Below are 266,185 nucleotides of genomic sequence, written 5' to 3' on the forward strand. Positions count from 1 at the left end.
GCTACCGTTGAGAAAACGGAATCATTCTTCGAGGAAGCCGATTGTGACTGCTTCCTAGCGAAGGACGTGGTGCCAACAACTGTAGTGCCATGATTGTCAATTCACATAGGCACAAAAACACCTCCATAGGAGCACTTTATTGCGATGCTAAAGTACCATCTCTTTCTTCACAAGCTCGTCGACGATGTCCTCAAGAACACGAATAAATATTATAGCGCACTGGCAGATCCATACATCTGAAAAAGAACAATAAATATTTTTCTTCAGGAGAGGAAACATTTTGTGCTGTTGTCGGTGTCGGTTGCTTGTCTGGCCCATAAAGTGGCCTGACATGTTGGTGTATATCCACCCGTAATCATGTCATCCAAAATAGAGAGTATTACTAAGACTTCTCAGTTGTGTGTGTCTACTAGTGGGCTATTACCTTTCATCAACTTTCTTGATTCGCAAGGCATACAAGGTCGCACTTCATCTTCCCCTCAACACACCCACAGACAGATTGCTGGGCCTGGCTCTACACAACACGATTGGGGAGCTCATGGAGGCCCACTGATAGGCTCAATACATCAGACTCACGCAAACATCCACTGGACGGTATATCCTAGACTCTCTTGGAATCAGGATACCGGCTAACGACCCCACCTTCTCTCCATACCTCGACATATCCACCAAGGACTACTTATCAAGCCACTCCCAAAAAATATGCATCCATCCTACCATGATCAACACCGCAGGGCCCGTACAAAGGCGCTCCATTGATATTATGGCGGTGAGTCGGACGCCGTATGTGTGGACGCTGCATGCACGGGTGATGAAGCGACCGCCGCCGTGGTGGATTCCTCCTCATCCTCTCTCATCATATTACCTCTCCCCCCAGGCACCTCCCCAAAAGCTGCAGAGGAAGCTGCCATTTCATTAGCCATAACCTGCACGGAAGCCCAGTACATTTTAACTGATTCAAAAACAGCAATTCTAAACTTTGCACGTGGCCGAGTCCATGTGCCTGCTTTGTGCATACCGGACTCGCCCGATGCACACCCACCCCGCCATGAGGAGCTGATATGGGTGCCTGCGCACTCCGGGAATCCAGGAAACGATGCAGCCAACCTTTTAGCTCGGGGTTCTTTAAACCGAGCTCAGGTGGCCTCCAATCCTGGATTTACAAAGGAGCGCATGCACTCGTTCAGCAAGCTGACGCAGGCCTACAGAGCCTCGCGCCAGCTCTACCTCCACCCCCCCCCCCCCCTTCCCTAGACATTAAACACGCAACACTATGGCGCAGACTGCAAACACACACTCTTCCTTCACCCCTTACACTTTCTCACTACCATACCTCCTTCCGCACTCCTGCTTGTACCCTTTGCTAGACCCATTTGTCTCTTCAAACCAAATCCTCTCCCTCTGCCTGGCGGACCCTCTTCCGCAGGGCCTAGAGCAATTGAAGACCTGGGAGGACTGGGAGACCCTGCTGCGTTCGGAGGACCCGGCCGTGCAGACCATCGCCACCGACCAGGCTGCCAGTGTTATGATCCTCAGGGACATAAACACTTGAATTTCAGTGGGATCGTGCGGGGACCCAGGGGCCTGCACGCCCCAAATTCCTACGTGTAATAAAGGTTTTCTCTCTCTCAACGCACCATATAGCCCAACTTCAAGTTTTCTTTAACAGTCCTCAAATGGATGCACGAATCAAGACCCGTTCGTCTGCGGAAAAGGGCCATCGGATATCCTCCTCCTCACCAAACACGACAGCATAACGTTTCAGCTATTTGTTTGATGTTTAGACAAAGATTTTACCATTGAGCTATTGGCTGGGCTGCCACCGACTTGATCTGGGTCGCGTTAGAAAAGTTTTTAAAAACGATCAAGATTAAATTTCCGCACTGTTTGTCAATTTTAGTTCTCACATATGCTCTTTCGCTCACCAGTTATTCCGATTGCATAGTTTGTAGCCCTTTGACAATAACGCTGATTATATACGGCCTAACAATAGCATGAGTTTAATCACGAGTGCAATATATGCCAGTTCTATAGTATAACATGTCAACCATTTCAAAGCAAAAGCCATTGTTCCGCATGCGAATAAAATTGTTTCAGGTGATTTCACAATGTGCAAAAAATTTTAAATCAACTTTGTTTTTAGCCTTTAATAACGAAAATAGAAGCTATAACAATCTGCATGTCCAGCTATGCCCGATATCAAGAAAGAACTACGATCGGTCAGCCTGGTTCGAACTACTGCTAAGACAACTTGCGCTCCGGGGACTATATCCCTTGAGTATTTTTCACATTGACGGCTGATAAAATACAGAAGAACGACGACCAATACAAATATCCCCATTTTATCTGCCTGCTGCAAATAAAATTGCTGAAATTCTCAAGGTTTCCCGAGGCGCTGAAGGTCACTAGAACGACTGGTACAATTGTGAACTACCGTAACATATGCAGCCTATTTTCTGGTTATTTACTCATTTGGCTAACCTTTATATACAAACTAGTTCTTCGCATTGCCTCCCAATACCTACTTCCAAATATTTCAACATTTTCTTGTTGTCATACTTTGCAGTTTCTGACTCCAAAAGCGATCGAAGTCATTTGGCGCCATCTTCCGGAGAGGCGATAACTACGAGTGTTTCTATGCAACGTGCGGAGCTCTCGTTGAGACACCTTTCTATTCTTACACTCTGCAGTGGACAAAAGATTCCTGAGCTTCACTATTCAATCGCGTCGAAAGGAAACTTGACAGCATACTCTGCAAAAATGATTTCTGAGCCTCTTTTCGCAGGAACTGAATTTCATTGTGCCAAAGAGAGACAAGAGACAGTAGAGCGCCATCAAAATACGTACATTTTTACCTAAGCGTGCGTGCGGACGCTTCTACAAGATACGCCGCATAACGGAGCCATTGCGCGGTTTCATGAAATCCATAAAAGTAGCGCTTCAGTGCACTCCAAAATATCAAGTACGTTTCACGATTTCTAGATTGTGGAACAAAATTACTCTGGCGCGCAGTTGCCATGGTTAGGGCGTTAGACATCTGAACTCGAGGACGAGTCAACAAATCTCGAGCATGCTGGCCGCCTTTAGATGGAATAGAAATGCAAGGCGGCTTTTTACAGCGTTATGGCAGTAGAAACTAAAAAACAGCAAGTAGTCGAAGTTTTCGAAAGCCTTCACTACGCCGTCCTTGATATCTGGCGTTAAGACTTGTCAGACCTTAAACTGTAACACTGTGAAACGTCTTTTCAAGGGCTCCGCATTTTTAACACATTGCGTAAGGTCTGTAAGGAATATACACAAGCTCCCCCTCCTCTTTTTGTAGTATTGGCGGAAGCACGACACATGAAAACATATGCAGGCACAGCTTTCCGAAATAAGCGTGCCCCACCGACAACTCTATCGCCTTTCAGTGGGACAAGAATGGATAGTCAGATTCCCAGGAAGACAGTGAAGTGTTGGTTTATTCCATTATGTTATGCATACGCGAAGGTTGTCAGGAATTAGTGCACCCAGAGGGCATTGAAGAAAAAACAGGTAACTTGAGGCCAAGCTCTGGTATGACAAAACAGCCAGTTGACAAGGACGTTCATTAAGAGCAGTAGAGTCTTTCCCTCAACAGTATTGGTGTCTTGTGCACAATTTTCAAGCTAGCTTTTCAAAACTCCCAAGAGCGCTTAGAGAAAATGGATGTAGCCCCAATTGACGAATATTTATTTAGTGTTTCTTCGAACACTGCTTGCTCCTTGTGGTGGTAGCGATACTTCCGCGCGATCTACACTTCGTTGTTGCAAAGTTCGCGCTAAACCTGGAGTCATTTCATGAGCTCATGGAGAGCATCATTGAAAAAGCAGGATAAACTGAGCTTTGTACAGAATCAGATGAAGTACACAGTCTTAACACACATAAATAGCGCTAGTGGGTATTGGCTTCATCTTCTGCCTCGTCGTCTGCTACAGGGTGTACTAGTATTTCGCTCGCTTACTGTGCCATGTCAATTACCTTTTCATATAGCACTTCACTATGATGAACTGTATGCGCGATTACAAAATATAGCGCATGAAGCAGCATTGCGGACTGCATAAGTACCTTGCGTGGATTGAATTGTGGTATGTCTAGATTTGGCATATTTATTCGGTACTTTCCAAATAAGCTGTTTCATAGTATCGAAGCCAGTGTTTGCACAGTGAAAGCGTAGAAGCAGACCGTTTAGCGACATAGGAAAGGACAGCGGCTCGAATCCCGGTGCTGCATAAACCTCCAAAGCAGCAGTCAAAATATCTCTGTGCCGCGTGATTCTGCTCTCTCAATGGTAGGGTCCCATATGCAGCGTCACCTAGCGACAAATAAAAAAAATTGTCACAACGATAAAGGGCGCATTTATTGCCCGCCGTTCCCGTCGCTTGGACGCTATGGATTTCACTACTTATCTAACCTCTAAAACATTTGTTTGAATTAAATGAGTGCATATTTTTTATTTTTTTATTTATATTCACAAGAATAAAACAATTACGAACATCGTTTTGGGGTGCGTTCCCCTTATAGGGTGAATTATGTAATGATTTTGTTTTAATTCCAAATAGCCGCAAAGCCAGCCATGAACAGAGCTTGAAGCTGATAGCGTGATAGCGGTTACACTATGCAATTACCTTCACCCTAATTTTCTGTCAATTAGTGTATGGTACACAGACACTTCTCAGCATCAATCGCCGTCTAACTGGCTGAGAGACAACCAGTGAGGAGAAAGACGTTGAGAGACCCCTCCTCCGCAGTGGGCCCAAACCCACTGCGGAGGAGTGGCGCGAAGCGGGGTTTACGGAGCTTCTCCCAAACGCACACCCCTGGAAAAGCCGAGCGCCAGGCCGGGGGACGCTTGTACCCATTTTTACCGGTGGGTGTCCGGCGGTGGGTTGCGAACTAACCACCTGCGCCCTCAGTATTGCACATCAGGCAGGATCTCAGTGAGCACTAGAAAGTCACGCTTTCAAAAAGGGAGGATTTGGCGACTGTATTGTTTTAGTTGACCACCACCCTTAAATATACCAATGTATGTATATATATATATATATATATATACCCATATATGCCCATCTAGTCTGTAACAATATATTATCAGTTCAGTTGAGTCGTTCAGTCATGTCTGACTCTTCGTGACGTTTTGGACCATATCACGCCACGCTTTCCGGTCTCTCACTATCTTCCTAACCTCACATAACTTCATTTGCAGTGCCCTCAACCTTTCCCAACATCACATCTTTCAAGAAGTAAATTAACGGGAAGTCAACAATGTGGCGTCAAGTAACTGGAAGTTGAGTCGGAAAAGGGCATAGGTAGCGATTTGCGCGGAAGTTAAGAGTGCCAAAGACTAACATGGGCGAACAAGAAGTGAAAAAAATGTCAAGTAAAAGATGTGACGTCACGCACCCGGGAATAGGGGCAAAAAAGAGCACAGGAAGGTATTGGTAGGCTATTGAAAGTACCAAAGACTAAAATGGGTGTACAAGAAGGGAATAAAGCAAGTAAAAGCAACCAGAAGCAACCAACAGCAGCATCCGTACTTTCGCATTACTGCAATGCAGATTCTGCAGGGCAATAATTTATTTGTAATATTTTACGCGTTCTAGCGTTAAACGTTGGCAGGTTATAGTTTCAACGGCGGCCTGTCTGAGCAAGATACTTAAGACCTTCCGCCGGATCACAGTGCTCATTGTCGTCGCGGTCAGTTGCTTTGCGGCCGCTGTGTACTGAGTACCGGTGGTTGGTTGCTGTGTATAATATATATATATTTATGGTCTTACTGATTGCTTTCCGATTTAGAAAGGAGTGAGACAAGGCAGCATACTGTCGCACTGCCTATTTAACCTATATGCTGAGTGCATCGTGAGGAAGGCCGGTCTGGACGAGTCTTCAGGAGTGAAGATTGCTCGGAAACGTATCAACAACCTTAGATATGCGGATGATACCACTTTAATGGCAGAAAGTAAAGTGGAACTAAAGAGGCTTCTGATGCGCGTACAAGAAGAGAGTGAGAAGTGTGGGCTTAAACTCAACATTAAAAAGACAAAGATCATGGCGTCTTGCCCTATCAAGTCCTGCAGCATCAAAGGACAAGAAGTTGAAGCTGTGACAGATTTTCTTTTCTTGGGCTCCAAGATTACCCCGGAAGGAGACTTCAGCCATGAAATTAGGAGACGCCTGCTTCTGGGAAAGAGAGCCATGGCTAGCATTGGCCGCCTAGTAAAGAGCAGAGACATTACACTGCCAACCAAGATCCGTATAACTCATGCTATGGTCTTTGCAGTCGTGATGTATGGATGCGAGAGTTGGACTGTGAAAAGGGCGGACCACCGAAGAATGTACCCGTTTGAATTGTGGTGCTGGCGGAGACTCTTGAGAGTTCCTTGGACGGCGAGAAGATCAAATCAGTCGATATTGCTGACCATAAACCCTGACTGATCATTGGAGGGTCAAATTCTAAAGTTAAAGCACAGCTACTTTGGTCATCTGATGAGAAGAGAGGAGTCGCTGGTGAAAGATGTGATGTTGGGAAAGGTTGAGGGCACTGCAAATGAAGTTATGTGAGGTTAGGAAGATAGTGAGAGACCGGAAAGCGTGGCGTGATATGGTCCAAAACGTCACGAAGAGTCAGACATGACTGAACGACTCAACTGAACTGATAATATATTGTTACAGACTAGATGGGCATATATGGGTATATATATATATATATATATATACATACATTGGTATATTTAAGGGTGGTGGTCAACTAAAACAATACAGTCGCCAAATCCTCCCTTTTTGAAAGCGTGACTTTCTAGTGCTCACTGAGATCCTGCCTGATGTGCAATACTGAGGGCGCAGGTGGTTAGTTCGCAACCCACCGCCGGACACCCACCGGTAAAAATGGGTACAAGCGTCCCCCGGCCTGGCGCTCGGCTTTTCCAGGGGTGTGCGTTTGGGAGAAGCTCCGTAAACCCCGCTTCGCGCCACTCCTCCGCAGTGGGTTTGGGCCCACTGCGGAGGAGGGGTCTCTCAACGTCTTTCTCCTCACTGGTTGTCTCTCAGCCAGTTAGACGGCGATTGATGCTGAGAAGTGTCTGTGTACCATACACTAATTGACAGAAAATTAGGGTGAAGGTAATTGCATAGTGTAACCGCTATCACGCTATCAGCTTCAAGCTCTGTTCATGGCTGGCTTTGCGGCTATTTGGAATTAAAACAAAATCATTACATAATTCACCCTATAAGGGGAACGCACCCCAAAACGATGTTCGTAATTGTTTTATTCTTGTGAATATAAATAAAAAAATAAAAAATATGCACTCATTTAATTCAAACAAATGTTTTAGAGGTTAGATAAGTAGTGAAATCCATAGCGTCCAAGCGACGGGAACGGCGGGCAATAAATGCGCCCTTTATCGTTGTGACAATTTTTTTTATTTGTCGCTAGGTGACGCTGCATATGGGACCCTACCATTGAGAGAGCAGAATCACGCGGCACAGAGATATTTTGACTGCTGCTTTGGAGGTTTATGCAGCACCGGGATTCGAGCCGCTGTCCTTTCCTATGTCGCTAAACGGTCTGCTTCTACGCTTTCACTGTGCAAACACTGGCTTCGATACTATGAAACAGCTTATTTGGAAAGTACCGAATAAATATGCCAAATCTAGACATACCACAATTCAATCCACGCAAGGTACTTATGCAGTCCGCAATGCTGCTTCATGCGCTATATTTTGTAATCGCGCATACAGTTCATCATAGTGAAGTGCTATATGAAAAGGTAATTGACATGGCACAGTAAGCGAGCGAAATACTAGTACACCCTGTAGCAGACGACGAGGCAGAAGATGAAGCCAATACCCACTAGCGCTATTTATGTGTGTTAAGACTGTGTACTTCATCTGATTCTGTACAAAGCTCAGTTTATCCTGCTTTTTCAATGATGCTCTCCATGAGCTCATGAAATGACTCCAGGTTTAGCGCGAACTTTGCAACAACGAAGTGTAGATCGCGCGGAAGTATCGCTACCACCACAAGGAGCAAGCAGTGTTCGAAGAAACACTAAATAAATATTCGTCAATTGGGGCTACATCCATTTTCTCTAAGCGCTCTTGGGAGTTTTGAAAAGCTAGCTTGAAAATTGTGCACAAGACACCAATACTGTTGAGGGAAAGACTCTACTGCTCTTAATGAACGTCCTTGTCAACTGGCTGTTTTGTCATACCAGAGCTTGGCCTCAAGTTACCTGTTTTTTCTTCAATGCCCTCTGGGTGCACTAATTCCTGACAACCTTCGCGTATGCATAACATAATGGAATAAACCAACACTTCACTGTCTTCCTGGGAATCTGACTATCCATTCTTGTCCCACTGAAAGGCGATAGAGTTGTCGGTGGGGCACGCTTATTTCGGAAAGCTGTGCCTGCATATGTTTTCATGTGTCGTGCTCCCGCCAATACTACAAAAAGAGGAGGGGGAGCTTGTGTATATTCCTTACAGACCTTACGCAATGTGTTAAAAATGCGGAGCCCTTGAAAAGACGTTTCACAGTGTTACAGTTTAAGGTCTGACAAGTCTTAACGCCAGATATCAAGGACGGCGTAGTGAAGGCTTTCGAAAACTTCGACTACTTGCTGTTTTTTAGTTTCTACTGCCATAACGCTGTAAAAAGCCGCCTTGCATTTCTATTCCATCTAAAGGCGGCCAGCATGCTCGAGATTTGTTGACTCGTCCTCGAGTTCAGATGTCTAACGCCCTAACCATGGCAACTGCGCGCCAGAGTAATTTTGTTCCACAATCTAGAAATCGTGAAACGTACTTGATATTTTGGAGTGCACTGAAGCGCTACTTTTATGGATTTCATGAAACCGCGCAATGGCTCCGTTATGCGGCGTATCTTGTAGAAGCGTCCGCACGCACGCTTAGGTAAAAATGTACGTATTTTGATGGCGCTCTACTGTCTCTTGTCTCTCTTTGGCACAATGAAATTCAGTTCCTGCGAAAAGAGGCTCAGAAATCATTTTTGCAGAGTATGCTGTCAAGTTTCCTTTCGACGCGATTGAATAGTGAAGCTCAGGAATCTTTTGTCCACTGCAGAGTGTAAGAATAGAAAGGTGTCTCAACGAGAGCTCCGCACGTTGCATAGAAACACTCGTAGTTATCGCCTCTCCGGAAGATGGCGCCAAATGACTTCGATCGCTTTTGGAGTCAGAAACTGCAAAGTATGACAACAAGAAAATGTTGAAATATTTGGAAGTAGGTATTGGGAGGCAATGCGAAGAACTAGTTTGTATATAAAGGTTAGCCAAATGAGTAAATAACCAGAAAATAGGCTGCATATGTTACGGTAGTTCACAATTGTACCAGTCGTTCTAGTGACCTTCAGCGCCTCGGGAAACCTTGAGAATTTCAGCAATTTTATTTGCAGCAGGCAGATAAAATGGGGATATTTGTATTGGTCGTCGTTCTTCTGTATTTTATCAGCCGTCAATGTGAAAAATACTCAAGGGATATAGTCCCCGGAGCGCAAGTTGTCTTAGCAGTAGTTCGAACCAGGCTGACCGATCGTAGTTCTTTCTTGATATCGGGCATAGCTGGACATGCAGATTGTTATAGCTTCTATTTTCGTTATTAAAGGCTAAAAACAAAGTTGATTTAAAATTTTTTGCACATTGTGAAATCACCTGAAACAATTTTATTCGCATGCGGAACAATGGCTTTTGCTTTGAAATGGTTGACATGTTATACTATAGAACTGGCATATATTGCACTCGTGATTAAACTCATGCTATTGTTAGGCCGTATATAATCAGCGTTATTGTCAAAGGGCTACAAACTATGCAATCGGAATAACTGGTGAGCGAAAGAGCATATGTGAGAACTAAAATTGACAAACAGTGCGGAAATTTAATCTTGATCGTTTTTAAAAACTTTTCTAACGCGACCCAGATCAAGTCGGTGGCAGCCCAGCCAATAGCTCAATGGTAAAATCTTTGTCTAAACATCAAACAAATAGCTGAAACGTTATGCTGTCGTGTTTGGTGAGGAGGAGGATATCCGATGGCCCTTTTCCGCAGACGAACGGGTCTTGATTCGTGCATCCATTTGAGGACTGTTAAAGAAAACTTGAAGTTGGGCTATATGGTGCGTTGAGAGAGAGAAAACCTTTATTACACGTAGGAATTTGGGGCGTGCAGGCCCCTGGGTCCCCGCACGATCCCACTGAAATTCAAGTGTTTATGTCCCTGAGGATCATAACACTGGCAGCCTGGTCGGTGGCGATGGTCTGCACGGCCGGGTCCTCCGAACGCAGCAGGGTCTCCCAGTCCTCCCAGGTCTTCAATTGCTCTAGGCCCTGCGGAAGAGGGTCCGCCAGGCAGAGGGAGAGGATTTGGTTTGAAGAGACAAATGGGTCTAGCAAAGGGTACAAGCAGGAGTGCGGAAGGAGGTATGGTAGTGAGAAAGTGTAAGGGGTGAAGGAAGAGTGTGTGTTTGCAGTCTGCGCCATAGTGTTGCGTGTTTAATGTCTAGGGAAGGGGGGGGGGGGGTGGAGGTAGAGCTGGCGCGAGGCTCTGTAGGCCTGCGTCAGCTTGCTGAACGAGTGCATGCGCTCCTTTGTAAATCCAGGATTGGAGGCCACCTGAGCTCGGTTTAAAGAACCCCGAGCTAAAAGGTTGGCTGCATCGTTTCCTGGATTCCCGGAGTGCGCAGGCACCCATATCAGCTCCTCATGGCGGGGTGGGTGTGCATCGGGCGAGTCCGGTATGCACAAAGCAGGCACATGGACTCGGCCACGTGCAAAGTTTAGAATTGCTGTTTTTGAATCAGTTAAAATGTACTGGGCTTCCGTGCAGGTTATGGCTAATGAAATGGCAGCTTCCTCTGCAGCTTTTGGGGAGGTGCCTGGGGGGAGAGGTAATATGATGAGAGAGGATGAGGAGGAATCCACCACGGCGGCGGTCGCTTCATCACCCGTGCATGCAGCGTCCACACATACGGCGTCCGACTCACCGCCATAATATCAATGGAGCGCCTTTGTACGGGCCCTGCGGTGTTGATCATGGTAGGATGGATGCATATTTTTTGGGAGTGGCTTGATAAGTAGTCCTTGGTGGATATGTCGAGGTATGGAGAGAAGGTGGGGTCGTTAGCCGGTATCCTGATTCCAAGAGAGTCTAGGATATACCGTCCAGTGGATGTTTGCGTGAGTCTGATGTATTGAGCCTATCAGTGGGCCTCCATGAGCTCCCCAATCGTGTTGTGTAGAGCCAGGCCCAGCAATCTGTCTGTGGGTGTGTTGAGGGGAAGATGAAGTGCGACCTTGTATGCCTTGCGAATCAAGAAAGTTGATGAAAGGTAATAGCCCACTAGTAGACACACACAACTGAGAAGTCTTAGTAATACTCTCTATTTTGGATGACATGATTACGGGTGGATATACACCAACATGTCAGGCCACTTTATGGGCCAGACAAGCAACCGACACCGACAACAGCACAAAATGTTTCCTCTCCTGAAGAAAAATATTTATTGTTCTTTTTCAGATGTATGGATCTGCCAGTGCGCTATAATATTTATTCGTGTTCTTGAGGACATCGTCGACGAGCTTGTGAAGAAAGAGATGGTACTTTAGCATCGCAATAAAGTGCTCCTATGGAGGTGTTTTTGTGCCTATGTGAATTGACAATCATGGCACTACAGTTGTTGGCACCACGTCCTTCGCTAGGAAGCAGTCACAATCGGCTTCCTCGAAGAATGATTCCGTTTTCTCAACGGTAGCGTCTCCTGATTAGCGTCACCTGACAACAAATGGCAGAAATACTGTTAATCCGAAGTAGTGCACAGTTCATGCCTTGTCCTCCCATTATTTCTGTGGCGCAGTGCATTATTGTTCCGTTTTCGATCGTCGATGAAGAGGTTCGAATCCAATTCTTACAATATATTTACTGTACTCTTGTTTATTACAATTGGCAACCATAAAGTAAATCACAGACATATTTATTGGCAGTACTTTCCCTTTTCGGTTGCAATATAGGATGCGGATTATTATAAGTATTCGTAAAATCCGTTACCTTTAGATTGCGTTCAGAGACAGTTGTGCGTTGGAATCTCAGTTTAACTCGCTGACATACAGCCAGTGAGCAAGAAGTTTCTGGACCCTACCGTTGAGAGTTCTGAATGAAGCTTCCTCGAAATATATTCTCACACGAGCAGAGGAAGAACATTGCTAGAATGCCCGACACTGACGCTCAATACAAGTTCCTCGACTTGGCAGCAGCTTTTTGCCTAGTAACTCTCTGCCGCATACAGAATTTCCAGTTCTGTGAAAGGAGACCTACAGAAATGCTGTATGCAGACTGTACGGCACTGTTTTTGTGTCGGTAAGTCTGTACGGAGACACTCAGGAATGCTGTTTAAAGAGGCAGTTAAAAGGTTGGCTGCCTCGTTTCCTGGATTCCCGGAGTGATCTGAAATGTTTCAGGTACGATAGCTTATTGCTATTAATAGTATTAATACTTATTACATATGTACGTTACTTGTCAACATTTCTGGCTTGGTTTTTCTTCTCCCTTATAACTGGTAAACGTTTGCTGTAGAAGCCCCCTTCATATACTGAAATTCTACACTTCAAGCCGTTCTTGGAAGATCATTGTTGGAAGAGTGGAGCAGAATCGGGAGTAATACAATCTGCAACCCTACAGCAGCAGTTTTTCATCATCTACATTCAATAACTGCAGGACATGCGATTTTTCGCGGTATTTGGTCTGGCCAAAAATTATAACCCCTCTATCTCAGCGAGGAAAACCATGCACAGTTGCAGATGCTTTAGAGGTGTAGTTGCTGAATGTGACAGCGCTACTTACTCAACCGCTCTCTTTGTAAACAGACTTGACTGCTCCTGTGCACATCATTTTTTCACATCGACAGGTACGACTTCAGCTATCTCTTCTCTAACCTGCTCCACCAAGCTGAGCACACCTAGGTTCTCGCTAGCTTATGCTACTGCGCCGCAGAGCAAGATTCTTGGCTAAAGTATTTGATATCCGAGGTGTAATTGTTCCAGGTTTTCGTATTTTATGACACTAACTTCATCAGCTCGCAGGAATACAATAAGATGAAACGAAATATTTCAGTCTATATATAAGCCTTTTGCAACGAACATACATAAAATCAGTTCAAAGATGGAAGTTCATTAAGTCTGGAATTAACAGCAGCTGGACTGTGCTGACCTCAGCGTCCCTTTATGATTAAAGCGCAACACACCGACCAAAGAATGAAGATGGAAGACGTTTCCGCTTCCTCACCGAAGCGTTGTTCACAATGTGGCAGGACGTAGTTCCGTCGTTCTTTTAACGTGGTTCATGAGCGAACCAAGGCATCTTGCGTGAATTAGAGGCAAATTCCTGTCATTTGGTTGAGCATATGTGCAGTCTGGATGATCAATGGCTCAAAGCAGAGCCGCGACATCTCCGCCTCCGCCCAGATTATTTTCAGTGTGGAACAACTTGGAACCTGCCATACAGTTTTCTGTTGAAGAGGAGATCAAGGGCAGCCTTACCTCTTTGGATGTGCTCGCCTACCGATGTCCTCGCCTAGCATCTATCGAAAACCCAAGCACACTGGCCGTTACCTTCATTTCAACTCTGTACATCCTTATTCCCCAAAAAGTTCTGTTGTTTTGTTTCATTTCATTTGTATATCCTTAAAGACCCCTTTTGAGGGGCATTGCATAAGAGGTGGATACAAATTTTGGATGAGATGGTACAACGTCATGTGTTATGTTGATAAATAGCTGCAGGCTTTTCGTGCGAAGATTATTGGATTATTGTTGTTACAATCTCTTTGGGAAGGCCATTCCAGTCCGCAGCCGCGCGTAAAAAAATGAGTTTGCGAAGGTGACGGTTGCCCATATGGCAACATGTAACGTTAAATCACACATCCCTTTGTCAGCCATTCTAAGGATTCAACAGCACCATTCCGTTCAGCTATATATAACCGAAATTTAACAACTAGTACGCGCCTCACCAAGGCGAATAGGTTCGAATCTTTGCCAGCTGTGACGGCTGTGACGCCTCATTTGTTACAGTGATCCGCTTCTCAGGCTAATGCAGCAATTTCCCGCGGCACTCTAGTTCACACAGATGCGATGCTACCATGTATCATCGTGGTCTTTTTCTTTTTGTCGTACTTGTTTCCTTCATTTTAGGTTTTGATAAATTATTTTACTTTTATTTTTCTTTGAGATGTTTATTTTCAAGTACAGATTCATTGCTTCACTGTCTCTATCACGACAGCTCAGAGCATCACGAATTCACCAGTCCACAAAATCAACACAGAACGCGCTTTCTGGACTTTTCGAGCAACGCGCCCTTCTCGCAATCCTCAGATCTTTGGTTCAATTTCCAGCATCAGGTAAGTGAAGAAAATTTTCTTTAGAACTTAGTTAATATTTTATGGGAAGCTTCCTGATGCGTTTTGCATGAATCCTATAAATTGTTCGTGCCTTTGTTTTTGACTGCGAGACAATGTAGGCCGAGAAGCACTTGCGAATTTGGCACTGGTTGCTCACCGTCCTTTGTGATGTCGTTAGAGCCTTTCTTGACCAATCCGATGCATTAGAAAACACGCATAGTGCGGCGACGTCAGGTATTGTTGCTGATGTATATATATAAATTTGAACGAGCGTATAGTCTACGAGTGCAAGGCAAACGTTGTTTTTTTTTTGTCTATACTGTGGGCATTGACAGGATGTAGTCTCATGGTGATTACCAGGACTAAGAACATTAAATGCAAAGCGGAAGAAAAAACAACTGAACATATATAGCACTGGGACATCTCTTTAAATATAATACCTTACGTTTTCAAGGAAAAAAGCATTTCTACCCGAAATAAAGAAAGGAAAAGTGCCAGCTAGTTCTCTCTCTCCACTACAAAGCGGGCATGTTAGTATTGAGGTAGATGCCTCTGATAAATCAGACGTAACACAAAGCAAACAAAAACCACGACACTGGCGAAGTGGGTTACATGGTGCTCATTTGCAGATGTCGCAAAAGTGTCTGACTTGAATAAATTCTTAATAATGGAGAACTGGCAGTCTGCCAATCGTCCTCATAAATGCAGCTGCGCAAAAAAATAAACGTAGAAATTCAGGAGGATAAAAGTGCCTTTATGGAATGAATTTCACATTTCTGAGCAGCAGAAAAAATATACTACGCCTGTAAATATGAAACTAAAATATTTTGTGCACCGAATACAACAGCCTCCCTAGCCATTCACCTATCGACGGTCATCACCAGTACACCCAGAAATTGCACTTCCTTTTTGAGAACATATAGTCCTTCATGCCGCAATCAAAACTGCGCATGAAGCGCACTGAATTCCTCAGCGCTGCATTCACGACGTCACCTCCTCGGCGGTCGCCGCAGTGGCTCATGGTCCAGATAACGTAGAACAGCTGCCAGTTGTCATATCTTTCACTGAGGTAGACTGTCGAGTCGAAGCCTTCGATAAGTGCCTTGCGGTACAGATCGAAGAGCGGGCCGAGGAGCGCCGACTCGTAAATCAGCTCCGTCAGCACCGTGGCGTCGCCGTACACACCCAAGGTATCATTGTGCACTGATCGGAAGCACTCCGTGACATAGGCAAGGTGCTGGTCATGTGCATCCTGAAAGAGGGACAACACAAGCGTTCGCGGCAAAGCACGTGGAGCTCGGAGCACTTTGGATAGCACATGGAATAAGGTGGGTTTTTATATCTCGCTACGTTAAACAAGAGCACGATAGTCTAAAGCCAGTTTACAATTGGTGCCTCTATCCGGTAAAGTGAAATGCGCGCAGGATATTTATAACGCAGAAAGAAAGAAATCTGCTTTTCTGCTTCCACGGTGACATATGAGTAAGGGCAAATGTAATTCGCGCCAGTTCTGAGAAATAATGCAACCTCCTAATACCCTTCGAGTCACCGCATTAAGAACATTGATCGTAAGTTGTGTCCGATTTAGAATATCTACAGCATGAATGACGGTGATCACATGACCGCCATGGCACAGACATGCACGACGACTGCTTTCTAAGCAGTCTAAGCTAACCCATCGCACAATCCTGAGGTGAGCTATTGAAAGGATGACATGGGTTGGACCCAAATTCGTTGTATAACTCATCCCCACAAATTTTAAGGGTGTGAGTTTCTGAGTTCTCTTCACATAGGTGAACTACGCTTACGATATTTGCAAACCGAATTAGGTAATTACTCGTTACGTTGTTGATGTCTATCATGGAGAGAGAAATAGATGCCTGGCCGTGGAAGATGATTTTTGATGAAGGCAAAATGAAAGGCTGCCGTGTGCTGTGCTATGCCAGTCCACGTTAATGAACTCCAGGTGGCTGAAATTTCCTACCTCCTCCACTGTGACGTCAGCCATCGTCTGATACGCTTTCGGATTCTTAAACACCGAAAATAAATTCCGAGAGTACTCCAGAATCTGCAGCGGAGAAAGGCGAAAGCCTGCGCATTGCTGATGCACACGGTACATCGCGCTCGCCTTGTCGAACACGACCACCGTGCCGTTGCATGCATCGGAGTTCACTGGCCTTCTATAATTAATTTGCAGGAAAGAAAAGACAGTATCTCTCACTCGCTGAATCTCGTTGACACGTCGCGCGGAAAAATCTCGCCAACGCGAGAATTTCACCATGAGTCTATGACGGATCGCGCCTTAAAGAGAACATCATGTGGTGCTGAATGCGACACAATTGCAGCCAACCATTTTCGTGCTTTTTGGTATCCTTACTGTCATTTGGGCTATATTACCTTGGGATATGGAATGACAATTCGCGTGTAAGTCATCGGCGCTAAAAGAAACCGTGGTTAGTTTTTTTCTCAAACTTCTTGCATGCCTTATCCGCCTTCACCCATCACTCACCTCGCCTCCTTATTCCTAGGCTGTTCCTCCTCCCTCTCTCTAAACGTAGCACCGCTCACCTTTGGCTTTTCTCCACCAGTTACCATCCAGGCCTCGGCGGCAGCTTTTCGGTGTAGGCGAAAAGCAAGGCGTCCGTGTGCTGTGCGATGTCAGTGCACGTTAAAGAACCCCAGGTGGTCGAAATTTCCGGAGTCCTCCACTACGGCGTCTCTCATAGCCTGAGTTGCTTTGGGACGTTAAACCCCACAAACCAAACCAAACCAAACCATTTCGTCTCACCTCTAAACGTTCGTCCTTTGCGCGGAAAATAGCACAGGCTGTTTTTGGAGGGGGAGCTTCTTCACGTAGGAATTGTAAAATTTCACCCGCACGCCCATAGAAAATATTACCTGGACTTATCAATGGAGTGTAGTTTAAGAAGTCCTTCACCGACACGTGTTACCTACTCCGTCATTCATCTTAGTCTGTTTTCTTGCCTATATAAAGTGGCTTCGTTTTCGGTCGACGCTCCATGCAGTAAATGAGACTATCATCAAGCCCAAGAAAAAAATCAAAAGCGCTTGTTTTCATCTATGAGGAGCGATATGATACCGAAATTGTTGTGCCCCCTATAAGCGTTCATAAGTTGATATTTTGAGTGTGACGTCTTCCTTTTGGTGGGTGGTTGGCTAGTTTATAAAGTTTAATGCCCCAAAGAACCTCCGGAATGAGAGACGCCGTAGAGGAGGGCTCTGGAAATGTCGACCATCGGAAGTTTTTAACATGTTTTGAGATCGCAAATTACATGGGCGCCTTGTTTTTCTTCATCGAGAAGCAGCTGTCGTGGCCGGGAGCCGATCCCGCATCCTTGGACACAGTAGTCGACCGCCCTAACCATTGAACCACCATGGTGGTATCCTTGCTTTAAGTGTGTGTGCTCATATCTACCCAGGAACGCGTATGTTCGGGGTAGGTGACCTTGTTTCTGCACGTGACGAGCAAATCGCTGTGGCTTTCGACTGCGCCCTCAGTGGCAACGCCCAGTTATGGCCACTTTACAGTAGACTCCCCTGTTTCAACCGCGATTGCGCGTTTGTTGCGGAGCTGAACTTTATGTAATGTTTTTGTTTTTACCAAAAGGCATTTTGTTTGACCATCTTTTTGAGTAAGATCCAGTGCCCCTCAGCACGCTTTTCAGGGCGTCACCGGCGACCCGTGTTTTTGCCCTGCTTCCACAGTTGCCATCAGCACTTACCTTACGTCAGAGCAGTCAACTGCCCTTCTAGCCCGAACTCTTGATTAAGGGCTGGAGCTTTGGGGACCAACTTTATGAGAACTCATCGCTTATGTCTGTGTCGCTTTTCATCAGAATGCAAAATAATTGCCTAACCAGTTGGCGACATCCCAAGCATCACCTGGCCATAAAGGAACTCGTGGTCGTCTCAAGTCATTCGCGTTTGAAAGGTGTGGTGCTGTCTGTCTCTCTGAGGATTAGCCTGCCTTTAACAACATCACACGCAAGGGTGTTTCCCGCTGTCCCACACCGAAAATACACTGAACTGCCTCCAGGGCGCTAAATATGTCAAGTAACGACCAAACTTCGGCGCACAGGAAAATTTCATTACGCTAAGAAGACAAGAATACCGCGCAACTGCAACTGCGGCCTCCTCTAACTTCTGCACCTCGGCTTCCTCTAAGAAATATCACGTAACCGCATTTGTTGCCGGGGAGGAAGAGTTGAAAATTGATAATTTTATTTGCTTCTGCCAGCAATTTGCTGCTCGCACATTTTATTATGCTATCACTTTAACTCTAGCAGAATATGTTCCGATCATGGTGTCTGTGTGCCAGTGCCAGGAATACGCATGCAGCTTTGGATTTTGACCCGGATGATTGACACTGACAAGGATTATGGTGAGCAAAGCAAGTACTCCAGGGGGCGAGATCACGTTCAAGATCTCATCGCTATACTTCCCGATTGCGTACAAGGCCCCGCAGAGGCACAGATTCAATGTAGTCCTACCGGCTTAGCATTTTAAGCTTATGATTCGTCAAAATGCGCTACATCGCCCACAAGTACGTTATTAGCTTGTTCTGGAATAGTCGAACGTAGTGTATGAATTCACACGGACAAGCCCGGAGTTAATTTCTACTACATTAACGGGACTTAAGGTTGCTTCAAACTCGATAGCATTAAGGACTTGTTTCTCCAAGAAGTCTAATGCCAGATTTGTTACCGAAAAATCATGGGGGGCGGTGATTTCCATGTTGTAGGAGACCACGAGACCGCCTAACATCGAGTTGCTTGTTGTGTGTTAGGTTTAATGGTGCATAAGCAGCTCAGGGTATCATGTGCCAAACACATTTTTGTAAGTGGAGTACAATATTTATCCTACAAATTCTCTAAATTATTTGCTTCATATAGAAAGTTAATAACATATGACAGATTGGCAAATAAAATTCCTCTTATTAGGAATGGTGGATGGAAGGGAATATGTTAATCGTAAAATCGAATAATCTTTTTTTGCGTGTCAAGCCGTGTGCTCAAACATAAAATGCGACTTACGGCAAATTTCCCTTCACATTGTTTGCATATACGTTTGTTTTCTTTTCTCAACAGACTGTCGCATGTCATGTGTATGTAGCTAATTCGAAGATTGCATATTATCACTGTCGTGAAGCGTTCCTGATGTTACGATTACCATTTGAACAAATCAGTTTCACCAACTGGAGTTTATTGTTTACTTCACTAATCCATGAAGCCGGCCATTCTTCCTTTAGAACATCGAGTTGCTTTAGTTAGGTTTGCTTTAGTTTAACGTCCCAAAGTCACTTAGGCAATGGACACCTGACGTTCTCTAAAGTTCATTGACTTCGAACAGCACACGGCTGTATTGTATTTAGCCTCCATCGCAAAGCGGCTGCCTCCGTCGGCATTCGATCGCGCATCTTTGAAAACAAAGGACTAGTACCTGAACTACTACACTACGGTGGGGCTTGAAAATCGATTAGGCTGGAGTCGGTAAATGTAAAGAGTGAGATAGGAACCGAAGCCAGGATTCTTCTACCCTAGTTGAAGCCTGCTACGCCACGGCCACTATGTTCTACTGATAGGTTAGAGTGGGACTTTATATCCATGTTCTTTCTTTTCTAAGCACCTTCAATCCTTGACGTCTCTCAGGGCTGGGCCATTACGTTACCTACGAAGGACAGTCAGTATCGTAGCAGCTAATATATAGCGCTGGTGGAATTGCGCAAAGTGCATAGTGAATGACTGTGCCCTATCCAAAACGCGTGAGATAATACGGACAAAAATTAGGCGGAGATAGAATAACTGACTGGAATGCACATACACGTTAACTAGTATCCGCAAAGAGAGCCCGACATAAAAGCCATTAATGTGTTGCATCGTATGCTTGACAGCGGACACTAAATGTTTTCTTTCACCAGAACTTGTTGAGATAGCGGCAGTTCACCCCAGACCGCTGGCGTAGAAGCTCCAGTGTAGCGCATCATAGGGACAACGCATTCGACACAGAGACACAGGCCTCATGGTCATAAAAATAGAGCCGATGGAAAGAAGACGTATATAATAAGGAGCGTGATAACCTTCAGCATTGCTCTAATATGACACGAACGATTCCTTAAAACATTGCAACGTTATGTCGTAGTGTGAGGAACCATACAAAACCGAAGGAACGCAGCCCCATTTGCAGCAAAGAGACCTTGCGTACTCGCTTTTTTCCTTAATATTGCTTTGACGCTTCATAGGCAATTCGTTTTTTATTTTATTGCTTCTCGCATTTCATTATACTTCGGCGATGCTGCAAAACAACCCGCTTACTTTTGGAGCTTTGTGCATTACCTAGGATGGGACGAAGCGCAGTATGCATATTTTGCTTTTCCGCGTTTTGTTGCGATACCATAATTGTAGTTTTAAATCTCTCGATAATTACTACGTTAAATCTTTCACTTTCTTGTTCAATAAGTGGTCTCGAGCACGTATCGGAGATACGGTTTGACTACACCGTTCAAGTATAAATAAGAAACGTATTAAGGAATACAAACAGCGGTTCATGAGATATGCAGTTATCGCGAATAAAATAACATTTCTTTGACACAATTTTTACTGGTCCAGATGTGTTACGGTACCATTTTTGGATGGCAGGTGTTCAATAGCCCAGCATAGAACAATGTGCGCCTTTGGGAGGCACGGTACCTATTTCGATACTTTCCAGTCGTAAAACGTATTGCCAGATATTTGCAGAATGATACTACAACGCACAAGGATCATACTAGTGCAATGAATATTTCAGTGTGGGAAATTGCAGATGATCTTAGTGAACGCATTTTAAACAACATATCCCTAGGATTTGAGTGAGATGCTTAAAGGGAGAAACATGGGGATGCTGAATTTCCATTGGGACTATGTCAAATCACGGGAGTGGATTGTTCTGAAGCAGATTACCTTCCAGGAGTAAGGCCCGTTAGGTCGCGGTAAAAGAGCCCGGACAAGTGGCGCAGACAGGAGGGCTGTCATCACAGGTTCTGTCCCTTCAGCGCCTTTGGCCATAAGAGCCACCAGACCATAGGGGACAATGAGCAGGTTCCTGGCGCGGTCGTAGCTTACCTGTTGGGATGTAATGGAAGCAGCTGTTGACGAACAATGTGTTTTTGCACGAGTGTCGTTTCGCATACAAATCACTGTCCCAAATGCACGCTACTATCACTTCTACACATTTAGAATAGAACGGTTTGGCTATGCCGTACCAAATTGGTTCATCATCATCAGCATCATCATCGTCATCAGCCCGACTATGCCCAATGCAGGGCGAAGGCCTCTCCCAAATTTCTCCACTTAACCCGGTTGTGTGCTAGCTGCGTTCACTTGACCCCTGCGAACTTCTTAACCTCATTCGCCCACCTAACTTTCTGCCGCCCCCTGCTACGCTTTCCTTCCCTTGGAATCCAGTTTGTTACCCCAAGCGACCATCGTTTATCCTCTCTTCGCTATACATGTCCTGCCCATGTCCATTTCTATATACTTTCCACTAGAATGTCGGTAACTTGTGTTATTTCAAAATAACGGCTTGAGGGGCTAGTTGGTGCATCATCGTATTCAGATATGTGGCGCAAACAAACACAAACACAGGAGAAGATACACACCACACGCGCACACTACCAACTGTAAGAAGAACCGGAAAACACTTCCTCTTCTACACTCAGGCACGTCTCAACTTCCTCTTCTTCTCATTTTCCTCTTCTTTGCCCAGGGGGAAAATGGCACTCTCTTCCTCGCAGACCTTAACCTTGTCCAATAATGGCGGTGACCAATCTCTTCTTCCTCTTCTTCCTCTTCTTTCCCAAGGGAATATTGACACTTTCTTCCTCTCAGCCCGAAAACATCAACCAAACATGACAGTCACAAAATCTATACTGTCTTGTAAATCCACACCTCGCTTTGCCCAGCAACTCCTACCACGCTTGATGCGATGCGGCTGGTTTCCCGGGTATGATTGTGTGTGGGGTGGCAGAGTCTTTGCTTCAAAAAATGAAAGGGAAAAAAAGATCGCCAGATATGTTGAGGAATAAACGACCACAAGTGATCCCCTATATACATAGAGTTGCACACTGCCTGAAAAAGGTGGCTAGTAGGTCTGAGGTGCCAGTTGTGTTTTCTGCCCCCAATAAACTGGGTGGGTTATGTGCAATAATAGGGAGAAAAAACAAAGGGCAATGCGATAAGAAGCATGTTAAGAGTTTTATTGGATGTCGGGTGGGGGTGATTTATGAGGTTCACTGACGTGCGGTAATCTATATATTGGGCAGACAGGAAGATGTATTAATGATAGAATGAGGGAACATGAGATGTCCATAGAAAATGGCAAAGGGTCAAATTTAGCCTTGCACTGCCAAAATTGCAAGTGTGAGCCGTTGTTTAGTAGGCTAAACATATTAGGCAGGAGTCGGGATAAGATGGCACGCGAAATTTTAGAGGAATATTGGATACAGAAGAAAGATGAGAGATGCATTAGTGAAGCTTCGTTGAGTTTACGTAGAAAAGAATTTAATTTTATTGAGCAATCCTCCTGAGTTATGCAAAGAACGAGATTATTATCGGGCCTCTAGCTGTTATTCTTGGCCTAAAGTTGTTATTCTTGGACTCATCTTACGTTTTGGGGCCATGGGAGTTTACAGAATTTTTCCCCTCAAGTACATGGGCCTCGTGGCTTCTTAGATGTTGGCAAGATAAAGTTTCTCATTACATAGGGACTACTTAAGTTATGGGGTGTAGATGGACATGTCCTACTGTATGTGTGGTGGTGTTTTTAGTGAATGACTTGTGACTTTGTGGTGATATTTGCCTGTCCAGCGTGGTAGGAGTTGCTGGGCAAAGCAGAGGTGTGGATTTACAAGACAGTATATATTTTGTGACTGTCATGTTTGGTTGATGTTTTCGGGCTGAGAGGAAGAAAGTGTCAATATTCCCTTGGGAAAGAAGAGGAAGAATAGAAGAAGAGGAAGAAGAGATTGGTCACCGCCATGTTTGGACAAGGTTAAGGTCTGCGAGTAAGAGAGTGCCATTTTCCCCCTGGGCAAAGAAGTGGAAAATGAGAAGAAGAGGAAGTTGAGACGTGCCTGAGTGTAGAAGAGGAAGTGTTTTCCGGGTCTTCTTACAGTTGGTAGTGTGCGCTTGTGGTGTGTATCTTCTCCTGTGTTTGTGTTTGTTTGCGCCACATATCTGAATACGTTGAGTTATTTCTCTGACCCACTCTGCAGGCTTCCTATCTCTTAATGTTACCCCTACCATTTTGCATTCCGTAGCCCTCTACGTTGTCGCCAACTTAAGTAGAACCCTCTTGGTTAGCCTCCACGTTTCGGCCCCATAGGTGAGTACAGGTAAGATGCAACTGTTGTGTATACTTTCCTCTTGAGCGATACCGGTAAGCTGCTAGTCATAATCTGCGAGTGCTTGCCAAATGCGATCCATCCCAATCTTATTCTTCTTGTTATTTACTTTTCATGGTTCGGATCTGCGGGTACTACCTGTCCTAAGTAGACATATTCGCTTACTACTTCCAGTACTTCGCTACCTAATGCAAACTGCTGTTCCTTCCCGAGACTGTTGAACATTACCTTAGTCTTCTGCATATTGATTTTCATGCCTACCCCTCTATTTTTTTCTGTCTAGGTCATCAATCATTATTTGCAGTTCATCCCCCGAGGTGCTTAGCAAGCAACTCGGGTCGGCACCTGCTAACCAAATAGGTTAGCAGCTAGGTGCATTTTAGTGACCAGCAATTTAATGCCTGGTAAACAACTTCAAAGCCGATTAGCCAACAAAAGAATAAGAAATAACTGTATCTTAAAATCCATGACTTTCATCTGAAGATAGGTGAAGCATGGGATTCAAGCGCAACAAGACCTAAAGACCTGTTCGAATGTATGAAGATAATTCTTGGCTTCGCTCTTGCCAGCTCCTTAGTTCCGAGTTAGGAATTTGCCTCTAAGTAAAAGGAAATCGACTAAGACTCTAATGTTACTCTCAGAGCCCTTCTGCTGCATTCATGTTTTGAAAACATTAAATGCAATCACGTAATATGAGACAGGTATATATTTGAAAGAAATGTTAAAGCGAGGAGCTTGTTGCAGTTTTGTTTTGAAAGAAATTATAATATATTTAAACGAAACAAAACATAGTGTAACAGGTATTTCTATGAATAAGTGTCTTCCATAGCACGTATATTTTGTGCCGCAGTAAATTTTGGAATTAAACGGGGCTAATGCTCTCAAAAGAAACCTTAACTACATGCAACCGGCGCGTATGAGCAATGGGAAAGGAGCGAAAGCGATCACAGGCACTCTCCGTCAAAAGGCTAGAGGACAAGGAGCACGCTTCTATTGAAATGTGATAATTGGTCTTACGTGCTTCTTTCTTTTCTCAAGTGTATGGTTTGTGCTATATTACATATTGCAAATGGCCAAAATGTGACTATTCCACAAGTTAACTGCCTTGAACTACGCTTCGTCGCCACTAGCGGTGTTGTTTTAGTATCAGTGAAGCTCTTAAGTTGCCTTGAGGAAGGGTCAATAGTTTAATTGGCCGCCAACATATCGGTTGCATGACCAGTAATCAATGACGAGCAATGCAGAATGGCACTGACTGGAATGTTTGATATTTTAACTATCAACAACGTGTTAAGTTTAATAAGAACTCCTGCTGTCAAGATATAATTGTGCCACATTGGACGTTCTACTGAACAGTGCTTCTTTGGACCGTTAAAAATTTTTCTTGACGCATATCAAGAGTTTCTGGGGAGGGGGGAGGGGGGTTCTGCTATAGCTGTAAAAGCCGTGTCTTTTCTTCTATTCCGTAGTTTGTGTGGACATCTGTCATTTCACTGTTATAAAATACAATGTCAAACCTTTCTTCCCAAACCAGGTGATTTCCGACAGTTTGCTGTAAGAATGTGCTTCCTAATTTAAGGGTTTAAAATATAACTTTACTGAGCATTGTAATTCCTACTGTTTTTTGTATCAATTCAAAGGATGGCTATAATTTAGGCGTTCCAGTATTGGTGTCCGCTACACTTTACTTCACTAAGGGTTGACTAATAATGTTTACGATATGTGGTGTAATGGGAAATAATTTATCCTTTCTTTATCTAGCCAGTACACCAGTCGTCATGAGTCGCATTATATCTACTTGGAATCTATGCTTGTTTGATTTTGAATTGAAATAATCGATTTTTTCACTAGAAACAGTATTTCTTACGCACGAAGGGGCTTCCCACTACCTGTTCTGCATGACGGCATATCAGCTCATTAGCCTAGGGTCAGCTGACGCTTTACGGACGCTGCCAAATCTTCATTGCCGAGTAATGCACCAATTTCATACCATTGTCCCTTTCGCGCAGTAGGCAATGTCTTTCATAGTGTGTTCATGAGCGATAACTATTGTTTTTGTTTCGTGTTTTAGATTGCCAGCGAAGAGTGTTATGAATTTTTCTAGGTATGCGCAGGCCTATTGCTGTTTAATTATAGGACGTTTTTTTGTTGTACGATTCCGTTCAGTTGTAAGGTATCTCTCTATTCCTGTCCTAAAGCTGCGTTTTCCGCTGAACTAAACAATGTGAAACATGGTACAAACTAACAAGCCAAACACAAAGTACTTTTAAAGGCACGAGCACTGTGGTGTGCTGCAAAACTGGCCATCATTTACCACTGCATCTCAGAAAGCCAGCCTGCGCTTTTCTTCGATGGAAAAACGTTTGCGGCAATTTTGCGAAAAACACTGAATGCTGTTTATGCTGCTTGTTGAACCGTATGCTATTCAACGCTTCGTTTCCTTTGGAGCGGAACGGTTTAAAGACTATGTGGAATTGTTAATAAATATATTCATGGAAGTATTGATTGCCGCCACGTGTGAGGTCCCACCATTTATTATCAATACGCTATTGACAGTTGTGAAAAAACTACTGCTGAACATTTACGTTGCGTGAAACAGAAAATTAGGAGGGTTGATGATGATGATGGACTGATTTTTTATGGCGCAAGGGCATCTTTGGCCAAAGAGCGCCAAAACACAAGGTGAAGTCACCACTGAATTTGATAAAATGTCCGAGGTGAGGTGTATAGGGCCTAAAAGTTTTCCCGGAGTGTGTAGTCTAAAAGCAGTGGTGTATAGGGCCTAAAAACATTGAGTTAAGGTGTTTAGTGGTCTGAGTAAAACTGAAAGGGTGAGATGTAAGTGTTAAAAGAATAAGTTGCCTCAGCAACAATTTCTTTAAAAGAAAGCCATTTGATTAAAAGAAATGGGCTGACGCCCATGTTGATAAATGACTCCGTATAAAAAGCCTACTTTTAATAAATATTTAAAAAGTCTTTCTAAAGGAAACATTGGATGGTCGCCAAGAAAGATGGATGGATGTGGCGGTATTTGTTTCGTGTATAATTCAGGGAAGTGACGTCTCCTATGCTGTTCCAGTCTTGGACATTCAATTAAAATATGGAGTACTGTGAGCCGGCAACCGCATCTCGAACAACGTGGTGCAGGAGAGTTTGTTAAAAGGTATGAATGTGTTGTGTATGTGTGACCTATTCTCATCCTGCACAGAGCTACTTCTTTGAATCTGTTTTGTTTTTCTGTAGTGTATCTGCCTATCCTTGGTTTTATTGTGTGTAGTTTATTCTCCGTTGCCATGTCCCACTCCTCTTGCCATTGTTGTCTGATCGTGTTTTTGATGTGAGGCTTGAGATCCTGATATGATATGTAGTCAGTGTCTGTAGTGTTTCGAAGGGCAGCTGTTGCAGCAAGCCTATCTGCTGCCTCGTTTCCTGGTATACAGCGGTGGCCTGGCACCCAACACAGTGTAATATTAAGTTCTAGTTTATGGGCAGACATAAGGGAGTTATAAAGGGAATTCAGGACTGGGTTCTTATTGTGCCACTTTCGAAAGGATAGGGACATTAAAACACTGAGGGAGTCTGTGTAGATGATCGATGTCTGTATTTTCTTTTCTATAATGTGTCTCACAGCTAGCAGGATTCCATGGCATTCAGCGGTAAATATACTTGTATGTCTGTTCAGTGTTTTTGAAAGTGAAAAGTGTGGTCCATGTGCTGCACAGGACACTTGAGCAGACTTCGAAGCATCGGTGTAATATTCATCACAAGTGTACTTCGCCTGAAGTAGCATGAAGTGTCGCTGTATGGCAAAAGGGGATGCATGTTTGCCCACTTCAAGGAACGACAGGTCACAATTAACAGCATGCATTTCCCAAGGGGCAATTAGGTCTTTTGGTGAAGTTGTATGAAGGCTGTTAATCGGAATGTCCAGTTGTTCAATATGCGTGGCAACTCTGACTGGATATGGCGGTGTTAGAGATGGTTTTCTTGAGAAGAGTGCTGTGCTAGTTTTGTCAAGCAGGAGGCGGCGACATGGATGGTTCAGTTGGCATAGTACCTTCATAGCATAAGTTACACAAGTAAATTCTCTCCTTCGTTGCAGTGACCATCGGTTCGCCTCGACATAAAGGCTAGCAATTGGGCTAGTTCGAAAAGCGCCCGTAGCGAGGCGAAGGCCGAGGTGGTGCACGGGATCGAGTAATTTTAGTGCAGAGGATGATGCTGACCCATAGACCATCGAGCCATAGTCTATGCGTGATAGAACTACACTATTCAGAAGGCTCAGAAGGCAGTCGCGATCTGTACCCCATGACCGGTGAGAGAGAATTTTTAGCAGATTCATTGCTTTGAGACACTTCAGTCGCAACTGTTTTATGTGGGCAATGAAGGAGAGTTTTTCGTCAACAACTATGCCAAGAAATTTATGTTCCTTTTTAAAGGCAAGGCTCTGACCATTCAGTGTAATGTTGGGGTCAGGTCTGACGCCACGCTGCTTAGAGAAAAGTACACAAACACTTTTTTCAGAGTTAAATTTAAACCCATTGTCATCAGCCCACCTGGACAGTTTGTTAACACCTAGCTGAATCTGTCTTTCGCAGATGGCCAAGTTGCAAGATTTGAAGCTTATCTGGATGTCATCAACATATACAGAGCAAGAAATGGTTTTTGGCAACACACTTTTTAAAGAGTTCATTTTGACTATGAAAAGTGTGCAACTGAGAACACCACCTTGAGGGACACCATTTTCCTGTATGTACTGCTTTGAGTATGCATTGCCAACACGAACTTTGAAGGCCCGCTCAGACAAGTAACTTCGAATTGTATTCAACATGTTCCCTGTGATGCCAAGAGAGAAGAGGTCGCGGATGATACCATAGCGCCAAGTGGTATCATATGCTTTTTCGAGATCGAAAAAGACAGATAAACAATGCTGTTTATGTACAAAAGCATCCCTTGCATAAGACTCGAATGCAATGAGCTGATCAGCTGTTGACCGCCCAGCTCTAAAACCAGCTTGGTTTGGATTAAGAAGACCATTGTATTCAAGGAAATGTAGGAGGCGGCGATTTACCATTTTTTCAAAAAGCTTGCATAAGCAGCTGGTTAGAGCAATAGGCCGATAACTGGCAGCAAGAGTGGGTTCTTTTCCGGGTTTTAATATCGGGATAATGACCGCTTCCTTCCATGCTTTAGGAAAGCGTCCTGTGGACCATATTTTATTATACAGGCAAAGTAGGGTTTCAAGCGTGCCCGTATGCAGGTGTTTGAGCATTCCATATGTGACCCTGTCAGGACCTGGTGCCGAGTTCCCACATGTGCCAAGTGCAATCTCCAGCTCCTGCATGGTGAAAGGGCTATTGTACCCTCCTGTGCACGGTCTTTTATCACATATAGGCTTCCTCTCCTCAGTTACCTTGTGCTGCAAAAAAGAGTCTGTATAGTGCGCTGAGCTGAATACATATTCGAAGTGTTGCCCTAGTGTGTCTGCTTGGTGTTCAAGAGAGTCACCACTAGTGCTGACAAGGGGTGTTGGGAGAGTGTTATTTCCTTTGAGTGCTCTTATTCTGTTGTATACTTTGTGAGAATCAGAATAAGAGTTCACAGAAGAAAGGAATGATGACCAGCTTTCTCGCTTGGAGATGCGTCGAACACGTTTGCCATTTGCCTTTGCGCGCTTAAATTCTATTAGGTTTTCAGCCGTGGGGTATCGGCGTAACTTCGACCATGCCTTGTTTTGTGTTTCACGGGCAGTTTTACATTCTGCATTCCACCACGGCCTTCGTTTGTTTCGTGGCTTACTTGATGTTTGTGGAATGTGTTTTTCTGCAGCATCTATAATGTGCAGCGTGATCAAGAGTTGAGATTCGTCAACGCCTAAGCCAGTGACTGATGAACAGGGCAGAGCTGAGTGTTCCCTGAACATCTCCCAGTTGGCCACATATTCTTTAAATTTCCTGGGACTAGATGCATTTACGTTTTTATTGCCTGTGTACTTCACAGAGATTGGAAAATGGTCGCTTCCATATAGATTGTCAATAACAACCCACTCTGTAGCTGCCAAGAGCATCGGAGAGCCAATGGCTAAGTCAATGGCTGTGTACGTATTATGAGCTGAGCTGTAGTATGTTGGCTGTTTTGAGTTGAGTAAACATGATCCTGAGGACAACAAGAACTTTTCAATTAGTGCACCTCGGAAGTCCGTTTTTGTACATCCCCATAATGGGTGGTGGGCATTAAAGTCTCCGACCAGCAGCCATGGTTCTGGGAGTTGGTCAATTAGCTTTTCAAAATTTTTGTTGCATAGCCTGTGATCTGGCGGAATATACAGCGAACATACCGTTGTTATTTTACCGAATATTAAGGCTTGTATTGCCACTGCCTCTAAGTCTGTGTTAATCGAGATGTTTCGACAAGCGATTGACTTTTGTGTTATAATGGCAACGCCACCGGAGGGGTGAGTACTGCCTTGCCTATCTTTCCTGAATATATGATACTGTTTGAGAAAACTTGTGTCTGTTGGTTTCAGATGCGTTTCTTGCAGACAAACTATGTTTGGTTGGTGTTCGGCGAGGATTTCATATACGTCATCCAGATTTTTTAGGAGTCCTCGACAGTTCCAATAAATGATACTCTCGGTAGCCATTTTGGTAGGTCTGGAAGGAATATAGAGTAGGGTTAGGACTCGCCGCCCTTATCAGGGGGCTTAACTGGTGTATGTTTTTTTGATTTGAGACGGTCCAGCAGGCCCCGCCTCTCATTGGCGGACTCCCTAGGCGCCGCTGACGCTGCGGAGTCCGTGCTCACCTCCATCGCCTCTGGTGAAGGCATGGAGGCAGGAGGTTTTTCAAGAGGAACAAAGTCCCTCTCAGATGTCTTTGGTGTCCCGGACGTCTGGGGGAAAGTGACCTCCGGGATAGCAAAGATTGGTGCAGCCGGTGGCTGCTTAGTGAGGAGCCGTGGTGGGAGCACGTCAGCAGCATTGCACTGCGTGCCCACCGTTACTAGACGCGGCCTGGCCCCTCTGCGGGCTGCGTTAGCATAGGGAGCTGAGGAAAGCATTCTGTGCTTTTTTCGGGCCTCTCCGTATGTTATCTTCTCAGTTATCTGTATATTGATTACTTCTTTTTCGGCCTGAAAGGCTGCACAGGACCGTGAGTACGCAGGGTGGGAGCCCTCACAGTTCACACATTTGTAGTCAGTTGCACTGCATTTATCGGTTGCATGGTCATGCGCGCTGCATTTTGCACAGGTAAGGCGTCCTCGACATGTCTGGCTACCATGCCCGTACCGCTGACACTTGAAGCACCTGCGGGGGCTTGGTATGTACGGGCTAACTTTGCATCGGATAAATTCCACATTGACAAATTCAGGAAGTGTGCTCTGGTTGAAGGTGAGAACAATATGTTTCGTTTTTATTTCTTCGTTCTTTCGCCTGATTGTTATTCTTCGTACTGCTGTTACACCTTGGTTCTGTAGGCCCTCAAGGAGATCTGATTCTGTTTCGTTTAGGAGGTCTCGCTCAGAGACAACTCCCTGGCAGCTGTTAAGACTGCGGTGGGGTGATACCTGAACGTCAAGGTGAGCAAACGTTTTTGTTATGAGAAGGTTGTCAGATTGACTTTTGTCTAATACCTCTATTAGCAGGTCACCAGATCCTAGTTTTTTCGCTTTGTAGTTTGCCCCAATGATGGCCTTCAGAGTGTTGGCAATCAGAAAGACTGACAGTTCATTTACTGGTTGAGATTCGGTTACAGAGTGCAAGACAAGAAATTTTGGGAAGTTCTCAGTTGGTGTACTGATTTTTTGCGTCACTTCGGTGCGACTCCTTTTCGGGGGTCGATCAGGTTTTTTTAAAGGTAGTTTTTCCATGCAGTATGGATTGTTTTAAGGGGTCCTAATATATGTCGCCTCTGGTTCACCCTTATACGCAGAGGAAGGTCCCGGAGCCCCTCGCCTGGTGGACAGGCGAGGAGCCCATCGGCCGAGGCTTGACCATGGCCTCGACCGCCACCGTTCAAGGTTTCTTCCCTTCACCTCTCAACCTATCGCCACGGTACGGATTACAGCTTCGGTATGGGGGCTCAGGGTCCGTGGTGGCACCAAGCACCAACACCTTGTTTACACAAGGTGCCCTTGCGGGAAAATTAGGAGGGTGCCTAAGCTTCGTCTTAACAGGAATTGCGAACACGCGGTTTATGAATCCACGCTGGTTTAGAGAAAATGTATATACTTTAACAAGGAATCCGAAGAGGAACCTTCAGATATCACTGCCTCATGACACACATCAAGGTGGAGCTAATGTACCCACTCTATAATGCCTTAGTGTGTTCCCTCCCAAGTTGATCGTCGGTGGCAGCCTGTTCAATGTAGAGAAAATACAAAAGCGACGCTTTGGAAGAATAGTGACTCAACTGGTGTTTTTGTCGCTTTGTGTTGTCATACCATTTCGCTTGATATCTAGCATCTACCTACTAGTCAAGATGGAGGGCCGTTAGTGACTTGAATTCGAACCCATGACCTAAATACAGCCTTTGTTTGGAGTTTAGAGTGCAACGGGCCTGCTTCTAGATGTTTTCTTGAAGTTCTTTCCCATTCATGAATGCCCTGTACATTATAGAGTTTACGATGGAAACTCTGAACTTGAAAATATATAAGACACTCAGTATGAATTGTCATCCACACGGTATAACTCACAAGAAAAATTATTTAGATTCTAAATCTTTGTGAAATAGTGTTTTTCAATATTATGTCGTCATTTATAAGTGTAGTTCTCAGAGAAGTGAGAAGAATACTACCTCTTTCAACTTATCAAAACCCAGCCAAATAAATATATCATGGAATAAATTTCGAGCGTAAGCATTCTCTTACTTTCCAAATGTTGAGTCAGTTCAGTCGTTCAGTCGTGTCCGACTCTTCGTGACCCTATTGACCATGCCACGCCACGCTTTCCGGTCTCTAACTATCTTCCTAACATCACATAACTTCATCTGCAGTGCCTCGAGGATGCCATCTAACCATCGCGTTCGCTGCCTACCCCTTCTCCGGCGACCCTCAACCTTTCCCAACATCAAATCTTTCTCCAGCAACTCCTCTCTTCTCATCAGATGACCAAAGTAGCTGAGCTTTAACTTTAGAATTTGACCCTCCAATGAGCAGTCAGGGTTTATGGTCGACAATATTGACTGATTTGATCTTCTGGCAGTCCAAGGAACTCTCAAGAGTCTTCGCCAGCACCACAATTCAAACGCGTCAATTCTTCGGCGGTCAGCATTTTTCACAGTCCAACTCTCGCATCCATACATCACAACTGGAAAGACCATAGCACGAGTTATACGGATCTTGGTTGGCAGACTAATGTCTCTGCTCTTTACTAGGCGGTCAAGGCTAACCATTGCTCTCTTTCCCAGAAGCAGGCGTCTCCTAATTTCATGGCTGCAGTCTCCTTCCGAGGTAATCTTGGAGCCCAAGAAGAGAAAATCTGTCATAGCTTCCACTTCTTGACTATTGATGCTCCAGGACTTGATAGGGCAAGACGCCATGATCTTTGTCTTTTTAATGTTCAGTTTAAGCCCAAACCTCTCACTCTCTTCTTGTACGCGCATCAGAAGTCTCTTGAGTTCCGCTTAACTTTCTGCAGTTAAAGTGGTATCATCCGCATATCTAAGGTTGTTGATACGTTTTCCAGCAATCTTCACTCCAGCTGAAGACTCGTCCAGACCGGCTTTCCTCATGATGCACTCTGCATATAGGTTAAATAGGCAGGGCGACAGTATGCAGCCTTGCCTCACTCCTTTCTCAATTGGAAACCAATCAGTAAAACCATGCCCAGTTCTGACTGTGGCCTCTTGCCCTTCATACAGGTTCCTGAGGAGACAGATGAGGTGAATTGGAACTCCCATCTCTTGGAGAGCTTGCCACAATCTGCTGTGATCTACGCAGTCAAACTCTTTCGCATAATCAATAAAGCAGAAGTAGATGGGTTTCTGGAACTCTCTCGCTTTTTCCATGATCCAGCGAAGGTTGGCAACTTGGTCTCTAGTTCCTCTGCCCTTTCGAAACCCAGCTTGCACGTCCGGAAGCTCCCGATCCACATACTGCTCCAGCCTACCTTGGAGGATTTTCAACATCACCTTGCTAGCATGCGAAAAAAGCGCGATCGTGCGGTAGTTGGAACAATCTTTGGCACTGCCTTTCTTTGGAATGGGGATGTAAACTGACCTCCTCCATTTTTGTGGCCACTGCAGGGTTGTCCAAATCTTCTGACATAATGTATGAAGAATGGAAACAGCGTCATGGTTGAGGTTTTGAAGCAACTCAGCTGGAATGCCATCAATTCCGCTAGCTTTGTTCTTAGCAAGGCTGGCTAAGGCCCATTCAACTTCACTGTTCAGGATGCCCGGCTCGAGATCAGTGATCACAACCGTCTTATGTTGGGTTTGCACATTCGGGTCCTTCTTGTGCAGTTCTTCTGTGTATTCCTGCCACCTCTTTTTCTCTGCGGCTTCAGTGAGGTCCTTGCCTTGTTTGTCCTATATCAACCCAGCTTAGCACAGACGCTTCCTTTGATATCTTTGATTGTCTTATACAGAGCTCCTGTGTTCCTTAATTGGCTGTCGTCCTCAACTGCTTGGCACTGTATGTTCAAGAAGGCATTCTTATCTCTCCTTGTGATTTTCTGAAAATCCGCATTGAGAACCTTGTATCTTTCTCTTTCCCCCATAACTTTTGTCATCCTCCTTTCTTCAGCTATTTGCAAAGCCTCTTCAGATAACCAGATTGCTTTCTTGCACTTCTTTTGCTTTGGAACTACCTTAGTAGCAACTTCTTGTATTATATCGCGAACATCAGTCCACATCTCTTCGGGCTCTGTCTTCTAGATCTAATTCTTGATATCGATTCCTCACTTCCACAGCATATTCTAATGGAACTTGATCCAGATTATACCTGAAAGGCCTTCTAGTTTTCTGCGTTTTCCTCAAGCGAAGCTTAATCTTGGCAACAAGAAGCTGATGATCGGTGCCACAATCGGCCCCAGGCCTTGTTTTTACTGCTTGTATAGCGCTTCTCCATCTCTGCCGGCAAATAATATAATCGATCTGATTACTGTACAGACCGTCCGGTGAAGTCCATGTGTACAGGCGCCTCTTGTGCTGTTGAAAATGAGTATTCGCTATGGTCAGGTTGTTTTCTTGACAAAACTCTACTAGCCTCTGCTCAGCTTCATTTGGCTCACCAAGACCGAACTTTCCTGTAATTCCGGATATTTCTTAACTCCCTACCTTAGCATTCCAGTCTCCTATGAGAAAAACGACGTCTGATGATGGGGTGCGGTCTAAAAGGCATTGTAGGTCCGCATAAAATCTCTCAACGTCAGCTTCTTCAGCAGTAGTGGTCGGTGCATAGACTTGGATAACTGTTATGTTGAAAGGGTGACCTTGGATCCGAAGTGAAATCATTCGGTCGTTTTTGGGGTTGTACCCTAGCACTGCTTTGCCCATTCTTCTGTTTACTATGAGAGCGACCCCATTCCTTCTCTTGGATTCGTGCCCACAATAAAAGACATAATGGTCGCCGGAGTTAAATTCTCCCATTCCGGTCCACTTGAGCTCTCTGATACCCAAGATATCAATGTTCAATCTGTCCATTTCTCGCTTGACAATATCCAGTTTACCTTGTGCCATAGATCTTACATTCCATGTTGCTATGTGATACATCTCCTTGCAACATCGGACTTTCCGGTCGCTTCCCGACACATCCACAACTGAGCGTCCTTTTGGCTTTAGCCCAGCCGCTTCATTCGTCCTGGAGCTACTAGGAATCGCCCTTTGTTCATCCCCAGTAACATGTGGGACGCCTTCCAACCTGGGGGGCTCATCTTCCGGCGCCATATGATTAATGGTATTGTGACTGGCCATAGGGTTTTCTTGGCAGGAAATACTGGAGTGGGTTGCCATTACCTTCTCCAGTGAAGCACATTTTGTCAGAACTCCCTGCCGTGACCTGTCTATCTTGGGTGGCCCTACACAGCAGAGCTCACGACTTCATCGAGTTTCGCAAGCCCCTCCGCCCCGACAAGGCAGTGATCCATGAAGGGGACTTTCCAAATGTCCACCCCATTTATTCCCATCACTGTTAAAATGAACGGCAGCGCATCGCCGGAAAGAGCTATATACGCTTTCGCGTAATAGCTAACATTTCATATATAGGTTGAATATGGGCTGGCTAATGCAAAAACTTTGAGTAGCTTCTTCTACGCAACTTGCATTCAAATTTCCTTATTATTGAAGACGCCGCGCCCCAAAACCAAACTGCATTCTAAAAATATGATAGCACAAATATTTACATTTTCTGGAGGATTCAGTTTTCTGTTTCTAAACACCTCGCAGGAGATACAGCAGAGAGTGCTCAACGTTACAATTAAGTATAGTGAACTTCTTTGTTTCACATATCCTTCTGTTTTGCGCCTTATAACTTAATATTTCTGGCTTGAAGTAAATATTGCCGCAATTATTGCTCGGTACGGGATTCGTCCCTGAGCCATGTTACATATTACCAACATACCTTCCAGGAGTATATCGACGACATGTGGCCGCTCGCCAAGAGATCACCTATTCCCAAAAGCTTAACGCGAACGGCCTGCAGCTGCTGGAGGTACGCTGGCCTCCTCGTTTCTTGTAGACTGGGGCTCTCTCCTTCTTCATGCCTGGATAAGAAAAGTTTTTTGAGGCTAACACCTTTATTGGCTCAGCAGAGTTATCTAGATCTGAACGTTCGCGAGATATGTTCGCAATATTCTGCGGGATATTGGCCATGTTCTCTCTTGCATTAAAAAAAATTCTGGAGGGCCCTTACAACCACAAACGTGCGACGAGGCGAAAGGCATTACAGCGCGGTGGATCGTAGCCCACCAATGCGGTACCTCTATCTCCTCCTCTTCTTTCATTCCCACCTTCCTCCCTTCCTTTGCGGAGTGGTAAATGTTTCCGCGGAGAACGTGACAGATATTACGCCTTTTTATCCTGTAAATCAATTTCAAACGCTTCTGACGCCTACAGTACTAACGTTATTGTTGTTGCGACTATAGGAAGAAGCAAACGAAGATGCATGGCCTTGGTACCGAGTCTGGAGCTCAGCCACCTTCACTAGAGAAGAAAGAAAACTGTGGGGGTGAAGGAAGGACGGAAAAACTTTATTTAGCCCTGTGATATTTTGGCGGCTTTTCGGACATCTTCAGAGATGTCTGCTTGTTGCATCCACTGGAGTCTTCTCCGTCGACCTCGTCCATTTCTACAGAATGGTTTATTTATTTATCTATTACAGAGTCCTGCAGCGCCCGAAGGCATTATTGCAGGGGTGAATATGACAAATAGCAACACTAGAAAGGCCAGAATTACAATAAAAAAATACATAAAAATTAAGAAAATAACACGACAAAAGTGATAATGCGGAATCCACGTAAGCATCGAAAGAGAGCATTTGTGCGACTAATAAAGTGATGAAGAAAACACGCCGAAGAGAACTACGCGCCACGTCTCACATCTTATAAAAATGCCTTAAATTATCCGTGCGGCACTCAGTGATGCCAGCTGGCAGTCTGTTCCACTCACTGATTGTGAGTGGAAAGAATGAGGTCTTATACACATCTGTCCGGCATTTTATTTCTCGGATCTTCCACTGATGATCAAGTCTAGATAAAAAGTCAGGTTGAAGCAGGTACCGGTTTTTGCAAATGCTGAGCTTTCCAAAATAAATGCTATATATGATTTGCAATCTGAAATGTTTTCTGCGGTGAGCTAAAGACTCCCAATCAAGATGGTGTTTAATAGACGTGACACTAGATGAAAAGTTGTAATTGCTTGACACAAACCTGGCAGCATTATTTTGGACGCGTTCGAGCATGTCAGGTAAGTAAATAAACTGGGGATCCCATAGAGGGCATGCATACTCAAGATTTAGCCTTATGTAAGTGAAATACAGGCGCTGCTTGACATCTGACTGCGCTTTGTTGAAATTACGCTTAAAAAAATTAAACATTCCGCAGGCTTTCGATGTAATATGCGCAACTTGCCTCATCCGCATGAGGTTAGGTGTGAAATATACGCCGATACTTATATTCAAAAATGTTATGCAGAGGAACATTATTTAATGAATAACAGGTATGTAGAGGGGAACGCTTACGAGTGAACAAGACAAGTTTGCATTTTGAAATGTTCAGACATCTGCCATTTTGAGCACCAGTACTGGACCGAATTTCACTCTCGCTGAAGTTTTGATGCGTCAGAACTTTCCACAACATGGTAAAGCACGCAGTCGTCAGCATATAGCCGAACTTAGCAGGTGAGGTCAAGAACAATACAATATAATAAAAATGAGAAATAAAGAAGAGGTCCAAAGACAGACCTCTAGGGCACACCTGAGGAGTCGTTTACGGAATCGGAGTGACAGCCATTAATTACAACACGCTGCATGCGGTCCTGGAGATATGATTGAAGCCAGTCGATGATATTGGGATGCAGGCCAAGATAACGTACCTTATGTAATAATAGCACATGAGGTACAGAATCAAAGGCTTTTTTAAAGTATAGAAATACACAATAAATTTGATATCCGTGGTCAAAAGAGTAAAACAGATCATTACTTAACTCAAGTAACTGTGTGGTACAGGAAAAACCCATTTTAAAGCCATGCTGAACTGGCGTAAAGAAGTCATGAGAGTCAAGGTGTTTCATGACTTGTCTGTAAATTATATGTTCCAATGATTTACAACACATGCTAGTCAGGGGAATGGGTCAATAATTAACAACAGACGTTTTCGTACCACTTTTATGCACTGGGATAACATTAGCATTTCTCTAGTCATTTGGCAAACATGCCGAGTTAGGCGATGTTTGGAACAAGGGGACTAAATAATGAGAATTTCATTCGCGCATGATTTTAAAACAATGGTAGGTACACCATCAGGACCGCTGGCGGAGGCGGTCCGGATGTTACGAAGCAGTTTTAAAATACCCTCGTAAGTAAAAACCAATTCAGGCATGGTTTCCGTAACAGATTCACGAGTGTTCGGAAGTTCTCCGATGTACGCTGGCGCAAAGGTAGACTGAAAATATGCATTAAAGCGGCAAGCTTTATCACCATTAGTAATAATGAGTTCATCATCGACGTCTAGGATAGGGACTCCGACTGATTCGCGTTTGTTGTGTTTCTGAAACTTTCACAATTTCTCGGGGTTACTACACAGTTTAGAACCCAGAATATTGAAGAGGGTATCCTTATGAGCTTTAATTTCAGTTTTTAGGGTACTGCCAAGGGCCCGAATTGACTGCAATACAGCAGTACATCGATTCCTTTTATACGATTGTAGAAGGCGATGTTGTTTCCTGACAAGCTATCTGATTGGTCGCGTGATTCACTGTTTGTCGAGGCGCCGCTTACCAGAAAGACGTTTTGTTGGGATGTATTGATCAATTAGGCTGTCAAATTTTGTTTTTAAATAGATCCAAGAGTGAACTGCAGTCTAAACTCTGGCTTAGAATAATAAAATTGGGAAAGAAGGATGCAAGTTCGTTATCCATTGATGTATAATCTCCCCTGGTAAAAACGGAAACCTTTCTAGAAAGACCTTCTGGAATTAAAGAAGGTAAATGCCGAGCATTAGCAACAGCACAGCTGTGATCACTTACTCTTGGTATGATAACAGTGCCGCGCACTACCGATGGCCGGTTACAGAAGAGTAAATCTGACACTGAAGATGAGTGCTGAGTTTCGCGAGTAGGCTCAGTGACGTACTCATATAAATAATTAGCAGTAATTAATTCACAAAAAGCCAAATACAATGAAGATTGGTTTGTAGTCAACCCATTTGAAATCAGGCATATTGAAATCTCCGCCAAACATAAAGTCATTTTTTAAGCTAAGCAGGAATTCAGACAGTGACCTGAAGACGAGGGTTGGTAGCGGAAGGGGGACGGTAGACGGAACCAATAGTGAGGCCCTACCATTGCTTAGGCGAAGGTTGCAGCACACTGACTCGGAACCAACTAGGGGTGCTGTTATTACTGAAGAGCGAAAGCAATCCTCAACAAGTATAGAAATACCCCTCCACTATGCAAGTGTCGGTGGCAACAATACACGTTATAACCAGCTGGAAAAATTTCCGTGCTCAGAACGGAGTCATCCAGCCACGATTTCTTTTTTTTAATCGATATTTATTACCTCAGGGCATCAGTAGGATATGAGATGAAGGATGAATGAATGATTAAATGAATGGAAAAGGTTGGCTGATTTTAGGAAGTCAGAAGTGAGCGATAATGAGGTCCCTGCGTCCAAGTGACGTATGAGGCAGGATTGGTTGCTGAAAGGCCAGCTATGCTCAGCTGCCTGATTCGTGTTGGTTTGAGTGCTGGGCAGACCCACAGCAAGTGGTGGATGTCGGCTTCGACATCTTCGTGTTTACAGATCGGGCATCCCACGATTCCCGTCCAGCCACGATTCAGTGCCAATTATAACACAAGGCTTAACGGAGGAAGCATGGGCAGCAAATTCATCAATTTTATTTTTTATACTCCTGCAATTCACGATGAGAATTATCAATTCAAAATTTGATGATGGCGAAGAGGGATAATGAAAATCAGGCCCATGCTGCTGAGCGAGCAGTTGCCTCACTTTTTGCTTTTCCTAAGCTCAACAACTCGGTCATATTCGCAGTCATACACAAAGCACTTTTTATTTACGAAAAGCTTATGGAATCGTAACTTCGAAGAAAAGCCTGGTCACGACCTTATTGCGAAAGCATGAAACGTACCTTTCTGACCGCAGGCATGAAATCTTCGCGCATGGCAAACTTAATATCATTGAGCCTGAAACCCCATAATAAGATATCGCCCTTGACCTTATAACTGAAAAATTTAACGACAATAGGTCGGGTTTTGCCTTCAACAAAGCGACCTAGTCGGTGCGCCGTTTCGATACTTTCAAATAGAACATCTTGGAGAAGAAGAATAGAAAAGGAAACGCTCACATTTTTTTTAGATTCAAACCAACTCTCTGTTGCGGAATCTTTTGGACCTAGAATAAGCAGGTTATTTCTGCGGGACCTATTGGATACATCTTCAAACCAGGCGTTAAGATGAGCAATATCACTGGATGTCAACACAAGGTAATGCATTCGGAGTACGAGCATTTTCAGTTTGTTGTAAGGCAAACCAGGGTTCCGCTAGCTACTGCCGCCCATCGAGCTCGCTGTATCAGACCTTGCTGGTGTTCGCAGCGGTCGCTGGACAGCTGAGTCTCCAATTGCTCCGCATTCGTGTTTCGAATTTTGGGGACCATGTCTATGTTTTGACAGGCCTACGTGATCTGATATGGTGTGGGTGTTTCATCCCACCACGGACATCTGTCCGCGTATATAATAGGGTGCATTTTGTTGAGTATGTGTAGTTTTGGGTATGAACCAGTTTGTAATTGGCTCCAAATCACAGCTTCCGCTCTGTTGAGAGACCTGTGGGGTAGGGGATATCGTACTCTTCTGCCTCTATAGTTTTCTAGTATGGCTGAGTATGCCTTGGGTGCTGGCAAAAGTTCCGCGGACTCGTCGGATGCTCAGAATCTAGTATATGCTCGAGCTATCATGCCAGCCTCTTGGTTTCCTGCCACCCACATGTGCCCCGGTACCCACATAATTTTGTGTCTGGTCTTGTTTTCCTCGTGGTCTTTAACTATGTCGCTCACTTCGAGGAGTATACGAAGCGCATGACGACCTATCCTACCGTTCATGTAATTTCGACAGGCTGTTGGAGAGTCAGTGAGTATCGTTAGTGATCGCCCGGCTTTATAACCCTCCGCCACCGCTGGAGAAACGGCTACATCCTCAGCCTCTGCTACTGTGCACTGTCGCATAGAGGGCGAGGAAGATGCGCATCTCAAGATCTATCGTCCACCACTGAAGCGGTGGCGGGTGCAATGATGGCCTAAACCAGATACAAATGTGGTGGCAGGCTAGCCCCCGCCTCCATTAATAGGCGGTGATCTACCAGTCCCAGCCTAGAAGGGCCAGGAGCAGCCAGCCCTTCCACCTGAACTAAAGACTCCGAGACATCTGGGTCGGCTTATGTTTGTTGTGTGGGGTGGCGTTCGAGGAAGCGGCAAATGAAAAGCGCCCCACGGACGCCTGGATCGGACGGCCGGTGTAGTCCGCTTCATATTCATACTCATGAATCGCCTGGTGACGTCATGGTACATTGCGCACACCTTGCGAACACAACCAGCATTTTATTGAATGGTAAATGGCATTGTATAATTCCTTTAAAGGAAAGACAAAGCGCAGAATCTGTACTCGCGGAATCCCGCTATCATCCTCACGGTTGCTTAGGGGAATTAGGAAGAGCATTTAACGATTAGGGGCGTGGCGCAGTTGATAAAGCGCTGGGCTGCGGATCGAAGGGTTTAGAAGTTCGATTCCAGTTGAAAATGCGGTTTTTTTCATTTATTTGAACTCTCGCTCTAACACGCCTAACACACTCTGCCAACTGTTTCTGCTGACAATGATGTGAGCTTAAAGCCTTTCGTTTTAAAGTCACCCTTAGCCGTGAAGCGAACTCGTACCCCTCAGATTTCCAGCCGAGCGCGTTAACACACTGGGACACGAAGGGCACGAGAAAATATCTCTTAGTTCTCGTCTAGCATTCATGCCGTCTCCATGGCAACATAGGAGAACAAACGATGGTGCCTTAAAACAAGTTTCCAGTAGGGCACGTGGCGCACGTCTTCTGCCGCCAAATACACTCTTAATCTTGTTCCAGATAGGCCTTAAAACGTTCCATTTATAACTGGAACTTTTAACCCGTATGTGGAACAAGATTAGGAGCGTAGCTTGCGGCAAAGGCGCACAACCAGATGAAGGGTTTCTGAAGACTAAGCGCTGAAATGAGCGCTCACCATCGCCGCCGAGAGGAGCTGCTCGAATCCGCCACGAAAGAATCATAACGCGATATGAGGGGCTCTGGCAAATAAACACTACAACAGAATCAGCCCCAAATGTTTTCGCCTTATCGAAAATATTTTGGTTACCTTCACGGCAGCCTGAGCACGCTCTTAATCTTAAACATCTCCGCGATGGAAATCACCAGCGGTTTTCCGAGATTCACGCTAGCTCCGGCATAGGCTGCTCAGGATATTCCCACTTGTGTAATACGCTTTCGCAGCTGTGAAAGCATGACCAAATGTTCGATCTTTCGCAGGAGCCACAACAATGTTTATCGTGATCGTATGCCAGGCGCTCGTGAGATCACTACTGCTGTGGTGACACGATTAATCTCGGCATTGTAATAGATAGAGAAATAGAAACCATAAGCAAGTGCAGCTCAGTTTCTACTTTAAATGATTCGGTAAGAAAGGGGCAAGTAGCATTTGATATTGCAAGCAGGCGCTTGGGAACTTTAGATCGTCATTCCCATACAGATATATCGAGAATAGCGATACAGTTAAGGTACTCACTTCTCAGTTGTGGGAGCAAACATTCGTCATTAAACTCTAATAGTAAAGAAACCAACCGCGATGCGTTTACTCTAATTGCAAAAGAGCTTTCAGACTTTGAAACAGTTTCAAAGATGAGAAGTGATTTTTTTCATTTCCTACGTTAGCGGCAATAACACCAACCAACCAACCAAACCACAATTACTCATTACCAACAATTAAACTATTCTAGTACACAGTCATGTAGGCAGTGTAGAATTTGCAGCCTGAAATATGGCGCTTACCTGGAAAGCCAGTAAGGCACCCGCTGACTAAGCACGTACTGGGCATCGTCCATTAGCTGTGCAATACTCTCGTGGACACCACCAGTCAGCTTGTCCAGGACTGCTGTGGCCGCCTCGACATGCTCTTTGATGAAAAGGACTTCGTGAATTTGGGCACAGGCGCGTTTGCGAGCCGCATCACCACCTCCAAACAGTTCCCAAAATGTAACGGCTTCCTGCAGTAGGAAATTATTTACTATGTAATTTAAACGCGTGTGCGCATGGACACGGATTTAAAATATGAAACTATTTCTGCAAGGAAAACACCGATAGCTATTTCAACGAACATCAATACTTTTACGGGGCGCGGAAAAAATGGAAAGCACGAAGAGAAACACTGCCATTGCATAAAATATTAAAAAAATGCCTTATCTTAGAGACATAGAGTAAGACAGAGACACAATTTTAAATGTTATATAACCTAGCCCGACAATTAACGGTTATCACCCGTTTTTAGACCTTTCAACACGGTTCACGCATATCCATCTCACCGCCTATACACATAAATCTTGCACTCCCTTATCTGATCAAGTGGCTTGGTGAAGTAGGTTCCGCGTGGAGCTTCTCACATCTAGGTTGTCGCATCGAATCCACTCGCATAAATCACATAAACTGCAGCAAGGACTGTTTTCAGATAGTGCAATCTGGATGTCAACGTCTGCTATAAATTTCACTAAGCCTGTTTTTCACCCACGCCTAATATAATCAGAACCCCACATTTAATACAGACGTTTTATAAACAGCGTTATGATCGCGCCAGGATCATTTTGCACGAATTGATGTTCAATATGGTAATATATTGCTGCATTTCTAATCCCTCTTGTTGCGCTGTCATGCGGCCGCACTGGATTACCGGACGTTTTAGCTAGCCTTAAACATGCTTCTTTGTCTTTGTCTTCCTCTCGAGCTCCCAGCAGCCTTGCCGCGTCCCAGTGCCACGTCACTGTGATTAAATCTACTTTGTAACCTACATTGGCTGCTCTGGCTGTTTAACGATGACATTTGATGGAGGTGCTGGGTATCCTCCCATGTACGCTGTCTTCGTAGGCACCCTTTAAGTCAGTTCCGAGTGCGTGGATACAACACCTATCCACTAGGCACGTGGTCGCTGCGAAGCGTACAGTCTCAGTTCAGCGGCCTGAGAACATGTCCAAGAGCCGTGGCGTGTACCTTGGGCAGATATCCTCCTCAGAAGACTGGAGCGCTGCCGCTGTTTGTCCATCACACGCCTCGGCCACCACCTTCGTTCCATGGTGATATGTTCGAGGACGTTTAAGACTGATTGGCCATTATCGACCATATGGTGGGCTTCAAACAGCGGAACGGTGAGCGCAAGCTACAAAACGTCTACTTCGCGTTGCTGAATTCGGCCAAAACGTGGTACAAGAATCCCAAAGCTTTTTTTATCACCTGGGAATCTTTTCGCCGATAGATGTTGGCGACATTTTGCGCCAACGAGAGGAAAGTGAAAGCCAAATTTGCCCTGCACTCAAGATCGCAGCAGCGAAATGAAAATGTTGCCATGTTCATTGAAGACAAGAAGCGACTCTTCAATCGAGCTTATCTAGCTATGCCCGAAGCCAAGAAGTGGCGCCACCTAATGCGGGGTGACTTGTCCGCAACCCTTCGACAACTGTGGCGAAATTTACAAAAGAGGCAACTGGTATGGAGCGCTTTTTGCAAGAGTAGAGTGCGCTGTACAGCCGACTAGCTCCTGTAGCAACCGCCCGTCACTGATCTCCTACGTCGCTGCCCGCTGAGGAACATCTAGAGTTTGTGCGAAACATTGTGCAGAAAGAGCTTGAGAAACTACGCTTCGATGCTTCGCAGGCAAGCGTCGCTGCAGTAGCGGACGTGGTCCGGGATGAAATCCGGCGAGTGGTGCAGCCACCTCCAGTAACCCCGCCACCGGAGCCCTACATAATGACTTACAGCGATATACCTTACGTCACGTTGCTACCTCGATTGCAGCATAGAAATATAATCGACGAAAACCAGATACCATTATCTGGTCTCTCCAAAGGAGCAGGATGCAATTCGCCAGCAAGTTCAGAAAATGCTACAGGACGATGAGATTCAGCCATCGACGAGCCCTGGACGTCGCTTGTTGTCTTAGTGGTGAAGAAAGATGGCACCCTATGGTTCTGCCTTGATTACAGGTGTTTTAATAAAGTTACCAAAAAAGACGTTTATCCTCTACCGTGCTTTGATAGACAGTCTGCGTCAAGCCAAATACCTCTCACCGTTCGATTTAAGCAGTGGTTATTGGCAGATAGAGGTGGACGAACACGACTGAGAGAAGACCGCCTTTATTACACCGGGCGGATTGTTCGAAATTAGGGTGCTCCCTTTCGGCCTATGCTCGGCGCCTGGCACCTTCCAGCGGTTGATGGACACTGCTTTCTGACCTGAAACGGCAGTCTTGCCTGTGTACCTGAATAACGTTATTTTCTCTCACACTTTCCATGAACATCTGAGGCGTCTGCGCGCCGTTTTCGAAGCCATTCATTGAGCCGGTGTATCCCTTAAACCAGAAACGTGCGTTTCGCTTTGTGAGTGCTAAGTGCCTTACCCCAGACACTGACAAGACAGCCGCCGTAGCTGCTTTCCCCATTCCAACCGACAAGCGAAGCGTACATTGTTTTCTGGGTGTTTGTGTCTACTACATCGGCGTTTTGTGTAGAACATTTCGCGAAAAGCTGAGCCCCTAACTCGCCTTAGAAAAAGGAACGAAGTGTTCTGCTGGGACTGAGAGCACCAACAGTCCTTTGAAGAACTACGAACTCATCTACAAAGCGCGCCTATACTTGGTCACTTCGACGAGGAAGCTGACACAGACCTACACACAGACGCAAGTAATGCCGGGCTTGAAGCGGTCTTTGTACTAAGGCATAATGGTGTTGAACGCGCAATTGTATATGCAAACTGAACGTTACCCCGGTCCGAAGTGAACTACTCCACTACCGAAAAGGAGTGTCTAGATATTGTGTCGGCAGTGACAAAATTTCGCCCCTACTTATACGGCCGGCCTTTCCGAGTAGCCTCAAATATCCCTTAGGGCGGCTAGCCCCCTAGAGCCTTCGCCTTCGAGAATTTGATATGACCATCATCTATAAACCAGGCAAGAAGCACAGGGATGCTGACTGCTTGTACCGCTCGCCTCTTCAGCATAACAGCAGTGATCTCGAAGACGATTCTCTTTTTTGGGGCGCTATTTCCACGACAGTTTGGCTCTACAACAAAAAGACCTTGAACTACGGCCTCTCATTGGGTATCTAGAAGGAAATAATCCGACTCCACTCCGAATCATCTTGCGCGGATTGTCATCGTTCTGATTACGAGATGGCATCCTGCACAAGAACTACGGGTCAACGGAAGCTAATTACCTTCTCATCGTACCTTATGCTTTTCGCAACAAAGTCTTGCAGGCGTCCCACGACGACCCTTCTTCTGGTCACCTGGGTTATTTCCGAACGTTGGCACGCACACGCCAAAAGTGTTATTGGCTAAAGCTGACTGCAGAGGTCAAGCGCAACGTCGAAACTAGCCGCGAGTGCTAACGTCGAAGGACACCGCCGACTAAGCGAGCCAGACTACCACAACCTATTTATCCGCCACAAGTTCCGTTACAACAAGTCGGAATGGACTTACTTGGCCCGTTTACAGAGTCGTCGCTCGGTAATCAGTACATTGTGGTCGACATCGACTATATCAGCCAATACCCTGAAACGAAAGCTCTTCTCCGTGGAACCGCTGGTGACATTGCGACCTTTTTATGTTGAGCATTGTACTTCGTCACGGTGCACTTGCAGTCATTATAACTTACAGGGGAACTGCTTTCACGTCCGCACTTACAAGGGAGGTTATGCGACCCAGTGGCACAAGTCACCGAAGAAGAAGCACTTATCACCCGCAAACAAACGGACAAACCGAACGGCCTAATAAGACAATCAGCGATATCCTTTCAATGTATGTCGACGAGGACCATCGAAACTAGGAAGGAATATTTTCCTGTATCACCTTCGCGTATAATAGCGTGCCGCAAGAAAAGACGCACTTCACTCCGTTTCGTTCAGTTCGCGGCCGCGAAACCAGGACTATGCCGGACGCAACGCAAGAGTTATGCCCACAGTAATGGTGCTGATGAATTCATTCTGCATGCTGAGGCCGCCCGTCAACTTGCTTGAAGCGTATCCGGCGCCCGCGAGCAAATGACTCTCACCGCTATAATCTACACCACAGAAATGCGAGTTACGGGCCCGGAGAACGAGGTTTGGTGCAGAGCACAGTAAGTATGAGAGGGTGGTATGAAAAGCTGCTTCGTCGGTACTTTGGTCAGTATGAAGTAGTCCGCTAACCCAGCGAAGTGAACTACTATAAATTTCTTCCCCAAGGAACTGCTCGTTTCTCTCGACGGCCAACATCCGAAGTGGAACACGCTGCGCGAATGAGGCCCTACCACGCCCGTAGCAGCTAGTTCGCTCCAACCACCTGACATTAACAATGTTTCTTGTTGCTCGGATCGCCAACGGTTAGCGGCGAGGACGGCGCCTTTCAAAGAGGGGGAGTAATGGCGTATTCCTAATCACACTTGGTGCGCCGTCGTCTGGCCGATCTGCATTACCGGACGTTTTAGCTGGCCTTAGCCATATTAGTGTCCCCGGCGTTCTTCATCTTCCTCTCTCGACCTCCCAGCTGCCTTGTCGCATCCCTGTGCTGCGTCACTGTGATTAAACCCACCTCTAACCTATGTTGGCTAATCTGGCCGCTTAACGGCGACAATATTTATCGTCAGTGCGGCGAAAGAACATACAGACAACGAGAAGAAAAGAACTTTCATACCTGCCCAAACGTGAGAGGTGCGAAAAATAGTTTGTTCCAGACGCTCTGGTAGCGCTTGGTGACATCGTAACCGGACCGGTTCCTGAACAGTTCTTGAAAATGGCAGCGCGCTGAATCAGCCAGCCAACGGCAGATGGTGTGCGCCCTTTCCGTCGAAACGATGTGGCCCTCCTTCCGATTTTCCCGCTCCAAACTCACTGAAGTGTTGAGCTCCTCCAGGAAACTGGAAATCAAGAAAAACCTTTTAGCTTGCGCACTTCGTCTCGGCCTTCCGCGCAAGGATAGGATGAACTTTTTGATGGTGGTGTTAGGAGCATTTATTGGCTATACAAGGGCCAGGAGGTATATTTAGATCAGCCCGCAAGGGACCGGTCCTCACAAGCACTAGATGGAGGTCCCTAGTTTGGGACTCCAGTGTCGGTTGCCACCGCCCGTGGGCGCATGACTAATGCTTGTTGGGCCTGTAAGTCGTAGCAGCTGAGCAGGATCGCCTCCCAGTCCTCCCGGGTTGGATTGGGGATGGGGGGAATAGCCGGGTTGGAAGGACAGGCCCACACCAAGGATCTGTTGGTACAAAGCTTTAATGGGGTGGCAGGATATTGCATAAGAAGATTTCGCAGCTTCAGTTACTCCCCACAGCTCGGAACGAGACACACCAGATTTGCATACCTAATCAAATGCGAAGCTATGTGCGGAACGCTGCTTGTGATTTGCATACTTTCCTATGCAATTTACAGTTTGTTATGCTTTCGTTTTGCTTCGATGAAAATTTATTTTCCACCGATTTAGGTAGCCGCCTACTCCACGCTGCTGGTACGCAGGCCTGAGGAACGGGGGTCGGAACCTTTGCAACTAAGGACTTGGGAATATACATTGGATATTCGCGGCCTTAGCCACCAGGCGGATGGTTCTTTGGTGGTCAGCGCGGACGTCGCTTCGCAGCAAGCCATCCAGGCTTCTTTACTTTTAATATTGTTCCTTGCGCCCGGAGTCTTAGGGCATTACAACAGTATATGGTCGAGGGTCCGCCTCGCTTTGAAGGCTTTACATTTATCATTTTTATCTCATCTATTTGGGTGTGAGACAAGCAGACAGGGTTTGGGAAGGTTCCGGCTTGTAATCGCCCTGGCTTAAAACATAAAGAGGTCATAGCCTGGCGGCGAGTACACGTGTCCCTTTTGGGGCTCAAAGCCAGGCGGAATTTGCGACCCGCCTTTCACCCTCAGCCTCGACATCTTCAAACCTCATAAAATTGGACAATGCTACACTACTTTTAACAAGAAAGGAGCTCCTCCGACGCCATACACGTGCTCTTATACCTCCGTAATTTGTAAGCCTCCTCGCGATGTAACCCGTGCAGAGGAGGTGGCGCTTCGGAGGATTAGAACTGGGGTGGCTCTAACACTGGCAGTGATTCGAAAGGGGCCTCACTTTTGGTATTTGTATCCACACCCTGGGTTGCCCCGTCTGCAAGTTCAAAAATACAGAAGTGGACATCAATCACCTGCTCTGGGATTGCCCAGCGCTGGAGCCGACGCGAAACCGACAGCTGGTGGCAGCTGGCCTCTCCCCCCATATTCCGCAGTCGTATGTCGCTTGGCCGCAAGGACCGCATCATCGTTCACTCCTCGACTTCATTGCATCAGCCAACATTTTTTCATTTGTTTGAACACACCCTTCAACTGTCATAAGATTCCTTTTATGCCTTAAGGCAATAAACATCGCAAAAAAGCCGAAAACTGAGTTCTCATTGCATGTAATTGAACTACTATCAGAAGAGCGTGTTGTCGGGCTAGTTGGTTCTGCATAGTATATAAGAGAAATGGGCAACAACGTAGACAGTACACAGGAAGAAACACATATACAACAGTTCACGAGTGCATTTCTCTTATATACTATATATTTGAACTCTATGCTTGGTTAAATTTATCTAAATTGCTTTACAGAAAATGAAAGGCGCATTTTCCAGGCGTCTTAACCACTGCGCCACCGCAGCAGGCCCATTATTAATTTTCTTCCTTATACTCATGGAAGGGAACCCCGTGCACAAGAGTTGGGCTTAAGATCTGTGTACGATATTTGTTATACTCCGCGAGATTCTACCAGATTAGTTCTTGTCTAACATTCCTTCCATGTGCAATATGCCATCCTTTAACGCGCACCAAGCAGCGCCATGTGACAGGAGCGATGATCCAAATACACTTCCCGGAGAAAGTGCGACAGATACTGCGCCTTTCCTTTAATATAAACTAATTACAATTATTTGTAACACTACAGAGAACGCTGATAAGAGGCAAATGACGAGTGGCAAATGATACGAAACGAAGGGTAGGCTTTCGCAAATTCCCTCCTAAGAGACATCTCAGAACCTCTCATTTTTAGAGCGCTGCTCTTTGGTGCCCCTACCTGAGTGTCGCGTCAACGTCGCTGTCTGCCTCGTAACCTGCTGACGCCATTGACTGTGACGTCATGACTGGATGTGATGCCATCATGATGTCACATGCGGCCATACCTAATACCGGTCATGACATTATACCTGGTGATGACGTCACCAAGAGATTCATTTCGCGGCAAAATTCGCCTAATTTGAACCCATGCACACACGTCCGTTCCTGGCAACGAAGCGGCCCACGAGTTAGCCCGAGCTCTCTACTTCCGGGAAACTGCGGAGCCGCCCGACCACCGGAACATGGACAAGAGTCTGCAAAATTATATGGAGATTCTTCAAAATGACAGGTTAAGCAGGAGACTGGTGCCACCACCGGATAAAAGTAAACAATAGGGAGGCAGTTGCATGGCGGCGCCTGCAAGCTGGAAACTTGGTAAACTCGGTCTGGGATTGTTATATTCAGATGGATGATAGAACAAATTGATAAATGCAAAAACTGTGGGGAGAGAGAAACCTTGCCCATATAATCTGGGAATATGCTAACACCCCAGGGGCTAAAACAAATATAAAGTTTAGAGAAGCCTGGGAAGCCCTGCGGCGGAGCGAGGTCCTTGCTCCAAAGCAACAAGCCATCCGCCTGACGTAAGAAGCCGCAAAGAGCAAAGACCCCTTTGCCTTCTTCGAATCGCGGAGGTCTCGGCTCCCGTCCTTTAGGCCTGCGTGCCGGGGGTGGGGATGGGAGCCTCCTTATCTGGTGGAAGATTAAAGTTATCACATCACTTCGATCCAGGCGTCCGTGCGGCGCCGTTCATTCGGCGCTTACTCGAACGTCGCACCACAGAACATATAGAATGGATGCGAGAGAGCAGGCATCAGCGGCGTTTAAGATTGCTTGACATCAAATAAACGGGCAGCATCTGTCACAATTAGGCGCGGACACCTTAACAGAGCTTTCCTGTCAAGAAAAGGGGTTAGGTGGCAGTGAAAAAAGAGCGAAAGAGGTGCCGTAGTGAAAAGCTTCGGAAGACCACAAAGCTTTCTTCATGACAATCAAGAACTGTTAGTGGAGTGTTTCTTGAAGGAATATGTGTGAAAAAATAAAAAAAATTGTTTGCAATCGTACATACATACATCTCTTGCTCGAAATCTCTGCCTCAATCTATCGAAAAGGTGAAACAAGTGACGAGCTGTGCTCAGATTTTGCATTAGGAAGTAACGTAAACGTTGGCAAGTGTTTTTATTTACTTTTTAGTGCAGATGACTAATAATTGGCTTACAGGAAAGAAAAGGCCCTGTATATAGCAGAACCACGCCATATAGGTAGGTAGGTGGAAATGAGAAGTGCCGTATTGGAAGGCTTCGAAGTAATTTAGACCACCTGCGGATATATAAAGTGCAGGTGAATGACGGCAGTTCGTGGCCCTATGGGGTTGGGACGGTAGGTCAACGCCGCTTGCGGCGGAGGCTAGACAGCCACCGTTTTATCTGTTGTAGTGTGTCATTGCACTCGCCATCGCTTAGGTGGTGGACGACGGCTGTTGTTGCGGCGTGCGTCTTGCTCTCACTCTTCTTTTTCCTGTCCGCACGAGGTAGCGGAGGACATATGACAGGCGAAATATCTACACGCTTGTTTCTGTGGACGCCTGAATTGTGCCGTAAGAGACGGATGGAAGGTGGGAGTAAAAGTGGAGCTGGTTACAAGAGAAAACGCCGACGCCGGGAAACCCAGGAATAGGCACCGAAGAACTACGCTGCCCACCACGCCGGGGTGGTACAGTGATATAACGCCAGACTACTGTCCGGAATACCCGGGTTCGAACCCGACCTCGGCGGCTCCGCTTCGATGGAGGCGAGGGGTTGCTCTTCGTGAGTACTGCCCTGATGGGGCTGGGACAGGTAGGCAACCGCCACTTGCGGCGGAGGCTAGCCTGCCACAGAATTTTTATCTGTTGTAGGCCGTAATTGCATCCGCCACCGTTTCGGTGGTGGACGACGGCCGTTGTTGCGGCGCGCGTCTTCTCTCCCTCTTGCTTTTCTTCCTTCTCTATTTCACATCGATTCTGTGCCGGAGTTCCCGGGTTCGAACCCGACCTCGGCGGCTGCATTTCGATGGAGGCGAAACGAAGAGGCGTCGTGTGCTGTGCGATGTCAGCGCATGTTAAAGATCCCCAGGTGGTCGAAATTACTCCGTAGCCCTCCACTACGGCTCCTCTTCCTCTCTTTCCACTTTCACTCCCACCTTCCTCCCTTCCTTTACGGGCGTGGTTGCGGTGTCCACAGAAAACAAGTGAGACAGTTACTGCGCCTTTCCCTTCCTACAAATAAATCAGTTATCACATCAAGATTCTATTCCCATTACTGTTAAGGTTAATGGACAACCCATACCAGAAGTCAAGATACTGAGGGTGTTGGGCCTCTTCATCCAGAGTAATGGCAAGAATGCGGAGACGATTAACAGGCTTTCTGCCACTACCCATTCTGATTAAACGAATCGCCAACAGGAGAAGGTTGGTTGGTTGGTTTGTGGGGTTTAACGTCCCAAAGCAACTCAGGCTATGGGAGACGCCGTAGTGGAGGACTCCGGAAATTTCGACCACCTGGGGTTCTTTAGCGTGCACTGACATCGCACAGCACACGGACGCCTTGCTTTTCGCCTCCACCGAAAAGCTGCCGCCGAGGCCAGGATTCGATCACGCATCCTTGGGAACAGTGGTCGAGCGTCGTAACCACTGCGCCACCCCGGGGCATGAGAGAGAAAGACCTGTGCAGATTAGTTCAGGCATTTGTTCTCAGTCGCTTCACCTACTCAGTGCCCTACCTACAGCTTCTATGCCGCAGAGAAGACCAAGCTGGAGTGCCTCATCAGACAAGCATTCAAAGCGGCACTAGGGCTTCCTGATTACACATCTACAGAAAAATTTCTTCAACTCGGCATTCACAACACACTCGAGGAACTTTGCGCGGCCCACATCACCACACAGATGGCACGGCTGACAAACAGTAAAACAGGCAGAAGCATCCTCGGCGTACTGGACGCACATTCAGAGCCAGAAATAGATGAACCGAGAGATCTACCCACACCAATCAGGAAGCGGCTCACCATTAAGCCTCTGCCCAAAAAACATGCATCCTATACACCACGAGGGTAGGAGGATTGCCAGGGCCCTGGCTCTTCATAAGACTCATAAGCACCAACCGGGTGTTATCTACGTTGATGCGGCTGAGTATGCAGCTCCAAAAAGAGCATTTGCAGTGGCAGGGGTTACGGGAACACACACCACAGCCTTCTCGGCCTCCCTCCGTGTACGCACATCCGCAATGGCTGAGGAGGCAGCCATCGCTTTAGCCATTACAAATTCAGAGGCAGATATCATCAGCGACTCCAAGACTGCCATACACAATTTCGCCCGAGGTAGCACAATCTACTCTAAATATTCTTAATACGATTCCCTTCCCAGATAGGGACATAGAATTGATTTTGGTACCGGCACATTCTGGCAACCCTCTCACCAGACAGCCCGAAGTTTAGTCGGCCGGGCGGTGACCACCTTCGCTCTTGGGACAGCCAAGGATAATCTTATATCATTTCATGATTTAACTCACCACTTCCGCCTTGAACGAAGGAAGTTTCCGCCCCCGCACAAGCGTCTAAGCAAAGAACACGAAATTACCTGGAGGAGACTCCAAACAAACTCCTTTCCAAACCCGGTAGTTCTCTCACATATTTTACCCCGCCAATTTTCTCCTGACTGCACACTGTGCGATGAAAGAGCTACCCTCAACCATATACTCTGGGGATGCAAGGAGGACCCCCCACCTCCAGAATTAGGAGGAATCCTGCATCCAGATGACTGCGCAGCTCGGACCCGTGCATACAAGACCGGATCCTCGAGCGCGCCTACGAGGTCGCTAACAGGCTTGACCTGCTGGCCATCTAGAAGGGCAATATAACTCGGCCCGGCCCTATACAACTATCCGGCTAAATAAAGGTTTCTTTTCTATCTCTCCTCTTCTGTCTGCAGGAGGCAGCGGAGGTGGCTCAGCTACACAGCCAGTAGCAGGCCCGTGCGTTTCCTTTTAGTTCTTCCTACAGCCACAACAACAAACAACATGGAGGTGAAACGAAGAGGCGTCCGTGTGCTGTGCGGTCAGCGCACGTTAAAAATCCCCAGGTGGTCGAAATTACTCCGGAGCCCTTCACTACGGCTCTTCTTTATCTTTCTCTACTTCAACTCCCACCTTCCTCCCTTCCCTTACAGTGCGGTTCAGGTGTCCACAGACACAAGTGTGACAGATAATGCGCCTTTCCCTTCCTGTGAATCAATTATTTTATTAGGAACTGCGCTCTAATATAATGCCAGGCTAGCCCTCATCGTAAGCGGCAGTATCCTACCTGTCCCTACCGCGCAGGGTCAGGAGCAGCCCCCTCATGTCAGTTCTGGTTTTTCGGCTGTAGGAAGAAGGAAAAGAAAATGCACGAGCCTGCTATTGGCTCTGTAGCTGAGCCACCTCCGCTCCCTCGTGCGGCCATAAGAGTTGGTTGGTTCACAGGAAAGGAAAGGCGCAGTATCTGTCACAATAGTTTCTGTGGTCACCTGAACCATGCTGAAAGGGAAGGGAGGAAGGTGGGAGTGAAGGTGGATAGAGAGAAAGAGGAGCCGTAGCGGAGGGCTGCGGAGTAATTTCGACTACCTGGGGATCTCATTTGGCAGCAGTGACAGCGTCTTGCCGCACGCTAAAGGTTACTGCATTTCGCAGGTTACTGCATTTCGCAGGCACATCTGCACGCTTGCTTCGTCGAAGTGGCCCTATTGCGGGTGCTGCTGGCCGAGCCGACAACGAACCGCTTTCGTCGTGGGACAGTTATGCTGCTTCTGCAGCGCAAGGTGGTGGTACAAACTTTATTCATTGAAGGCCAAAAAATTAAAAAAAGTAAAATTATGTTGCCGCCGTTCCGTGGGTGGCCTTCCGGCTGCTGGTCGTGGCCTCCAGGTCACGCCTGGCGGCGACTTCCGCTGCCCAGGTCGTAAGCCGCTGTTGAATATGCGGCTCCGAGCTGGCCAAAGCAGCCTCCCACAGCTGCGGGCTGTTTATTTGCCAGGAGACGGGGGGAAAGTGCGCCGGACAAGAGTAAAGAATGTGAGCATAGTCTGCTCGGGGAGAGCTGCAAAGCGTGCATTGGGGCGAGAAGGCACCAGGGTGAATAAGGGCAAGGCGTGCAGGGGAGAGGAAAGTGTGGGCCTGTAAATGGCGCCACGTATTCTGTTCGATTTTAGATAGGGACTTGTGAGGGGGAGGGAGGGATAATCGGGAGTTGCGGTAGTGGAGGGTGATGTCATGGAAGGTGAGGAGGGAGTCACGCGTGTCCATCCCGGGGTGGAGGGGGCCAGCTCGGTTTCTGCAGCGCAAGGCCTTTGCGTCTACGTGTCCAGCTTCGGAGTGACGTCAGCAGAGCCCACGTCACAGGCCTCCTACCTGCCTTGATAGAAAGAGGACTGAACCACCCCCGGCTCATTTGGCAGCAGTGACAGCGTCTTGCCGCACGCTAAAGGTTACTGCATTTCGCAGATTAGTGTTGCGCACTTGCTTGTTTTCAAACATTTCTGTTTCCCGCTGCCACTGCTGCCACCATTTTTCTAACCCAGACTGACTGAAATGCCTCCTCCCGAGGATTCCGTATGTTTTTCCTGTAACGAGGAATGCTCAAATGAAGGAGTGCCGTGTGTTTAGTGTGGTTATTGTTATCATTTTGGTTCTTGTTCTGGAGTAGCCGAGTCTACGTTCAAAAGCAAAGGGGAAGCATGGAGGAAAGCCTGGCGCAGTCCAAATGCCGTACGGCAAAATCTAGAGGTAGCCAGAGTAGCAAGTTGAGGCCTCAGGATGTGGACGTTGCTGACATGCTGGTAGGCATCAATGAAAAACTGGACACTCTAATCACTCTTAAGGACACAGTTGAAAGCATGCAGCTGTCCGTTCAATTAATGTCTGACATGTACGATGAAATCCTGAAAAACGTGCGCACGCACGATCAAAAGATAATTGACCTATCAAAACGGGTTGCCGGAATCGAAGCGCGAGCACGAGACACCGATACGGATACGATAAGACAAGAGATTGGTGCACTCGAGTGGCAAAGCAAGAAACTCAATCTTGAGTTTAACGGCATCCCTGTGTCTGACAATGAAGATATTCTATCCAAAGTCAACGATGTAGCTGCTGGACTAAGCCTTCCTATCCTCAACGCCGCTGACATTGTTACGGTACATAGGCTGCCTGCCGCGAAAGATAAGATACCGGGTGTGATAGTTCAATTTGCAAGGCGCGCTGTGAAAGAATCGTTTCTGCAAAAGAGAGCAGAATTAAGAGATTCCAAAAGCAACTGTTACATTCTTGAAAACTTGACCAAGAGGAACAGGACACTGCTGGCGAGGACAAAAGAATGGGCTCGGGAACACCAGTACAAGTACGCTTGGCACATTAACGGAAGGATATACGTCAGAAAGAGGGATGGGGCGAGTGCGTTGCAAGTGCGCGACGAAAAGGACTTGGACGATGTCATGTAGTTTTTGTGCGTGTCAGAGCAACGGTCGTGTAGCCCCTCTTCTTCTTGGTCATGGATGGCACGGACCATATCTTTCCATCTGATTTTAAATATATTTGTCAAGCAGAATATAAGAAATTCTTCAAATTATTTCACCTGAACACCCAGTCAGCAAAAAATAAGTGTGCCCAGCTTGAGGTACTTTTCTGGCAATTTCACTTCATGTTTGATATTATTATGCTAACGGAGACTTGGTATACCGAAAGTGCTGATATAATAAGCTTGCCAATGTACAACAATTACTTCCTAAATCGTACTTCAGGTCGTGGAGGAGGCGTTTCGGTAATGGTTAAGAAGTATCTTTCTGGTGAAATACTGCCCGATTTTACATGCTCACACAAAGACTTCTAAGTTCTGTCTTTGCTAATCAATAGGCAACTCATAGCAGTTTATCGTCCTCCAGATGGTAACTGTAAAAGTGTTTTCAGTTTTCTCGAGTCTCTTCTCGGTTTTGCAGATAAAAATTAGCTCAGTTTTGTCCTTGGTGGTGACTATAACATAAACATGCTTTCCGACACTACAGCAAAAAAGGAACTAGTGCAGCTAATTGAGCCTTTTGCATGTGAGAACGTTATAAAAACTCCTACGCGGATAACTCACACGTCATCGCCTTTACTTGATATGTTTATAACAAACATTCACCGGACTGGCCATAAAGCAGGAGTAGTATGTACTGATATTAGCGATCACTATGGCATATATCTGTGTCTTCCAAATATTGCACACATTAAATATAAACCGGAACCGCGACTGTTTCAAGAGATTTCGGAGCGCTCTTTGAGCATCTTCAGAGAAAAAATATGCGACATAAACTGGAAAGACGTTCGTCAAGAAAGCAATGTAGATTCCGCTTACAATGTGTTCATGGATCGTTTCTTGAAAGTCTACAGGGAGTCTTTTTCGTATAAAGTTCTTTGAAACAGAAAAAAAATTAGGAAACCTTGAATTTCACTTGAATTATTTAGCAGAATAAATGTTAAAGATAATCTGTACACAAACGAAATTAGACGCGCAAGAGAACAATACTTCTATAGTCAATTCTCTTCTTTCGGAACCAGAACTGACCTGACATGGAAAAAGCTCACTTATTTAATAAATCCTAGTCCTGGCCAAAGTGAACCAATGAAAATTAAATGGAACGATGTGCAGCTAAGTGGGTCGTGTTTAGCTAACACTTTTAATAATATTTTGTTGAAGTAGGTTCAAATGATAGTGATAACCACTCGCTGAGCTATATTGGGTCAGCGAATGATGAATCCATTTTCTTGAATACTGTGATTGACGTTGAAGTGATTTCAACCTTCGCAGGGTTAAACAACAGTGCTAGCACCGATGCCGATGGTCTAAAAATCAAGCGTGTGAAATTTGTACTGGATTTAATATCACCATGCCTAAGCTACATTTTCAACCTCTGTTTGTCTCAAGGCCGATTCCCCAAGCGAATGCAGATAGCTAAAGTAACAGTTTTGCACAAAAAAGGGAATAAAAACGATATCGCGAACTGCAGACCTATATCTATGTTGTCCGTTTTTTCTAAAGGGCTGGAAAAGATAATATTAAACATAATGTTGAATTTCAGCAATAAGTACGGGATACATTACTCTGCTGAGTTTGGTTTTCGCAAACATCGATCAACGGAACTTGTTCTATTGACACAAAAAGAGTTTATAATGAAAGCGTTCGAAGAAAAACAGTTAGCTTTAGGAATTGACGTAGATTTTTCCAAACCTTTTGATTGCATAGATCACAATATACTTTTAAAAAAGTTAGAAATATATGGTTTCCGTGGAACTGCCCTCTCACTCTTAAAATCTTATTTGGCTAGCCGTAGACAGTTTGTTCAACTTGGGCCCTATCTTTCTGACACCAAGTCAATCTTATCAGGCGTGCCTCAGGGTAGCATCCTGGGGCCATTTTTATTTAATATATACGTAAATGATATTGTTGACATAGACGACCAAGCCAAATTCGTCATTTATGCCGACGACACGACATTACCTTTTTCGGCGCCTTCGCCTAATCATTTAATTGACCAGCCAAACAGAGCGCTTATAAGGCTTGAAGAATGGTCTGAACGAAACAAGTTAACAGTAAATGCCAATAAAACTAAAGCTATTCTCTTTCGTCCGAAAAATAGAAACGTGTTTATCAATGAAGATATCCGATATAATAATTCAATAGTAGATATCGTTAGCTCATTTAAAATACTTGGTGTCGTTTTCACAGAACAGATGTCGTGGGACGCCCAGGTAGACTACATTGTACACAAGTTGTCACGTGCTGTTGGCTTGAGTAATATCAACAAACACACCTTCCCTACTCAAGTTAAAGTTCTTATATACAATGCACTGTTTAACTCGCACATAAAATATTGCCAAAATGTGTTGGGGGGACGAAAACCCTAAGAAACATGCATAAAATACATCGACTGCAGAAACAAATGTTAAGAATTATATCTAACGTTCCTTATGACCATCCATTACTTCCACTTTTCCAGGAACATAACATAATGGCGATACATGATATGTACGCTTATCACTGAGCTTTAGCCTATAAAAAGGAAATACGTAACAATGTCAGCTTTTTGAGAGAACTGGCTTGCCTGTAAAGAAAGGAATTGCATTACCCTACTCATAACTCAGACATATGGAGCGAATTTCAAAGCCGCACAAATTATGGTGAGCAGATGATTCAATGTCGCCTTCCAAAATTGTTAAACTTTTTGCATAAGCATGATTTTCAACTCGAACAGTCATCGAAAGATGACGTCAGAGTAGTTTTATCAGCGACTGAAACTGTTTGTCTTTGATATGCTATTTGAAGCCTTCAAAGTTGTTATCTTGATGTATTTACTACCTTTGTGACGGGAATTGATTGCGATTGTTTTTCTTTTGTGTAAAAACTCAATTTTTGAATGTTTTGCAGTCTTTTCTTCTTCTTTTCTGTGTGCGACAGTTTGACACTGCTATTATTATTACTCTCACTGCTGCATTGCTGACACTGCTATTATTACTAATGCTATATGGAAAGAAACTGGTCCTTTTTTGTTGTTTTACTTTGCCTGATCATACTGCGATCTCGCTTTTCTTTACTTTGTTACCGACTCTCTGTTCATGTGCAATAAGGTGCTGGTTGTTGTCAATTTTTTTAAGCACTATCATTGAACGCGATGTGTCGTCGAATGTACTTCTATTTATTTTATTTTACTGTTTTTTGTGGACGCTACACTGCTCTACCGATGTATATTTACTTTGTATTTTCTTCGGGGGGGGGGGGGGGGGAGCTCGTCAAGCCGATTGCTCGGCTTTTTCTCCCTGCCTCCCCCAACACTTTTATGGAAAATAAAAGTATTATTATCTTTAACGTGCGCTGACATCGCACAGCACACGGACGCCTCTTCGTTGCTGTGGATGTGGGAAGAAGGAAAGAAAATGCATGGGCCTGTTACTGGCTCTGTATCTGAGCCGCCTCGGCTGCCTCGTGCGGCCAGAAGAGTTGGTTGGTTCACGGAAAGGAAAGGCGCAGTATCTATCACACTAGGTTCTGTGGACGCCTGAACCGTGCCGTAAGGGAAGGTAGGAAGTTGGGAGTGAAAGTGGATAGAGAGAAAGAGGAGCCATAGTGGCGGGCTGCGGCGTTATTTCGACCACCTGGGGATCTTTAACGTGCGCTGACATCGCACAGCACACGGACGCCTCTTCGTTGTTCTTGTAGCTGTAGGAAGAAGGAAAAGAAAATGCATGGGCCTGCTACTGGCTCTGTAGCTGAGCCGCCTCTTCTGCCTCATGCAGACAGAAGAGAAAATAGGAAACAAAAGGAAGAGGGAAAGAGACGCGCGCCGCAACAACGGCCGTCATCACCGAAGCAGTGACGGGTGCAATGACGGCCTACAACAGGTAAAAATCGGTGGCTGGCAGCAAGCGGCGTTGACCTACCGTCCCAGCCCCGTGGGGCCAAGAACAGCCACCCTCCACCACCTCCCCTTAAATAGGCTTAAATGAAGTTAAAGGCGTAATATCTGTCACAAGTATCCGCGGATACCTTAACAGATTTGTAATGAAAAGGAGGAAGGTGGGATTGAAAATAGAAAGCGGTGTCACTAGTGGAGGAATTCAAATCACCACGGAACTGACGCTTTTGCCTCATTAGCATTCTACAGGGCGTCGGTAATTGTGCAACGCGCTATAGAGATGCACAGTGCAGTAAGCATCAGTGGCGTTTAAATTGGTTTACAGGAAACAAAAGGGAAAGTATCTGTCACAATTATCTGTGGACACCGTAACCGAGTCGTAAGGTAAATGAGGAAGGTGGGATTGAAAATTATAGTGCCTAGACTATATTGAAAATAGAACGCGGTGCCGTAGTGGAGGGCCTAAGAACATCGCGCCACAGACAGAGGTGTCGTACTGGAGGGCTTCAGAATTCTGCGCAACAGGCGCTTTCGTCTCATTGTAATTTAGTGGTCATACATAAGGCCTCATTGCTGAACATGAAGGACTACAGGCTTATCCAGAGAAATGTACTTTAAGCTACGTATATCCTGGCACAGCTGAGCTAAGCCACGACAAGGATTGAAGCGAACAGCTTCATTACCTACGAGCGTCGAAGCCAAACTTCGCGTATGTCGTATGTTGTATGCCTTATGCCGTAACGTCATAGATAAAGCCAGCTGCCAGCCCCCTCATCAAGCTCTGCCTGCGTTGTATAGCAACGCTTAAGAGGTTTGCGACTCCTCCTCATTAAAAAAATTAGTCACCATCCGGGAATGTAACCTCCAACCCTTGTATCCCCAGCCGTGCGTTACACTGCTTTGCGACGCCCAGGGTCGTGAAACGCTCTTCATAATTCCACTCCTCAACCTTGAGGATTATAGCGGGATTCCGCGAGTGACAGATGCTGTCATTGGCGCGCAATTTGAAATTACAGACTTAAATAGCTACGTCACTCAATTAGGGTGACGCCAAGGATGTGGCGTCACCCATCTGCCGTCAGCTATGAGGACCATGCAGGAACGAGTGTTCTCCAACGCCGCCAGACGGCGCTTCTTGCCTTCCGCGAGTGAGAGATGCTGCGCCTTCTCTTTCCTGTAAACGACTTATAGAATGTTGATGAACCTTGACGCGCTCGACATGGAAGCCAAGGAGAGTTTAGCTCTGACGAACGGCGCAGTATACTGGAGAAATTCTTCTCATCCCGAGGTAGTCACTGCGTTTTGCTACGTATATCCAGGCATAGCAGAGCTAAGCGATATTTTAAATTTTATTTCCCATCCTCCTCTTCCTTGCGGTAAGGTCAAGGTGTCCGCTGACAATTGCGACAGGTACTGTGTCTTCTTTTCATTCCTGTGAACCAATTCTAAACGCAGCCGACGACTCCTGTACTGCATCTGCTTCTGTATGCTGTGCGGTGTGGCGTTAGAGGAAGCGTCAAATAAAATGCGCCGCACGGGCGCCTGGATCGGACGCCCGGCGGATTAGCTTCGTATATGCATGAATCACCTGATTTTACGACCAGTTTTGACGTCATAATCGTATATGACGTCATCGTGACGTCAGTTCTGGCTATCAAACATGGCCGGAGACGTCTTCAAACGATGTGACATCATACCGTTCACGTGTCTATATCGAATTCCATGATATTTCGACGCAACTTTAACATTTGTATCTGCCATAATTTACTAATTACGCTGCAGTCATCAAACGTTTTTTTTTTGTTCATTGGTTGCTCCTATATCTGATGCTACCATTTATGTTCTCCTATCTATATTAGTTCCCACATAACGAAAGCGTTAGGGGCTGAGGAAGGTACGGACACGATTGTGGCCGCGAGCACGAGCCATTAAAGGCTTTCGCCTTAAAATGTGCGACGTTTTAAAGCGGACCGAACAGATTAACCCAGTCAAGGCTGTACTGAGTCCCTTCTAGCTGGCTCCTGTAGTCGGCGTATCTGATAAGGCAATGCAGAGAAAAGACTTTTGTTTCTGCTATGTGCCCCTTGAAAGCAAAAACATCGGTAGTGTACTTGACCCATTTGAGTCGAACGAAAAACATACTAATAAAACTAGTTGCGTCCTATTAGTACCAAGTGTCATGTCAAATGCCAAAATCTCTAAACATCTCATTAGCTGCGAATGCGCTGGCAAGTTTCATGTATCGCGTCTTGTATTTTGTGTTGCTCAAGGCATGCAAGAAGTTTGTGTGCAAATTTTTATTTACTGTTTTGGAGGGGCAGCTTGCATGCGCTTTCTAAGGCGATTTCAGCCCTCCAAAATACTTCATACAATGCACATTTCAGAGCTGTGTTCACCAATGACCTAGCCTTGGTTTCGTATGACGTTGTATGAGAGCATTCTGGACATCCGTTATTTTTGGCAAAAAAAGCAGCATTACTCACGGAAGACTGCTGCTGCATCATGTTTCATCGAACGCATACAAATTGGAGTATGCGTAGCATTCACGATTATGTCGCATGAGGGTAGCGGATATATGTCACATTTTTTGAACAAAACAGCGGGAAGACACGATACGAAACAGAAGGAAAATCACATCATGGGAACAGCTCTCTCTATGACCAAACTTATTCGCTTGAAAGGTAGGTACTGCTGCATTAGGCCGTGTCTCATACATCTGGAGAATATTTAAACGCGCGAATCTTGCAACCGTAAAATAAATTGTCGTTGCGTAAATGGAGGAAGAAGGAGAGAGAAAAGACTATAAAGGGCGATAGCTTTAGTGTTCTCGCTCTGCGGAAAGCCTAACATCGGCCGCTCAAGCCGTTATTTTGAGATACCTAACATCGGCATTCAGAATACAATCCTGAGCATCCCCAATCCAGGCAGTGATATTGTAGGCCACTGAGCGCTCGGCCGGGTGCTCGACTTTATGAGCCCAGTTGACATAACTTAGTGTGCAGGAGCTCTTTACAGAAGGAGAGGTGGAAATGAAACCGACGACCTTTCGCCACCTAGTGCGACTCGCGACCTTATAGGGCATGGGAAAATGTTCGTACTTTTGGGCATTGCAGGACAGAACTCAAAGTTACATTACAAGTTATATCAAGGATTGGTCAGTACCAACGTGACGTTCAAATTAAGAGAAACGGTTCCCTGAGTACACAATACGAATACTTTTAGATCTATATAATTTGGTCTGGTTTGATCTCTTCATGGCCTCCTACAAAAACCTCTGGCAGATGAATTTGATTTCTAAGTAATATTCTCTACCCGTACTGGTGTTTACTTTTCGAATTGTAGCAATAAGTTCCACGGCTGCTTTCCTTTGCGTTTTTACTAATGAGTACTATGTTTTCGTATTATTAAACTTGCACGTGTATGTGCGTTTTATTGAAGAATATGCATGCATATATGATGCTGCCAAAACTTTTTCAACAATAGCCCCATCTGTACTTGATGACAAATAAAATATTTTTTTCATTTCATTTCATCTTAATTAAGGTTGTGCTTCATAAAATGGGTTATCTTACGAGTGTATGCTTGTGTGTGTATGAGTGCTAGAGGCACCAAATAAAGAATTACTGTCAAAGCGAAAAAAATACTTCATGCTAGTGCTCTGTCATGCACCTGGCCTAGAGTCCACAGAGGAACCGAAGGTGGGAGCTTTAACCATATCACATCGTACGCATAACATTGCAGTAGATGAGACCTATGAATATGTTTCAGTTATGCTGAGTGAGAAAATTTTGAACAGTATTCATAAAGGCTCTACGGAAGCCCGTGTAGCAATTTAAAGCAGGCAATTTGGCTCAAATTCACACTTTTACAGCATAGTACAATTTCGCTGTTCTTTACTGTTAAAGTAACTGTTATGAGTATCGTTTGGCAGTTTCACTTGCCCACTCATTTCTCAAGTATACTTCGTGGCTGCCACCCCACCTTCGATCAATGCAGCAAATTATAATCAGGAGTAGCCTGGAGATTCTTGAAAAGTAGAAGGCGCTATAACTTGCCTTTCAATCTGCGAAATAAGCTCCAGGGGTTTTTTAGCACTGTATCCTTTCAAGGCACTTTCCGCCACTGTGCGAGGAAGGAGTGGATAGTGATCTGGGCACAGATCTGAGTCGCCAATGTGCGGGCTGAAATCACTGAAAAGAAAAAACGGCAGTAGGTTGAAGACAATTTCTTTCCATACCTCATGCAACAATTGGAATCTGCTTGTAATGGCTAACCATCCTACAACAGCTCCAACGCCATTTATGATCAAGGCCATTCGTGCAAATTAATCAATGCTTTAATCAATCATGTTCACATAACTGAATCTTCGCTAAACTTGCAAAAATGAGTCAATGCTGTAAATTTCAGTAGCTACATTATACAAGCAAAGAGGCGAGAAAGACCCTACTTATTAAGGGCACTTATAACAAACATATTCAACTCAGTGAGAAATTGCAATACATGCCATGGCTAGTCACACAACGTCTGGATATATATTATAGGAATCTGTCAGTAGCTTATCTGTTTGTGTTTATAGACAGAAGTGGAGTTTGGAAATACTGTTTGACACAGCAAAAGCAGCGTTACTCACCAGGCAAGTGCAAACTTTCTGGCTTCTTCATCACCGTCTACGCACTTTCTGAGCATGCGCAGGTGCTCCGGCGCACGAGAAGTTTCTTCTCGCAGTAGGTGGTCCACAATTGCATCCATCAGGTCCTCCGCGGCGCGCTGAGCGAGTGACGCAGGGTTTCCCATGTGCCCATCACAGACGTGACTGTAGAAGTTGTCGCAGGCAGCGCCGTTCTGCCCAACTGCCATGCCTTGAATCTCCATTCTTAGCCACTGGCAGCCCGCTTCGGTGCATGGGACATGTGGTAAGACAGCGGGACCGAACACTTCCGCCTGCAAGGAAGGTTCCAGAGGACACGTTTAAGAAAATATGCGCGCCAAGTTGAATATTACAATTATATCAGTTAAATTCTCGAGAATCGCTGACGTCACTTTGGCCTCCCAGCGTGTCACAGAAACGTGTACCATACTCCTGGTGGATTAAGGGGTTATGCCCACGTCTACTGCTGTTTCGATGTCTTGGCCACTCCGCAATTCGTAAACAGGCCTATAACCCATTCTTATTTCAATTCTTAATATACAGGCCTGCTTATTGGGAAGGGCAAAACAGCTGTTACGAGAATCCTAGCCTAGGGAGCTCGTTAAGCCGATTAGCCGGCGTTCTTGCAATCGCTTTAACCTAAACTAAGAAAGGATTAGATATTGCGGACAGAAAATAGCTGCTCTCCCATAAGCTTTGTGGCTATCATATCCACAAAGCAGTGGGTGCCCCTTCAGATGCTGGCTGGAGGCCTTTCATTCCAATGGCCTCTTCTGCTAGTTGGATAGTTACTAGCTGGAGCCCAGGGTCCGAGCTACGCAGCAAGGTCACCCAGGTTTCTCTACTATCCTTTTTCTGTTCGAAAGTCTCGGAGCAGAGGCTTGCGTGTGCTTTAAGAGGTCATTGCATATGAGAGAATCCTGCATGGTTAAAATTATTATACAAGCCTCCAGTGCAGCACATTTTTTATGTGTATTTTCCATCGTCTTATCTTTCTTACGGCGCTGTTCAGGGTCTATTTTCCGAGCTTGCGTAGTTATTAAAAGCTTTACCTCTACTTCACGTTTTGGGAAAACGCTGCAGCAGGTTGTTGCCACCCCATCCGTCTCCATAGTGGCGACATTATTTTCCGGCATTTCCATCAATCAAAAGACTCGCGATCAGGAATACAGCGACAGATTCGATAACGCCGCATACAGGGAATGCGGACCCAAGCTTCTAATCAGAATATAAAGTTCTTCTCCATTCGCATTAAACGATATGAATTTTAAAGTTCTGCTAAAATTTTGCTTCCAATTAGGGCTTGTCTTCCTAGTCATGCTGTAGAATGGATTTTCGCAGGCATGAAAAATATGAAAAGCAGCTTATAAGAAATAAAGCGCCGTATATGTCACGCTTTGTCGGACTTTGTCTTGGCAGTTGACCAGCAGACCTGTCCATAAGGCAAGAGAAGAACGCGGGACTGAAAGCGGATTCGACGGGATGGAGCAGTAATTAAAATGCCAAAAACTGTCTTGAGTACCGAATCGATTGTGTCTGACGGTGGCTGCGTTTCGATCGAGAGGAAAGGAAGAGGCAATCAAGTCTTGTGCTATTTAAGCTATGCTAAGGATCTCTTATATGGTCGAAATTGCTTCCCGAGTATTGTCCACTTTTATTCCAACGTTCCCGCTTCCCTTATGCGCTGTACATGTGTCGATGGTAAAAGTGTGAAAAATATAGCGCAATGTCTTTCCTGTAAACCAATTTATATTTATTTATTTACACCGCCATGTTGGTGCAGTGTTCAGATTCCTGACTACTGTGCCGGAGTACCTGGGGTTCGATACCGACCGCCGGCGGCTTCGCATCAACAGGGGCGAAAAGGAGAGGCGTTTGTGTGCTCTCCTTGAGGTGATAAACGCGAAAAATAGCGAAGAAAGCCCTCGACCTCTCTATAACCCTTTCGAACCTGAGACTCTAAGGTCTAGGTATGACGAACTCGTTTGAGGAGCAGAGAGGCCCACCACACAAGCCACTAAACACGACTGTCACAGACAACGTCGGGGCGTCGCCTATCAACCCGTCTACACCTACAACACACGACTGTGACCGAGGAAAGAGTGAGACTTCCCCAAGAGTGGGGATATGCCCTGCACGTAAAACTACTCCCCGCTAACATGTCCCAGAACAAACTCCGAGGGTAGGCGCAAGGCCAGAGCAGAGGCCTTAGCTCACTACTACGGAGGGAAAGCCGGAGTGTACTATGTGAACGCGTCCGGTCCGCACCAAGGCGGGTGGTACATGGCGGAAGTAATCTACCAGTCCAAAACAGTGAACGGACTCACATTTAAAGCCCGATACGTAACACCGGCCGAGGAGGTAGATATTGCGTTAGCAGCAACACACACTGATTCAAAAACAATCATAACGGACTCGTCAAGGAGGGGCAGAAACGTTCAACAGGGCAGGGTCTCGTACCTGGCCTACTGGTTACTACGATACAGCTCAGACCTGGCCTACCAACAGTTCCTACGTAGGAAGTCCAGTCCGCAGCTTCATAGCTGAGCTCCGGCTCACTCAGCGCTAGGAGGAAATGAGGCAGCAGATGCCGCCACCCGCGCGCTTTCTAACCGGGCAATCTCATCCCCCTCCTCTTCAGAAGAATTCAAACCAGCCTACACTATCCGGTAAATTACTCAGCTGTACTGAAACAGAGACAAGTTTCGCCCCCAACCATGTAGTGAATTAACGAGAGCGAATTAACGTGTGTTTCTTGCCACCTTACCAACAGCATGATGTGCCGGAAGTCACCTAAACACACTGACAATTCCTTCTCCGGGGAGTTGTCGCACTTTGGAAAAATATCCTCGGAACTCTTCCACGTGGTGTAAGTGGCCAACCCTTCGCTTGCCCCACCCGGGAGGCCTGGGAGGCGACCCTACACGCCTGCTCCGGCCTGATGACCCAAAAGGCGTTGGTCAAACGAGGAATGGCGGCAGCGAAAACCACTTATATTTCGTACTAGGGACTCCACCTAGTCTTTGTGAGGGAAAGGGCACTAAGCCTGACCTTAGACTAACCTCAATGTAACTCTATCTTTTTAATAAATGTTTTCACCACCACTACCAAGGAAAGAAAATTTTTACGTCCGCAAAAGCATTTGCGTTGCTAACAAACGGTATAGTACATGAAGCGCGCGATGCACCATGTGCCGCAGCAACGCTCAGGCTTTCGGATTTCGCAAATGAAGTCTCTTCAGTGCTCTCCAAGTTTGGAAGTGACAGCTTCACAACGTGAGGTAAAGGCAAGGGTGTCATATGCTTCCGATGACCTTCAAGCTGCTTCGAAGTCAAATATTTCTTTCACAGGACAGAAAGGCCCCGTATCTGTCATACGTTCTGTGGACGGCTGAACAAAGCTGTAAAGAGGGGAAGATGGAAGTGCAAGCGGAAAGAGAGAAATGGGGCCGTAAGGGCTTTGAAGTAGTTATGACGTCCTGGGTATATTTAATGTCCACTGAGATGGAAATAGCAGGCGGCTACTCCTTGTCCTAAGGGGCTAAAAATGGGGGGCCCCCGCGGGGGCTTGCCTGCCACCGATGGTTGTACATGTTGTAAGCCGTCATTGCACCCGAAACTTTTATATGGCGGACGACGGCTATTGCGGCATGCGTCTTTTATTGCGAAAGCAATACAACTTTCACTTTTCAGCCCTTCGCGTACTAGGCGGTAGCTACCATTCAACTTAAGCGTGACCTTTGGTGCGCCGCCAAGCACAGCTGCGCAAAAACAGGGGCCCAACTCGCGCCGTCAACCCGCGAGCGTGGTTCCGTTCTCTCAACAGTATGGATGTATGGATGGAATATAGAAGCATCCCATTTGAAACGGCGGTAGCAGTAGCTATCATGCTCATTTTTAGTTGGGCCCTCTGAGCAGCGTCACCTGGTGACAGATAGCAGAAATATTGTAAAAATGATTATGAGTGCATTTAAAGCACCTCGTGCTCTTTCCTTCAGTGGCGCTACGGATAACATTACTAACCTGAGCACTTAGCGAATAAAATATATATGCCACGTACCTAGCGCCGCGCGACTGCCGTGCTTGGTGCCGACGACGACGAAGTGTTTGTTGGCTCGAGAGGCGCGCTGAGGCTGTACTCTGTGATCGGAACTAGAAGCCGACCTTATTCTCGGGTTCTCGGCTACGTGTACCTTCACGGCTCCCTGTGACTTGAGTCGTTACAATACGTTCGAATCCTGTGTTTGTAACTTTTTTCTGAATTTGTTTTTTTTAAAATTCGACAATAAAATAAGCTATCAATATCTTTTTGGGGGGCTGTTCCTCTTCGGGTTGCATCATGTGGTGATTTTTAATTCTTAATAGCCACAAAACCATTCGCGAAAACAGCCACGAGACAACAGCATGACAAAGCTAACACTAATTATTTTCAACGTAATCATTTCCTGCCTTTAGTGAGTGCATGTTACGTTTAGGTTGCGTTCAGACACACCTCTCGGTAACAATCGCCGTTTAACCCGCTGAGAGGCAACCAGTAACAAGAAAGAAGTCGGGACCCTACCGTTGAGGAGACGGAATTACGCAACTCGCGAAGCGGTAGCTACCAACCGAGGCCTAACTCCCGCTCCCTTCGTGAGGGAGCGCTACAGCCGAAGTGACGTCATCCCATCTGCAGCAAAAACAGGGTCCCCAACTCGCGCCGTCGGCTCGCAAGCAGTAGCTACCAACCGCAGAGCTGGAGTTGTGCCACATGCTCCTAAAGCTAAGAATTATGGGGCTGCCTGCCGCATCTACTGCCGGGGGTACAACGTTGGATACTATAGGAGATGGCCTAGCGGCAGGTGGAGCCAACGCATGCTCCATAGATGCTTTCATTTCTGCTGGCGTAAAGAATGCCATTGCAGCCGGTGCCGGAGCGGCAGTTTGACATTCTGCCTTAACCTCACCCACAACCAAGTACATCGCTGCAGCCACGGCACTCCTTGCCTCGCTAGTAATTATACATAGAATAACCAGGTAGCACCCGGCAATAACTAATAGTTGAAGTATATGGCGTGGTCAGAGTGAATCACTGCATAACCACAGGCATCACAACAAGCTAAACCACCAGCTGAACCTAGGCGTTGCCATAGCTATTGCTTTCGCAACTACCAGGCTTAACCAAGCTAAGCCACTGCCAATTTGTTCCTACCCACTTCTCGTTTTTTTTGTGTTTAATTTCTCTTCTGTAAGCACGAAGCAGCAGATGTGGCTCAGCTACGTATACAGTAGAAGGCCCGTGCCTTTTCTTTTCATTTTTCCTACGTCGCAACGACAAAACTAAAATCGCACAGCACATCGACGTGTCCTGTTTTTGCCTGAATATAAACGCAGCCACGCCTTTCGAGATAAAACCAGGCTATTCTGCCATCGTAGTTTGGCAAATTGGAACTTAAGTCAAAGCAAATGTAGGTAGCTATGTTGCTACCAAAGGTCAATGTCTAAGTCACAGGCCGACTAAGACAGGCCTCGGCCGGAGCTGTCGCTTCACTCTCGTTCAGCCGAAGCTAAACCACTGCAGTTTTTTAAAAGACATCATCGCTAACCCCATAAGAAGAAAGTACCGTTAGTCGGCGTGTGGACTCGGTGCTTATACAAAACGACTTCAGGATGTCGACAGAAAGAATTATGACAAATATCGCGCCTTTTCCTTCCTATGTTGCTGTTTCCACTGAAAGAAGAAGGAAAAGGAAATACAGGGGCCTGCTACTGGCTCTGTAACTGAGGCACCTTCGTTGCCTCGCGCAGAGAGAAGAGAACATACAGAAGAAAAGAAAAGAAGAGGGAGACAAAGACGCACGTCGGAACAGCCGTCGTCCACAACCGAAACGGTAGCGGGTGCAATCTTCCTGTGTGCCTATAATTAAGGCAAAAGTCTTTCTAGGCTCATGCTGACGACTTCTTGGAAGAAGGCAGCAGAGCAGGAGATGTGCGACCAACTAGCTCAACGATCAAATCTAATATAGTTCATGGTGACAACCTAGCGTCGGCGAGATTTGTCCGCGACATGTATCAACAATATTGCGCGAGTGACAGACATGAGTCAGGTGGTGAAGGGTGGCAGTTCCTGGCCCTATGAGGCTGAGACGGTAGGTCAACGCCGTTCGCAGCGAGGGCTAGTCAGCCACCGAATTTTATCTCTTGTAAGCCGTCATTGCACCCGCCACTGATCCGGTGGTGGACAAGGGCTGTTGCTGCGGCGAGCGTCTTTATCTATCTCTTCTTTTTCCTTTCTTCTCTATTTTTCTTCTGTCCGTACGAGGCAGAGGAGTGTCACCCGTTAATAATTAGGGGGATATTATTAACGATGCGCCCTTAACGGTGCGCACACTCCCAGACACCCTTAGAGTGAGTGGGGGTAGCTGTTCCGGTCGCAAAGGAGATGCCCTCGACCTGCGTGGCAAGCTCAGCCGGAATTCAGCTACCGTGTAGTGACAGAAGGGGGTGGTCGTTTGGTGCCCAGCGGTCGCCGGTTCAAACCAGAGTAAGGATCGGAGTCAGAAGTAACAAACAAAACACAATTTATGCACAGCAAGAGGCGATACAAAGGAATACACAAGATCACTTGAAATACAACAGACGAGAGGTTCACAGAATACAAACGCAAAGCATGCAATTACACAGGTATCCAATAACATAGAGGCTTTACAACAGATGAAACACGAGAGAGTACATAAACAAACACCAAATTGTTCACCGGGCACTGTTGCAGTCCGACGCCTCAAGAGTCACGATGTGGCCGCCATACGAGACGAGCGCCGCTCCCTTGAAAGTTTGTGGGCTTGCCAGCAGCGGGTGATCCCCGGGAGTCCAGCCGAACACGTCGCAAAGCACTGACGAACTGACTGACTGACTGACTCATCAAGCGGCGCAGTCGCTTTAAATAGGGCGCGCCGCGTCTGTTTGTTAACACGCGCCAAAGCTAGTGCGCACACACACTTAGCTTCGCTGGTTATAGCGCTCTCTTCTCCTCCCGTTGAGCCGCGCGTCGTCATTGGCCAGGTCCCATAGTAAGTTCTCGAAAGGCCTGGCACATTCCTGGCCGATGAACCACCGTCCTCCCCGGGCAATGGGAAAGAGGGTGACGGCAACGCGTTACAAAGCTACGCGCTCTCCCGCGCGGGGAAGGGGGCTTTTCTCTCCATGCCTTCCACGCGACGCCGTGCGGGCCTCGCGCCGTACGGGCTTTATGAAAATGGGCGCCGATTTCGTGACACTGCCCCTCCCTTAAAGAATATTGTCCCACAATATTCACAACAACCACGAACATCGCGCGCACATGCATGCGCTCACAAATATATGGGGCAAATGACCATATCACACACATTGCACAAATTTCACAAACTGTAATAACCCCATTACAAAATTTACACATCAATGCCATGAAATTCACAAACATAGCAACACACTGTCGTCAGATACACACAAGAATCAACAACACAGAAACACAGCTATTCAAATGTGGAGCGCACAAACCTAAGGCATGCTTTCGCCTATACTTCCAAAAACGGCTTGTGGCTCTTCCTTCGAACAGGTGAGCTCCTGTCAAACTACCTAGCGCGCCAGTTCCCTTTCTTACGAAGCACTGGTACTTTTTTCTGACGCGTGTCCTGCTGTTCTTCCTCATTCGCGCTTTGAGCTTCCTTATATTGTCTGTTTGCCGATCAGAAGTAGTTTGGCCCATGTATCTGAGGCTTCCAACAGGACGCTCGCGGAGAGAAATGTTGCCTGCAGGCCTAATATTATTCCGTGCCGGCCGCCCAGTTTCTTCTCTGTTTGAGCTGTTCTCCTTGCGCTTCAAGTCCTTCAGTAACTTCTTCCTTTTCTTTCTTCTTGACTTTTCCGGCTCCATTTCACCTGACTTGGCAGGTCTGAAGTTGTTTCTTTTCGTTTCCACTTTTATTCGCACATTTGGCCGATGAACGTTTGATCCAGTTTTACCCATATAATCAGAACATTGTTGTCTGAAAGGAGCGTCCTTTTGAGAACTCGGTTCTCTCTCAATCCTTTTCATTTTCTTTCTTCTCTTTACGACCTTCAGTCGCATTTTCTTGAAGCAGGACTCATTTTCAATTAGAGACTCATTCTCCTCATTTTTAATTAATTCTTCTTTCTTAAATGTTTCCATGAATTCCTTCATTGCCGTGCAGTCTTCACTTTCTTCCATTTCTGAATCCTCAAGGTTAGGATCTGCACTGCCACCTTCATTCAAGCTTTCGTGCTCACTGCTATTTGAAAGCTCCTCATCCCGGTCACTCATGTACTCAGCCATGGTGTCATTTAATAAGGAGCTACAATCCTGCCCTTCATCTTTAGGCGTAGAGTACATGAACGAGCATTCTGGCTCGACATCTGCTGTGGCAGCTTCTCTGCAACCTGTCATCTCGGAGGGCACAATCTCATTTTTTTGAGAATTCTGAACTCCAGTTAGGTCATCTGAAGTTTCTGTTGCAGGAACACGCTGATCCACAACCTCATTCTGGCTGCTGGAGCCAGTTTCTACAGTACCTGTGGCTGTCAATGTATCGCTTGCTTCGCTGTACTTTCTAATATAAGGAAAGGTAACCTCCGGAGGCTCGGTAATACCTTTCAAACGCCGAACCTCAGCCAGCTTTTTGAGAAGGATATCTCTCTCTTTCAAGAATTCCTTTTCTTTTTCTGCCTGCCTCCTGAGCCATTCTTTCTCTCTTTCTTTCTCAGCCTCTTCTCTTTCCTTCTTAGCCTGTTCTAGAACCTCTCTTTCTTTTCGGTCCACCCATTCTCGCAGTTCAGCTCCTTTAAGACCCTTCTCTAGGCCTAAGGCAACAATCTCCTTGATATTCATCTTCAATCTGAACTGCCTAATGCTAACAAATAGCACTCTCAATGGACCTTACACAACCGCTTCAGCGCGGTACCTCTCGTTATCGCTCTGCTGTTACACTGTTTACGACCTCTTCGTAAACTCTTCCAACTCTTTCTCCGTCCTCTGAGCTTGAGTGCACCAAACGTCCTGTCGCGGACGCCAGAATAATTGTCACCCGTTAATAATTAGGGGGATATTATTAACGATGCGCCCTTAACGGTGCGCACACTCCCAGACACCCTTAGAGTGAGTGGGGGTAGCTGTTCCGGTCGCAAAGGAGATGCCCTCGACCTGCGTGTCAAGCTCAGCCGGAATTCAGCTACCGTGTAGTGACAGAAGGGGGTGGTCGTTTGGTGCCCAGAGGTCGCCGGTTCAAACCAGAGTAAGGATCGGAGTCGGAAGTAACAAACAAAACACAATTTATGCACAGCAAGAGGCGATACAAAGGAATACACAAGATCACTTGAAATACAACAGACGAGAGGTTCACAGAATACAAACGCAAAGCATGCAATTACACAGGTATCCAATAACATAGAGGCTTTACAACAGATGAAACACGAGAGAGTACATAAACAAACACCAAATTGTTCACCGGGCACTGTTGCAGTCCGACGCCTCAAGAGTCACGATGTGGCCGCCATACGAGACGAGCGCCGCTCCCTTGAAAGTTTGTGGGCTTGCCAGCAGCGGGTGATCCCCGGGAGTCCAGCCGAACACGTCGCAAAGCACTGACGAACTGACTGACTGACTGACTCATCAAGCGGCGCGGTCGCATTAAATAGGGCGCGCCGCGTCTGTTTGTTAACACGCGCCAAAGCTAGTGCGCACACACACTTAGCTTCGCTGGTTATAGCGCTCTCTTCTCCTCCAGTTGAGCCGCGCGTCGTCATTGGCCAGGTCCCATAGTAAGTTCTCGAAAGGCCTGGCACATTCCTGGCCGATGAACCACCGTCCTCCCCGGGCAATGGGAAAGAGGGTGACGGCAACGCGTTACAAAGCTACGCGCTCTCCCGCGCGGGGAAGGGGGCTTTTCTCTCCATGCCTTCCACGCGACGCCGTGCGGGCCTCGCGCCGTACGGGCTTCATGAAAATGGGCGCCGATTTCGTGACAAGGAGATAGCTCAGTTACGGAGCCAGTAGCAGGCCCGTGCATTTTAACGCGATAGCGTTAAGGAGCTCGTGTCGCAGAAAAGCCGGTGTCGTCGGCGGCGTTGGCCGTGAGCGATAAATCCCGGCATGCACTTCATAAATAAAAAGCAACTTCCAAGATGGGCTGGGTGGGAATCGAACCAGGGTCTCCGCAGTGTGAGACGAAGACGCTACCGCTCTGCCACGAGTTTTTTTTCTTTATTGCATGAATTGATACAAATACATCAGTAAAAGATTGCGATTGCGATTCCCCTTGGCTGACAACCGTGTCTAATGGACTTTCATTACCACAGGTTCGCCCATCAGACTCAAGACCTCCTCCGCAGCGTCTTGCTGCTCCAAAATTTCTTTTAGTTTATACACTTGTTCAACAAAATAATCACATACAGATCGTGCATCGACATCACAGTGCCTATAAGCCATCCTGCTCCTCCAAATACTGTGAAGGCACAGTAGCATGATGAGGTCATACTGAAAATCATCATTATTAGTTGTCAAGTACCGAATTCCACGTGGCGTCAATGGCAGGTCTTTTTTAAGTGTACTTTGTAACACATCCCAGTAAAACACCGCATCCCAACAATCCAGGAACACGTGCTCAACTGTTTCAGGTTTCCTACATAGTAGACAGTTTGAGCCCCAAGGTACAAAAAGGCCCTTTTCTTCCATCCATGTTTTGACCGGGAGGGTTCCTGTATGCAATTTAAAAAAGAATGTTTTTACGCCCGGTGCAACAGTCATGTTTTGAACTTGTTTGAGCACGTCTTTCCCTGGGCCTTTACAGTATAAAGTTCTGTACAATGTAGCTGGGAAAAATTGTGAAATAAGATCCTGCTACAGTCGCTTAGGTGGTACCGTCGCTAAATAGTCTACAGAGTACCTCACGCGCAAAAACTTGAACGACCACACCACTTCTCGCAGGAAGCGTGACACAGTGTATCCCCGAGCAGAGCATGATGAGACAATAAACACAGGAATTGCACTGGATAGCATGATTTGCATAAAGGTTCTCAGTAATGTACCTTTTTGGTGACGTAGGAAACAAAACCTTAAAACCATCTGCCGCACATATAGATGCATTAGAGACAACCCTCTGTCTTTAACTCGCCGAAAGAGATTATCTCTGCTAATTCGTTCCCAGTTGGACGACCAAATGAAGACCGCAAATACACGATGGAACCTTTGTATATTGCTTCGAGCACAGTACAATACTTGAAGTAAATACATTATTCTTGCCACCAAAAAGGTATTGCATACAGTCGCACGGGCGAAAATAGAGAGGTTACGCCCCATCCATCCTTTCGTCCTTTCCCGTATTTCTTCCGCTTTTTCATTCCAGTAATTCGTATTTTCCCCGTATTTGTCCAATGGGACTCCCAAATAAACTCCGGGCTTTGTAGCCCATCTTACTCCACAGAAAATTTCCGGTTCCTCTTCCCATTCCCCGTGCTAGACTCCGAGACTTTTCTTTAAATTAACAGCACTACCAGTCTGCCTGCAATACATTTGTGTTACTTTCAAAGCTTCCGAAACGCTTTCACGATCTTCACAAAAAAGCGCCACATCATCAGCGTATGCCAATATTTTCCTTTCACATACTCCCAGCTTACAACCATGGATGTATTTGTTAGCAATTACCATTCTACACAATGGTTCCAAATATATAGCAAAGAGGAGAGGAGACAGTGGACATCCCTCCCGCACAGATGCTCTTACATCAATTCTTTCAGATAACAATAACACTTTGTTAATCATAAGGCGTGTAGAACAACATGCATAAGCCATTTTAACTCCTTTCAATACAACGGCGCCAACACCAATATGTTCCAACAAACAGTGCAATATTTCATGAGACACACGATCAAATGCTTTTTCAAAATCCACTTGAATCATGGCCACTCTTTTGTTTAGGGCATCGCAGCACTCGAACACACTACGCGCTACATGAATATTATTAAATATGCTTCTGGTCTTTATTCCACACGTTTGATGACGTCCAACAATATCTTTTATAATGTATTGTAATCTCTTAGCTAACACCTTCATCAGAATTTTATAATCAACATTTGTTAATGTGATCGGTCTATAGCTTGAAACTTTTAAAAGCATGGCTGGCTCATCAGTCTTTGGAACCAAGACCGTATGCGCGTTGCTAAACGACGGTGGCAGATAACCCACATCAAAGCACTGCTTGAAAAGCCTATAGAGCATGATAGCTAACTCACTTTTAAGGCTCTTGTAAAAGGCCGCACTCAAACCATCTGGACCCGGGGACTTTCCGACATTCAATTCATCAATGGCCTTTTCTATTTCCTCCACACTTATTTCGTTCTCTAACTCTTCAGTAACTTCTTTACCTAATATTGGCATCAGAGGCAAAAAGTTATCTCTAAACCCTTCTTCACTTGGTGCTTTGCTCGAAAACAGCTCACGGTAATGTTCCACGAAGGCGCTCGTAATTCCGTCCTGCTCATCATGCCTCTGCCCCTTGTATTCAATAACCGTTATCTCGTTCGCGCGCGCATATCGCTTTTCATCAGCGAGGGCGCGTTTTGCTGGCGTCTCGCCACCCAGCCATTTTTTCGTGCGCGCTCTTATCGCAGCGCCTCTGTACTTCTGGGCATCCAAAGCATGGTAGAACAAATGGTAGCGTAACTCCCATAGAAGCCTGCGTGTCGACTCTGAGCGAGGCTTTAGTTTCCCAGCGCCCCCTGCGAACTGTGAGGCACATCAAACACGTGACGTTGCTTGTGACGTCAGTGACGTACTTTTTGGCGGGGAATTTGATCGTCTTTTTACTTATGAACGAAAAACAAGGCCAACAACGACGGAGGCAGAACGATGCTCGGATAAGGCAGAAAAATGGACACCGTAACTGTTCAGCCAACTTTACTTGACATGGATTTCTACTGTCAAGTTTTACGTTAACTGAAATGTTACGGCATCTTTAACCACCTTATCATAGCATCGTTCTGCCTCCGTCGTCGTTAGCCTAGTCTTTCGTCGCGCGTCATGTAAACGCATTCAGGGGCTTATTTCTTCGGGCACGTTTGTGAACAAGGGCCTTCAAGTGAATTCGGCAAGCACATGGATAGAACCACATGGCTTGAGGCATTTACTAAGGGCATAAATGATTGAAGCTGCGCTGCACAGAAAGCCAGGCTTTAATAATTCACGATTACTTACATAGACGCTTCACGACAATGAAATCTAAGTGTAGGAGAGCGACCACCGCTCATTCGTCACGGTCTTCATGAAATCCTCGTGATAACAAAATGACCTGAGCGTAGGTCTCCAAACGAGACGAGGTGAGATTATAAAAGGGTAAAAGATCTTGCTAACAAAGTATACATATCAGCTTCAAAGAACAACAAACGAACGGAATAACTAAGCTAGCGCTAGAACGCCAACCTGTAAGAGCTTAGGTAAGCAATTCAAATTGGGATTGCTAGTATTTAGAAGTTAATGCGTCTGAGAAGTGAAAATATCTATGATATAGCTTCGCTCCAATAAATCTTGTCTTGTTCACGATTCCCACATTTTACTCGCGCTTCATTTGCCACTGAGAGGAGTCAATGTGAGGTTACAAATTTACAACTTAAGCATTTAACATGTTCATGAGAAAGATCCCATTGACAATACGAAGATCCCTGTGATAACAGCTAAAGCACGTTCAGCGAACGTTGGTGCGGTAATACGACGCAGTAAGCAAAACACGCAGCAAGGGGAGCGGAACGGAAGGCTTTGAGCAATGCGACACGCGTCTTGGGGGCAATAAAATCTCACCTTCACCGCTCAATTAAAACATGCAGCGATACGCCGCTCATGCAGACGTGTATACGTAAAACAAGCCGCCACTTTTGCGACGTGCCTGGGAGGCCGAGCCGAGCCGCCGAGCTGTGACGCAGCATTGTCCCATCGTCCGGAAATGCGCACATGCAGCGGCAATCAGTTTCTCATCGAGCACAGACAGTCTTCGCCTTGCAGTAAAGCTCTACCAAAACCAGCAGAGTGAAATACTGACTGTTTGTTACAGATAACCCACTCTGTACGCAGCACGCAACGATGAACGTTGAACTGGGGCCGACGACGCACCTAATCCATGCCTATTCCGCGGATGAAAAAAGCTTGAGCTTTGGGCAACTACGCAGCGGATAACAAGTGGCCGAGAGAGGCCGTTAGAAACAAGTTAAAATATTATTGAAAACGTGACACGTTTTTTCTTGAATGAACAAAAACTGCAAAAAGGAATGAACAAAAACTGCATTCATTCCTGAGCGCGAATATTATGTTTACTTTCTAGTTCTTTGGAGTTCTGGCAGATCTTATTTTCTGTGCGTTAGTAATTTGCCTCACAGTTCGCAGGAGCCCTCATCATCGAGTTGATGCCGCTGGCAGTAGGCAGCTGCACGCGTTTTCTTCCGAGTTGCGCGACCAGTTGCACATTGACCTTGTCCAAAGCTTCTAGCCTAACTTTGATGCCTTTTATATTATGCATGAACATACCCGGCGTTCGTACTTCTTCACGCCCTAAATATTTTAAGAGCTCTTGCAGTTGCTTTTCTTCTTTCTTTTCCTCATACTTAATAATGAAAGAGCGCTCAATTGCATTCATTTTAACCTCCTGTTTAAATCGCTCCCAGGATTCAATACAGCCTGTTTCGCTCTCAGAAAAAATATCCGTGCTTTCCCTAACTTTACTTAAAAATAGGTCGTCTTCTGTAAGCCTCGAGTTTATTTTCCATAATTTTCAGTTCATTTTTGATTTACACTGCTTCGTTTCGCCCAGCGTGACCGTAACTAAGCAATAATCGCTAAATGACACTTGCTTCACTTCATACTGTTCACAGGTAGGCGAAAACTCTGGCGACACATATATTCTGTCACGTCGCGCGTGACCACTACCTTGAAAATGTGTTAAATGCACACGTTTTTCACCATTCACCAGGACTGATACGTCCTCTAAGCTGCACTCATTGAGGACACACTTCAGGAATTCGGCACTTTAGTCTTTTCCAACATTTCTATTCGAACGATCCTTAGAGTCTACAACACAGTTGAAATCTCCTAAAAATATAAGCGCACGACTGCATTCAAGGAAAGGAACCAACTGCTCAAAATAGTCGCGCCCTTTTTTTTATGTCGTTGGTGCATACAGGATCGCCACCCTCACCGCACAGGTTTCGTACTTTATGTCACACACGACGAAACGCCCCCTTGCAAAAGTTATTACTTGCTCCATTGCTATGCCTACACTTTTCCTCAGGAAAAGACAGCAACCTGCTGACAAACCGACTGCATGGCTTACGCAAACATTGAAGCGTGACCGAAAACCAAACACCATATTATCTGTTTGCTGCTCGTCCTCAACCTTTGTTTCTTGTATGGCTACGATGTCTAAATCTAGTTCGCTCAACAAATGGTTCAACTGCACTTGCTTCCGTCTCGAGACGAGCCCTAGGACGTTTAGAGTGCACACTTTTAGCGTTTTTTTTTTCCAACAAGCCATACTCTAAACCCAGCTAACAAACAATGACTAAAGGCTCACTTAGCGTCGCGAGTAAGCGACGAGGAACGCAACGCGGTTTGCGATAAGGCTAACAAAGGCTCACTTAGCGTCGCGAGTAAGCGACGAGGAACGCAACGCGGTTTGCGATAAGGCTAACTTGCCTTTCGTAGCGCCTTCCATCATCCACTGCTTTTCTAGTCGACGCAGTTTCCGTTCTGTAGCTGGTACCTTTTCGTAGTCTCGTGGTCTCTTCATGGAGGCGGTTGTCATATCAATCGGGGACTCGGCAACGCTTCCTTCCGAAGAGGTAGAGACGCAGGTTCGCGCGTTTCTGCCGAGCCTTAAAGCCTCTACAGTTCCATAACCGTAACGCAGTAGAACTGTAGAGGCTTTAAGGCTCGGCAGAAACGCGCGAACCTGCGCCTCTACCTCGAGACATTCGAGGCTTTGCCCGCCGTGGTCGCCCTCCAAGAGCCTGGAGCGGCAGCCAAGTTGACTAATTACGCGACGTTCCAGCATGACCCTTTGTCGTGTCTCCTCGTGCACAAATCAAACACAGCCACCGAAATTGACCTCGATCTCAACATACCCTATTCATACATGATGGTGAGGATCCTCCCTCTTAGGCGATCGGATCCTGCCCTGCACGTGCTTAACGTATACTGCTCCCCGAAAATAAAGCGAGTGACCTTCGCGGGCCTCTTTAGCCGTGCGCTTAAAGAGGCGGGTCGTGATCCCCTGCTGATTGTGGGTGACTTCAACGCCCCTAGCCAGCTATGGGGCTATCGTATGGAGGAAGTGCGTGGACGCATGCTGGCAGAACTGGCGTCCACATTGGGCCTCACCCTCCACACCGACCCAGCATTTCCCACCCGCGTAGGCAACTCGGTGACCCGAGACACATGCCCGGACCTCACCTTCACTCGCAACATAAGACACGCAGACTGGATCAACACCGAGGAGACCCTCGGTAGCGACCACTGTATCCTCAACACAACAGTTTACACACGCCCCCTGAAGCGCCCCACAACGAAAGCCCGCATCCCCGATTGGACTACCTTTCGCCAAAATTTCCCAACAGAAACTAACACGAACATCACAGAGCAGGGCTACACGACCTGGTCCCAGTCAGTCATGGCGCACCTTCACTCCCATGAGAAACAAATACAGCTCACAGAGGTAGTTACGGACGTGGACAACCACCTCCTGCATCTCTGGGAAGCACGCTGTGGCCTCACGCGCCGCTGGAAGCGTCAGAAACACAACAAGAAGCTGAAAGCTCGCATTGCGGATCTCACCAGGCAGGCAGCAGAGTACGCGGCCCAACTCGCTGATTCTAACTGGGTGGACCGTTGCAACACGGCGGCGAGGCAAATGTCGAGCCGCAACACGTGGCGGCTCTTCCGAGCCCTCATCAATCCAACACAGACACGCACGGAAACGCAAAAACACCTACACAAAGCCATGCACTCATTCCAAGGAAACACAATGCAGCTGGCAGTGGCGCTACGCGATCGCTACCTGTGCACAATTCAGGACCCCCGCGGATCGGCCTATTCCTATGCAGGCAGGGAAACCTCGGAGTTGGATAACCCATTCCGGCTCCACGATCTGCGGGCCAGTCTGGCCAAAATGAAGAAGGGCACTGCGCCAGGCAGGGACAAGGTCACCGTTAAACTTCTGGCGAACCTCCCTGACACGGCGCACCAGTGCCTTCTTGACTATATCAATGCAATCTGGACAGGGGAAACCCCCCTTCCCATTGAATGGAAGACGGCTGTCGTCACCTTTATTCCCAAAGCTGGGAAACCAGTCGACACGGACAACCTCCGACCCATCTCTCTCACCTCGTGTGTGGGCAAATTGATGGAGACGATGGTGCGGGATCGGCTGTCTGAGTACCTTGAACAACACAACACTTTCGCGGACACCATGTTCGGATTTCGCCCACACAGATCCGCACAGGATGTCCTGCTTCAACTCGACCGCGAAATACTGAACCCCATCACATGCACAAGAAACGACAAAATCGTCCTCGCTCTGGATCTCAAAGGGGCATTCGACAATGTAACACACGAGGTCATACTTACGCACTTGAGTCAAACGCACTGCGGCACGAACACTTTCAACTACATCAAACAATTTCTCACAGACAGACTGTCTTATATCCGAATACAGGATCAAGAACACGGACCTTTTTTGCTCGGCACGAGGGGCACTCCGCAAGGCGCAGTGCTGTCCCCTCTGCTATTCAACGTTGCAATGATGCGCTTGCCTGCTCTGTTGGGTGCGGTCGAAGGTGTGCAGCACGCGCTGTACGCCGACGACATCACCCTCTGGACCACGCAAGGGCGTCTGGGGGACATGGAGACAAGCCTGCAAACGGCTGCTAGCATAGTGGACCGCTATGCCCGCGGCTGTGGTCTCCAATGCTCACCGCAGAAATCTGAATTCGTGCATCTGCGCCCCTCGCGCTCATGCTCGACTCAAATCAATCTCACCTTGCAAAGCGGTCCCATTCAAGAATCTAAAGAAATCAGAGTTCTTGGGCTCTTTATACACAACCAGAGACGATGCGACACAATACTCGCCAAGCTCCGGCAGGTGGCGGACCAGGTGGGCCGCATGGTCCGCCGGGTTTCCAACAAGCGCGGTGGGTTACGATGCAAGGACGCCTTGCGGCTGGCGAATGCATTCGTGACCAGTCGAATCTTGTATTCGACTCCCTACCTCCACCTGCGGAAACAGGAGGAAGATACTCTCGAAGTTATCCTCCGTAAAATCATGAAACGAGCACTGGACCTCCCGGTCTCCACCTCTACCAGCCGTCCCATGGCGCTGGGTGTGGTGAATACTTTCAAGGAGCTTCGGGAGGCCCACCTCACCAATCAGTACACGCGTCTAACAAAGACAGAGTCGGGTCGCCGTCTTCTTGCCCGACTTCACATCCAACACACCCAACTCACAGAGGAGAGATGTCGCATTCCCGAAAAATGGAGACGCGCCCTCCATGTGCGGCCTCTCCCCGCCAACATGTCCAAAGAGGACCATAATGGTCGGCGCCTGGCGCGGGCGGAAGCCTTGGACCGCCATTATGGAAGCAAGCCAGGAGTTTTCTATGTGGATGTCTCCGGCCCCAACCCTAGGGGTTGGTACACAGCCGCGGTCATCCACAAGGGCAAAACAGTAGATGGCCTTACGTTCAAGGCCGAGTCACCAACACACGCAGAAGAGGTTGCCATCGCCCTCGCAGCCTCTGACTCCTCCTCCAAATACATCATAACCGACTCGCGAGGGGCTTGTCGGAACGTCCAGCAAGGGTGGACTGCTCCTCTAGCTTACCGCATATACAAAAATTGCAGTCGAGATTCGGATCCCGCGTACCGATCTCTCGTTTGGGCTCCAGGTCACCAAGGTCTCCAAGGGAATGAGGCAGCCGACGCCGCCGCCCGCGCGCTTTCTCTCCGGGCATTTCCCACGGGACCCGACGCGGACCGGGATTTTGATTTCAGCCCAGTGTACAAATTTAAAGAAATATGTGAATATTACAGATCTACGCACCAAACTCTTCCCACCCCGTGCAGAGGGCTGGGGAAGGCTAACGAGCGGGTGCTCCTGCGCCTGCTCACCAATACAATGTTGTGCCCGGCTATTCTAAAACATTTTGATCCGCAATTCGACGGGCTGTGCTCGCACTGTGGGGAGGTGTCTGACATCTACCACATGGTGTGGGCCTGCCAGAAAACCCCATCTTTGCCCCCTATCCCCAACCCCACCCGAGAGAACTGGGAGGCGACCCTGTCCGGCTGCTGCACCCTAGAGGCCCAAAAGGTCTTAACGCAGCGCACCCGGGCTGCGGCAAACGCCAATGGAGTGCCTGTCTAGGCATCCCACCTAGTGTACATACCTATATGTATTATAATAATAAATGTTTTCACCACCACCACCTTCCGAAGTGCCTTTCGCTGTTGGCTAATCTCACGACATAGCAGCTTCCTCCCCCTTTCCAGTCGTTTCTGCAGCGGGTTCGCTAACTTGCGTCTTCCCTCCGCCGGTGGTGTGTTCCGGCTGTTGGACATCAGGTTCCTCTCCGGATTCTGTAGGCGGCAGGGCTCCAGCGTTCTCCAGTTCCTCCTGGCCCATGATCAACTCGCTCCCGTCGTCTTGAGGGGGCACAATACCCGTGACCACACGGGCTTACGTGCGGACGCATCCCTCCTGGTCGTGCCCGAAGATATGACATGAACTACATCTCGGAGTGCGGCAATCACGCCGAATGTGGCCTGTCTTCTTACACCTTAAGCATATTGGTGGCCGTCCAGGCACCACCACTAACACATGCCCTCCGTAAAACTTGTACATGTGGGGCAAATCATCGATCGAAAGCCCCTCTTTGAGCACTATTTTTACTAGCAGAGTTGTCGATTCGGCCTCTTCAAACCCGGGCTGTTCCACTCCTCATAAGTGACTTCTTTCACATCTCCAAAGTCTTCGAACGCCCTCTGCACCGTTTCACTCGAAACCTAGAAAGGCACCCAGTGCACCTTGAAAACTAACTCACGCTTGTTCGGGTCAATGACCGCACAGTAGCGTCTCTTCACTTCCAGCGCTCCTTCTTTCAGCAGGCGTTCCTTCGCTTCCTCAGTCTTCATCTTCAGCATCCAGATATGAGACATTTGGAAGGGTCCAATGCCAGCCACATATGGTAGCACACCGGCCTTTTTCAACGGCTCACGAAAATCCTGTATGCGATAAGGCCGGCCGGAAATATCACAGTGAAGGAAAACCGTTGTCTTCATTGCTTCTCCCGAAGGAAACGTAGGTAGAACCATGCGATAGCCGAGTGGTGGGCGTCGTTCGCCGCATCCTCGGCCAGACATGATCGATACCGAGGCACGCTTAGAGCTTGCCACCACGTGTCCGTCCCCCACGGAAGCCGGAAGTGGAATCCCACTGCCACGAGTTCGATGCTTGAAAGCGGTACAAAAGCGCTTCAAGTGAATGCGGTGTTGCCTTAGAAACGTGCCGTAGAACGTTATACTGCGGTGTATATCGGTAATTATGAGCATGTTACTTACAGAAGTCGCAGTTACACGAGTAGCGAAGTACTTTTCCGCTACATTTCTTCTGCGCTCTGCGCACAGTGCACATGCAGAGCCATCTTGTGGCAAACACAGAAGAACCCCTCCTCGTAATGTGCGGCGCTGCCCCGACACGTGGCGCGTCACTCGCCCCTGACGTTTCGCCGTGCACCCTCACGGGTTGTAGAATCAAGCGTCTTTCCTTTCTTTAGATCACTCAAGAGCATACCGAGCGAATGAGTGGGCGGTGAGAACGAGGTGCAATAACGCTATCGCAATCCACTCTTGAAGGCGAAGCTTAAGCGTCCTCCAAATTTTCTTTTCCTTCTGCCTACAGCCACAACAACATGGTGCCTTTCTTTTCCTGCAAACCAAATATAAAAGCCGGTGAATTTTGATGGGGTCAATGGAACGCTGGTTGTGTTCAGCAAGGGGCAAGTTATGTGCAGGCATAACAACAACGCTCATGCTTTCGCATTTCTGCAATGAAATCTATGCAATACTCTCAAAGGATTATAAGGCGAAAGCTTTGAATGGCTAATGCTATTGTCGGTTCGGTGAAACTATAGCTGTGAATCATTATGACTGATCAGCGTCGGCCAATTAAGAAACGTATCTTAGTTTTCGGAAAAAGCAGATAACTAATCGTAAGCTAAAGTTGCGCATTGTACGGCTTGAGAAGGACTTTGACGGTCACGGCATTAGTCTTACACGCCAAAAATGCTATCAGGTGTGCGACGAACTTAACACATAGCTTGGAAACAAAAAAAACGTGGAACTTTCTCCGACACCTCCTTGACCCAGCTCAGTCCAAAGTAGTCAACAGAAGCGCTATAGACCAGATCATTCACTTATATCCCGGAAGCGGGGAACAATTGATATGGTCGCTAGAAGATAGATATGTAAACTCCCTTAAAATGCAAACTTGTACCAGAACTACAAGGAACGTGACAACCCAACTCTTGGCGAGCCTTTCACGGACGCAAAAACCTGGGCCGCACTGTCTCAAGACAAAAGCTGTGCCTGGACTAGTTAAAATGAAAAAATTCTGCGAATATAGATCTGAAGTCGGTCACAGCGCTCACGTATACTAAAATAATCACTGAGAGAGTGGTAGAATACACCACTCCTGGAAGCACGCGAGTATTATTTTCATTCCTATACCCAACAAGAATATATACGGCAATAACTTAAGGCCAATCTCGCTTGGCTCCTGCTTAGGTAAGCTAATGGAGCATGTTGTGCTAATAGACTGCAAGAATATGCCGAAGAATACTCTCTTCTACCACACACCATGGTGGCGGGTTTCAGAAGAGGACTTCCTACACAGGATCTCATGCTTCAACTGTCACATGACATTAACAGATCTAACAAGATAAATACGCCGGCCACCCTGGCTATCGACCTAACCAGAGCATTTGACAATGTCTCCCATTTACTACACTAGAACACCTCAACAGAATTAACCCTGGACGAAAGGCTTAAGGCTACATCAGGGCCTTTCTCAGTGAGCTCATGGTGGAACTTCTTATGGGCACCCTGAAATCCGACTCCAAAATGCTGAGAAACAGGGGAACCCCTCAGAAGGCTGTACTCTCTCCGTTCCTCTTTAATCTGACATTAATCAAGATCCCGAACAGAGTCGTCAAAATACAATAATTACAGCACAGCTTATAGGCGGACGATGTTGGTAAAATTGGAGCCCCTCTACAACGAACTACCGACGTCGTCGGTGAACAGGCTACGAGAGCAGGCCTAGAATTTTCCGTTCAAAAATCGGAGTTTATGGGCTTTCATAAAGCCATATTAAATGCGCCTTTGACATGAAAGTAACAGAAGTCGAAGGGATGAAGATTCTGGCGCGTCGGCTGCAAACAATGGGCTAGAAATCAGCAAAAAAATGGTCGGGGCAGTAAAAAGCTACAATATTGTAAAAAATACTAATATAAAATCAATCACGAAAGAAAACGACCACTTTAAATTCAAAGACGCCTTGATCCTAAGGAGGATTACGTACTTCCTCCCATACTTAAAACTTCTAGGAAACAAAGAGCAGAGTCGGCGCAATCAATGCAATGGCTTACAAAGCAGCCGTGGGCCTTGTTCGCTCGCCTACCAACAAAGAGCTACTAAGCTCTGGGTCCAAAATACCTGCGAGGAGCTCGAAGAAGCGCAACGGACTGCCCAAATAGGGCGCCTGTCTAGCACACCCATCATAGCACACCCACCGGTATTACAATACTTCAGAGACTAGGTATAAGGGGCGGACCCCTACAAGACTTCCCTCAAACTATCCCACGCGATATCCGAAAGAGGATCAACATCATATCTCTTCCAAGGAGCATGAATCACCACGCACATCGAGGCCGAAGGGAAGCACGAGCTAAGGGCTTGCACAAGACACAGAGGCGGCTGCAGGATGTCATCTACATCGATGTCGCAGAACTCGTGTAGCACGCTAATATTTATTCGATATGTAAAGTTACATGCCCCACCACCACCTCAGCGAGATGGCTTATGGCGGAGACGATTGCTCATCCAAACCGCTAGTGTGGTCGAAGGCCGCTATCGCCACAGTCAACTCATTTACTATTGTGTTTCGGGAACCTTTGGAGAGTGCGGACGTGTTTGCTCGTGCTCCGGTACCACGCCTGCCTCTCTGTAGCGTCAGGAGGGTCTCCGCTGGTGGCTATGTTGTTGTTGCGGCTGTAGGAAGAACGAAAGGAAAATGCACAGGCCTGCTACTGGCTCTGTAGCTGAGCTACCTCTGCTGCCTCGGGCAGACAAAGCGAAAATAAAGAAGAAAGAAAAGGAAGAGGGAGAGAAAGACGCGCGCCTCAACAACAGCCGGCGTCCACCACCAAAGCGGTGGCGGGTGCAATGACGGCCTGCAACCGATAAAAATTCGGTGACAGACAAGCCCCCGCCGCAAGCGGCGGTGACCCACCTGTCCTAGCCCCATAACCGTTGGTGGCTACTTGCGCCTAATTGGCTACTTTACGACCCAATCTGACAGCGTAAATTTCACTTTGGCTCCTTCGCTACTTTCTAGCTAATTTGAAGTTCTATCTTGGCACAATAAATATCCGCTTTTTGTAATTGCAGATAAAATAGTAACGTAAAAGATTACTTATTTGGAATGTTTGCTGTCGTGCTGGTCGTATGCAGGTGTCATCTTCGGGATGCTGCGCGGAGGCGTGGTCTCCAGATTCTCTATGCATGCCGAGGCAATGTCCGTGTAGAAGCTGCAGAAGATTTACTTGTCCCAGTTTATGAGCAAGTTGATGTGGGAGCAGGCTGCTTCTAGTTCATGAGGCAAATGGCGATGCAGCTCCAGCAGCGGATTCCTAATGCCTCCTCTGCAGTTGGAAGGCTGTATGCCATCACTCCTGATTGCATATAAAGCGCGAAGAGCCATCAATGCATAATCGAGCTGGATTCGGAAATATGACAGCTGGAAACAGTTATTACTGAAGTCTACTGCTCATCACGTTTGACTTTCTGGTTTACAGCGGCACCTGACAAGGACACTTGTGTCGAACGCCGTTTAGCACTCCTGGTACAAGGAACAGTGGAAATGCTGTCGCTTCCAATTTTTAATGCTGATGAAGAGCACGTATTTTCTTGTGTCAACTTGACAAAAACAGGCAGCTTTAACAAAATTAAGCTTCAATTACTGCGGTTCTGCGAATCAAGTTTGATTTACAATTTAAAGGGAAAACAGCATCGACGTTTAACGTTTGTACTGAGTTCTTACAGTGTGCCAAAACTACGCTGGCAAGAAAACAATCTATTCTAGTTAAGCTACGTGCTTAATAGTTATATGCTTTGTTATCTATTTTCAATAGCTGGGGTGTGAGGACAAATCAAAAGAGCGAAACATTTTGTAACTTTAATATTTGACGTCATTAAAAAACTGAATTCATAAAAAATGGTTCTGTTTGGCTACTAAATTGGCGCCAAGTTTAAATGATTTGGCTGCTTTCGGCTACATAGCTTTATTACTGTCTCTTTTTGAAATCCGCACAGCGTCAACCCTGAGCGTCAGTTCTCCCTCAGCCTTCGATGCGCTTGGACGTGCATCGCGCTCGCTCTGAGAACGCGCGCGGCCGCTCGCGCAGGCCCCTTCCCTCTGCCGCCGCCAATCTCTTCGTGAGTGGTGGTGTTCTCTCGCGTGCTGCGTTGTACGCGTCACGCTTCTTTATTCGTCGATGGAGTACCGGCGCCGTGGACCCCCTGAGCGCCCTTCGCGGTGATAGGATGAAGCGCTTACGGCGCTGCTGCATCAAGCAGCCCTTCTGCAGCGACCAGCAACGGACCCAGACAGCCTTGCGTGGCAACCCGTCGATGTGGAGCTGCACGTGGAACAACTTATCTTTTGAAGTCAGCTACGCTGCGTCCTCTGAACCTGGCCTCAGCCGCGGAAAGGTGGGTTTCGTCCGGTTCGCAGGAAGTACACCATATTTCCCACGAGCTGATGTCACGAACCGCGACCACCTACACCCGGCCTCCTGACCGCCATTGGCCTTGACAACTTTTGCGAGGCACCACTCGCCATTTGAGATACTCTGCGTCGCGCGTTTTTCATCCCCGGCCTTGGACTGGGGGGGGGGGCGGGGAGAATTTTTTTTGCGCATTTCGTAGGTTATACCTTATACTGTCCCACGTGCTCTTGGTCTGCCCTACATCCTGACCGCCATTAGCCCTGACATCATTTGCGAGGCACCTCCCGCTGCCTCGGAGCCTTTCGTGTAACCATTGGTAAAAAGCGCGACGCTCAATGCCTTTGTTTCTCGTGCGCTTTGTTGCTGGTGCCACACAACAGCTTGCCAGCTCCTGGACCACCTTACAACCTAGCCCTGATCCATTGAAGAGAGCGATGAATCTCATGACACCATCGCTGCGGAGGCACGCAAATCTGCCAGCCCCCCACCGGAACCATCCCGACTTCGCTCTTCTAGCGTCGGCCTGAACCTAGCCCTCTGAGACGCCGCATGAGGCACCGAGTGGCCGACCAGCTAGATGAATACCTCTGGACACTGCGACTGCTGGCTTGCCCCGACACGCGCTCTCCAGAAAACGCGGAGCAACCCAGCGTCGTCCTTGAGAAGGTGAGTCTGCCTCTGCTGCTTGTGCCCTCACCTTCTCTCTCTCCCGCCAGGTCGTCAAGCCAGGTGCAGCCTCCTACTCCTGTATTCTCGCCAAGCATGAGGCGGAACATGAGACAGCAGTTTCTTAAAAACCAGCCTCTTGATCAGCGGGTCTCTAAAAAGCGACAACAGCTCAACCAAACGCATCGTTGCGGAAGAAGTGCTTCGGGACCACCGAGACATCACAGGGTGTGGTGAGTTATTCCAAATGCACTAATCCCCTTCCTCCAACTATTTGCCCTTCAGATTCGCACAGCATTGCAGCTTCTACGGCGTCTGAACTGAGGACTGAGCTGCTTAATCTACGGAATCCTCACTCGGTGCCTCCTTTCCTTCGGCAGAAGGTGACTCAGCGAACCTCATCGCTGCTGAGGAGACCGATGACACTTTGTGGACCATCAGGCCGAAACAGTGGACAGTCTGGCGTCCACCACAGATCATTAACAACTCCCCAAGTTGAAGGCCCCTCGTCAACGGTAAGTATGCCACTTCCATCTTCGAATCAGGTTTCTTTCTATCAAGGAAGGCAGGATGGTGGTGGTTAGATCCACGTGCAGCGCAGGGCCAGGCGCCAGTGTAGCCACATTCTGCTCAGACTGACCACCGTCCTCTTCCGTCCGTTGCAACGAGACATCAGTGAGATCGTCAAGGAGAACTACAATGCCTACCTCTACGGCTAACCTGGAGGTTCGGGTAAACACCAAGCGGAGCATCATCGCTGCAGGCGCGTCGACAGAGGAAACACCAAGCGGAGCATGTTCGCCACAGACGTGTCCACGGAGGCTTCCCGTGAACAGCTCCTGGCCCTCTCCGCAATACTCGACACCTCGGTCCTTGCGTTAGCGGCCTCCCCACAGAACAACGACGTTGGCATGGTGTAGGGCATCAACCGGGAGGTGAGTGACAGCGTCATGGCTAACACCATCGAGGCTGACGTGGAGATTGTCAGCCTGAGATGCGGTGATCACGTCATCATCTGTGGATGCGGTCTCGAGTCCGCATCCTCATGGCCCGCCCCTTGCAGTGCCCCCGTTACGGCGGCTACAACCATTCCAGGTCTGCCTGCACCCGTCCGCCATGCTGCACCGCCTGCAGTGGAGCACATCTCCGGAAGGGCAGTACAGCACCTGCCCCCAGGTACATTCACTGCAGTGGACGCCACAAGGCCTCGGATCCGTCTTGCCTCAGGTGGAAGCAGCAGAGCAAACTGACCACCGCTCTCAGGAGGAACACCAATCCATAGCCAAGGCGGATGATCCTTATCAAGCTGAGCTCACAGCAACAGAGCCAACGCCCCCGTGGACCCACAGCTCACCTGGCGGGAGGAGGTAACTATGCAAGGCTCCTCAAGGCTCGAAGCACCAAACCACATCGTTCTGCAGAATAAGCTCCTGCCAAATCTCCTGCCATGGTGGAAGCAGTTCAACCCGGCGTGACCGCTGCCATCCGACTGGCGCTCCAGACTCTCCTCTCCAGCTGCCCCCCAGCTAGGGGCACGTAAGCTGTATGAGCAGCTCTCGCCGCAGAGAACCTTCCTCCCCTTCATAATGGTGAGTCGTAGAGGAACCGCATAGAGGCCACGCTTCCTCCAGTGGAATGTGAATTCCCTACGCGCTCGCCTGGCTGACTTACGAGATATGATTTTGCAGGGAACCCTGGACTTCGACATTCTCGCGCTTCAGGAGACCAGGATACCTGTTGAATCTACTCACCTTCGGGACTACATTGGTGAATCGGGCCTGCCTGCTGTGCCCTCGAGACATGCGCAGATGCCTGTTTTCTCCGCCCTCTGGAAACAGAGGCTTCCTTCGAGTGCTGCACCGCTTCCTGTTGGTGTTGAATGCCGTTAGCCTCACCTTCAGGATGCTTGCCCACGGGTGCGCTAAGGGCGGTACGATATGTGCGGAGTTGCGCATCACCGTTTTGGGTGGATAGAACCATACATGGACGGGCAGCAAGCTGAGGTGCGGCTGATGTTCCGGCGGCAGCATGAACCCCACAACGACTGGCGGTGTCGTGCAAGGCGGCCGCCTGTGGAAAAACATGGTGGGGGCTGTCAGTGTCAAGTGTGTTCATAATTGATGCGTGGGTGTCATCGCGAAGCCCGTCGACGATGTACTGTTTGGCTGCGGACGCGGACCACTCGGTATTGGAGGCCTGAAGAAGACGGACCTTATCATAAATGTAAAGGGCGACGTTTTCATCTGGAGTCTGGCGCCGCGATCTCATCGTCGTGAGTTTGACATCGTGAGCTCGGGCCAGGGGTGTAAACGCGGAAAAAGGGCAGAGGTCCAGGCCGACCAGGTGGTGTAGCGACGGCCTTCGTACTTGTGCCAGACGAGGCGGCACCACGACTTCCACCGGTCTTCTGTGACTGCGAGCGTAATGGCGGGAGACCAGGTGAAACGCCGGGAAACATCGTCGACAAGTTCAACCCACACTTCGGCGTCGTCAGAAAAGCTACGGAACTCCGGAAGCGGTACCACTGGCACTGGGTACACAGAGGACATCGAGACGCGGCGAAGCGCGACGGCGGAAGTGGCGGATACACCCGGAAGTTGGTCCAAGGCCGAATCCACCGAGGGGGAAGGACGCCGTTCTCGGTCGAGATAGAAGTCGTGGCGCCGAGCGAGACGGTCGTGTGACTGCCGGCGGCTTCGAAGCAGGAGCGGCGGGTCGGGGAGATCTGGGTCAGGCCCGACGTTGGTCTACTGCGCCATTGCTATTCCTCTCCCTCGTTATAATGGCACATACCCACAGTGGGGGATTGGCGAGAATTCACTGTAGGTGATAATATAAATGATAATGTCGATTTTACTGTATTAGATAACCTAATAATTAGGAGTCAGTGTTGCTAAAATAATTAGAAACTTTGAAGCGATAGTAATTGAAAACAATGAAAAAAGGTATAAAATTGTAAAATAAACAAAAACAATAAAAAATAAACAATTCGCAATTGTAACGGAGAACGAGCAGAAACACGGCTTTTCTTTCGAACGCCCTGCTTTGTTCTATCTTCCTCGTATTCTTCCGCTTCGCTCATGCGCTATTCGCTACGTCATCGCTTAGAACATCACAATAGTCAGGCTGATTATGATGGTCATGAGAATCACTTGGGGACGTTTGGGAATTAGATGCGACCGAGAATTTAGAGCAACTTGTTACTTATTGCCACCGCACGCGGGTGAGATTTTGTGTGGCGTGGTCATGCTTGAGGCAACAGGCCTAAGATTAAGGCTATGTACCCGCAGTGGTGTCTTAGTTCAGACGCTTGGCTGCTGAACCGGACTACAGGCCACTCGAAACCTACAGCTGCTGCAGCGTTTTGATGAGGGCAATACGAAAGCAGGTCCTACGCAGTATGACATAGTTCAGTTCAGTTCAGTTCTATCGTTAAGTCGTGTCCGACTGTTCGCGACCCTATGGACCATGTCACGCCACGCTTTCCGGTCTCTCACTATCTTCCAACATCACATAACTTCATCTGCAGTAACCATCGCGTTCGCTGTCTACCCCTTCTCCGGTGACCCTCAACCTTTCACAGCATCAAATCTTTCTCCAGCGACTCCTCTCTTCTCATCAGATGACCAAAGTAGCTGAGCTTTAACTTTAGAATTTGACCCTCCAATGAGCAGTCAGGGTTTATGGTTCACAATATCGACTGATTTGATCTTCTGGCAGTCCAAGGAACTCTCAAGAGTCTTCGCCAGCACCGCAATTCAAACGCGTCAACTCTTCGGCGGTCAGCCTTTTTCACAGTCCAACTCTCGCATCCATACATCACAACTGGAAAGCCTCTTCAGATAACCCGTTTGCTTTCTTGCATTTCTTTTGCTTTGGAACTACATACATACATGCATACATACATACATACATACATACATACATACATACATACATACATACGTACGTACGTACGTACGTACGTACGTACGTACGTACGTACGTACATACATACATACATACATACATACATACATACATACATACATACATACATACATACATACATACATACATACATACATACATACATACATACATACATACATACATACATACATACATACATACATACATACATACATACATACATACATACATACATACATACATATCTTGGTTGGCAGACTAATGTTTCTGCTCTTTACTAGGGTTTATGGGCGACAATATTGACTGATTTGATCTTCTGGCAGTCTAAGGAACTCTCAAGAGTCTTCGCCAGCACCACAATTCAAACGCGTCAATTCTTCGGTGGTCAGCCTTTTTCACAGTCCAACTCTCGCATTCATACATCACAACTGGAAAGACCATAGCACGAGTTATACGGATCTTGGTTGGCAGACTAATGTCTCTGCTCTTTACTAGGCGGTCAAGGCTAACCATTGCTTACTTTCCCAGAAGCAGGCGTCTCCTAATTTCATGGCTGCAGTCTCCTTCCGAGGTAATCTTGGAGCCCAAGAAGAGAAAATCTGTCACAGCTTCCACTTCTTGTCCCTTGATGCTCTAGGACTTGATAGGGCCAGACGCCATGATCTTTGTCTTTTTAATGTTCACTTAAAGCCCAAACTTTTCACTCTCTTCTTGTACGCGCATCAGATGTCTTTTGAGTTCCGCTTCACTTTCTGCCATTAAAGTGGTATCATCCGCATATCTAAGGTTGTTGATACGTTTTCCAGCAATCTTCACTCCAGCTGAAGACTCGTCCAGACTAGCCTTCCTCATGATGCACTCTGCATATAGGTTGAATAGGCAGGGCGACAGTATGCAGCCTTGCCTCACTCCTTTCTCAATCGAAAAGCAATCAGTAAGACCATGCACAGTTCTGACTGTGGCCTCTTGCCCTTCATACAGGTTCCTGAGGAGACAGATGAGGTGAATTGGAACTCCCATCTTTTGGAGAGCTTGCCACAATCTGCTGTGATCTACGCAGTCAAACGCTTTCGCATAATCAATAAAGCAGAAGTAGATGGGTTTCTGGAACTCTCTTGCTTTTTCCATGATCCAGCGAAGGTTGGCAACTTGGTCTCTAGTTCCTCTGCCCTTGCGAAACCCAGCTTGCACGTCCGGAAGCTCCCGATCCACATACTGCTGCAGCCTACCTTGGAGGATTTTCAACATCACCTTGCTAGCATGCGAAATAAGCGCGATCGTGCGGTAGCTGGAACAATCTTTGGCACTGCATTTCTTTGGAATGGGGATGTAAACTGACCTCCTCCAATCCTGTGGCAACTGCAGGGTTGTCCAAATCTTCTGACATAATGTATGCAGAATGTTAACAGCGTCATGGTTGAGGTTTTGAAGCAACTCAATTGGAATGCTATCAATTCCGCTAGCTTTGTTCTTAGCAAGGCTGGCTAAGGCCCATTCAACTTCACTCTTCAGGATGCCCGGCTCGAGATCAGTGATCACAACCGTCTTATGTTGGGTTTGCACATTCGGGTGCTTCTTGTACAGTTCTTCTGTGTATTCCTGCCACCTCTTCTTTATCTCTCCGGCTTCAGTGAGGTCCTCGCCTCGTTTGTCCTTCATCACGCCCATCTTAGCACAGAAGCTTCCTTTGATATCTTTGTCTTATACAGAGCTCTTGTGTTCCTTAATTGGCTGTTGTCCTCAACTGCTTGGCGCTGTATGTTCAGGAAGGCATTCTTATCTCTCCTTGCTATTTTCTGAAAATCCGCATTGAGAACCTGGTATCTTTCTCTTTCCCCCATAACTTTTGCCATCCTCCTTTCCTCAGCTATTTGCAAAGCCTCTTCAGATAACCAGTTTGCTTTCTTGAATTTCTTTTGCTTTGGAACTACCTTAGTAGCAACTTCTTGTATTATATCACGAACATCAGTCCACATCTCTTCGGGCTCTTTGTCTTCTACATCTAATTCTTGAAATCGCTTCCTCACTTCCACAGCATATTCTAATGGAACTTGATCCAGATTATACATGAAAGGCCTTCTAGTTTTCTGCGTTTTCCTCAATCGAAGCTTAATCTTGGCAACAAGAAGCTGATGATCGGTGCCACAATCGGCCCCAGGCCTTGTTTTTACTGCTTGTATAGCGCTTCTCCATCTCTGTCGGCAAATAATATAATCGATCCGATTCCTGTACAGACCGTCCGGTGAAGCGCCTCTTGTGCTGTTGAAAATTTGTATTCGCTATGGTCAGGTTGTTTTCTTGACAAAACTCTACTAGCCTCTGCCCAGCTTCATTTGGCTCACCAAGACCGAACTTGCCTGTAATTGCGGATATTTATTCACTCCCTACCTTAGCATTCCAGTCTCCGACGAGAAAAACGACGTCTGATGATGGGGTGCGGTCTAAAAGGCATTGTAGGTCCGCACAAAATCTCTCAACCTCAGCTTCTTCAGCAGTAGTGGTCGGTGCATAGACTTGGACAACCGTTATGTTGAAAGGGTGACCTTGGATCCGAAGTGAAATCATTCGGTCGTTTTTGGGGTTGTACCCTAGCACTGCTTTGCCCATTCTTCGGTTTACTATGAGAGCGACCCCATTCCTTCTCTTAGATTCGTGCCCACAATAAAAGACATAATGGTCGCCGGAGTTAAATTCTCCCATTCCGGTCCACTTGAGCTCGCTGATACCCAAGATATCAATGTTTAATCTGTCCATTTCTCGCTTGATGATATCCAGTTTACCTTGCGTCATAGATCTTACATTCCATTTTGCTATGTGATACATCTCCTTGCAACACCGGACTTTCCGGTCGCTTCCGGACACATCCACAACTGAGCGTCCTTTTGGCTTTAGCCCAGCGCTTCATTCGTCCTGGAGCTACTAGGAATCGCCCTTTGTTCAACCCCAGTAACATATGGGACGCCTTCCAACCTGGGGTGCTCATCTTCCGGCGCCATATCATTAATGGTATTGTGACTGGCCACAGGGTTTTCTTGGCAGGAAATATTGGAGTGGGTTGACATAAGTGCACACAAAAGATCACGGGGTAGTAAAAATTATTGATGAGCAAACATTGTGCAGCTATGTAGTCGGGTTTCGGGTGGGCATGACATTGGCGCTGTAAAAGAGGAATTATTTGTTATATGGGAAAAAATGGTACGATCGGATAATGCGTAAAGGAAAGGAGGGCAAGTGAGAAAAAGTTTGATGAGGGCTACCTTAGGTAATTGTAGCCAATTTATTTAATCTTACGGTAAAATAGCCAGGAGGGGTAATGTCGACGTCCAAACGGGTTATGTAGTACGCGAATTCCAGTGACACAAGCTAAATTTGGGTGCGGGAAATTTGAAATGCTTTATCTTGAACGAGCGAGAAAGGGCGTGATTTGCGTGCACATGTGGGTAGAAATGGCTACAGCGTGTGTAAAGAGAGGTATTTAACCAACAGGTTAAAAAATTGGTTATGGCTCAGCTCAGCTAGGCCAGGATATACATAGCAAAAATATGTATGCCAAGTACTGGGTGCCCTCCAATCCAATCTAATACAATCCAATCCAGTCTATTCTAATCCAACAAACTACTCCTGTCTAATCAAACCCAGTTGAGTCAGGTATAGTTCATTCCAGTGAAATACCATCTAGCCATTCCTGTCCAATTCAATCAAAACCTGCTCAATCCAAACCAGTCGAATCTAATCTAGTGCAATCTACTCCGGTACAGTACTGAGTAGACGCTTGCCCGAAATTTGCCGCTCACTGGTCTATCATTATTAGTACTGTCATCCTCACTGTGGAGAAGGAGAAATAAGGTGCATTACACACTATGTATAGCTATGTTGTTGTTGCATTAAAGACGAGACATCTGGTTTCTTCTTGAATGCCAAATGGCTCGGTCAGCGCGCGGCGTCCGCCAGCTGCGGCGGTTGCTAGGCAACGCCTCTGTGCCTCCCGCCACGCTAAACTATTTGTGGCCAATGTAGCTTTCGCTACAAATTTCCGAGTGCAATGAAGAACCTACAGTGCAGAAATTCGAAAGCCTTAGCGCTGCTTTTGCACACGGTAGATCGTGCGCCCCTCGTCGAACACAACAAGCGTTCCGTTGAAGGCATCAAATTTCACCGGCTTTCTATAATTAATTTTACAGGAAAAAGAAAGGCGTAGTATCTACCACGCGGTATCCTGCCGACACATCTTTCGCATAACATTGCAACGCTCAGGTTTGCGCAATTTTCCAGTGCAGATTCTGCAGTGATAGATGAAGTTTTGCCCAGCAGCCTTGCCTGTGGCACCTATCTCTATCTTGCTTCTAACGCTATTAGATTCCTGCATTTACAATGCGGCTCAGGTATCCAGCAAAACTTTCTACCGAAGCTGCCCCTTTAGGTTCATATAAGCAATTTAAAATTGACGGAATGTGTCCTTCATATTAGAGGCAGATGCTGCGCTGTATATGGCCTGGTGCTTCAAATGATCAAGGATGTGGCAGCGGCGTTAAATTCCACTAGCTTCTTAACAATATGCTTATTTTTTTTCGCCAATATATATGTTTTTGCATTAAATGTGCGTTGTGCATGATGGTAGCAATCGCTTTTACCTTGTCAAAGTCGGCTGAAAAAAAAATTAGAAATTGCAGAAACTGCTGCTTAGCAGAATCTGGAGCGCCGGATGCCGGGGTTGTATCTAGAACCTCTAAACCAAGAAATCGTCCAGAATCGACTTTCATGTATTACACCATGTATGACACCCATTCACGGTTACACTGAAGGAAATATATTCACTGAAGTCATGCTTATCTCGAAATAGGCACCGTGACAGTTAAGTCGTTTGGCGGGATTTATTAAGCTTATGCTTGAGAACACGTTGCTGTACTTCCAATGCCGTATATTTATAACGAAATATCAGTTGTATTTGTTCTTGGTGAGCACTGAGGCTCGAATACATCGATTATTGTGCATTCGAGAGGGGTGAATTAGGGAGAAAATTATTATACGGTAGAAATTAGCAAAACAACTCACCCGTTTTCGGAATTACAGTTTTTGAAAATATCTGCTGCGCCTCATACTTTATTTTAAGGTTATGGGTTACTCAGATGTGAGGCAAAAGTCAGGTCATTTAAATTCACAGCTCAGACATATAGTAAGCTAAAGCAGCCGACGTTACATTGAATTGTGCATGTGACGCCACTTGCGTGTGATATCACAAAGCAGGTTATCTCATCAGAACAACAGTGGAAAATAATATTCGCTGTTAGATTGTTAAATCATCTGATATAAAAGGAGCCGCCGAGATGAACATGCCAGCTGATCTCGTAATATTTCAATCTATGCAATCAATCAGTGCACAGCCAAAGTCTTGATAACTGAAAACTACCACCTTTCAGATGACTGCCTGCTCATAAATATTTAAGCTTCGAGCTTCAAATTGCAGTCCTTGGAATCAATAGCAACCGACATCTATTCCCAAGATAGGGACTCCTATTGCAGCGGCTACTAATAAATTTACATCATTGAGGTCGTAAAACAGCTTAGCCTGTCAAAGCGACAGCAAACGCAGTTGTCATGCTGATTTGCGTAATCATGACAGTTTACGTCTCAGCATAATAAGCCGATACTTGTGAGTAACTAGCGAAGTATGCATGAAACAAAAAACAGAGGTCACTGCAAAAAGTGCATTGCCCGACTGTAAAAGCAATAACATGTCTTGATGGTTTTGCGATTTATCACTCGTTATTTCGCCTTTTTATCTTATCATTGATTATCTCATTAATATATATGTTATGACTACCGATCGCAAATAATCTCAGCACTAAATATTTTATCACAAACTCCTATCATAGACTTGCAAGCCTTTCGTCTTAATAAATCACTGCAGAGTCTCACCAAAACTTTCTCACTGTGGTTTTCGTCGGGTGAGTAGCGGTCGAATCCTTTCAATAGCTCTCCCGTGAGAATGCCCAGAGGTGGCCTAGGGTAGTTCCTTTCCCACCATTGGAAGAACAGGTAGGCGTTGCATATCGCTAAGAAGAAGATGAAGAGTAAGAGCGTAGGCACAACCATGGGAAGGCGCCCAATCCTGTCCAGACCGCGCCACATTCGTCTTGGGAACGAGACATGGGGTTGGTTGTATACTGGTGCTTTTGGCGACAACACAGTTTCCTGCGCAGATTTCCGTACAGAGCAAAAAAAAAGCGTCAGTCCCTCATGCACTTCAGCAGCGTTTTGAAGGGCAAACGCTTCCCCGTCAATTGGAGACGTTCTACGTAGAATGTTTCCTATAAAACAAATAGAGGCGCATGTATCCCCATAACCTATGGCTGGAAAGTCACATGGTAGGGCATTCTAAAGAAACCTTTAACGTCTTGTTGTGTATAAAGTATAAAATGCAAGTCAAGACATGGACACCAAGCCAAGCGCTCATACAATGATGTTGAGATTGTAATTGAAATAGTGCATTCGAAATTCATGAGTTTTGAACAAGCTCATCTGCATACAATTCATAGAATGCTTACAATTTTTGAGCTGAAAGCGAGGCCATATCCTGGTGTCACCCGTTAATAATTAGAAGGGTATTATTAACGATGCGCCCTTAACGGTGCGCACACTCCCAGACACCCTTTGAGTGAGTGGGGTAGCTGTTCCGGTCGCAAAGGAGATGCCCTCGACCTGCGTGGCAAGCTCAGCCGGAATTCAACTACCTTGTAGTGACAAAAGGGGGTGGTCGTTTGGTGCCCAGCGGTCGCCGGTTCAAACCAGAGAAAGGATCGGAGTCAGAAGTAACAAACAAAACACAATTTATGCACAGCAAGAGACGATACAAAGGAACACACAAGATCACTTGAAATGCACAGACGAGAGGTTCACAGAATAACAAACGCTAAGCATGCGATTACACAGATATTCAATAACATAGAGGCTTTACAACAGATCAAACACGAGAGAGTTACATAAACAAACACCAAATTGTTCACCGGGCACTGTTGCAGTCCGACGCTTCAAGAGTCACGATGTGGCCGCCATACGAGACGAGCGCCGCTCCCTTGAAAGTCCGTGGGCTTGCCAGCAGCGGGTGATCGCCGGAAGTCCAGCCGAAGTACAGGCGAGCACGTCGCAAAACATTGACAAACTGACTGACTGACTCATCAAGCGGCGCGGTCTCTTTAAATAGGGCGCGCCGCGTCTGTTTGTTAGCACGCGTCAAAGCTAGCGCGCACACACACTTAGCTTCGCTGGTTATAGCGCTCTCTCTTCCTCCCGTCGAGCCGCGCGTCGCCATTGGCCAGGTCCCATAGAACATGCTGGAAATTTCTGGCTGATTCCAGTCCAATGAACCACCGTCTTCCCCGGGCAAGGGGAAAGAGGGTGACAACAACGCGTACAAAGCTACGCGCTCTCCCGCGCGGGGAAGGGGTGCTTTTCTCTCCATGCCTTCCACGCGACGCCGTGCGGGCCTCGCGCCGTACCGCCTTGATGAAAATGGGCGCCTATTTCGTGACACCTGGCTGAAAATCCATGAGAATACGGCGCCTAGATATCGCGCTCAACATTCCTGCTCTTGATGGCTAAACCAAAACGAAGCGGTTTTTTCCGCACAATAACAATATTATTTGAATGTTGGTCACGTGCTGATCAAGTGTGATGGGCAATCAAGGACGACGAGAGTGTAAGGTAACATCACACCCTTACTGAATATCCGACCTCACGTAGCTTAGCCTGAAAGCATTGTCTTTAATTTATTGCCGGCTGTATCCTTACTGTTGACGTTTTTGCCTAATAGATTGAAATTGCTTCCGTGGGTATTGACACGCAGCCACAATGATGATGAGTACAAAGCGAAGATCAGGTCTGCCCTGAAATGCGATTAATAGTTTGTGTACAAAATACAGTACAACTTTCTTTTGAGAACACTATGTCAGAAATTCAGCTCTATTTTGGGCGAACAAAAACAAATTTTACTTATTCGGAGTTTTATTTTGCTTCTTTTACTTCTTCAAACAGCTCTAGAAAAGACGGGGACTATATAAAGAAAGGACGCCGCAGAACGAGCGCTAATTCTGTGTAGTTCTTTCTTTACAAACCCCGTTTTTTCTCTCGCTGTTTGATATGATGGATTGACACCAACTCGCCCAAATCACTCTACTTCTTCAGAGCTGCTTGCAGTGAACTGTTTTAGCCGTCACATTAGGGAAATAGTAACAGCAGTGATCGCTCCCTATGCACCTTGCTCGCTGTGTCTTGTTGTTGCCTACCTAAGAGGAAGCTGGTGAGTTGTAGAACGATTAGCAGTAATAAGGGTTTGCGGGGATTACGCAACGCTGGAAGACATATTGAGCGACACAGAAGACCTAGTAAGTTCGTTTTATTAGACGTTTTCGTTCGAAACAAGTCTAAAAATGAAATATTGGTTGATTGGTTGGTTGGTTTAGAAGGTTTAACGTCCCAAAGTGAATCAGGATATGAGAGACGCCATAGTGGAGGAATACAAAACTTTCGACCACCGGGTATTCTTTAACGTGTGCTGACATCACACGGAACACGGGCACCTTACTTTAGGCCTCCATCGAAAAGCGGTCGCAGTCACTACGGCAGGTATTGGACACCAAAAAGAAACGTGGCGGCTATGGTACCTGTAGCGTAGTAGTAGTAGTACATCAGCATTAATATTAGTAATAGCTGTACGAAATGTACAAAAAATTGTCTACGAAGTCACAGAGAAACCGACAGATATGATGTTTTCATCGAACGCAGTATCAACAGCCTGAACTACAAAGATGCTCTATTAAAAAAGGCCATTTGGAAAAATGCTGGGACCAAGTGCATTGCGCAGAATCTAGTGATATATTTTAACAAACTTTGTACCATTCCGACAAACCGTTGAAAAATCTCGGAGGCGCATAAGACTGCTTAGGTAGTGTGAGGCAGAAGCTTTTGCGTGTGTTTATTTTTCTTGGTTTTTATTATGTCTGTTCTTTTTAATTACTTTCATTATTATTTATTTCATACCTTCTATTCATTTTACTTTTGCCTTTGATGACTCTTGTCATTGGTCGCCGAATGTTCAGATAATTTAGCCGATGTAGGGCTTTAATGTAGCTACAATTACATTGGTTATGGATCTCTCGTGTGATGGAGTGATTCGGATGCCACTCATGAGTCAGGAAAGGCTTGCGCGTTAAAAATCTGGAGAGAGAGGCTTATGCTGCGCTTGAAGACTGCGATGTCATAATGGTTATGAACCTTTTTGCCACATTTCCTGCTTCTTGTTCGCTGCCACCAGTGTATCATGCGATTAAAATATTCAATTACGTACATTGATATGCACCAGTATTCATTCGTCTTTTGAGTGTCGAAGTACCATAATGTGCAAGAAGGACAGATTTGTCTATATTATGACTCAATAGTGCTCCCAGCAGAGACAAAAAGTTGGAGTGCTTAACGCTGCTCACCAGATTGGGGAGCGAAAGCTTTGGCTGCGGGCAACAAAGCAATGCACTGAACACAACCACCGTTCCGTTGAAAGCATCGAAGTTCATCGGCATGCTAATAATTATAATTGTGTTCACAGGAAAGCAATAAAAATAATAATTGTGTCATGGAAAGGAAAGGCGCAGTATCTGTCACACTTGTTCTTTGGACACCTAAACCGCGCCATACAGGAAGGAAGAAAGGGGGAGTGAAAGCATGAAAAGAGAAAAGTAACCGTAGAAGAGGCCTACAAAACAATACTGGCCACCTGGGGATCTGTAACGTGCACTACATCGAAAAGCGCACGCCCCACTACCGACCACAAACGGGCTGAAATGGGGTAATGCAGAGTAGGGTATAACCCCGGGTCAAAGCTTGGTCAGCGTCACGACGCATTAACCGTAGTTTGCCGGCATGTCATTTAAAGTTATACCTACCTACCTACATCGCAAAGCACATGGATTCCTCTCAGTTTTGCCAATATCAAAACGCAGCCGCAGGCAACCGCGATCGAACAAGGCGCACTATCTTTCACGGTTGCTCCGTGGACACCTTAATCGAGCTGTAACGGAAGGGAGGAAGATGAGAACGAAATTGGAAAGAGAGAAAGTGGTACCGGAGTGGAGGACAACAAAGTAATTTCGACCACCTAGAGATCTCAAGCATGCTCTGACATTGCGCAGAACACGAGTGCCTCTCCGTACAACATGCTGCGGGTCCTGTAAGAGGGGTATCGACCATATCGATGGTGCATGATGGCAGACGGTCAATGAACTTTCTGTTCGGCATAGAAAAATTGCAGAGTTGGATGAGGTGGCGATCGCCATAGATACTTCGTATCCTAATTCTGAATGCATAATTACGGACTCGAAGACCGCGTTTGCGGGACAGAATTGAGCCGCTAGCCGGCAAGAACCTGAAACAATCTTTGGTATGCGCTTCACGCAAAGATCTTATTAATGCCAAAGCATTACTTCGCTGTGTTCACACATTTCTGTCCGCAAGCCGCGTCCTCAGACCGCGTCAGCAAAATCGTGTCCGCAGCAGTTGTAATTCAGAAGTGATAGAGGTTGATGAGGGGTGTCAATCGATAGAGGGTGACATAATGTTGGGTCCGAAAATAATTAGACCAGGAAGGTAATTATGTATTTAATTAGAGGAAACATGTAAAAGTTAGGGCGAAAATGGTGCCAGTTAATGGCTTAGCGCCACACTTGAATGTATCAAATACTAAAAAAAGTAATAAATCAGTCAATTAGGGTGATGTCAAGGATGTGACGTCACGAAACCTGAAGTCGAGTCAAAAAAGGGCAGGCGAAGGGATTGGCGCGCAATTTGGAAGTATCAAATATTTAATTATGGCAGTCAATTAGAATTATGTCAAGGATGTGACGTCACGCAACCGGAAGTAGAGCCTAAAATGGACATAGGAATGATTGATTGATTGTGGGGTTTAACGTCCCGAAGCGACTTAGGCTATGAGAGACGCCGTAGTGGAGGACTCCGGAAATTACGACCACCTGGGGTTCTTTAACGTGCACTGACATCGCACAGCACACGGGCGCCTTGCTTTTCGCCTGCATCGAAAAGCGGCCGCCGAGGCCGGGATTCGATCCCGCATACTTGGGAACAGTAGTCGAGCGCTGTAACCACTGCGCCACCCCGGCGGGGCGGACATAAGAATGGATTGCCGAGCAACTTTAAAACACCAAAGTCTATAATGCGTAAAGAACAAGTGAATTAAACAACTAGATCCACCAGAAGCAGCCAACAGTAGCATTCGTGCTTTCGCAGTACTGCAACGCAGATTATGCCCTGCTCTTTAATTTTTCGGTTGCCAGGTCATCAGTGTATAGATGGAAATGAGTGTGTACGTGACGCCTGAACTTTTCTCCCCCGGGTTCCAGCGCCTCCTCCCTCCCTGAAGTATCGGACTCATCACAACAATTATTAGCATTACATTGCGACGTATTACAGTACTTGCACTTTCAAGACAAAAGTTTTCGAGCTCAGCGAAGGGATTAGATATAGTAGAACAGTGGAATTTGCACCGATTACAAACCTGGTCTTCTAAAAATTCAATAAAGCTTACCCCCCCCCCCCCCCCCCCCCCCCCCCCAGGCGACAAATCCAGAATATTTTTCAGCCAATTGTAAATTCTGTGGGCAGAAAGCAGATTTGTACTATATTCTATGGGCCTGCCAGGCCAATAGTGTGGTAGATACTGTGCAGCAACCAACGTGAGAAAGATCAGCTCGGACCTTGTGGACCAGCCAGCCCTAATGGAAATACTTAGGATGGTGGCTTTAGCCAACGTAATCCCGCACTAAGGATCCGAGAAACCTTCCCATGAATCCCCCTTTTTTTTTTTCCTTTCATTAAAAGTTATCGTGACCAGTACACGCGAAAGATAATCAAGCGGTCGAAATTATTATGTAAACCTCCACTACAGCACCTTTCTGTGTTTCCACCTACACTTCTACCTTTCTTCAATACATTACGGCGCGGTTCAGATATACCGATAGCAATTGTTACGAATACTGCGTCTTCCCTTTCCAGTGAATTAATTATCATTATGCCCTGCGATGCCATGCTGGCAGACGCTTTCCTCCTCCGCTGGGATCGCTTGCAACGGGTGCGCGCGCATGCCCATGGCTCAAACTACCTTCCTCAGGTCCGCGAAGGCATGCGTATCTGCCGGGGTGCCTCTACCCTGCTCTTTCTCTCTGCAGAGAGCGCAGGGGTGGTATAGCGGCAGAACACCCGTGGAACGGCGCTGCTGGTTGCCATGTCAACGGTGCATGTGGAGTATTGGCCTCTGCCTAGCTCCGGGAAATGAGCTTCCAGTGTCCCAGTCTAGTTTTCGCCAAAACACTTGAGAGCGAAACACACTCAAAGTAAAGAATTTCTCGCAGGGAAACATGCAAGAAACCTCATATGTGTTGCCGCAGCTGACCACCATGCATAATTTACTTACAAACATATACACACTCTCTCTCTCTTTCTCGCTCTCACACAGCGCTTTATATGCCACCATCTACATCAACTTTTTTACGTGCGTAGCGCATCCAAGCAGATTTCTCTACCCTTTTAAATTATGCTAAACGCTTTGTAAATCTCAATGTATACCGTCACTACGTCTCGAAGTCATTGCTTTCCCCTTGTTTTTCTCCATATCTACCTGAAAAATACTCCGAGATCACAAGCAAAATAACACCTAACGTGCTTTCGCACAAGCTTCAAATCTGCTTAGGCTACAATTTTGTTATTCACAAAAGCATTTGCTTCGGACGGCAACGCTTTCAGTAATTTTGCTTGTTGAAGGGAGAGATATATTGCAGGGCTTTCGATAGGCCCAAGCAAGAATGGCCACAGCAATATTATCAGACAATGAAAAAGAAAAATATAAACACAGCAGAATAATCACAGCAGTCAGAAATTTTAATTTATCTAATCTTCCTAATTAATTCGGGTGTCCGGCTTTTATCTTGGTTCATTAGTTCGGATGTTGAATTCGCTGTGTGATATTTGAGAAAATAAAGTAAACGGCCTTTTTAATGATTTCAAGAATGTGAAAGTAGAGTTTTCATCACGGCACCAAATTAATGGATGCATATTCAAGCTTGGGTCGTTTGCGATAATTATGCTAACCACTTTACATTACAAGGAGCTTTCTTTTTTTTTTAATCATAGGCTAACTTTTGAAATGAAAATTCCTAAATGTTAGAAACTCATAGATTCAGGTTTAGTTCAGTTATAATAGTCACTCAAAGATATTCGTATTCGCTAACTTCAGTTATAGACTGCGATTGAAGACTGTACTGCAGTGATTGTGAGAATCGCTTATTCATTGTTTTCATAAAGGCTGTTTTATCTATGTTATGTTTCAAAGCCCTTTCACTGGAAATTAAGATTGGCGTTCTGGAGTAATTGGTCACTATTTTTCATCTCATGACAAAAAACAAAATCCTCTCTAAAAAACAAAACTTGAATTTCTTGAGTTGTTACATTGATAATAGCATCAATATATATATAAGAAAAACCAAGGCCTGTATACTCTACCCTGTGGCACTCCTGTTGTCACTGGTGTTCGGTTATAGAAATGATCATAATAGAAACAACTTGAGTTCGTCTAGTTAAGTATGAAAATACACAGCCAATTATAAATTTAAAAAGATCCATGAGACGAAGTTTGTGAATTAGCTAACATGCTAAACTTGGTGAAATCCTTTACTAGAATTCAAAAATATAACTTCAGCCTGACCTGATTTATTAAGAAAATACGGCAAGCTCTGGCTAACAGAAGAAAGTTAAGTTATTGAAGAATACCCCTGCTAAATCTTTGCTTAAAAGGTGAAATACAGTATGTTCAGGTAGAAATTTAGTAGTTTATTGATGATGATTTGTTCTGTACTTGGAGTAATAGAAATCGGACGATTGATAGATATCACCTGTGCGTCTCCCTAAATTCCTGCAGAAGGCCTGCTCTTCGCCGGTCAAAAGAGAGGCAACAGGATGACATTGAGGCCTCAAAATTCTACTAAGAAATTTTGGTATAGCTACAGCATAAGAACGATGAAAATTGTTAAGTATTCCTTCAGCACCTGATTGTGTCTTTGTCTTGAAGTTTAAGAACATAGCAACCACACGAGAAGGCGCACAATATTTCGAATAACATGAACCCGCAAGATGTTCTACAAAGACAGGCACATGGCAAACAATGTATAAGCAGTGCTTGTTTTTTGACGCGTTATCTGCGGCTTTGCGCTGAGCTCTTCAAAGTGAAATATCTATATTACACGACTTTAAAGAATGCTAGCAGTATAGTTAATCCTGGAAAGGTAATTTGTTTGTTGTTGTTGTTGTGACTGCCCCGACTGTAGGAAGAAAGAAATGAAAATGCACGGGCCTACTAGTGGCTCTTTAGCTGAGCCACCTCCGCTGCCTCGTGCGGACCGGAGAGAAAATATAAAAGAAAGAAAAAGAAGTGGGAGAAGAAGATGGAGAGAAAGACGCGCGTCGCAACAGCCATCTTCTACCACAGAAGCGATGGCGGGTGCAATTAGGGTCTACAACAGATAAAAATTTGGTAACAGGCTAACCCCAACCGCAAGCGTAAAGATTATTTAGGGCCTACCAGTCCCTCTCCCGTAGGGCCGGGTGAGGCTACCCTCCTCGAAATCACTAATGCTTCTTCAGTTAACGCGCGGTTTTCGAAGTATTTCTCGACTGATAGCAAGGTTAACTCACTTTGAAAGCAAAGAATGCTCGCAAATTTGATTATACACCCTGCCGCTGTTGCTGAATGATTAAAAAGCTGGGCTACTGAACCCAAGCACCCGCTTCGAACCCGAACAACTTCAGCTGCGTTTCTAAGCAGGCCAAACGCAGAAGCCTGCATGCACAGTTTGATGACAGTGCGCGTTCACGATTGTAAGGTGGCCGAAATTGCTCTGCATCCGTCCATTACGACACCTGTTTCTCTTCTTCCGTCTTCAGTACCATCTTCTCTCGCATACGGCACACTGCTCGTTTCCATGGAGAAAATGTCACAGCTACCTGCGCCTTTTCTTTCTTATAAATTAATGTACTATTTACAATACTTACACAACAAAGCCTAAATGCATGACAAGAGAAGAATGTGACTCACCCGACGGAACAGGAACCACATCCTTGAGCGTTGGTGGCTCGTGTATAGATGCTGCTAAATGGGCAGCAGCGACGCGCACAAATGGGGCCTGAGAAGATCTGGCTGTCCAATTGCCAGGATCTTCGCTAAAGCCGAGCACGTCAAAGGCAGGGCTGAAAACTCACGAGTGCTTCGTCTGGAATATTACCCACGATTGAGTAGCTTTGCAGCGATGGCATTTGAAAGAAGACGATGAGTGCGCGAGGTCGACCTGTTTTCTTTCTTTTCTTTTTCTCGTCTGAAAAATGACAAAAACACTAAGCTAAGCCGCCTTTTCAGTGCTTTACACAGAATTTTTTTTTGTGAGCTGCACCTCGCAGGGCATTAAAGGAGGCTCTTCTCGTAGAAAGCAGTGATAAATTGAGGCAGTCAAGCCCCCCACCCATATCGGTCGCGTGCGCATTGTCTTCTGTTTTGCGCATGCAAGACGGCAGAGTACGCCAAGTTATGCGGAGGAACCTGAATTATAGGTATAAATTGACATTGCTGAAAAATACGTGGGAAGCGGAGGGCTATAATGCCGAACTTCATACATAATGCCGAATGCCGAATCAAGCAAATCCGAACTTCCGGTAAACCGGGGAACAAAACAAGCATTAGCAATGCAGAAGACATTCTGATAGTATAAAATAGCACAGCAGTAACCATAGTGGACTAAATCAGAGTCCTGGAATTTGCAATAAAACAATAGAAAGTATACAGAAAGAATAAAGATTTCAGTCAACAATTAACTTGACAACCAGGTTGGTAAGGCGAATAGCCAAAACAAAACGAAAGGTCAAAGAAAAATATTTGTGCCCAATTGTCCAGCCTTTTGTGATAAGAACAGCGTATACCATCTACCGCAAGCTAGGTGTTGCAGAAAAGAAAAAAAAATAGAAGGAATCATAAGGCTCGCGTAAATGGAGCACTGCTGCTACTGCATTCCACCACTAAGGAAAGACTTCTTAATCTTGGGATCGACAATAACAGCACGGAACTATGCTAGGCAAATAAACACAGTTAAGAAGACTCGCCACCACAGGGCTACGAGATACACCCCTGGAAAGAAATGTACAAGAAAACCTGCCGAACGAAGGGAAGAACGCACTCACTAGTAAGCCGCTCCCAAAAAACATACCCTACATTACTTGAAGGCCGGAGGAGAGCAAGAGCAAAGGCCCTTGAGGCCAAATTAGAAGGCCCTGTATAGACTCTTTATGTAGTCTTGGCGGAATAAGAAAGAGGCAAATTCTTTGCATTCGTGGGCGTGAATGATTTGCGTAAAACAGCAATGGCAGGCTAGATAAAAATAAAAACAGATTGAGACAATAATGTGAAAAAGGAAAGAGGATGAACGGTCGGCTCGTGCTCTAGCATGCGGACGCAAGCTTCCGATGCTTCTCATACGGGCAATAAAACCTCTCTCGTAACATCTTGGTGGAAGTAGGGGGGTACACGTTCCCCTGCTTGAACCGCGCAGAAGTCACCGTCTTGCTGGCCTTCCACCATCTGTGCTTACAATGTCCATCGACGGCGATGATCTGAGGACCAGGCCTAGCAACTCCTGGCAAGATCAGCGGGAGTCTCGTTCTTTCACAGGCGCATCTGAAGGAGATGCTGATGAATGGCTGACCCACTAACACCCAGTTGGCGAACGTGGTCTTTGCGCTTACCGTCACGTTCTTAACATGGTACGACACCCACCATGATAATTTCAGGACATGGGACTGCTTCGTCAGGAGATTGAGACGTGCTTCGGCGACTCTGATTCCAAGAAGAAGCCGACTGAACAAGCACTTCATAAGATAGCTCAGCTTTCTGGTGAGACATGTACGAAGTATATCGCGGAAGTGTTAAAGCTGTGCAAGCTTGTATCACCTCGCGTGACAGAAGACGACAGGGTTTGCCATCTACGAAAAGAGTTCGCGGAAGATATCTACAATTTCCTATCGGCAAGTCAAGCCTTGACGCCGTTGCTGACGTAATTCAGCACTGCCGAACGTTTGAGACGCTTAAAATGCGTCGTATCACATCCGAGTTCAGGCGTAACGCTGGCGCGCCTTTGCTGGCTGCTGTTTACCATACTAACCTAACAGCGTCTGGATATTTGCAATCCATGATCCGCCAGATAGTTCGAAAAGAAGTAGCCCGATCTCTCGAGTTTACTTGGGACGCTTCAGCGCTCCCTCCCTCCTATCCGCCGAGTCCGTCTCTGGCAGCCGCAGTTAATGCAGCATTCTTTGACGAATGCCGTGAACCGCAGCGGCTAAGGCAGAGCAAATCGCTAAGAGCACCCTCCAAGGCAAAGGACCCGCTACTGCCAGCCATCACCAATGATGTATGACAACCTTCGCATGGGGACTATGGGGCAACACTGCCTGTTTTTATTCGCTTGTTCCTATTCCTATTCCATTTCGATATTCGCTTGTGTGCTACCGCTGCGGTCACTCTGGCCACATCTCGCAATTCTGTCCTCAAAGCCAAACACCTTATTATGACTCCTCTGCCTACCTCTCGCATCAAGATCACCACCCTTGCCCTTCGCGGCATCTGCCCTACACTCCTGTTGGCGGTAGTCTGTGGTTTGCGCCGTTGCGATATAATTCACCGGCATTGGAAGGAGCGTGACCACACCTCCAGCAGGTAGCGTGACCAATGAGGGTGAGGTCGCTGGAAGTCTGCAGCTGGAAGATAACCCCGTCTATAGTCATGCTACGGAAAAAAGTTCATGTGCTAACTGATGGTGTGCCAATTATGGCTTTGGTTGATACTGGCACCACCATTTATGTTGAGTGCTGATTTAAACCATCGGTTTACGCGGAAAGTTGTTTCAGTGGGACAAAAATGTGCGGTTTAGGTGTTAGTGGCGAGCGTTTGCCTTTTATTGGTGTGTGCAGTGTTGAAGTCTCTTTGGCTGGTGAAGTTTTCAGTGCGGAAATGGCAATGCTTGCCTGCGCATGACGCCATCCTTCGGCTCGATGTTTAAGCCGTGTGGTACCAACTTCGACTTTCAAACTGGCGATATTAGCTTTCCGAAAATACCATTTTCCCTTCTTCATCGGCTGCGTGCGTACCGGTTTCCTGCCGCGACACCACCATCGACATGATTGATGCAAGTGTGGAACAAATGCACGACACCTGCGTAAAGAAAAATGTATTGATTCCACATGCTTTGATATCTGTCGTCAAAGGTCCCACTGCGCTCTTGACTGTGCATTGTGCCACCGAGCTTGTTGTTCTGCCGAAAGGACAGAAATTTGAATCGTCAAGCGCCAACCCGCCTGTACCTGCAGCCTTGGTTACCGACACCAATGACACGAAAGTGACTGACTTCCTCGTTGAATCGCGATTAGTTCGCATGATTGACCCCTCGCTATGAACGAAGGAGCGCCGTGCCCTTTTGGCTACACTAGGGCGACAATTATCTATGTTTGACTTTTCTCACTGAGATGGGCCACCTTTAATTCGTTCTTCTCGAACCCTGCGTAGGGTCGACAGTGGTGCCTCACGTGCACATCAAATTCGACAAAAGCCCTACAGAGTGTGACCAGCTGAACGAAAAGTGAATAACGAACAAGTTCAGTATATGCTAACAAAAGGCGTTATTTAAGAGTCTTCTAGTCTTTGGCGGGACCAGTGATTCTTGTCAGGAAGAAGGACGACACATGGAGCTTTTGCGTTAATTATCATCGTCTAAATGAAGTCACTCGGAAAGACACATATCCTCTTCCTTGTATAGACGATGCTACCGACTACCTTCCTTCAGCGTCCTAATTTGCTTCCGTAGATCTGAGATCTGGTTATTGGCCAATTTCAAGGCATCCAGCTGACAAAGAGAAAGCTGAATTTATTACACCAGATGGCCTTTATGGAATTAGGCTGATGCCATTCGGCCTGTGTAATGCACCAGCCACCGTCGAGATATTCTTAGATACTGTACTTCACTGAATAAAGCGGGAAGTCTGCATGTGCTACTGGACGATGTGGTAATTTTGCTGCTGGACTGTATGCGCTGAATCCTGTGTGGAATCTTGTATGCGTAAAGCGGCCCTACTGCTGAACTCGAAGAAAGGCCGCTTTGGAGCTCGTCAAGCGCTTGTTCTCAGGCATGTCGTGGATAGACACGGTTTAACAGCTGATCCCACCATGATTGAAGCGGTCGCGTTCTTCCAGCCGCCCCAACCCGTCAAATCACTGAGGACCTTCCTGGGTTTATGCTCATACTTTCGCCGCCTTATTCACCGCTGTGCGGACATCGCGCATCCCCTGACAAGCCACCTTCACAAAGATGTGCCTTTCGATTTGACATCTTAGTGCGAGACCGCCTTCCGCCAACTAAAGTTTCTTCTAAGCTCTCATCCCGTGCTCCGACACTTCGATTCATAAGCGCCCACAGAGGTTCATACCGACCTGAGTGGTGTTGGAATCGGCGCCGCTCTTGTTCAGCGCTCGGAAGGCAAAAAGTACGTTGTTGCCTAAGCCACTGGATCACTTAATAGGCCGGAACGGAAGTGCACCATCGCAGAGCAGGAATGCCTAGCCGTCGTCTTTGCTACGCAGAGTTCTCAATTCTATCTTTACGGACTCCGTTTCAGTGTCGTCACCGACCCTCATGCGCTCTGTTGGGTATTTAACATCAGGGACCCGTGCGGCCACCTGCACGATGGGCCCTGTGGCTACAAGAGTATGAGTATGATAGTATACAGAAGTGGTCGTCGGCACGCTGAAGCAGACTGTCTTTCACGCCCACCCATTTATACGAAGGAGCCTGATTCGAATAATTTCGACCATTGCGTTGCTTCAGGGTCACCAACTCTTGTCGACATGACAACGTTCAAGAAAGAGCAACGCAAAGATCTAACCCCGCAATCTTTCTTCGCAGAAGCTATAGGACCATCAGGTGGACACACCTTTTGTGTCCGTTATGACCTAATGTGGAAGGAAAACTATTCTTCTATGGCCCCGCTTCCTCGAAGTTGTTTCGAAGAGCCTGTATACTTCTGTCTTGCAGGCCATGCACGATGATCGTACCCCCGGCCATCGCGGAACTGCGTGAAATCTCCACCGCGGCCAGGAATGGTTCTATTGGCCGAAAATGCGAGCGACGATTGAGAGGTACATCGCCAGCTGCACTCAGTGTCTGGACTATAAACGTCCCACAAGTATCGCAGCGGACCACATTCCCCCCGCGACTCCACCCCGTTTACCACTGGAGCAAGTGGGGGAGCAAGTGACTTTCCTCGGCCCCCTACCACTACACATAATGGAAATCGTTGGATTGCGGTTTATGTTGACTACCTGACTCGGTATTACGGGACGGCAACCCTACCCGCGGCCACCGCATCTCATGTGTACTGTTTTCTGCTCCTGGCAATATTCCTCCACCACGGACCGCCACGAGTTGTTATTAGCGACCGTGGTCGCCAGTTCATCGGCGAACCTTGGGGAGAAGTTGCTCCTTTCGTGTTCCGGTCATTTTCGCCATTCGTCGCCTTACCATACTCAGACGAACGGATAAGCTGAACGGACGAACCGTAATATCACGAACATGCTATCATGTATGTTGATTTCAAGCATAAGAACTGGGACAGCGTCCTACCATTTATCTTGCTCTATGCTCGAAGTGCCTACTTGCCATTTGCCATAAGACATTGAATTGCACAGTGTTTGGGATATTCTTTGCTGAGATACGGCAAGTGTTGTTTCTTTAATTGTTCTGTAACATGAAAAACTATGATAAACCGTATTCTAAAGAGTATAACCAAGAGTGTCATCTATTCATCACCCCATAAGCTGCAAAGTATATTCCCTTCTTCTGGTCTGCCATCCTTTGACACTGTGTTTAAAGAAATCCCTGTACTTAGATATTTCTGAAACTCCGAATTTAGCTTGCCTTATATTAAACCTATTCCACTGCGGAAGATTCCTCGATATTTTGTCCCTACAGTGCGAACTCCTTTTGTTATGTCTGTGAGGTCATATTATATCTCATGTATATTCAATGATCTGTCTGATGACGTTTTCTACTTGAACACTCGCAGGCAGTTACGGGGTGCTATTGTCGAGCATGAGAAGCTCTAGTTCATGCTGTTTTCGCCCATAAAAAAACTAATTCTGGGGTCTGGTAACAGAGGTTGTTGTTGCTGCCGGACGGCGCTCTACAAGCCCAATTGCGGCTTTGGCGCGTCCGCGTCCTCTATTGGTTCATTGATGTGAATAAAGTAATAATATTATAATTATTACTAGTATCACGTATGCTTTTAATACCTCCCGCCATCAGACTACTCGCTCCCACTCATTCTTTTTACTTTACGCTTGTTCCCCACAATACAACATGGACACCATCCTCTCCCTTCCTGTCGCTCCTTATGAAGATTCCTCTTTCGTGGAGACACTGCCTTGCCGAGGAAGCCCGCCGCCTTGCCGCCTTCGTATTCTTGCATCACAGGATTGCCCAAAACTACGCTACGACGCTCACCACCGTCACATCACTTATCAACTTGGGGATTTGGGTCTGGCCGGGGCTACCTGTCAGCAAGCGGGGCTTATCTAAAAAACTGCTGTGCCACTATAATGGGCCCTTAGTCGTCGTTGCCTAACTAGCGAGCTAAATTACCACATCGCACGCCTCACAACCAGCGGCCGTCGTTGCGCGAAGAGTCAAGTCGTACACGTTGCTCATCTGCAGCCCTTCTCATCACGTGACGTCGTTTAACTCGCCCTGCGGGCTTCGGCTGCGTAGGTGGAAGCGTACCGCCCATATTGAGACGACGATGATAAGCGGAAGATCATGAAAAAATGCAGAGGAAGAACTGTCGGCTCGTGCTGGGGGCTCTAGCAAGCGGACAAATTCTTCTGACGCCTCTCATACGGCTAACGAAGCCTCGCTCTTTACAATATCACTTCACCAGTATAGTAATAACTTTAAGCTACTAGACAAGAAACGTTACCAAATTTAAGAAGTTCTCTGGCGTAGGCTCCAGAAGCAAGCTTTCTTTAGCCCGTCCAAATTAGCGCACATATATCCAACTGTGTACAATCCAACTTGTAAAGAATGCGGCGAGATAGCCTAGCCGAGTACGCTCACGTATGTGTAGCTGCAAAAACGTGCCGCCACCCCTTTCTCTAGAGCGGTGGGAGCCTTTACTGGCCGTCTAAAACCCTTTACACAAGGGCGGGCTAACGAGTGGACTCATAAGTTCGCTGAGAGCAACGGATGCGAGGCCCTCCGAGTGTACGGCCCACACATCGTCCAATATTGAAAGTAAATATTTTCCAATTCAATTCAATTCATCTTAGCGTCGCGTAAACCACTGTATTTCAGGCTCGTGGCTCGAGGTTTCTACGACCGAGAAAACGACAGAGAGAGGGAGAGAGGTACTTGTAGCGGTGAGCGTAGTGTGCTAAAACTTGCACCGAACTTCTATAGCCCTCACCACTTATAGGCAGGAGGTTGCTGCGTCAGAACCTACCCTGAAATGGAGGCAAGCCATCACCTGGCGTCGCCTTCAGGCTGGAAGATTCTGACACTCGCTTCTCGTGAGCCATATGCTCCCAGGAGAAAGATCCGAATTCTGTATAAACTGCGACTCGAGAGGAACCCATAAAGACATAATCTAGGACTGCCCATTTTCTCCCGGGAGGGGCCTAAATCTGACGCCGCAACTCTGGAAGACCGTGCTGCAGTGCTGATACCCTGAAGGCAAGATAGCCGTAGTCCAGCTTGCCTTGGACGCCGCCGGCCAACAAAGTCCACTGGCCTGCGTCTGATGCGGCGCCCCACACCACCCGTCCCTTGCGACGCTGGGATAGAGCTCCTTCATCCACAGATGTAAATAAAAAAATCTACTCTCTTTCTCTCTCATGTGCTGTCGGAACTCGAACCCATCGCTGGAGGAAATTGAAAACAGAGCTACGAAAACAGTTAGTCTTATTGTACACTAATCTGTTCGCATTATTACTTCCATGTTCGCGCACGCGCTCAATGAATACCTTTTCGCCACCAATGTCAAATTCGTGCCTTAAGCCCCTGAGGCATCAAAGCCACTCTGCCGTCAACACTTCTGACGCCGTTCCCAACTTGATTGAAGAATAATAAACAAAACCATAAAAGAAAATAATCGATGCCTCTTTCTCAGCCGAAGCTAGATGCAAGCCCAAAATTGGTTTATTACCATCGCATACCTGTCATTTGGATTCATTTCTCAACTTGAGCCACCGGGATAGCATTGTTTGATGCGTTCTATACTTCACGGCTTACCGAAAGCAGCTTTGTTGCAATAATGATACGTCTGTAGGTGCTCATAGGAGAGACACCGAAAAGGACAACGGCGAATGCCGGTGCGTTCTATCTACGCACCGCGGCAGATCAAAACTTGAAAATGCCGCTCGAGACGAGTCATAGTTCTTTATAACATTGCAGGGATGTCTGCGTGTTCGTTATTGCGGTTGCGTTAAAACACCGGCGGGCTCGTAGAACCGAATAGGTCATCGGCAGTAGAGATAGCAGCCCATTTTTCCAGGACGCTGCATTAAGGAACAGATCATTCACTGCAGCCTGACAAAGCGCTGCAGCCTGTCAAACATGCACTATATCTGTTGCTACGCGTCGTCGTCTTCACTTTACTTTAGAGCGCAACTCAGTCTCAAAGAAAGAGAAAGCACGTAATGTGATGCAAAAGTTAAACCTTCGCTGCATTCGTTGGAGCAACCGTGCTGTGCAGAAGCTAAACGACGTTTTGTACAAACGGTAATCCTATGTTTGGCAGCGCTCGGTCTTTGCAAATATGGCCAACTAAAGGTAATTTTTTGTAGAAACTACAAATTAGTTTTTACCTCATTACCTTCCTCCTATTTTATGTACCTGTAATATCACATCTGTCTGCACAGAATTGCTAAGCTATTTTGTGAATGTTTCAGCGGATATGTCTTGAATTGTTCGTGTACTTGGGTATTAATTGTAACTTTACTGGGTCTTTTTTGTGAAAAGGGGTGTACAGTTTTATATTTCTAATTTCTTTTATTTGTGTTATTTTCGGCGTTGTTACAGTTGTATGAAAAAATGTTTTTATGCCTCGGTTTTATATATTATGTTTCTTTGATGCATATTAAAGGGAAACTGCAGTGGTTTTCAAACTTGCTCGCCTTCCACTGTGCTGAAGTAGACTCATTGGTGGTCAGGTCTGTGAACTTATTTTTGCGATTATTGCGAAAACACCAGAACAATCGCTGATTTGAAAGTGCATCGTCCACACTTCCCACGGCCCGTGACGGCGCAAGAGAGGAGGAGAGTGAAGAGAGAAACCTCACGCACGCCGGCGTGCGTGACGTCACCGTGAGGATAGGAGAGGCGCTCCCAGCCGCCCGAGTGCGTTTTTAACCTGTGTTGTTGCTCGTGTTTCGAGGTTACGGAAGTTCAACGTGTCGCTTGATTTGAACACCCGTCAAACATGCGGTACTGCTGTGACTTATGGTGTACGAGCACCTTCGGCCGCCACGATGTCAATTTCCACAATTTCCCGCAAGACAAAATGCTCCGAGCGCAGTGAGTCACTGCTGTGAAAAGCGACAAGTTTACGCCGACCATACTACTGGGCAATGGAAACTGCCATAATTGTTAAATTCAGTATGTTGTATTCTGAGAGCGGCGGCAATGCACCTGGCAGAACTATTTCCTGGCAATATATTGTTACATGGCGGCAAGCGATGACATCAGGAGACAGAGAGAAGATGCTCGGTGGTCGTGAGATGACGTTTAATGAATCAGTGCGGGTCTAACGCGCGCGCTGTGCCCGCACCACTGCCCTCTTCTTCCTCCTTTGTCCGTAACATGAGCAGGGGCCATCGAGCGATCGTCCCGATCGTAGACGAAGTTTACCGATGATGATTTCATGGCATGATGACTGGCGTGTCTGGATGCTTGAAGAAGAGGAAGAAATAAGAATAGGACGGCTTGCCGGTACGATGTCTGAGGCGTGAGTGATCCGCCTCCCCTGGAGCTGTCAACCATCCGTTACCATAGTCCATGGGACCGATTGCTCGAGGTCACGTCGGGCAGCTTGGGCGGGGGTTGCGTTTTCGTGTCCATCGGTTCCTTCGGATCATTCGGGTCTTTCGGGTCCTTCGTCTCGGTTCTAATTGGTCTGTCTGTTCTTCTTGTCTTCAGGTCCGGGCTGGGGGCTGGGCGGTGGTACTTGGTCAGGTCTGGGCTTGAAGGGCTGGGGCGAAGCTGCTCGGTGATGTCCCTGGCCCTGGGCCCTCGGTCGATGGTCCCGGCTTACAGATGGTGTCGATGCTCCAAGGTAAGTATGGCGATGACGTACGCCACATCTCCAACCAAATGTTACAAGGCGGCAAGCGATGACAACAGGAGAACAGGGGACAGAGAGAAGATGCTCGATGGTCATGCGATGACGTTTAATGAATCTGTGTGCGGGCATAGCGCGCGCGCTCCTGCCCGTGCCACTGCTCTCTTCTTCCTCCTTTGTCCGTAACAATATAAACACCTTTTGTGAGAGAGAATAATGTCCTATGCGAAAATACGATTATTCGCGCGATAAAAATCGCAGACGAGCAACAGGCATATACCCGTATTGGTTTTTATTGACCAAGAGCGAATATGGGCACTTCCCTTTCGGAAGCAAAGGCTGCGAGCCTCGACTATCTGTTGCGCTAAGCTTCCCGTATAGTTAACATTCGAGCATAACCATACAACGCAATATTGCGAATATACTGCGGTGGATCAACACACATATGAAAGCTAAAATAGCATACTCCACTGCCGCGTCAGAATTGCAAAAACCAGTGCCGCTGGGCCCCAGCGCCCCAATGCCGTACCTGATTATGGGTCCTGTATGACGCTGGATACTGTGTGTACTGGGGCGCGGCATAATGGCGTGCGCCGCACTATTGGCACTCGTCGCCCGGAGAAAAAAAATCGCCTCAGATAAAAAGTAACACTAAAACGTAATGAAGCACATCAACTACATAAAGAAGTAAAAAAAAAAAGAAATAAAAACTAACGAAAAAAAAATCTAACTGGGTACCTCTAGCTCCAAAGCTTTCTACGCTAACCACTCGGCCACGCCGAAAACAGGGAAGCTTTGAAACATTTTTGTGTGTTATGTCATGATCGCATTCATAAAGTTTGGACAATGTTTTGAAGTGTACAGGCCATTGCTGCCGTTTTAAGAATTACAAATTCTTGACCATTGGAGCTTGCTGCCTCATCTCACGACTTGCAATTAATGTTGTGGATGTCTATGCGCACTATTTCGTGCTCTGGAATCATTTTAACATGTCGAGTTTGGAATCGCTGGCAAATTTGCCAGCGCGGGCTCTTCGGTGGTACTCTGCTACCTTGGGCGTAATTTTCGCTGAACACGACGCTATAGCAGAAACCTTCAATAAAAAAAGTGCGACCAAGCGTCAATACTGGCAAGCGCAGCAGCGACGACACCATTTCGCTGGTAACTGAATTTTTATTGTATGTAAACATTTAGGGAAGCGATGCGACGTTCAAAATATGTGGCTGGAACATGCAGCTCCGAATCATCGGTCTCACCATGTCTCGAGAGCATCGAAAACACTCTACACCACAATCAACAATACACCAAGTACTCGATTCGCATGCAGCTAGCCAGACAACAAGCAATCACCTCAACGTGTTTCGTCACTTCTCTACTAGGCAGAGCGTTAGGGACACCTGAATCTGCCTCCGAGTAGGAAAGTAATGTTAGAAGCGCTTTGTCGTTGAACGCTCCCACACATACACCTAATTTCGGCCAATGAAAACATATGCAGCTTTACAAAATGCCGTTCTACATGCTAGGGCCACATTTTGATGCCAGTAGACGCTGATGGCTGGCCCTCGCTTCGTCAATGCTGCGTCGTTTGCGGCCGTATCTGGTGCGTATATATACATACGACTAGACCCAGATAGTGACTTTAGCGTACCGCAACAGCTTTTATAACGTCGCAGAGAGCTGTGACAGCTGCGATCTACATGCCGCGCAGCGCAGGATGCATATAGGCAGCGTCTTGGGTCCTCACGACGGCGTCACGATAGCTCGACCATTCGCAGGCGGCGGCGCGGTCTGCGGCGTGTCTCGAGGTGCCGGCAGTGTCGGTCGCATATCTTAACTTAAAAAAAGACAATTGGCGCTTGTTTATGCCTAAATTTAATTAGATATTCGAGTTCGTGTCGTGAGAAACTGTTATAAGCAATTAAAATCCCGATTTCTACAACAAATGCTGCAGTGTCCCTTTAAGTGACTTGTACATATTCATATGTCGATTCTGTTGTCACGCTTTCTTTATACGTCATGCCTTTAAAAGATTTCTTAGAACTCATCAAGCTGCTCTAGCAGCTTTATTCTGAAAAACTGCAAGCAAAACCTGGAAAACGAAAGTGATTAAAAATTATTTGAATTTTTATTTTCTTGCTTCCGCCTGGTTTTCACTACACCTACAGACCTGCGTGTCGACAACTGCCGACGAGTTTCTTGCCTTCCGTAACAACTGCCGACAACACACGTGCGGGAAGTAAAGTACGGGGACGGCCATGCGACCGAACAAGCTCTATGCTCTAACGCTAATTTTCTGAAAGAGAATTAACTAGCAGAAAATGCACGTGAAAAAGATCTAGGTAAGAAATCCTATTTGAAATTACGAATAAAAGAGAAATGCAAAAACAGTACAACAACAGGGAAGTGTGCGCATTATTCAGAAGCACTATATGACTGCAGAGAATTCGTGAGCCATCAGCTGACTGTTAAAGGTTCTTTCGTTGACCTTTTGTATCATTAATATTCGGCAGTTTGAATTTTCATGCGCACTTCTTTATTTCAGCCATCAACACGTCGTCATGTGCTGCAGAATTCAAAATGCAATAGGCACATTACAATTTCTGTTTTAAATTTTGAAGACATAAGCGCATGAGATATAAGTTCAACGAAGCGTGTTCAATATTCACATCTCCGCATCTTATCAAGTAGTCTGTATCCTCTTAATCTAGATTCTATCACACCTGGATTATTCTGGTTCACGGCTATGGGACCACCAGCAGGTTTCTTGCTGCTTGCGCTTTCGTTCCTTGGCACAGTTGAGTAAGTAAAAATACTTGTTTTTACAAAAATGTGATGAGTTAACTTAAGAACGTAGCCTGAGCTGTTACATTACTTTGATTGTTCATGCCTCGAGACCGAACATAACGGAGCAAGAGCTCTGGAAAACAATACTGATAAAAGTGTGGATGCAATGTTTAAGTTTAAATTCATGCGTCTTAAAATTTTGTGATTACGCCACATGGCGACCAACTTCTAGCGAAACGTTTTGCGGATACGTGAAGCGGCCGCACAGTCTCTCAGGTGTTTCAACTTAAAACCTGCTCTTTGAGGCCCGCTGGATTCATTCTTGGTTAGGGCCTCCATTGGTAAAGGAAGGTGCAGAAACGAAACAAGCAAGAAGGAACGCTTTTAGAGGCGGCGCAAAGAAAGAAGTCTGTGTGCTGTGCGAAGTCAGTGCATGGTAATGAAGCAAATTTGGTTAAAATTCTGGATCCCTCCACTATGGTGCCTCTTCGAACCGGAGACGCCTTGGGACAGTAAATCCCACAAAAGGAACCAAAACCACATTTTGCATACAAAGCCGGCCTTTGCGGATAATACGAAATTGAACACCAACCTTCAAAAAAAAAAAGTCGAACATGTCTTTCCTAGGAATAAAGCTCGCAAGATTGTTAAATTTGAAATTTAAGACGAACCCGGACGGTACCGCGCTGAAGAGCAACTTGGTATATAACAACGAACGAAGCATTTCTATTATGATTAGAAATAAATAAACGCGGCACAAGCCTTGACTGTGGCACCGCGAAATGTGCCAGACGTTGTTAGGATAACTCAAGGTTACTCAAGTAACCTTGAGTAACCTTGAGTTATCGTTCTCGGCTATATTTTATTATAGTGTACAGTATAATAATGAAGTAGATACTATTACAACCTATATTCAAAGCGATGGTGTGACATGTTTCCAACCGAAAGCGGAGAGTTATGCGCAGAAGAGGCTGAGCCTGTTTTTTACAAGTGACCTTTAATCATAACATACATTTCCAGTCTTAATAATTAGGGACTCAATATTTTTCGTCTCGGTTACGAAAAGACGCATAGCCCTGATGCGATGTTGGTCAATAGAGAAAAGTTTTGGGCAAGTACCGGACCGAAAATAGACTAGCGCCAAATTTAGTTTCGAGAAACAACTGAAATTGTGAATATTTTGAGAAACGGAGATTTCCTGTCTTCGGATGAGAAAAACGGTTTATAGAATGAAGATAAATGGTACGCCTTGCTGCACCGACCTCTTTGAAGCATTCTCGGCCTCCTGTGCCCTCAGAAGCGCGACCTAGCGCTAGCATTGTTCGCGCTTGGCGTAGTCTGCGTACTCTTGCCTAGTGCCTCTCACACAATATACTGTTTGACGGTCCCTGGGGCAAAAAAATATATCTAATGAAAAAAGACTATATGACACATAGGCAATTAAACCTTGCGTCGTCCACAACAAGTAGCATCTATTGGCTCTGGAGATGTTCCCGCCAATAAAAACATCTCAAGACTTGGGTTTTAGAAAATAAAACTTATTCTTGTACTGTCCGGGGACTGAATCGTAAAAATATATAAACGCATATACAGGCGTCACGTTTCTAGCGTACAGGACGTTACAGGCGCGTCACCTGGCACAAAAAAACATTCGAACACACTAGAGCGCTCATTACACATGCACTTGATGCATCGAATGAAAGTGGTTAAACATAACGCGCAATGCACCTTACAGGCTATCGCCTCAAAAAGTTTATATAATAAAACACGTTTGGTTGAAGGCAACATTCGGCTAAATTACTGTTTAGGTTGTTCTCTGGCGGAAACGGAGCCTATTGGCACGCAACTCGTGCTCGTGCGGCACGGCAAGAAACGGAGATTGATATTCATGTCGGTTTCTCAATAAGGCTTGCAATATAAAACTACATGAATTTATATCTGTCACATTTACATTATGTCAGCAGTCTTAGACACCCTGCGGAAATTGCGCTTACAATGATTACAAGCGAGCAACTAAGACAAGAAGCACGAGGTAGCGCAAATATTGCACCCTCAGTAATGAAAATAATGAAATCAAAAATAAGCACAGTAAATATTACAATATGTAACTGATCAGTGACTGATCAAGACATTAAAAATGACAGGATTGCACAACTTTTGAAAACTGTTATCATTTTGAAGCAAATACAGCGAAAACATATCGGGCTAATAATGACCGTGTTGCGTTTCAGTTATAATTGATATCTGCTGTACGTTGCTGCAGGTCGCAAAATTCGTGATCTTTACACACGGCCATTCGTACCCGAATAGGACAACCGAGTATTGATTGTTGGTAAAGAGCGGCTTTTTGCTTTGTCCCTACCATGTGCAATGAAAATAAATATTGTGAAAGAAGGCTAGGTTGAGACGGCAAGGTCGTGACGGCAAGGCCAGCGATGCCTTGTCTAGCGTTTTAATCCGATGACAAAACCCAGGCGCGTGCCGGAGCCGGCGCCGCGGGACGATGATGATGGTATGTACAAATGAAAGAGGAAGATCATGGCATGTACAAATTAAAGAACATCCACGGAAGGCTCACACAATCTGCCCGGGGGGTCGGAAGCGGCCAGCCTGGCCGCTCCTAACTAAGTGATGCATCGCGGCGCACAAACGGTTTCAGGCGAGACACATGAACAATTTCAGTTCCACGGTAGCGTCGATCAGCTGGGGGATCAACAGGCTTCACTTTGTAGTTCACTGGGGAAGTTTGGCTTATGATCTCATAAGGACCTACGTAGCGGTGGTGGAATTTGTCACTAAGGCCAGAGGTGCGCAATGGTGTGTAAAGCAGTACTTCGTCACCAGGACGAAAAGAGACCACTCGATGTGTAGAATCATAGCGAGTCTTGCGGACTTCCTGGCACGCTGCCGTGTTGAGTCGGGCAAGATGACGGCTTCTGGCCACACGAGATAAAAAATGGGTAGGTACTGATGTGGAGTAGTCGGGCGTACAGAAGAAGGAAGCGTCGAAAATTGTAGTGGGAGGACGGCCATAAACAAGGAAAAATGGAGAGTAACCGGTAGTTCGCTGTACTGCTGTATTATAAGCGAATGTGACGAATGGTAGAATAGTGTCCCAATTTCGATGATCTGGTGTGATGTACATTGATATCATGTCCGACAAGGTGCGATGAAATCGCTCAGTCAGACCGTTAGTCTGGGGATGGTAGCTTGAGGTTGTCTTATGAAGGGTGGATGAGGCGTGAAGAACTTCGGCAAAGACTTTCGATAAGAAGGCTGTACCACGGTCACTTAGGAGCACCCGAGGAGCGCCATGTCGTAATACAATTGATCGCAAAAAGAAATTTGCTACTTCTTCAGCGGAACCAGTCGGTACAGGTGCTGTCTCAGCGTAACGTGTGAGGTGGTCGACAGCTGTTATAATCCAATGGTTACCCCCATAGGAGAGAGGTAGGGGACCATATAAGTCGATGCCGACTACGTCGAATGGCGTGGTGGGACAAGGAAGAGGTTGTAGAAGGCCAGCGGGCGAAGAAGTCAGCCGTTTGCGACGTTGGCACAGAGGGCAGGATGCGACGTATTTGGCAACGGTGGAAGATAAGCCAGGCCAAAAGAATCGTTTTCTCACGCGGTCGTAGGTTTTGTCAAAACCAAGGTGACCTGCAGTAGCGTCATCGTGGAGAGCCGCCAGTATACGTGGGCGAAGCACACGCGGCGCTACTGGGATCCAGCGAGTTCCATCAGGGCAATACACGTAGCGGAGTAGGATGCCATCTTCGAGCTTGAAATTGCGAAGCTGTCGGCGAAGCCTAGCATTGGGCGGGTCCGAAGCGCCGATAAGGCGGTCGATGATAGGACGGCAGTAGGCATCGGCTAATTGCTGTGAGCGGAGAGTGTGCTTGTTCTCAGAGTCGTCAAAACAAACGGTTGTGATATACGTCGGTTCTGGTCAGAGGTGGAAATGAATTGTGAAGAAAAGCAGCAAGCGGATTCCGAAAGGGGACAGCGAGAGAGAGCGTCGGCGTCTTGGTGTTGGCGACCAGATTTATAAGTGACGTCGAAATGGTATTCTTGCAGGCGTAGAATCCAGCGACCAAGTCGGCCTGTCAAGTTTTTGAGTGAAGACAACCAGCAAAGAGCATGGTGGTCGGTCACAACTGTGAAGTGCCGACCGTATAGGTAAGGGTGAAATTTTGGGACAGCCCAGACGACAGCAAGACACTCCTGCTCGGTACACCATGAGTGAGAGTCCGACTGGCAAAGGCAATCACTTTCTCACGCGATGTTGCATCACGCTGCAGAAGTACAGCGCCAAGACCGTGACCACTGGCATCGGTGTGCAGGATAGTTGGAGCGCTGTCACTAAAGTGGCCAAGAACAGGATCTGATGTGAGGGCGTGCTTGAGGTCATTAAAAGCAGTTTCGCACTGCTCAGTCCACACGAAAGGGCTGCGTGCTTTAAGTAGCTCATGAAGTGGTGCAGCAATAGTTGCAAAATGCCTCATAAAACGCCGGAAGTAGGACGCGAGGCCGAGGAAACTGCGCAAATCTGTAATCCGTTGTGGACGAGCAAAGTTCAAGACCGCGATTATTTTTTCAGGATCTGGGCGAATGCCGTCATGGCTGACCAGATGTCCCAATATTCTAATTTCCTTCTGTGCAAAGTGGCACTTCTTGGTGTTGAGCTGAAGGCCTGCCGAAGCGAGACAGGTGAGGACTTCATTCAGGCGCGTGAGATGGTCATTAAAGGTTGCCAAAAAGATAACAATGTCGTCCAAGTAACACAAACAGGTTCTCCATTTGAGGCCACGAAGTACAGTGTCGATCATTCTTTCAAATGTCGCTGGTGCGTTACAAAGTCCGAAAGGCATAACATTAAATTCGTAAAGGCCATCGGGTGTTGCGAAAGCGGTTTTTTCTTTGTCGTCCTCGTGCATAGGTATTTGCCAATACCCTGAGCGAAGGTCCAAGGTCGAGAAATATTCGGAGCCTTGGAGGGAGTCAATGGCGTCATCAATTCGCGGCATCGGATGTACATCTTTGCGGGTAATTTTGTTGAGTGCGCGGTAATCAACACAAAAGCGTACCGAGCCGTCCTTTTTTTAACTAGCACTACTGGGGAGGACCATGGGCTTGTTGAAGGACGAATTATATTGCGATGAAGCATGTCATTTACATTTTCTTCAATTACTTTTCGTTCAGAGAGGGAAACCCGATAAGGCCGTCGTCGAACGATAGAGTTACCTTCAGTAATGATGCGATGGTGCGCAACACTAGTCCGTCCCAGTGGTGTGGAAGTGGCATCAAAAATGGCTTGGTGGTGTCGAAGCAATGTCAGCAGTTCTTGGCGTTGGTTCGGTGTGAGTTTAGGATTAATAGTCTTTGCGAGAACAGAAAGAGAGACGTCTGACGAAATACGTTGCTGAGGCGGAGGGGCGGCGAGCACCATCAGGGAAAAAGGTTGAGCATCCACCATACAATTCAGAGAAGTTCCTTTTGGGAGCACGAAGGATTCACGGGAAGTGTTAGTGGCCACTACTGTCGCTGAGCCGTTGTGGAACCGGACAAGACTTGACGGGAAGGCGATGCCGCGTGCAAGATGACTATATGATGGTGCTATGAGTACGTCCCCGTCAGCGATGTGGTCAGAAACAACAGAGTGTAGTTTTTCGCACTGAGGAGGCAAAACAGTATCAGCGGCGGCAACGAGGGGATGATGTCGTTCAGAAAAGTCAGATGAAAAATCGCTGTCTGTCATATGGATAACACGGTCACCACAAGAAATTAACGCTGAAGCGGTTGACAAAAAATCCCATCCGAAAATCATGAGATGCGCACAAGGTGAGAGCACAGCAAACTGCACATGATGGCGGATGCCGTCGATAACAACTCGTACGGTGCACTTCGCTGAAGGGCGCAAAGGGACGTTATTGGCTCCACGGAGTTGAGGCCCATCATATGGGGTTGTCACTTTTCGCAAACGGTAGCACAAATCAGCGTGAATGACAGAAATTGCAGCCCCTGTATCAATCAAAGCTTCAACCGGTATACCTTCAGCGATAACACCAATAACGTTATACGGGCGATCAGGAGGACTTTTAGTAAGTTCGCAGCGTGCAGTTTGACCTCCGGAAACTGCAACACTTAGTTTTCCGGATGGCGGACAGGGAGACCGGTTGCGGGGCGGAGAGGGGAAACTGAGCGGCGGTATGGGGATGTAGACCGGCGTCGGGATACATGGTTCCCACGAGGCTCAGAGGAAGATACTGGAGGTGGGGAGGATCGTCGAGGTGGGCTTGGAATAGACCGGCGTTGATAATATGAGGTTGAAGGCATGTCGCATTCGAAGGTGTCGTAACCACGGCGCTCGTTCTGAAGGCGGCGACGACAGAAGCGGGATATATGTCCTCTAATACCACAGTAATAGCAGACTGGTCGGGGGGGACGCCAAGGTGCGTAATTGGGTTGTGTCGGTTGAGCCATCGCCATTGCATTGATGTGATTGTATGTTGGTGCCGGTCGGGGTGGGGGATCCAAAGAAGGGGGGGATGCAGCGACGTGCGCGTAGGTCGGCGCTGGGCGGATTGCAGAAGGTTCGGATGTCATAGGGCGGCTGATGGTAGCTAACTCTTCTTTAATCATGTTGCGGAGAACGGCGTCATTAGGAGGTGCGGAAGAATGATCGCACCCATGTCGACAGAAAGGATTGAGGGCTTGAAGCTCCTCGCGGATGATTGCTCGAATCATTGCCCGCAGATCAAGGTCAGCAGAGGTCGGACCAGTTGCGAAGCCGGGCTGTAGTCGAGAGGACTGCAGCTGGTCGAGGCGTTGACAGGTCGTAATAATTGAATCGACACTTGAAGGATTCTGGGCAACTAAGGTGTGATATGCCATAGCATTGATCCCTTTTAAGACGTGGTGCACACGTTCAGGTTCCGTCATGGTGGGACTAATGCGCCGACAAAGTGCAAGAACAGCCTCTATGTAAGACGCATATGATTCGTCGGGACCTTGAAGGCGGGAAGCGAGCTTGTTTCTCGCAATCTCAGTCCGAACTGCCGGGTCGGCGAAGTATTGTCGGAATTGCTGTTTGAAAGTGGTCCAGTTAGTAGTGTGGGGTTCGCGATTAATGAACCAGTTTCTGGCGACCTCAATTAGATAGAACGAAACGTTGAGAAATTTTAAAGCATCGTCCCACCGGTTATAGGCACTGCAGCGTTCATATGTGTCGAGCCAGTCGTCCACGTCTTCGTCACGACGACCAGCGAACAGCGGTGGGTCGCGTTGACGTGTGGGCAGAGTCGGAGGCGTCGGTGCAGCTGAGGTAGAGGGTCCGGCCGGGTCGGGATTGCTCTCGGTGGACATGATTATGGTGGTAGTTGCCAAACGACGACCGGAACGTAGCTCCAGAGAGAGGCAGCAAGGGAATCGAACTCGACCTCCACCACTTGTGAAAGAAGGCTAGGTTGAGACGGCAAGGTAGTGACGGCAAGGCCAGCGATGCCTTGTCTAGCGTTTTAATCCGATGACAAAACCCAGGCGCGTGCCGGAGCCGGCGCCGCGGGACGATGTTGATGGTATGTACAAATGAAAGAGGAAGATCATGGCATGTACAAATTAAAGAACATCCATGGAAGGCTCACAATATATATATCTGTCATGGCTCACAGCTTAGCGTCATGTGTGCCGAAGAATGTGTTCCGCAACTTTCGGGTGGTTATCCAGCACCCATTCATTAGGAGGTCCCCGAAGAGATCTTAAACAGCTTATTAGGCCATTAATTGTGCGTCGCCGCAAATACGAAACAACTCGCCGCTGATCCTTCCGCTGCTGCCACCACTACTGCCGCTGTTGCTATGCTCTTTCTGGTTCTTCGGGCGAAGTCATATTTTGAAGAAGTTGAAATTTTGAGGGTCCAGGGGACCGCCAATTTGTACGTATGTGGGACACCATGTTTAGACTGAGCACCCTCTATGCAAACTACTTTTGATCCTAATTTTGGAGCAATTAGGACGAAAGCAGTGTTCCGGTGTCCAGATAGCAAAATGTCAAGTGTGGCGCTTTAAAATCTTAAGGTCATCTTGACTTGGCTGTATTCAAATTCTAATTGGGTGCTATTTTTGTCTAGTTCATCATCATCATAATCATCAGCTTGACTATACACACTGCAGGGCGAAGGCCTCTCCCATATTTCTCCACTTAACCCGGTTCTGTGCTGGCTGCATCCACTTGACCCCTGCGAACTTCTTAATCTCATCCGCCCAACTAACTTTCTGTCGCCCCCGCTACGCTTTCTTTCCCTTGGAATCCAGTTGGTACCCTAAGCGACCATCGGTTATCCTCTCTTCGCACTACATGTCCTGCCCATGTCCATTTCTTCTTCTTAATTTCCGCTAGAATGTCGGTAACTTGAGTTATTTCTCTGACCCACTCTGCACGCTTCGTATCTCTTAATGTTACCCCTACCATTTTTCGTTCCATAGCCCTCTGGGCTGTCCTCAACTTAAGTAGAACTCTCTTTGTTAGCCTCCACGTTTCAGCGCCATAGGTGAGTACAGGTAAGACGCAATTGTTATATACTTTTCTCTTTAGCGATACCGGTAAACTGCTAGACATAATCTGCGAGTGATTGCCAAATGCGCTCTATCCCAATCTTATTCTTCTTGTTATTTCCTTTTCATGGTCCGGATCTGCGGTTACTACCTGTCCTAAGTAGACATATTCGCCTACTACTTCCAGTACTTCGCTACCTAATGTAAACTGCTGTTCCTTCTCGAGGCTGTTGAACATTACCTTAGTCTTCTGCATATTGATTTTCAAGCCTACTTTTCTACTTTTCCTGTCTAGGTCATCAATCATAATTTGTCGTTCATCTCCCGAGTTGCTTAGCAAGGCAATGTCATCAGCAAATCGCAGATTACTGAGGCATTCTCCATCTACCCTTATCCCTAACTGCTCCCATTCCAAGTGTCTGAATACTTCCTCTAAGCAAGCTGTGATTAGTACTGGGGAGATTGTGTCTCCTTGCCTAACACCTTTCTTTATGGGAATTTTGTTACTTTGTTTATGGAGAACTATGGTTGCTGAGCAGCTACTATATATATCTTCCAGCACTTTCACGTACGGCTCGTGTACTCCCTGATTTCGCAATGCCTGCATCACCGCCGAGGTTTCAACTGAGTCAGATGCTTTTTTGTAATGAATAAATGCTATGTATAAGGCCTGGTTATATTCCGAGCATTTTTCTATAACCTGACTGATGGTATGCATATGATGGATAGTAGAGTACTGTTTCCGAAACCCTGCTTGATCATTTGCTTGATTGAAGTCTAAGGTTGTCCTGATCCTATTGGCGATTACCTTAGTAAATACCTTATACGCAACAGACAGTAAGCTGATTATGATGAAGTAAAACTGCTCAGTTTGATTACATTTTTGCGGAGCAGACGGACAACTCCAATCAATCAATCAATCAACCAATCAAGTTTATTTTGCATGGTCAAAAAAGGCGGCGGGAGAAAACGTTGCAATGTTTTCAGCTTAACGAGGGTGCAGCCATCCATACAGCAGACACTTGAACAGCGTAGACGGTAGCAGGAGAAGAGATGAACAGGGTCAGGAAATCTCTTTGTCTATACACAATGATATTTTAGTGTGAAAAAAAAAATAACACATGTTTCGTATCACAATATTACATAGCATACACAGCGTCACTTACAAGAACATCTCTAAAACACTTTTGTATGGCATCGACAGGATGCCTATTTGATTTAGATTTAGAGAATTGAGTATGAATGGTAGCATATACTTTATTTCTTGCTATCTGTAAATTCTACGACCGAAGAGAATAAACAATGTTTTTGACGTCTAAATGGGTATGTATTCGTATTTTTCGTCAGATCTGTGAAGTTTATAAATGTGTCTATATTGAGCATCCTATTTTAATTGAAAAGTGGCCCGCCCGGCCTGTATGTTTAAAAAATGAAGTATTTTCCACAATGCGGATAGCACTCTTTTGGATCCTAATTTAGGTGTATGCACAGGCTAATTACGTGGCCTGGATGATATACCCAGTTTGGGGAAAAGGTGAGGGAACGCCAGCGTGCTATATGGGTACAAGCAGAGGGTAAGCTTCTATTGGACTCCACTATAGAAAAATAACAAAATAAATATCATTAGCCTCCATGGGGGCGCAGTGACTAGGGCGTTTGCAACTGCGTTGGGCGTATGCGCAGGCTAAAACATGGCCTTGAGGACGCACACAGGTTGGGGAAGGGGTACAAAAACGCCCGTGTACTATAAGAGTTCACGTAAAGAAATTTGCCGCTGTACGCCGCTGTATATTCCGAGGAAGGCACTGTATATCACTGTGTAGCGGTGGTGGAGAGTAAATACGGATAGCCCTCTTTTGGATCCTAATTAGTCTGGTTATGTTTGACTGAGTTGTACTCTCCCGCAACAATACGCAGTACATTAGCTGGGAGCTAAACAGGCCATTATATAAAAGCTTCCTCATAATTCCTGAGGGTTGAGACGGTTTTTATTCCGAAGGCCTACGATCTTGCTTTATTTTTGCGACAAAAAATTAACATGCTCCTTCCAGGACATATGCTCGGAAAAGGAAACACCAAGAATTTTCGCGCATGTTTCTTGCTTAAATGTGTACGGGCCGAAGTTATGTTAAATGGAATTAAAGGCAAGATTCTAGGAGCTCGAAACGAAATACATTATGTTTTGGATACAGTTAATGTCAGTATTTTTCCTACACCATTCATGCAGACTACGTCCAAAAATCCTGCATCTGCTTGTATTTAGTCAAAATTTTACAATGCCAAGAGACTAGTGTCAACGGCATGAATTGAACATTGGCCACCTTGGTGAGCTTCTACAAGGTCTTTTATGTGAAGAAGGAAAAGAGTTCGGCCTAAAATGCTCTTTTGAGGAACACTGGATTTACTTTTCATTGACAATAGTTTGTTCTAGTGTGTTCAAACATACTGACTGCGACCTCCTAGATAGGAGCGAATAGATTGGTGTGTAACACCTCGAAAACCGTATTTCTCCAGTGTTTCTTACAATATTATATGCTTGGCGCGGTCAAAAGCTTTGCTGAAATATTCGTATACTTCCAAAGTTTCGAGTTGTCTCAAAATTGGCTTATATTGTCTCTGTTTTTTATTAAAACCGTATTTAGTGTTAAACGGTACTTGGTGAATCCAATCTGATGATCTTTTATCAGATTGTGCTCTCTTGAGAAGCTTTCGATGCGAGTGTTGATAACCTTTTCACGTCCTTTCGAGAAAACGGGAAGGGTGGAGACCGGCCGATGCATGCTTAAATTCTTTTCTCCTCCTTTGCGTATAACTGTGACTCGGGTAACTTGCATATTAGTATAGAAAACGCCAGTTTATAGAACCAAGGTAAATGTAAGCGTTAATGCAGGCGCAATAATATCGAGAACATAATTTATTGGCCTTATCTCTATTCAACCTAAATCATGACACCGTCTGTTTTTAGCCCTTGAAAATGAGCGTTACCTCTGACACATTTGTGGGCTTAAGAAATAGGGTGTGCGATAATGTTTGCGCAGAAGATGCTGCTTGTGGATGAAAGGTAGTTACACCTATGTTTACAAAAAAGTGTTAAAATGGTCTGAAAGCTTTGTTCCACTGATTTCTACGTCGTCGATAACCAACCTCTAAATTACGCTTTACTGAGTATTCCTGTCTAATAACCTAATAAGCATGTTTCTTTCAAACCAAGTCAGCATGTTTGAAGCAGTGGGTATCAAATAAGCTCGAATAACAGTTGTTTCTATTTGTATACCCTTGTTCAATTTATTCCAAAATGACTTGAAATGGTTTAGTTTTTTGACGTCACGAGAATCAACGAAGGATATATATAGCTTGAGCTTTTGTTTGATAAGTCTTGCTAAGTTGAGAATAATCCATGGTTCACGCAACCGTTTTAGATCTATTATGTGTTTTAGTGGTAAACATTCAAAATTTTGTTCCTTAAATATTTTTAAAACTTGTACGATACATTGCTTCTGAAATTGTAACCATTTAACTCCAGTCGTTATGAATTGTCTGCCGAAAATATTCTAAGGTGTACGGTGTTAGTTAACGGTACCTAAAATGTTTCATAGTGTGTTGTCACTATGTCGTTCCATCAATAACAAATGGTCATATGGTGACTGATATCCGAACATATGAGACCTGATTTAAAATTTTCACAACATGAATTTGTAACAAAGTAAGTTTAATGTTGACGACGCTACAGGCGTTACACGTGTCGGGGTAGTAATGACATTCTGAAAGCTGTTGCAAAGTAATGCAAAAGTCTGTGGTGGGATTTATGTTTTTGAGACATCGATGTAGAAATCCCCTCCTTGTAAGTATTCAATCTAGTTTGCTTAGGAAAGCAAAAAGTCAATGAAATTTAGGAACGCGGCATATATCTACATCCGGCGATCTGTAAATAACAGAGAAAAGAATTATGCCCTTCTTGATACACACGGCTTCAAAGTCCGAGGTGCTGGTGATAAAATCATGTACAATTTTACAACCACTTAATCTAGTTGGAATAGACACGCGGCCGCCTCTTGTTTGCTTTTGATCTAATAAGTAATGGCAATACCCATTAAGCAAACACAAAGTAATCACATTCATCAGTGCACCATGTTGTGGCTAGGATCAATGCAACCAAATGGGAGTGCACATGCCGAAAGCAACTAGTGTAAGTCAGTATGCTCCCTGTTAACAGATCGCGTATTTAAATTACATTGTTTTAGTAATTTGTTCGCGTTTTTTGCAATCAGAACGCAACAAACTCCATCAGAGCGAATGCTTTTTGCATCCATCTTTCACAAAGAAACCATGTACGTTTGCGCACATACCTCTCAACTGCTTTCATTTATCTTAAGCAAGTCGTTTTTAATTGGAATCGGAGCCACTGAGGACGACTCCGTCTGGCACGCCAAAGTGGTGCCATTTTTTCTCCTCAGAAACCAACCGAAATGACGTTTCCATGCGGCAGCCTTTCCTAGCAGATTTTTCACTAAGAAAAATGATGATCGTTATTGTGTATAGGGTAATTATCCTAGTATCTCCCTCTGATTTCGAAACTAGTACCGATGCAGTGAGCCTTTTTTCGTGCCTTTTCCAGACCCATATGGCATTTCTCCCTCCGCTGAAACCGAACAACAATATTTTTTTCGTATTTTTCTTTTGTTGACACCCGTTCACACACGTCCACATCACTCTGTGATACGGGTTCATCGATAGCATTTTCAATCGTTTTTAGACGTCTGGAAATTCTTCATTTCCTTCTTCACTGACATCTTTGATTTCTAGATTTTTGATCCTGGTGCACTGCTGTGATTAAGAAGGGCCTGTTTTGGCTTTCGGCGAGATCTTTTTCAAGCATGTGAAGTTACTGTCACAGTCCATCGTTTTTCTTTTGCAGTGACTTCTTTTCATTCAGTCTGCTTTCAAGAAGCTTATTTGCCTCATCTAAGCCTTTGATTATGAAATCTACGCCCCGTTTCAGGTCATCCAGTTCACTAAGAAAACCGCGTTCTTCTCTTCGAAGGCTTCGCTCTATTTCTTTCTTAAATGCGTAGTTTTTGAGTTTAGTTTTTACCTAAGCTCTTTCACAGTCAGTGCAAGTTCCTTCGACATTTCACGCACAATTCGCTGTCCCTAAAATACACTCTAGGGCAATAGTGAAAGCAAAGACAAACTGAAGCTCTTACCTACTGACAAGAAATTCCCCTAACCTGCAAAGGGCAGAAAAATTGGTTAGCCACTGAGCGCAAAGCTGTCACTGCTGCCAAGTACCGAGTATGTGATCCTAGTTTGCTTTATATAGCCACGAAATGGTTACATATTTTCAAGACATTGTGTACCTCGTGCAGCTGTCTTCTAAAGACCGCACAATCACCGTACGAAGAATCCACGGGCCAGTATAATGATCGCGTTGTCGGTATGGTAAGCTATTGATACATCAGTGCTGTGATTGCAAAGGGCAGAACTGGTTAATTACTGCGCGCAAAGCTCTCACTGCTTCCAAGTGAAACAAGCCGCTCCTGTAGGAAGCGAGAGAAAATTGTTTTCCTAAGTCTCGTGATGTCTGGCTTGTTACCCTACGTTTCGGTTGCGGTACTCGGATGACGGTAAATACAGATTGGCATACAGCAATAGGTGTATATCGAGGCTTGTTCTTTGGTCATTTCGTTTCACAAATATCGCTTTGCGAGCTAAAGTATCTTTATTCTAACAAATAGTCGTTCCTCATTTGGTGTGTTACGTTCAGTAGTTCAGTTCAGTCGTTCAGTCGTGACCGACTCTTCGTGACCCTATGGACCATATCACGCCACGCCTTCCGGTCTCTCACTGCCCTCCTAACATCCTTCATCTGTAGCGCCTTCATCTGTAACTTCATCTGTAGCGCCTCGAGGATGCCATCTAACCATTGCGATCGCTGCCTACCCCTTCTCCGGTGCCCATCAACCTTCCCCAGCATGAAATCTTTATCCAGCGACTCCTCTCTTCTCATCAGATGACCAAAGTAGCTGAGCTTTAACTTTAGAATTTGACCCTCCAATGAGCAGTCAGGGTTTATGGTCGACAATATCGACTGATTTGATCTTCTGGCCGTTAAAAGGAACTCTCAAAAGTCTCCGCAAGCACCACAACTCAAAAGCGTCAATTCTTCGGCGGTCAGCGTTCTTCACAGTCCAACTCTCGCATCCGTACATCTAAACTGGAAAGACCATAGCACGACTTATACGAATCTTGGTTGGCAGTGTAATGTCTCTGCTCTTTACTAGGCGGTCAAGGCTAGCCATGGCTCGCTTTCCCAGAAGCAGACGTCTCCTAATTTCATGGCTCCAATCTCCTTCATAGGTAATCTTGGAGCCCAAGAAGAGAAAATCTGTCACAGCTTCAATTTCTTCCCTCGAAGCGCCAGTACTTGATAGGGCAAGACGCCACGATTTTTGTCTTTTTAATGTTCGGGTTAAGCCCAAACTTCTCACTCTCGTCTTTTACGCGCATCAGAAGTCTCTTCAGTTCCGCTTCACTTTTGCGATTAAAGTGGTATCATCCGCATATCAAATGTTGTTGAAACGTTTCCCAGCAATCTTCACTCCAGCTGAAGAACCGTCCAGGCCGGCCTTCCTCAAGATGCACTCAGCATATAGGTTAAATAGGCAGGGCGACAGTAAGCAGCCTCGTCTCACTCCTTTCTCAATCGGAAATCAATCCGTAAGACCATGTCCAGTTCTGACTGTGGCCTCTTGTCCTTCATACAGGTTGCTGAGGAGACAGATGAGGTGAATTGGGGCTCCCATCTCTTGGAGAGCTTGCCACAATCTGCTGTGATCTCCGCATTCAAACGCTTTCGTATAATAAACAAAGCAGAAGTATATGGGTTTCTGGAACTCTCGTGCTTTTTCCATGATCCAGCGAAGGCTGGCAATCTGGTCTCTAGTTCCTCTGCCCTTGTGAAACCCAGCTTGCACGTCCGGAAGCTCCCGATCCACTTACTGCCGCAGCCTACCTTGGAGGATTTTCAACATCACCTTGCTAGCATGTGAAATAAGCGTGATTGTGCGGTATGTGGAACAATCTGTGGCACTGCCTTTCTCTGGAATGGGGATGTAAACTGACCTCCTCCAATCCTTTGGCCACTGCAGGGTTGTCCAAATTTGCTGACATCATGTATACAGAATGTTAACAGCATCGTCATGGTTGAGGCTTTGAAGTAACTCAGCTGGAATGCCATCAATTCCGCTAGCTTTGTTCTTAGCAAGGCTGGCTAAGCCCCATTCAACTTCACTCTTCAGGATGCCCGGCTCAAGATCAGTAATCACAACCGGCTTATGTTGGGTTTGCACATCCGGGTCCTTCTTGTACAGTTCTTCTGTGTATTCCTGCCACCTCTTCTTTATCGCTGAGGCTTCAGTGAGGTCTCTGCCTCGTTTGTCTTATATCACGCCCAGCTTAGCACAGAAGCTTCTTTTGATATCTTTGATTGTCTTATGCAGAGCTCCTGTGTTCCTCAATTGGCTGTTGGCCTCAACTGCTTGGCACTCTATGTTCAGGAAGGCATTCTAATCTCTTCTTGATATTTTCTGAAAATCCGCATTGAGAACCCTTTATCTTTCTCTTTCCCCATAACTTTTGCCATCCTCCTTTCCACAGCTATTTGCAAAGCCTCTTCAGATAACGAGCTTGCTTTCTTGCATTTCTTTTGCTTTGGAACTACCTTAGTAGCAACTACTTTTATTATATCACGAACATCAGTCCACATCTATTCCGGCTCTCTGTCTCCTATATCTTATTCTTGAAATCGATTCCTCCCTTCCACAGCCTATTCTGATGGAATTTGATCCAGATCATACCTGAAAGGCTTTCTAGTTTTCTGCGTTTTCCTTAATCGAAGCATAAATTTGGCAACAAGAAGCTGATGATCGGTGGCACAATCGGCCACGCCTTGTTTTTACTGCTTGTATAGCGCTTCTCCATCTCTGGCGGCAATGATAAGGATCAATCTGATTCCTGTACAGACCGTCCGGTGAAGTCAATGTGTACAGGCGCCTCTTGTGCTGTTGGTATTCGCTATGGTCAGGTTGTTTTCTGGACAAAACTCTACAAGCCTCTGCCCAGCTTCATTTGGCTCTCACCAAGACCGAACTTGCCTGTATTTCCGGATATTTCGTCTTCCTTAGCATTCCAGTCTCCTATGAGAAAAACGACGTCTGATGATGGAGTGCGGTCTATAAGGCATTGCAGGTCAGCATAAAATCTCTCAACATCAGCTTCTGCAGCAGCAGTGGTTGGTGCATAGACTTCGATAACTTTTATGTTGAAAGGGTGACCTTGGATCCGAAGTGAAATCATTCGGTCGTTTTTGGGGTTGTACCCTTGACTGCTTTGCCCGTTCTTCTATTTACTATGAGAGCAACCACATTCCTTCTCCTAGATTCGTGTCCGCAATAAAAGACATAATGATCGCCGAAATTAAATTCTCCCGTTCCGGTCCACTTGAGCTCGCTCATACCGAAGATATCAATGTTCAATCGGTCCATTTATCGCTTGACGACATCCAGTTTGCCTTGCAACAGCGGGCTTTCCGTTCGCTTCCCGACACATGCACAACTGAGCGTCCTTTTGGCTTTAGCCCAGCCGCTTCATTCGTCCTGGAGCTACTAGGAATAGCCCTTTGTACATCGCAGTAACATGCTCGATGCCTTCCAACTTGGGGGCTCATCTTCCTGCGCCATATCATTAATGTTACTGTGACTGGTCATAGGGCTTTCTTGGCAGGAAATACTGGAGTGGGTTGCCATTACCTTTTCCACTGAACCACATTTTTTTCAGAACTCTCTGCCGTGGCATGTCTATCTTGGGTGGCCCTACACAGCAGAGCTCACGACTTCATCGAGTTTCGTAAGCCCCTCCGCCACGACAATGCAGTGATCCATGAAGGGAATTTGGTGTGTTAACTGCGCAATTGTGCTGTCATTCACTTGCAGGGCAGTATCGAGAAGACCAAGAAGACAAAGAGGATATGCGACAGCACTGAATGAGTGTGTACAGACGGTAAGAGTGTAATGCTTTCGTAGTTAATGCTCCGACTGCTATGAGTCGCGTTAAGTCTAGATATGGAACGCCGAAAAGTACACAACAAAATTCATTGTTTATTTATTATATAGCTGCTACATTTATAAAGCGGGAATTCAACATTCCCCTAGCCCACACGACGCGTCGAGCGCCCTCTCTCTCTTTCACGGGGACCCCACATCTTTCTCCTCCTGGCCTCCTTCCCTCGGAGATGTGGCGGAGAGGCTGTAGTGAGAGAAGTGGTATAGCGCGTCGGGCAGCCCCTATTTTCTCCTCCCCTCTCATATCTGCGAAGCCATATCGATCCTCAGAGATGATTCCGCGTCACTGGAGCGCGCGGATGCTGGTACGACACCGACGAAGAATGTTGGGCACTCCCAATAAACAGCTTGTTCCGCCAGCTGGGCTTCGGTGTTCCGTTCTCCCCTGCCATGGATGTGGTCTGAGCGAGCGGCGAGGCATTTGGCTTTTATAGCGGAAAAGCATGAGCAAGCACTTAGTGCAAAACGGCGAAAAAATGCCGGGATAATAAAGCATAGGACATTGTGGGTATACAACAGGAATCACGTGCTGAGGGGTATTTGGATACGTAATTATAGAACCCAGGTTTAGTTTTGGAAATGCGGTTTTTGTTCTTAAAAGCAGAGGTACAATCCATATTACAAATATATCGTAGAGCTATCCAACGATTAGCACTGGGTGCTCACGGCAAAACCACAAATGAGGCGGTACAGGGAGCTTTGGCTGTATATCTTTAGAAATACGGAACGCTGAGAGTAAAATAATATTGTTCCGAAACCGAAAGCGGCACAAGACAGGCGCCAGTCGATAGACAAGCCAAAAGTAGGAGGCCTAAAAACAGTTTATTTATTTAAACATGCGTTTATTTTTGGTGTAACCAAAAATAAATGCCTGTCGTTTATGCTCTATTATGAAGCTGTCTGATTTAACAAACGCGATATAAAGATAAGTTCGTGCCGAAACCCGGGATGTACGCCGAGACCAAACTAAGGCAACTGCCAGTACTGGAGGCGACTACTAACGAAGTAAAAGCCATTTGCTACCCCGAAGCCGTCACTCAGTGCTACCACAGTGCAGCGACATGGAACGACACAAAGCGAAAAGAACAGCTCTTCGGTCTCAGAAGAGCCAACTCTTTTTCGATATTGACTCCTGCATGATTAGCCGCATGAACAATGTAAAAGTATTCAGTGAGACTTATCACTCTGCAGACCCATCTGAACGAAGTTAACGTCTCTGTCGAGACGCTAGTGCCAAAGAAAGAAGCTGAAAAGGACAACATCGAATTTGTCGAGTATGACGACCAGAGCGTTGCATACATCGCGAAGCTCCAAGAGGATATTAAAGAAGTTCAAGGAAAGAGGGAGCCGAAAAAGCATTACTATATCCAATGCCGCAACCACGACGAACGAGGCCTGCCAAGTGAAGCTTCCAAGGTTAGAGTGCCTAATCTTTGACGGCAAAGAAGTGTCATAGCTAGAATTTTAAGAGCAGTTCGAACAAATGATTCATAAGAACAACCGCCTGACGACCTTGTATAAATTGGGATAACTAAAGTCGGTGGTGTCAGGCGAAGCGGCGAGAATGATAGAGGTCCTCCCTCCCACATCGCAGTGCCATGAAGACGCCATATTGCTGCTCCCCATACGTTTCGGCAAAGCGGACGTCATCGTGCAAGCGCACATTAGTGCGCTCTTGGACCTCGAGCCTGTGAGGAGCGCCGAAGACATGCACTCCTCCGGTGATTATACGATACACTTGTCTCCCGGATGCGCGACCTGCAGATGCTTAGCCAGAAGCAGGAAACTTAAGGAACAGTGCTTTTCCCCTTCGTACATCGCGCGCTACGAAAGAATTATTGCTAGATTTCCATCGAACCATGCCGAAGGAGGGTTTTTGGAAACCGTACCACAGAGTCCGGCAGGAGGAGGAATTTCGCTTCGTAACTACGACGCACCAGGAGAGTCAACAGAAAGAGTAAGTCACAAAAGGTATGCTGTCATCACTTTCTAAGCGTGCTGACTTTCTGAGGATTGACCCCAGCCTTCTTCCTGTTACCCTGGAAGACCAGCCAACAGGCTACCGAACCAGTCACCAGCATCAAGGGCTCCTACCTGAACAAGGTCTACTGGCGGACCCCATTTGATCTCGGGAGGCATCGATGCTGACAATAGCCCAGCCTACAGCACTGGTTGTTTTCGTCCAACCCCGTGGGCCCCCTGCTTCCATGGACGACCGGATGAAGATGCGCGAGACTGGATTGACCTTTTCGACCGTGTGGTTAAACGGCTGGAACAACGCTGTGAAACTTGGCAAGTCTACTTTGTTCTTCAAGGACATGCCCGAGTGTGGTTCGAAAGTCACGAGACTTCTTTGAAGGATTGGGAGATTTTCAAAGCACAATTTTTTATTGCTTTTGCAAGCCCTGTCCGAAAAGAAAGAGCTCAGGCACTGCTCCAATCAAGGATTCAACTACCAAATGAGCCCGTCCTGGTCAATGTAGAGGAGACGAAGCTCCTGTTTCACCGCGCCGACCTTAACATGACCGTAGGTGAGAGAGTAATATCACCGAGACGTTAAAGAGTCGCTTTTTGCAGGACTTGACCGGAACCCGCCGAAAACTGCGGAAGAATTTGAAAGTGAAGCATCGACCATCGAGAAGACGTTGGACACCCGGATGCGTCCCTACGAGCGACCACTATTCAAGCCACTACCCCAGCGCATCTGCTAGTAGAGAGAACCTTCGGGACCTCATCCGGGAGATCGTGCGACAGGAGCTCCGCCAATTGCTGCCATCATCGCAGCAATCCCAGATGACGAAGCTCGCGGACGTCGTCCGTGAAGAAGTCCAGCAGGCGCTGGGCGTTCCTAAAGGGACAGCTGCGGCATTCCAGCACAACAGTCAACAAAGATCAGCTATGCGGCTGCATTAGTCGCCCTGCGACCCGACGTGATGACTTGTCAAGCCCTCGCTGCTACCGTCCTGCTCCTGAGAGCCGCCCTTGGTCCTCTCCCGCCAAGCCTACCAACGCACCCCAAGCCCTCGGAAGTGCGACGCCTGGAGGACACTGAACAACCGGCCATTATGCTTCCACTGTGGTGAGGCCGCCACATTCTGCGTCACAGCCCGTACCGACGAATCGGTCTCTGCGGATTTGCTGTCGATGCTCCATGACCACGCCCAGGTGAACGACCGCAAGAAATCGGCAACTATCTGCGTAGCGATGAGATTGCGCCTCCAAGCCGTCGGCTCAGGTCTCGATCGCCGTACAGGGCCCGCTTTGCGTCGCCAGGCCGTAACTACAATGAGAGTGTGCGCGGAAGGTCCTCAAGCCCGCGAAGAGGAAACTAAACAAAGCATCCTTTGGAGGTGAGGTTGCTTCATGGCGAAAATACGAAGATCCTCCATCGTCGACGATGAGTGACAATGACGCAGCCATTAAAAAGCCGATCCACAAGACGACAACGTCGACGGGATCACGACCAGACTTATAGTTGACATCGCCGCCCAGCGACGTTAGGACGATGTGCCCCGGCCACGACCTCAGCGCAAGACAAAGCAGAGATCGAACACCGAAGCCAACGTACAATACTAGGACGTGAACAAGCTACCTTGAGGTCGCTGTTGACGAACGCACGGTTACCGCCTTAGTGGAGACCGGTGCCGAGTACTCGGTCATCAGTGGAGCTTTTGCCGCCCAGCTCAAGAAAGTGATGACCACTCGGGACGGCCCGCTAATCCGCACCGCTGGTGGTAACCTTATTACGCCGTAGGGCGATGCACCGCAAGGGTTGTAGTAAATGGACTTACCTACCCTACCAGCTTCGTCATCCTACAGCACTGTTTCCGCGATGTGATTCTGGGCATAAATTTTCTGAACAAACATCGAGCGATCATCGACCTCCGATCCAAACTCATCAAGCTTTCGACCGACAAAGCCATGCCTGCTACGAGAACTTCGACGCATCATGGCGCTCTCAATTACCTCGATGGAGAATTGACCATACCGCCCCGATCAAGCGTCATCGTCCCTGTGGTTACAACAGAAGTCGAAATCACGGAAGTGGTTGTCGAAGCAGACACTCAGTTGTTAAAGGATAGATGACTTGGCATTGCAAGAGGCATCGTCTGTTTCGTCATGGACAAGCTGATGTGCTCATCACGAACTTCACCGACGAATACCGACACCTTAACAAGGGCATGACGATTGCTTTCCTTGACGAGCTAACGTACACCCGGGAAGCCTTCGCCCGCAACATCCAACTTGAAGACGATGCACCCAACCGAGCCAAGCAGCCCAGTTTAGACATTAACCCGGCGCTCCCCCGAGACAGACAAGACCGGATTCGCACTCTTCTTGGAAACTACAGCGAGTGCTTTTCTTCAGCGTCGAAGGTGCGGCAAACTCCGTTGGCAAAGCATCGCATCATCACGGACGAAAATGCTCGACCGCTACTTCAAAGCCCCTACCGTGAATCGCCACGAGAAAGCCAAGCCATACGCGATTGAGTTGAGGAAATGCTTCGTGATGACGTGATTCAGCTCTCCAACAGCCCCTGGGCGGCACCAGTCGTTTTGATGAAGAAGACAGCACACTTCACTTCTGAGTTGATTACCGCCGCTTGAATAGCATAACTAAGAAGGAGTTCTACCCAATTCTCCGCATCGACGACACTCTGGAACGGCTATGCAATGCAAGGTACTTCTCATACATGGACCTGAAGAGCGGATATTGGCAAATTGAGGTCGACGAAGCAGATCGCGATAAGACCGCATTCATCATACCGGACGGCCTTTTTGAGTTCAAGGTGATGCCATTTGGCCTCTGCTCTGCACCAGCCACGTTTCGACGAGTAATGGACACAGCCCCACAGCCCTGACAGGCTTGAAGTGGCAAATTTGTTTGTTATATTTGGACGACGTTGTTGTCTTTTCGTCAAACTTTCAAGACCCCCTATAACGACTGCAGGCAGTGCTGGAAGCCATCAAGTCATCGGGACTAATGCTAAAAGCAGAGAAATGCCATTTCGCCTACGAAGAACTGCGGTTCCTATGTCACATCTTTAGCAAGGATGGTATTCGTCCAGACCCGGAAAAACAGCTGAAATCGCACAATCCCCACCGCCTGCCGACAAGAACGCTGTGCGCCGATTTCTTGGGCTGTGCGCTTATTATCGACGGTTTGTCAGAAACTATTCGCGCTTCGTCGAACCGTTGACGCAGCTTACAAAGGCTGACAAACCCTTTAAATGGGAAGCGCCGCAAGGAGAAGCCTTCAACGAAATTAAGCGCTGCCTGCAATGCCCTCCTGTACGTGGCCACTTTGATGAAAACGCCGAGACTGAAATTCAAACCGACGCGAGCAGTGTGGGTCTAGGAGCCGTTCTCGTCCAGAAGAGCGCCGGACAGGAGAAAGTAATCGCCTACGCTAGCAGGTCCCTCACAAAAGCCGAAGTCAATTACTCGGCGACCGAGAAGGAACGCCTTGCGATCATCTGGGCTACTTCTAAGTTTCGTCCATACCTATACGGCTGACCATTCAAGGTGGTAAGCGACGATCACGCTCTCTGCTGGCTGGCTAATTTGAAAGATCCCTCCGGAAGCCTTGCCAGATGGAGCCTACGATTTCAAGAATTTGACTGTAGTCTATAAGTCGGGCCGAACACTATCCGACGCAGACTGCTTATCCCGCGCTCCCGTCGGCTCTCCCCCGAAGTACGATGACGATGACGCCTTTTTGGTACCGCTAAGCACTAGCAGTTTCGCAGAACAACAGCGATCAGACCCTGAGCTGAAAGCGCTAGCCGATTACTTGAAAGGAAAGACCGCTTCCCCTCCTGGTGTGTTCAGGCGACATTTATCGTCATTCGCGTTAAGCAATGGCCTCCTCGTGAAGTAGAACTTTGCACCCAACAGGACCGCGCAGCTTCTTGTAGTGCCTAGAAACGTCCGGCAGGAAATTCTGCAGGCGTTGCACAATGAGCCCACAGCAGGCCATCTCGGATTTGCGCGCACGTTGCGTCGATTCAAGGAGAAGTATACTGGCCGCGACTGCCTGCCGAAGTTGCCCACTACGTGAAGACGTGTCGTGAGTACCAACGACGCAAGACGTCGCCGATCAGACCAGCAGGACTACTAAATCCGATTCTGCCCCCAACCTCGCCCTTTCAACAAATTGGGATGGACCTTCTCGGCCCCTTTTCATCTTCATCTGCGGGTAACAAGTGGATCATCGGGGCCACTGACTACCTTACCCGATATGCCGAAGCAAAAGCACTGCCCTATGATACTACGGCAGACGTCGCCAAGTTTTTGTCGAAGACATTCTCTTGCGAAACGGCACCCCAGAAGTTGTCATCACGGACAGGGGAACGGCATTTACGGAAGAGCTGACGCAACCCATCCTAGAATGCAGTCATACAAGTCATCCTTAAGACAAATAGACTTAAGGAGCATCTCAACAAAACTATGGCGGATATGATTGAAATGTGCGTCGACGCCGTGCACAGGACATGGGACGCCATTCTACCCTACATCATCTTCGCGCATAATACCGCAGTCCAGGAGACAACCAGGTCGACCCCGTTCAGCCTTGTGTACGGCAAGGAGCCCACGACGATGCTTGACGCAATGCTGCCACACGTAACCGATGGGGATAACCTGGACGTCGCCGCCTACCTGCAACGTGCATAGAAAGCCCGAGGACTCGCCCAAATGCACAATAAAGATCAGCAACGAACCGACCCCCGACTTTAAAACTTACGACGACGCGATGCTTAGTACAAGCCGGGAGATAAAGTCTGGGTTTGGACGCCTATTCGCCGCCGTGGACTGAGCGAAAAGCGTTTACGCCGATACTGCGGCCTTTACAAGGTGCTTCGCCGACTAGGACAATTGAACTACGAGGTCGTTCCCGACGGCGCAGCAGCATCGCAGCGGCGCCGAGCTCATCCAGAAATTGCGCATGTTGTACGCCTTAACCCATATTATGCGCGCTAAAGGCTATTTATGTTTGCTTTGCAATGTTTATGTTAATTCATGTATGTTTATTTTGAAACATCGAGGCGATGTTTTTAAGGAGGGGAGTAGTGCCGCGAACTGTTTAAATCTTTATTTGTTCCTGTTCGACAGCCCCTGGCGTGCGGCCTCATCATTGTTATTCTGGCGCACTTATCAGTTCTGTATCCCGTGTTGGTTCATGCTCGTTGTCACGATACGACCCGTTATCATTATCTTTGTCACGAACGATGCTCCGAGATGTCTCCCGAAGATTTCGATCACTCCCGTATGTTTCTACAATGTTCCAGGTTGTGCTACTAGCAGTTTTCGACGTTATTAAGATTGTTCTGAGGAGCCTTTAAATTGAGCGTTGACGAGTGTGACGGGCATTTTTTGTTCGACGACCGACTAGCACGTTTGTTGCTATCGCCGCTGCCGAGTTTCCTAGTGCGTTTGCGGGCGCAAGTCAGCCATATAAAGAGATTCTTCAGTTCAATCACCGACTCTTCTTTTGTGTCAACGACCTTGTCACCACCACGTGACAATATTGACTTGCTTAACAGCTCAGAGCACTACTGGGAACTTTTAACGGGAAGAACCAAGGAGCTCAATGGGTACTGCGAGCTGTGAGGACACGATTTGAGTGTTGTATTCGATGCCCAGTAGGGTACAAGACTTGTGACTAGCAATGCAGGCAAATCACTGCTCTTCGCATATCGCTTGCCAAGATAGAAACTGCAAACTGCTTGGAACGATTCTGGACTCTCGAGTAGATCGGAGTCACGGACGATGACAGCTGTGTGGAGCACAAGCTGCTTGATTTTTTCGAAGAAATTATCAGGCGCAGTGGCTGCAGATACGAGGTAGCCCTTCCATGGAAGGAGAGTATAGATTCACATGACAACAAAGAAGTTGCCGAAAAACGGTTGTCACAACTGACAAACCGCCTCCGAAAAACTGATCTCTTGGATGCGTATGACGCTGTCATCAGACAGTATTGCATTGCAGGCATAGTTGAACCTGTTGTAGAAAAAAAGGAAGAGGGAAAGTTGATTTACTGCATGCCCAATCTGCCCGTGTTTTGCGAAACGATATTGCGAGTAGCGTTTGACGTTTCATCGCAGGGACAGAAGGCAAAATCTCTGAATCAAAACCTCGAAAGTGGCCCGAATCTGTCAGCAGACCTTGTAGAATAAGGTATGTTGCTGGGCGAGTTGGTTATTCATTGTCATAGAAAGAACGCTATAGCTGACGACGGACCAGGAAGAGGAGGACACACACACATGCGCTCACTAACAACATTATTTTGGAAGACCGCCGATCCGCGCCTTATATACATACACAAAGACTAAAAGTGAGCATGAGCACGGTTATCAGAGCTCAAACATCCAAGAAAGGGCATCTGATATTGAGCACTGCTACTAAATTAAATTTCAGAATCCGCAAAATAGCTTTGGTAGCTGACATCAAATAGGCATTGTTGCAAATCGAGATCAGAGAGAACGACAGAGAGGCATTGCGCTTTCTGTGGCACCATGCAAAACCGGATGCAAATGAACCAACAGGCGAGGTACAGACTTAGCAACTGAATCGAGTTCCCTTCGGAACCACCGCCAGTCCTTTCTTTTTGACAGCGACTTTCCATCATCATTTGGCAATTAGGGAACGAGACTATCCAGATACTGCCTCGCTACTGGTGCACTGTTTGTATGTGGATGACCTTTTAACGGGAGTAGAAAACGAAGACGAAGCGCTGAAGATCTATGAAGAAGCGAATACAATATTCACGCGGCATCTATGAAACTGCACAAGTGGGCATTCAACAATTTGGCATTGAACAAGCGTTTTGTGGTGGATAACTGCGAAGCAAGACACCTAGAGCGCCTCCCAGGAGTTCTCAAATTGTTGGGATTGTAATGGAGCCCAAGCACAGATAGCCTCACATTCACCCCACTTCACAGCACAGCACAGAACTTTTAGGTACAAGCGCTAAACGGTCTGTGCTCAAGATTCCGGCGAGACTCAATGGCCCACTTGGATGGCCAGCTCCATTTTCTGTCCGGGAAAAGACTGTATTCCAGGAACTGTGGCAGAGAAATGTTGAATGGGTTGATATCCTACCGACGGTTCTAGACACGAAGTGGGTGCAGTGGTGTGAGGAACTAAATGAATTGGAAAGATTTCAAGTGGAGCGGTGCTATAAATCCGACACTGTCGAGCCTACCGCCAAAATCGTCTACACGTGTTTGCTGACGCTAGCCCTGTGGCATACAGAGCAGTGGCCCATATTTGCGTAACAGGTACGGATGGGATATCAACTTCGAGCATCCTAATCAGCAACTCAAGGGTAGCCCCTATTATACAACTGACTCTTCCAGACTAGAACTGATGGCGTGCGATCCAGACTGATCAATACATTATGAAGAGCCTGAAAAAACCACCGCAGGCGACGTATTTCTGGACTGAGTTGATGATAGCACTGCACTGGAGTGTAGGAGAGCCGTCATAATGAAAAAAATTTGTGAAAAATTGCGTAATGGAAATCCAGCGTCTTACGGACACCTCAACGTGGAGACATTGCCCAGAGTAAAAAAATCCGGCAGATATCTTGAGTCGAGGAGTTACAGCTGATCAGCTTGTTGACAGCTCTACCTGCTGGGAAGGAATGCACTGGATAAAGGCAATGGAAAACGAATGGCTCCAAGTCTCTTCTAAGGAACATTCCGACAATGGAGGACGAAAGACGAAGCATAGAAGTCCTTCAAGCGACGGGTTCCGCAGAAGGTCCTATGCTATTGGACACAGATCGATACAACTGCGCCACACGACTGTTCCGAGTGACTGCATGGGTATTTAGATACATCAAGGAGTTGCGATGTCTGAGCGAAAGCTTCCACTGACGGCGGTTTAACTGAATGAAGCCGAAATATACTGGATACGGCAAACTCAGCAAGAGGACCAGAAAAGAAAAATTGAGTGCATGACAAAAAGTCAACGCTTTCCCGCAGACGCGCCTCTGAGAGACATTCCAGTGTTTATTGACAACGACGATATCATGCGCATAAGCGGCAGACATTAACAAAGCGGAAAGCCGTACAATGAACGTCAGCCATTTGTACTGTCAAGCAGACATTGATTGGGAGATCTGCTTCACGGTGGAGCAAGAGATACTCTGGTACAGTTGAGAGAGAGGTATTACGCTGTGCGAGCCCGTCAGCTAGTTATAAGAACCATCAAAGGGTGCATAAACTGTCAGCGCTCGAGTGATCGAGTGACCGAGGCTCAACCCTTTGACGTAACAGGAGTTGACTTCGCGGGACCACTTCTGGTGAAAGGAGAAAACTCGCCGCACAAGTCCTAGATCGCAATGTTTACCCGTGCTGTAACAAGAGCGGTGCACTTAGAGCCCGCAAAAGACATGCCCGCAGAGTCTTCTGATGACCCTCAGAAGTTTCATCTCCAGACGAGGTGTACGTCGGGTCGTTTACAATGACAAAGCGCTTTCCTTCAAGAAGGCCAACAAGCATCTGCTTTACTTTTGGAGCTCTATCCGACAACCAGAGGTTCTTGACTATGTCTCAAAAGCACGAATTGAATGGAAGTTCATAGTGGCGCGCTCCCCATGGTAGGGTGGCTTTTATGACCGCCTCGTCGGAGCTGCCAAACTTGCACTCAAGAAGGTGATCGGACCTAAGTTTCTGACCTTCGACAAGCTAACCACTGTACTGGAAGAAATTAAAGCCGTCTAAATTGCCTACCTTTAACTCACCTCTATGACGAACCCGGAGAACCGGAACCCCTTTGCCCTTCCTTCTTCTTGACGCGAAGACGCCTCACTCTCGCTGCCTAGCGTGGGAAAAATCTATGAAGATGAGGTCAACCTGTCAGTTACCAGACTATGGGTGTAACACCAGCAGACTGCATAAGCCTTCTGGCGGAGATGGATAAGAGAGTGCCTCGAAGAACTGCGAAATATTGAAAAGAAGAATGAGCACCAAGGAAAAACACTCAAGGAGGGGGACTTGATACTCATTCGTGGTGACCTGCAGCCACGGCAACAATGAAAGGCCGGAAGAACTGAGAAACTTTCAGGGAAGAGACCGAAAGCTAAGGTGGTGCCTGCTGAAGTTACCTGGAGGATCAACTCTCAAGCGACGTACCAATCCAACCCTTGTACTCCCTGGAGATCACTTGAACGAAGAAAAATGACAGGAGTCATTTTTGGGGTGGAATGTGTTGCGAAACCGCAACCGAAACCAGACAGGCGAAGTTGATAGACAAGCCAAGACTAGGAGGCTTCAAAAACAGAACCACGAAGCGACACTTCGGGCTTCGGTCGTCTGGTGTAACGAAAAAATAAATGAATGCCGTTCGCGCTCTGTTACAAAGTTGTCTGATTTAACGAACGCGACAATTATATGATGTACGCTTGATGAAATTGAAGACTAAGAGGTGTGCAGCTAAATTATTTAAATACCCTACCTAAAAATTGTTGACTGACAGTGGAGAAAAAGAAAAAGGAAGTTAACCTGTAAGTATAATGGTCACGACGAAAAAAAATGAGCGTTAAGCAACAAGGGAAAAACACAGATGGTAAAACTTGGGTAAATTCTATGGGAAGGAAACAGAGTGTAAAACTATACCGAAATCGGTAAAAACAGATTAGGACAGAACCTTTATTTCGTAACTCAAGAGGCAGCGCCCTACTTTTCGAAGCTAGATCAGGGTGCCAGAACACACAGCTACAAAAAAGAAATTTAATCATGAAATGGCACATGCGCAAAATGTGGTAAATCCATGGAAACAATTGAACAGCTTATACTCATCATTCTTATACTCGATTCTTATACTGGAAACAATTGAACAGCTGATACTCGATTGTGATGGTATCTATCCAGAAGTTGATGCAGGCGCAGTCACTGTTCCTAAGGCACTGGGGTTTAGAGATTGCAGTGGTCGGGTGAATGAACCTGCGGTGGAAGCTAGCAAAAAAACAATTGGAAGTTTGGTGGCTTAAAAGCAGGAAAGTGACGTATACAGATACAGAAATAACAGTTCTTTAAATTAATGACGCTATAGTTAACCAATCAAACAATATTCAAGATATAGGAAAAAAACGAGCCTGATAGCAACTGCTACCACCCCGTTTCAAAGGGGACGCTCTTACATTCCACCCATCTATCTATCCACGCCACTTTACCCTCCCGTTTCGGGTCCAAGCAGCACTAGCTCACCGCCCGCGAAAGGTAGAGGTTCATGGTGGTAGATAGCGGATCAAGATATACTAAAGCTCACATGATGACATGATATCGAAAAATATATTTCAAGATTCAATCGTTGACAAACAATGCGTATTAAGTTTAACCGCCTTAAGAGTATTCACTTACGGCTAACACTTTCTTTGACTTCGTCTTACCTTTGTTAACATTTTTACATGCAGTGCAATCCGTTCGGGAGAGGAGATGACTGCAAGTTCAGCTGCAGCTGTTTCCGCCAGAAAAACAACCTCGCTCGAGGAGTGTGCTTTTCAGATCTAGCTCCGGTATCTAAGTTGTGGGAGCCAGTACGGCCTCCATCCCCGGTAGTGAGAAAACGAATTAGGATGACGTAAATGTAGTCTGATTTCTGATAAAGAAAATAAAAAAGACTGTTCTCATTATTTTCGAATTCTGATTACATAATGCCCTATTTTGCTATGAGCAGCAGAATGGTTTTTGTGTATCCAAAATGCCCCGTCTGCTCACACAAGTAACGTCCGCAGGCGTTGGCATCGTCCGCGCTCTAACGCAGCGTCGTCTGCGCTGTAATCTTTTACAGTGCGCTGCTCTTTTACGTTCCATTGCTATGAAGTTTAAAATGTGCTTTTTGAACGCTGTTTCCCAAGGCTGCACTCCTTGAACGATTATTAATAATGAACAAATTCAGTGCATAGGTAGGACATTAGGTTACAAGAGAAACTTGCGCTATTCGGAGAAACATCCAGCAGATTACGAGCCTGTCGGCGGTAGTTGCGACTATACAAAACAAATTTCCTATCGGCTAAATCTGTAATATTGTTTACAGCATTTTTCCTAATGAGAGATGGACATCACAATCGCACTAAGAACTACGTGCATGCGATAGAAGTTCTTTACCAAGTAAGGCTCTGAAAAATTGTCTATTATAAATAAATGAGCCTGGAGATGCAGTATCTCTTTTTAGTGCGACGAGGATGGTACACATACGCAAGGAGGGCTATAAATGCGCTTTCCAGAGAACAGGATTGCGCACTCGCCGTGAAAGGAGAAGAGAGTGTGGCTGCTGCTAGACGGGGCAGAAAGTCTACCGATCCAGAAGTGGTAGCCTGGGAGTTGACTGAAAAGCAGCTAAGAAATGAAAAAGTGCTGAAGTTGTTTTTGGTCCTTTAGATTTTTTATATATTGGTCGTAATTTTTTTTGCACAACAGAAATATCTTCATTGAGATTATAACTGCGGGATTTAGGATTTAGCGCGCATAAAATTTCTCAGGAATATTTCAACCTGGTGTTCTCTGCCGGTACAAATTAAAGAGATGTTGTCCAAGGAGCTTTGCGCAAGGCGGGTTGGTTTGGGAAGAAAAGTGAATGCTTTTATTTAGGAGTTGACACACGTAGTGAAGGGAAGGAAGTCTTCCTGGAAGCGTTTAACGCCGGCTATTTGGCAGAGCAAATTGTGTTTGTTGTGCTGGGGGAATCTGCAGTTGCTGTCTGTCCAATAAATTGTCAACACCAATGAAATTAGATTGTAACCTTTCCTATGCCGCTTACTAGCGGGTTGCCAGGATCACTCGTGCTGTGGAGTTTTGATAGCATGCAAAACTGACCCGGCGATGAGTGATGTGCATAAGAGCTTTGTATAGCTGTTGTAGGTTTATGAGAGGCATTTGTAACATGATAGTGGTGGTCTTTATTGGTCGTCATTAAGCTGCTCGTCGAAAATAGTTTTATACAGTTGTCGCGTGGTTGGTCTATGTATTGTCTTTGCCACATGTAACCAGTCTGCTCCGAAGGCTTAGGGAGTAGGTGCGCGGCCGCATGGTGGCGTTTTGTTCGCTGGCGCTTGCGGGAGCTCGTTAGGGCCGAGGGTGCAGTAGCTGATGCAACTTCGCGCCCTCACTCTCCCTCCTTAGACGATAAAGACTCTGCGCGAATCATCTGCGCGCTGCACCTTCACATGTGCTGAGCACGGTTAAACCGAGCGAGGGCTACGGGGCGATTCGCTCTTTTCAGCAACTGCCCTGAGGCGAGTATAATTCGAATATTCGCTCTATGATCAATGTTGCTTATGTTCTGTACACCAATGCTGTTACGCAAAATTAAAATAGCCCTTTCCTTCGTGTTTGGTATGTTTGTAAATAAAGGATAACAACGGGCCATAAAATTAAAAGGTGCTACGCCGGATCACCTCGCGAACTACGCCTTATCCAGCTCGCTTAGAGAGGTTTGGAAAAGCTTCTTGCCCTTTGAACGTCACTTATCTCTTTCTATATTTAAAAAGCGTGTTTGTTAACCCTTTGTTACGCTGTGTACATATCCTGCAATGCTTGATCATAAGTATCTCTTGCATTTGATTGTATATAGTAGATTTTAATTTAGGGAACAAACAGTACTGATGCCTTCGTGACTATATCTCTAGGTATAGGTGATATTTCTCAACGCACAAAGCCCTCCATTTCTGGGCATTAATGTGTCGCAAAGCTAGCAATAGCGCTCTCGAGACAAATAACCAAAACTCACAGGGTCAGAAGTAGCGCCAACTCTTCTGTTTTTGCTATTTTTGTTGAGCTATTCGGCTGGTGCGTTTCAGCAGCCCTGCAGAGAACGTAAACCTACATTTTTATACGCCGCAAAACTCTAATTACAAGAGCATCAGACCCGTTGCCTAACAGAGCAAGCAGAACCGTTACAATAGAGTGTCATAGTTTGGCGCAATCATGTTCCGCAAAAGTTATAGCTCAACACGCGTGTCATACAAGCCTGTTTTATTATCCAAAGATCGAGTGAGAGTTCGAAGTTACGTGAGAAACTGTACCCTCGGCGCTCACGGGACGAGGTACACGACCGTGCGGCGACAGGCGCTGATCACCTTCGAAAGCCAGCAGATACATTGCGGCCGCAAGGCCACGTACCTCGTCCCATACCCTTCGAAGCAGCCTGATTACTTTTGGCAAAGGCGAAATGCGAACAGCGGAGCATGTGAATAAAGAAAGGTTCAGCTCAGCCAGTCTGCCTATGGCGATGAAAAGAATCTCTTCCGGTTTCTGATAGTTTTGCTTCTGTATTTTAGTTTTTTCTTGTTGCGCCACTGTAGAAACACATTTATGATTTCCAAGGATGGTACCCGTGCAGCATAGTTTCTATGGGTGCATTCGATTATCAGTCCCGGACAGCCGGGACTACTTGCTGACAGTTGTACAGCATTCGATCTTACTTGTGCAGCGCAGAAGTCCCAGCCACCAGTAAAGTTCATGGGCAAGCGGCCATTTTGAGTTAGGCTCTAAGCGCATTCTGAGTAATTTCTGTGTTCCTACAGGCGATATTGTGCGCTAAACATTGACACATTCTCTCTAAGCTGGTGTAAGATGTTTTATTCTTGCGCCTTCGCTTCCTTGTATTGAATTTCACTACACACAGACGCTTCCAGAGCCCCAAACACGGATGGTTTGTCCGTTCTGCAGAGACGTTCTAAAACTGTTTTGTTATCTTTCCAGGGCGCAGGTCTGAAAGCTTCGCAAGCGAACTGCGTTTTGCTAGAGAAGCTAGCGCTTATTTTAAGTTCTTTGGTAAACACTTTCGTCTGCTTTCGAGCGCAGTGAGTTGTGCCATTGGATGGCCTTCACTAGCCGCAACTGCAAGAAAACCCTACTATGACAGACGAATGGACGGCGGTAGCTTTCTTACAGTTCAAAATTTGCATTGACGTGACGCGTCTATGTAAGTTTTCGCGAATTAATAAAGCCTGGCTTTCGATGCAGCATAGCTACACTTATATATGCCCTTAGTGAAATCCCTCAAGCCATGGGTGATTCTTATCCATGTCCTTGCCGAATTCACTTGAAAACCCTTTATGTTCAGAAACATGCCCGAAGAAATAAGCCCCAGAATGCGTTTACAAGGCGCGCGAGAAAAGACTATGCGCTAATGACGACAAAGCCAGAACGACGCTATGATAAGGTGGTTAAAGATGCCGTAGCATTTCAGTTAACGTAAAACTTGACAGTAGAAATCCATGTCAAGTAAGTTTCGCTGAACAGTTACGGTGTACATTTTGCTGGCGTATCCGAGCATCGTTCTGCCTCCGTCGTCGTTGGCCTTGTTTTCGTCAAACATACAAAAACAAAACATTCTCCACCACTGGTACGTCACTGTAATGTCACGCACTTTTGTGACGTCACAATGTCACGTGTTTTTGTTGCCGCACATCTTGCAGCGGGCGCCAAGAAACTAAAGCCTTGCTCAGAATCGACACACAGGCTTCTATGGGACTTATGCTACCATTTAATCTTTCTACCATGGTGTCACTGCGAAAGAACGGAGTCATGCTGACTAATGGTTGGCATGGTCTGCTAAGAGCAAAATATGGAGGGCGCTTGCAATTTCATTTGACTATCATGCTGCTTCCTGTCAGAGACGAAGCGGAGACCTGCCAGCAAGTAGTCCGGGGCTGAAAAATCGAACGTATCCATTGACAGCAGCGGCTGTAGCCCGCGAAAGCGCTGTACGATATTGAGATAAGAACACTTGCTTTATCAACGTGGGTTCCATATATGCAGGTAGTTGCAAGCCCGGAGAGCGCATATATCTCTGGTAACGCCAACCAGAATGCTTAAGCTAGACATTTTTCCACGTTCTACGTCGATCGCAATTCATTTCACGTCAATAGTAATTTGCCTTATCGACAAGTAATCAACCTCCGTTTTATAGAGGCTTTGCGGTTATGTATTCCAGCGTGTGGATTTGTTATAAGGCATACCGGCTTTTTAAGCGGTATAATAAGGGTGCCCCGTCGCAGGAAATGCGGTATAGCGTTGTTTTTCTCCGGTTTTATAACGCGAAAATCAGCGCTAGCATCCCATACCAAAAACAGCTACAGATCAAAGTAGTGGTATATACAACAAGGTTTGGTTTGTTTATGGGGTTTAAATTCCAAACCGAGTCAGGTTATGGAAGACGTCACAGTAAAGGGCTCCGGAACATTCAACAACTTGACGCTCTTTAACGTGCATTGGCATCGCAAAGGACGCGGGTGCTTTGCTTTTTCGCCGTTATCGGAAAGCGGCCGCCGCGACCCTTGGGCTCCGGAGGGGGACGCTCTAACAACAGCGCCACTATGACGGGGAGAAGCAATGTTCCACAACATTGATCAGCGCAATCATTTCGTTCAGGACGCGAAATACAAGAAAAATGTTGAGGGACATCTGTAAGCTCAGCAGGGAGCACAAAGAAAAAGGCCATACTAATGCACAAAACGATCAAATTTAGCGATATAATGTTTGCCTGGAATGACAAAAAAAGGATATGACAGAAAAAATAAATATTCGCCAAGAAAGAACTCCCCAACCTGCGGGATCGAGAACATGAATCAATGTGAATTTAATTAAAATAAAGGTTTTTAACTGCCACGAATTGTTCATTGGAGATTGCAGAAAAATTGTTATTACACAGCTTGAGGGGTATAAAACAACTTAGTTTCGCAAAGTCGCAGCGTCACATGATATATGTAGATATATATTTAAAAACCTTCTGAGAGCAATGCAGATTCTCCACTGGAGAAATGCGAAAGCCTGAGCGTTGCTTGTGCACATGGTATATAGCGTGCTCTTGCTATTAAGCCCAGAGCTCCTGTGGTACAGTAAAAATGTCCTTTCCTCGTCGGGCGTTTGTTGCAGAGCTCTTGCAAATGTGGGATTTCGGTACGGCTTCGCTCATATTCGCATACCCTACGCTGCCAAGAAGACGGGAGGAACAATAGGCGCGAAAACCTTTCGCGTAATCTAGCGAAATGATTCCGTAGAACAAAAATAGCACACGGGAGATTTTCAGCATGAGCGAAGATGGGGTTCCGCTTTATGAAATGCAAAAAAAACACACATTAGTTACATGTGCACTCGTATTTCTCTGAGCATAAATGTAAAGCAATAACAGCAGGCCTCGCATAATTTTCAGAAAATCCTTTGTTTACGATTCATCAACTATTGAATCGTTGTGATGATGTCAGCATCACAGAAACTTGGCTGTCTTCAAACGCTGGCAATCATCTCAAGTTCCTGCCGGCCTATGTAGTCACATTCTAATTCATATATACCCATCGTGGAGGTGTAAAATAATAAGGCAAGTGCCTCTAATGGCTCATACCGTCCGCTTTTCATTTGGTCAAAATATAGCTGTCAATCAAATGACGTCATGATAATGTCACATATAAAAACTCTGTCTACATGTAATCGAAGCTCTATTATTCGGATCCCCAGCCGAGCACTTTAACAAACTACGTCACGCAAAGGATTGTGAAATGCACATCATAATCCGCCTTGTATTCGGGACGTATTAGATTTAATCCCCAGCTACGCTGGGTGCCTATCGGTTTTCAATGGGCATAAGACTTTCCCCGGGCTGGTGCAAGAATCTTTTGGTTTGAAATGCTTCGAAAAAGGGGCAAAGGACGAAAAAGCGTTTTACAAGAAAAAAAGGATACATATGGGTGTTATTCATCATATGGTTACTCCGCTAGGCTCGAGGGCACATTTATAGAGCACACTAGATGACCTGAATGCCGATTACATTCACTGATTGATCGAACAAAAAAAGAAACTGGCATATAGGTTCTGGCACGGTACTCAACCTTTTTAAGCAATGATCTCGGCGAGCAGAGACATAATGTGGTTTATATACGTATATTTCCTTCTGAATGCCTGTTTTGTTGTGATATATTTGATACAAGAGTTTAAGTCGTCATTTACTTTGTCGACAGGAAAGGGCTGTTTATCCTAATTTTCATGACGATATAGCTATCAGTTCCCGAGTACCGACACAGGACAAACTCTGCTGCTCTGTTTTGGGGTTTTCCAATTCTATTGCTCAGTTTCGTTTGCCAAGGTTTCCATACGGCACAAGCATATTCGACCAGTGGTCGAACGTATGTTAAGTAGGCTGTTGATTTCAAGCAAAGAAGCACGTGTTTCAGATTTCACTGTATAAAATTTGAGGTCCTGGTGGCTTTTGCCGTTTAAGGTCCTGGAGGCCTTTGTGCGAGGTGGACTTAGTGTTGTACGATGGTGGAACGGATCACTGTCCTATTGGCGAAACTATTTGAGACCTATGACCCCGTTAAGAAGCATTTTGCCTCTATGAGCCGAGCACCAGGCGATTGGTACTTGGCGGCACCAGAGATCGAAACTGATGCATACTGAATGCGAGGTGGATACTGTACCGCAAGGCCACAGCTTAGATGGTAGAAAGAGTTACAGCTCGCCAAACAATCTCCCCGAGCTACATGGAATCGTCCAGTCTGAGCCCCTTTCAAGGACCTAAGTCCCCTAAGTGGCGACAACCACGCCAGGGACTGCTCTTGCACCAATGTACGTTCAGTCATCATCGTGCTGTCAAAACGGATCCTGTCAGCTCTCCCACTGCGCATGGCGGACCTGTTCACAGCTGTCACCGCTTTGGTAGGGTTGTGGGTCGCGCCCACGTGTTCGCGTGCACTTTCATAGAATGCATCCATTCCAGATGCTGTAGCGCCCGACTTCGGCAACGTTTCGCGGCGTGCTTTAAGCGAGAACCTGATTCTACCAAGTCTTGGTAACCGTCTTGGTTTTGACGCCGGCTCTGTTTATAGAGCCACGACCTGCCACCTACGTACCGGAAGTGCGAGTGGTGGCTTCAACCGCCACCGTTCTCGTCTCACAGGGGTACTACTCACAGACTCTCAAACGTTGCTCACACCAGTTCCGCTTTTGCTTCGTCTTGACTATCTTAGCCTACTGAGATTCCCGAAGACCTCAGCTTTTCCCAGGACGTCCCTGGGTTCTCGGAGGGGGAGTGAAGACAGTAGCCCATATGCATCCTCGCGGGTTGGGGTACACAAGGCTGCCCCTACATCTGATGACGTTATTACGCAAGGGTTCCCCTGAGGCGTCCTTACAGAGACTTAGCCGCCACAGTCCATCCATGAACTGCACCGGCGGCTGAAACCACTCTTTATGTTCCGCACATTGGGGTGGTCATCTCCAGCTGTAACGGCTTCCTCCTTGAATGACAGGGAATCAGGATCTCCCCAGCCTTATTCCTAGTTCCGTTTCTATGGACATCATCGGTAAAGGCTGCACCTTTTAATGTGCGCCGCAGCGATGCATAAGTCCGACAATCTATCCCACTTTAGTGAGTTAGGCTTCCTGAGAGCGCGCCAACCTCAGAGCAAACAGGCTGGGATAAATCTTGTTCCCATTTGAAATCGATTGGTACCCGCGACATTTTATCCAACTTTAGTGAGCTAGGCTTCCTGAGAGCGCACCAATCTCAGAGCTAACAGGCTGCGAAAAATCTTGTTCCCATTAGAAATCGATGGGTACCCGGCGGCCCCGGGGATCGCACATGGTATCGCACGAATGCAATAGAAATTGCGTCCTAAAAGCTTGTTGCAAGGTCAGGGGAACAATGTGTTTAATCACGGGAGGCGTTTTTTGCCATTACAAATATTAGAAAAATGTTATGGAAAAATTGAGCGAAATAAAAATTAAACGAAGATCAGGCAAAGCTTTTCTAATAAGCTGTGTTGGTGGTAAAATATTTGCTTGAAACTAAGCCAAGAATGCTGGATACAAAATTTCTGAAAGGATAAATGGCCATAACAAAAATAGGGGGACATTCAAAATAAATGATATCAATTGCCGCACCATTGTGAACAAAGCTGTCCAATTTAGAAGGTATGCTGTCATTGCATAAAGCGGACATAGTTGTGCTTGCAGAGACACGGTTAGATGAAATATTTGATTCTAAGCCTGTTCCATGAAACTAATTTCTTTCGGAACACAGCGAAAGAATAGATTGTGGAGTGGTTTTACAGTTCAAAACCTTATTTCAAATTATGAAACTGCCTGATATCGACGGAGTTGAAGCTGTCTACAAACAGACTGCGCAATGGCTAGGCCGCTTACGAATTGTAGAGCCGCTATCAATGGCAGCGCCATTGCAACGTTATATCTTCCTTCTAAGGCTCCTGACAACAGGACCTTCCAGGTGGTCTCGAAGTACAGTCGCGCCTCGTTAATATGGACACTTTCGTTTCCGACCAAAACTGTCCATAAAGTGAGTCATCCATAATAACGAGTCATGAATAAAAACACAAAGGATTTTATTGAGAAAAGAGAATTGTAGTTAACGACTGCTTTTGTACATAACTTTGTGCACTGGACTCAAAATTTCACAGAACACCGGAAATTTTGAGTGCATTATCCTTGTCATTGTTGTCTTCGAAAAATTGTAGTGCAGTCTGAAGCGACTCGCTTACCATGACACCCGTTATGTTGGGCTTTGTGTTGGTCGAACTTTTCAGCACGAACTCCTCACTGGCCGATGAATTAGCGTCTGATTCTCTACTCACCGCCACTTCCTAAATGGCCTCTTCACTGAGCTAAGTAGCCGCTAAGTAGCTGCTTGAGATTCTCCTGGGGCGAGGAAACAGCTGAGCTTTCGATACTAGTCCCTCGCAGCTTGGATTGACTGAGATAGCTTTTGGCGCTTGTATTCACAGATTTCTTCGCGCCTACGCTCAGCTATGTTATTTTGCGTTTAACTCCCGCCATGCCAAAAGCCCGACTCAAGTTGAGAGCTACACATTCCTGATGCTGTGCACTTTTTTGCCTAGTTAACCTTTCTGCCTTTCCGTTCTTCTGATTCTTTTTTTTTTTGCCGTGTACTGTTTCTGTAAGAAAGCAAGGGAGTCAAGTTGGCAAGCTGCTATGCAGAGGGTTATCGAACAACCCATCTTCTTGGCGCCGTTTTTATGTGTTCCCATAAAACAAACATTGCAAGCTGAAGTACAGTTTAGAACGACGGCTAGCCGACTACGAAGAGCTCAGACCTTGTCAAGGCCGCATCGTTGACCCAAAGCGTAGCTGACATACGGACCGCCTAGTGTGCAAAGTTTGGCAGTTCAGCAGGACAACAGGGACGAAAACCAGGAGCATGAGAGGAAGGCGCGTCCAGGACGGGACGTTCAGTTCCGGTTGCGTGTTCATACGTCGCCTTTCTTTTGTCGCTCTACTTTGTGAGTGTCTCTTAACTCTCACCGAAAAGCGTTAACGGCTTCATGGAACACACACCGCGCTTTGGGATATAAAACTTCAGTTTCCACCGCCACTGTTGGCACTTGTCTTTCTTCCTGTCATTTCTTTCTTACGCTTTTACCGGCCTCTCTGTTCACGTTCAGCAGAATTTATTACAACCAATGTTGCTGTTTTCCCGACTGCTGCGGCACTTCCGCTGGACCCAGAAATCTCCTGGTTCCCCCTTTCGGGGTCTTTCTTACGCTGACCCTCGGTTTGCTATGTACGTTTCTCTCCGCTCTTGCGCTCCCCTCCCCTACCCCTCCCCCTTCCCTTAGAACAGAGACACGCCCGCTTTAGTTCTTTCCAACCCCACAGGACTCGTTCAGGCATCCGGCCGTATCGGCTGTCACGTAGGTTCGCTGGCTGTGCGCCCTTCTTTAACTTGCGCTCGGACTACTCTGCTTTTTTTCAAGCACTGTCCATATTAACGAGACAAAAATACATGGGCCCAAGTGGGGCGCGTGCATTCTTCCCCTGTCCATTGTCCGGACAGCAAGTTTCCATAATCAGTTCAGTCGTTTAGTCGTGTCCGACTCTTCGTGACCCTATTGACCATGTCATGCCACGCTTTCCGGTCTCTCACTATCTTCCTAACATCACATAACTTCATCTGAAGTGCATCGAGGATGCCATCTAACCATCGCGTTCGCTGCCTACCCCTTCTCCGGCGACCCTCAACCTTTCCCAACATGAAATCTTTCTCCAGCGACTCCTCTCTTCTCATCAAATGACCAAAGTAGCTGAGCTTTAACTTTAGAATTTGACCCTCCTATGAGCAGTCAGGGTGTATGGTCGACAATATTGACTGATATGATCTTCTGGCAGTCCAAGGAACTCTCAAGAGTCTTCGCCAGCACCACATTTTCAAACGCGTCAATTCTTCGGCAGTCAGCCTTTTTCACAGTCCAACTCTCGCATCCATACATCACAACTGGAAACACCACAGCACGAGTTATACGGATCTTGGTTGGCAGACAAATGTCTCTGCTCTTTACTAAGCGGTCAAGGCTAACCATTGCTCTCTTTCTCAGAAGCAGGCGTCTCCTAATTTTATGGCTGCAGTCTTCTTCCGAGGTAATTTTGGAGCCCAAGAAGAGAAAATCTGTCACAGCTTCCACTTCTTGTCCCTTGATGCTCCAGAACTTGATAGGGCAAGACGCCATTATCTTTGTCTTTTTAATGTTCAGTTTAAGCCCAAACTTCTCACTCTCTTCTTGTACGCGCATCAGAAGTCTCTTGAGTTCCGCTTCACTTTCTGCCATTAAAGTGGTATCATCCGCATATCTAAGGTTGTTGATACGTTTTCCAGCAATCTTCACTCCAGCTGAAGACTCGTCCAGACCGGCCTTCCTCATGATGAACTCTGCATAAAGGTTAAATAGGCAGGGCGACAGTCCTTTCTCAATCGGAAACCAATCAGTAATACCATGCCCAGTTCTGAATGTGGCCTCTTGCCCTTCATATATGTTCCTGAGGAGACAGATGAGGTGAATTGGAACTCCCATCTCTTGGAGAGCTTGCCACAATCTGCTGTGATCTACGCAGTCAAACGCTTTCGCATAATCAATAAAGCAGAATTAGATGGGTTTCTGGAACTCTCTTGCTTTTTCCATGATCCAGCGAAGGTTGGCAACTTGGTCTCTAGTTTCTCTGCCCTTGCGAAACCCAGCTTGCACGTCCGGAAGCTCCCGATCCACTTACTGCTGCAGCCTGCCTTGGAGGATTTTCAACATCACCTTGCTAGCATGCGAAATAAGCGCGATCGTGCGGTAGTTGGAACAATCTTTGGCACTGCCTTTCTTTGGAATATGGATGTAAACTGACCTCCTCCAATCCTGTGGCCACTGCAGGGTTGTCCAAATCTTCTGACATAATGTATGCAGAATGTTACCAGCGTCATGGTTGATGTTTTGAAGCAACTCAGCTGGAATGTTATCAATTCCGCTAGCTTTGTTCTTAGCAAGGCTGGCTAAGGCCCATTCAACTTCACTCTTCAGGATGCCCGGCTCGAGATCAGGGATCACAACCGTCTCATGTTGGGTTTGCACATTCGGGTCCTTCTTGTACAGTTCTGTGTATTCCTGCCACCTCTTATTTCTCTCTGCGGCTTCAGTGAGGTCCTTGCCTCGTTTGTCCTTTATCACGCCCATCTTAGCACAGAAGCTTCCTTTGATATCTTTGATTGTCTTATACAGAGCTCTTGTGTTCCTTAATTGGCTGTTGTCTTCAACTGCTTGGCACTGTATGTTCAGGAAGGCATTCTTATCTCTTCTTGCTATTTTCTGAAAATCCTCATTGAGAACCTTGTACCTTTTTCTTTCCCCCATAACTTTTGCCATCCTCCTTTCCTCAGCTATTTGCAAAGCCTCTTCAGATAACCAGTTTACTTTCTTGCATTTCTTCTGCTTTGGAACTACCTTAGTAGCAACTTCTTGTATTATATCACGAACGTCAGTCCACATCTCTTCGGGCTCTTTGTCTTCTAGATCTAATTCTTGAAATCGATTCCTCTCTTCCACAGCATATTCTAATGGAACTTGACCAGATTATATCTGAAAGGCCTTCTAGTTTTCAGCATTTTCCTCAATCGAAGCTTTATCTTGGCAACAAGAACCTTATGATCGGTGCCACAATCGGCCCCCGGCGTTGTTTTTACTGCTTGTATAGCGCTCCTCCATCTCTGTCGGCAAATAATATAATCGATCTGATTCCTGTACAGACCGTCCGGTGAAGTCCATGTGTACAGGCGCCTCTTGTGCTGTTGAAAATGAGTATTCGCTATGGTCAGGTTGTTTTCTTGACAAAACTCTACTAGCCTCTGCCCAGCTTCATTTGGCTCACCAAGACCGTACTTGCTGTAATTCCGGATATTTCTTCACTCCCTACCTTAGCATTCCAGTCTCCTATGAGAAAAACGACGTCCGATGATGGGGTGCGGTCTAAAAGGCATTGTAGGTCCGTATAAAATCTCTGATCGTCAGCTTCTTCAGCAGTAGTGGTCGGTACATAGACTTGGATAACTGTTATGTTGAAAAGGTGACCTTGGATCCGAAGTGAAATCATTCGGTCGTTTTTGGGGTTGTACCCTAGCACTGCTTTGCCCATTCTTCTGTTTACTCTGAGAGCGACCCCATTCCTTCTCCTGGATTCGTGCCCACAATAAAAGACATAATGGTCGCCGGAGTTAAATTCTCCCATTCCGGTCCACTTGAGCTCGCTGATACCCAAGATATCAATGTTCAATCTGTCCATTTCTTGCTTGACAATATCCAGTTTACCTTGCGTCATAGATCTTACATTCCATGTTGCTTTGTGATACATCTCCTTGCAATATCGGACTTTCCGGTCGCTTCCCGACACATGCACAACTGAGCGTCCTTTTGGCTTTAGCCCAGCCGCTTCATTCGTCCTGGAGCTACTAGGAATCGTTCTTTGTTCATCCCCAGTAACATGTGGGACGCCTTCCAACCTGGGGGGCTCATCTTCCGGCGCCATATCATTAATGGTATTGTGACTGGCCATAGGGTTTTCTTGGCAGGAAATACTGGAATGGCTTGCCATTACCTTCTCCAGTGAATCAAATTTTGTCAGAACTCTCTGTCGTGACCTGTCTATCTTGGGTGGCCCTACACAGCAGAGCTCACAACTTCATGGAGTTTCGCAAGCCCCTCCGCCACGACAAGGCAGTGATCCATGAAGGGTAGTTTCCATAATAACGAGGCATAAATACATTGAAAAGGTTTGGTCCCCAGAAACACTGTCCATAATCCGGGTCGTCCATATTAACGGGGGTCATATTAACGGGGCACAACTGTACTACAGTTTCTTCTCAATTGATTAGTCGTCGTCTGGAGATGTGCAAGCAGAACCGATAGTCCTGTTCTGGAAGCGACGCCGTGTTCTCCATCTCATGATCTGCAAAAGTATGGGCTTAACTGGACTCGTCGGCGTCCCTCACTTCTTGACTCCTGGGACCGTTGTACACCGCATGTGTTTTATGGCGTGCCTCTCGTGCTGCCCATCCTCGGTGGTAATTATGTAAGTCCTAGGGACATCAGCTGGGTCTGTAACTATTGCAGGGCTCCACGTTCGCAGACATGAGTTGTTAACAGGCGCCTGGGAGCCCGTTAGCAATTCGGATAGTTCGCTGATGATCGATCGTACGCTGCCATTTGCTTATCCCATATTTCTTTGGGGCGAATCGTTAGAAGCTCGTTTGACACTGTCTTGGGCTTCATGTGGCAAGATAACATCGGACGTATAGTCCTCATTTGTGGGGCCGTTAGTCACTGAACGACAATTTCATTGGTTTTCTCTAGGTGCGTTACGCCACTCTAATACTGCTTGGCGGATGCTGACCTTACTACGGCAACACTTCACCAGCAGCTTCTTCGCTTCCTGGAGAGCACGTTTCTCTATGTCATTTGATCGCAGGTGATACAGGCTTGAAAATACTTAATGGACGTGCAGGATCACAATGAAGGCTTTTAACTCCTTGCTGCTGAATGGGGACCCATTGTCGCTACACAGCCTCTGTGGTAGTCCATGCGTCGCAAATATATGTAGAGATGACTGCTGACGCAGGGGTCGTACGCAACTTTCATTTCGAACAAAAACAAATTTCGTGGCATCTACCACAATAAGAAAGTAATGTCCTTCATTTTGAAAAAGGTCTGCTCCCAACACTTCCCAAAGTAACTCACGGACAACAGGGCTTAGCAATGTAATTTGAACATATTTTTTTGCCTTGTGTGTCTGGCACATCAAACATGAAAGGGTCAGTGCCGCAGTTTCACTCGTTATATAGGACAAAAACATGACTTCTCGTGGTCTGTTCTTTATTTTTTCTTCGCCCTGTGTGCTGCATCGAGCTGGTTCTAAACTTCTCTTTTTTTTGCTTTCGGCACAATGAGCTTGTCGCTAGGAATTATCGGCGTTTACTCGACATGAATTTACTCCCGGTTATTCCAGAACGCCTTCAGTTCATCAGGTACTTCGTATCTTGAGGCTGGCTAGGATGTGCTGGAATAGTTGCGCAGTTTCACCATTACGGGGTCATTGTACGGTGCTTCGAGAATGGACTTCAGCTTTTCGTCCGACCTTGGGAGGTATGTAAGGACATTCACACAAAACTGCTCTTCTTTCATGATTGGCAGCCTGCTGGGAAAACGTGACAGAGCATCTGCTCTTACTAGTCTTTTCCGCTTTGAACTGCACTGTGAATAAGTATCTCTGCAGTGCTATGAACGTGCGTTAAAGGCGAAGTGGGGATTTTGAAAGAGGATTTTGAAATTGGGCCCAAGTGGTCTGTGGTCTATTTCACCGTGACGTCAGGCTGTCCAATCATGGAATTCTCGCAGCCGTGAATGATGTCAATGTCTTTTTCTCAATTTGCGCATACTTTCGATGGTCGTCCGTGAGAGATCGGGACGAGTGCGCAACTAGATGTCTATCTCGCAATAGCACTGCTGCTACACCATGCTGGCTGACCTTACCTTGCTTGAAGTAGGCCAGAACTGGGGCTTCCATCAGAATACTCTGTTGGGCGAGTTTATAAACATCCATTGTTAGTAATAACAACGCAAACAACAATAGATAGGACAAGATAAAAGGGATCTACAAGACAAGCGCTGACTCACAACTCAACCTCAGCTTTTAATCCCAGGCCCAGAAAAAAAACAAATGGGACACAGGCGAACCCCTTTCGCGTGAAGCATCCCTTGATGCATATGCTAGTCAGAATGTTACTCAAAAAAGCAAACTCTTTGCTTGAAAGAGCAAGAGAAGTCCAGTAACGTATTTGATGTCATTTAAAATAAAATATGCGTCTACCAATTCTCTCGCCAATCTTTTCTCTGTAGCGATATAAAATTTTCCATGGTTAAATAGGGCTGTACACTTCCCTTGCCTAGTTGTCTCATAAGATTTGCAATGGGAGACCAGAAAGGTTTTGTCCTGTAGCTTCATTTTATCTTGTACTATTCTTCCTGTGTGCGTCGTTTTTATAAACAATGGATGCTTACATCAATATTTGCCGCAGCATTCCAAAGCTCTTCAGGTGTTGGCCCGTTCATTCCGAAGCGAAGTCCTTGCGCAACAGATCTCTCAGCGAAGCTGTAATTGACAATATGCTTGGAATAAACCTTGACACAATGTTTATCACTCCAAGGAACGCTTGTAACGACTTGAAGTTTGACGGAACATGGACATCTATAATATCTTGCACATAATGGGGATCGCTCTTAAGGGCTTGGGCTGCTAGAATAGAACCTATTATGCCACACTTGCTTCAAAAAGTACCATTTCTTTATGTTCAGCTTCAGGTTATGTTCAGCTAGATAGCAGACGATCGTGCACGACTACAGACACCCTGTGCAGTACCTCCACAACTGTGTGCATAACATGCTGGAACACTTCCGGAGCCATAGAAATACCGAAGCGCATTCGAAAGAATCTATGCCAGCCATAGGGTGTGCTCATTTTACATAAGTACGAGCGAGCTTTTGCGATCCAAACTTAATTTTCCAAAATTCAGACGAAACTTCTACAGTCGAGAAGAACTGCATTTATCAAGCCTGGCCTGATTAGATAACCACAAAATTGGCATTAGGTACCGTTCGCGAAGCAGGGCTCTGTTCAAGTCTGTCGGGTCAAGGCCGATACTTAGTTTGAGCAGCTTCACAACTACAACCATGTTGTTGCACAACTCTGTAGGTTCTGCAGCCTTCCCGATAACCCCATCATGCTCCATGCGGTCCAGTTCATCTTTAATGCGATCGCTTAGAGCAAGTGGTATTCGCCTCGGAGGCCTAACTACTAGATGCACTTCCGCTTTTAGCTTCATTTCGTAGTGGAGTTCACTTACGTTTCTAGGCATTGAAAGACATCAGCCAACGGTACAGCCGCTTCGTAGAGTTCATCGTTACTAACACTACCACCGATTTTAGTAATAAAACCAAGATCGTCCGACACGGATCCACTCAAAGTGATCGGTACGTCAATATCACTCACGACGAAACGAGCTGTCCATGCACGGCCATGGCATTCATATTTCAGCGCTATCTGTTCGCGATCACGTCGTGCAAGGGCCGAAAAATGCGCTGAGATCAATTTTTTCGCAATATGCTGCATCTTAGCTGCTATTTCTCAGCAATCCATGGATACGGGTTGTGTCCCAAACGACTGGAAAATTGCGCGTGTCATATCCGTTTTCAAATCTGGCGATGCCTCTCTGGAATGAAATTAGAGACCAATTTCTTTAACCAATACAAGCTGCAAATTGCTAGAGTGCATAATCTCCTCTGCCATAATGGGTCATCTGGTGAAGCATAACTTATTTTCTTCCAATCAGCATGGCTTCCTAGATGGTCGGTCTTGCGAAGCACAACTGTTTGAATTGGTTACTGTCCTTCATCATGCGGGTCATGCTCTCTCTAAAATAGACGCCGTATTTATTTATTTATGACACTGAGTTTGCCGTATTAATAGATTTCGCCAAAGCATTCGACTAAGTCCCACACATACGTCTAATAAAGAAGCTTGAAAGTTTAGACATAAATCGTAAGGTTATTTGTTGGATAAGGAGCTTTTTGGCTAATCGCTATCAATCAGTGTCTGTTAACAGCCATTCTTTCTCATACTCCCCCGTTAAATCTGGAGTGCCGCAAGGGTCTGTACTCGGACCTATCTTGTTCTTAATTTATGTAAATGATATCAGTAATAATCTAAATTGCACGGTAAGATTATTTGCTGATAATTTCGTAATATACAGACAGATAACTGATCTTTCAGACTGTACTCATTTACAATGAGACATTGATAAGCTAAACAATTGGTACACACAATGGCAAGTGGAAATTAACACCTCAAAAACAAAACTTTTCAGATTTACCACAACGATCTTGCACCGAACCATATCATTGCGCTTTGAACAAAGTGCGTATTGAACCGGTACCCATCATAAAGTATTTAGGTGTACATTTAGCATCAGACCTTTCATGGAACTGTCACTTAGGTACGGTTATCAATAAGGCTTCCAAACACTGGGCTTCCTCAAACGCAACCTGCGTTTAGCTAATCCAGACATAAAGCTATTACATACACTATATTAGTGCACTCTAAATTGGAGTCGCCTCTTTAATTTGGAACCCTCATCAAGCTTGCCTAGTAACAAAATCGGAGTCTCTGCAAAATAAAGCCGCCCGTTTCATACCTAAAACCTATTGACGATCAGCAAGTATAACTGAAATAAAGACAGCCCTCAACTTACCTCTTCTTGAAAGACGGAAAATGTTTTCCGTACTGTCTTTTTTCTTCAAATTATATTATAGTCATTCTTCTTTTGTGTTATATCATATCACACCGGCCCATCACATGTTTAAACGTATTGATCACCAACTGAAAATGCAACCCATCATTGCTTGAATCAACCTTTTCTTTCACTCGCCTCTCCTCGTCGTCATCCGTCAATGGAAACTGCTCTCCGCTACCGTCGCATCTTCCAGTGATTACAAAACGTTTGTAACCGGAATAAAAAATCACTTTGAGTTGTAACCTTCATCTTTGCATTTCTTTTTATGTTCATGTTACAGGGCTGCTCCCCGAAAAACATGAATGTTTGGTGCCATCTGTATTTTTATTTGAAGTGTTGAAGCCCTAGCTTTTCAACGTTGAGCCTGGTTATCGACTTATCTAAACTATTGCTAGTGTCTTTGTTAACGGCTGTATATATATCGCAATTTTGGATGCATTGTTTGTACTCTTGTTCCAACCTTCGCCTCCCCCCCTCCTATGTGATGCCCGCTCGGGCCTTTAAGGTATGTGAATAAATAAAATAAATAAATGCTGCACTTCTCTCTCGGCTTGCTGGTTGCCCGCTTGAGCCCACTTCTTGCATTTAGGCAACTGTCAGCTCCAGTGTCACTTTTGCACGTGACAGATTTGCCGTCTATCGGGACTTTCGCTGACCATGTACCATGCATTCTTGCTGTACAGCGCCGCGAAATGAACCCTTTGTAGAGAGTGCTCGCATCACTCTCGGCTTGAACTTAACTTACGCGTTCTTGATCTGGCCGTCGCTTCCGCTGCTTAGGCTGTTTCTTGCACGTTTCGCGAAATAGTTGTAGCCACTGCAATTCTTAAGCGTTTGCCTACAGCTGTGTCTGGTTGTTGTGCGTAGCAAATTCACAGTTGTCGGAAATGTACGTCGTGCCAACGCTGTTAACAACCGGTGGGTGGCTTGAATCCTTCACTCCTTGTATTTTTTACACTGCACTTGGCCCTGTTCCCGAGCACGGTACGTCTCAACGGTTTTCGCCTTTGTCGGATTGTCGGTGATCAATTTCGGCTGCAGCATCTTATCCTTGATGCCCAAGATGGTTCGACTTCGAAGCATGCGGTCCTCCAGCGTGCCAAACTCCCAACGACCGGCCAACAGCCTCAGCTCCATGAGCCATTCATTGAAAGGTTCGACTTCTATCTGGTCACGTGTCCCGAAGCAAAATTAGCTTTATGTCGGGTATTTCAAAGGCGGGTAGAAGTTTTCAAAATTATCAATCAGGACGTCAACATCGTTGCGTTTGTCTGTCATCTGTACCGAACTGAAACATTGCGTACGCTTTCGGCGCCTGTTTTCCAATCGTGAACAGAAAACGTGGGTTATTCTACCGCTTTCGACTGATGCGTGAGCATTGTAGCAGTAGCGTAAAGTTTAAACTCACTTTTTCACGCTCGTCAGTGATGCCTCACATCCCACGTAGTGGCCAGTGGCTTCGGCGAAGGAAGGAGCTACGAAGCTATTACGACTTTCAGGCCTGACGGCGTTGCGAGAGCTACGCGCTAAAGCTTCCAATGCCGCGCTTGGCAGCACCTCTGACGCTATGTGAACAGACTGAGGGCCGGTGGAAAAAAGAGGGTTTTCTGAGCGAATCATGGAAGTTCGTTGACACTACGCGATTGCGATGCAGCTTCAGAGTGCTGAGTCGCTACCGATGGCAGCCGTATCTGATATATCCTTCGAGGTATAGGCCTCCTGGTTTTTCTGTCGCCCTCATGAAAGAAAATAAGAAATATCTTCATTATTACCCAAAACCAGAAAAGTTATATTTAAATGGAAATTTCAATATACCAAACACAAACTGGGCTACTTTTTCTGTGCCATCTCAGCATGCAGTGGGAGATTGACTGCTTGATATCATGTTTAATTTGCACCTTTTACAATTTGTAATGCACCCTAGTAGAGTCCAACAAGATTCTGCATATATTCTGGATTTATTCTTGGTGAGCGGCAATATCAAAGAAAAATTTTCATGCAATGTAGTTTCCGAATAACGTGATCATCAAAAAGCAATTTTGGTGATAGAAGACATAACATTGGACCGAAAGGATGATGTCGACAGCTCCCAATATTTCCTATGCTGACAATGAATCAATTATCGATGTGTTAGATCTTCACTATGACTGTTTTATGTACAGCACTTGCAGCGAGCTTGACTTGCGGCTTGTTTTCGAAAATATTGTTTGTGACTGCATTCAACGCTTTGTACCTGTGATATTTAAGAAGTCAGACAATCAGAATCCCTGCATTAAACGAGAAACTACAATTGCACCCGAAGTTAAAGCGACTAATGAAAAGAGTGAAAATGTCAAGCTCAGATAATTAAGAGGCCAAACGTTATGAAATTTCAGAGCAATTGAAACAGTGCATCCTGAAAAATAAAGAAAACGGCTACAATACGCAACTTCTGTATTTTAAAAAACTTTACCTGAAACGTTTTGCCGGTCAATTGCACCAGTTCGCAGTTACAACGATACGTTTTCACAAATGGGCAGCATAAAAGTAATAATGACGAGGTTTCCTCACCATTTATTAACTTTAAGAAAGTTTTCACAAAAGATAATGGCTTTCTCCCATCCTTTAGCTATTCTTCCTTCCATGCCTTATGTTGGATAATAAAGAGGTTTAGCGGGCTAAAATACACAATAAATATCAGTAGTTGTAGAAAGGCTAAAGAGGGTTTTGGATATTAAAGAGGTTTGGCGGGCTAAAATACACAATAAATATCAGTACTTGCAGAAAGCCACAAACGTTGCATTGTGGTAACGATGTGCATTCACCGAAACGGCAAAGGACAGGACGGCGCTCTTTGTGACTAATCGTGCAAAATGATTGTGGGCAAGATATTATCTGTGTCTGTTTCCTTCACAACAGTGTTTAAGGAGTCGCCAACGGGTGCAGTCTACCCTTTCAACCAGGGAGATCAAATATCCCAAATGTTTATTTCAGTCGCATGAACTGAGCACTGAAAACGTTTTTACACACACGTGTGCATGGAAAATTCCCTCGCAGAGCTAGCTTTAGAACTCTTGTGTTTGTTCTGTTACTTTGCATATGTAAGCGTTTTAGAGTGCTAATAGATTACCGAACCATAAAGGAAATATTTTATACATCAATGAAAAGCAAAGCTTTAAGCCCGAAACTAATTTTTATTCACAATGTAGAGGTGTTACAGCGGACTGGAATGTAAAATGATAATAGTGGAATGCTGAATAATTTACTCTGCGTTAAATACTTTCCATTAAACTTTAGTGAACATTCAAGCTCTAACTCGATGCTAGGAGGCGGTAGAATTATACGGGCATCCGGAGCTGCCGTCGAGGATCTTCAAACGCTTGCAAACACTTTGCAACTCACTTAGTAATCATTTAAATTGTGCCTCTTATATACAAACATACTCAGTGCCTAATATTCGTCGTTGTACCATCGTGCCATGCTCTTTAGGAGCCTGCTAAAATATCCTCAGAATTTTCTTACTCAGTGCTTCTAATAGGAGTGATTTCTTTCGAACAAATTTCGTTCGATGTTGCTTTTAAGCACAAAAATTCCAAAGCGACTCATGCTGTACGGGAAGGGACGGAGTAGTTTTATTGCAAAAGCAATACTATGCGAGGTCTAACCGCTCGACGCTGTGTGCCGTGCCCATGTCCGTGGTCCTCTGGCAGGAGCTGCCATCGCCAACTTGGGTTTCTCGTTTCACATGGGACGGTTATATAAGAATCAGCCTCCTAGAACCTTGACATTCACGTTACCGCTATAGGCCAGTAAGGCACGTTCATACGGGTTGTTTCCCCCGCCGGGGTGGCGCAGTGGTTACGGCGCATGACCACTGTTGCCAAGAATGCGGTATCGAATCCCGGCCTCGACGGCCGCTTTTCGGTGCGGCGAAAAGCAAGGCGCCGGTGTGCTGTGCGATGTCAGCACACGTTAAAAAACTTCAGGTAGTCGAAATTTCCGGAGTCCTCCACAACGGCGTCTCTCATAGCCTGAGTCGCCTTGGGACGTTAAACCCCGCAAACCAAACCAAATATACCAGATAACACATCAATTGATGCAGTTTATATTTCAAGTAAATTACCTTTTGCTTTAGGAAATTTTAGTGCCTAACAAGAATTCTTATTACTCAATAAAATAAATAAGGGGACACATTGTTGTTTAAGTCAAGGGCATACACGACATCGACCCGTGATTCTATAGGGTGCTTGTGCACTTTGCTTAAGACCGTAAGATAGACGTTATATATTCAAGCTGCGCTGAAGCCACCTGCGCGCACACTGGGGAGCTTGACTAAGAAACTACCCAAATGTCACCAGTTGAACTCGAAAGTATAATTTTTTATATGTTCTTTAATTCAGAAATGATTTTTTCTACAAAGTCACGTCATTTTAGGCATGCAGCAATCGCAAGATGAAATACATGTCAATTTTTATTCATATTTCCTGGAAAAGGTTATCATATGGCGAATGTATGTTTGCGACCCAAGAACAGCGCCTTTTCTGCTTGATTGCGTTCTTATCGCTATAGAAATAAATCATATGGGAACGCACCCTCCTAAACTTGAACTGCCATTGCAGCCACAGCCTGCCTTAAGATATATGATAGGGCGTTTTGTTTCAGGGGTTGGTCAAGATGATCATGATTAATTTCAATATGAGGCTGGGGAAAATACCTATAAAAGTATGTTCGGTACCGATACTTCATGCCATAAAAAAATTGCATTTCAAATATTGGTGCACGAAACAGAAAATGAAACAATTTTTGAATAAATTTATTTGATACTGTATCAAAGATTCTTCGATACATTAGCCAATACAGAATAAAATTGAGGTGGTATTCCAGTCCAGTTAAGTCGTTCAGTCGTGTCCGACTCTTCGCGACCCTATGGACCATGTCACGCCACGCTTTCCTGTCTCTCACTATCTTCCTAACATCACATAACTTCATCTGCAACGCTTCAAGGAGTCCATCTAACCTTCGCGTTCGCTGCCTACCCCTTCTCCGGCGACCCTCAGCCTTTTCCAACATCAAATCTTTCTCCAGCGACTCCTCTCTTCTCATCAAATGACCAAAATAGCTGAGCTTTAACTTTAGAATTTGACCCTCCAATGAGCAGTCAGGGTTTATGGTCGACAATATCGACTGATTTCATCTTTAGCGCCACAGTTCAAACACGTCAATTCTTCGGCGGTCAGCCTTATTTATTTATTTATTTATTTACCCTCAGGGCCCGGAGGCATTACAGAGGGGAGTGGGATACATAAAAGTATAAGGATGTACGTACAGCAAAGTTACAGAAGAAAATACATTACAAGTACATAAAAAACATGCGCAAAAAGAACAAGGAAAAAAAAACTTCACAATGCAGTGGGGATAAGTAAAAACTGTCAGGAAGTAAAGGGCAAACAACATAGTAACAAGCTATATACATTCAAAGAAAAACAATGGCTTTCCAAAATGCGTCGTTATCTGTTATACGTGCGATATCATGGGGAAGGTGATTCCAGCTGACACAAGTTCTAGGTATGAATGAGTCATGGAAACATTTTGTGTTACTTGATGGAACCCCAACTTTATGGCGGTGATCAATGCGCGCTGATATGTAAGATGGTCTTGTTAGTAATCTTTCTTTCAGGTAGCTGTTGTGGTAAATTTTATGAAAAAGGGATAATGATGCTACTCATCTGCGGTGAGATAGAAGTGGAAGGGACAAACTTGATTTCATGGCAGTTACACTACTTGTTCGGTGATAGTTTGACAGTATGAAGCGACAGGCGCGGTTCTGCACAGCTTCCAAATCGGAAACGAGTGAATCAATGCCAGGGCTCCAGACAGATGCAGAATATTCTAATTTGGAGCGTAAAGCGTTTTGTAAAGCAATAATTTTAAAGAACTGGATGAACGAGAGAAATTTCTCCGAAGGTACCCTAGCATGCGGTTTGCGTTATTTACAATATAGTCAACGTTGGGTTTCCAAGATAGGTTAGAAGAAACGTAAACACCTAGATACTTGTAAGAGTACACAGTCTCAGGAGAAACATTGTTAATCTGATAAGTAGTGGGTATGCTGGAACTACGAGAAATGTGCACATGCTTACACTTATAATATTTAATTCCATATTCCATTCCTTACACCAATCAAGAACCTTGTTAATATCAGACTGAAGGCAAGATGCATCATTACTTCACAGTCCAACTCTTGCATCCATACATCACAACTGGAAAGACCATAGCACGAGTTATACGGATCTTGGTTGGCAGACTAATGTCTCTGCTCTTTACTAGGCGGTCAAGGCTAACCATGGCTCTCTTTCCCAGAAGCAGGTAGTGTTAAGAATAGCCAAATTTGCAGCACTTCAATCCCATTATTTAAAGCTGGAAGTGTTATCGAATTTAGAATTTTTTTCTTGCATTCCGCTTCCTTTAGCGTATTCCTACGGTGCATATTTTCTTTAAGAGCTGAAAGGAATCAATTCGCACAAATTCACTGAAGTCCGCAGTGTGAGCAGCTAATCTTGCTATAACTTCAGAATGAGTTTAAGCCATATCGCTTCCCACAGCAGCCTGACAAGAAATTCAAGAAATTTTTAATCTTCGTCATGCGAACTTCGATTTGTAAGCATTTCGCTACAATAGTGAAAACTCTTTGCGTGTAGGTACAAAGTATACATTATTTGTCCGATGGTTTCTGCCTTTTCTCTGTGTTAAAATGTTCACGACCAGTATGCCTCGGGAAATTGGTATTTATTTGGCCGTACTATAAAGACATTAGTTTTGAAGGTGGACATGCTGGACATGTGGACATGTGTCTCCTGAGAAGTGTTACGCTGTTTGCGTAGTTGTTGCCACGTGGGATTTATTGTCTCTGGTTCCGCTAAAAGCCATTTTACCATACCGTATCCCTTACTCGGCACCTAGTTGGTTTTTCCTTCTGCGCCGTGTAGAAGCATAGTCCCCCTTTACTTTGTGATCATGGCATGCTGCCGCATGCCTCTACAGGGGGATCTGATGCATCGTTCTAAACTGATTTTTGTTGACTGAGAATAATCGGGTGTTTATCACAATCTGTGTATTTGTGACTTCTCGAACGAGACCATTTATCGCGGACGCATTTTCTAGAAGGCAGAGCCTTCTAGCAAAATAAAACAAGGTTTGCCTGGCATAGTTCTGCGAACTAGAAATAAGTATTGCTGGTTTACTGGAAATCGCAAATGACATGGGGCTCATTTTCTCCCATTATCGTGATTAATCAATTCGCCAAAATGCTAAAAATTAAACATGTCGCTTCAGCTACACAGCAGCGTATATATCGGGGATAACAATGACAATTACTTGCTTTTAATGGCATATACAGCTCCGCTCCCAGCTCAGCCCCATCTTCCTGCGTGACGCCCACCGCGCAGGTTAACCGATTGTTGCTATGCGCGCTTCCCCATTCGCTACTGCTTATACCCCCCTCCTCTGCGTGGAAGCGGGGGTGCTCTCCGGTTGCCGAAACGTCAGCTCGCTTTCTGCTGATCACGGTGCGTGCATCCGAAGCGGAAACGCAGAGTCTCGTTAACTTTACTCGCTAGCGACGTCAGCGGCGTCAGTCAGTCGCTGCTATCTGCTCGTCGCGCAACGTTCCTATAGGGACCGGGCGCTGGGCGGGTTGCGCCGCCTCTCGGCGCTCCGCTCGTTAATGGAATGTGCCGGCTGGGCCGCCGGCGCATTGACAGTGCATTGGAGCGCGCTGTTAGTTTTTTTGTAAATTGGAAATACTAATGTTGTGCGTGAATTTTTCTTCAAGAGAGCAGAAAGCTGGGCTAGTTGTGTGAATACGTCCGGTGAAACAAGGTCTGGCCAAACAAGTCTAGGGGGAACGTGTTGTCTTATTGGCTGCACTGGCAGCTATGCGAACTCGTCGGATGCTTCTATGTAGATTAAGTTTTACGGGTTTCCACACAAGATCAATGGTGGGTGACCTGGCCATGGTTGTTTGAAAGACAGTTTCACGCATCTATGTATTCTGCGACTGTGTTGTCGTCGAAAATGCCGATATTTTTATAAATCCGATTGCAGCCGGGTGCTTTGTGCCTTCTGTTCCCCAAGAGTGACGGCATGACTGTCTCGGAGCAGAAGCCTCACTTCTTCAACTGTACTCATTTTATTGACGATTACAAATTGGAGGAACCCAAGAGCCCAAGTCAGAACGATAGCATTTCCCCGCCTGAGTATAAAAAAAGTTCAAGCATGCAAAAGGAAAAGGCAGCTACCATCGTCGTTCGAGCAATGTTACGCTCTTCAGTGTTAGGCAGAAACAATGTTTTCGTAGCTACTTTCGCTGAAATATAGTTAAAGAAAATTTACTTTTTTTCTCTTACCAGAAAGAGCACATAGCCGACGCAAACAATTACTATTCCATGAATTTGCTGTCATTTTTTATTCTCTTCATTTGTCAATCAATGCAAATGTGCTGATGGCTCTGCATTGATACGCTTAGAATTTATCATTTCTGGCATGCCCTCTTCGCCTAATAAAATCCCTCATTTCAGAGCCCATAATACCACATCGTAACAAAAGCTGCTATCAGCTTCATACAAAAGGCGAGCAAGAAAAAAACACGATAATTTAATTGACCGAAAAGAGCTCTAACGCAGTTTTCTTCTTTTAATTTCGAAGGCACGCAGATTGCCGTTTGAGTGTTAATAGGCCCCGCAACGCATTTCTTCTAGTAGCAGATATTTCTCTGCTGGTATTTTCCCATTTGCGTTGCACTTGACACCGGTTTACGTATGTTCTCAGCTACGCTCATTTCCTGGCCCACTTAAATGCAATGTTTCTCATTGTCGTTTCAGTGATCGCGAGATTTTCTAATTACGACTTAGTAAGGAAATGCTTTTTTACTTCGGAGAAATTGCTTATATGATTAATGCCGCAATGCATATTTAACGGCACTCCTGCTAGCTGCAGCTTTCACTTATCCGGAATTCTCGACGTCTAAAAAGAGAACTACCTTTTTTATCCCCTCAGATTCATCGTTATGCGGCTACATTGGCCAGGTATCGGTCCCGCAAATTCGTGGTACGCTGAGAAAGTAGAACACCTTTGCGAACAAGCCTTGAGCAGCAGAACGCCCTCTTAGTTGTTTGGTGGCTTATCTTACAACAGATCAAACTATCTGTGTTTATTCTTTTGTATTTAACAGTTTTGACAGTATTGTAATAAGGCGTTGAAATGCGCAAGGCAGTTACCGTGAATCGCATTGAACTTCCTTGGCGGGAAGAAAGTCCAGACGAGCAAAAGCCGAATACTGCTGATTCCCCTATCATAGAAGCGTCCGAAAAAAATAGTGCCGATCAGAGTAGGAAAATTAATTTATTTTTCGCAGAGCCTCCAAAGCGTGTCCAGAGAAACGTAGTCATATTAAAACATTTCCTAAGTCCATTATCTGTACCAGTTCCGCGTGTGTTGAACCAGATCATTGACGTATATGTAAAAATGATGCTGAGGTGGTGTTACTCGTTTGGCTTATATTATGATTATAAGTTTGGTAAGCTAAAGGCCGGGTTCTGTGAGCCATTGTAGCATAAATGTGCACGGAGTTTTAGAAGTATGTTTGTTTGCTTTTCGTATCAAAATATAATCCTACTATTGCCTTTTTTTATTTTTCTTGTTTTGGAGCTCTCGTTGCAAGGTTGAAGCTGGAATGTCAGCTGCTGTTATTCTATTCTGAATTGTTTGAACCTATTATCAAAAAAAAAAGTCAGATACACCATATTTTTCATTTTACATGAAGGCTGGCCTATCATTACTACGGCGCAATGGCTACCCGGCTTGGCGACATTTCATCTTCATGCAGCATTCGACACGAACAAAACTAAGATAAACGGGCAGGATAAGCGCATTTCCCGTCGCCGAAGTCGTCTTCACAAACACCTAAAGAAGGCGTTCCTGGCGCATGGTGAAATCTCGCGTGAGGCATTTTCGAGTATATAACAGAAATGCCATAGGCTGGGAGGTTAAAAAAAAACGCGCTCACTGCCTAGAAAGGGGTCTTTGTTTTTTCAAGATTTCCTGTCCAAAAAATACTCTTTGGGATTACTTAGGCTCTCAAAGCCACACCGCAGAAAGACAGGTAGAGACATGCTCGAGTAGGTCTCGCAGAACGGACGCAGCTGCGTCACTCAGCTGCCTCGGCACTTCGCTGGTGAGGGTTTTACCGCGGGCGGCGCTGTTCCGCCGAGGCGATGGGGGCGCCATACAATGGGGGCCCGGCCCCTATGGGCCCACGCGCTTCCTCCCGCAACCTCCTGATAACGTAATTTCTCTCTTCATTTCTGCGACCACAAAACTTCTTTCGTGACAGCCAAGAACTGTTAGTGGAGGGTTACTAGAAGGAATAAGCGTAAAAAATTAAAAGAAGTCTGTAATTGTACATACGTGTCTTGCTCGAAATATTTGCCTTGATTTATCGAAAAGGTGAAACAGCTGATGGGCTGCGCTGGAATGTCGCATTAGGAAGTAAAGCAATCGTCAGCAATATTTGTCAGTATTCAGACTTCGGCAAACGGCCATTGCTAAACTTCAACAAGGCCGCTACTGTGTCTCTCCAAAGGAACGTCATGATCTTCACTACTAAGTTAAAGAAATACTTCATGATAATATATTTAGCAATTGTAATATTAAAGGATGTTTACGACTTTTATGATGAGGAATCAAGGCGGGGCATTTCTGCTCTCCTTTGATTAGTGCACATTGGCTAACGCAACAAAGAATATCTAACGCCTGCCCTACATCGAAGATACTAAAGGCCAACTAGCAACACCAAGCAATTTCTTCATGTAAAATAGATGGATTGAAGACCGCATTTATCACACCAGGTGACTTTAAAGATTTTAAAGATATGCCATTTGAAGTTTGCTCGGCACCAGCGATATTACAGCGAACAACGGAACAGCGTTGTGACAAATGAAGTGGCAAAGCTGTTTTGTATACTTAGATGACATTAGTACCGAACACCAGCAGAGGTCGAGGGTAGTACAGGACATGACCATGTTTTCTCGACTGACCATTAAGCCTAACGAAGTCGCTTTGTCTACCAGAATAGCCGGCTTTCGAAATCGTCGTTAGCAAAGACAATGTGCGCCTCGACCCGCATAAAGTTGCCGCTATCACGCAGGCCGCTCAGCCATACGACAACAAAGCATTTTGCATATTCTTTGGCAGCCACGCATATTTAACAATTTGTGACAAGCTTCTCGTTATCACCAAGACTCTGCCTCATATGATAAATTTTTTGTCCTTGAGTTGTGATGTCTGCAAAACCACGGAGAAATAAAGCGTCGATATAGTGTCCTCACTCGCTGTACTCGACATATAGACCAAACACGCACGCTGAAATTCATGCGGGTTTAAGCAGCTTAGGTATAGGCACCATCGAAGTTCAGAATAATGGGATTGATAATGTAAATATCATAATAGCAGACCCCTCCTAAAAGCCTAATTCAATACTTGAGAACCATGTCGTAGTGCCTCGCAATTATCTTGGCACATCGAGATTGCCCCCGCACTAACATGGGCGAAGATTCAAGTAAGAAAGCAATCACAACTTCCTTTGATAGCTCACCCCTTTCAAAGATCTTTCCGGCCCCCTTGCTTTCTGGAGCCTGTATGTTCATGAATACTTCTCCGCATTCCCATATAGAGACCTTGTCAAGAGCCCCAGCACACGTCTCCAAATAAAAAGTGAGACGACGCCATCTTAGCGCCAGCAAGCGCCACCAACTTCGTACATAAGCGCTTGGACGCTGAAGTGAAACGAACGTTTTACATAAAAGACAAGAACCCCTTCACCTCCTGCACTTTTCAAGCATTCGGATATTTGACGCACAAAATGCCGTCCTAATGAGGGTGAAATTTGCAGTCAAGAGTACCCCACATCTTGTTTTGCCTAAAAAAAAACCTTCGAGAGGACGTAGTTGCAGGCATCCCATAAGAAGCTGACAGCAAAGCATCTCGAGTTCAGAAACACCGGGTCTAGAATCCAAGAAAAATATTGCGGGAGCGGTTAGCCCCAACATACACATATATTGAAAACTTACTGTACAGACACGAGACGCACAATAATCACACCAGCTGGGCTCCAAAGCCACGTATATTCTCTTTGAACAAACCGGGTTGGACCGCCTCGCCTCTCCTCAGCTTTGTGCATCGTCGAATCGGATCCTCGCGACCTCAGACTACTTCACATGGTACGCGCAATGGAAAGTCTGCTAATGGGTACTGCTTCGGAAGACGCAAAATCCTTCATCGCACCTTTCTTATTATTTCATGGCACCCCTCAACCTCTCGTTATTGAGAGAAATGTTCATGATTTAGTGCCAAGATTACAGAAGGATTATGATGAAACAGCGCTAACACAGAATTAACTGCTGCTCCAAAAGATGGCGAAGAAAAAGTGACAGTGCTCAAGTCTTGGCAAATGAAAGTTATTCTAGAGATTAACAGGCAAAAAATGAGCGGGAGTAGAAACAAAGGTGACCGGGTGGAAGTAAACATGAAAAACAAGAAGGGTGAAGGCACATCGGAAAGGCATCTGATAACTGATAACCAAGAAAGGCGATTTCTTTTTACTCATGTTAATGGCATTCGAGGACTTTCATGTTAATGGGAAGCTAAATTGCAGAGATCATTTTATTCCAATCTTACCAGGCTCCAAAAGACGACGGCCGTGAATTTTTCAGAAAAAAAAAGGCTACTTTGGCAATTGTGAGCAACATGTTTTGTGTAGCTATACGCGCATATATCGCGAAATGTTTTGTTCACGCAATTATTACTTGAACTTTTCACTAAGTGGCACAAATTGCATCTCAGTAATATTTTTATACGAAACATTTTTAGAATATACGAAAAACAAGATACAATTACGAATACATTTTTATACTGCGGCAGCATTCTTCATTTATGTGCCTTCATGTTTAGTACAATATAGAAATTTTTGTATTTCCCTGGGTCCACTAAAGATGCCGAAAATGTAGATTTCCAGGAAAATTTTAGGCGACGTTTCTCCTGAAGAAACCTTTATGCCTTTTCAGGTTGCTCTACCGAACATTAAAAAAATAATTCAAGCTTATTCAACAAAGTTGTTTATAGAGCAATATGTTCGAAATTCTGGAAAAAAAATGACTTTTTCTTTAGACTCAGGCTTGTACTAAAAGTCAAGACCGTTTGGATAAAAAAAGGAATAGAGCTTGTTATTCTCATCAACGTCTTACTTTTTATGTCACAGAAATCTTTTTTTTTTTTCAATCCATGAGAAGCCACAGCGATGCGCTGCCGAAGTGTAACGCCAGAGAAGATCGCTGAGATGTCCCCGCCTATAATTATTCTTCGCTTATTCTCAGTAGAACCAGCTTCTTCAAGTGATGAGCTGGACGTTACATTTACTATTTTCAAATCATACTGAAGAGAGCATTACTCGTTGACGTAAAGAATTAAGATTTGCCAGACGTAAAAAACAATATTGCCGCTGCTTCCTGTAAATAAAGGCAGAAAAAGTTTCTCTGCTATTACAAAGGGAACCATAATTTATTGCCAAATATACTTCTTCAGTACTTAAAACGCGAAGTGCGTTAAATGCTACGTGCGGCACACTCAAAGAGCCGGCAGCAAGATAAGGCTTGTAGAGGTAACATCTTGAGGGCGTAATTTACAGGATTGTGCATTTACCGAAGCTAGAAATGAGACAACAAAATAAATTGTTTGGTTGCCATGTTTCAATAAAAAAAGCACGAAAAAAAAATAGCTTTTGAAATTGTATCCGTGGTAACCGCATAGTTCAAGACAGTTCAAACGTTTCTGGCAGAATTCCTATAAAACTCAATAAATTATAGGAACTCACTTTGTATTGCTAACGATTCAAGCTTTGAAAAATTGAACATGAGTTGATAAGAAAACGGGAAGCTATGGAGATCGAGGTATACGGAGCTATGGACAGGGGAACAAGATATAGTTTGTAGGCGAACATCGTCTATCATGAGGCTCCGTGAAGCTTTTTAGGCTTTATAATATTTCCGCCTTAATGTCAGACAGCGTTAGGAAAGGTAGCTAATGATCGACACATTGCAAAATCAACACCGATGTTGTGCTCATTTCACTGAGCGCCCCGAGCTCCCAAAATTTCATGCAGCCAAATACGAGAATATATCGCTTGCTATGAATTCGAGTTCATTCAAAGCGACAAATATAGCTTCGTAAAACACACGATCGCATACGCAAAACCATGATATTTGGCGGGGAAACTTATGTGTTCTGCAATGATGTCACACTATTTCGGCAGCACCTAACATGAGCCTGTTTCTGAAATTTGAAAAACAAACTCTCCCATCTAACAAACTTTGCTTCCATAAGCGTTTCCAAATTAAAAGCTAAGACTTCTGTTTGTGTACTATGAGAGATCTGAAGTTTTTATCTCGATGGCCTTGATTCCCAATACAGGCCTGAATAAAAAGGCAAAAGTCTCTCTTCAAAGAATTTGAAATATATCGTGTTAGAATCCGCTTCGTTCAATCAACAAAATCAATTTTTAACATCGTGTACATAAGTCTGAAAGAATAAGTCTGTCGTAATGTTGAGGTTAATTTTTGAAGTTTGTTAAAACGCCGCATTTCTTGCGTTATATGTGAACCAAAATAACGGCATTTTTTTTATTGTTCAAATGATAAAGTCACTTGATAGAACCCAGCAAGAGACAAATTTTAAAGGCTAATTATGTTGTCGCATATTTTTCAAGCATAATTAAATATTTTGTTCCTTAGTGCATTGTTCGCTCCTCTCCGGGAACTTTAAACAGCGCTTATCTAAGAAAAAAAAAACATTTAGAAAAAAAAATATTTTGATGAAAAGGCTTTCGAGCAATTGCAAAGGAGCCACCCTTTTGTGGCCTGGGACATTTCGCATGGAATGAGCCCACGCTGAAAGTATAAATCCATTAAACATCTAATGGTGTCACTATACGTTTAGATAGGGCCAAGCCTGACCAGCCGCTGACTAGTGATATCAAATACTAATAGGGAATAAGAAATAATGTATATAAGAGAAGATCACCGACCCACACTAAGCATTGGTATTCAAAACACACTACGCGGCATAGCACAGGCGGAGTAAAATGGATGGTTCAGATTGAACAAGCAAAATGAAAACTTAACGGAAATACAAGCACAAAGTTTAGAAAAAGACTGAGACACCTTAGCTTTTCGTGGTGGTCGAGATCCGATCCAACTTCAGTCTCGCTATAGAAGTTCGCTAACTGGACTGGTTCATCGCTAGCAGGGCTCCACAATCGCGCTTGAATGTGCAACACATCGTCGCTATGAATTCCTACCTCAAGCTATTGCGCAGGATGCCCAAGGCAAGCAGTGTCTGTAGTACACCGACAACACGAGAGATGTGTGCGAAAACAGTCGTGTTAGCTGCTTTGCGGAACGAGTTCATTGAATAAAAGCGTAGATCAACGAAATTGCCGTTGGGTAGCGATTGAGCCAGGTGGGCCTCTTTATTCATAAGGCGGCGGCGGACCATGGCTGTTACCGCCACTCAGACAAAGCTTTTTCACAGCGGAGCGGTTAACCGAACAACGATGAGTCAGATACTGGCTTAATCGCCTGTGGCCAAGGCCTGGCAACGAAAACTAGTAACACAAGGGAATCCGGAGCCGCTCCACGGTGGCAATGTCGCTCAACAAGACATGGCTTATCGGCAGCTCTGGCGGTAGTATTAATGCGCGGGAACAGGGTTGTTCTAACACTTATTGCTATGCTATACCGTTCAATAGCCTGCGCGCCCCTAGCCTCGTCTTTCTCTCTTTCTCTTGTGTGTGTTGGCTTTCTATCACGCTGCTCCGCTATCGGATATAGTCTGTATTGCTGCTCTGAGCAAGGTCCGCGGACGCACGCTTCCTCACGCTTCCACGCCGTCGACCACAACGCGCCGAATATCCCGCTCTTGCATCACTCTTTCTCCTGCTGTTTGGCGTACGGTCGTATTTTTGCACTGATGACATTGTACGCCCTCGCCTATATATTTCTAAGACCTCTGAATACCCACATTACAGCACATATAAAGACGTTATAGAATAAAACGTATATGACAAATTTATGCCACAGTGACGATTCCGTTTATCAAGCTGTACGTGTACAATGCACATTCTAGATTTGTGCGAAGACACGTTGTGCGCGTCAAGTGCTAAATATTCATTTTAGACAACAAATGCAACTTACGGATTCGGACTGCACCTTCAGAAACTCCTGTTTCATTATTTGCGGTAAGATAACCTGACATGTACCTTTTTTTCTCTCCGGAGAAACTCCGAGAAAAGTAAATAACAAAAATGTTACCAGCCCATTCTCGCATCGCAATTGTGCTGCTTTCAACATGATTTGAGCCTGTAGCCATAAGGGGTGGCCCCCGTTTGAGGACTAAGGGTACTATGCCGGCGATGGTTGCTTCGCGACAGCCCTTTGGCGCGAGAACGAGCGAGTTAGAGCGAGCGCGCCTCACTTTACAGTGGCGATAAGGCCAACAACGCGGTAAGGATATAAATGAATAACACATTATTCGTCAGCTGTACCCAAAACAAAACAGCAAATGTGGTCATGTTGCACGGTTTCGAGACGCGGACGAAGGGACCATCGCCAGCTTATAGGTCTACCCCTGCACTCGGCTGTCGAGCCAAGGTCGCAGTTGTACTCTCCTGCCATCGTGTTTTTTTTCTATTTTCAGGGTTTCCTACTTTGACTGTAAAAAATTGTTCACGTTAGATTTCTTTATCACAAATAATGAATTGCGGTTTGCGTGGATGCTCTGTAACTTATTACCATTTATTGCCTAAGGTCAATATTGAATAATTTAGTTAAATATAATAAATAAAACTGCGACCAATACGTTTTCTAGAGCGTTCAAAGTTGTTGTCGGCAATCTTAACTGGATTTACTCGCCTGCCTCTGAAATGTCATCTGTCAACCCTTGGATCATACTAGCTGAGAGAGGCAGTATATCTGTAGAAATGGTGCACCTCAATATTCAGTCCACTTCAGATATCCTTCTGTCTGAAGTGTACTCTGAAGCCCACGAATACCCTTCTAATTGCCTGAGTGATAGCTTTTAAACCCTTTAGTGTAATAGAAAAGTGTTTTTCCTATGTGTATCAAATGAAAGCGGGTTTTCTCCTTCGTATATTGCAAACTTGCCTTGGGCGACGGTGATCGAGACTGCCGCAGACGAGACGGAACACCACGGCGCTGGTCATTGACGAAATCTTCAACGGCTCGGGGCCGTTCGCCGTAGCGAGGCCGCGGAGAATCGGCGGAGAAACCTTCGAGGCCCAGTCGACGGTAGGGACAGCGCCGATAGACATGACCCGGTTCATAGCAGTGAAAGCATAAAGGCCGTCGTTCGGGGGTACGCCACTCGTCTGCTCTCCTTCTAGACGGTCGGGAATCCGTTACGTACTGGATCACGGGGGCAGGTGTTGTCGGTGCAGCTACGTTAGCAGGAATGAGGGTCGGCGACTAGGGTGGAGAGTATTGTAGCACCTCGGCGTATGTGGGACGCTGACACTCAGGTGGCGTAAGAGGAGGAGCAGGGTGAGCTTCACCGCTTGGAAACGGAGGCCGGAGCGCTTGCTGCACTTCGTCGCGGACAACGCTTGCAATGGAGGTAGAAGCTGGTTGAGGTACCCCATACAGCAGTCTGAGTTCGTCGCGCACAATCGAACGTACGAGCTCACGTAGCGCCGATGCGTCCATGCCATGCGATGGTAACTCGGCAGAGACGGAGGTGGCGTAGATGGTACGATTCTGTGCCGAAGCTCGCTGCTGAAGCACTTTTTCTATCGTGGATGTTTCCGCAAGGAATCCTGCGACAGTTTTCGGTGGACTGCGCACCAGGCCAGCAGAAAGCTGCTCTTTGACGCCAAGAATGAGGTAGCGCAGTTTTTTGTCCTCGGACATTGTAGGGTCTGCCCGCTTGAAGAGGCGTGTCATGTCTTCGATATATGCCGCGACGGTTTCGTTAGGCATTTCAACCCGAGATTGGAGAGCGCGTTCGGCCCGTTCGCGGCGATCTGAGCTACCGTAAGTAGCCGCAAGATGACGCTTGAACTCGCTCCAGGAAGAGAGCTGGTCTTCATGGTTCTCGAACCATGTCCGAGCGCAATCCTCAAGGCTAAAGTAGACGTTGCGAAGCCGGGCGGCGTCATCCCAGAGGTTGAAGGTAGCTACCCTTTCGTAGTGCTGCAACCAGTCATCGACGGCTTCATACGTGTCCCCGTGAAAGGTCTTTGGGACGCGGGGGTTCTGAAACGTCACGTAAGTAGGGGCCGCTCCAGGCATTTCGACGACGTCGTAGCTGCTGGTAGTCACAGCCGGTGGGGAAAACTCAGGTGGTAGGCCTCGTTGCCTGCGGCTGGTGCGGTGAATAGGCGTTTCCTCGAATATGACCAGCACTCCTGCTTAGCGGAGGGGTACGGGGCATCAGACCTGACCTCCCCCAGATTTGTCACGGTATTGGCGACTGGGGCTAGGTTATCAGAGCCGGTGCAGGTGGAATTACACGGTTCAAGCTTTAGATGCGTCCTGCGAGTCCGGAGCCGATTCACTTCGTCCTTTTTCTGCGAGCGCCACTTCAACGATCGATGAATGGATGGAATATAGGAGCGTCCCCTTTGAAACGGGATGGTAGCAGCAGCTATCATGCTCATTTTTCTCCCTATATCCTAATTATAGATTTAGAATGGTTAACTAAACCATCATTCTATTTATTAAATTTTGTTCCTACATTACTAACATTGTCACTTCTCTGCTTTTAAGCCACCAATCTTCCAGTCGTTTTTGCTAGTTTCCACCGCCGGTTTATTCACCTGGCCACTGTTATCTCTAAACCCCAGAGCTTCAAGAACAGTGATTGCGCCTGCACCAACTTCCGGATGGATACCATTACATTCGAGTATAATATGGTCAATTGTTTTACTAGAGTTTCCACATACAGCACATGCGTCATCTCCATTGTTAAATTTCATTTTGTAGCTGCGTGTTCTAAGGCACCATGATCTAGCTTCAAAAAGTAGGGCACTGCCTCTTGAGTTATCAAATAAATCTTCCTTCCTGATCTGCATTTTCCATTTTCGGTATAATTCCACACTCTGTTTCTTTTCCATCGAATTTATCCAATTTTTACCTTCTGTGTTTTTCACCTGTTGCTTGATGCTCTTTATTTCTCCGTCCTTGTTACTAGCATACTTACTAGATAGTTTCCTAGTTCTTTTCCTCCATTGTGAGTCAACGCTTTTTAGGTACAGGTATTTAAATACTTTAGCTGCGCATCTGTTACTGTCCAATTTCCTCAGGCGTTCCTCATATAATATTTTACTCTGAGCTTCCCGTACTTCGAAAGATGCCCAGCCTATATCTCCCTGTACCGCCTCATTTGTATTTTTGCCGTGGGCACCTAGTGCTAATCGTCCAACCGATCTCTGATTTGTTTCTAATGTCGACTGTAACTCTGATTTTAGGCACAAAACCGCATTTCCGAAAGTAAGTCCGGGCACCATAATTCCTTTCCAAATACCCCTCAAAACCTCATACCTATTGTATACCCACAATGCCCTATGCTTCATTATCCGGTATTCCTTCGCCCTTTGGCCTTAAGTGATTGCTCATGCTTTTCAATGTATGCCAATCCTTCGTTTACCCATACCCCCAGATATTTATATTCTGCTACTCTAGGTATTTCAAGGCCTTGTATTTTAAGACCCTGATCAGTTCAGCCGTTGAAAATCATCAGACCCGACTTAACTGCGCTGAAACTGAAGCCTAGAGCGTCCCCTTCTTCTCCGCAATACTTAACTAGAGTTTGCAATTCTTCCAGACTCTCAGCTAGCAGCACAATATCGTCTGCATACATCAAACCGGAGAGGCGCTACTCTACCGCCTTTCCACCTAATCTATATTACAGGTTAAAACCTAGGTTACTGTCTTGTATCCTCCGTTCCAGGTTTATCATATAAAGCATGAACAGCACCGGTGCTAGAGGACAGCCTTGTCTTAATCTTTTGCATACTTTGACATCCTCCGTACTTCTTATCCCTTCCCACGTAAGTTCTACTTTGTTATCACGTTATATTTCCTATAGGAACTCTATTATCTCATAACCGATCCCTTCTTCTTTTAATATGTTCCACAGGAGTTTCCTGCTTACTTGTCGTACGCCCCGTTTATGTCCAGGAAGGCCAAATGCAAAGGTCTATTTTCCACTCTAGATATTTCGATGCATTGGGTAAGCACGAACAGGCTATCATCTAAGCGCCTATCATTTCTAAAGCCGTTCTGGAGTTCTCCGAGTATCTTGTTACTTTCAACTCATGCTTGCACCTTTAATTTCACCGCCTGCACGGCTAACCTGTACATAACAGATGTTATGATAATCGGCCTGTAGTATTTTATGTGCATCCTGTCTCCTTTCCCTTTATAAATCAAATTCATTTTACTCTGCCGCCAGCTGCCCGGAATTTGCTTATTCGTTGAGATTGTTTCCAGAGCTTTTAACAACTTTTCCTTACTTTTTGGACCCAGTTCATTAATCAGCTTGATCGGAATTCCATCTATTCCTGTAGATGTGTTTTTCTGCCTTTTTCCAGTTTAGATTGGTCAGTTCTAAGCTGCTTTGTATTCTGCTAGCTTGTGTTGCTTCCTGATTTGCGGAGATTACCCTATCGTCGCTCTTAAATGACTCGGCTATAACTGATGTAATGTAGTTCACTGCGTTATCTCCCTTTAAACAATTTCCTTCGTTATCTTGAATCCGATCCTGCTTTCTTTGATTCTTCTTCCCTAGCTAGCTTATATGGTTCCAGAATTTTCTTGCTCCGCCTCTAGAAGCATCGTGTATATTAGCCATCCAGCGATCGGTGGACTGTCCTATTTTACTTTAGACGAGGGCCTGCACTTGAAGTTTTTTTTGTCGGTGTGATTCCCATTTTTGGTCGATTTCCTCCTGAGATACCTGTGCTTTCTTTGCCATTCGGTGTTCCCTTGAAGCGGCCCGTCGTTGTTCAATAGCTTCCCTGATTTCCTTATTCCACCAGCTCCGTGGCTTCCTCTTTCCATTCCAGCGGTTTGCTACTTTAACCTCCTGAATTTTCTTCCTTATGAGTAGTTCTACCTGTTCATCATCCCAGTCTTCCATGGGGCTTCTCTCTATTGTTTCCTCTATGTCTGCTGCTATCTGCGCTATTTGATCATCGTTTAATTTTGCGTTTACGTTTTGTCTAAGTTCAATTTCTCTTTTCATCAAGGGCCCCATCTGCAGACTAATACGTTTATGATCACTTCCCAGACTACACTCCCCTTCTTCGTCGATTTCAATTTTTGTGACCTTGCTTTAAATTTCCTGCGACATTAGGCAATAGTCAACAGTCGTCTGCCTGTTGCGAAATTCCCACGTGATCTGGCCTTCACATTTTGTTTCTCTATTTACTATAACTAGATCGTGTGTCGCTCACAGAAATCTAGCATTAGTTTGCCGTTACAATCCGTGTATCCATCCAGATCGTCGATGTGGCCGTTCATGTCCCCCAGTCGAATAATATTGGCCCCGTTTCCAAACTGGCTTATATCGTCACTGAGACATTCAACAAGATCCCTGTTTTCTTGCCTGCATTGGTGTCCTGTTCCTAAATAAACTACCCCTAGCCATGTCCTTATGCCGGCAATTGTTCCTGAAACCCAGATATGTTATTTACAAGATGATTTAATTCTTGGCCAATTTGTTCCCTGGTGTATCAACATACCAACCCCTCCACCCTTTTTATTCCGTTCTCGTTCTGTTGCACCCTTCCCAGACGTAGCCTTCTATAAACGGCGGATCTTCTAGATCCCTGAGATGAGTTTCGCAAAGAGCGTACACACACTTATTTTGTCATCCTTCAACTGTTGTTCTATCTCTAGCCATTTCGCTCTTTTTCTACCTCCTTGCATGTTTATGTAGCTGAACCTAGTGTTAATTTTTTTTTGTATTTTTCTTTCTCGACCTACTCTTTGGCACCTTTGATGTCTCAGCCTCCATTATTACACTTTCTTCTGCTTCACTTCTAACTACCCCTGTGTACGGAGTCCTCGCGGACCCCCTAAAAAACCTACAGCCCTGCCTGCCAGGCGCCAGCCTATCTCTGCTCCCACCCTTCTATTAAAATGTATGCCATCTCGCTGAAAAGCACTGCCAAAACCTGCTTTATATACCTCCCTGTTTACCTCATTGCCTCGACCACTTCGAAACGCTTCTCCAGGCTTAACTTTCATATGTCCTGATTAACTGTCACTACGTCCTTTTCCATCTTTCCGTTCAATCCTAGCACCTCTGGTACTGCGCATACAACTGTCTGTGTCTGCTGTGCTATCTCCCTGATCTCGTCAGCTCCCTTAGCTAAACTTTCCACCACTCCTGCAGCGTCACCATTTAGGACATCGTTTAGCCCCGCGGCTACTATTACCACGTCTTTCGCTCTTAGCGCCCCCTGGCAATATTTTCTAGGGTTCTGTCCCTAGGAAGTGAAAACGTTCCCCTGAGTGACGTCCTGTCCGGGAAAGCCATGACAGCAGTCAAGTGATGGCTCGTAACTGTGAAGGAATGGGACGGCAGGCACAATAAGCAAGGAAACGCGACACTTTCAACTCAGCCTAGAAGATGAATGCCGTGATAATCTCCTGTGACCTCACAAACCTAATACGTTGTAAGGAAAGTGCTGCTTTTTATAAGGAGTGGTTTGGGCCTGTTTAGGTTGTTTAAAAAAATAATACAAAGTGGTTGCTGAAACAACATTTGTCGGTGAGCAGGCTTATTAAAGCCACATACGTATGGGTTGCTTTTAACCTACCCGAAGAACATCGCCATTGTTGATGCTACAAAGTCAGAAACGCTAGGGGAAAAAGATGCTCATCAAAACATACTGCCGCAGCATTATTTTTCATGCACAATCGAGCTGCAGATGTTGCACGGATAAATAACTGGCCATGAACCAGAAGACTAGAGATTAGACACGGATAAATCATCAGACAGCGAGAACCGCCGACATGGTTAGGCGCTGTGTCGGTAAGCCATGGCCTATGCATGACTCTAGAGCGGCTGTAGGCAGTGCAAGTCGGCCATACTAGTTCGCCCGGGGTTGATTGCCAGCGACCAGCCGTTCTTAATTCTTGCCAATCCCCGACCTCATACCGAGCTAGGCGGCCAATCTCGGCACGATGAGATTTTGTTAGCCATATTGGCAAGGTCGAGCGCGGGCCGATCGGAGGCATGCAGCTTTGGATAGGGATGCAAGGAAGGAGTAAACATTTTTCGTTATTTATCATTGAATTTGTGGGATATTATGCAGAGACGGGAAAGGGGACGTCTTCAACAAAAACGACTGGCCCCAGCCATTGACTCTCGTGTGCCTCTGGTGTTATTCAAATGACTTCCTCCACTTTATCGCAGATGGCCGGACGTTCTCTTGGTAACACATGGTAGTAGCCTTCACGGATAAGTCCTGTGCGTTTTTTTATAAAATACAGTGCTTTGCAAATAAAGCGTGACACATTTTCTGTGCTGACGAAAAGCCTAAGTTCACCATTCTGTGTCAAAGCCATAGCAAACTGTTCAACGACAGCAAAATAACCTTTCGATCATCCTGGACGTACACAATTTTCTCTCCGTCTACGGACGATGATGCACATTAAGAGCAACCACTATGCCGACTGCTGGCTCGTTACACGGAAATATATCTCCCCTGCCCTGCTTGATGTAACATTCGTCTTCAAGACATCAATATCAAGGTGTCTTTCATGACTGGCCGCAAGCATTCTGATGTAGATTTCATGTCACGAGCCCCGGTTCCACCCCCCCCCCCTTCCACAGACGACAAGGAAACCGTCTTGGGACCAGTAAGCACCAAATTTGTCGCAAAGCAGCAGCAGTCGGACCTTCAGTTACTGAATCTAGGTGATCCACGACGAGTCTTCCTCTCCTTTTCTGAAGCATTATTTGTCGTTCTTCGCCTTAAACACTAACGTCCTCGTGCAGAACTTCGCACCCAACAGGATTAAATGCCTACTGGTCCTTTCGAAAGGCACTTGAAGCTTTTGCAGGCTTTCAACAATGAATCCCCCTAAAAAATGGAGGCGCTTAAACTTAGTTAGTTTTATATATAAGTACACACAGCAGGAACATAACGAGGTGAATAATCGATTGTAAAGAGACCTCAGGCTCGAACCTTACAAACACATTTAATGAATTCTCCAAATAAGTTATTTCCATTTTAATTCCAGAATCGCGAATGTTTTAGGCGACAAGTTAGAAGCAGCTCTCTTCTTAAGACCACGTACGAAACTGAAGTTTTTGCAATATGCCTGAAATTTAGAGCCACCTGCAGTCTTGATGCACACAATATACAGAGCCGGCCAGTTAAGTATATTCTTGACATAATTACGCCATGCCTAACCGCTATATACAAAACCGCACTTATTACAGCTTAATTCCCTAATGACATGCAGCTATCAGGGTAGCCATGATATATAAAAAGGCGATGCGAACAAGTTGGGAAACTATAGGCCAGGGTCAGTACTTCCGTATTTTTCTAAGGGTTTACAACAACTCATTCGCATCCGCTTTCAACATTTTTCTGCAAACACATTCTGTAATAATCGACTGTCAGTATGACTTTACACAAAATATGTCTACGGAGCATACATACTTGTCCAAAATGAATACATTTTGAAAATTTCTAGTCACAGCTTCTAACTCTCGGTGTTTTTGTTGATTTCCGCAAAGCGTTCGACAGCTTATATCAAGATATTCTTTTTGCAAGACTAGAGAATTACGGCATACGCGGTCATGCTCTCAGTCTAATCAAATTCTATCTGAATTCACGGTCTCAGTGTGTGGTTATTAGTTATTCCTCTTCACAGATTCAAATAATGTCGAATGGCGTCCCTCAGGGCAGCATTTTAGGGCCACTCGTGTTGAATATATATATACATATCAGTGACATGCCTAATATCAGCAAGCATGCAAAATACATTTATATGCAAACGACACCAGCCAATTATTTTCTTCCAATAATGCGCAAAGCTTAGCAGACACCGCAAACCGCACGCTCTTATCGCTTGCCACATGGTCATCAGCCAACTCACTAAAGATAAACAAAAAGAAACTAAAGCAGTACTCTTCCTTCCTAAAGGAAAACAAGTACTTTACCGCCCCTCGTTATACCTTGATGGCAGTGTAATCGAGCACGTGGACACCTTCAAATCATTGTGTGTACCAGTAAAATGACATGGGATTCCCATGCTAATAATAATGTGCAAACGCTTTATACAGGCATATTCTACCTATAAAAATAAAATTATCTTATATTGTGCATTTTTTATTCATACCTTATCTATTGCCTCCTTGGCTAATGTCATAAAACTGCAAACATTGCAAAAGAAAATGCTTCGTGCAATTCTCAATGGGTCGTATGATTCGCTTACTAGACACAATTACCTGCATTATAATATTGTAGCTTTCAGCAAATTATTAAACCAGATATTTGCATGTCTTTTTAAATCAAGAATAAAAAAGGGTGATTAGTTTTTTTTTTCTCAAATTGTTCAAATTACATGTCCCCCCTCATCATACGACATCAGATTGCCGAGTAGGTTTCAATTAACAAAGTGCCGAACTAACTATGGGTTTTGTATGTTGAGATATATTGTGCCAAAGTTCCTGAATACCTCTCTTAGTGACCAAGTGAATAAACGTCTTTTTCTGCCAGTCAAGAAAGCTGTATTTAGCAATCTATGCTACTCTGATGTGAAGTGTTTGAACGTACTGTGCCACTCTGTGTTATATCGTAGCGGTCTTCTGTGTTTATAGCTGCTGCCAGTTATGAGACATGTTTCTGTCAACCTTTTTCTGTAGATGCATTTGTATTCATTTTTCATCTTTTTTACCAGTGGTTGTTTTCGCCGTGTGCCTACTGCTGACTTGTAGGGGTCGTGAGGCCCGTCAAGCGGTGTATAATTCACAGCATTTTTTTTTCACCATCCCCAGTTTGCATGTACAAACTGAAATAAAGATCGATTTATTGAGGTGCTGTGAGCGGCGTAAGTCGCCACCTATAAAACGTGCAGGACTATTGAACCCCCCAACATATCTCGAACCAAATCCTTTCAGCAGGTCGGGATGGATATCCTTGGCCCCCTTCCCAGCATAATCTACTGGGAAACGGTTGTTCATTGTTGACACCGAATACCTAAACCTACGCCGCAACAAAAGCACAGCCTAATTGTCCCGCGCGAGGAGTTGCTAAGGTGTTCTTCAAAGGCATTCTCCTGACAAATAGCGGCCACGAAGGTCTCATCACAGATATGGGATCGGCATTCATGACAGTTCTCACTCAAGTGACCTTGCACTACAGCCAGAGGAGCCTCAGTAGAACTACCGCATGATATGCAATGACCAGCTGACTCATAAAACCCGTCAAGAATATCATGCACATGGTTGCCGTGTAATTCGGCGCCGATCAAAGGCTGCGGGATACCAAGCGGCAATACGTGATGTTCTCCCATAACACCGCCGTTCATTAGAAAACCCGGTCCGCCTCGTTTCAACTTGTGTATGGTGGTAACCCACGACAACGCTAGAAGCAATCATGTCGTAATTGAAACCGGAGGACAACTTCGACGTGGCCGCCTATCCCCACCATGATTCCCGAAAGTTCGATGATTCACCTGGCTATGCATTTACGACAGACAATGAGCCGAAGCCCTAAGTTAAACATACAAAGATGTAGTGCTGGGTAAGAGAAGGAATACCAGGTCTCTGCACGCCAGTTTGTTGCCATGGACTCAATAAAAAGTTATTACATAGAAACTTCTGACAGTACAGTCATAAGCCGAAGCGGCCAATTGAACTACAAGTTCATTCTCGACGGCGCGACAGCATTACAGCATTACCGCGAGCTCTCATAAATAGTGAATGTTGTGTGTTTAGCCCCTTATACGAGCGCTAAAGGCACTTGGTGATTAATTTTAAGGAGAAAGCCTTCATAGGCTGATGGGTGTGTGCAGAAAGTGTACGTTCGCCCATGGTGTCGCATTACACCCGTTAATGAATGACGTGATTTATGAGTAAAGGAATAGCTGTGTGAAGTAGAAGGGCGACGAAATTTCTCTACGTGCAACATTCGTTGATGTGGAGTAATTTTTCATTAAAATGGATTCCAAAAGGATCATTCGACTTCGAAATAGTCATGAACGTAAATATAGCGTGTAGACGTCTAGACCTTGAAAAATATGTGAATTTTGCGCAAAACACGCGCGAGAATACGCAAAGCTTTAATTTGGCGCCACGTCATTGTGTTACAACATTGAAAAAAGTCAGTCAAGAGTAAAAGAGGCAAACGCTATGAAAAGATAAAAAATAGTAAATACAGTTAGAGCTGAGAAACAACCAAAAGAGAGAAAAGTAGAGCAGAAAAGACGAAAAGTGTAAAACACAAAAAAGAACCAAAAACAAAGGAACGAAGAAAAGACGCAAATGAGGGAAAAATGGCATTGATTGCAAAGATTCCCAAGAAAGGCTTTCGTTTTACCGCACTTAAGAGAAACGTAAGTGCTAACAACTTATATAGAATTGCCGATAGCATCTTGTTGGAGCAGAGCCATGGTTTTAGCCTACGTTTCTATATTGCTTGCAAATGAGTGGCTTTTAAATGTGCAGGATGACGTATGAAATATAAAAGAACATAGTCGTCAAGCCGGGCAGCTTCGATAAGTCACACAAATGTTATAAGTGACCTTTAAAGCATCTAATGTCTAAGGATGGAAATTTATTCACCCCAAGCGTTGAATGATTTATTTTTATTATATTTAGCCTTGGAGTTTGCATTGGTAATTAAATAATGTGTATGACGGCATTTTGAAAGAAAGGGAAATTTCAAACATTTTATTTTTCGCTCGAAATATAGTTGTAGTTCAAAAAAGAAATAAAAAATTGCAAATGTTTAATTTAATTACCGAATTTAGGGATATCCGGGCAATACCGACGCATGCGCACATGCTTATTAAATATTAAACGGTATGACTTTGTTATATATTAATATTGAATATTTTCAAGTACTTAAAACGTAATACGCGTTAGAACTTCGAGTGCAATCCTTATTGATAAGAAGGAAGGAAATTCTACAACAGTTTTTTTTTTGCATGTGCGGAACATAAGACTGGTATTGAAAGTAAGTTTATAATATAAGTTTCTCGAGTGTTGTCCAGTTGCTGATCTGCTAAATGGTGCATATTGCACTAAACCCTACTGAGAGGCTTTGCTTTCAAAACAGAACATTGCTCGCTTTGACACGTAATATACATGTGCCAGGTTTAGCTATAAAGACAGTACTATTACTATGGAACACAAAATTGAAGTCCTCGAAATAATGCTTGAACATCTGATACGTTGCCAATGCAAATATTTTGGCGGCCAGGATGCCGAGTTTTGTCTATGATGTGAAAGACAAAAACAAACTCACATTGCAGGCAGGTCCTCTTCCCAATGAAGGGACTCGTAGTTGTGATTACCTCAGCATTTCGAGCTGGCTGCGGCGTGAATCAGCTATTATCTAGATTTTCTTACTTGTGACCGTTTAAAGTTGCATATGAATTATTCATACCTCCATTCATTAACGTACACAATTGATTCAGCAACCACAAACTGGGAGCTAAATGGTAATATCAGGAGTATACATCCATGCATCTCCACCTTTCTAACAACTAAGTTGACATATGTGAAGAAACTACGTCACAATTTCAATTGAGAAGCCAAACTAAAAAGCTATTTCAATAACCGCATAACATCATAATCTCACATAACATTATGTATATGTACCGCCACGTTATTTGCTTAAATATCTCCACTTCTGGCTTTGTCAGTAGAGTGATATAATTGTTCAGTTCAAAATGTTCAAGTCTCTTTTTTGGCTCCTCCTCGCTGTAAGATTCTATAGCAAAGTCGAGTAAGTGCCCAACACTAAATCTCTACTGGTAACAAATTTAGGCCTCGTTCTCGCTTATTTGAGGACATATGCTCCGAGCGCAAGGCTCTCGAGTATTCTTGAGCACTTACGCGAAATTAGCCCGAATTTTCCCTTATAATTGACGCACAGTGAGAACGATCTTATTTGCATAGGGTTGTGCTTCTGATACGAAACAGAGAGTGGCATCCCAAATAGCCTATGAGATGTCTTCCGGAAAGAAAGATAAAATTAGATACGAAACATTTTAAGGAAGCGTGCGAAAGTGTTAGCTTTTATTTTGGCTGTAATTTTGTTCAACGGAAAGCATGTTTTCTGTCACATAACTGACGCCTGTTAAATGTTTCTCTCAGTGCAATGGTTCGCCTTAATCGCCCCTTTCAAAGACATGTCCACGCTCCCATCGTGTGCGAGAATAGGGTAAGTATCCTTCATTGACCATGCCATCACTACTGGAAAGAAGCAGTTCTGTCCGTCGAATAAGTGATGTAGATACATATGTTAAATTTAGGCCTGTGATAATGTTGAGGTTACGTCTCAATGAACAATAAAAACGAGACTGAATTCATTTATAGCGAGTTTTTCAAAAAAATGGTGTTAGCATTGCGAGGTTAATTGTATATTGATAAGCCTGAAGTGTGAGTGGTTGCCATGCAAGACTGCAGAAGTAGCCAGTTCTTCATATTGTTATGTATATGTCACCGAAGAGGACGACGATAGAAAATAGAGTGAGAGGCGACGAAGCTAAAGAAACTGTTCGGCTTGCCAGAACACCTGTTTTAATCTGTACATATAAATCTTACTATTCTCCTACTGCGTGCGTTAGTATTTACTGTTATATATTTTGGTTTATCATATTTCCATTTCCTTTTCTATTCCCTAGCATTTATTATTGTTTTTTCCGATGTAGTTATACATCTCAAAATCTAATATCTCTGCACCCCAATTCTCGGCCGATCCCCCTGTGTGGGTATGTGCCATCACATTAGAGGAGAACAACAACAACAACGAAACCTGCTGTGATCTGCTCTGCTGTGCTGTGAACACTTGCTCATCACCTGCTGTGGTTTCCTGTGCTAGCCTTCTGTCCCGTATCATCTTGGTGGCGGGGCTGGGTAAACATTCGAGCGCATGATGGATTCTCTCCTGCGCGGCTTGAAATGGACGACGTGATTGTGCTATCTCGATGACGTCATTGTATTATCTTCTACATTCGAGAGCCATCTCCATCGCCTTGATACCATTCTTGGAGTCTTCCGAAGAGCTGGCCTTCAGCTGAACTCGATGAAATGTAGCTTCGGCCGACATGAACTTAATGTGCTCGGTCACGTGGTCGATGCCTGTGGCGTTAAACCCGATCCAGACAAAATACGTGCCGTAAGTGCATTTCCTACACCCCGTTGTACCAGTGACGTGCCTAGTTTTCTTGGGCTTTGCTCCTATTTTCGGCGGTTTGTACCCACCTTTGCGGAGACGGCTCGTCCACTCACCAATCTTTTGAAGAACGACGCTCCATTTTGTTGGCACCAAGAACAATCCCAAGCCTTTTCTTCGCACATTACAGCCGTCACCAACCCGCCCGTCCTGGCACACTTCAGTCCTTCGGCGCCAACAAAGGTACGCACCGACGCCAGTAGTGACGGTTTTGGTGCCATACTCGCCCAACAGCAGATGGGTCGCACTCGCGTCATTGCTTATGCCAGTCATCTCCTTTCAGCGGCTGAGCGGAATTATTTTATCACAGAACGTGAGTGTTTAGCCCTCGTGTGGGCCATTACAAAATTTCGCCCTTACTTGTTTGGCCGCTCGTTCTCCGTCATCACCGACCACCACGCCTTATGTTGGCTTTCTACGCTGAAGGACCCTACTGGTCGCCTGGGCCGTTGGGCCCTCCGACTTCAGGAATACGTTCTTTCTGTCCTCCACAAGTCTGGCCGGCTGCACGCTGACGCCGATTGCCTGTCCCGCAACCCGGTAGATCCGCCACCTGAGAGCGAGTGCTACGATGACACATATGTGTTGGCCGTCTCTGACCTTTCAAGCATTCGCCATGAGCAGTGCTTAGATCCCAAGTTTTGCAGCATTATTAATCGCCTCAGCACTGATCACCTTGATGCTACTCTTGCTCTGTTTGTGCTCCACAACGGCACCTTATACCGACGGAATATGCGACAAGATGGCGCCGAGCTGCTGCTCGTAGTCCCCGAACACCTGCGTACCACCGTTCTTCAACAGCTGCATGACGCACCCACAGCGTGTCATCTTGGCGTGTCTCGTACGTACGATTGCGTCCGCCGGCGCTTCTTTTGGCCAGGCCTCTATCGCTCTGTTCGTAGTTACGTGGCTTCTTGCGACTGGCGCCAGCGACGGAAGAAGCCCTCAGTTATGCCTGCTGGATCCCTGCAGCCGATCAACATCCCGGTAGACCCGTTTTCCCGAGTTGGCCTTCACCTCCTCGGGCCTTTCCTACTTTCTGCGTCAGGAAATAAATGAATTGCGGTGGCCACAGATTATACTACGCGCTACGGTATCACTCGAGCGATACCCAACAGCTGTGCAACTGACGTGGCTGCGCTTCTTCTCCACGACGTCATCCTGCTCCATCGTGCAGCACGCCAGCTGCTCACTGACCGTGGCCGTTGCTTTCTTGCTCGAGTAGTCGACGAAATTCTTCGGTATTGCTCCATTAAGCACTATTTTACCACCGCTTACCATCCATAAACGAACGGGCTCCCCGAACGCCTCAACCGCACGCTCACGGACATGCTGTCGATGTATGTCTCGGATGATCACCGTGACTGGGATATCACATTGCCGCTTGTAACGTTCGCGTACAAGTCCTCTCGTCACGACGCAATGGGCTACTCACCGTTTTATCTTCTATACAGCCGTGACCCTCCCCTTCCGTTTCACAGCGTACTGCCTCCCACCGCTAACGCCAGTTGCTACGTTCGTGACACCATCTCCCGAGCTGACACCGCACGTGTTATTGCTCGCCACCGACTGGCCTCCTCACAAAATTCTCAATAAAGACGCCATGATTCTCGCCACCGGGATGTCCACTATTCTCCGGGCTCTCTCGTCTTGCTCTGGACTTCCGCTCGTAAAGTTGGGCTGTGTGAGAAGCTCTTGCCACGCTACGCAGGACCCTACCGTGTTTTACGGCCAGTCCCTCCCGTGACATACGAAGTCGCCCCTGTACATCCGCCGCGGCAGTCCTCTATGCCACTCACCGAGATTGTTCATGTCGCCAGAATGAAGCCGTACTACCCCTGCAGCAGTTTGTCCTAGTGCGCACCGGGACTGTGCTTTTCGTGGCGGGGTAATGTTACGTATATGTCACCGAAGAGGGCGACGATAGTAAATAGAGTGAGAGACGACGAATCTGAAGAAACCGTTGGGCTTGCCGGAACACATGCTGCGTTCTGCTCTGCTGTGCTGTGAACACTTGCTCATTACCTGCTGTGGCTTCCTGTGCTAGTCTTCTGTCCCGTATCAATATCTCCGAAGCTCCCAATATTATTTGAGGAAAGAGGTATTCCTGAGGAGCAAATGTGGCAGTGGGGCAGTGCTGAGTGAAGGTTCGTTGCAGAATGTATGAATGATATAGGCGACTTTTTCTGAATGTAGATTGTACAGCAAGAAAATGCGTTTAACTGATGCCGACACAGAACATACGAGCGTGTTCAGGAAAAAATAGCGTGAAGTAAAGCTTTCAGCTGGTTATATTTAGATTAAATGATTACATTGATCGGAAGCTTCTAAAATATTTGCATAGTAGTGTGTCGTTTCAGGGAAGTTTGTGAGTCTTGTACCTTTTATGGTAACAGTAGCCTATACAATTCTATCCCAGGGGTGGCCGAAAAAACTGTATCTGTTTTCCACGATTCGTTACTTGAGTAAATTGTAAAGGTTACCGCATAAGCAAGTTTCCAAAAACATATTGCGTTGTATTTAAGACCGTTGCGTGCGTATCATGGATATTAGCAATGAAAGGATTGAACGTGTAGTTTCTCAAGAATTAATAATCTTGGAAACAGGTTTCGGTAATAGGAGCACTTGTGTTCGGAATGATAACATTTTGTTACCAGGGCGATAATTTAGCGGGTCCCTTCCCACGACAAGTATTTGAGCAAAAAATTAGCGTTCATACCATTCAAAGTTATTGCGGGAAATAAAGTTAGATAACAAAACATTTTTTCAATGAAATATTACACGTATTTTCTTTATGTACGCGACATGTATCTGAATTCTGCTTTTAATGGCCTGCTGTATACTGTTATCTCCCGGCCGCTTTTGCAATTTGATGGTGTTTAAAAATGCTTTTATATTTGCTGCGTACGGAATATACTAAGTTGTCACTATTATGTAAACTCAGAATTCTAATATCCGAGCGCTAATTCCAAATTTATAAAGATGAATAATTGCACATGGATTTAATTGAGAGCTTAATGGCGAGAGTCTATCCTCCATCCTTCCTTCTACCTCTTCTCTCTGAACTTTATAATTTGCATTTGTGCTGCAGATATAATTTTTTTTCTTTTATTTCTTTCGTTTCGTCACCAACGACATCGGTATATCATGACTCCTCTCCTGGACGTGCTAGGCTGAACTGACTTGCTCGTGGCCTTATGGGGCTTCTTTTAGGGACTAGGCTTAACCTTCCGAACGGGGAAGACGTTAGAACATACTGCGACAATTGGCGGACACTTCAGGAACAATCTCTTGAACACATCTCGCGAGCAGATCTCGCGGATGTGATGCCGCTTTGAGTATTTGAGGTTTTGCATTTAATTCAATTTTCTTGCTTTATGGTTGGTGAAGATCCCGCGTGTCGTTCACAGCTTCCAAGCTTATGTGTGAGGTACTGGACCAGCTAACGCTCAATTTATCCTTTTCTTCATATCTCTTGCGTGTGCCTATTTGGTCTTTATCTACTTGAGACGTCACTTCTCTAGAAAATATTAAAGCGAAAGCATTTATTGGCTCATCGTTGTCGTCAGCAAAAGTGCCACGTTTTTGCGGCGGTTCTGGTAAATAAAAAATAAATTATTAAACCTTGTCTCCCAGTGGTTGAGCAAACCTCCATCCCTTGGCCTTTTACCATTGCGCAACGCCCGAACGTTTTTTTCCATTGCTTGGCTTTGGCACACATGAAAAATGGCAGGCATGAAAACCCTATCAACACATGAAAAAGGACACTCAAGGTATTGTACCGTCGTGACAAAAAGTAGTACACAACACTCAACCGGTGACGGAGCTCGGGAAAACTGAGTCCAAATGCCATCTAGCGACAGCAACTGGGAAAGCGACAGTGACACATGCATATGGGTAAAATGGGGCTCTGCCCCTATTGTCGCGATCCCACAAAGCTGCTACTAGATGAAGTCGCAATGCAGTTTTCTCGAGCTTCGCTCTCAGTTGCGTGTTGTATACCACTTTGCTCACGATTGTACACGAACAAATGTCATGATCAGCCAGTGCTAGACTGGCCTCATGCCTTTAAAACTTGCGCAGCGACAACAAAGGCTCTACCCTTGAGAACCAGTGGGGAGGTTATACAGCCACTTTTTGAATGGCAATAAACCACTCCATACTCTCTCATAAATTCGAGCAGGTCTGATATCCCTGTCTCAGTGATAAGCTGCCATTCTGGCGCGCCATATGCAGTGGAGGCCCATGACCATAGTTACGTCAAATGGAACCCTTGTCCGCATTCTCTATGCTTAAATATCGAATGCCGTGCGAGTCTAGTTGTAAATTCTTCTTTACGGTTCATTGCAATTGATACTAAACGTACACCCCTTCCCAACAAAGAAACAACCATGATTTATTGTTTATGCTTATGTTTATTTTTTATGTTCTATTGGTTTAATGTTTTGTTATTGCTTACAGAATAAACAATGTGCTCCCCACAGTAAAAAACCCCTTCCCTTCCAGAACTTCTTTACTGGTATATGTTCCAATAATAATAAGGGGGGGGGGGGGTTCATAGGAAGGGAAAGGCGCAGAATCTGTCACACTTGCAGCTGTGGACACCTGAACCGCGCTGTAAGGGAAGGGAGGAAGGTGGGAGTGAAAGTGGATAGAGAGAAAGAGGAACCGCAGTGGAGGGCTGCGGAGTAATTTCGACCACCTGGGGATCTTTAACGTGCGCTGACATCGCACAGCACACGGACGCCTCTTCGTTTCGCCTCCATCGAAACGCAGCCGCCGAGGTCGGGATCGAACCCGTGAACTCCGGACAGTAGTCGGGCGTCTTACCACTGCACCACCCCGGCGGGGAGTCCCGATGTGCACGGGTCCAACGAGGATAGTTATGAAATTCCTCTGGTAAAATATCTTCTCCTTCTACACCACTTCCATCTTGAAAGATGAAGCAGTAAAGGAGTTTGGGCGATGAGCAGCCGGCGGCGCTAGGCCTGACCGGCAAATGTATGAGCCCTTGGTGAGCTAGGCCTGACGAGACGCGCTCGGCACGAAGACGAAATCTTCAAAACACGAGCAAATATTGACGTAGATTGTCAGAAAATGTCTCAAACTGGCGCGGAGCACCTTCACTGACCGATTTGATGGCGATCAGGTCATTTCAGGTCGTAATTCAGCCACGTAAGTTGAAAACCACAGGAGCCGATGTGAAATACGGCCGCAGGCTCCGAACGCCGAGCGAGCAATCCCGAGTGCCGCATTCTGCTACGCATTCATTGCGAATTAGGCGGAGAGTGATGCATCGAGTAAAGAGTGTTACTGCTGCTTCACATTCATTCCTTCCTTCCTTTATGGTATGGTACAAGTGTACACGGAGAATGTGTCAGATCCTGTGCCTTTTCTGTCGGGTGAATCAATTTCTTACTCCGCTGATGCCTTCTGTACTTACGCCTCCCAGGTATCTGGGCCTGCTCCTGTTTGATTTGTCGTGCGGCGTTCGAGGAAGCGGCAAATGAAAGGGCGCACGCACGCCGGGATCGGACGCCCGGTGGGGTCAGCTTCGTATATGCAATAATCGCCTTATGACGTCATGACCGGTCGTAACGGCATATCGCGCACCCATTGCTGAACACAACCAGCAACCAGCGCAATTAACGTTCACGGCGTTCTATAATTCGTCTACAGGAAAGGAAAGGAAGGGCGCACTTTCTGTCACTCGCTAAATATCGCTATTGTTTTGCGAGTGACAGAAAGTGCGCTCTTCCTTTCCTTTCCTGTAGACGAATTATAGAACGCCGTGAACGCTAATTGCGCTGGTTGCTGGTTGTGTTCAGCAATGGGTGCGCGATATGCCGTTACGACCGGTCATGACGTCATAAGGCGATTATTGCATATACGAAGCTGACCCCACCGGGCGTCCGATCCCGGCGTGCTTGCGCCCTTTCATTTGCCGCTTCCTCGAACGCCGCACGACAAATCAAACAGGAGCAGGCCCAGATACCTAGGAGGCGTAAGTACAGAAGGCATCAGCGGAGTAAGAAATTGATTCACCCGACAGAAAAGGCACAGGATCTGACACAATTCTCCGTGTACACTTGTGCCATACCATAAAGGAAGGAAGGAATGAATGTGAAGCAGCAGTAACACTCTTTACTTGATGCATCACTCTCCGCCTAATTCGCAATGAATGCGTAGCAGAATGCGGCACTCGGGATTGCTCGCTCGGCGTTCGCAGCCTGCGGACGTATTTCACATCGGCTCCTGTGGTTTTCAACTTACGTGGCTGAATTACGACCTGAAATGACCTGATTGCCATCAAATCGGTCAGTGAAGGTGCTCCGCGCCAGTTTGAGACATTTTCGGACAATCTACGTCCATATTTGTTCATGTTTTGAAGATTTCGTCTTCGTGCCGAGCGCGTCTCGTCAGGCCTAGCTCACCAAGGGCTCATACATTTGCCGGTCAGGCCTAGCGCCGCCGGCTGCTCATCGCCCAAACTCCTTTACTGCTTCATCTTTCAAGATGGAAGTTGGTGTAGAAGGAGAAGATATTTCACCAGAGGAATTTCATAACGATCCTCGTTGGACCGGTGCGGTGCGGGCCAGGAACAAACTCTACCCCAACCTGAAGCAAGCCTCGGACAGCGGCGCGTCCGCGTCTGCTGGAGCCTCGACAAGTTCGGACAACCTTGCTTCCGCGCCGAAAGAAGACTTCCACTCTCAAGCTGAAGAGGCATGCTCCTCTTCCCCGGTTGCCGACATCAGACTACAAGGTTGTTTTCCGACCGGGCGGGGGCTTGGATGTTCGCCTAATAAATGGAGGTGCACTTCTGCCTCTGATCTGTGCTGAAGCAGTAGTCGACTACCACGAAGCGAGAATGAACGACAAGTTGCGCATCAACCCGCACAACAACTCTTTCACGGTGAGCACACCTTCTGAAGCTCGAATGAAACAGTTTGTCCGCATGCAAGGTCTTCGCCTCAACGACCAGATGTACCCCCTGAAAGCTTATGTCGCGGCCCCCAACAACGCCGTAAGAGGCATTATTTACAAAGCCGTCTACAATCAGACGCAAGATGAAATCTTCCAAGACCTTGTGGCTCTTAATCAGAGCAAGTACTTTACCATCGCCGACGCCCGGCAGCTCGGCAGGACCAAGTCAATTTTAGTCACGTTCATCGACACCGCGGAGGTACCAGGTCAACTGAACTTCTACGGCACTATTTATTCTTGGTACCCATTCAAGGCAAAAGTTGAAGCTTGCTTCAACTGTCGGAAGCCTGGACACCGTGCCGACGTCTGTCCCAAGGAGAAGACTGACCTGTGTTCCCGCTGCAGCGTTGCCCATCCACCCAAGCAAACGCCGGACTGCACGCCCAGGTGCATCTTATGCGGTGAAGCCCGGCTGCAAAGTGCGCTTCGAACGCTCAGGAAACTCCTCCAAAAAATTCACACCGCCGATAACGCTTTCGGACGCTCAACCTCCTGAGACAACTCTCAAGTCATCTAGACCATCAAGAAGCCGGTTTCGATCGTCTTCGAAGTCGCGCAGCCGCTCGAAGACGGGATCCCGCCATGGCCACAGCAGAAGCCGCTCGAGGTCCTTCCCGCCACTCCCGGGCCAAACAGTCCAGGAATCCACGAAACAGGTGAGCTGGAGGCCGCAGTCTTCCCCGCTCGAGCGAGAGAACGCGGAACTTAAAGCTCAGTTAAAAACACAGTCTGAAGAAATTGCCGAGCTTAAACGGCAGCTGCAACTCCTTTTAAGGCGAGAGCAGTCCCCTGCAGTATTGCAAACCCAAGCACCTCCCACCATTTCCAAAACTCCTTCAAACTCTCCCCACTCCGCGTCCTCTTCGCGCGCTACGTCACCTGCTCGTGGCGTTCCCGCAAAACGCAAGATAGCTACTGGGGTAGTTCCTTCCGAGCCATCAATGCCAGACCAGACTGCCCTCCTTATGACGGCAATGCAGTCCCTGGAACGCTCGGTACAATCTTCCCGCGCCGAAACCCAGAACTGGATGACGAACGCCGCAAAACGACGAGGCTATTGAGAAGCGTCAAAGTGCTCAAGAGGCCTCGTTTTCTCAAATCCAAACCCAAGTTTGTGAGCTTCTCCCCAGAGGTTGCACTGTACTACCCATCCCTTTAGCTATTACTGATTGCACCCAACATGGCGGCACACCCCAACAGAATTAGCGTGTGGCAGTGGAACTGCAGAGGTTTCCGCACAAAGCGGAATAATCTGCAACTTCACTTATCTACCTTATCCCCTAGCGAGATACCGGCAGTGATAGCGCTGCAGGAGACGTTTGTTTCGGTTAAGCTCCGCGACTATACTACTTACGAGCCCTCCACCCAGCCTCACTCCAGGGTAGCGTCGTTGGTGCACCGCAACTTTACCGCGGTCGAACACCCTCTTGAGGTGGATGACGTGGATGGTCTCTTGCTGGAACTCCTACCCCGCACACGAAAAGCACACACCCTTTTTGTTCTCAACCTCTATAGCCCGCCCAAGAGCCCTCCTGCCCCCCTCATTGGCGCAATCAAGAAAGCCCTCACAGTTAGCGCGGGAGGATCCCTACTAGTGGTAGGCGACTTCAATGCTACCCATACCAGCTGGGGTTACCGAAAAAACTGCCGTAAGGGTACGGCAATTTTGTCCTTCGTTCAGGACGAAGGGCTTTCTATTCTCAACAACACCTACTATCCCACCCGAATCGGATCTAGCGTTCAGCACGACACAAGCCCAGACTTGACTCTCTCAAAAGGCGTTCGAGAAAGCCGCTGGACTAATACCACTCACTCATTAGGCAGTGATCATTACAATTTATGCACTGAGCTCTCCATCTCTTCCCTCACCCCACCCAAACGCAATCGGGCCTGCGTGGTCGATTGGGATCGATTTCGCCGCATCCGGCAAAACGCACCGGACACCATTGTGGACTTGGAGGCCTGGGTGGCTTCTCTCACACAGGATGTGGAGTCGGCGACATCCACTATCCCGGAACCAGAGGACACTTCGGCTGCGGATAGTCGCCTTCTCCACATGTGGGAGGCACACGCCAGCCTTCAGAAACGCTGGCTATCCAAAAAGCATAATCACACCCTCAAACGGCGAATTTCCCGCCTTGTGAAAGAAATTGAAGCTTATACAAGGGACCTCGCTCGCAAGCAGTGGGGGCAGGTCTGTGACCGCATGAGCGGTAATCTAGGCCTTAAAGACACCTGGTCGCTTTTACGCTACCTCCTTGATCCTGGGCACGCCAAGGCCATGCAGCGTAAGAATATTACCCGCATTATTCATCAGCCTCCCCTAGATGATGACGCCCTCCTTCAGACCTTAAAAGATCAATACGTCACTACAACCCCCTCTACCCCCCTCTCTTCCTACATCGGTTCTCCCAACCCTACCCTTGATGAGGAAATCTCTTCAGCTGAAGTCAGGGCGGCGATGCACCACCTCAGGGCGACATCAGCTCCGTGGACGGACCGAGTCACAAATAAGATGCTTCGTAACTAGGATGACCCGTCTGTCGATGCGGTCACGGACCTCTTCAACCAATGCTGGCGCACGGGAACCCTTCCGGCCCAGTGGACACACGCCCGTATCACATTTATCCCTAAACCCGGCAAACCACTCGACATCAAGAATCTCCGACCCATATCTCTAACTTCCTGTCTTGGCAAACTCTGAACATGTGCTGGCACGCATCCAGAACCATATAGATGACCACAACCTCTTCCCTGACACTATGGTCGGCTTCCGGCCACATCTCTCCATGCAAGATGTTATGCTGCAACTGTCAGAAGATGTCCTTCACCCCCGCCACGCAAAGCGCACCCGAGCAATTCTCGCCCTAGATCTCACAAAGGCCTTTGATAATGTCCGTCACGCAGCCATTTTAGATGCTCTCTCATCGCTTCAAGTCGGCTCGCGTGTCCACCAGTACATATCCGCCTTTCTTAGTCATCGCACAGCAGAAATCACCATCGGCTCGCTCTCATCTCTATCTTTCAAACTCGGTAGCATTGGCACCCCACAGGGTTCTGTCCTCTCTCCACTGCTTTTTAATATTACCCTTATCCCCATGGCACACGCCCTCAACCAAATCCCTGCCCTGTCACACTCCTTATACGCCGATGATATTACACTGTGGACCACCACAGGTAGTATTGGCGCCATGGAAGATATATTACAGGCCGGAGCAGACATTGTAGTATCTTTTGCCGCAAATGTCGGCTTGGCTTGTTCCCCTACCAAATCGGAGCTTCTCATACTCCGACCTCCTAGGTGTCGTACAGACAAAGGCCTTGACAATTGACAACACCCTGATACTAGAAGGGGACAACATCAGGATTCTTGGCATTCTGATACAAAACAATGGCAAGAATACCGCAACCATCACTAAGCTGACGGTGATGGTTCATCAAACAATCCGCCTCATTCGTCGTATAGCTAATCGCCATCGCGGCATGCGCGAGCATGACCTCAGACGCCTGGTACAGGCATTTGTCCTGAGCCGTGTTGTGTACTCGCTCCCCTACCTTTTCCTCACGCGGGTGGAGGAAGACAAGGTTAACGCCCTTATCCGACAGGCGTACAAGGCCGCCCTCAACTTACACCGCTACACTTCCAATGAACGCCTTCTTCACATCCCAGTCGAAAAATACAACACAAATCTAGCCTGTCGTAAAATGGGACCCTGTTGTCTGTTGTACAATTGTGTGTTGTAAGTTGCGACTCTGTCGTCTGTAGTACTGTTGTCTGTTCTGCTGTCTGTTGTAAGTTGTACTGTTGTTTGTCGTAAAATGGGACCGCTGTTTGTAGTACTGTTGTGTGTTGTATGTCGTAACATTGTGTCGTATTGTTATCTGTCGTACATTGAGTATTGTGTCGCGGCATTGTTTTTCCATCGTGCCTCCAGTATTTTCCGTGGCAGTGTACGTCCTAAATCTGTGGCATCTCTTCCATTAAAAAAATTGAGATTTTGCTTTTATTCACATATGATGCTAGAGCAGTGCACACATGCCTCTACAAGGCATCATGCTTGATTGTGAAATAAAAGCATGCCTTTATGTACGGAGTATAAGTAAGAACTGGGACATATATGCAAGGCTACTTATCCACTTTATTATTGTCAGCTGGACCTGCCGCAGACCATGACCACCTTTGAACCTGCATGGAAGCAAGGAACACAAAACATAAGAATCAATTTAAAGCCCATAAAGAAGTATAACCTGCTTCCTGATTCTCAAAGCTAGTTAGCACTCATTTAGTCAGCATGCCAACAAAGCATATAATTTTTAATTGACGTATGTTCCAACATCAAAGCTGCTAAATGCCTACATTGCTGAAAGAAAAGCAACAAGGAAAACAGGCAAGAGGAGAAAACATTGGAGTAATATTCCACTCAGTAGGTTGAGAATTAAGCCTCATACCGCAAGTGTACTGCTCATGAAAGGCCCCTTCGTCTACCATAGACAGCAAGGTACTCTGCAATGTTACAATTATGACACAACCATTTACTGGATAAAATTCAAAAAAAGTTTTGATTCCACCATGTTTGTTTCAAAAAGGGCATTTAATTTCTCCCAATTCTCATGCAGTGTCAGCTACAGAATAACTAAATTTTTATTTTCACGAGGTGAAATAACTGGAGAGAAATTCTAAGTGCATCCTTACAATAGACATTCCTAGTAATTCCGCCACGCCATCGAGTGGCCACGCAAAGCACCCTGGGAAAACGAAGTGTTGTCACGCTCACGTCTCTCTGACTGTCATTTCTCGGCGTAAGTTTTTTCTGCTATCTTGGCATTCTTGCTGCGCTGCTGCTTCCCGCTGTTTCCTTTTTTATTGTGTCCACCATTCCTTTGCATCGTGTTGCCCAGTTGGATGTTGCATTCTAAATCCATGGATCATCAGTCAACACGAAGTCTGACGTTCGCCCACTGAGGCTCTCCATAGTGGCACACGAATGCGCAGTACGGAAACCCTTCCCCCCTCTGTGCCGTGCATATCTGGAGCCCAGCAGTAGAACACCTTGGAAGGGCGTAGATGGATGCCATGGTCACAACGCGTTCGATGTGGCGGCGTGAACCCCACACGGCAACCTTGGCTTTACATGACATAGTGAAGCTTTTGCTTCAAAAGTCACGGAAAATTGCAAAGACTAGTAGCTAACTATCAAAGCAATCCGGTGCTTACTGAATTTTGCAAGGAAGCACCACCAATGCACACAAGAAGACACATGACAGCGGAAAGCAGCGGCACAACACGCTAACATTTGCCAGCAGCCGACGCTAGAGGCGATTGCTTCTTCTTCCATTGTGCTTTGCGCAGATCTGCCAGAGCATGGCACGGCACTTAAATTTGTGGAACTGTGTTATGACGGGCCATTTCTGACTAGTGCGATTGGCTTAGCAAGATGGAGGAATTTGTAAAAACATTATCCAACTCTCCCCATTGGATGAATGCTACATTTAAAAGTCACTGACTGCTGATGAGGCAAGTCTTGGCAAGTTTGAAAAAATCCATGGTTAAGCTTTACTATACAGTTTTTGTTCATGGCAGAGATAATAAACCTGGCGTTGTTTTCTGTTGCAAGTTGCCCTGCACTCATCTTAGTTTATAAAAACATGAGGCATGGTATCAACTAAAAAATAGAAATGAATGTGAACCATAAAACTGAAAAGGTTTATTTTTAAAACTTCGGGGTCAGCGAAAATACAAAAAGCTAGAGAATATGCATTTCAGCTTTTTTTTTCTACCGTGGTTTGACATTCTCAATCACGGGATCTTATCTTGCTCACAACACTCACAAAACTATGTTTTAATGTCTGCGAAACTGTAGCTGGTGTGCGATGGCAGCTCCGAAAGAGCTCAATTCAAAGTTGTGACTACAATCAGCCCATGCTCAAAAAGCCCAGAAATGAGCACAGTACAAAAAAAATGTTGATTCAAAAGCAAATATGCAGGCAAGTTACAGTAAAACATCGTTACAAGAGACACTCAAGGGACCCGAAAAACAAGTCTATTGTAACCAAAAATTCTAAAAGCAGCGTGTTTACTGCACATCAGCATATAAATGCATTCACACACATTAACAGGAAATTATTCAGGATAGCTTGAAGAAGTTATTCATACTAGTATGTATTTTTGTGAGTGCATAGTGTATTCCTTCCCAAATTCTGGAGGTAAAGCATTTCACTTTGCAAGCCTTCTTTTTGCTTTAATACCTTTGAGGCACTCTTACATGCTCGTCACCCTCAGATGATTCACAAAAATGTATCTTATAACAGTTTCTCTTGTAACGAGATTTAACTGTATTGGCAAAGAAAACGTGAGCGAGCACATCTTAGGCCTGTGATTATGCTTTCTAGGGACTGGCAATGACAGCATATTAGATTATGCATTTCATGCGCAGTGCAGACATTATAGCATTTCAATGTTCTAGCATCTGTAAATGTTAATTTTGGCAGTCTTGGGCTCCAATGCGATGTTATGGAATTCAAAATCTAAGGTTGCTGCATGTTTCCTGACCTGCCGTGCCCCCCCAAAAAAAGAAAATTACCTCCTCCACCTCAAAATATATTCTCACAAACACAGAAGCCATACTTGATGGCACCTCTGTCTGACGATGGGAAAGTGAGTCTATCGATGAGACAGCACAAAAACAACCCTGCTAACATGAATGGCGCAACTACAAAAAAACCTCCAAGAGCCGCACAAAAAAAAACCCAACTAGATATATCTATTAGAAGCACGCAGCACTTAAAACTCAGCGTAGAAGCATTGCTCCAAAATCACAAGCCGGCCCTTTTCGCAGTGCGACGCAATAGAAGTGCTGCCTCGTTACAAATGGCCACATTGCTTTAGAGGGATGCTTCACTGCACGGACAGTTGCCTATACAGTGAAGCATCCTCAAACCGCAACGGTTCAGCATACTCGAAGCGCGGAAAAGCACGTCGATGCAAGAGAAAAATAACGGGTAGGCATTACGATGGCATGACGTCATCTCAAAATAAAATAAAAGGCCAGTGATGCATGCTGCAGTATATGAAACGTTGCAACTGGTCATATCACAACAGAAAGCTTTCCCTGCATATGGCCAACTTTTGCATCTAGTCGGGGCATTTTGGCGCAATGTGGTGCACATTTAACGAATTTCGCACTTATGGTGCAGCAACATGCAGCTGTACCAATAAGGCGCAGTTGGCGCAGCTGTTACACTCCTGCTGTTGTGCCTCCACTGACTAAAAGTTATGAGTGCCCTTCGGGCACCGCTAGATCAGAAATTGGCACAGAAGCCCAAGAAAATTGGTCGAGTATATTGCGATGCTGGCAATATGCATACAACAGCAGAGACGAATGCAGATTCCAGAGAGAAAACAAGTGTGGCTACCGTATTACTAGGAGGTTTAGTAGATACGAAGGAGCCGGCCCCAGAGGAGAAAGACGAGCATGTGAGTCCACAAGATGGCTCAGAAAACGGCGAGGCCAGTAGCGATAAGATACCAATGTCAAGACCCACTATGTGTTTAGCAGAGGCAGAGCCTGCGGTGCTGTTCCCAACCATAGCTACCACCGCAAAGTTACTTGTAGCTTTAGCAGAGGCAGACATTGTCAATGTCAGAAACACACAGGTGTCATTGCTGTCCATCGCAGGGGATTAGAAAGATGAGAGAAATATGCCAGGTGGACACAAAAAAATCCTGCCAGTTGAATGTTGCAGTACCAGAGCAGGTGAGCCCTGAAGAAGGCCCCAAGATCATTCGGAATGAGCGCCTCCAGCAATGAAAGTGAGATCTGCATTTTGACCACAGCAGGTGCCACGTTAACCAAAGGAGACGTTGAGCAGCCAATGCAAGCGCCAGGATGAACAAACAGAGTGCAAGAAGCTTGCGGAAATGTTAGTGGTACGTCAGCTATTTCGTTGCTGCTGGAGTTATCACCGATAAGTGGTGATACACTTATCGCCTGGCGGCCATAAAACCTGTGAGCGGGGTCGGGTTTTTGTGGCACCACTTAACAGAAAGTTAAAGTACTGTGTTTTCCTTTTAGATATGGAAAAGGATGCACTCATAAAGCGAAATCCGGAGTGTGGGCACAGCGCCCGAGAGTCGCTGGCTGGAGCTAATCTGTGTGATATTGTACTCTTGCTAGCTTGCCCTGCGTGGTGGCTTCCACAGACGATGGCGAACTTGTGGGGGAACAGCCTGTTGCATGCAGTAAGCTGGGGGGTTACCAGAGGGGCAGTGAAGCTGTGTGTGCATCTGTGCTGCACCTCACACACCAATGGCTTGCCTGTCGCTCATGGGTTACTAACATCTTCAGACGAACGGCACTGTCGAGGGAGCACACTGGTTTGCTTGCCCTACGAAGGGATATTCGCAGTTGGTGAAGGGTATGCCTCCTGAGGCACATTTTAAATTACGGTTCTTAACTTGTTGGGAAACTGCAGGCAGCATTTGCTTCTGCAGAGCCGAATTCAGTGTGCATGCGCTGCAACGCGCTGTGAAGAAACACGAATGTTTTCAATTCTCCTCCGAGCGCTCTGATGGCCAGAAGCCTGCTCGTAGGAGTTGGCAGCTCTTAATTTTGTTCTGCAATGTATTCAGTTGTCTGTCAAAGCCTGGCAATAAAAATAAAAGAAAGCGACAAAGGGTGAGCATAGACCTCACACCAAACAAGCAAACCGAGGTATTCATACCATTTCTCTAAGCCTGCCTCATGTTCTACGTCAACTCTTCACCAGCAGTGACTGTTGCCAGATGCAGATGTGTTTTCTGCCATTTTTCACAGCCACCTTTTTTATCCCGCCCGCAAAACATTGAGGTTGCTGGCAAAAGTTTAGAAGTCTCGACATGAAAAACTGACCATTACACACTTCAGCACGCAGTTCTCGGGCAAAAAGTTCACCTTAATCTCGCTCCCATATGTACTTGCACTGCTTCGAGTGGAAGACATATTCTCAAAGAGACCTTGTCGAAGGAAACGCGAGGGGCGTTCATGAATCTGAATTGGCCCTGGGAACGAGCAGCTGTTTTCTCCACTCAGTGGAGTGGAGGTGCAGTGTTGAATCGAGGCGCGTTTTTGAATGCAGGTATTAGTAATGTCAACTGATGCAATGTTACTTCATAAGGATCACTGCATTTTGCCTTTGTTTACTGTAGCAATGCCATGCAAATGACAGCAATGGGCAACACGTCGTGTGGGCAGAAGCCATAAATACATTCAGTACTTCCCCATCACACTGAACCGCTTAGTAAGCGTTCTGATAACCTGTTCCCACTGTCTCTCCTTATCAAGACATCCACCAAGCCAGGTCTGATGTTTTTACCGGAGCTGAGATACAGGCATGTGAAAGTACTGCTGTGATCGTTTTGGTGTGACTGGCCTAGTGTTCCTTAGGTGATGTCTGGACACAACTGGCCTCATTAACACGTCATTTTGCTGAAAATGCTCAGCAGACTCGGCAATAAAAAATGCAGCACTTTAAATACAAGGAGAGCAGACTGGAAAGTGTGAACAGTAACATTTTTGAGAATGTTGGTTTAAAAATGATTGTTACAGTTCGAAATGTTAGGAAGCAACAAAACACTCACCTCTTCCTTTGGCTTTGAGCAATGCCTGCTGCTTTCAACCACTCCGGAGCCCTGAGCAAGTGCGTCTCTGGATGTTCGAAGCTGAATTCCTCTTGCATCCTTGGCCACCTCTGCTACACGAAATCCCCCGGGGATGGCCGAGAATTGCTGAAAAATAGTAATACCAAAGACTATAAAGTAGTATGAAGACCTGAATAAGGGTAAATGGGGTGCACCTCAGTTCGCAGATGAGCCAACGTTTTGCCAAGTGGACTTGTCTTCATCTGGGCCAAGTGATCATCGCTGGCAGGGGTTTAAATATGCTTTTGCTTCCGAAGAAGAAAAGCTGGGGAGGGGAAAGTGGGTGCGAAGAAAGTAGGTGTGAAGGAGTGGGGAGGAGAGGATGGGTGAGAAGAAAGTGGGTCATGAAGTGAAAGCAAAAAAGAAAAAAAAATCTTCAGTATGTATTTATCAGTTTGGAACCAAGGATTCTGTGGCCCGCAAAAGTAAAAGCAGCAGTACAAGGAAAAACTACAATACCGGGTAGGTGATTAGTCACCACTTAAACTGGTTTGGTACAGATATGCCTTACAAAGGGACAGGCTATGCAAAGGGCCCTGATAAGGCATATATCTAGGGGGACAATTCTTAAAAGGTAGGGGGAGGAAAGGGGGAGTACGGTCACAGAATAATAATCACACAGTGAACCACAACTGACCAAAAAAAAAATCTTAAGTATGTATCTCAACCTGGAACCAGATTCTGTGGCCTGCAAAAGAAGTAAAAGCGGCAGTACCAGGAAAAACCACTGTACAGGGTAGATGATCAGTCACCACAAATATTCCTGCTGGTTCCAATGTTCTAAATTTATGAATTAGATATGCATTGGAACCAGCAGGAATAAATATATCTAAGGCAACGTTAGAATCCATTAGGTATATTCCCTCTGCATAATAACTATTCGGGAAAACAATCCCACATAGTGTGAATAGTACAGTTTATTCACACCACATGTACACTCTAATCCCTTCCACAATAGCATAACCTTACATGTTCCTCTAAACACATTTCCTCCTTGTCACTTGTTGCTTGAATTTGTCCTCACTTTTTTTGATTAATATATATTTTTTTTTCATGTCAGTTGTGGTTCTCCCCCCCCAACCTTTGTAGAAAAATTTAAGAATTGTCCCCCTTAGATATATGCTTTATCAGGGCCCTTCGCAAAGCCTATCCCTTTGTAAGGTGTATCTGCACCAAACCGGCCTAAGTGGTGACTAATCATCTGCCCGATACTGTGGTTTTCCTGGTACTGCCGCTTTCACAGGCCACAGGATCTCTGGTTCCAGGTTGAGACACATACTTAAAATAATTTTTTTTTCTTTCACTTCATAACCCACTTTCTTCTCACCCATCCTCTCCTCCCCACTTTTTCACATCTACTTTCATCAGACCCACTTTCCCCTCCCCAGCTTTATTTCTTCGGAAGCAAAAGCGTATTTAAACCCCTGCCAGTGATGATCGCTTTGCCCAGACGAAGACAAGTCCACTTGTTGAAACGTTGGCTCATCTGTGAACTGAGGCGTACCCCATTTACCCTTGTTCAGTTCTTCTTCAACCGTGCAAACCCTCTTCTTCCTCTCATTCTACCTATAAAATAGTAAAGCTGTCAAATTCATGCACTCAAAATAAAGCTCTGCTTTGCTCTTTTTAAGGCTCAGTCATCATCAGCGAATTGCTTTTAGCATTTCTGTAAAAGAATACGACATCCAAGTCGTTTCCTGCTTTGCATCCCATAATGCAATGACATCACAGAAACAATGCACACAGCTTTACTGCTTTAGATGTTCGCTCTGAAGAGCAACATGCAAACACAACTTCCTCTAATTTTAAACATTCAGCAGTAGGGTACTTAAGAAATAGCTTCATGCAAACTATGACGACTTGTGAAAAACTGCTAGTTATTCGTCTGAAGCATTCAAGGGCGCCAAAAAGCACAGCACATATGGAAGAAATTGTAAAATAGTGTGAATAACAAATTACTCTTTTTGCAAAAAAGTATGCATTATATGCTTTTTGCCACCACATGTGCAAAGAACGCATCAATGCATCAACTGTGGCATAACAGTGAACTTTTAAAATGTTGTGCTGAGCCTTTCACCGTGGCAAATAAGTACTGCGGACACACAGGTTACCTTTCTTGCTAATATAGAAGGCTTCAATAAGTTTCTGCGATTCTGTATTTCTGCTCATAACAGTAGTACACATCACCACAGCATGTCTCATGGGACCTCACAGGACAAGATCCAATGTGCTGTGGTAAATTAGAGACCATTTTCTTTTGCTCAATATTTCACTGAAGTTCCCAGACTCCCTCATTTGCACAGTGCGTAGTTTGTCCTGCACAGGAATGGCTGCTTGAGAGTGAAACTCGTACACTACCATTTCTGCATGTTTCATGAATGACCGTCTATTGTTGGTACCAAAACCTCTTTCGCCTTTTCCGATGTGACAGGAAAGACCACAGCTTCATTGGAGATAAAAAGGGAAGCGGACTGTCATGCATGCTCACAGCAATGTTCAAATTGTGGGACAGCTTAGGTAGATATTGCATAACTGCCAGTCTCGCCTTTTCTCAAGAATCCTGCGACGCAATGCTGGTGAGGGAAGCTGACGCAAGTATGCTGATAGCAATATTTGAAAAGCATGCATAAGCAAAGCACTGAGTGCTTAATGAATCAGGTATGCTGGTGTTCTGTTCCACATTAAAAAAGGGGCTCCTTCTAATTGATTTTCAAATAGATAAAATTTAGTGAAAGGAATGAGTGACTGATTTATTTTTTTGTGAATCTGTGATCAGGAAGTCATGTGTCCCCAAGCTCCATTCTAGTTTTCAAATTCAATTGGCTAGGCTGACTTCAGCTGGGGCCCATTGTTTGCTTTTGAAAGGGGTTACAAGACACCCAGAAGTGACGGGCTGTAGAAGTTGGTGCAGATGAGCCTAGAGAAAAGGTGAGACCAGTAGTGACATACCCGCACATGCTATCCCACAATGTAAACAAGGTAGTGAGCAGGCATGACATTATGCTAGTCTTTTTAGCCCCTCCAAAGCTTGGTTGTCTTTCCCCTGGCTTCATAAAAGGACAACTAAAAGAAAGAGGCTCTGGTAAAAAGCTTCGATGTCCATTCAAGAGATGCGCTGACTGGTCAGTATATGAGTTGCCCTCTCGTTTGCTGATTCTTATATAGTAAAAACTGGGTGTCATGTCACTGAGCAAATCAAGGGACATGAACAGATTGTTGAGCAACATAAAGTGTAGTGCAAACTGCAAAACCATTTCTGATCTTGACTTCATGCTCTTTAATAGCATCAAGATAAATAGTCTGTCAGCAAAAGGTATCAAGCTACCTAAAGACGAGCTGGAAACAGTATTGTGTGACTGGGTTGCAATCAAGAGCTGAAATTATTTTCTTTTCGAGGACATGTTCTATTCCATACAATATTGTGCATATGCCAAGCACAATTTAAAAGCAGACAACATGTAAAAGCCCAGTCACAGCTTGCGAGTTGTAAAGGTATTGCGACAATGTGGGCTTAAAAGGAACAGCTGCTGGCCAATTGCATGCTGCTCGATTCCTTGGAGCTGCTAAGAAATAAGCAGCACCTCGGATGTAATGAATGCTTGTTTCACATCTAGCTTCTCATTACCTAACAGCAAGACCAACTGCCCTTTTAGAAGATAAAGCGTAACAAAAGGAAGCACATAAAAGGAATGATGGGATATACATTTGATATACAAACATGCTGCCCTATCACGTTTTACTGTAATACTGGCAACTCTTGGACATGACGATGCCTTGTGGGATGGTGACCAGTTGGTTACACTTATAATAGCCCATAGGTACAGTTGCCAGTACGTTTATTTACAGCGCTTGACCGAGGCACATTTGGCTGCACTGATGGCATCTATTGGAAACAACTGGTTTCGAATAGCCTGCATCTGAGCATGTGCTGACATACTGATGGGAGTGCCTTCACGTCTGTGCCTAGTCTGTATACAGCTTTTACCACTTGTGACTGTTCACAAAGGTGCCGCAGAAACACAAAACAATGTGTAGCTAGAGCATTCAGGCAAGCATGTGCTGTATTAAATATTTGTGTGCAGCAACATTAATACACCGTATTCACTTTTGCTAACACTCGTCAAATGTATTATTATTCGTAGTGCAGAGATCGTTTCCTTTTGGTACAGAACAACTCCCCAATATGGTTTAGCTTGATATTTAGATAACTGTCACCTACTGTGTCATAAATGTGATGATGACATTAATGAACAAGATAAAACAGCTCAAGGAAGCTCTATCAGTGTGGGGATGCATGATAAATGCACACTATCATAAAAAAAGAATTATTGGCAGATGACATCCATGCAGCCCAAAGTACACTATCTGAGTACTCTAGATTGCCATGCTGACGACTGCACAATCAAGTTGCTCCCTGGTTGCAAATCATAGCCATTTGCATGCCTTTTTGCAGTGTGAGACCTAAATGCTCAGCAAAACCCCCCAGACGCTGGTCATTTTGTGCACTCAGACTAAAAGCAAATACTTTTTGAAAACCCACATGTCATGACGTTATTCATGATTTGTATGTTTTAGAATACTTTCATCCGAACTGCTCTCCAGCAAACTGGCAGAACATATTAAAATACTCATTAAGCAGCACAAGAAGGGTTTTCTTTCAATCAGTTCATCCGTTCTGCAAAATTTTAAAACATTTCACATAGATTTTGTGATGTCAACTGTCACATATTGCTACTGTGAATTACGCACGGCTGCTTCAATGTGCAAAAAAAAATCTCCGTACTTACGTCTTTTCAAAACTGCCATGAACTGATAATTGCATGGAAAGCCGCCTCACAGCAGGGCTGCGAGACCTGCCGTTGCTGCTGCTGGCGAGGGCTCCTGCTTTGCCTGCATAATGTGACTTCGCGACAAAAAAAAAAAAAAAGATTAGAAGTAGAGCTGTTTGACTATGTTCGGAAACTTCCTCTGAGCCTTCCTGCATACGGCTGACGAAGGGCTTTTCACACTGATTTTGTTATATCATTGGTCACGTATTGCTACTGTGAATTAAGCACGGCCGCTTTTTTGCGTAAAAAAAATCTCAGTATGTTTCAAACGCACTGTGAACTGGTAATTGCATAGAAAGCGGCTTCGCAGCAGGGCTGTGAGACCTGCCGATGTTGCTGTTGGCGAGGGTTACTGCTTGGCTTGCATAATGTTACTTTGCGACAAAAAAAAAATAGAAGCTCTTTGTATGACTACATTCGGATATTTCCTTTGAGCCTTTCTGCATACGGCTGAAAAACAATGCAGGGTTTTCACATTGCTTTTGCGATGTCAACAATGCAAACATGGGAGCCAGTTGGTTGATCATACTGGGGAACACTGTTCTACTTTCTAGACAGGGAACAGGTTCATCCGTGTGTTGTCCTTCACTTGTCCCCCATCTAGCAAGTAGCGCTGTTTTCCCCAGTTTGTGATGTCAACGGTCCCTTATTGCTACTGTGAAATAAGCACGGCTGCTTCATTGTGTAAAAAAAAAAAATCTGAGTACATATGTCTTTTCAAACCCACTATGAACTGGTAATTGCATGGAAAGCGGCTTCGCAGTAGGGCCATGAGACTCCTGCTTGGCTTGCATAATGTCGCGAAAAAAAAAATAGAAGTAAAGCTCTTTGTATGACTATGTTTGGAAACTTCCCTTGAGCCTTTCTGCATGTCGCTGACAAACATTGAAGGGCTTCCAAATCACAAGAAAATGCAAGAAAACGCGACAAATTTTGAAATGCAAACAGTAGTTCCTCACGCTTTACGAGTCCTACACTACAATCGATGTTTCCGGCATTACCTTGAAACGCACATATTACTTGCGCAAGAGAAAACTAAGCTCCGTTTCCTTTCATTCAGATGTTCATTATTTTACGCTGAACACTGACTTCGGCATTTATATCGAACTGCTAGTAGAAGCACTTTATTAAAAGGAACTGCAAACAGCGATACAAAGGTTCTACCCACACTGGGTTGTGCAAGGTGCACCGAAGAATATAACAAGGACCATCGCTGCGCTACGCAGTTAAATCTAAATGAGGTATCCAGTCACAGATGCTCGCGTACACAACAGTGCATCGCAAGCGTTGCAGCACAGGCAGAACAACTACTATAATGAATGCTTTACCTGCAAATGAAGAGTCGATGACTTGCCTCAAGTGGTTCTTTTCCGGTGCGGTTCGAACCCGGCAGACGCTTGCAGCGTTGAACGTGAACGCATTGCCAGGTGCGGGGCTTCCGCGCTTCTCAAGCGTTTAACGTTTCTGCTATATCAACCAACAACTCCAACCGTATAGAACACTGCACGCTGGACGCACAAAGCAAAGCGCAGCAATCATCGACGAACGCAAACACCGGCTTTAGCGAAGTATTTCAACTTCAAAAACGAACAACTGACGACGCTGCCATGCCGCTGTTACTACGCGTCACGCATGGATGGTATTAGCAAAGTAAGTGCAGCAGACTACGTTTCAGCGGCTCCGCTCCGCCACTGACGAACAACACGGGAGCGCTAAAGTCACCTAGCAGAATTCGTCAGCAAATGCAGTTTGTAACTGCCAATTTTCAGCGTGCGAGACCATGAAAGTACAAAAAACTATTTCCGATTTTGTATCCAGCGCGTGACAAGCATTTTAGGTACAGAATTGTTACAAAGTAGACTTTACACAAAAGTAAGCTGCGCGCATCTAGTGGCGCTTCAGTCGAAAGTAGATGATCGCGGCAGTTTCACTAGTCGTATTAGGCCACTGTACAGTGCCTAGAATATACTTGCTAGTGTGACGAGCGCCCGCGCTTCCCTATGGGCGAGAATGGCGCTATCTGCAATGAAAGCCAATCGTTAGCGGCAGAGGGCGCTGCTTGTCGGGAGGGTGCCACCTGAGCAGACGACGCAGTTTTCTCTCTTCAGAATATGGCAATCGGTTGGTGTTGTGCGTGCGTGTTAAACCTGCTTCTCCGCGTCTTTTGCTTTCACGAAGGTGCAGTAGTTTATTTACAGTGTAGGTGTTTGCTCATGCGAGTCGTTCCGCACTTCTACCTGCTCGGCGACGATTGCATCGGTTTTTTTTTTTCTCGTTTTGTGCGCGCGTTCTGTGCTCGCCTGTATCCCTTCTTTTTTTACTGTGTCGCCAGTGGTGAAGCGCGGTTCCGGATTGTTGTTTCCCCAGTGCCTCTCACTAGACTGCAGAGAAAAATGCCAAAGAGAAAGCGGTGGTGCACAGAGAAGCCTTGCTTTTTTGGCAAACGGGGCTACCGCTAGAACAAGGAGTGTACGTATTACTGCGCTATCTGATGCTACGTAAGTACGCATTCTGTACAATGGGAACGAAGCATCGATAGAAATGACGGAAGGTAAACGGCAACTGCTTTTGTTGGCGAGAAACGTTTCTAGAGCATGCAGTTATATTCACAAGGATGCAAACCTGGGCGAGTCGGTAACGGTGCTCCATGGCAGTGTGTAGCACAAAGAGTGTACACAGGCGCTACAGACAGCGCCTGTGTTGTGTACCTTTTCTGAGTCCCTCGATTGTCCTTTTGCGCTACACATATGTCATATGGATACAGTTATATATTAGGCGCATGCTTCACCGTAAGCGCGGCATTACCAACGAGCTTCATCGCGATTAACCGGCCGCATCTCGTGCATATTGTGTATCTGAGAAAAAAAAAAAAAAAAACTTCGTACCACCTGTGCAGCCCTGTTGTGTACGACCCGAAAAGATGCGCTGAACGATGCTGACTCCTGGTTTACAGCTCATTTTGATAATGGCGGGCTAATTTATCCCTCTGTTGACCTAGCAAAGGCTGTAAGGGTCATGGGATGCATTCACTGCGTTTTTCAGTAAAAATAAGCTGCACGAAGACAGCATGCAGGAGTTTGCGCAGTGTCTGCACTCTTTGACATTTCCTCAGCTAGGGTGTCCCGAACACGGAAAAATACTTTAGCAACAGTGCTTAGGTTCTACATTCTTTTACGATTTCGATTCCTTGTGAAAGGCTTGAACAGAGAGCGTGAAGGACAAAGGCACCGGCAGAAGTATTTGAAGCTGCGGTACTGCCAATAGTTCAAGGTAAAGCTCAAAAGTCGAATGCAGGTTTGCATAACTTGTATTGAGCATGTGTATTTTGTATCGTGTATTTGTACTGTCTTGTGTTGAGAAGCCGAAAAAAAGCTCTTTCTCGGATGAAATAAAAGCTGAAATTGTCCCGAGTACCATTCTTTACTTCCAGATTATTGATATGTAAACACATACGCATACTAAACTGTATGGCCTGTGATAACTGCTATCGGCAGGTGTGCCGTCTGCTTTTTCGCAGAAATGCGAAAGCAAAGAACAAAATACAGAACACAAATCGGAACCTGGCACGCGTACAATGTTGCGTTTTCTCTTCTGTAAGTATGAAAACAAAAGACCGACAACGTCTTCACTCAGCAGTGCTGACAGAAAATGTTGATATTGCCTGCGAAGAACCGGCGGGGTAGATATCAGATATATTCTCCGCAACCTGTTGGCATCCGGCGACGCTCACAGGCAAGCGGTCGCACTGGCGTGCGGAAGTAGCACCGTCTTGCATAGCAGCGCCTCGGCACGGCCGCCGGCGGCTTTCATTGCTATCCGAGCCATCCCAGCCGGCGCGCTCGACACACTAGTCAGTATATTCTAGCCACTGCAACATTGTGTCTTGACGAAGTTAGTGAAATGATGCGATATCCTTGCAAAGGGTAGTATTGTTTTTCATTAAACAAAAATTAAAATATTGCTAGCTATGGCATAAAGCGCAGTGTTCTGGGTCAAATTGTTTGACTAAATTACATAAGAGCTATTTAGCTGCAATAACGAAACTGAAACCTTGGCTGCAGCTGCCAAACATCTAAGGTGGTGCGAAGGTTGCAGTGCAGTTATCTAGCTGTATTCTGCAGTTTCTACTGCTAAGACCGTTAAAAGACCCTCGTTGTTTTCTTTCTTTCGGCCTTGTTCAGCATTGCGAGCGTCGTTGCTCGAGATTTGTGCTTTTTGATACTTGCGCGTGCCGCTACAACGATGTGCAGCCTTCGTTATGTAGAAAATTATGTCGCAGAGGGGTCATTGCCACTCGAAATCTTCCGTGCATGTGCTATCTGAGTCGAAACAACCCATAAATCAGCGCCACGAGTGCGCCGCTGAGGCCCAGTGCCCCTAGGCGTGGCACACTAATACTGCATGGTACGCTGCCTTGGGCTCCGCTGGTTATTGGGGAAAATAGGCCCTGGCAAAAATGAGAAAAAGATAAATCATAAAGTATCAAAAATAGGCGGAGAAAAGGGCAAGCCAAGTCAGAATTCGAGTCCACTCTCTGACTATCTTGCCAGCCTGGGAGACAAAAGCAAATGGACGAAGAGCTACATTTTTTTTTATGGCCACCAGCACACTTCACATTCGTGGGTTCATGTCTCGAAGTAGATAGTCTGAGGCAGCCGCTATGATAATTAAGATTACCACTGCTCGAACACTGAAGCTGGTTGCCGGCATTCTAGATTGGACACTGATCTGGATCTCTAGGCGCCATCGAGAAAGGAATACTTCCTCCGTGCTAGACGCTCAGAAGCATGGAGTTCCAATTAGTTTAGTCACGCTGTTCTGGAGCTCCGGCGCGAAACCTAATTAAGATGGAATTCGTGACTATCAAAGCTTTAACCCTGTGCAGGGTCCAGAGACTACTTCAGTGTAAAAATTGATGTGTTATGTGATCGAGAAGTCAGATGCATGGTTTATATATGTTGCCTTTGGAAGAGGGAAAGAGCTAAAAAACAGGCAGGATGTGCTGTAGTACAAGTGCTGTGAGCTTTCTTTTCTTGCACACTAGTTTATATTACTAGGTAGTCTATGCTTTCCTTTGTTTCATTCTTTTTGCATTGCTTTCCTAAAATGCACAGTTATATTCACTGCTTTGTCTACCTTGTTTAAAGTCTAAGATTATACAAGCAGTGCATATGACGGTGGTAATTACATCATGAAGACTTTGCCAATTTTTTATAAAGGAGACAAAGGACAAGGAAAAAGACAACACCTGCGCTGTGGTACATATTTTTAAGGAATAACAGCGCGGAGACAAAGGACAAGGAAGAAGACAACACCTGTCCTTTGTCGCCGCGCTGTTATTCCTTAAAAATATGTACCAACTAGCTCAACTTTCCGTGTTTTTCAGTTTACTTTAATTTATAAATTTGCCTTTCTGATTCATTTCACCTTCCCTGTCTTATCCATTTTACTTGTTCGTAGATGTGCTTTCTTAATATATTACTGTTTGGTTAATTTACATGTCCACAATGTAAAGTTTTGTACTGTATAATTAATAATTCATGATTTCGGTTTTTCCTTGTGCATTATTTTTATTATTTAACATGCATTGTTCAATACTTTCTGTAAGTTCATGCTGGCAAAATTAAGTGCCCAGGATGTGTGACTATATAAGAAGTTCGCAGTTTTGCTGTTAGCCATGCAGTGGTCTCAGACCGCTGTTGTCGAGCTGGAAGCTAAACTATTAACCTGCTGTGGGGTAATTTACGAAACGAGGTGATTATGTGTACAAACAAGAACAGCCTAGATTGAATTCCACGTATAATATGAGACGTTTTGTCCTCCATAACAGATGTTAGCCTTTGCTATATGTGCTGTTTTTTGCTGCTGCGTTTACTTTATTTTTCCGCTGTCTGATTTCTTTAGACTGTTTACCTCAGTTTACTTTATTTTTAAGGAATAACAGCGCGGAGACAAAGGACAAGGAAAAAGACAGCACCTGCGCTGTGGTACATATTTTTAAGGAATAACAGCGCGGAGACAAAGGACAAGGAAGAAGACAACACCTGTCCTTTGTCTCCGCGCTGTTATTCCTTAAAAATATGTACCAACTAGCTCAACTTTTCGTGTTTTTCAGTTTACTTTAATTTATAAATTTGCCTTTTCTCATTCCTACCTAAGCGGTGGTAATTATCAGTGCCACACCTGGTGTTTAAGAAATTGAATGATAGTGGCAAGAGCCGCATCCACCTGCCAAATCTTTTAGCCTTTTGCTGCTTGGTGTTTGGTGCCATGCAAACTGTTCATTTAATGGCCATATGTGCTTTGCGCACCACATTGTATGACATTCACCAATAGAACTGTTTCGTGTTGCTGTATAATTTTGTTTTAAGTTCTGTCCTATGTCATCTCATTCAGCTATGCAATAACCTTTGACTTTAATGTTCCATGAATTGAGCCTATAAAAAAAGGTACTTAACAATGAAGCGATTTGGGCACCACATCTTCAAAATAGACTCTCTGCTGATTAGTATAGTTTCTCTACACATCTGCTTGTTTCTCTTAAGGCATCTGCTTCGTTTGTAACAAATATTTTATTTACACATTACGAGGAATTTTGTTTAATAGTGCTGAAAGATGGGCATCTATGCAAAGAGCCACAACACCAATCGCTGGCTTGTGGCGAAAGATACCATGACTTCGTACAAAAATATGTACAGTGAGTGTGGCGAGTATACCCTAGCTATTATGTACGTTACTGGTGTGCACCAATTATTATGGTTATCTAATATATTATAGTGCAAAAGTGCACACTTGGCAGCACTTTGCATCTCTGTAATCTGTGAGTGGTGTTGAAGAGCAAGTTGGTTTGATAACGTCAACTGCTAGTCGCCTGAAATGCTGCATAGATTCTCCGCACATTTTACACAGTCCTTGGTAAATTCTGCATAATTTAATTCTCAACAAGTTATTGTATTTTAGCTTTTCTGTCCAAAATGCACAGCCTTTGTTCTTTCATGAAGTAATTGTTTGCTTTCTTTCTCACGAGCATCGCAGTTATAAAAGCTGCAGTCCTCACTGACACATTACCAGAAATAAAAAAAATAAAAATGAATTCCGCTTTTTTACCATCTATGCCCTCCTTATAGATTTAGAAATTTCAACTCCTGGCAAACCACTGCTGTTGATAATTTTCTCAATTCGCTTGTTTTAGAGCATAACTAAATAAATGAAAATTTGTGCCATTAATGCATGGCAGGTATGTGTTGCATGGATACCATTGCGCTTACTGACATGCAAAATCAGCAAGTGACAACTTCCAATTTGAATGCATGATACCTTAATATCAGTATAAAAAGCTATTTTGTTTTTAGTTAAAAATGAGGCTCTGAATAATTTCTGGAGGTGGCATGATGCATCGCTCAGTCAAAGTCATTGATTACAAAAGTAGAAGATTGGTAGTAATGTCGACAAAAAATGTGTATACCAAAATTATTTGCAGTGGTTGCCCAGCTTATGTTGAGTGCAATTTATCTCAAATAGTTTATGTTAAGTGTAATTGTAAGTGTCTAATTGTAGGTCTCACTGCTAGTTGGTTAAATGTGACTAAATTAAGTTTATTGCATTACTAAGTCAAATATCCCTGAATAGCTTATGTCAAGTATATTTGAATGAAACCAACCCTACACTGTGATTATAATTGTTATTGTGTGTATATTGTGATTAGGTATGAACTAAACACATGAAATGATAAATTGTTCTATAGCTTACATTATTCAGCTATGTGTTTCATTATATATGGCTTACATTGGGTACCATTGTGCTGAACTATTGCAGGTCAAAATTAATTTTTATAGCTAGATAGTAGTGTTTGTTATTCGACATTACAGTGCATCAAGTCATATATCTGGAGAGCTTATGTTGAGTATATTTGCACTAGACTAATTGCAAGCCTTAATGAAGTGTCATTGGGTAAATGTGAATAAAAATGGAAGCTCAGGCCATGAAATCATCACGTATGAATGAGTAGCTTATCTCAATATTCACCGGAAATATTGCAGGTTCTATTTAAAAATAAATTTCATCCTATGAAATAGGAAGTCATATATCATATCATTTAATAGCTTATGTTGAGAGGGCTAATTGTAGGTCTTAATTATGATTTGTTAGCTATTTGGGAAATACATTGTGCTTGTACATCATCAAGTTATATATCATTAGATAACATTTATGCCATGTATATTGGTACTGAAATATATGCTAAGTCTATTAACATGCAGTACAGGTAATTGGTTTAATGATAAGAATAAAAATTGAAAATCCTGCTGTATATATCAAATCATACATCTTTGGATAGCTTATATCGAATTCAAATGCACTACATTAATTGCCAGTCTTAAATAGGAATCAATTAGCAAAGTGATGCAATTAACAATTCAACTTTAGCCACTCAAGTCACATACCATATAAAATTTCTCGAGAAGTACATAACCCAAAATCAAACAATAAACTGGGCAAAAACATGTACAAGTAAAATTTAGCATGTTCAACTTGATCAGGTAAAGAAGCAACAAAGGTCACAAAGTACTACTTAAAGCTATGGATTCACCACAATAAGCTTGGAGGCCTAATTACAGCCCCCTAGTAGTGTTTTTCCCATGTTCATTGCAATATACATATTTTAACCTTGCGAGATGGAATACATGTGCATGGCAAGAGCTCTCAAGTACCACACACACACACACACACACACACACACCTATAAAGATTGACCCACACATTTTAACATTTGAACTGATAGTTCTCAACTGCATGCATATAATGAAATGTGCTGTTTTCGGGCAACCTTCCATGTGTGCAAGGCAAATGAAATTACGGTTATTTAAAGCTGCTTAATTCAGTAATTATGACAAAGAGATTTTTTAGGTCAATCATTAGGACATACAACAATCATCATTAATTATTCAATGACCAAATAGACATATGTATATCTTTTTTTCTGCTTTAAGTTGCACCCCTCCAGAAAGAGTGCATTGAAGTACTGATGGACCCTTTTAAGGGGTGTAAGCATGCAGCATTGCACCCATAAAATGTTGCATCTATATGTCAAAACACACATATAGATGATGCGAGTTAGACACAGAAATGTACTTTATGGATATGCAATTCAATAGCAGTGCAGAAAAGACCAGTTTGTTGTACAACTCAGTTTGTAGTACAACAGAGTTGCGCTCTGTTGTACTGTAGTTTGTTGTACAACAGACCAGTCTGTAGTACAACACAGCAGTCATTAGTACTACAGAGCAGTCTTGTGTTGTACAACAAAGAGCTCTGTTGTACAACATACTTTCCTGTAGTACAACTGGACCGTGTTGTGTTGTACAACAGAAGTTTGTGTCGCACAACACAAAATTAAGTCGTACAACAGAAATTTCTGTTGTACAACAGAAATTTCCTGTAGTATTTTTCGACTGGGATGAGCATCCATAACTCCCTAACTGAGCTCACGGAAGCCCACCGCTCAGCCCAGTTGGAGCGATTATCATCTACCCTCACCGGCCGGAACATCCTTGCTCGCATCCATCTCTCACCTCCCGGTCACTGCTCTACACAACATACACTTCTACCTGATATACACCGCGTTCTTAAGGTGCATCCCCTGCCAAAGAATATGCACCCAGAGCACCATGTCACTCGCCGCAAAGCACGCGCAGAAGCTCTTCGCAAGCACTATGGCTTCCAGCCAGAGACCGTTTACGTAGATGCTGCATCATACCCCTCCCGCCCAGCGTTCGCCCTCAGCGCTGTTTCGAACTCTTTGCAACTGGTCGCGGCCGGTACAACTTTTGCCTCCACTTCCCTGGAGGCGGAGGAGGCGGCGGTTACCCTCGCCATAGCTACCACCCGAGCCACAACCATCTTTAGCGATTCTAAATCCGCCGTACGGAACTTCGCCCGCGGTCGGATCTCTACCCCAGCCTTCCGGTTCCTCGCCTCCCTCTCCCCAACCGAACACCCTATTACACTAATATGGGTGCCCGCTCACACGGGTCACCCAGGCCACGAAGCAGCTCACTCTTTTGCTCGAGGATACGTCAGCCGAGCAGGGACTGCCACTGCCTGGGGAGATGGTCGCGAGCGCATGGTATCCTATCACGAAATCTCTCTCCATTACCGTGATCAACGAACCATCTACCCTCCTCCTCATAAATCTATGACTAAGCTACAACAGGTGACGTGGCGCCAGCTTCAGTCCCGTACATTCCCATCCCCTGCTTTCTTATCTTTGATCCATCCAGGACTGTTCTCGCCGCAGTGCACCCTGTGTGGGGCACCTAAAGCTGATTTTGAGCATATTATGATCAAATTCTCGGAATTCCACCCTCCAGCCACTTGGCAACTCTCCGACCTCGAGCGATGGGAGGCTGCGGTGTCCAACTCTGACCCGGCCGTTCAAAAGCGGCTGACAGACTGGGCTTTGGGTGTCGCTGGGAAGCACCAGCTTCCGGCCACAACACGCAGCCAAGAGCCGTCCCATCATTAGCATGTATTCCCTCAAGGCTCCCAAATATAAAGTTTTTCACCACCACCACTCGGGCTTTTGCCTCCAAAGTGTCTAATAATATTTTGATATTTTGATGTGAACGCCGAACAATATTCTAATGTATATTTTTCTAATATAATCATTCCTATGGGAAGACCCAGCCCGCTTTCAAACGGACGAGAAGAAATCATCATCATTTCATCATTTATTAACCCTTAAAGGTCCCGTTCGGGACATTACATAAGGGGGGGGGGGGGGTGGTACAGGGTTGTTCAGCAGTCATACATGATCATAAAGATAAAAGTAATATAGAAGTATAGAAAATATATATATATATATATTGAAAATAACAAGATAAAAACACAAAATAGAAACAGCAGGTAAAACAAGGTGAAAAAAGACAAGAGTAACAAATTCGGATAAGTCACGGCAAAGCTTGGAAGTAAAACCGGCTGGTCAGTTAGAAGGGATTTGTAGCTGACATAAGGTACAGGAAGATTATTTTTCATTGAGATAGTCGATTAGGAGCTGTTTGAATCTAGAAGGATTAGCCTCAATGACAATGTATTCTGGGAGGTTGTTCCAGCTTTCTATCGCACTGGGAAGGAAGGATTTATTGAAGGAATTGGTGGAGCCGTGCAAACGCTGTATGCTTAAAGAGTTAAATAAACGGCGAGATGATCGTACCGGAGCTCGTAGAAGATTTTCTCCAAGTGCTGGAAAGTAAAAGTATACTTTGTGAAAAAGACAAAGAATAGAAATTTTCCTGCGGAAAGCTAATGATTTGAGGCCGAGCTAACATATATGAGCTAACAACACTGTAGACACAGTGGGGGGAGAGAGGCTAGTGTTTCTGATCATGTCTTTAGAAGATTAGCAGTTAATGCCAAAGATAAAATAGCTCCGTATGAAGTGTTTGTGCCTTAAAAGTTGTTTAATTCGTGTTGACTGCGATTTTAGCGCTCACCGGCAGCACTTTATCTTTTTGTCACGCAGTGCAATCCCCGAGGAAACGGGCAAGAGTGTCTGCCCGGCTGCAGCTGCTATAAGCACGTGTTTGTGGATTACTTCGGGAAGTGCCTCGCTGACCACCTTGGACCACATCAGGGATGGGTGCTCGTTGCAAGGGGGCCGAGAACATTAATTAAAGGTATAACCTGGACGTAACCGAAGATCGTCTCTGCAATAAGAATTCCTCATGCCTTTAAGACACGTTGAATAAAGTTTTTTGTTGGTTGCAGCAATTTGATCGGCTCCAAACTACGCACACATGCACACATGCGTACATACAGGTTGTCCTTTTTAAGAAGGAACAATGTAGAAAAACTCGCACTTTTCGAGATTCGAACTTGAGGCAATGTTGTCACGCTTCATTTACGAGTTATGGCTAGGAATTTCTTCGTCTTGTCAATAGAATATTTGGCCTGAAATACCAAAATACGTTTTTTAAATACAGCTTGAAACATTGAGCAGAACTGTGAAAGTTGCCCCGTACTACAAAAAGATTTAGCGCGGAACTTCAGACAAGATATTGTATTGGCAGCGATTTTATTGAGCAGAAAGCAAAGCCGCTGAAAGTTTAAACAAACATGATGTCAGCTTGTTTGGTACCCTTTAATGTGCTGATATTACAGTGCTCTTAATCGAAGAATTCATAAAGCGCAGCCCTATATTGCGTCTTGCGATGCTCACGAAAGAACTCGGCTTTTTTGCTGCCTGCGACATTATCATCATCGGATATCACGACGCTAACATGGTGATACTCCAGCCAGCGACTCCAGCCGAGGGGCAGGAAAAGCGCTTATGCGTGCCTCAAAGCGCACAACAAAGCGGGTCTTTCATGTGCATGAAAAAGCATATAATTTGGCACCTTCTTCCTGTGTTTGTGTTACGTTTATTCGCTTTGTCCAACATTTTCCTTCGCCAGAAAGTTTAAAGCAAATCTCCTCAGTATTCTAGGGTTAACGATTCCCATTAAGTATTCTGCGGAAAAAGAGGCCTCTTGTTTTGAATCCATCAAGGAGAAAGGTAACCAAGAGCCCTACTTGTTTCGCATTGTAAACATAGCTACCAAAATTTGCATTGTGACCTCTGCAGTGAACAATCTAGAAAAGCTCCACAATTTAGCTGATCAGATTTGCCTGATCATTACTGTAGCTGATCAGACCGTGCAGACGGCCGTATTTAGGCGTCGCAATGACGCTGTCACATGGGTCATTTTACACTTTGTAGGCTATGATACTTTACCAATAAGAAGGCTACGCGAAAGCTGCTTCGTCGGAAGCTCAGGGGTCAACATATCTGTGGTGTTTTATACCTAGTGTAATCGCAAATGGAGGCCATATTTGAACTGTAAACTATTGTTACAAAATTAATGTAGTTATATATGCGTTGAAAAAAGTAATAATAAATAAACAACAATGATAAATATAAATAAATATAGATCTTTTAGGCTACTACTGCTACTACTCGAAGAAGAAATATATAACGATATTTTCTATATCTCATTGACCATTGAGTGTTTAGAGTTAGGATAAGCGCTATTGCTAACATTTGAACTAAGACATTTAAAATACATAGCCTACAACAAATAGCTCATAGACGGAATTGTAACCACGTCTTTATTTCACAATGTCAATCTGATATGGGAGACATCGCACTTCAAGGGCTTCCGACGGGCATCGCAGTAATTAGCAGCGGCAGCAACAAATGAATTTGACAGCAGCCAATATAAAATTTGTTGAAGGAATTAGTTTCCTTTCCAGACGTAAGATGCTGACTCGCAATTGCTAAAGGTAAACCATACCTGCTTGTGCTGACTCTGTTTCGATTACAAGAATTTCACTCTTCGCTTATTCATGTAGAATGTATTTTGTTTTTTATTATGCGTACTTTTTGTAAAGCACAGCCTTAAACGCAACGCAAGTTGACATAGATGTAAAACACCGCTTTGCCAAGCTGAGTTGCCTCTTTGGTGTCAGAGTAGCGCATCTCATTCGTGATCCAAACCTCTTTAACAGTTAAATCGTCATCCTGCGTGATGTACTCCAGTAGTACGCCTGTCAACCTAAGCCGGGTCATGTTGTTGTTAATGTCGCAAAACCCTTTTCCCACTCTGCTCTCTGCCTTGTAGCTTGCCAATATCACCTAGCAGAGATCAAGTTGTGATCCATTCTTGACCGAGGAGTTCGCCATTAGGGCCATTTGTTTAACCTACGCCCTTTTGACCAGTGCCGCAAAAATCCATTGTAGGTATAGGAGATTTCCTACACTGGTGTAGCTGTTGTAGGTAAAACAAATTACTCTATTATGTGGAACTGGCCTTTCAAGCTGACGTTTTGATGTCGCGTTCCATATATCACAGTAACTTCGTGGCACTATGAAGCAGAAGCGCCCAACCGTAGCTTAAATACACGAAACTTTGGCGATTCCTCTGACAATCATCGCACAGGAGTTCGTACTAACCGTTTGTGAGGTGGAGCGTAGGTGAACGTTAAATTAGTAGCCCTCATGACCAAAGCTGCCGCTCCAAGGAAGTAGTTGACTGCATTGAAAGTAGAACGAAACTATTGCCACTTGTCCGGCTACTTGTGCAAGCCACCTTCACCGCAGTTTTTGAGGACACGTTTTAAGAAAAGCCACCTGCAGCACATCATCCAGGAAGAGTCAGCACAGATGTAAAACCTGTCTGCGTAGTAAACATCGTCGATTGTCAAGCGGGGTAAGGTGTTCTCACTATGCTTGCTTCTAATGGGAAGATCGGCACACCTCAGTATCAAGTCGCTTGCGGGCCTTACCAGTGAGAACGCTTCCTTAGCCACATTGTGTGGCCAGTTGAAAACACTAAATTCACGGCAATGTCTTAAACACTTCCCAAATAATTATTCAACGCATAGAGTTCCGGCATCATGTTATCACTTTAACAATCCAGAAAAAGCTAAATATTGAAAAATATATTGGAGCGTACGTCAGATCAAGCCTTGGTACAAATACCGCCATGCTGTCTGGCAAAATACCAAGCGACCCTGATAACACCGATTAATAATCATTTATATATCGCTGTATAGCATAATAAAAAGTACATTCTATGTATGCTAAGACCGACGAAATATTTAATAAATCTAACTATGCAACCCACCGTCACATCCATTCATAGCATCTAACATAAGCCAGGAAATACTTAAAGCCTTCAAGGATGAGACAAGTGATTCTGTTTACTACGCTGGAGAAAGAGGGCAGGCCAAATATCGTAACAGCTATGAATTTGCTTCATACCATCCTGGAAATGTGCTGGTAAATCGACAGTTTACCCTTGTCTTGTGAAACCATGCAATGAAAAGTGCGGTTTTATCCTGCATGCATGTAGATTTTGCCCCGTATGGAAACATGCAATTGATTTGAGTTATACAAGTATTTGAATAATCCCAGCTGCTACCTATGGGTTCTAGCTTTTAACGTTTTTAACGCAGAAGGCCCACGAATCCTTGTCTTTTATTAATTCTGCATTAGACTCCTACTCCACTGAATGGGCTGTTTACTTGTACTTTAGTGTCGAACACAATGAGGGCATTTTTTTTTGTAAACCGGGCTCTTATTAATGAAAAAAGTCTCCAAATCTAAGCTTGCTGCATAAGCGATATGAACGGGTAGGCTAGCTGCTACAGCCTCCCACGGACTTTCATTAGGAGCTTTGTGTGCTTCCGCTTGGCTGCGTAATAGCAATGGGGAGGACAGAGTCGGATCAAACAAATAAGAATATGCATGTATATTTTCTGCAAGCTACGAGGAAGCAGCCAGAAATTTCAATATTCCAAATAGCTTCGCTTGTAGTTGTTTATCAACTAACATATGGCACATACCCACACATGGGATCGGCTAAGAGCAGGACACCAGCCAGTTTTGATGCCTAGAAGCTTAATGGCGAACGCCTTTCATTCTCCTACTCTTTTTCCACTCTTATCTACACAGTAAAAAGCGTTTACACCCTTAAGGGTGTAAATGGCTTGTCGCATGGGGAGCACCCTAAATTTGTATTTTTTGACACCCTTCTGCTGCAGCACCCTTCCCCGAAGGAAGGGTGCTGCAGCAGAAGGATGTTGCAGCACCGTGTGTTACACCCTTCCCCAAGGAAGGGTGCTGCACGCGGTATACATGCTCGTGCAGCAAATAGCAAATCCCAACCTGAGCATTCCAAATGACTTTGTATGTCCCTCATAAAGCAAAACGTAGGCTTGAGCACAGTATGCGGGCTTATCTGCAGTGTTGCGAAGAAATGAAGTAAATAAAAGTATAAATGGTGTATGGGTAACTTGACCTATACGCATGCAAAATGCAAACCTGTTTACATTCTACAAACTAGAGCATTGGTGAGGCATCATCTACATCCGAGCACCAGACCAGCTACCAGCACCAATGTGCTTACTCTATATGCCTTAGCTGGCTGAACCTCAAGGATGTGCCCATAGAAATAACATTTCTTTGAATAACCAGCGAGAAACAATGTACTTTCACACTTTCAACATAAAAGAAAGTTTAAGAAACAACAAGGCTGTTGCAACTTCCTAAGCCAGAGTCAATTTGTAAAACACATTAACAAAACGTTATTTGTAGAACAGTCAGAAATTTCATTTACTGACACTTAACAAATGTATCTCGCCTTTTCTTGCCCATACGCCATCAAGAAAACTAGTACACTTGGTTTGCATTTACTCAAATTAGAGTCCTCAGAACTAAGTAGTGCCCAGTACTTTAATATAAAGAAGAATGTATAAAAGTGCCACAAAAAATTGCACTTATGAACATTGAAATGGCAACATCATGAACTTTTTTTCACAGTCTTTTAAATAAATTTCATCAGAACTATTCCTGGTGTATAAAATTCATTTTCAGGAAGAGCTGCTCTAAGCCAACTAGCTCATTGAATGCTTAAGGTTAAAAACGCATTTTGAAGAGCCAATTTTCTCCTAGCAAACAATCTCCTTCTGCATTGCCTTTCGACAATAGGCGCTGGTGCTCAACGAAGAGGTAGAAAAAGTGTTTCTTCAATGCGCTCGCTACCGTAGACTACATAAAAGTGAGGAGGTTCTTTAACAACCAGCAATTAAAGGGTTGACTTTGTGGGATTAAACAGACACACGATCAGGCCGGTAAAACTAGGAACATCTTTTTATACAAACACATCAGACTAGACTAAAAAGCAACATAATTAAATAACAACCTTAACAGGCAAAATAAATATGAATATGAACTGATAACAGTCACCGAACGCTGGACGAAGGAAGTCCATGGCGACGTTCCCGGTTGCGTGGGCTCGGAGTGTGCGGAACGCCCAGTGTCCACAAACGCTTGGTTCAGGTCAGCAGGTGGCTTAGCGGAGGGAGACGCTCGGCCGAGGCGAGAGGCCAAAGGTTGCCGTAATGCAGCAGACTAGATTTCCAAGTGCGTCAGTTAGCGCACCCAGCACGACGCTGAACGTCCGTGCTGGCTAAGTGCTCCAGGAGCACAACAGGAGTTGGCCACTCCCAGGTCTGGTCATCTGGGTCATAGGACAGTTGGGACGCGATCCGCAGCTCCGTGGCCGCTCCCAGGTCTGGTGTCCCGTGTCGTAGAAAAGGCGGGACACGATCAGCCGCAGCTCCTTGACCACCCGTCCTGCTGCAACACTGCTTCGCCGATCTTTCTCCTACGTGTCACTCTTCGTTGCGTGGCACCTCCCCGCACGCGCCACATCTTGCGCCGTCGTCTTCTCTTCCTCGTGCCGGAAGTTGTAGACGCCAAGTGGTGCTAGCTCCTTACAGTAAAGCGTGGAGAGAGCTGGAGTCTTGATCCTGCAGTAAAAAAAAGGTAAATTTGTAATGTATAGGTGTGTGTGTGAACGGTGCAGTGACCGTGTAGACTTAAACCATATGCTGTGTGGTTGTGCATCGAGCGACGCCTACGCCAAGAACAAGGAACGTTGGGACAAAGTTTTAAAAAGTGCTTTCCTACATGAGTCCAGGAGGCCCGCGCGGCAGCGGAGAGCTTCGGGCTCTCTGTGCCGACGTGGGAGCTGCCCTCTATACCTGGCGCCTAGCCGAGTCTCCTCCAGGACCCCTACTGTGGGAAATAAAGTTTTACCAAACCAAACCAAATGTATAGGTTTTAATTGAATCAGTACTAAGCTGTTTTTACTTCGTTAAACTGAATATGTCCCTCTTGAGAATCTGATAACAAAAATATCAGAACCAGCTAGTAAAAGGACTTACCTGATACTATGCAAACTGAATGCAGAATGACATTGTAATTAGTCTTCAGGAAAGATCTTACAGACTAAAGTACAGTAATCAGCTTTTTATGCGTGAATAACTGCCAGCTGTGGGATGCGAAGAATATAAAAACGTAACTGGTGCCATTTTCTCTCAACCTTGCCTCGGCTACAAATACATTCCTTACATTTCCACATTGTACAGCACATATATCATGCGAGTCTAGTTTGTAGGACTTACGCACTCGTGTATGAAAATGGCTATGAGAGCTGTGGATTTTCCGACGCTCAGCGCGGTTATCCTCATGACCGCGACATCCAGTCTGAAAAAAGATGCAAATATGCCACTTTCTCAGTGAAAGCAAAATTTGCCTTCTAAGGAAAGGCAATCAAGTCCAGCGAATAAGACTGTACTCACACCACACCAAGTTAATTATCATAAGAGCCTGACAATCCTAGTTTACTTTTTGAAACTACTGCTTAATGTGGTACGCTGATAAATTACATCTCTTTTTGGCGAAAAGAACATTTTGGGTCCTGATTGAAACTAGGACTTGCAGTTGATGCCAACATATCGTGTAAGAAATGTGGGAAACAATTTTTATGCTTTTCAAAGAAATGTTCATTTAATTAAAGTAAATTGTGTACAAAAGCTCACATTTTTATGCATATTCACAATTTTACTGCATACAATTTGAAGGCAAATTCATGGGGATTAGATTATATAGAAACTTTCTCGCTCACAATAATCAAACCAATAGTTTTTCTATACATTTTAAAAGCTCAGTTAATATATAAAAAATCTTTGAGGCATTGTTTAGTGCAATAAATATAATAGCAAAGTTAAAAACACTTAAGCTCACATATTGAAAGTGAAAGAAGCAAGGAATAAAAAATTCTGTTCAAGTGGCTTCAAATAATTTCATACTAATTCTATTCTGTACTTGTGTCCCACTTTGTGCAGCTCCATCCGCGGGGCCTTTTCTAACAATTGCTTAATTGTTTCAGTACGTGAAAGTTTTCTCTCTTCCCTTTCAAGACTAACTGTACTGTCACGTCATGAGAAATGCAATCAGGCACATTTGACCTTGCGACCTTTGTGAAGTATTTTCTAAACTAAGGGAAAGAAAAAAATTCAAGCCTATTGGTCTTTGCAAGTGCATTAACCCTTATAGCGCTATTATGAAATGGCCGCAATTTTTAACATACAAACCTTGTCTGTGTCCTCAGTGATCAGTTATGCAATCATTTGTTTCATTAGTAGGATAGATATAGAGTCCATTTCAATGTAGTATTTACAGAGTAACCTAGTTTTTCCAGATAGTTTTGCCTTCATATTGTGTGATTATAAAAGCAATGAAATCGACATCTGTTGAAAAGTTACTCTGAAGACAACAACAACACAACAGACTTGATGAAATGCCATTCTGTAAGTAAAGAATTGTTTAAAAAGGTGCGCATTATGTGATGTTACACACTCTACAAAGACATGCGGGTACTTGCTGTCAGTTACGCACCAGAGGCAGAGGCTCAGATTAATGATTCGGGACTTGGTTGTCAGCAGGCTGTAATGCATTATTCGCCATGTCTGGAATTTCATCTCCTCCTGTCAGGTAAACACAATCTTGAAAATGGGCATCAGCATCTGCATAAAATTTTCCTATAAAATTAAAAGAACTCTACAAATGGCCAAAAGATATTCGAGGGTGAGTTCAGACGAGAACTGCAATCGAGGTCCAATGGCCATTTTTTGTTTGCAATAAAATATTTAAATGTGGTGGACAAAGGTCTCAACACAAAGAAATGGGCTTTAGTTTTGCAAGATACGGCGTAGTTTTCCCGGAAAGAAAATCGTATGCCACTACAGGGGGAAAACGCGTTTTTTGCATTTCAAGAAGTTGCAGGCTTGAAGACCTGCTGCTAGCGTACTAACATTTTATCACCTATTTTTTTACCCATCTACTCTGTGTAACTTTTACTTTGTAGTTATTAAAAACATGTTTTGTTATTGCAGTCGATTAAGCCAAAAGTCGCGAACATTGCTCCAGAAGCAACTTGCTACACAAAAGTCCATTTTCAACTTTAAATACGGGTATGATGCGTGATTTTTCAGCGCATTGAGTCTCTTTCTCTTTATTATTCAGATAATTTTCTAAATTTCAGGCAAAATGTAGAGTTCTAAACTGCTAGGTGTGTTGTCCACAATGCATAAAATTCGACCAAGTTTCGTAAATAGTAATATTATTAAAAGGAGTAAATTTGATGCCAATTTAAACAAATCATCGATATTTATGAAAATTGTTCTCAAGGTTCCTCAGTACCTGAGAAATATTACAGCCTGAAAAAGTGTTGCATTGTATTGTTTAAAATTATAAATATAAGTATAACACCGAGCGCTGATTTTGAAAATTGTTAATACTCAGCCCTACATTCTGGCACGACTTAACAAAGTGCTGCAACTGAAACATTTTCTCTATATTATCCCGGCCTGGTTGTCTATTTCCAGAAACATTGAAATGTCTAGACGTGTTTCTTTCTTTCTCCACATTATTTTGAAATCAGCCAAAATTCAAAATAAAAACCGGACAGCAGTGACTCGAATTAAAAACTGCCATATCTTCGATTTTTATCGAATGCTCATAAAAGAATCGTAAGTACTTTATAAACATCATGTACTAAAATGTACTGCAATATTTAAATTAAAATGTAAAAAGAAATATAAAACTTAGCGCATGTTGTCATTTTATAAATGTGCTGATGGCTTGCCCTTATGATGTTGGCGTCAAAAGTTCGATTTATTTGCTGAACTTAGCTATAATTTAACTTCTGCAATATCCAAAGCCTTCTCAATGCTTGTAATGTCGTTTTCTGCTTATTGGCAGTGTTGATGATTGCTTAACATGGAATAAATTCGCTATTTCATGATACAAAGCTTAGCTAACAATGCATTACAGCCTGTCTGCACCCAAGTCCCGAATCATCTTTTCTTCCAGAATCTTGGGTATTTGTGAAGTCGTTATAATTTCATTGCTTTTTTTTCTTTTGCCTCGTCGTCAGAATCCATTACGACGTCCTTACCGGGAAATAATGTTACCATCAGAAACCATTGTGACGTCTCGCTGACACATCTTGCGGCATTTTAGGGCGCACACCTCGCAGTCGAGAGATATTCACCACGTGCCTAGAAAAACGTTTCTCCTTAAAACTATTGCGGCTGACATATCGAACGTACTAGCTAAATACCACGCCCGCATCTCTACTCATTGGCATAATGAGCGACCTCATTATCAGCTGCTTTCTGGTCTCGCATGACGTAGAAGCTTCTCTTGCGACAGAGCTTCAATCAATCAATCAATCAATCAATCTTTTATTTTTCAACCCGGAGTTGGGGGGGGGGGGGGGTCAACCCAGTGAAAAAGCAGTCACACACTGCTTGACAGCTCTTAGGACCCCTGCAAATATGAGCAGGTGATAGTTCAACAGGTTGCTACTTTATGTGTAACACATTACAGGCATAAACATTGCAGGCATTATAGAGATTAACAGCGCCAAAGCCAACAAAGGTAGAATATATATGTGTTTACGGAATAACAGCGCAATTTCACGATATTACCGTAGAGATCCCATCAATACAGCAGAAAGGATGACTTCAAAGTTTCACAAAATAATCACGAAGTTTTCTCCTAGTACTTCGAGTACTGAGTATCAGAACTCAGTATTTCATCTTTATTTAGCACAAAGGGAACCTGGTATGTAAGCGATTGTACTAAGTAGCCCTCACGACGATGTGGGAGAACCATCTGCTTAGAGCACGGGTTTGAGGATAACATCTTTGATTAGTTAATCAAGAAGTGGTAAAAATATTGACTTGAAAAGCCTATACTCCGGATCATAGTACGCATTCTTAGGTCGCCGACTGAAGGTATTAAAATTTCTTATTCTAACAGCACTTATCATGCCATGACGCCGCAAAAAAAGAAAAACATGGCCGCCACCGTCTGATAGACTTTGAAGTGCTAGCGTGATAGCTCGTGGCTCGTTTAACTTATTACAGGTTTAGAACAGAGGATGTCAGCGCACGTTTAAATGTCTTCAGATAGTCGAAACAATTTCGGAGCCCTGTACTAAGGCTCTATTTCATAGCGGCCACGCCGGCAGCCGACGAAGCAAAGAATGTTAGAGGCTACGTTAATAAGGCCCACTGCTTGACTACAGCGACTAAGAGCCAGCACGGAAGGATCACGCCTGGGACACATTCACTTATGGTTTATCTTACGGATATAGGCGAGGAGTTGGTAGCTGTGCTGTGGATTTATCACCATCGTTTCACTGTGGTCATGTCACGCATCGCCACAGCATGTCGGCATCTGAAGTCTCCAGAATGAAGCCTTTCCAATATACCTCCTTTCGCGCACCCCGGCGTCGATCACACCGCCATCTAAGGGGCACCTGAAGAACCGGTAATTCACCACTCCCTAATATATCGAAGCTCTTGTCGATACGAATGGTTGGTACCACCCCCATGCGTCTACGACCAGTCGTTCCCAAGACACATACCCCCCATTCAAACACAAATTGTGACGTATGGGGCCCCAAACGTAAATGATGCAACTACCACTTGATAACGGGAGTAACTTTGGACTCATAATCGTACGCACGCGAACCTAACAAACTGTAAGACGCCCCTTCCGTCTTACCAATAACCATAGCGCCACAATGTTAGCCGAATGGCACGTACAATCGGCTCCGGATGTGCCGTTTGTCGGGAGGGTATATATAAGCGAATGCGATACTACGTACATGTATTGCTGCATTACTGGTCCATAATACACTCCCCCGATTGGAGAAATGGGCTTAGGGTGAGTGTAGTGGGCTACCATTTAGGGTAGTATCAGATAACATGCGTGGGCATTGCGTGGATGTCGTATTTGGTAGTACGACACCAGCTATGATGGCCGCCATCTTGAGTGGCACCAGTGACCCACTGTGGCTGCCATCTTCAATGGCAACACGCTACCTACAGCGGCCGCCATCTTTGGTGGTATCACGAGACCTATGATGGCCGCAGTCTTCAGTGGCACCATTTGACCTACGTTTTGCCTTAGAGTGGACACTTCTTGGGTGTCTGGTGTAGCCACGCACCATGGTGAACAGTGGTGAAATTCTAACTGAATCCCTCAGTTTCACGGGACAGACCCGGGCAATCCGACGCGAGATCGCCAGATTTTAGAAGGCTCTATTGGTTACTGAGAAGGTTTGTCGTTTGTGCACCGAATTAAGATAGCAAAATTCGGCTCACATTCTCTTCCCCTGTTCTGCTTGCCGAGCGTAAATGCGCACTTGCATGATTTTGCTTCGCGCGACGGCCTTCTTACTATAGGCTTTACGCTTTTAAAAAGGGCGAGGGAAAGGAATATTCAGCTCCACCATAAATGGGATGATGTGGTAGGTGTAACTGCTCCTGGAAGAGCTGGAAGAGCGAATTTTTTTACGCTTATAAACACTGTGAAATTTACCTGATAACAAATTTTCATAAGTATACCAGTACGCCTATAATAAACTTTTTGGCACTGTCGTATGCTAAAACATTGCTTGAAGGACAGCCGAACATAGATATAGCGCAGCGAATAATGAAGCCTTAAGAACGTACATTCTTGGTGTAGGAGTAGCATGTCTTCTCGGCTTGCAGGGATGTAAGGTTCGATGCTCATCAGCCTCTCATCTGAAATGAGAAGCTCCAGTTGGTTCCTCCTACCATGTCCTCATGCGACGTCGCTACAATTCATAGTACAACCCTATTACCAATCAGTGCACACGCCTATGAGCTGCCGGTTACCTCATATCAGACCCATGCCCGTGATGTTTCGATGTGAACGTAACTACGCCAAATCCGGCACAGAGGTTTCTGAAAACGGGGTCTTTAACGCTATATCAATGGAACAATGCTTCTTACGCGTCTGAGCACTTTAATGTAGTAATCACCTCCCGACTACAACTCAAATTACAACTGCGAGCGACACTTGCTTCATTTCCACCACCACACATTTCTGCTGCTGCTAGGGCAACGTAGCGTACCAAGTGCCGCCAAAGTACTCTGCCATAAGGGATTCAAGCAAGTTTTATATGCGACGCTAGTGTATCCATAGATTGCGCCTGCCTCCGAGAGTTGGCTTCCTGTAAGGACTGTGCAGCGTGTATGCACTCTGAAGGGAAGAATTGCACCCGTGGCGCGTTAAGCGAAGGGCGTCCAATTTCTCATTTCTCTATCTGCAATGTCTGGGTTTCCAATTTGTTTGTGGCAACTTTTTTACTGGGCAAGCACTACTACTACAAGTCGTTTAATACCGTGTTGTTGCTTTTATTTTCATCGAATATGGCCTTTGAGCGGCTGCCAGTTTGATGAAAGCCAGTCTGAAACACGGGCTTGGCAATTTATATAGATGAGTGAGATCGCAATAGAGCCTTCTCTGACCCTTAAATTCCAAGTCAAACAATACTTCTAGGCATTTTGGGGCCCCGTGGTCTCTATTAGTTTGTCAAACCACGCGCGCTTTTTTGTTTTGTATTGGTGTGAGACCGGACAGCACGAGCACGCAAGAGTGAGCTGCCAGTGGCGGGTGCGGCGTGTTATCGGTTCGGAAACGAGGGTAGATCAGAGAGTTGGAAGCAAGCCTCGTGGCTGCTTTTGCCCAGCAGGAGGCGGATGAGGGGATTACCTGGGATCCTTTAACGTGCATTGCCATACACAGCGGATGTCAATGGTATTTGTCTGTATGCAGTGTTTATGTCTCTCAAAAACATTACTTCGTCCATCTTAGCACAGCTCTATTTAAAAAATTTACTTAAATTTCTTTGTTTGCTCTGAAGAAGGTAATACTCTAGATGTAGACCTACGGTCAGCAAAAAGTGTTTTCGTGTATGAAGCAATAACTGCCGTAGAACTCTCGTGTGTTAGTGCGTTTAATGTACTGAATATCGCAAATTCTGATTACGTGGTGTAGGAGAATCTGCACTTGCTATGCTGATGGTTGATATATCGGAGGTTCATGGCTTTGAGATTATAACCTCGAGCTGTATACAGATTGCACACAATTTTGCAACACATGCAGTGCTGTTGGCGAAGTTTGTAGCATTTAAAGCCTTTGAAATCTCGGAGCTTCATCCCTGGAATTTGAAAATTCTGTATATTTTTTGGCTATTCTTACTGCATCGCTGATGCATATATATATCACACGTTAGCCATCATCAAAATGCATACTCAAGGTTCTCCTGAAACACACTTGCCACCAAGAGTCATTTGTAGCCTGTCCCTTACTATATATTCAGATCAACCATGACAGGTTATATACCTTCCAGGCGGGCTTGGATTCATTTTGCAGAGTGCTCGAAATCGTTTGCCGTGATAAACAAAACATTGGAAAACCTATGAAGTGTATTTGAAGCAGTAGCCGCTTGTGTCCTTGCAAAAATTGTTAGTAAGACAAGGCAGTCTTAGGCTCATTGATTTCTTCGCCCCCCCCCCCCCCCCCCAGTATATAGTGTGCTATGCAAGGGCATATGGAGCTCTTTCTGATGAAAAGTCGATAACGTGCCCTTTTGGCCCGGCCTTTGTCGAAAATTCTCGAATGTTGTATAAAAATTCGAGGTGGTCGCACGTAGCCAAGAGGACTTCCTTACAGTGGTAGTTGAGATATCAAAAGAAAACAGTTAGAGATCATAGGCATTGACTTTCCTATAAAGCAATTCATCAATTAAACAGTGATTTTCTTTCTTTCATTTCACTGTGATTCTACTTTATTGAACATTTCTTTATTCCACTGAAAGGGACATTTGAAAAGCAATCCAAATTATCATAGCATAAGAACATGTCACAAACTAGCACTCAGCTATATAGCAGCGTTAAAACCCTACTTTAGTGCAAAGCAACATATTAGGTAACCAGAATGAAGTAATGGACATAAGTTCAAAATTTTGTTTATTTCAAGTTTACTTGTCATTTACGCTCGGTATGGACCGCGACCCCATGAAGGTGACGGCGGCCTTACTGGTTGCCACAATGATGATACCGGAACTAGGTCTGAAAAGCAGACTCCAATATGTGATTTTGTATGACGGAAGCAGCTGCAGCTGAACGGGCAGTCGTTTACTCTCCCATACGGATTACACTGCGAGCGAAAAAACAATACATAGGACATTTGCAAGACTAACACTTGAATGAATAATAGCTGAATGTTCTGCAATATTAAAGTCGACCCTATGCTGGTGGTGGTGGCAGTAAATGTTCATGTGGGTTGACGTTCCTCAGTGACACCTCGGGAATACACCATTTTACGTGTTAGAAACGGTCCGCCCAGAACTGCCAGACCTTGCAGACCTGCCAGACCTCGCAGGTCACACGCATCCTGGTGGACAAGGCAGCCTCTCGACAAGAAAAAGGGGAGATGTGTAATTTTTAAAGCAGCAGGTCAGTTCTAAGAGAAAACAGGGTTAGTCCTGGTTACTGGCAGTTCGGTTAGCGGGACGGAGAAGGTTTTTGTGGTAGAGGATTGGATAAATATGCTTCAGTATATGACATTGCTTCGGTTACCGTCAGCGTTTATTAAAATGAGGTTAGTTTTCTCAGCCTCCTGTAGTATTTCAATATCTCAGTGTAAGTGCTATTCACGCGCATATACTCCCCTTCTCTTCTGCCTACTATGCAACCTTCTGCAAGATCGGGCATTTCCGGTTCATACGAGTAATAACAGATTCCCGTGGCGGAAAAAGGAAGCATGACCGAGGGTACAAGTTGTACGCAAAACGAGTAATTTGTGGCCCCCTATTGGTTATACCACGCGGTGGTGGTGGTGATGGTAGACATTGGGCAGCGGGAGGAGGTAGGCTCGAAACCTATCACCGGCCAACCAATATATTAAAATGGCTATAAGCTGCCCTGAACCAGAGAGCCGATACTTCAGAAGTGCGTTGAAAAGAGGCTCTTTAAATCTCACGGTAGATTGCTGTTCCACTCCTCAGCACTGCTTTAAGCTGCCGCCTCAAACGAATCTTCGTAGGTGTGTTTGAGTGGTTGCAACTGTGTGTGCCCGCAAGTGATTACGATTTCCTTTAACCTTCTACATTATGAGAAGAGCAGCAATTTAATAGCGAATATGTAGATATCATATGATTTCATTTCTGCGCTTTTAAGCATTTTGTGTTGAAAAGCAACTTTTCTAAATTAGCATGGAGTGGTCTTTGCCTCAAAACCACCAACCATATGCCTACTCACCTGACGCGCAGATAGCGCAGAAAGCTAAAAACGCATCATAAGTTCACATCCCGTAAGCGTTGGTGTTTTTTTCTCCTGTATCACATTTTATTTTACTTTAAGCATTTCTATTGTTCTTTAAGTGCTTCATTGCTTTTTAGTTGTTACTTTTAATCCGATGCCTTTTTTTTTGCCGGGCGACCAGTGCCACCAGTGCGGAGCGTGCTAATATGCCGCGTCACAGTATCCCAGTTTCTACGCCATACTGGGCCCTGCAACCAGGTATGACGCTGGTACCCAGCGGCGCTATGTTGTGCAATAGGATAGGTTCACCCTCTTGAATTGCAAAACTGGAAGTTTACTTTATTTACATCATTTTTGTGTTTTTTTATTTTTGAAGCAAAGTGATAAATCTTAATACGCTGCAATCTCTGTACCTAGTCCTCTGGACGAAGGGTAAAGTTGATCGTGATGCAAATGTTAATATAAAACACCATCATTTGCTTCGCTAAAGGTCATTGCAGCATAGGTCGCATAGGTCATTGCAGCAGCAATTCACCGTTTAGGGCATTTTTCTTTTCATCGCCCGACTACTGTGCCGGAGTTCCCGGGTTCGAACCCGACCGCGGCGGCTGCGTTTCGATGGAGGCGAAACGAAGTGGCGTCCGTGTGCTGTGCGATGTCAGCGCACGTTAAAGATCCCCAGGTGGTCGAAATTACTCCGTAGCCCTCCACTACGGCTCCTCTTTCTCTCTTTCCACTTTCATTCCCACCTTTCTCCCTTCCCTTAAGGCGCGGTTCGGGTGTCCACAGAGCAAGTGTGACAGTTACTGCGCCTTTCCCTTCCTGTGAACCAATTTATTATTATTATTATTCTTTTCATCGCAATCGCCTACAGTCGCTAATATAAATTATCCTGCTGTTGGCACATTTTAGAGGCAGCATTTTTATTCGACTAGTCGCTTAACGCAAGCGTCTCGGCTTACGTATATTCGTTATTTCGAAGTCATTTGGAAAAGTGCTAGACTCGGTCATCGGCGATTTTCACAGATATCTGTATATTGAAGCATTGAAACTGTGTAATTAGACAAAGGCACACGTTCTGGGCTTTTTGTATATCTAAAGTTTAGACTTCAAATATGCATTTAATCACGCTCAGTGCGTTCAATATTATTGCTGTTTAATGTTACCTCTTTCACACACTGATGCAGCGCCTTCGCGTATGCTGGGGTCCGCTGCGGTCTTTTCGAAATTCCTCTGAAAGGGAATGCAAGTAAGATCGACAGTTCACCAAAATAATGAATGAGTATCCGCAAATGAAGCAGATAAATGTAATACACCTCATTACACGCAATGATTCGTCTCTCACATCAATAGCCTACAGTTACACAACGCGCAGAGCACATAAAAATAGCAGTGCGCTACACGAATACTAAGCGGAGGTTCACAAATCTGGTAGGTGAGATTAAACGAAAGCTGCTTGGAACGGGAAATGTAATACTGCTACCCTTTCCTGTAATGTACGATGTATGAATATGGTGTTGCTTTTTTATAATAATATTTTGCAATGGTTCATTGCAGTAATGTAGAGTGACATCACTTCATCTGACCATTCGACTAGGGGACATATTATGCCAATGACGCCAGCCCCAATGAATATAATAAAGTGTTCCTTAATAGCAGTGCGTGAAATTAATTTAGTTTCATTGAAAAGGAAAATGAGCTCTGCCTATAAAATCTATAGAGATAAAAACGCGTGTACAGATTGCTTTGTTGGTTTTACAGGATGACAAAACACGCTCTATTACATTTATTACATTGCCTTGCTAAGTAGCTAAGGAGATGCATTGCAAAGAATGAATAATTGCCTTGTCAAAATCAGGAAAGCAGGAATAAAATATTACGCGGAAGACTAAGGTAATGTTCTACAGTCTAGGAAAGGAACACCACTTCACAATGAGTAGCGAGGCACTAGAAGTGGTAGGCGTATAGGTCTACATAGCTAAGCGCTTATCCCGCCCGACCACGAAAGCGAAATCCAAGGCGAATAAGGTGGGATGGATCGCATTTGGAAAATACTTGCCGAATATGACTAGCTGCTTACCGATATATTTAAAAAAAAAGTATATAAAATTTTTATCGTATCTGCCCTAACCTGTACTATTAGGGTAATATTAAGCTCTACTTAGGTAGAGGACCGTGCACAGAGCTATACAAAACAAAACGGTAGATGTAACTTTAAAATATCGGAAGCGCGCAAAGCCTGCTGAAGAAATATTTCATGTTATTGAATTTCTAGTCGACTTCAATAAGAAAAATGCACATCGTAGGACATGTAGTGTGAAAAGCGGGTAAGTGATGCTCGCTAAGGGCAACAAGTACAATTCAAAGGGATGGAAAGCTATATGAGGAACGGCAACAAATTAGGTGGATGGATGAGGTTAAAAGTTAGCAAAGGTGAAGTGAATGCAGCTAGCACATGAATAGAATAATGGAGGTATATGGGAGAGGCCTTCGCCCTGAAAAGCATAGTCCAGCTGATGATGATATTTTGACTTGCTCAAGAAATAATGGTTGTCAGTTGTTCGTTTGGGGACATCATTCGAAAGACAATGTGATAATTATTCTTTGGTATTATGCGGGGATTGAGTACCTCGAGGTGGTGACTAATTTTAGAGAGTTTTGCTTCTGTAGTGGAATTGGCAGAGAGAAGCTTATGAAATAGCAGATTCCGCTGTGAACTTTGCGGTCACAAAACATACGCCTAGCAGTGCTCGATTGCTAACTTAATGGTGTCATCTGCAAAGGGCGTTATCAGACAAATGTCACTATTTGGCAATAATTAAACTAGATCCTGCTGCTAATTTGACGTCGCCATTTTGGCTACTTTTGTCTTGTGAATTCGTCAACTATTATTTGTAATGCCGGTATCATTCTGAGTTCTTGGCACACTTTGAGTAGCTGTTCTGAACTGTGGGACGCAGACAAGGCGTTTTTCTTGTCTGCATCGCAGGTATACTGAAAGACACTGGTATACTGAAAAGTGTTAGAAAAGTATGCTGTGATGTAACGCAGAAAAACGTGTATATGGGTTTAACGCTCGTAAAAAAAAATTTAGCGCTAACGATATCAATTTCTTTCATGCTGTAATGATTATGAAGAGAGTCTTGCGATAACTGTAATCAACAGCCGACGTTTCTGTTTTTACTAGAAATTTTAAATTCGCCTAGAAAAACAAATTGCCGCAGTATCTGTCACACAATTAGGTGGATACAATAACCATGCCGTAAAATAACGTTGAAATAAGGGAATTAATCAGGAGGTGTCATACTGGAGGTGGGGAAATGGCGGAGGCCCGCAAAATTTAAGGTCTCTGTCAGGACAGTGTTCCAGCCCCTTTAAATTCAGATTCCGATCGCACCATTCCAGGTTTACTTGGCACCACTATAATAACGTCTTCTGTTGGAGGCTCGCAAGTTTGAACTCAGGTGCTTATGACGCGATGTCCATGCAGGTATTCCGAACCATTCCATGTGCTAGCTTTTCTGTCTCCCTCCTTCGTCTCTTCCCTTATGATGATGATGATGGTGGAAAACATTTATAAACAGGTAAAAGTACAAGAGGTTACGCATGAGTTGATCTTCAAGGGGGCATGCCCTCACAAACACTAACTGGACCACCTTAGTTCAGGACCCTAAAGTCCCGCTGGCATTCGGGCTCGCTCGACGGGTTGAGGATAGGAAGGATAGCGGGATTAGGGAGGCAGGTTCACACCATGTGGTAAATGTCTGACGACACAGCCATAAAGAAGGGGCAGCTGCCAGAGGAAGCAGAGCCAAAATACCGTAGAGCTACCAGGAACAGCAATGTTTTTGTACGGAGGTGCGGCTTACGTGTCCAACAGGATGTGTGAGATACTGTGCCTTTCCTTTTCCGCACCTTAAAGGTCCACGGAAATGGCCCCCAAGAAACCACTGATAAACGTGTTCAGTGTGTAGAACACATCCTTTTGAGCATTAACGCAAAGTATAACTCCTTGGAACAAAGCCAGCGATTTAATATTAAGTTTTAAAAACAGCGTTTTTTGAAATTCGCGGGCAGAGAGAATGTCGCTTGGCGGTGTCGCATGGAACTATTTCCTAGTCCCGTGACGTCACGGGTCGGTTGACTGGCAAGGCTTGCTAGAAGCTGCCATTCGCTGCGCTCACTGCAACCATGACGTCACGGACACACTTCCGGTAGCTGCGAAAGTCGTCTGCTCGTGCGCTGCTCGAACTCTGTGCGGGCTGTTACACAGCTCGCCTAGGCACTATACCGCCCTTATCGGTTAGGTGGCCATTGCCCATTAAGTGCAAAAACCGAAGCGACGCAGGGATCGGCAGAACGAAGCTGCATTTACAAATATCTTATTTATATAACGTGGTTTCAAGAGTTTCGGAGTGTCGTCCGACGAGGCGTCAAGAGCACGGTCAAGCACCGCACGATGGCAGCACCTCCTCGACCGCCGTAAACACCGCCGCTGTGGCCCCTCCTCCCGCATACCGTTCGCGAACGACACGGCGGATCGTTAGCACCGATTTCCGAAATAAAGCGTGCTAAAATTTGTTGGCGTCTGGAATACTGAGCCGAATATCAAGTATGAAGCCCTCGTGAGGATCGCTGAACAGCAGCAAATTGCTGGTAAGAGCGATAGCCGTGATACCAGCTAGTTTCTGCTCAAGCCAGCTGCCGCTGGTGCATTTCGGCTGATCCGATCTGCTCGTACTAGCTCTGCGAATAATGCGTCGGCAGAGTTAATCCTATAATTATTTTACTATGGCAGGATAGGAATCACTAGATAGCAGTTTCATAAGTAGAAGATTTACGACAGCGTTGATCATGTTCCAAAGCGTCAACCGCCGCGGTTTCGAAGCGAAACAATGTAGGCCTAGAGACGACTAGGGACGGTCACGCACGGCGCCGGCGTTCGCCGCGCTCGCACGTTCCACCCCCGCGGTAATTGTGTAACGTACCTCAGCCTGCTCGTGGCATCCCGTGCTGCAAGCGTTGCAAACTCGTGTACTTTCATAGCTAAGGCCGCGTATTTTTTGACATTCTGCTCAGCAACAAGCCGTTCAAACGATACTGTAGGCAAGACAAGGCTTCAGTACGCAGTCGCTGCGCTGTCGGCCGTAATCGAAGACGTCCGGCGGCACCATAATCTATACATCGATCTTTAAACATGATACAGTGGGCAAATGAATAACTTTGTGAAGCAGACCCGCTCGTACGTTTCGCGCACTCGGGCGCCGACGAGTAGCTTCCGTCAACAGACGCCGTCATAACCTCGGTTAACGCCGCAAACCGCGGTCGTCAAGCTCGGTTTGCGGTAACCGCGGTTAGTGGTGCAACCATGGTTTGGTCCGCCGTGTAACATAGGATAACCACGGGTTCGCGGTTACACTAACCGACGCTGCGCGAACTGGCGAACTCCTCAGGCGTGTGCGAGCGAAGACGGGTTGGCGCGAGTACGCCAGCGAGCGAGCGCGCGGCAACCGGAAGTTCGTCGAAGTGACGTATATCTGGGCGGAGCTTCGAACTTGCTTGTATTCTTTGTTTTTTTATGGCTCCCTTCGGCGTACGAGTTGAGAGGGAAAATTGGAAGGGTCATTTTTAATCGCCGATATCTCTGGTGCTGCAGAAGCTAGATCGAAAATTTTTGCGGGAGAATGATGGGTGGTTCAATAACTATCTGTGTTATGGCGTTGTTTACCCTTCTTTGGGACCCCTTTCAGGAGACCTTTAAACGGCGTACCTATGGAGGCTCTCTATAATGTTCTTCCACTCCTACTCGCCACAGCAGCTGGCGAGTGGCACAGCTTAGTATCTTAAAAGCAAGGCTAACCATTGGCTTTTATGATATGGTGTATTAGTATTTAATGTAGCATCATGCAGTACAGTATAATATATAATATTGTAGAACACCATATGAAGCATAACTTAGTTTAAGCTTCATTACCTTCGTACTGGTATACCTGTAGCTTCTTGCCTGTAGCACCTAGTGTTCTCGTAAACTTGGCATCTTGCAAGCTCTATTGTAAAGCATGAAGCAGTGGAATACGTCTTGCAGCGAGCCCTAGATTTGCTGAATTTGCGCAAAGGTAGTCTGGGCGGAACCCAGCTCTACTTTTATGCTAATACATGAATATAAAATTGACGAAAATGTTTTTGTCGCCTCTAAAGCAGCTGATGTGTAATCCACATAGTTTTCCCCTCATTATCTTAGTGGCGGTGGCATCTGGAGAGGAAGCGTTCCTACAATAGTGGTGTAGTGGCAGTCGACAATATGTGTATGCTGAAATATACTACATATTGTCGTCAAAAAGAACGGGAGTTCAACACTTCAAAGCGGCTGAACCGAATATCGAGCGTTAGCTGACATCATAGGAACCGGGAATTCGTGACACCATTCAATGCGATTAAATAGCGCTGGTACCACAGGTAGGGTGTTTACCACAGGTGGTCGCGGACTTGACATACGTATTCGAACGTGATGCACTGATAACTGTTGGTGAAAGCGCGCCATGAAGTCGTGCTTACAGCAGGTCTACCGGGTGGGGTTAAAATGGTCTTAACGTAGTGTAAAGAGGGAAATCACGAAAAAGCTTTGTTCCTGTTCCTGTTGTTTAACTCTTCAGGTGCATCCTGCTAACATGAAGAAAACACCGCCGAGGCACTGGTTTCAGCACTCGACACCTTTTTTGCGTCTGCGATCTCGAAGGGCACCCCAATCTGGTCCAGATGGCATGAAGGTGTCGTGGACGTTTTGAAAGGGGAGTCCGCAGAGGATGAGCCACATGACAAGCCGTGGTGATGGGAAGGGTAGGCAAGGACATTGTCATATTATGCAGTATATGGAGCATGCAGCTTAGGCACAGCGGCAGCTATTTTGTGATGCATGAAGCATGGCAGAAGGCTGCAGATACATCCCATAGGCTTATTGTTATCTGTTTTTTATTGCAATCCTGAAGCTCGGCTCCCACCACAAAACGGAGTCTATGACATAACCTGAAAAAGTGTTATATTTTTGGGTTATGAATCGCTGCAGATGTTGGTCAGGTATGTGAAGAAAAAGCAGCTTCTGAGCGAAGTTGAATAGCGGAGCAGAAATAACAAACGCGGAGGGCTCCTCGCGCCGCACCCGAAGTAGTGGTAGTAGTATGAAACATTTATTTGGGAAAATGTTTTATGGGTCAAAGGCGGGGTAAATCGGCTCCTTAGTCCAGAACTCCGTTAGTTAAGCCGCTTCCCGAGCTCTCGCGAGCAAGATACTTTGGGCTGCACCTCAAGTAAGACTGCGGTGTCAGATGACTTTCATGAATGGTAGCAATATGGTTAAGTGTTCCAAAATAGACGCATTTTGCCAATATTGCTTGTTAAACAAACCTCAACCTTGTGAACCTACTCCAAGTTTTCATTTTGATGGCGAAGTAAACGGGCTGTCGGTAGAGAATAAATCCCTCACTTGAAGTAACGAAGGAATAGTTATACTTACTCAACCGTGACAAGACATAAAATTGCAAGGAGCAGAAAAAGTGTTGGTGCTACCATCATCTTGACGCCTGATAACGCTATCAAGTTCCTTATTACGCCGCAGTCTGCCAGCTAAATGCGCTATATATGCATAATGTGGAATCATTTAAAGTATTTGTAACTTCAAGTGCCTAGCCCTAACAAATCCAAAAAGATTGCACACATAATATGGGAAGTACGCACAACATGCCATAAAAAATATAGGATACATATTAAGGAAGCAGTATCGAAGCTTTATAATGTGCTCCTGCAGCAGTTCTTGTGGAATAAATAAAAAAGTTTTATAATGATAATGTGCATATATTCTTGTCTCCGCCATTACGAGTCGCATAAGCTTGGCATTCGATTAAAGAGGAAAGTGACGCCAATGCCACATATTAAGCAAAGAAGAATTAAAATGTACATTTTGCATTCTTCCTACACAAAATACACATTTTCCTCAAAAATACCCACATAGGAATGCAAATTATATAGTGTTAGTATGTCTATGTTCTAAAGAAAAGGAAAAAGTGGGGTCAAATTCTCGATGTCGCGCTGCTTACTGAAAAGCCGAACCAGATAAGAAGGTGCAATTGTTTTCCTCATCTTCAATGTCACCGGGTTCTTTATGTATGAGGAAAAGATGGTCGGAATTCAAGTACTGATTATAGTATAATAAACTAATACGAAAGCAGATTTTTTGTTATGTCAATAATATTTGTCTGAGCTTTTGTTAGAAAAAAATTTCACCTTGACAGAAGGAAAAATCAAACATTTGTCTTTAAGCACAATAATGTTTCTTTGCTTTCAGAAATGCAAGGCCTCTGAATTCACATTAATAAAAACAGTCCGTCACGTCGTGCATTGTAAACACACCATGAAACAAATCTATTTTAAGCTATGGGGAAGACAGTGAATTGTCCGAATGTCTACATTCAGATGTCATTTTTGGCTAGGAAAGGTCTGAGTAAACGTTAGTTTGAACTCAAAGGAATTATCAGCACCAGGTAGTAACAAATGGTCGGTAAATAGGTTCATCACATAAGAATGTAATATATGAAGGTCATCCTCTCGTCAACATCTGCAAACCCTTTCATCTTGAACACCAATGCTCTATAATCTCCATCGTCCTGAATGAATGAAACTTAACGTCACAGGAATAACTGGAAAAAAATTTCAAAGCGCTGCCCTGCGGTAATGCGAATGTAACCAAAAGCTGGGTCGGTTCCAGATGCCAACTCCTTCAAGATGCCCACAAGTGTTTCCTTTGTTCAACAACGACGGCTCTCCTGCATTGTCGGTTACTTCACTACACTATGCGGCAGTAATAAGCAAGGTGTCCTCGCTTACAGCGTAAGTGGAGTTTTCGACCATGGCCTACAGTCCGCGTGCAGCCAGAACCAATATTCTGTATAGTCCTTCCTGAATAGTTTGAGGCATGTATAAACTCCAGAGAAAAACATTCAACCGCAAAGTGGTGCAATTATCATAGTGCCTCGATGATTGTTCTGCAGCTACTAAGGAACCCCCGAGTTTTCAAAAGACTCGCTGTTACTTTGAAAAGCGTAGCCACCTTCTTTTATACGAGGAGCAGAATCATGCTTTCTTAGAGATGGCTCGGTTCACACCTTCAGCATTTATTCCGATTTCCTTCTGAGGTTCTCTCTTCTTTAGTTAGTAAGTGAGCACCGCTTGAGCTACCGCGCGATATCATACCAAAACATTTTTACACATCGGAATCACAACACACGCTGCCCGACGGCCGTCTATAGCTAATTGTGCGCTTCATGGCTGCATAACGAGAGGGTGTTTTTGAAGAGCTCGGCATGTGAGCGGAAGCACGAAAATTGGTTGCATTGTAACGATACGGCGAATGCGTAATCGTGCAGCCGTCGGAGTTGACAAAGAGAACGGAGAATTTGCGACAGCACCACGCGCCGCATGTTGAGGCGAGGCGAGGTTTCTAGCAGAACACACTGCTGACATGAGGAGTTATACTGTCAAGTACAGGCTATGCGTCATGTCTTCTGTTATAAGGCCGCGGCACACCTTTATAGATTTTTCTTGAAGCGTGCAACACGCAGCGCGCCTTATCACCAGGAGATGCCTTGAGCTGCCACAACGGCCCAGCATACAAAAATTATGTTACAGACATATCTGCAAGGATATTGGTGGCGCTTTATCATTTGTTCAACGTTTGCCAACTGCTCGTCTTCTTTACACTGTTCGTCGGTTTTGCAATGCCTGAAGTTTTTAGAAAATACACAGAGTAGCCCGCACTGGGGTAAAAACGGAGCTAATAAAGCAAGCTTAAATGTTGGCTATTTAAGTGTAAGCTAGATTACAACAACAATTGCTGCAGCAATGCGTCCAAACAGGCGTCAGGTTTACTTTTCTTGGAACCGAATTGAAGAACCCATGGAAGTTAGCTATAAGTAAAATATCACAAACTAGAATTCACTTAATCCATCGTATAATATTTTCTTTGAGTTGTGTTTCGTGGCCCACCTCTTTAAGAGCCTAAGCAACAGTCTTTCTCCGAAAGAGCGAAGTTAACTAAGCATTCCCCCACGCCTTTAATATCTTCATTTCCTCTGGCTAGTGCTTCAGAATGTGACGACGTTGTTTAAATCCATGTTCCCTTGTATCTAGCACGATGCGAATTGAAGTTTTTTGCGACATGAGCGTGTGGTATCTGGATCACTAAAAACGAACATTGAATAACGTGGCTGAATGGCGGTCACTCTACATGTGGGAACACAAAGCGATTAGCTGTTCTCCCTTTCAAATCATTTATTCGCTCCGAACTTATGTCAGCATTGAGTCTTTTCTAATGACTGTTAGCAAGCGTATTCGCAAGGAAGCCAAGAACAATGAAAATTAGGGAAGGCTGCCATGGAAACATCAATGCCGAACGTGTTTAAAGTGAACATTAAAATTGCAAAGGGTAAGACCATGTAATACACCAGTTTTGAAGCTCTGTGCACCGCAGGCAGATTAGAATGGGTTCAGCTAAAATTTGCAGAAATTGGACAAATGTTGTAGCTCTTAAACATTCGCCTTTTAATATGAGTCCTCATCGTGAAGTATAAAGTGAATAACCTTAGACCGGAAAATTATTCTTTTCCGCAAGAACATACGTATGCGATTCGGGGTAATTATAAAGAAAGCGGCCAGGTACTGTGCAAAAACAATGCACAATAAAAGCTCCAGATGGTCTAAACATCCGCCATCTTTCAGTATCGCGTTCTTAATATCCCCTGTTGATTTTCGATGTCAATCTCTGCAAACCAAACAATAGGATATAAAATTCAGTCAAGGATACGTGTGTGCGTACAAGCAATACCCCAAGCAGAAGGATCAAAATAACATTTTTTTTCTGCTCTTTGAGCAATGAGCAATGAGCAATGAGCAATGAGCCATGCCAACTAAATACTTTACGGAGCTACAAAGAACAATATCCCAAAAAATGTGTAAACATTCTTACGAAGTGTAAAAAAAAATTAACCTGGAAACCTTGAAATGTAATCTCTCATATTGTTATTCTATTCAACGCTATACGCTTTGCAGGTACCCATGGCAATTCTACCCACCTCAGCTCCCACGCAGTAAACCCACAAGAGGTTGTTGTTCAAATTCCTCTGGTATCGCATTTCCTGGGGCTGAAGGATCGTTCGTGGGCTAATTTGGCGCCAGCCAAGCATTGAAGCGACAAAGACACCGTTTCTTGTCGCGGAGACAATGTACGTAGCCCATAGGCGTAGCTCAAGATTTGCAGTTCTTTGGTATGCAGCCGTTGTTGTCGTGTGCCACGCAATTGCTGCAATATGGTCACAGACGTTTTTACCGAGTATTGTTACCCGGGGCTGTTTGTAGGATGGAAACATCCGCGCAATTCACGGAGTACTTGGCGTAAACGTTCCCTCTGCATATCTGTGATAGACGGTGTGTCACGTTAGTGTGCAGATAATGATGCAAATTATAGATTCTATTGGTGTATTCTGGCGTTTACGATTCTCGCGATGGTAGATGCTGTTTTGAAAACCAGGCCACACATATCGGATGGAATCTCACGAGACCTGCAAGAAGTGGCTCTGATTTCTCGCATCAAACTTCCACTTTACTTAGTCATATGAGAATTCCTTGCCGAAATAGTTTCTTCAATTCTCCATTATAAGTAAGAAGATGTTCGTACGAATTTGTAAACTCGTTTGGTGGCATGAAGGAGCTATTGTGTTTTTTTTTATGCTGCTTGCTCGTAAAAGCCTTCACAGCAACTGCGAGAATGCGTCAGATTCTTTCAGCGAAGCTGTATTATGTTCAAGTTATGTTCGGGCGGACCCTTGCATTAAACGGCAGTCTTGTCTCAGCTTAGCTGGGGCAATCCATGAACGCTTCCTAAGAGTTCAAGCCAGTTTTACGCATCTTCATCAAGCCTTCATTGGAAGGTTCCGGGCTCGAGGGGTAGAAAGAGAACCCGATGTGATATATATTTGGAGCGCATCACTATCGGCGATACCTGGAAGAGGGACTTAATAATTCCGAGTGGTGTCACGTGGCGGCGATAATGCTGAACTCAAGAACAAGAGACTCGAGTTGTAAGAATATTAGCTCTTTTTTGGGCACGCCGACAATGCCAACACCATGTTGCAGGGACCTGTCTCTAACGTTATCGCGTTAGTATGAGTAGTCATATTGATTATGTTCGAACACACGAATTTTTTACAATGAGAGTTCTTATTTTCAAGTAGGCCACCAATTATTTGCATATTTTCAAAGCGTACTATTTTAAATCGTGATGACATTTGCACTGACTCGGACCATTGCTAAAGCTGTGCGTTTATTTTACACCTTCACGGCAAAAAAGCCGGCTGTGCAGTGTGGAAGTGAAGTCATTCCTTCGGGTAAGGCCAATAGGATTTTTGTGATACTCGAGAGAAAAAGATCCAAAAAACGTATTTTAGGATCATGTATGTTATTGCAAAAATACTCGAATTATTATGCCAAGAAAACATGAAATGTCACGTACATAGCTACTGCGTGCGTGCGAGGCTGAGACAAAAATAAACTTCTTTAAAAATTGCTTCGCTAAACATGCATGCTAATGCGACTCGTTTCTCATGTCGCTTGCGAGAGCTCGTTTTCGGCTTCCTGGATGTGCAGGACCTTCTCATGGTGCAAAGATTAATTAGAGCGTTATTGGCTTGCTTTCACTTTACGGCCATAGTTTTTATTCTTCATTTTTTGTAATTAATTGAATCCTGGAGATGCTGAATAAAAATTAAATTTTAAGAAGACAATTTGCGAAAGCGATAAATTTTTATTATGCAAAACTGGCCGCTTTTATTTTAGGAAATATTTACTTGCCAATAAAATCTTTGTTGCTTGCTTTCGGCGCGGCCTGTGGAAGCATACGAAATTTTTGCTTTTTACTTTTAGGTCTTGCCTGCAATTAGTGAAGTACTCTATTTAGGCACAAATTAAAAATACGAAGTAGAAGGTAAAACAACTCGCTGATGGTGGGAACCGAGCCCACTACCTCTGATTATCACATCTGGTGCTTTTACCAACCTAGATACATCAACGGTGGACGCTTCACGCCCGCCGCTGCGGATAAAACTGACGCTCGTGAAAACTGTTAAGGTTAAGTTACAGACAGTTATACCCTCTCGATGTCGCTCAGTTAGTAAAAGCATCATGAACAATATTAGGAGGTCGTGGGCTAGGTTCCCCTATCGCCGAACTGTTTTTTTTAAAGCTTGTATTTAATTATCTCCCTAGAATGAGTACTGCACTAATTGAGGTCGAAAGAAAAAAAATCCCTACTCTTCCTGGAACTCGCGGAGTGTCGGCATTTTACAGTTGTGAATCCTAATGAGCCCGATTTCCCTTACACGTACCTGCCTAAAACTTGCGAGGGTCTCGGTTCTGGCTGTCTAGAACCCATATTACCGTAAAAAGCTTCTCGCATAGCTTTCTCCCTCCCTGTTAATCACGGTCCACGTGATATTCGCAGCATCAAAAGGACGTTCACGTCAGCCGCTATGCCTGAGGATAGCACTGCTGAACATTCTCAACATTCGGTAAAAGGAAAAAAATTAATACTCTTATGGCGCGGAAGAGGAAGCACTGGGCGAGCGCATAAAAAGGAAGTGAGAGAAAGAAGAACGGTCAAGTCGGCCCTCCGTCTGTGCCCGTGTCTGTTCTTAGTGCCATCCTACACCATTACATTTTGTGGCAGCAGTGCGATGATGCCACACACCAGCTTCCAGAGCCAAGCAGCTGACTTGGCGGATGACAGGAGGAAACCACTAGCCAATGGCACAGATGGCACAGCTGCGGGCGATGCTAGGTCTAGGCACTCGGAGGGGGGAATTTTCCCAGGAGCTTGACGCCGGTACTCAACTCCTCCTGGAGATGACTTTCAGCGGCTAGACGCTTCGGAGGCCTGACTGGCTGACGACACTGACGCGGTGGCAACATTTCGAATCAACGTTTGATGTCTAGGGCTGGTCGACCTGAACACAGCAGGAAAGCTGCGTTTGGGCATCGCTGCAACTGTCCCTGAGCGAGAGGCCCACTTTCAAATGGAGCTGGTCGAACGGAAGCGGAACCTGAAGGGTGAGTGCCAGCGCACCCTCTCGCACAACGCCAAGGTCAAGGAGTTGAGGCAGGCAAGAAACAGGAACAGAAGAGGAGATTCAAGGCTCACCACTAGCTTGGTGAGGAGCAGTTGGTCCAGCTGAGCAGATGAGTGCAGGAGCTGGAGATGGATCTGCAGAAGGCATGGAATTCGGTGTTAAGAACTGGTGCGTTCGTGAAACGAAAAGCTGGATCCTTCCCGCAGGGACACCCTTGAGCGCAAGCGTCAGAAGGGGAGGCTTTCTTGGTTCAGGCTTTGGGGTGGACCGAGGCGCTTCAGGTTGTGTGCGCTCAACTGTGGCAGCGGCTCAACCAGGAGGCCCAAAAACTGGCTTCCCAATGCTATGCCTTAGAGGACAAAGCAAACGAGCTTAACCAGGTGCACCAGATGCAGCTGCAGGAGGAGCAGGCGGAGCACCAACGTCGCAATGGAAATTCTGGAGCAGAGCTGCGAGCCGAAAGGGCCCCTTGCCGAGGAGGTACACGCCCACCTGTCCGAGATTATCGAGACCCACAGATGTGAGGTGAGAGAGCTTCCACTTAAAAAGGCAGAGGCTGACAAGGCCGAGCTGCGGCTTACCCAGGCACATGAGGTGTCAAGAGCTGCATCATGTGTTGTCCGATCAGCGGTCGGAAAATGACGACCTGCGCAGCAAGAACAAGGAGATGGAAGAGGCCATGAGGGCATACGAACGAAAAACTGAAGCCTAAGAGAAAGGAGTTGAGCACTGAGCTGAGAACTCA

General features: G+C 45.5%; 2 protein-coding genes, 3 long non-coding RNA genes and 1 pseudogene across 6 annotated transcripts; 3 read left to right on the forward strand and 3 right to left on the reverse strand.

Annotated features, from left to right (window-relative positions):
* Positions 1-14,931: 14,931 nt before the first annotated feature.
* Positions 14,932-200,979, reverse strand: LOC146174520 (uncharacterized). The gene is made up of 10 exons (XM_084585410.1): positions 200,810-200,979; positions 110,795-111,071; positions 101,563-101,838; positions 65,981-66,291; positions 65,406-65,540; positions 48,451-48,673; positions 43,570-43,784; positions 36,374-36,515; positions 21,372-21,533; positions 14,932-15,667 (listed from the first exon to the last, which is right to left on the reverse strand). Exons 2-10 carry the CDS (start codon positions 110,813-110,815, stop codon positions 15,293-15,295), a joined length of 1,860 nt encoding a protein of 619 aa, XP_084441536.1. The 5' UTR covers positions 110,816-111,071; positions 200,810-200,979; the 3' UTR covers positions 14,932-15,292.
* On the forward strand, positions 26,543-31,920 carry LOC146174521 (uncharacterized). Of its 2 annotated transcripts, XR_014701872.1 has the most exons (4): positions 26,543-26,975; positions 28,411-31,202; positions 31,322-31,390; positions 31,744-31,920. It is a non-coding gene; the product is annotated as an uncharacterized LOC146174521 (long non-coding RNA). The 2 variants fall into 2 exon arrangements; XR_014701871.1 differs by having other exon boundaries at positions 28,411-31,390.
* LOC146174522 (uncharacterized) lies at positions 85,521-86,341 on the reverse strand (annotated as a pseudogene).
* Positions 123,680-154,216, forward strand: LOC146174523 (uncharacterized). The gene is made up of 4 exons (XM_084583647.1): positions 123,680-123,921; positions 141,294-141,362; positions 141,449-141,515; positions 153,998-154,216. The coding sequence occupies exons 1-4, from the start codon at positions 123,866-123,868 to the stop codon at positions 154,166-154,168; spliced, it is 363 nt and encodes a 120-aa protein (XP_084439773.1). The 5' UTR covers positions 123,680-123,865; the 3' UTR covers positions 154,169-154,216.
* A 159-nt stretch (positions 200,980-201,138) lies between the features above and the next one.
* LOC146174524 (uncharacterized) lies at positions 201,139-236,002 on the forward strand. Its single transcript, XR_014701874.1, has 3 exons — positions 201,139-201,292; positions 201,664-201,730; positions 235,755-236,002. It is a non-coding gene; the product is annotated as an uncharacterized LOC146174524 (long non-coding RNA).
* Positions 213,818-225,828, reverse strand: LOC146174525 (uncharacterized). Its single transcript, XR_014701875.1, has 4 exons — positions 225,565-225,828; positions 224,195-224,310; positions 219,348-219,494; positions 213,818-213,917 (listed from the first exon to the last, which is right to left on the reverse strand). It is a non-coding gene; the product is annotated as an uncharacterized LOC146174525 (long non-coding RNA).
* Positions 236,003-266,185: the final 30,183 nt, after the last annotated feature.

Source organism: Amblyomma maculatum, chromosome 11, assembly GCF_055883805.1.
Source record: "Amblyomma maculatum isolate TAMU_Amacu chromosome 11, ASM5588380v1, whole genome shotgun sequence".
NCBI lineage: Eukaryota > Metazoa > Arthropoda > Arachnida > Ixodida > Ixodidae > Amblyomma > Amblyomma maculatum.

Excerpts from the sequence above, each read along its gene's own strand:
- LOC146174520 (XM_084585410.1), bottom strand. The coding sequence starts at position 110,815 with ATGTGGTTCCTGTTCCGTCGG. Across the intron at positions 101,839-110,794 it reads TGTGGTTCCTGTTCCGTCGG|GAAACTGTGTTGTCGCCAAA; the intron begins GTGAGTCACATT and ends AAATCTGCGCAG. Across the intron at positions 48,674-65,405 it reads CTTATTTCGCAGATTGAAAG|TTTCCTGGAGGAGCTCAACA; the intron begins GCAAGTTATAGC and ends CTTGATTTCCAG.
- LOC146174523 (XM_084583647.1), top strand. The coding sequence starts at position 123,866 with ATGGGACCACCAGCAGGTTTCTTGCTGCTTGCGCTTTCGTTCCTTGGC. Across the intron at positions 123,922-141,293 it reads TCGTTCCTTGGCACAGTTGA|AACTCTCTGCCGTGGCATGT; the intron begins GTAAGTAAAAAT and ends CATTTTTTTCAG. Across the intron at positions 141,516-153,997 it reads TGAATGAGTGTGTACAGACG|TGCAATCCGTTCGGGAGAGG; the intron begins GTAAGAGTGTAA and ends TTTTACATGCAG.